This window comes from Perca flavescens, chromosome 18 (genome assembly GCF_004354835.1).
Source record: "Perca flavescens isolate YP-PL-M2 chromosome 18, PFLA_1.0, whole genome shotgun sequence".
In the NCBI taxonomy this organism is placed as follows: Eukaryota; Metazoa; Chordata; class Actinopteri; order Perciformes; family Percidae; genus Perca; species Perca flavescens.
The window spans coordinates 29,810,648-30,099,005 of record NC_041348.1 but is presented as its reverse complement, the minus strand read 5'-3'; the positions used below and the strand labels follow the sequence as shown (position 1 = coordinate 30,099,005).

General features: G+C 40.7%; 5 protein-coding genes across 14 annotated transcripts in view; 4 read left to right on the top strand and 1 right to left on the bottom strand.

Annotated features, from left to right (window-relative positions):
• The first annotated feature begins 7,747 nt into the window (after nucleotides 1-7,747).
• Nucleotides 7,748-53,592, top strand: filip1b (filamin A interacting protein 1b). Of its 3 annotated transcripts, XM_028604703.1 has the most exons (7): nucleotides 7,748-8,143; nucleotides 20,242-20,376; nucleotides 30,975-31,248; nucleotides 35,395-35,568; nucleotides 37,391-37,569; nucleotides 48,380-51,140; nucleotides 52,921-53,592. In XM_028604703.1, the coding sequence occupies exons 3-7, from the start codon at nucleotides 30,982-30,984 to the stop codon at nucleotides 53,119-53,121; spliced, it is 3,582 nt and encodes a 1,193-aa protein (XP_028460504.1). In that variant the 5' UTR covers nucleotides 7,748-8,143; nucleotides 20,242-20,376; nucleotides 30,975-30,981; the 3' UTR covers nucleotides 53,122-53,592. The 3 variants fall into 3 exon arrangements, with proteins under 3 accessions (XP_028460504.1, XP_028460503.1, XP_028460506.1); XM_028604702.1 differs by lacking the exon at nucleotides 20,242-20,376 and having other exon boundaries at nucleotides 30,973-31,248; XM_028604705.1 differs by lacking the exons at nucleotides 7,748-8,143; nucleotides 20,242-20,376 and adding an exon at nucleotides 25,669-25,691.
• A 3,956-nt stretch (nucleotides 53,593-57,548) lies between these two features.
• LOC114573661 (cell cycle control protein 50A) lies at nucleotides 57,549-63,477 on the top strand. Its single transcript, XM_028605946.1, has 7 exons — nucleotides 57,549-57,892; nucleotides 59,358-59,477; nucleotides 59,574-59,681; nucleotides 60,252-60,339; nucleotides 60,438-60,581; nucleotides 61,285-61,491; nucleotides 62,773-63,477. The coding sequence occupies exons 1-7, from the start codon at nucleotides 57,650-57,652 to the stop codon at nucleotides 62,964-62,966; spliced, it is 1,104 nt and encodes a 367-aa protein (XP_028461747.1). The 5' UTR covers nucleotides 57,549-57,649; the 3' UTR covers nucleotides 62,967-63,477.
• A 6,966-nt stretch (nucleotides 63,478-70,443) lies between these two features.
• On the top strand, nucleotides 70,444-75,051 carry LOC114573187 (cytochrome c oxidase subunit 7A2, mitochondrial). Its single transcript, XM_028605190.1, has 4 exons — nucleotides 70,444-70,560; nucleotides 70,913-71,002; nucleotides 74,058-74,142; nucleotides 74,791-75,051. Exons 1-4 carry the CDS (start codon nucleotides 70,543-70,545, stop codon nucleotides 74,847-74,849), a joined length of 252 nt encoding a protein of 83 aa, XP_028460991.1. The 5' UTR covers nucleotides 70,444-70,542; the 3' UTR covers nucleotides 74,850-75,051.
• Nucleotides 75,052-77,034: 1,983 nt separating this feature from the next.
• On the top strand, nucleotides 77,035-227,325 carry col12a1b (collagen, type XII, alpha 1b). 7 transcript variants are annotated; one of them, XM_028605441.1, is made up of 77 exons: nucleotides 77,035-77,274; nucleotides 78,071-78,182; nucleotides 81,998-82,114; nucleotides 84,016-84,159; nucleotides 85,563-85,622; nucleotides 86,926-87,189; nucleotides 88,243-88,407; nucleotides 90,343-90,516; nucleotides 91,188-91,478; nucleotides 91,996-92,598; nucleotides 96,642-96,923; nucleotides 97,013-97,288; nucleotides 109,125-109,394; nucleotides 111,321-111,587; nucleotides 112,557-112,749; nucleotides 113,127-113,251; nucleotides 115,837-115,986; nucleotides 116,567-116,686; nucleotides 117,051-117,215; nucleotides 118,005-118,151; nucleotides 119,752-119,894; nucleotides 125,249-125,378; nucleotides 128,197-128,342; nucleotides 130,392-130,521; nucleotides 131,418-131,554; nucleotides 135,762-135,891; nucleotides 137,313-137,452; nucleotides 139,146-139,278; nucleotides 139,387-139,404; nucleotides 141,132-141,271; nucleotides 145,388-145,517; nucleotides 146,224-146,363; nucleotides 147,725-147,854; nucleotides 148,702-148,841; nucleotides 148,951-149,080; nucleotides 149,846-149,985; nucleotides 151,966-152,095; nucleotides 153,099-153,238; nucleotides 155,743-155,872; nucleotides 157,347-157,486; nucleotides 158,134-158,263; nucleotides 161,312-161,451; nucleotides 162,406-162,535; nucleotides 164,887-165,026; nucleotides 165,588-165,717; nucleotides 170,623-170,765; nucleotides 175,135-175,264; nucleotides 175,898-176,040; nucleotides 178,055-178,184; nucleotides 180,599-180,718; nucleotides 183,006-183,152; nucleotides 183,332-183,448; nucleotides 187,734-187,886; nucleotides 188,139-188,213; nucleotides 190,399-190,538; nucleotides 191,874-191,997; nucleotides 192,130-192,273; nucleotides 193,063-193,227; nucleotides 193,985-194,023; nucleotides 194,185-194,323; nucleotides 197,441-197,583; nucleotides 199,354-199,463; nucleotides 206,395-206,553; nucleotides 208,417-208,494; nucleotides 212,190-212,276; nucleotides 213,091-213,144; nucleotides 213,499-213,594; nucleotides 215,056-215,109; nucleotides 216,145-216,198; nucleotides 216,300-216,353; nucleotides 216,706-216,777; nucleotides 216,869-216,904; nucleotides 217,723-217,789; nucleotides 217,886-218,071; nucleotides 220,160-220,228; nucleotides 222,989-223,159; nucleotides 224,955-225,142. In XM_028605441.1, exons 2-77 carry the CDS (start codon nucleotides 78,107-78,109, stop codon nucleotides 224,957-224,959), a joined length of 10,560 nt encoding a protein of 3,519 aa, XP_028461242.1. In that variant the 5' UTR covers nucleotides 77,035-77,274; nucleotides 78,071-78,106; the 3' UTR covers nucleotides 224,960-225,142. The 7 variants fall into 7 exon arrangements, with proteins under 7 accessions (XP_028461242.1, XP_028461244.1, XP_028461238.1 ...); XM_028605437.1 differs by lacking the exon at nucleotides 224,955-225,142 and adding an exon at nucleotides 226,278-227,325 and having other exon boundaries at nucleotides 77,036-77,169; XM_028605436.1 differs by lacking the exon at nucleotides 224,955-225,142 and adding an exon at nucleotides 226,278-227,325 and having other exon boundaries at nucleotides 77,036-77,274.
• A 55,315-nt stretch (nucleotides 227,326-282,640) lies between these two features.
• LOC114573543 (uncharacterized) overlaps nucleotides 282,641-288,358 on the bottom strand; it is a 7,399-nt gene continuing 1,681 nt past the window's right edge. The window contains exons 5-6 of one of the 2 annotated variants that reach the window (XM_028605795.1): nucleotides 288,306-288,358; nucleotides 282,641-282,745 (exon numbers count right to left, since the gene is read on the bottom strand). The exon at nucleotides 288,306-288,358 is cut by the window's right edge and continues 91 nt beyond it. In XM_028605795.1, the coding sequence (XP_028461596.1) occupies nucleotides 282,744-282,745; nucleotides 288,306-288,358 (55 nt within the window). In that variant the 3' untranslated portion in view covers nucleotides 282,641-282,743. The remainder of the gene's footprint in view (nucleotides 282,746-288,305) is intronic. The other variant, XM_028605797.1, reaches the window with a different exon arrangement.

Here is a 288,358-nt window from a genome sequence, read left to right as displayed (position 1 = left end):
GCTCTAGCCATAAGTGTATCATGAGAAATGCCTTGATAAAAGAATCAAAACGCAGCTGTGGTCTTCCCCGTCTTGAAATAAAATTATCTGAGGCCGAGACAAGACCGACTGAGACCTTCAGAAAGTGGTCTCAAGACTAACAATCTTGAGTCCTACAACACTGCTAAGAAGTACAATATTGGAGTATTGAAATACAAGTATAAAGCTGCATAAAATGGAAATACTAAAGTAAAATACAGTACGATAAAGTAAAAAAACAATTTAGCCTAGTTGGACGTATGTCAGAAAAAGTGACAATTACTTGGTTCTGGCCAGTGGTGGAGTGTAACTAAGTACATTTACTCAAATACTGTACTTTAAGTACAAATGTTGAGATACTTGTACTTTACTTGAGTCTTTTCTTGTCATGCCACTTTCTACTTCTACTCCGCTACATTTCAGAGAGAAATATTATACTTTTCCAGCTTTAGTTACTAGTTACTTTAGTGACTCCGCTACATTCATCTGTTCCAGCTTTAGTTACTAGTTACTTTAGTTACTCCGCTACATTCATCTGTTACAGCTTTAGTTACTAGTTACTTTAGTTACTCCGCTACATTCATCTGTTACAGCTTTAGTTACTAGTTACTTTAGTTACTCCGCTACATTCATCTGTTCCAGCTTTAGTTACTAGTTACTTTAGTTACTCCACTACATTCATCTGTTTCAACATTAGTTACTAGTTACTTTACACATTAAGATTTTTACAAACAAAACACGTGTAGTTAATAACATATGATGTTTTATTTATAATAAGTGCTCATATTATGCTCATTTTCAAGTTCATAATTGTATTTTGAAGTTGTACCAGAATAGGTTTATATGGTTTAATTTTCAGAAAACGCCATATATTTGTTGTACTGCACATTGCTGCAGCTCCTCTTTTCACCCTGTGTGTTGAGCTCTCTGTTTTAGCTACAGAGTGAGACATCTCACTTCTGTTCCATCTTTGTTGTGAGTCGCACATGCACAGTAAGGACTACTAGCCAGTCAGAAGCAGAGTATGAGGGCGTGCCCTGACAGTAGCTAGGTAAGGACTACTAGCCAGTCAGAAGCAGAGTATGAGGGCGTGCCCTGACAGTACCTAGGTAAGGACTACTAGCCAGTCAGAAGCAGAGTATGAGGGCGTGTCCTGACAGTACCTAGGTAAGGACTACTAGCCAGACAGAAGCAGAGTATGAGGGCGTACCCTGACAGTACCTAGGTAAGGACTACTAGCCAGTCAGAAGCAGAGTATGAGGGCGTGCCCTGACAGTACCTAGGTAAGGACTACTAGCCAGACAGAAGCAGAGTATGAGGGCGTGCCCTGACAGTACCTAGGTAAGGACTACTAGCCAGTCAGAAGCAGAGTATGAGGGCCCTGACAGTACCTAGGTAAGGACTACTAGCCAGTCAGAAGCAGAGTATAAGGGCATGCCATGCTAGCAGCTAGGCGAGCATTATAACGTGTGTTACAAAGTGACCCACGTTTCCACTTTCTAAAATTGTAGAAGTACTTTTACTTTTCATACTTTAAGTACTTGTAACTTGTACTTACTTGAAACATTATTTTACAGTGTGGTATTAGTATTCTTAATGAAGTAAAGGATCAGAATACTTCTTCCAAGTATGGATTCTGGCTAACATATATCATGTTAACACTAACTTCTTCGTTTTTTATTTTGAAGGTTATTTCCGGAAGTCTAATGTTCTAACTTTGGTGAGCTTGGTTACCTACTGCACAGCTCTGTGCACGAGCCTGGAGTTTGTATATGTCATCTTTTTTACTCTGACACAGACAGACACACAGATGGGGTTTTTTTTCTGCAGGAATGTTCTTTCAAAAATCATTTACCAGAGATATTTAAAGAAATAAAGCATCAGAAAGAAAAAAGAAGCTCATTATAAAGTCATATTTGAGGAATTAGGAGACAATGTTACATGAGATTTACAAAAAAAAAACACATCATGAATGAAACAAAATAACTCATAAATAAAGATAAAATAATGTGTATATTTTACCTTTAGTTATTATTATAATAAATACATTATGTGTATATTTGGCATTGGTACCATATGATAATAAGAGATATAATCATTGGGTCATACTTTGTTACAAGAGAGACAGAGAGAAAAAAAAAGAAAATGTCGAAAAGATCATTAATTTCAATGAGAAAATTTAAAATTTATTTTTTAAAAATGTAAAATTTTCAGAAGAAAAATGCTATATTTCAAGAAAAAAAAGTTGTTGCAAATAAACACTGCCAGTGATAATCAGATATATTCATTTAGTTAACTATAAGAGAGAGCAAAAAAGAAAAAATGTCAAAAAGACAAATAAAAAAAGAAAAATATTTATATTTTTTAAAGTTGTTAGACTTCAAGAAAAAAAGGTGTTGCCAAGAAAGCACTGCCATATGATACTCATATATATATATATATATATATATATATATATATATATATATATATATATATATATTCATTGAGTCGTAGTTTATCGTAAGAGAGAGAGAAAAAGAAATGCCAAGCATCAATGTGGAGTTCTACATCCTTTATGTGAAGAGAGATGATAAGAGCTACAGTAGATGGCGATGTTCCTCACCATCAGCGTCATGATGTCACTGCACAAACTCCCCCGCAGGGACTTCATAATGACTTAGGGCGGGGGTGTCAAACCCAACTTCACTAAGGGCCACACTGGGGAATGAGAATCACATCAGGGGCCAGACATGTAGAGTTTATTGACATGCTTTTATTTCGTCAAAAAAGTCAAATACGTGTGACCTTAAGCCCATATTGACCTATTGCATGGCTCATATAGTCTTCTCGCATACATCTTACAGACATAAAGCCATATAAAAGTCAGGAAAAAGTTCCTCAGCCATCATAGAGTTTAGCAAATCAAGCAAAACAATGATTACATGTTGGAAAAGATCACCCAAAATGTCAAAAAAAACAACAAACGGTGGATAAGTGACAGCGTGGACTTCTTTAATCTCCCTAAACCCTCTTTTGCTGTCAAAAATAGTGACAAAAACGTCAAAAAAGCAACAAAAACATTTTAAAAAGCGGCAAAAATGTTGAAAAAACACCAAAAATGTCTAAAAAAATTGGTCAAAAAAAGCAACAAAAATGTCAAAGTGACTGTGAATCTCATTCTATGGACTATTTCTGTTAAAATACACACACACACATACAACTGTTAATACACAGATATTTCTTAGAGTGCATATTTCAGTCTGAACCAAAGAAGTGGATGGACATTGCCCTCCGTAGAGTCATGCCAGATAAAATGTCTTTAAAAAATGCAACATTGGAATAATAATTGATATGTTTCCACTGGTTCACCACACCCTGACTTCCTCCTGCACTTACACACCCAGCAAACAGCTGCCACCATTCATGTACTATCTTTTATTCTCCGTTAATTTGAACCTCTGCAGAATGAATGAGAGAACTGCTGTGCGATAATTATCTCAGTGCTTTAACGAGGAGGAGGCCATGACTCAAGTCACTCTAACGAGCTGCTCCGGCAGCTCGACATATTTCACTGTGAATTATCAGGAACTATGGAAACTGATGGAAACTGTGCTAGGCTCTCCTCTCTGGCAGGAGCTGGGGTGTTAAAGATACACGTATTCCTTTTGTTTCCAAGAGTTAAAGAAGACTAGGGGTGCAACGGATCACAAAACTCACGGTTCGGATCGGATACAGTTTCGGATCAGCACCAAAAAGGGGGGACAATAGCATATATGTTTTGATTATATGATTTCCATTAATTACTTAAATGTCCCATGTCATGAACATTTCACTTTATGAGTTTTTTTTAACATTAATATGAGTTCCCCCAGCCTGCCTATGGTCCCCCTGTGGCTAGAAATGGTGATAGGTGTAAACCGAACCCTGGGTATCCTGCTCTGTCTTTGAGAAAATGAAACTCAGATGGACCAATCAGGAATCTTCTCCTTATGAGGTCATAAGGAGCAAGGTTTCCTCCCCTTTCTCTGCTTTGCCCGCCTAGAGAATTTGGCCCACCCATGAGAGAGAGAGAGACATCATGGCTTTCAAACGAGCAAAGTGTCAGTTGGTCAAGGCCACACCCCCACTCTCCACCTTGCCCCCCCTCCCCGCCCCACTACAGCCACTATACTGGCTCTAGTGGCTGTAATTCTGCACCAAGGCTGAATTTCGGGAAAGAGACTTCAGATACAGTAATAGGGGACCACTAAGGTCTATATAAAAGAGACTTCAGATACAGTATTTGGGGACCACTAAGGCCTATATAAAAGAGACTTCAGATACAGTATTAGGGGACCACTAAGGTCTATATAAAAGAGACTTCAGATACAGTATTAGGGGACCACTAAGGTCTATATAAAAGAGACTTCAGATACAGTATTAGGAGACCACTAAGGTCTATATAAAAGAGACTTCAGATACAGTATTATGGAACCACTAAGGTCTATATAAAAGAGACTTCAGATACAGTATTAGGGGACCACTAAGGCCTATATAAAAGAGACTTCAGATACAGTATTAGGGGACCACTAAGGTCTATATAAAAGAGCCTTCAGATACAGTATTAGGGGACCAGTAAGGCCTATATAAAAGAGACTTCAGATACAGTATTAGGGGACCAGTAAGGCCTATATAAAAGAGACTTCAGATACAGTATCAAATCAAATGAATACTTAAAATATTCAACCTTCTTTGAGACTTTGTAAAAAAGCCATTCTGAAATTTTTGCATTAGTGTGTTTTGGATAAAATGTTCTTCCAAGTGAAGCCGTGTCGCACTGCCTCTTACAAGAAATACCCGGAGGAGAACAGAAACAGGCAAACCGGTAAAGCGTATTCCGCTCCCAGGCTTCAACACACTGTGTTCTTTAAGTAATAAATGAAAAGCATTTAAAAAAAATAAAAAATATTGTCCCACCTTTTTGTGCTGATCCAAAAATGTGTACTGTCCAAACCGTGAGTTTTGTCATCTGTTGCACCCCTATTGAATTCTATACATTGTGGCTTTAATGTAGAAAACTATATGTTTTAAGTTGAAATATAATGAAGTCCGACAACTGCTGTGTGGTGTTTTGTGAGAAAAATGGACAAGTTGACCCCTTTGTCTTACACTGACCTGCTGTCAGTGTGTGTGGGAGTGTGTGTGTGTGTGTGTGTGTACATGTATAGCCATCCAACAGCTGTTTTATTTCTTGGTGAGATGATAATGGGAGAATTATCCTTCACACAACATCATGTCTCTGTGTGTGTGTGGACATATTCAACACTTTCGTAACATTGAATATTTCCAGGAAGAAGCGAAAACTCTGCAGGACATGATGACCTCCAGAAAGACATTTTTTTGGCCCTTTCATCTTTGTTTTGTGAAACACACCACACTGACTGTAACATCAGCTGGGTTGTGTCTGCAGAAGCTGGATGTCACTGTCAGGGAACAAAAATATATTTTTTTATTCACCCAAAAAATACAAAACAATATAAACCAACAACTTAATATCTAGGCTTATAAAATAGGTCAACAAAATATAACCATACTCAACATTGCAGAACCTTAATCAGAATCAGAAACGTTTTTTTGCCAAGGAATTTGCCTATAGGTGGTCAGTGCATGCATACGTAAACAAACAAACATATTGAACATTAATGTGAAATAAACAATGAATACAGAAACAGATATATGCAAAATAGCTGTTTAACACAAGAAAAAAGAGGCTGAATGAGACAAAGGGGGCCTACATATACAGGCTTGGCCGAACCAAATTACACACAAGGGGGATAATGTTACAGATAGTGCAGATTGAATCATCTAAGATCAGCTAACGGTTAACGTTAGCTGTCTCTTACCTGGAGACTCAATCAGGTAGCTAACGTTCCGTTGGGTCATTTGTCCACTTATATGTCACTTATACTGTACAGACAATCTGACCCTATACGGCTCAGTTTTGTTCAACCCTTGTGTGGTCTTCATATTTTTGTTACACAGCCAATGTTCCCAGGTCTGGTGGGCCCACCACTTTATTAGGCTTTTAAATCAATACAGCCAAAAAATACTTAATGGATGTTTACTTTAGCTCAGTTACCAATGCTATATACATCATTTATGGTTCACATTTGCCATTTACCCCTGTGAGATCACATTTATAATCATATGATCATTTTTGTTTTTTTGTGAGGAAATTCAATTATAAAAAAGGTACAACAATAGAAACATGATTTTTGGTCATTATTGATGCTTATTTCTTAAAACTCAACCAGAACAGGTGAAAGTGTTTGAAATGTATCAACTTTGTGTGGGAATAGCAGGTGCAGAAAGACAACATAGTTTCATTGCACCTACATTTAAATACGCTCTGATCCAGTGGACCCGAACACCTCATATGTAATAGTTATGTATAGGTGTTAGGTGTGTTAGGTGTACCATGTGCAGTCATTGAAAATAAGTTATTTTTTATGTTCTTCACAGAAAATGAGCCAAGGGCAGTGAGTTTGAGTTGGAAAAAATAATAAATAGCATAATTGTTCTTTTAGCAAACATTGAAAATGGGTCCCACAGACCCAAACACCACACAAGGGTTAATGTATCTTGCTCTGTCAAGCTGCAAAAGTGCTTTTGAGTAGTCAATACTGAGTTAATGCTATGTTATCTGGTCCGCTATCCGCTATTGTTTACTCCCATGGCGACTCTGCCACAAGCCACGCCCCCCCAGCTATGACAAATCATGACAGCAGTATTGGATTAAATGGACATTTGATTAATAATTTAAAACACATTCAATTTGAAAATAAAATTCCCCCAAATCCAGCCTGACACATTTAGTATCTTTGGCAACTTCGAGAGAGAGAGAGAGAGAGAGAGAGAGAGAGAGAGAGAGAGAGAGAGAGAATATTTAGAGTAAAGGTTTGTGGCTTTGAGAAATAGAAAGCACAACAACCTTGAACCAGTGAATGTAACTAAGTACATTTACTCCAGTACTGTACTCCAAAGTCCAAATGTTGAGGTACTTGATGAATTGTACTTTTTACTCCACTACATTCATCTGTTACAGCTTTAGTTACTAGTTACTTTACACATGTAGTTTATAAAATCTGATGTTTGATTCTAAAGTAAACTAGCCGACAATATAAGGGCCTATAAGTCCAGCTGAGATGATTAGACCATTAAACACACATCTGGTTGGATCCTTTATACTTTCTACAATGGGAGGATTCTTCTGCATTGAGTATTTTTACTTTTAAAAGTCTAAATTCTTTTCAATGCAGGACTTTTAATTGTTACAGAGTATTTTTTTCAGCATGGTATTAGTACTTTTATTCGAGTAAAGGATCTGAATACTTCTTCCACAACTGAAAGTAACACAACTAATGCAAACCTCATAAAACAACCCACAAAACACACACAGACAGACAGACAGACAGACAGAGAGAGAGATAGCTTTTATTGTCATTCAACTGTATATGCAGAATATAATAAGTATTACAACAAATACAAAGGCCACAGAGTGTTAGTTTTACATTAAAATGGGAGTTTGATAGCAGCATAAATACTTCATATATTTATATTATTGCACCTATTGAATGGCGGCATATAAAAACAGTTATTGCACGTTTAAAAAGAGCTGAGCCAAGCCAAGCCAAGCCAAGCCAAAGCCAAGCCCCTGGCTGTGAGAAAGGAGGAGCACCGGCTGATAGCTCAGCTGTTGTGGGTTTGATACAGCCTCAGTCAGTCAGTTCAGCTGCTCACACAGACTGAGAGCACATGTTAAATATAGAGCACACGCTCACTGCTGACCAGAGAGGAGATCTGATTTAAATTCAACTGAAAGAAAGACTCGCTCTCTCTCTCTCTCCCTCCTCAGTTCTTACTCTTAGTCTCTCGCCCGGTGAGCTCACAGACCAAACGTGGAGAGGACGAAGCTCCACACTTTGGCAAACGGTGTGTAGAAGAAAGAAACTACAGAGGGACTTTAAAGGACAGAAGACATTTCCGAGAGAATCCTATAAACAGAGATTTTGGGAGAGCCGTCTCATCTCATCAAACAGGACTGGAGCCGGGGGTTTTTGGGGCGGCCTGAACAGCTCTGACACATCTGGCGCGCTGAGACCAGGTAAAGTGATGTCATCACTGACAGGTGCTTGTTTACCTGTGACCATAGGCTAATTTTACAAGGAGGATAGGGGGGGTTCAACCCGTCCAATAATCAAATCTGGCCATTGCAACCCCCTCCCCAAAAAACAATTATAATTTCCTTTACATACTGTAAATAAAGACATTTGCACCATAAATAGATTCAGAAAAGGCACACTTTAGTGCAAAATTGAAATTTTTAACATCAAACAGATTTCCCCACAACAAAGCATGTGAGAAAGTAAACGCTTATCACACTTTTAAAATATCGTTGGTAATGAAAAGATGATTCTCTGACATGGATGATATCAGTGGTGAGGTGATTTGTCGATGAATAGAACTAAGAAAAGTAAGTCATTTTTTTTAGCTAGAAAGTCATTTACCAAATTAAATTAGGTTAAATTGTAGATTTGGGGGGTTTTAATGAGAAAAAGTATATAAATATAAAAAAATCTGTGCTTAAAGTACATATGCAAGTCCAAGCGGGAGAAACAAGGCAGTCGATATAAGAACTTTTTAAAATAATATTTTGATATTCTTATTTCAAGTCAAGTTTATTCATACAGAAATCCAAAGTTTGAGGACTTTAAAATGTGTATAATGTGTATTGACCCCCCCAATTATGATCCGGAAAACTCTCCAAAAAACCTTCGACAAGAAAAACGAGGATGCAACAGATATAAACAGATAAGACAGATGTAGCAGACGCAGACAGACTGTTTTATGACTTTTAAAGTCATAAAGTCCATAAAAGATAATATTGAGTAAACACAGTGTAATACGCTGAAGTGTTTGGGACAAGACGTGTAGGAGTGATGATTTACTGGAATTAACTGTTGACCAACTAAACCCCGTTGAGTGTCTGAGCGTTGTTCATCCTGACTCATGAATGCAGCGGCTGTGTGACCCTCTCACTGTGACTCAGTGAGTTATGACTCCCTTCATTCACAGCGCGGTGAGCGTTTGTTTCAGGAAGCCGTAAATTAGACGCCATTCATTTAATAGATCTTTTACCAGGGTACTTAAGCTCGGCTCTCTCTCCAGGGAGGTGGGGGGAGAGAGGTGATGCAGAAGGCAAAACACAGCTCCATGTAAAGTCATGGAGACTTCTGTTGACCCTCCTGTTGTCCTCTGACCCATTTTCAAAAGGTTTCTACATCAGAAATGTGGGTTTTCTTTCAACCAAATTTTAAAACAAAATAACATGGATGGTTCCCTACAGCGCTCTTCACAAGTTAATTAAATGATTGGTTCACTACTTTCATTGAATTTGGGTGTTTTATTCAATTTTATAGCATGGGAAGAAAAATTTATAATAGAACGTTGAGAAACGTAGGAAAAATATGTCCAAAAAAGCACAGAAAAAAGTGACAAAAACATCGGAAAAAAGTGACAAAAACGTCCGGAAAAGCTTAAAAAAATGTCAAAAAAGCGCAGAAAAATATTGACAGAAACTTCGACAAAAGTCACATAAGTGTCGAAAAACACAACCAAAATGTTGGAATTTTTTTTACATTTTGACCCAGAAAAACAAAAACGTTGCATGTTCGACGGGGGAGACAACACAAGGGTTAAAACGGGGGTCTTCAACGTTTTTTAAGCCAAGGACCCCTTAAAGATATAGCGCGTAGTTTCTGTCGCCCCCATGAGGAATTCTAAGTAATGACAACAACACTGTCGGCGGATCCACATGATACAAGCCTTCCGTGACCATGCACCGCGTGTTTTTGATGTTAAACATGCATGTAGCAGAGTGAATCCCGAATGTGGATGGCTACCTTAGTAACTAACTTACTATGGGCCTATTATCAATTTACTTTCAAAAAATTCTCTATTTTATATTCACTTTATAGGTGGTAATATTAGGTCGAGCCACTCCTTTGGTCCTGACCGAAATATCTCAACAACTATTGGATGGATTGCAATGACATTTTGTACAGACGATACTGAATCCTATACAGACTTTAGTGTCTTTTCATCTAGTGCCAACATGGAGTTGACATTGGAAGTTTTTAGTGAAATTTCTTAAAAACTATTTGAGGGATTGCATGACATTTGGTACACACATTCCAATAAGTCCTCCAAACCACACGACGATATAGGTTGTGTATTCGTCCCCTCTAATACAACACACAGGAGCGTGTGTTGTGATGGCAGAAAACACGACCTCGTATCTGAATCAGACAAAGTTTGTGGTTTCCGTTTTTTCCGTTAGTTCTGTAAAGTAAAAAAAAAGACTAGCAGTTCACTTATATTTTCAAACAGGACATGATCCCCGTTCTCCTGAGTGAAAGTCCTGTGTTTGTTGGATCCATCTCTTACGCGGAATTTGACGCTCTTATACTTCATCAACTTACTTCCTAATTATGAGTCAAAATGGCTGCTTGAACAAAGGACTTTTGTGGTCACTTTTTGGGAGGTGGGCGATCCGCTCACAACGAACAACACTCATAATTCCTAAGGCCACTAGACAGCGCTGCTCCTTTAAATGTAAAAATGTGTAATTATTAGGCTGAAAATTTGCAGAAATTGGTGCATCATCAGCCTCCTGGGAACTGTAGTTTAGAAACAAAGGTGAAAATTACAAAAACACTATACACTAGGATACACTATTTTTTTGCAGCTTACCACTATCAGTTATGGCGTTTACCCACTGCTAGTACCAGCTCTGCTCGGCTCGGTTCGGCTCAAAGTTAAGTTAGTGAATGCTCGGTAATACTTTATTTGAGGTATCTACATAAGAGTGACATGACAATGTCATGAACACATGACACAGTCATGACACATGAACTCTAACTCTAACCATAACTTGTCATAACAGAAACCTAATGACACTTACTAAAAGAAGCGCTATGTCATAAACATTTATGACTTGTTTATAATGTTTATGACATGTTCATGACAGTGTCAAGTCACTCTTATGTAGATACCTTCAAGTAAAGTGTGACCGAATGCTCATATTAACAGAGCGACCTTGCTGTGGTTCAGTGTTTTGCGCAATGCAATGATGTCTGCTGTTAATGTCATCCCAATGTCAGGACAGTCCGTCTACGTTCCAGACGACGGGCATTGGATTTGATCCAAAGAGTAAACAGAGGGGCTTTTTGGCTCGACCTCCTCTGTGTTATTGTACCCAGCATGCTTTGCCCTGCCCAGGTCTCCAGGGATCTTTCTCTCCATTAATAGCTTGTTTTTCCACTGTTTTTATTGCAAGTTATTTTGAAGCCTTTTTCTAATATATGTGGAAAGGGATTAGCTTCAACAGAGCACTCACCAACTTTCAGTTTTATTATATATTTGAAGTTGGAAAGTCCCCCAAAACTCAGGGTCATATAGACGCCACCCGTGTCATTGTATTTGTTTCCTGTCCCGTCTGTTAGCAGGTTATGTCAAACTTTAATTTATCAAGAGGTTTCCGTGAAATGTGTTGGGCGGATCGGCTCCGGGCCAACAGCCCACTGATTAGGTTCTGGGGATGATCCAATTTAGGTATTTTCCACAAATCCTTAAACCTACCTTGTGTAATTTTTTGAGTTGATTCTTAGCAAAAAAAAATACCTTTGTTCTTTCACAAATATGTGCTCATTCATGTGTAATTACTTCCACCCACTAATCAAAGTATTCTCGTAGAATCTGACATTCAGAATCATTCAGAATACATACTAGCGAGTCGCTCGAATGACGGTAGCCATGTAGCGCCTCCAAAGAGGGACATACCTCCACCTTTCGTGCTTTTAAACTCAGTGGCACCGTGACAAGCAACAAGACCAATTAGAACAGCTAGAACAGCTGCGTGTAAACAATGGAGATTTAGCTAATTTTGTGTTCGGTCACCGTAGCAGTTGAAATGCGCTCGGAATGGGAAGGGCTAGAAAGTAATATTCAGTTGGTTGTCATATACAATTTCACCGCTAGATGGGAGCACTTCAATAGCATTTATTGGCCAGGCGTCCATGCTTATGCAAGTTAACGTAACCCCATTTGTTCAGGTCCTATCCCCTGACCAATCGGCTAACCTAACCTTAACCACTCGAGGTCAAATGCCTAACCCCAACCAATCGAGCTGCTTCGTAGGGCGGGTCTTGGCGTGGCCATAGTGGGATTCGTAATTTTGCTAGCAGGCCAAGGGTGGAATTGCAACTTCCGTGTCTTTCACATGATGCAGCCTGTTCTTCATGAGTGTTTTAATCCTAACCACGATCTTTTTCGGAAACTTAACTTGTTGTTTTGGTGCCTAAACATAACTTTTGTCGCTGCATAACGCTCACTTTTTCTTGACTACCGTAATCTCCGCTGCAGCTCGCAGTGCTCTGTACTCAACCACTGCTCAGGCACAAGCATATCATGCTAGCTCCCCCTTCCCCCGAGCACAAGCTACAAATAGGTTTCCTCCCCTTCCCCCTTCTTCACTCGCGCTCTATCATGCACAGCTCTCCCTTGTGGGGGGAGGGGCTTAGGAGACCGTTTTGGTCCTTAGCGGATAGGGGGGAGGGACTGAGAAGTTGTTGATGTTAAAACATTTTGGCTAAGTCCTGGATCTTCCCAATCCTACCTACAGCATCTTTAAGTAACCTTTTCAATGCAGGACTTTTTCTTGTAACAGAGTATTTTTACAGTGTGGTATTAGTACTTTTATTAAAGTAAAGGATCTGGATACTTCTTCCACCGCTGTCCATTTGCATTCAAGAAACAGAAACTTGCCCCCCCCCCAAAAAAAACATTGGTATCATATTAAAATGTTGCAGAATATGACTTTAACACCTTGGCATTTGGCAGGTTTTCCCTCTGACCTTCGTCTCCATTTCATCACCTCCAACTTCATCATCAAACTCCTGCCTCAGTTCGTAACAGTGTCACTGTGTCTCCCAGCTGATAAGACGGGAGCCGTGAGATCATTCTCCTAATTCGGCTCAGTAATCTCTGTGGGAGGTTTATGGGGGGGGGGACTTGTTTGCGACTGCTGTTCCCATGACAGCATAACAGGGAGCAGAGAGGAGGACGGAGTTTGTTTGGGTACACTTTTTTGTTCCGAACACACAGGGCAAAAAACTGATGGATAACTTTGTTCTTTATTTTACTATAGGGAGAGATGATTAGACATAGATATTTGTGCAACAAATCTCCCATGTAGCATCACAGCATTTATAGCTATTGTTAATTTCCAATGCCCGTCTCTAGACACCTACATTTTGGCTACTGTACTTTGACTACTTCATTTGTCTTATTATAGAAACTAGAACATATTAACATTAACAAGCTGCAATTAGTGAAGTTTGACTGAGATAGATAGATTGACATAGATAGATGGACTTTTATTGATCCCGAATTGGAAAATTTCAATGCTACAGCAGTAAAATATCAGCCGCACAGCACACATACAGAAAATACAAGAAATAATAAATAGGATAGAATACAACAACAAATATTCAAAGAATAAAACACAAAGGAAAGAATGTAGAAACGTATATAAGTTGGGAATATATACACACACATAGTTGGGAATAAAAATGTACAACTACTTAAATAGTATTTATAAAGATGTTTGTGTGTGTAGTAGTGCAGTATTGTGATGTATATGAATCTTATCTAACACTCAGTGATGAAGTGTTAAAAAATTTGGTAAATGAATTCAATAGTTGTCAACTAACAGATCAATGGATTCATCTTTGCAGCTCTGCTTCCATTTGAACCCGTTTGGTGATTTCATGCATCAATTTTCATAATCTCTTTTCTTCATTGGTTTGTGTGAGGGGGTGAGTCTTCTCTGAGGTCACTTATGGGATGGTCCAGGATTATTCCTCTCTCCTGAGTCATTTCTCAAGTCGGGGAAATGCTAAATGGCTAGCAGGCTGACCACAAACCACTTGAGGTTGACCAGCGTTCGGGAGCTTAATGGCCTGTAAAAGAAAAAAACTGATGGGAAACAAACAGCGGTAGAAGCCTCTGTTACTCTCGTGATATCCTGCCTTCTCTCTTAGGGCTGCACAATTAATCGCAGTTTTATCGAAATCGCAATATGGACTAGTGCAATATCCACATCGCAGGGGGGGCGCAATATTTGTTAAAGGCAAAATATGTGTCAAACCATTCTAAAATAAAGTATTGTGGTGCTGCAGAGACGTCCCGGCCTACAAATCCTGTCCTACAGAAAACATATTTGTTTGGTACAGATCCTCGTACACTTCAATAATTTTTTTAATATATATATATTTTTCAATAAAAATGAGAATAATGTCACAAAAATGATCATTCCCTCCAATATCGTGAATCATATCGGAGTATCAGTCAAAATAATCGCAATTAGATAATTTCCTCATATCGTACAGCCCTACTCTCTCCCCCCCCCCTTCACACAGTTTATGGGGGAAGTGACTTCATGCTCACTCCATTTGAAAGGCATGTGAGACTTGGCTGCTGGTCAGCTGCATGTTGGGAGTGATGTCAGCAATCTGGACTGGTCACTCACCGCTGATTATAGAGAGCTCTTACACAAACCCCCGAGGGGATAAAAACCTGCCTTGTTTCAGCCCCCCCTCCACCCTCCCGCTGACTGACGCGGTGCGGGAATGTTTTGTAATAAAAGTCGCCCTGGGCAAGATTTTTATGTTGGGCGCAACAGAAAGGAGTGTCTCAGCTGTCTAAGCTAATTTTAAGGTGTAACGATGGGACATTTAGCTCTGACAAATCAAAACCCAAAGAGAAGGAAAGGAAGCAGAACTCTATTAAACGGCTAAATATGTTGACTATCTCTGCTTGAGCAGCTTTAATAGGATGATTAGGTATCTGTTTGCTGCCAAATGTCTGCATGCCAACAAGTCCTCCCAAACATACGGCGATGTAGGTTGTTCATTCCTCCCCTCTAACATGACCCACAGGAAAGTTTTCTGTCCTCCTATCTAAACCAGAGAACGTAACGGTCAGGGGTTTAAAACACGTGCGACATAGTTCCGTTTGTTCCTCGCCGTTTGCTTTTAATTTTCAGACCCTGGTCTCCTGAGTGAAAGTCCTGTGTTTGTTTAGTACGGCCAAATACACTAAATGTGGGTCGTAATTGTTGATTGTACAAATGACCTATGAAGCCTTTTTTTGGAGGGAAGACAGTCTCCTGCATGCTGATGGTCATATTTAAACTTGTTTTTTTTTTTCAACCTCCTATGTGTTTGTGTGTAAGTGATTGATAGGAGCAACAGTCTTTAACATTGGTCCAGTATTAAGCGTGAACGCTGTAACCGGCTGCTATGTAACCCTGTGGGGCAAATGTGCATTGTCAGTTTGGTTTGGTTATTGCCGCTGACAGGCTCAGATTAATATTGTAAGTATCTGACTTGTTTAACCAGAAACAGCTTTGCGATCACTAGCACTAAACCCACCAGACTCCATTTAAAAAAGCAATACTTTTAGCGTGTATAGAGCCAACATATTGTCACATGTAAATCAGTAAACCATCTGTTTATTTCAACCAAAACTAGAGTTGTGATAGTTGGAAAAGTGGAAAGACGACCCAAAACGGCTTTTCATAGTTTTATTTAGTTTCTGTCGGCTTTGAATTAACTGTATTTTACAATGCTAAAATGTATTTACATGATGTCTGGTGGGTTTAGCGAATGCAATTTTGCTGATGTTTTTATGTTTAAAAAAAGGATCTTACTTGTTAACAGAAAGGTCGACCTCCTTAGAAATCCTTTCCATGTTGTCAAACACTTTAATATTAATCTGAGTCTGACAGCGGCAAAACGAGCACTTTTGTGAAGGTAAATACAAGCTGGACAATAACCCTATTAACTTACTCTGTAGCTTGTTTCTCTGCTGCCGACAGCAGCGATCTCTCTTAATACTGGACCAATGTCAAAGATTGTTGTTCCCAACAGTCACTTAGACACAAACACATAGGAACACAGGGTCCAGATTGAAAAAAAAAACAAAGTTACCCTTTAAATACAAAACTGCAGTGTAAGAGAAAAAGAATTCCAGGAGTCAGGGTTGACTCTTGTGATGTTTTTCGTCACATTAGCTCAAATCTGTTTATGGGAAAGCAACAAGTCCTTTCAAGTTATCTTTGAATGTTTATTTTTTCTCAGTGAGACATCAAAAGAAGCAGCTAAGTCTCTTCTTCTCTCTCTTCCTGCTGCCAAATGACTTCTCCTCCTCTCTTTAGCAGATAAACCTTCCTGCAGGACTTGCAAATCCAAACCCCTGACCCGGTTTTCACGCCTGGTTTTACATTAAACTGGGCTGCATGTACGATTTCTATTTTCGTGGCAGCCTCTCCTCGGCCCTGCCGCTCACTCATCCGTGGAGCCTTAAGACCTCCATATAAGGTGGCAGGTAATGAGGGCAGGGTCGCTGCAGGCAGAGGCAGAGGTTGTCTGCACCATGATGCTGTAAATAAACTTCTATCTCATATCATTTCAATTAGGTAGCTTCTGCAGAAACCTTTCTAGCTGCTAGTGTTTCGCTAGCCTGGTCCTACCAGACTCTCTGGTACACTAGCCTGGTCCTACCAGACTCTGGTCCACTAGCCTGGTCCTACCAGACTCTGGTACACTAGCCTGGTCCTACCAGACTCTGGTACACTAGCCTGGTCCTACCAGACTCTGGTCCACTAGCCTGGTCCTACCAGACTCTGGTACATTTCATTTGTACAGAGAGTCTGCTTTATTTTAAAACTGGAAACAAACCCCGTCTCCTGGTTAAAAGCATAGTCCTGCGTTAGCTCCCTCATTGGCTGCATCCCAGGTTTTTAAATTGCATTCACTTTTCCTCCACTTGCTTCCCTTCCATTTGTCCATCCCATCGAGGACCACGCGTTTTTCAGGGGGGCGAGACGTCCTTTCCTCTGAAGTGTCTCGTGAATTCGTCAGCTGTTTGGGCGGTGTTCGTAACGGCTGTCAGCTGCACGGCTTCCAGAAAGGCTGCTTTCTGAATCCTATATCATAGCTCCTCGGAGATCCCTCCTCCATCCTCGCTCATAGCTCCTCGGAGAGATCCCTCCTCCATCCTCTATCATAGCTCCTCGGAGAGAAACCCTCCTCCATCCTTGCTCATAGCTCCTCGGAGAGATCCCTCCTCCATCCTCGCTCATAGCTCCTCGGGACAGGAAAAAGAGCAAAGATTATTTTGTGGGCATTTATTTTTCCAGGACAGCTGAGGACATGAAAGGGGAGAGAAAGGGGGAATGACATGCAGCAAAGGGCCGCAGTTCAGAGTCGAATCAGCGGCCGCTGTGTCGAGGAGTAAACCTCTAAATATGGGCGAACTCTTTACCCGGTGAGCTACCCAGGCGCCCTGGAATAAGATCTTTGAGACGGCCATCAACTGCGTTCAAGCGAGGAGCAAGGAGATATCAAATAAAAGAAGTGAAATCCAGCCCGTATATGGAACTTGGCACTCTTACACTTCCTCACATTACTTCCTGCTTTGCTCCCGTCGTAATTACTACGGCCACTAGAGGGCGCCCTCACTGTAAACTTAAAGATGAGTCGTAATTGATGCTTGAACAAATGACCTATGGGAGAGTTTTTCGGGGGATGACAGTCTTAACAAACCTGAGAGTATTGTGCAAAAATAGGTTTCACCATATCTTTCATCAAAAATGTAATATATGCCTGTTTTTTTTTGTCAGAAATGCATATTCATAGTGTGGGCGTACAACCCCAATGTTGCTTACGCTTAGATTTATAAGGACAAAGTAACCTTTCACCTCTTAAGATGAAAATGTAACAGGGGGACAAACTTGTTAAGCAGATATATTAAAGATGATCCCTCTTAAATCTCAAAATAGAAACAGTTTTACGAACATGGTCTCGTGATGTGGCGCTGAAGGCTTTTATTGACGAGCGGCCAATCATAATTGTTCTATTCTGGATGTTGCTATGACGTGCTAAAGATGGTAATGCAAGCCTGTAATGACATTCAAGCATCGACTGTAAGTGTCACTATTTTCAGCACGGGGGGTGCTTGATAGACTGATATTATTCAAGCACTGTACACTATGTTTCAGCCTGCAATGTTGAGTGCTTTCCCACCAAATCCTAAAAGCCAGAACAGCAATGTTGATGCACGAAAAACTCTGCTGATTTCTTGCACATATAGCCTGTGCATGCAACCTGCTTTTTTGTTGCCATATCATTCACCGTACAGGTTAATGTGCATGCGTACTTGTGTAGCCAGCGGTATCAAAGTGAAGGAACCCTGACTGGGTTAGAAAGGTTGTCTGGAACTGGATGGAGACATTGGAGTGCATTCAAGGCCCCCTTTATTATTATATACGAATAATTAATCAGTTCTTTTTTTTGTTCCTGTCAACTCCAGTTTGTCTGCTTCACTGTCCGACTCTCGTGAAGAGAAAAGCAGCTGGAGAAACGCTGTGAAACACAGGCGCAAACAATTACTTTGGTATGCACAGATGACAAGATAAATAAGCTGTGGCCTTGAGATAACGGGAGTATAAAACAGCACGAAGCACGTGAGGTCACGTTATCCAGTTAGCTGGGTATGACATCATCACAAAACCTTTTGACCCAACTCATTCTTTTATGATGTTGCGACGAAAAAAACTGATCAACATCTTCATAGATCAAATAAATGTTATAGAGCCGCTCTCAACTGCAAACGTTCCTCTCGTTTTAATGTTGGTATTGAATAGTTGGAACTGCTGATTGCACTAATTATTACAAATTTAACCAAGAAGTTTATGCAGATTCATGTGCCATCATTCCAGTTGGCAAAATAATCTCATCACCAAGGCCTCATTCAGTAGCTGTCTGGATCATATTACATGAGCTTCCTATAGAAACACTGCATGTAACTGTTGCATGCAGTGCTGTGTGAATCCTGAGTGAAGTTTGTTTACTATTCTGCCATGTTAACGTTAATTAACAAAGATTTATTAAAGGGGGTCAGCCCTATGTTCCCACATCCCAATGGTCCCACAGCCCTATGTTCCCACATTTCTAGGACATTTTCAAAATTAGGTCTTGTGTTCCTACATTTCCCTTCAAGGGTTAGGGTTAGGATGGGTTAGGGGTTAGGCGAACATAGGGCCTAATTTTGGAAAAAAATCTTAGAAATGTGGAAACTGTGGGAACATAGGGCCTAATTTAAAAAATAAAATCTTAGAAATGTGGGAACTGTGGGAACATAGGGCCTAATTTTTAAAACAAATCTTAGAAATGTGGGAACATAGGTCCTATTTTTTTTATCTTAGAAATGTGGGAACATAGGGCTGTGGGAACATAGGGCCTAATTTTTTTTTTTATCTTAGAAATGTGGGAACATAGGGCTGTGGGAACATAGGGCCTAATTTTTTTTTTATCTTAGAAATGTGGGAACATAGGGCCTATTTTTTTTTTTAAATCTTAGAAATGTGGGAACATAGGGCTGTGGGAACATAGGCACGCTCCCATTTAAGGACAACTGTAGCCTGTATATTACCCAAAGCCAGTGTTGTAAGCAACACAGTACAGATACTTTGTTATTGTAACAACGTTCCTACTCCAATACATGACCCCTAAGCATCTTCGTTACTCGTTACTTGCAGGAAATGTTTTTGTACGTTCGAGTGAAAGATTCTTCCCTGCAATTCTGTTTCTGTTTTCCTCTTAGTTGATGTCAGACTTTAAATTTGATGTTTAAGGTGTGGAAACCCTGAATATTCTGCTTTACTATAAAGAAGCCACTATGAAGTTTTTTTTTTACTTCTAATAATTAAGTACATTTAATATCAAAACATTACTTTTGATACTTTAGTTCAGTAAATGTCAGATACTTTAAGACTTAAAGACTCAAGTCATATTCTATAAAGAGACTTTAACTTCTACCAAAGTAATTTTCTGGTAAGATACTTGTACTTTTACTCAAGTATTGCTTTCAAGTACTTTATACAAGACTGCCCAACGCAAAGAGTGACTGGGGAAGTATTCAGGATTATAACAACAACCCTAAAATCCAAAACCAGGTGATCACTTTAATTAATAATTTCCCTGTCGGGAATGCACTGAAAACTGTGAGTCAGTAAAAGGCTGTTTGACCTGCTTGTGAACCAGAACTGCTCAGCAGTCGTGCATCTTTTCTCTTCAGATAGCTGAGCAAAACGTGCTGCAGCTAACTATCCCGGAGACTGTTTGAAAGTTGGAAACCTTGTTTTTTCATCCACTGGCCTCAGTAGCTGTTCCCCCCCCCAGACTTCTCTCATCACTCACACTGTTTTACAAGGTCAGTTGGATGGAAATAAACCTCCAAACACTCTGTGGCTCTTTGCCAGCTGAGCTCACAGATCGGACAAACTTTTGGTTGGTTGCTGGTGGAGGTTTCCCATTAAAAAGTATCTCATCTTACTGTGTTTGAGTTGTTGTAGCTGTTTGGATAACTGCTGAGAATTTAGAAACAATACATCAATATAGATGATACACTTTAAAAACGGATTTTGGAGGGTAGTAAATACAACACATGCAAATTGTTTAAATTTTACTGCAAATATATTAGTCAGTAAGCAAATATACAATAATGGGTAAATTCTACCTACATTACATATTTTATAACAGTAACATTTGCAGCCTAAACAAATATAATAAAATCTACCCCAAAATGATAGATGTCTGCAGTTCAAAGTGCACATGCGTCCGTGCTGGTTCTTGGCCAAGATCTATCGTTTCACTGGCGGGACACTGGAGTCAAGCTGTTCGGTTTAGCTAAGGTAAGATTCCTTTTTAACAGGTTACTGTGTGTAATAAACTTATTTAATGGTTGGTTTAGAGTGTATATTTGGCTTGCTTCTCTAGGCTGTTAACAAGTTACTCAATGGCAGTCTGTCATTAAAATTTAGCAAGCTACCGAGTGCCAGCTAGCTAGCTAATGCCAGAGTTGAAAGGCTAACGTCAGCTTCTAATGTTACTAAAACGTAGCAATGTGGAGATTGTTGGAAGAGATGTTAATGTTACTAAAACGTAGCAATGTGGAGATTGTTGGAAGAGATGTTAGTTACGTTACTTCAAACTAGCTAACGTTACCTGTCGTGGCATTTGACAGTGTCACAATGTAACGTTATTGCTTTCACGGCTGAACCATGTAGGCTCTAAATGTAAGCTAACTGTTAGCTAACATTACAGGTAATGTCACCTAACGTTGGCTAGGTAGCCGGATAGATACAGTAAGGTTACCTAATAGTATTGATAAGCCCCGACATTACCTGCTTTTGAGAAAATATATTTTAGGCCAACCTTAGCTACATAAAGTTTGGCTTACACAGCTTTCATCTTACCAAATCCGTTTGTTATTTAATATACAATACAATTGAGATAGGGGTGGATAAAAAAGGGTGAACTCAACTGTGAGGGCAGTGCAACAACTGGTCAGTCTCTGTTACACGCATATGCTAACTACAATACACAAATACACTGTAAATGAGGTGTGTGTGTATATATATATATTATTTTTTTAATAAGTGTAAAGAATTTGTAGAAATAAGTTAATCACTAAATGCATCTATTCACAGTCCCAATGTGTCGAGAGAGAAAAAGGGATGCAGTTGTTTGACGCCTCATTGAGTACCTTGGGGAACATCAAGAAGATCTCATCCAAGATTGCTAGGTATGTTATTAAATGATCGATCAATTCAAGGTATCACATGGTTACACATAGGGTTGCCCTGATACAATTGTTTAATTTCCGATAACACACACACACACACACACACACACACACATAAATATAGTACATAGAAACTGTGGATACTTGGCACAGCCACCATTATGGGACAGACATGCCACCCCTTCTAATGTCAGTTTAGTTTGTAATGAGGCAGGAGGTCTATCCACAATTAAAATCATAATGTAAATTGGTTATATTAATAATGCAGGTTTAAAATCATAATGTAAATTGGTTATATTAATAATGCAGGTTTTTAAACCAACATACTTTATGCAAAATTTCTCACATTACTGCTAATCAGTTACTAAAATAGGGTTTTAAAAACATTTGAGGTGAGAAATGGGCAATAAAGTGCTGATTATTAAAAACAAACTACTTGGGTTGATTTGGCTTAACCAAGAAAACATGATCAATAAAGGTATTGGGATAGTATCTTGTTATTGTCCTTAACTTAAAAGTGCATATTTTTGTTTCTTTTTTAAACATGGAGGATGAAAATGAGGACAACATGGACTAAACCATGAAGGTGCTTGTGATCCATAATCCTGCAGCCAAGGAGCATACAGCAGATGTGTTGATTGCGATGGAGGGAAACAAAGTGCTGAACGTGTGTGGAAACCGAACCAAGGCATGTGTGCTGTTGATGGGATTGATCTACGCTCTCAAACTTGAGTATTCCAAGAAGCTTGAGTATACTTAAAGTATTTCAGAAACTCTTTTGGTGCTTGACAGAGCAAAGGTGCTCAAGAAGGTCCAGAGCCTCAAAAGTAAGCTAATGATGAACTGTTTGTCACCGTATTCAGGCACAGACTGTTTCCTGGGAACTTACTGTTGGTGCTGAAGAATGCTCACTGTACAATGCAATCAGACAATTTCATCTCCCAAAGAGCAGTGTCACATTGAAATTCACTACATTCAAATAATGCATATCATCTCATGGATCAATGTTATTCAAAAGATACATATTGGTTGAGCAAGGACTGAACTCAGTGTGTTTCTGACTGGTACTAGGTTGTCTACTCATTTAACCAAAGGGACACGGTGTTGAGATGTGGAAAATGCTGTTTTTTGTTCAGGCACAGACTGACTGGTTATCTTCAACAATCCCATAAGGATTACAAATATCTGCATATGTTCCTCAAACATAAAAAAAATGTAAGATGTTCATGTTTGGTATAACAAACAAACTGGAATCCACATATGAAAGGTTTAAGAAACTTGTTTCAGTTGAATATGCAGAGTGGAGAGGGTTCTTTTGTACCTCCTCCTGTCCTTATTTTTTTGAACATTTCATTGATTAAAAGAAATTGACATGATCAAATATCTCCTGTGTCTGACAATAATTTTTTTTAAAGTAAAGTTTACCTTCCCTGAATAAGTAATGATTAATTACTCATATTGTTCAATTATTAATAACAATTATTAAGTATTAAGTGCTTACAATCAAGAGGTAATGTTACTTACTTTTTATAAGTAATCAGTTGTGTAATGTATTGAGAAATATTAGGTAGACTTTACCTAATTTCTTTTAGTGTATCATAGCTGTTAAATGTAGATATGCTTCACTCAAAACGTGGTGAAATCTACCCAAACAGACTGAGTGCAAATTGTTACCTCACATTTATTGAGTACCGTATTTTTTGGACTATAAGTCGCTCCGGAGTATAAGTCGCATCAGTCAAAAAATGCGTCATGAAGAGAAAAAAAACATATATAAGTCACACCGGACTATAAGTCGCATTTATTTAGATTATAAATACAAGAGTTATTCAACTACACAATAGCACACAGAACAATACGCTGAATACGCTAGGTGTCCGGTATGTTAACGTAACACATTAACAGTTATTGAACTATACAATAGCACACAGAACAACTAGCTAGCAGGGCGTGGAGCATGGAGGTATTAAAAGGCGTGGAGACGTAACTGCACCGTGAGCGAGCCCCTCCAGACTCCTTCCTCCACCTCTGGCCGTCTTGCTTTCAGCCCACGATTAGCCGATTAGCTTTCTTTGTTTTCTTCATTGCAGTAAGAGTCACCTTTTCGCCAGTCTCCCTCACAAGTTTCTCCCTCATTTCAAACTCTCTTTCTGCTGCTCGATTACCGTTTTCGGCTGCATATTTTACTACCTGCAGTTTGTTATCTCTTTTCTTTCTCAGTTGTCTTTAGGAGGAGCGTTCTGGTTGTCATAAGCCTAGAGCGCCCTCTCGCGGCTGTAGACGGCAATGTTTTCAGTATAAAATAACATATAAAAACATGTTAAATTATATATATTTTGATATATAAGTCGCACCTGACTATAAGTCGCAGGACAAATGTCTCCAGTTTAGCAGCTCTGAAACACCAAAGCAGTGTGAATGTGAGGTGTAAACGTAACAAAAGATATACATTTTTTAACCAAAATGTTGCAACGTAAAGGTAGGCTGATGAGGGAGTCAGGCAACTCAGTATAAAAGAGCGACAAAAGGGGACTTTAAGCAGCGGCCGTTGAAGGAATCGCTATGACGTTGCATAAAAATTCTACAGGTACAGTCACTCTCCGTATTAGACAGTTTGGCTGCAATGTCAAGAACCCGTTGTAATGTTTCACGACCACAGTAGCCATCCCTTTAACCGTTGCTGCTTAAAGTAGTTAAAGTCCAAGTATGGAGGAGGTCTTGTTTCAGTGTCAGACTTTCTGCATTTGTTCCTGGCCCTCAATGTGAAGTTTCCAGTGTTTAGTCTTCCTAGTGGTTCTGGATTGTATTTTGTTGCCTGCCTAATTTTTGGATGCAGCCCATGTACCAGAGAAGTCAAGCAATTTTGTGCCGATACTATTGGTGTGATGAGATTTAATTTCAGGAGCTGCACGAAAAGAAATAAATGCAGAGTTTTCCTGAACAGATTATCCTGCAGATCTGTTCTCCGAGGAGAAAGGAGTTTCGGTCCAGTGAAGTGTGAAGTCACGGGCATTTAGGGAATTGAAATCTGTGATTAAATCACTTTTACCGCTAGACAGATCTAACAAATCATGATCCACATTTGACTGAAATATCAAACAGTGGATTAATGACGGGAGTATATTTGTTTTGGCTCTGCTGTAAAGTTACCAACGTCCTCCTCCTGGCTCTCAGGACTCTCTATCTGAAGCCCTTCTGCAGCACAGATGACTGACTGCATTACTTTCCCCCTTATAATGAGTTATAGTGACAGGTCAGACCTCTTTAAACCTCCTCAAGCTGATCGTTCCCTTATATAGTAATATTTCAATCTACATGCCTAAATCATGTTGCACATGAAAAGCATGAAGTTTGAAGAACTATAAAGTTGAGCTGGTGACTTTGGATCGCTGCCATCACTCCGAAAGCAGACCAAAGGGAGCTCTGCACAGTTGCATTAAAGCCATATTGTATCAAATGTAATATTAACCAATTTAGCCTGCTGACTTTACATTAGCGGCGAACCTGAGTCTATTGACTCCGATGGGAGAAGAGAATATGAACATTATTCTTTCGCTCCATAGTCACCAAAGTAAATATTGGACCCGTTTTTCACAAGGTACATCCCCAGAATGTTCTCACACTTTTTGTTCTCACACATTTTTCAGACTGACAAATCCGGAGAAATGTACTCTGTTTGAGCCAGATCTGGCTGACGTCAACTGACATTCTCCAACGCTGACAGATACTGGCTATCTGACAAGCTAGCGCTGTTTCGAAACCTTTTATTTTACCATAATTAGCAGTTTGGGACTTGGTAATACGTTTCACCAGTAGTTATGGCTGGGATTTTTCTGAAAACCCAAATTTATCTGACTTGGCCTCAAGTAATGCAGAAGTGCCTAAAAAAATGTAAACAAATGGACACATCAACTCAAGTCAGCTATAATCTTCTGTTCAAGGTAATTAAACCCAAATTTAAAGGATAACGTTCTATATTGCCACAGTATTTCTATATATAATTTACTCTGCAGTCATCGTTGTAACGTGAAGTGCTAAACATCTTATGCCTATCTACCAACAAACATGGCAGCCGCAGGGTGAGTCAGCACCTGGAAGCTAAAATGTGTTTGATAGACTGTTAAGCTCCGAAAAGAAATAGCCCTACTTTTAGCTGGCTAATTGTCCCCAATGCTAACATGCTCTTGTAGTACAATTAGCCAACTATGACATGGCAGATGTCATCTTTGTTTTTATCATGAGTCTTGTGTAATGATGCAGCTATAATGTAAAAAAAAATAAAAAGATTAAACAATTGAGGCCAGACATGCTAGCATGATCTATATTTACCCGAGGACACGTCTCTAATATATCATTACAATACGAGCTAAATACAAAGAAACACGACCCAGTGGCTGTTTACTGCTCTGCTGTTTTTGTCTCAGAGATTGACCGTACGTGACCTCTATTTAATTACCAACTGTTTAGGCGACGTAAGCTAGCGTGATTAACATGCGCGGCTGTTTATTTACAACAACTGGTGTTGTGGAGGAGTGTGAGAGCTGCAGCTGTGAGGGACCTTGGAGTTTCTGGAATCCGCTGATGGATCATTAAGTGATATGGAGTATCCCCTTGTTGGACTCCAAACAACACAAGTGGGGAGACCCTAAAAATACCCCTTTTAAAATTTCACCAAACAAACAGCTGCGTCCGTTACACAGGGTCCAGCCCACAAATAGAGGCGAAGGACAGACGATACGTTTCAGTGTAGTAAATAATAATAATAATAATAATAAGACATTTTATTTAAAGGCGCCTTTCTCGAAACTCAAGGACACCATACAGGGGTACATAAGACATTTAAAAGCAGCAAAAAAATAAACAATAAAACAACAATAAAAACAACAGAAAGAGGCAGAGCAATTGACATCAAGTGGAATAAACAGTTCACCAGCAGGGATCTTTTCTCAACCTGATGAGATGAACGGACCACTCACTGGGCTAATGTTGGTCGTATTACCGCTAACGTAAACAGGTGAAACTGGGCAAGCTGTTCCGGAGACGTTAAAAGTGTTGTTTACATGCTCTGTTAGCAAAGCTAACACAACCGAGTCATGCTAATATTAGCATAACACATACTGGCTGTGTCTCATTCCGCATACTTCCGTCAGTACACTGCTAATGTGCACTGACAACTTAAGCTATAGTGCCCACTTTCGATGGTTAGCATTGTCCCAAAAGGAACACTTATGTTAAGACACTTACTGGAAATGACGAGCGGCATGAGCGTGACGAACGCAAAACATGGCAGCTGATTGGACGAACGCGTCACGAGGGTCTGGCTGCTCCCGAATTTCAAAAGAGACCATAATGGCGGCTCGTTTGGAATACAATCTCGTATTTTACGAAAAATAGTTCACCGAAACGTGTTTATGAAAACATTTTAAGCGAGAAATAGACCATACAGTTGCTGAATCTGTCTGTTTTTTTGATCGACAAAGGTCAGTTTAAAAGATTTTGTCAGATTTTGAGAGGAGGCGAGCCGGCCGCTCCTCATTTGCATACAGTAGCCTGGATTCAACTTGCCGACGTCCCTGGTCCCTCCCCTGTAGTGTTGCCAACTTAGCGACTTTGTCGCTAGATTTAGTGACTTTTCAGACCCCCTTAGCAACTTTATTTCAAAAAAGCGACTAGCGCCAAGTCTGGCAACTTTCTGTAGAAATATAAGTTGTAATTGCTGCTTGAACAAATGACCCATGGAGGCGTTTTTCAGGGGAGAACGGTCTCTGACTCCCAATCAGTGTTCCAGTTCTTCCCAAAGGTGTTGCATGGGGGTTGATGTCAAGTTCTTTAACGCCAAACTTGGAAAACATTTCTTTATGGAGCTGGATTTGTTCCACGAAGTACTATTTTCAAAAAATATCATTGTATGCTGTAGCATTGAGCAGCCCCAGACCAAAAGCACAAGATGTCCACATGCCTTTGGCCGTAGAGCACAAGTCGGCAGAGGTTTGAAATAACAAACATTTTAAGGGAGCTGGTGGAATTTGTGTATTTGTGAGCGGACTGTTTTGGTGACGGACAAACCCTCAAAGGGGAATCTATCGTCAGTGCTTGACTGTTCTTCACTGATGAGGTCACTCTGTGAAATGACTCCTTGAATCAGAGTTCCTCGCTTGTGACGGTAAACTGTTCACGTGGATCAGTTTGTTTATCTGGGACTCTATACGACACCGCGCTGGCATGTCGACTCTCAGTTAAAATGAGAAACTTTTTGACAAACACTTGGCAATCCGGATGAAACCTGTACACAAACCGTCTCTATTTACAGACCTCATGTTTGCTCACTTTTTCAGTTGCAGGATGGTTTTAGGCTTTTAACAATCACTTAAATCTCAATTATGTTATTTCCAACAAAACGTTAATGCGATTTCAGCCTGTCCAATAAGTTACACAACTATGATATTTCTAAAACCTTGAATTATAAATGGCAATAAATTTCAGTTGAATTTTCTGGATAGAAGCTGAATAATTTTGTATATCCTTTGGTTTGTTCCTCAACATACTGGAATAAAAATGGATGTCAACATCCTGCAAAATCCCAATGAAACTAAAAAACAACTTTGGTGTTTTAACTCATTAGCCATTTGAACATTTTATTACTCTTGCAATTTATTGTATTTTCATATTAAACTCCCTTCCTCCACCTTCCTGAAAGCAGTCTCTTAATAGGCAACTTTATGTTTCACGCACCACCTTTAATGACCAACAGCCGATTTAGGAAAGATTGTACGTAAAGCATTCTACAGTGTTGCATGTCTTTGGGAAGCAGAAAATCACATACTGAAATGTCGGTTGATATAAATATCTCATATATCTCTCTCAATATCTCATTTGACATGAGTATGGCAGCTTAACAAAAATCCTCTTCCAGCAACCGGATTCAAAAAGCCATTGGATCCAACTTGATAAAAACTGAAAAGGAAGGAATGAAAGTATTGGGAAAGACGAACTCAAAAGCAAAACACATAATATCAAAACTCTTAACTCTTAACGTTAGCCGGCGACAAAGAGGGAGAGCAGCTACAATTGGTCTGGGACATCATGACAGAATTGATGCACTGTAATCAAGAACCATTTCTTAATTTGTATTTAAAACCACAAAGTGTATTTGCATGTGTGTGCTTGATAATATTGAGATAATATTAAGACAGACAGAGCTTGTTATTGACTCCACATGTCCTCAAAAGGTTCCTCCTCCTAAGCTTAAACCTTCCAGCTGCTGCTTCAGGCTTGTCTTGGCTTTAGATGTGGCCCACCAGCTCTCCCAGTGACTCTTCCAGTTATTCTCCCAGTTCACCGGGTCTGGCCGTCAGAATGAAGACTGTGGTTTTGACGCGTGGGAGATCTTGGCATCTCCCCTGAAACAACTATTAATAACAGGCCGCGTTAACGTGGTTGCTACCACTTCACTGCCAGGATTCTCTCTAGCTGAGTCACGGTCTGCTTTCATCCAGACCTGCAGCCTCTGGGAACTTTGGCCTCTTTCAGATCCAATAACTTGTTCCTTTGTAAGGAACCCCATCTCCCAATATCAGCCCAGCTGTCAGTGTCATCGTTATTTGTTTGGCTTCTACAACTTAAATTAAGTGTGAAGTAGTGACCGTCCAGTGGTGGAAGAGGTACTCAGATAGTTGTGAGCTATTGTCCCATTAAAGTCCTGTAAAAAAAATCATGCTGGTGCTTTTGCATGTTTTACCCACTATGTGTTGCCCTGTTTTACATAACTGCCACACATTTCCCTAATCATACTATTATTTTTTTTTAGATTCATCTTTCAGGCCGCTCTTGGTAAAATATCCTTTCAGTATGCAATGGAAACCACCTTGCAGAATTTGAAACTTTGATAGGTAAGATAGGTAATCCATCATGGTTTCTTGTCAAAGTCGTGCTATCATCACATGCGAGTGTGCTTTTGTGGTTAAAAAAAATTCAAGTGAGTCAGTCAAAATGTTCAGACTAGGCTGCCAAAAATTACTGCATTAATGGACTGCTGGAACATCAAACAATGACGTGAAACAATAAGAAAGTATAGACACTGGCTTAGGATAATGATGAATTGTAGTTAATGAACACACCACCAGTGAGTTTCCTGAAAGGAAATTAATCCAGTGGCTGCTTGGAGGATAGGAAAATAGTCTAAACATATTGTAGTAAAGTCTGCTCAACAAGTCCTCCAAACCATATGACAATATAAGTAATGTATTCCTACCTAGTCTATATCAATGTTTCACTTCTGGGATTGTTCAGGTGAGAACTCCCGCCAGAAATCCCGCTGGATGTCCCTCATTTCGGCCAGATGTCCGTCCCCTTCCTCTTTCTTTGTGTTGGCGTTCTAACCTCCGGTGTATTTCTGAGGACTATGGTTAACTGCTCCTCAGATCTCTGCAGGGTAAATCCAGACAGCTAGCTAGACTATCTGTCCAATCTGAGTTTTCTGTTGCAGGACTAAAACAACCTTTGAACGTACACATGTTCCACCAAAACAAGTTCCTTCCCGAGGCTATTTTGCAGATGCAAAGTTGCTCTGCCCAAGACGATTGTGATTGGTTTAAAGAAATGACAATAAACCAGAGCACGTTTTTCTCCCATCCTGGAATCCTGTGTGGACTAGCCAGACCCTCCTCCGCAGCGAGACTAATTCCTCCCCTCTAATATGACCCACAGGAGTGTTTTCCGTACTCATATCTAAATCAGAGAACGTCAGTCGCATTTGAACGCAACGGTCACGGTTTTAATCAAGTCGTTAACTTTGTAAAACGGTCACAGTTTGCTTAGGTTTAGGCACCAAAACTACTTAGTTAAGTTTTGAAAAAACATCATGGTTTGGGTTAAAATCAGACCTTACATCACTTCCAGTTACACACATGAAGCTAACTGTAAAGTTAAGGAAAACATCACGGTTCTCATGGGACATGAACCCTGGTCTCTTAGGTGAAAGTCCTGTTTGTTTGCCTCCTTATGCACAACTTGGCATTTTTATACTCTGTCACATCACTTTTCTGCTCTGCCTCCCATCATTACTATGGCCACTAGAGGGCGGCGCTACTACAAACTAACTTATGTTATAGTGTTGCTTGAACAAACGACGTATGGGGGCATTTTTTTTTTCGGGGGAAGACAGTAGTGTGCTTTTCTAGGATCACTGTTTTATGTATTGGCATCTATTTTGTTTCCACTCAGAGGTAGAAAATGCGATCCAGGAACTGCACCATGGAGGGTCCAGATGACGGACAAATCCAGCCCACTAAAGGCTTCATCAAGCAGGAAGTGGAGAACAAGCCAGAGCTCACAAAGAGGAAGATGAAGGTCCAGCGAGAGGAGAAGGACGGGAGGACGGCGGGGTCAGCTAAGAAACTTCAGAAACCTGCAGAGAGCAGGAAGGCAGCAGCAGCAGCACGGGATCTGTCAAAGAGGGACCTGCTGCACCTGCTGGGAATCATGGAGGGAGAAGTTCAGGTACGAATCAGTCTGGGACTTCTGTCAACCTCTGATTACTTTGATGACAAGTCTAAGCCCCACTGTCAGATCATCATCCTTTAAGTCTTTAACCTCACCAAACCCTCAATTTAACCCAACCTGAACTACTACAGTTGCAAAATGGGAGGAACTGCTGGTTCTGAAATCATTTTTGTCTCTTTGTAAAATAGCATTTGTAAGCGTTTAATGTTTCTCAACAAGGGTTCAAAATTAACTTTTTCATCTACCAGCCAAATGGATAGTCAACGTTCAAATTTTACCAGCTACTCAATGGATTACCATTGTTTTTTTTTTTTTGCTGATGAGTGAAGCAAAACCAGCAGCTACTTGCATAATTGACCAGCATTTGGCTTGTAGATGGTGCTAATTTTGAACCTTGTTCTCAACATACTTGGATAAGTTAAAGCTGCACTTATCAATATTTTACATTAACCATTTGGGGTGGGAATCTAGCCTGGTTGACACCAGACCCTTCTCAGTTGTAACTCAACCGGCGAGCATGTTGCATCGTGTAAAACACGCCTCAATGGTTGTGATTGGTGCCTCGATCCAAAAAAATTGGAAATGGGCTCGAATGGACTCTTGGACAGACGGACATGCAGAGCAAATCTCAAATTTGCTGGAAGTTCGTCAGGGTTTTCCCAGGCTAGTGGGAATCTCTAGGCATTTCACGATTTGATTCAATTTGATTTGATTCCGACTCTGAGTGATACGATGCAATCGATGATACAAACCATTGTCGTTATCTCTCCAAAACTGAAGAAATAGCCTAGCTTAGAAGGTAAACAAGATGCACGTTTGTGTCTGTTACATTTTACCATCTAACTGGTTCAGCCGTAAGCATAATCATTGTAGATCCTATACAAAGTCATCTCGGCTGTAAAAGGTCTTCAAAGCTTTTGGGAGTGGTTAATTTTGGCTTGAATTATGTAAGTTTAAAGTATGTGTGGTCTGTATCCACAACGTTTCACTTCCCGGATTTCTCTGTTGCCGTCGGAAATTCTGTCAGATGTCCTTTTTGGCCGGATATCCGTCCTCTTCCTCCTTCTTTGTGTTGGCGTTCTAACCTCCGGTGGATTTGTGAGGACTATGGTTAACTGCTCCTCAGATCTCTGCAGGGTAAATCCAGACAGCTAGCTAGACTGTCTGTCCAATCGGAGTTTTCTGTTGCACGACTAAAACCACTTTTGAACGTACACATGTTCCACCAAAACAAGTTCCTTCCTGAGACAATTGTGATTGGTTTAAAGAAATGCCAATAAACCAGAGCACGTTTTTCTCCCATCCTGCTGTGTGGACTAGCCAGACCCTCCTCTACAGCGCTGTGGAGAAAGGTCTGGCAAAGCGAGACTAAAGTATGTGTAGCTGTTGGGACTATTAACTCCCCAGTGAAGAATTGAAAATAGGCTGCATGCTGGGAAGAGATGTTTCTAAAACCCAGACATTTCAGAAGCTGGTGAAGTAAATGTGAAGTCATTGGACTTAAACAGCTTCTTGGCTCTTTAATGACTTGCTAATTTACAGTTTCATCGCTTGGAGAGCCGGGGAATCGGGGACTTTTGTTATTAATTGAGATGACTAAGGATGCTCATTAGACAACTTGTTTACCATGCCAACTGAAGACTAAAAATGACTGAAAATAGTCCATTTAGTCAGTTATTTTCTTTGCAAAAGCATCCAGTAAATCATTATTTTCCCTAAGGCAGCGAGAGGAAGCACCTGCAGCTTACTGTCATAAACCATAAATACAGCAGAGCATAAGTGCTGAGACATATTGCTGTCTCTCAGTGTGTGATGGGTTGGATTTTGAAAATAGCCTCTGCCGGTGTGGATACAGCCCACCGGCGGCTGCTGGGTTCCAGTCTGATAATGATTTTCTAATGGAGGCACATTTATAACATCCTCTCCAGAGAGGCAGGAAACTGCTGCCTCACCCTCCGTTTCCATTCTGTGTTTGGGCGTGCTAAATATTTTCCATTAGCGATGGGACAGAGAAATACACAAGACGGAGCAACATTTCACACAGTGCCGTCAGAGGAGTAAAATTCTAATCACATGCTCAACGGCCATTTTAATTCCAGGGATAAGCGCCAGACAGAACAACAGTGTCTCTGCAAAATAGCCTCGGGAAGGAACTTGTTTTGGTGGAACATGTGTACGTTTAAAGGTGTTTTTAGTCGTGCAACAGAAAACTCAGATTGGACAGATAGTCTAGCTAGCTGTCTGGATTTACCTTGCAGAGATCTGAGGAGCAGTTAAAGGCACACTATGCAAGATTTGTACCTTAATATAACAGCTTCGAAGTAATTTCGATGGTAAACAAACTCAAAGTAGGGCGAATCATCCCGATAGCAAAGCAGGGGGGGGACGCCACAATGCAGGTTTGAGAAGTGGCGCCCCTTTTATATCTTGTCACGTACTGTACATTAACAACATATAAGAAACAGCCTCTATGGAAGACACTAGCATGCATTTCAGACGTGAATCATAGCAGAGTCGACGAAGAAAACGAAGAAAGCGCAGCCGGAAGAGTCAAGGAAAAGAAAACGAGAAACTGACCATGTGAGGAACCGGACAAGAGTCCCACTCGGTCAGGCTTTCACTCGTTGATGAGCGCTAAAAAGCAGCAAAGGTAACGTTAAATACAAGTACTGACAAAAATGGAAATTGCATAGTATGCCTTTAACCATAGTCCTCATAAATCCACCGGAGTTTAGAACGCCAGCACAAAGAAAGAGGAAGGTGACGAACAACTGGTCGAAATGAGGGACATCCGGCGGAAACCTCACCTTATTGATAACGATATTGTAGCCTGTAAATTTCCTCCTAAATGTATAATATGGATTATGCATTACAGTACAATGTCTAAAAATCTAGAAATCTGTCATTTTATTCAACGGTCCGTGTCATCTTTGTGCATGCATCAGCATTGTAGATAGGTAGATAGACAGACAGACAGACAGACAACCTTTATTGTCATCGTACATGCTAACATATAACAGAATTTGGGGAGCTCTTCTCTTAGTGGCTGTCTGCCAGAAGCTGTCCATTTTTAAGCCTTATTTTTACGACACACTTTTGAGATCTTGGTGGAGTTTAACTCTCTATTTCAACCGGATCAAGGATTTGAATCTTCGGACGTCTGGATCTTAAGTTACCAGATAAACAAGATGCAGGTTTAAGGATGTAGTTTAGGGGTTAATTTATCTGACCACAGCACAGAAAGAACAATGAAGACAAAAGCAATCCTAGAGCCCCCCAAAAATAATGTCTTTATGAGTAAAATGATCCTTTTGTTGCCTCAGCCTCGGAGGTGAAAGCAGATCATCCTTTGTGCACAGAGAGAACAGGGATGATCCGGTGTGTTTATATGGAGATAAGGGTTTGAGACTGTGTCATGTCCTTGTTGTATGTGAAGAGGCAGAGCAGAGTGAAGGAAACGGCTCCCTCTCCTGGCGCAAACCTGCCTTTCTCTTTGTGCATGTGTGACGTCAGCGTGAAAGGAGTCGATGAGGTAATATCTTGGACGCACGTGGGCGCAGCATCACATTCAGATGATGTTAGCAATGATTGTAACTCAGCTCGTGTCTGAGCATCAGTGTGCTGTTAAAACGCCCGCACATAAAGGCTGGAACACAAACTGTACATCTTTTTACCTCGCCTGTTTAGCTCTGGGCGTTTATAGTGCTTCAACATGAAGGTATACTGCTAATGTGCATCCTGTAAACCTTTTAAATGCTTATATTTGAGAATTGAAGCCACCTTTAGCTGATGCTGTTCTTTAATTGTAATAACCCTTAGATAGAGATAAATTAGAAGATAAAAGTGTTTCCCTCAGATGTGTGAATCATCTTTTAAAAAACTTGATAGAAAAGTAGTTTAGTGAAGCTTTTTTCCAACTTCAAATCTTTCCCAATTTCAAATGATCAAATGAAACTTTGTCAACATCAGTTTTACCTAAAAAGATCATCTTGTCTGTTTGTTCATCTCACTATAAAATGGGATTGTCAAGCAGACAAACTGACCAACACATGTATATAATAACAGATCCATACTTGGATTTTTTTTCCCCCACCCCTAGCATTAAAGATAAAAAGCTTTAAAGACTGTGTTGTGTCTCTCCAGGCCAGAGAGGACATCATCGGCCTGCTGAAGTCGGACAGAACCCGACCAGAGACTCTGGAGGCTCAGTACGGCTCGGCCTACCCCACCAAACCCCTGCAGGCGCTGCAGAGAGACGGACTGCTCACCCACTACAACAACCGCACTGACGACGTGTACGAGAAACCCATGGCCGAGGTGAGACAAGAACATACTTACAACAATGGACAGCAGGAGAGTTATGCACTTCGTATCCACATGGGTCATCAATAGTAATACATTCATAAGTAGGGTTTGGGCCTCTATAAAAAACAAAACTTGTGCATATTAAAAGGTGCTGTAGGTAGGATTGTGAAGATACACAACTTCTCAGTTCCTCCCCCCTTTCCGCTAAAGCCCAAAACGGTCTCCTAAGCCCCTCCCCCCACAAGGGAGAATAAATGTGTGTGCATGAGCAGTGACTGACATGCAGTTAGACACCCCCCACTGGCCGTGATTGGTGCATCTGAACAAGGAGTGGTGTATTTTTGAAAATCGCACTACAGGCTGTAAGTGGTGCCAGCTTTTTAAATGACCTGCTTCATATAGTTCTACTGGAACATAGGGTCAGTTTCAGCAAATATGACAGAAAGTTAGTTTTATAAGTCTTACCTACTGCACCTTTAATGTTTGGGATCTTTGATCGGATTCAAAACCAAATTTTTCAAAACAATTACAAACAACTCCAATGAAATAAACGATTCCATTGGAATCGTAATTCTTGAAACGATACCTAGTAGAAACCGTTTCTCGATGCCCAATCCTACTGATTAGTTTGTTACGTTTGAGGAAATAGCGAGACCAGATATTTCACTTCAGTCAGGAAAGTCACGTTGAGGTTTTAACCGAAGAGCGACACAGTAGTGGATAGAAACTTACATTCGTTTGCATTTCCTTTTGCCAATTCTTTGTAAATTCAGATAAGATTTGCACCACAATTGGAAGGAAACTTGACTAATTTTGGTGTTCTCTCTCTCTATATATATTTGAATTGGACATTACTTCACTTCCTGAAGGTAAAGCACATTCCTTAAAGGTGCCCTGCCACACAAAACCGTTGCATTTGCATTTTTTTAAATCTGTCAGGTCCATATGTGTTTGTGTCATGTGGTTAATGTGAAAATGAACTGCTACCTCCTCTGTCAGCTCTAGTCACTAAACAGAAATAAGAGGAGAAATCAGACCAATCACAAAAGCTGGTCAGTCTGACATCATGTTGCCTGAGCTCATTACTATTCATTAGCTCGCCCAGTTGCGCTGGGTAAAGGATTCTGACAGCCAGGCTCTCATTGGCTAGCTGTTAGCCAATCAGAGTCAAGTAGCTTAGCTCGTTGAAAATTTATGAGAACTGGTAAAAATCGACTCTTCCTGTAGGCTTTCTATACCACGCTAGAATGGCTTGAAACAAGGTAACCAAGGCATTTTTTCCACAAAAAATGTTACAGAGTCCATGGTAGAACTTCCGACATTACCACAAAGTCATGAAATATGTGTGGCAGGGCACCTTTAAGTAAAATCTTTTATTTTCAAATAGGAGTCAAACCCCGTTCTCTCGGTTAAAACTCCAGAAAGTCAGAAACTGATCATATACATTAACAGTTTTAAAATAAAAAATAAAGTGTGTCTTTATTTTGCTGACAGTACTGTATTTCAGTACAGATTTGAAGTACTTGCACTTTACTTTAAATCACGTTCTTTTGTGTGTTGAATAGCAGTGGTTCCTTTTTGAAAATGTAATTTTCCATGCTCGTTGAGGTCTGCAGGGTGTCTTCAAAAGGCCGAACAATTGCAAATGCAGTTGGCGTGAATAAAGCTGGTAATTGTGTGGAAAGAGTCTCTCTGCTCATTGTTATCCCGCACACACACAACATCACCATAACCGTAGCTAATGGTTGGGGATATTGTGCCGGCCGGCCGAGCAGATGTGGTGTCAGGCTCTGAGTTGTTGTTAATAATGAGTGTTGACGTGTTTCTCCGTCAGTTGGACCGTCTGGAGGACAAACAGAAGGAGACGTACAAACGCATGTTGGAGCAGCTGCTGCTGGCAGAGAAATGTCACCGGCGCACCGTCATGGAGCTGGACAACGAGAAACGCAAACACTCAGACTTCATGAACAAGAGCGACGACTTCACCAACCTGCTGGAGCAGGAGAGGGAGAGGTGAGGGCCCAGTGTGTGTGTGTGTGTGTGTGTGTGTGTGTGTGTTAGAGGTGCGTTTATATGGTTGGATCATATTCAGGATTTAGGCTGGATAGCCTATCATCTGAAACTTTTAGATGGTAGCTTAAAAAAAAACAACATACTTACCTGTACATACTACCTGATTCTACCCGACAAAAGAAGCCAAAGTTCTCAAATGTAAAAGAACAAGGCCACCATTATTCGTTTGCCTTCTTATTTTTCGGAAATGAAGCGGTGTTCTGTTCCACAGCACACATAAAAAGTACTCTCTGCTCCCTGTTCTGGGAAGTAAAGGGAACTTCCCACAAAGGCTAAATCCCAAGTGTCTTTTTTTGATATCTCCTCGCTCCTCGCTTGAACCGAAAGTCGCTCTGGCCCTCATCGTGAAGGCCGTCTCAAAGCTCTTATTCCTGTCCCGAGGAGCTATGAGCGAGGAGGGATCTCGGAGGAGCTATGAGCGAGGATACAGAGAGCAGCCTTACTGGAAGCCTTGCAGCTGAAAGCCATTCCACCCGTACAGCTGGCAAATTCATGTGACGCTTCAGAGAAAAGGACATCTCATCTCTCTAAAAACACGTTTCCTCGTTTCCTCTCTCCTTGCATGATTTTCTCGCATCTTTCCTTCCTTGATGGGACGCACTAAGACCCCTTATGTCTTAAATGTTGTACGTTTTTATAGCCATGCAGGTTTCCTTTTGAAGGTATAATATGTAGATTTTTTTGCATTGAAATGATGATAAAATGATTTTGAAATGAAAACAACTCAAACCTATGTTCTATATGTTGTGCATTGATGAATGATTTTCATCGGACGTCTGGATCTTAAGTTACCAAAGAAACAAGCTGCAGGTTTATGGATGTTTTCTGACCACAGCACAGAGAGAGCGACACGTGATAAAGATGCCAGCATGATGCTTCGAGAACAGATATGGAATCCAGATGTCAATCTGAGTGACTTTTAGTACCTTGGATGCATCTGCCTGTCTGTCTGAGGCAAGTTCGGACAAAGCTGCTGTGATCACACGTTTCTGCGCTGAAAAACACACAGCAGTACGATCCTTCAGAGTCAGATTCTTGGACCATGTTGTTGGAAAAAATGCATGTCCAAAATTGACTGCACATTCTGCAGATGCATGTTTGCATTTGTCCGTTCACTAGATAAGATTTTGGATGATGGTTTTGATAAGAAAAGTGATGAGTCGTGTCTTATCAGAGCATCAAATACACAAAGCACAGCCTGGACTGACTGACTGCCACCCTTAAAGCTGCTTGAAGCATCTTTCACATCATTCTGGTGTTGGTTTTTATTTCAGTTTTGAGGTTTGTTTGTAGAAAAATTAGAAATTCCTTGTGAAACTTTGAGCAGAGGAGTGTGCATTGTTCTCTTAAAGTCTACAGAAACCTTCTGTTGCCTATTGCATTTTTTGCAATAGCATACTACTTAATGTGCGTGTTGTCCAGTGCATTAACGGATTATGAGACAATGGGCCCTCCTGTAAGAGGCCCCTCACCCTGTCTAACAAGACGCCAAAACTCAAAGAGTCTCAAAAAGTATTTTGCGTCCCCCTAGTCGTTTTGCATCTATCTTTCGTCATTTTCTGGGTATTTTACATCTTTGTGATTGTTTTGCATCTATTTTGAGTTATTTCATTTTACTATGTGATTGCTTAGCATCTCTTCATGGTCATTTTTGTGTCTCTTTATAGTTTTTTGGGGTCGTTTGTAGTCGGTGTGTGTGTGTGTGTGTGTTTTTGGTCATTTTGTGTATATTTTCACTCATTTAGAGCCATCGTTTTGCATCTCTGTAGTAACTTTGGGTCTCTTTGTGGCCACATCGATATTGATTTATTGATTTTGCTATACTACAGGCAAAAAGGACTGTAGCTCTCATCTGGAAGAAAATGGAGGCACCTACAATTGGTGCTTGGCTCAAGAATATGGCACAATGTATGTCCATGGAGAGAATGACATATACAGTATATTGAGAGGCAGACCGGGGGTGTATGAGAATATCTGGAGGCCATTTGACCGATATTGTAAAAGAAGAAGACATAGCTGAGCTGCTACTGTGATACTGTCATATACTTTGTTTATTTGATTGTTGTAGTACGGCAGAGGTTGAGAGAGAAATTTTGTTGTGGGTTGGGACGGGGGGATTGAAAATGTTGAAAATTGTAATTACAGGGGCGCCCTGGTATCTCACCTGGTAGAGCGTGCCCCCCATGTACCAAGGCTCAGTCCGTACCGCAGCGGCCCAGGGTTTGAATCTGACCTGTGGCCCTTTGCTGCATGTCTTCCCCCTGTCTCTCCCCACTTTCCTGTCTGCAACTGTCCTATCCATTAAAGGCCAAAATGCCCAAAAAACAATCTTAAAGCTATAGTGCGTAGTTTCTGTCGCCCCCATGAGGAATTCTAAGTAATGAAAACTAAACTGTCGGCACCTCCAACTGTTACAAGTCTTCCGTGATCGCCAACCACCCCCACCCACCCCTCCTACCCCCAGGTTCTTGGAAGCCAAGGAGGACACGGAGGATTAAAAAAAAAAACATGATGGACTCTTCAGAAGAGGTCATTATCTTCACTTGAGTTTCTGCGCGGAGAAGTCGCCGGACGCTACAATCTTCTGAACGTAGTCCTACTGAGAGATCCAGAGAGAGTTGTGTGGAGCTGAGAGTCTTAATTAGCTTTGTAGCAACTCATTTGGCAACGGCTTGAATGTCACGGACGTTCATTAATATCAAAAAGTTACGCACTAAAGCTATTATATATATTATATATATATATATATATATATATATATATATATATATATATATATAGTAATTGCAATGAAAAATTTATAAAAAAAAAAACATTGCTAAAAAAGAAAAGAAAAGAAATTTCAATTTTAAGATGTGTTGATTACACTTTATGGTCAATTTACTTTTAATTTCTAACTGTCCACATGCAGCTCCTCCTGGCTTCAATGCTCTTTTCTCCGCTCGGTCTGATAACACATTCCTGTTGGCTGCAGTCAGCGTGCAGATTCACTGCAGGTGATATCAAGAATGAAAGGATCCCGGGTGATGTCATTCCCACCAAAGATCATGCTGGCCGACTAGACGCTCTGTATGCATAACAAACTGTTACGGGCTAATAGAACTGCACAAGAATGGTTTGTCACCTGCTACAAGAAGTACAATCAGTATTTAACTCCGCCAATGCTGCACTCAGCTTTTAAATGAGGAAAAGTCAAAGTTATATGCGTAAATATTTGTCTTTGCTCTTTTAAAAACTAACCAGTAAAAGCATTGTTACTTTTTCAGGAATATGGACATTTGTTTTTCTTCTTTTGCTTACGAGACGGTGACTTCTTTGTGCCAATCGGAGGCCCCTGATCCCAGTCTCGTCGTGTGGTTTGAGAAGTTACAATTTTACCCAGTAAACCATGTCTGCCTTCAGAAAAATGTAGGTTGTATTCTCTGTAATTTCCCAGCGGTGGACAACTCTGATTTATGTTAAAATGCAGACCGAAAATAAATACCATTTTTTATCCCAAGTCAACAATAAATGTGCTGTTCTGAATGTTAATAAGGATGGTAATTACTATAGGCTATAATTAGCTGCAGATCAGCATCTCGGGGTCGGATGTGTCGGCTGTGGGCTCAGTTTTATGAGTGTTTGGCTCTCTTTTCCCTCTCTGACAGGCTGCTGTCAGCACTGACTGATGCTATGAATAGGCCGGAACAGAGAGAGGCTTTCTGCAGAGCCATCATCTCCCGACGAGGTTATGATGACAGATACTCTGCGTACTGAGAGTAAGAAAGGAGCGAACTAAGTTTAAAAGTTAAGGCTCTTTAAAATATCTAAATCACAGAGGAATGTGAACTGAGACATTATGGTAACTGGCTTTTTCCCTTTCCTTTATTGTGTTTTATATCTTTTTTGTGCATGTTATATATTTACAAAGTGAAAAAGCCCAAAGTCCCCCCCCAAAGGGACTTACCATCTCCAACAGAAAACACTGTTCACCAACTGCTCCAAACAGCTCTATTGTAGTCCAGCCTTTACTTCAGAGACCAACGTGGTCACTTTGGAACACACGTTATAATGCTCACCTAGCTGCTAGCATGGCACGCCCTCATACTCTGCTTCTGACTGGCTAGTAGTCCTTACCTAGGTACTGAGCATGTGCGACTCCCAACAAAGATGGAACAGAAGTGAGATCTCTCACTCTGTAGCTAAAACAGAGAGCTCAATACACAGGGTGAAAAGAGGAGCTGCAGCAATGTGCAGTACAACAAAAATATGATGTTTTTGGAAAATTAAGCCATGTAAACCTATTCTGATATAACGTCTAAATACAATTATGAACCTGAAAATGAGCATAATATGAGCACTTTAAATTGAATTCAGGTGTTGGGTAATCTCGATACTGTACTCCTCCGAAAACAAAGGACGTTCACTCAGGAGACCGGGGTTTGTGTCCCGTTTAAAATAACTGGTCAGTGGCTCTCAAGCGTTTGAAACCGATGCCAAAATGATCCTTTAGCGTCTGTATGGAACGCACCGGGCAGAGCAGCAGCTCTACCGCGGCGCTGTAAGATGACATAATATTAAGAGCGACAACGGCAGAGAGTAGTATGAAAGACCGAAAATCTTCATGAGGAGGCAGGTTGAGGCTGTGGATGGGTCAAACAACACAGGACTTTCACCCAGGAGACCGGGGTTCGTGTCCCATTCTTGTCCCGCGTGTCAGGAAACCGTTGACTGGTCATGTGACGCCGGCTAGATACGAGCTCCATGATGCCGAGCGGCAGTTGCTAGTTGTTTAGGCCGCTACAGAGCTTTGTGAATGCTTACGAATTACAGTGCTCAACTTTTCGTAGCTTTTTGAATGAATGGTTCATGAGAACAGGCTGCAATAAACAAAATAAAAAAGAAAGTTCAAATTAACTGCAGAAGTTCAATTATTTGGTGCAGTTTCTCCTTTAACTTCTACAACAAATGGCATCGACATGTTGTCATTTGATTTATCCATGAATTTTCAAAACCACAAGCCTTGTCACTGGAAATTAATGGGAGATATCTTTGAGGCTTTTATCCAGTAAGAGTTTAAATTACAGGCCGCCGACAAAAGTGCAAGCATCTAAGCCACAACACACAGGCACTTAATGTCAAAATTCTCTTGCACCCTGGTGGTATTTCTGTAGAACATGAGCAGCGAGAGAAAGCCTCTGCATCTGTAAGCTCTTTGCACCGCTCATATTTGGCTCATTTAGGAGCCTCTCCAATGCAAACCGCACGCCTCCTCTGCTGTCTGAAGCGATGATCTCACACATACAATTCAGCCACTATGGAGAATTTATGTCCACGTCCTTTTCCCTTTTGCACGATACGGGGGGATTATAATGAGAAAGGCTGCGCACGTCTGGCATTGTCTGCTCCAAAACAAAAACTCTCGCCTTGCATTGTGGCCTTGTTTCTATGGAAACACTGCTGGCTGCAAGATGGACAGCTGACAAAAAGGTCAAAACTAGAGCAACGTTTTTTAAAAAGGACAAAAATGTTTGAACTTAAATGTGGCTTCCTGTGTTATGTCATACCTGCTGCCCAGCTGTCCATCCTCCCCAGAGAACAGAGAACAAAACAGGGGAGAAAGAAGAAGAGGACGAGCAGGGGCGGAGCCAGACGTTCGGGGCTCAGATGCGGGGTCCGGGGGCGTTATTGTGGAACCCACACAACTTCTTTGCAAGACCCGCCCTTCAGTAGCATTCACATGCTACTATTGGCCAGGCGTCCATGCTTACGCAAGGTAACGGAACCCGATTTGTTCAGGTCCTATCCCCTGACCAGTCGATTATCCTAACCTTAACCAGTCCAGGCCAATGCCAATGCCAATACCAATCGGGATGCTTCGTAGGGTGGGACTTGCCTAGAAGTTGCGTGGGATCCATAATAACGTGGTCTGGACCACCCATCTGCTCCATTGACGGCAGCTTTTTGCACTATTTTTTAAGCCATTTGAGATACTAGAATGAAAAATATGTTCACTTCAAATCACTTTGGATAAACATTATAGTTGCCAAGGAAAAAAATCATGCACCCCGCATCTTAATTGAAGTTCACGATAGATTTTGGCCCGCCTAGTTGTGCACCACACCAAAAACTGTTTTTCAAACTGCAATTACGCGACACTTAAAGCAGAATTTGGCAGATTTGCCGACTTCGAGACTCAGAAATTCCCCCAGAAGCTGAGAGTTTTCATATTCATTTTCATTGTGTGGTAGTCTACTTTTAAAAATATAATCAATTGTTTTGCTTGATTTGCTAAACTCTATGATAGCTGAGGAACTTTTTAAGGGCTTTATGTGGACCAAACTGTAAGCAAGAAGGCTATATGGGACATGCATTAACACAGTCAAAGATATTTGCGTTTTTGATTAAATAAAAGCATGTCAATAAATTATACAGGTCTGGCCCTTGATGTGATTGTCATTTTCCATGTGTGGCCATAAGTGAAATTGAGTTTGACAGCCCTTCCTGTTCTGTCTAAGTGTATGTCATTCTGAAACCAGAACACAACAGATGTTGAGGATGAATCATTTCCACTGCTGTCACCTAAAGAGAAGCAAAAATTGATGTTACTATTTTAAAGTTACTTAACATAGGTAGGGTTAATGCCTGGCTTAAACAGCGTTTCTAATCTTGAAATTTATTTTTGCTACATTACGCTGAAGAAGGAATTGAATTTTTTTGCTCCTTTTGATTGGTCGGTTCAGTCCGAGAGACTGAGGGGAAATGACACAAAGTTGAAGTTATTTTAAAATCCTAAAAGATTTCAAGGCTTTTGAGAAAACATTTAGGGCCACACCCCCCCTCCCGGGGAAGAGCTTTCTTAACCCCTCCTCCTCTTCAGTGTCCAAACAAGGGCAGGGCCTCTGTGGCCATATATGGAGAGGTGGATGACATCACCAGCCAGTGAAGTGCTGCTGTTTAGCAAAACATCCAACTTTTTTCATTGTCCACCAATGACATGTTTGGAATGTGATGGCTTTAATTCCCCACGGAGCGGCCCCCCCTCCTTCCTTCACCCTCTCTGGCCCCGTTATAGACTCAGCAGCAGCAGCAGCAGCAGCAGTCTGGCTTCTGCTCAGCTTAAAAACCTTCCTCAGATATGGACCAACCTGCTTTGCATCATCCCAACTTGTTGGTAAGTTGAACAAAGTTTCACGGGGGCAGCGGGGTGGGGGGGGGGGGGTATGACACAGTAGGAGCAGACTGTGAAGGTCTGGCGACTGTTGGGAAACATGTTTTTTGATTTAAACTTGAATAACACTTGTTGTGCTGAAACCTGTTGATGTATGCGAGTCTCCGATTTGACTGTGGGTGACCCATATTAAAGGGAAACTGCAGCAGACTCTCTCTCTCTCTCTCTCTCTCTCTCTCTCTCTCTCTCTCTCTCTCTCTCTCTCTCTCTCTCAGACACACACACACACAGACTCCCGCAGAGATTAGTTAAACATCTACAAACAGGTCGCTGAATTCTCTTGAACTTTGTTGGCAGCTCTGCAGTGCCTCTTACTACTGCTTTATCCCGGAGGTCCGGTCTGGATGCAAGTTTCATAGATAGAAATCATCACGTCTATAAGGATTCTCAGACATCCAGATACAGTAGTAAGATATCTAAACGTATGCATGTCAACTGGATTTTTTTTTTCTCCCTTATCTGTCTTCAGATCTTTAAAGCTGGCACAATTGCATACTGTAGAAGCGTTTTAAGCTGCATTGAAGTGCAGAAAAACACAGGTATAAACACTTGCCATACAACTCATTCTCATTACCAGTTTTGTATGATATCCTAGGAAATTACAGCGACCACCGGCCCGGTCACATGACAAGTTTAGTGGCCGTTGCAGTTGGGTTTACCTGACAAAAGGTGACCATCATGTCGCAGTTAAGTTTAGACACCAAAACCACTAGTTAAGATTAGAAAAAAGATCAGGTTTGGTTTAAAGGTGCGGTAGGTAAGCCTTATAAAACTAACTTTCTGTCATATCTGCTGAAACTGACCCTATGTTCCAGTAGAACTACATGAAGCAGGTCATTTAAAAAAGAAATCCAGCTCCTCTGGCTCCACCTACAGCCTGTAGTGAGATTTGCAAAAATCCACCTCTCCCTATTCAGATGCACCAATCACGGTCAGGGGGGGTGTCTAACTGCGTGTCAATCACTGCTCAGGCACACACACACACACACACTCATTCTCCCTTGTGGGAGAAGGGGCTTAGGAGATAGTTTGGGATTTAGCAGAAAGGGGGGAGGGACGGAGAATTTGTCAATGTTAAAAAATTTTGGCTAAATCCTGGATCTTCACAATCCTACCTACGGCACCTTTAAAACACTGGTCCCCTTAAGTAGTAGTCCTGGGACACAAACACCCATTTCCAGGGGAAATATCTTGTGTTTTTCCCTTAACTTCTTCCAGGACACAAACTCCACTCCCCAGCTTGAAAGCCCTGTGTTTATGACCCAAACATCCACTCCAACATCCTCCCTATGCGAATATTTGTGCTCCTATAAACCGGCAGTCAATGTGCTGCATATGGTAATAAATACGTGGAATACATACTGTATGAATTGCATTACTTTTCGTAGCTATATGTATATGTGTTCATGAGAACAGCCTGTGCCATAAGATGATGTTGGATGACACTTTGCACAAACTACTTTGTTTCAAGTGGCTCTACATACTGCTATATATTGCAGTTTTGGAGCAAGCCTGCACGTTACAGAGTTATTTTACCACTTATGATTAGTGACGTTGGTGCACCAAAAATTGGACCAAGGAACGCACCAGTGTTAGTGTAAAGATTCAGTTGTGGATGGACCCAGGAGCAGACTAACAGCCATTTTCTACCAGGCGCGTTTTGTTCCGTACTCCGCCACGCGCCATACCACGCCGGGAGCTTCTCAGAAATGGAGTATCTTGCCTGCTCGACTCACAGATTATGTTGTCTCTGCGAGTACTTTACAGGACAATCACGTGTTTAAAAAAAAAAAAATCTGTGATGTGGTTTTATGTTTTTCCACCTCCAAGATTAATCTCTCATCTTCCGTGGTGTTGTAGCTGAGACATAAACAATATTTGGGGGGGAGGAGGGGTTTGGTAAACTGACTGGATGCTCTTGCGGCAACGGCCCGCGCCTCACGTGAAAATAGGAGGAGGTTGACTGTGATCACTTGGGTAAGTCACAGCAGGAATGACTAAAGCTCCCTAATCAAGACACCTGCATATAACGTAGTGGAGTTCCTGACCTGTGGTTCCAATTCCTCCCTTTAGTGAACCTGAACAGGCCTTAATCGGCCTCTTTTTTTTTCTTTTGTTCCCTCGCTTGTTCCCTGCGGCTGCCTTTTGTTCTGCTTGCCTGCCTTCCCATCCAGGATCAGGTGCTCAATGCTCTCAGTCTGAAGGCATTTACATACCAGAGGGGGATTTTTCAAACAGTATAGTTTTTGTCACACAGGCCGCGAATATTAAACACGATAAAGCGAGGTGATCTTTTTTCGAAGGAGTGTCAGTTTTTCTGAGCTTCACACTGCTAAAAACAACAACACAAAGGTACATAGTCCGAACCAGGAACCGTCCAAGATGACAAACTTTATTCCTTTCAACCAGCACATACCAGATCCACTCCTTCTGTTCTTACCTTTCACAATAAAAGACCTAGACTGCAAAACTGTTTACCTGAATATTGCCAGACAAGCATTCCATATTTTTGTGTCAATTAATTGTGTAAAGGCCTTGAGTCTGGTCTGTGCACCATCTTCACCCCATCCGATACTTGATGAGGATTAATTTTCTGCCTCCAATTATTCACGTTTGTAAGAGTACTTCTAAACATTTTGATGTCAAATTAAGTCAGTCATCTGTTTGATATTATCACTTGAAAAGCAAACAAGTTTGCACCAAAGTGCTTCACAAAAAAAAAAAAAGGTGGATAGCTGGGGTGGAAATATGAGAAGATTGAAATAGAAACCAGTTGAAACACAAATTAAAACCATGAAATACAGGTTAAGACAGGAAATACAGGAGAAAAAAACAGGTTAAACACAATTATTGTAAAAGCCAGAGAATAAAAGTGCGTCTAAAGGCGCGTCTTAAAAACATCCACAGACTCAGCCTGTCTAATGGCTACCGGCAGGCTGTTGTTAGGGTGAGCAGTGTGCCCTTTAAGTAGTCTTTAGTCCTTCTTTTGTTTTGGCTGGCTGTTAGTGGACGGGGCTTAATCAACAAACCGCAGGGGCTCAGAGTTAAAAAGAAGATTGAGTCTCAACAAGCTGATGAGAGACTCTTATCGCAGAATCAGCGAGGTTGTGCATAGCTCTTGACACTGAAGAGATGTTTGATTTTTGAGCACCTTTGACTGTGGCCTTGAAGCCCAAACGCTGTTGATTGCCAGCTTTGATTTCTTTTCGACCAACCACTAATAAAAACTTAAAACGAGACACCATCAACAAACGAAGAAGGAGCTGGTCGCTTGTGTGGAGTTGCTTCCCTTTACTAGCACACTTTATGTTAGGGGAATGAATTGTTACCCTAGATATCTTAAGAGACGTTTTGAGTCATTCCCGTAGCACTGTTCCAGAGCTGGGGAGCCAGCCTTTTTTTCCACGATCTGAGGGATCTGGTGGTGCTCTATGAAGTGAGACGTTGATATATGGGAGGGATCATGAAGGGGTTTATAGACAATGAAGAGGGTTTTGAAGTTTATCTTTTTCATCTTTTCCCCTCTCTGTTGTCTCTTAGACTCAAAAGGCTGCTAGAGCAGGAGAAGGCCTACCAGGCTCGTAAGGACAAGGACCACAGCAGGAGGCTGGAGAAAGTCAGAGCGGAGCTGGTCAAGCTCAAGTCCTTTGCCCTGATGTTGGTAGACGAGCGGCAGCTGCATATCGAGCAGATCGACCAACAGAGCCAGAAGTTCCAGGACCTCACTCAGAAGCTGCAGGAGAAAGAGCAGCGTTTGGCGGCGATCGCCGACAACACCAAGGAGGACGGCCAGAAGGTCCTCAAGCTGGAGGCCGAGCTGGAGCACAGGGTGGCTAAGTTTGCACAGGAACACGAGGAGATGACGGCCAAACTGGCCGACGAGGAGTCCCAAAGCCGACAGCTTAGGCTAAAGCTGGCCGGACTGGCGCACAAGATCGAAGAGCTGGAGGAGAGCAACAAGGCGCTGCAAAAATCCGAGGAAGACCTGCAGGAGCTGAGGGAGAAGATCAGCAAAGGGGAGTGCGGGGATTCATCTATCATGACCGAACTGGAGAATTTGCGGAAGAGAGTGCTAGAGATGGAGGGCAAGGACGAGGAGATAATCAAAGCAGAGACTCTGTGCAGGGAGCTGAGGAAAAAGCTTCAGGGTGAGGAGAACCACGGCAAGGAGCTGAGGCTGGAGGTGGACAAACTGCAGAAGAGAATGGTTGGACTGGAGAAACTGGAGGGGGCTTTCAGTAGGAGCAAAACAGAGTGCTCTCAGCTTCATTCAAACCTTGAAAAAGAGAAACGCGTTGTGAAGGATCTGGGTGGTGAGCTGGAGACGGTGAAGACTCGGTTGAAAGAACTAGAGTGCTCTGAGTTAAAGTTCGAAAAGGCAGAAATGGCCCTCAAAGACGATCTTATGAAGTTGAAGTCCTTTACAGTTATTCTGGTAGATGATAGGAAGAACATGACGGAGCGACTTAGACAGGAAGAACAGAAAAGTGATGATTTAAGTAAGATGTTCAAAGCAGAGCAGGGCAAGGTAACAGAAGTCACGGAGAAGTTGATTGAGGAGAGCAAAAAACTTCTCAAATTCAAATCAGAAATGGAGATCAAAATGACAACCCTCATCAAAGAGAAAGACGAGTTGAAAACTAAACTTGCAAGTGAAGAGGGAAAGTGTAGGGAACTAAATACCAAGCTAGGTGGTATGGAAATAAGAATGGACGGACTTGAGGAGACAGAGAGGGAAACACAGAGAAAGTGGTCCAACATGGACAACCGAAATCCAGAAGAAGACAACAAAGTAAAAGAGCTCACGCTAGAAATTGAAAGACTTAAAAGCAGGCTCAAACAACTTGAGGTAGTAGAAGGAGATTTAATGAAAACAGAAGATGAGTATGATTTATTGGAGAAGAAATTCAGAAAAGAGCAAGACAAAGCGAATACCCTTTCTAAGCAGCTGGAAGAAATGAAAAGTCAGATCGCCAGAAACAAAGCCATAGAGAAAGGCGAGGTCACGAGTCCAGAGGCTGAGCTCAGAATTCGCTGCAAGATGGAGGAGGCTAAAACCAGAGAGCTGCAGGCGGACGTCCAGGCCCTGAAGGAGAAAATCCATGAACTCATGAACAAGGAGGACCAGCTCTCCCAGTTGCAGGTGGATTATTCTGTCCTCCAGCAGAGGTTTATGGAGGAGGAAGAGAAGAAGATGAGCATGAGCCATGACTTTGCCAACCTTACTAAGGAGCTGCAAGCCACAAAGCGCTACAGTTGCGCTTTGAGGCCCAGTTTGAACGGTAAGAGGATGGTTAATGTCCCGGTTACCTCCACCGCAGTGCAGACAGATGTGATGGCGAGTGAGGTTGCTGAGGACGACACGGCGGCCGGCTTCATCCGGAAATCAGTCCTCGAGGAAAACCACTTAATGAGCAACTTAAGACAACAGGGTCTTAAAAAACCGACAGTTCTTGAGCGATACCCTCCAGCTTCAGCGGAACTCGGGGCCAGAAAATCATGGATACCCTGGATGAAAAAGAAGGAGGCCATCACACTCACTCAGACCACTTCTGACAAGACAGATTGTGCATCCTTGCTTCATCCACCGGAGATGACCAAACCAGGCCAGCCTCTGCACATCCGCGTGACCCCAGATCACGAGAACAGCACCGCTACCTTGGAGATCACCAGCCCCAGAGCCGAGGATTTCTTCTCCAGCACCACCATCATCCCGACCCTCGGCCTTCAGAAGCCTCGCATCACGATCGTCCCTAAGCCCACAACCGTGGCCTCAAAGAGCAAAAACGATCTGTTGGGAAGTCTCGATCGCGCCAAATCCCCGGTCACGATAACCACCATCTCCAGGGCCAAGAGTCCGGACAAAACCAACGGCTGCAGCTCGGACAAACATCAGTCGCCGGTGTCCATTATCACGGTCAGCACCACTCCTGTGGCTGAAGTGTGCGCTTCATCGGAGCCTCACAACATTACCCCAAGCCGCACGGTGATCAAGATGACCCCAGAGAAGCCCCCTGGGCCAGTGCCTTTCAGGAAATACAACGGCAACAGCAACATCATCACAACAGAGGACAACAAGATCCACATCCACTTGGGTTCACAGTTTAAGAGACCTTCCGAGGGCTGCAGTGGTCAAGTTCTGACGCTCAGGAGCTCAGAAAGCAGCAAGGAAATGTCAACGGGAACGGTGCTTCGCTCTCCACGCCAACCGTCGATGGCAAAGATGACTCAGAGCAAAATGACAAGCAGCATAACAATCACACCCATTACCTCGGCATCCTCCAGGCCGACACAGTCAGTGGTGAGAGCTTTGGAGAGCATCATGTCCTCCATCTTTCTTTCTGTCTTTCTAAATACGTTGTGACTTCTGAATGATGTCTAATCTTTTACGTTGCAGTTGCTTCTGAAATGTTTCAATATGAAATCAGGTGGTGGGTGCTCCCTAGATAGCACTCTCTCCAGGTATAAAACAGTGAGTTTATGAACATATGATCTCACTGGTTATGAACTAACACTGGAATGATTTAACATGCGTTAAATCCCACATCACAGAGCGAGAGAGAGGCCTTTCTAAAAAGGTCTTTCTAAGGGACAAATTCCCCAACTGCCAAATCCACTCCTTTTAACCAAACACGAGCAGGAAGTGACCTATTTTGACGGTTCACTTTTTTCACCTTAAGAACTTACATTGACAGATAAGCAGCTTTAAAACCATCATATTGTTACCCAACCTGATGTGAATTAATTCATTTCCACACACTCGTGTAAACAGACCCAGTAAGCATAACTTGGACATTTTAGTCACTTAGACAGAAACCCAGTGGATGGTGGGCAATCTTTTAGCAGCTTATAAAGTGAGAAAAGGATAATTTTCATCACAGCTAGTCTCACATTACCAGCTCTATGTCCACAGCACTGTGAAGGAAAGTCTGGCTGCATCACCAATACATTCTCGGACAGGAGAAAAAGAAATGCTCTGCGTTGTTTGCATTTCTTTTTAAGATTATTTTTTTGGGGCTGTTCCCTTTATTGACAGTGGATAGACCAGAAAGGGGGAGAGAGATGGGGGATGACACGCAGCAAAGGGCAGCAAAGGGCAGCAAAGGACAGCAAAGGACTCAACCTACATGGGGCGAACACTTACTGGGTGAGCTACAGGCCGCCCCGGTTGTTTGCCTTTCTTTAAACCAATCACAATCGTCTTGGGTGGTGCTTAACTCCGGCTCCTGCAGCTTCTTTGATTTTATGTGGTTAGTATTAACTTAAATGAAAGTGTAAATCATGTTTTTTTGTTGCTTTGTACGCGTCTGGCATCGTTTTTCCCACCATATTAGCTGCTATGAAGATTGCCTACCATCCTATTCCCCAAACTAATTTAATGAGCCGCTCAGTGACAGAAATGTCTGAGATGGATTGTAATACCGTATGTAGTAGTGATCCAGGAAAAAAACATGCTCAATGGGAAGCTCACCTTTCCTTCTTGTGCAATCCCTGCGATAGCATTTCTACGACACAGTTACTTATACATAAGAACTATTAACCAGTCCCTGCAAGATTTCGCGATGTCGCGATCGCAACAATTCACGCAAATTCAACCAATCACCGTGAATTTGGTGCGACTCGCAATTTTGACCATCCCCCGCAACTTTTCCGTGAATTTGACCAATAACCGGAGTTAGGACGATAGGATAGGAAATGAACTAACAATGTAAAGATCAACAAGCCACTAACACATATGTTTAAATTTGATTCAGAGTTTTAGTTTTAAATCCACCAGCCCTTTTCATATTGTATCAACATCAGCATCCTGAGCCTTTTTGGTAAGGTCACTAGGAAAACTCAGTTTCCTTTATTTATTTTTTTTAATTTTTTTACATCTTTCTCGGTCTCTCGCAACTTCATTGCAACAAAAATATAAAAGACATCGCAACTTTTATCGCAATTTTTTACAAAAGCTTCCACAAAATCGGGCATTTTGGGCCGCAACAATCTAAAAAACAAAGCCGCAAAATCCTGGAGGGACTGATTAACAACTATGATCCAAATCATTTCCTAATGTTGCTCTGTTGTTTCTTTTCCAGCCCAGTTCGGATGTGCAGCCAGCTCGGAGTGCGGCCACGCGGATCCCACTGTCAAAAGGTATGAAACCGAGCAGCAAGGCGCTCCTGGGCGTATCGACGGTGACGAGGTTAGAGTCGCGGGCAGAGAGCCAGTCGATGAAAATCGAGCTGAGGAAGTCAATGGTGTGCAGCTCTGCCTCTGCGGCAGGAGGCAAAAGCTGAAGCACAAGAGCGCTGCCATGGCAACAACCCAATGCGAATGCTTCATGATTGAGTTTGTCGCCGAATATGCCGCCAAATATGAGTCACAGGCCACATCAGTATAAATACACAAATGGGACTGTGTGTGTGTGTGTGTGTGATATTCCAAAAACTTTTATTTCATTCAGACCTTCAGTTTGCAACTATACATGTTTCAGGAAATATTTTATGTAATTTCAAAGGCAGGTTTTATGTTATTTTTAATTGCCACTGAAGCACCTCTTTGCATGTCTCTTTTGCAATTGGAGTGCATGTTGATTAACTTCATCTTGGTGATAATTTTTTCATTTTTTCATCGCATGTGTTTAGTTCACCATCGCTTTTGGGAGGTTTTTCCACTCACTGAAGCTTTGTGAATTGTCTGGGACAAGAATGAATTGTCGATTTGTGACAGGCACCAAAATAAAAAAAAATATTTATCTCTGAACCAAGTATGGCATTGCTTTGTAGCATTTATTTGCGTGTGTGTGTGTGTGTGTGTGTGTGTGTGTGTGTGAGAGTGACTTAAACAGCGTGGGAGAATCAACCAGGAAACCTCCATAATATTAACACACGCTGCTAAACAAGGCACAACTCAACAGCCATTAAAACTAATTTCCAGAGCTTATGTTTCATGTAACGGTTCCATGTAGGGCTGGGTTTCACCACTGATTTTCCAAATCGATACGATTCTGATTCAAAAAGGTCCCGGTTTGATTTCCAATTCAGTTTTGATTTGGGACATTTCAGTTGCAAAAGCGATCTTGCCTAGATATGAAAGAGATCCCTCTAACCTGGTGCATTATTAAAAGTATAAATGTATACATTAGGAATTGACCCTAAAGCAGTTACATGAATGTACTCTTTTCAAACATGAACACACTACAGCAGGGGTGTCAAACTTTACTGTTGGCCACAATGGAAAAAATAAATCACATCAAGGGCCAGATGTATAGTTTATTGACAATCTTTTATTTAAGAGAAAAGTTAAACATCTTTAACCGTATTATAGCATGTGTTATTAAGTCTTCCCACTTACAGTCTTGTCAAAACAAAAGTTTTTTTAAAAGTTCTTTAGCCAACATAGAAAAAAACGTTGGTAAAAGCGGCAAAAACAGTGAAAAAAGTGCCAAAAAAGGTCACGAAAGCGTAAAAAAAAAAACGCTGGAAAAAGTGACGGAAAAAGCGACAAAAACTAGGTGGGCCAAAATTTATTGTGAACCTAATTGATATGCGGGGCCGGATGTGGTCCACGGACCTCGAGTTTGACACGTGCACTACAGCAACTCACAAGTGCAGCTCTACAGACTTTTAACCCTTGTGTTGTCTTCCTGCCGATGCAACTTTTTGTTTATCTGGGTCGAAATTAAAAATTCTAAGTTTTTTTTCAAAGTTTTTGTCGTCTTTTTCAACACTTTTGTTGCTTTTCCACCAATGTTTTTGTCACCGTTCATCACTGATATCATGAAGTGTTTGGCGTTTGGCCTCCACTGACTTACATTAACTTGCGATTGCGTGTCCAGCGTGTGACGTTTCCACGTTTCTTCTTTTCCTAAACCCGAACGTAGCGTCGCGATAACACGCCACGTGGCTTTAGAAAGTGCCATGTGGCGTGTATGTTTACGCTGTGACGTTGCAGACTGCCGTCCGCTGTATAGAGGGTAGACATACACGCGGATAGCTCATAATGCGTACAGATAACATCCCACTTGGCTTTAGGGAAATTGGCGTGTATGTTTACGCAAAGACATTTCCTATGTTTTTGAAGCTTTTTCTAACATTTTTGTCACTTTTTTTCAACGTTCTTTCAATAATTTTTTTCCCTCCAAATGCTGTCAAATTAAGTGAAACGTTTGACGAGCGTTGTAGGAAGCCATCCACGTTATTTATTTATTTTTTATTTGGTTGAAGGAAACCCAAATGTCTGATATAGAAACTTTTTGAAAATGGGTCAGAACAGGAGGGTTAAAATGGTCATGCCAGTTTTTCTCTCGCCAAAATATAACCTAACTTTGGAGCATTTTTTTTTAATCCCCTTCCTGAAAAGCTATCATGAGATACTGTAGTAGTTGGTACAGTATCAATGGATTCCTTAGGTCTTCTAGTTTTATCATATACTAACAAATAAAATGCAATTTGCATCAAAACTGTGTAAGCTACTGCTTCTTAGAGTCATAACTCAATAAAATCTGAACACACATAGGGCTACATGATATACATCTTTTCAGAGACAGAGATTTACGCTTTGAGACGGTGTCATTATCGCCACTGCTGTTTGGGCAGCAGTCTGAAAATAAATGTGACTGTTGAACCAAAATGAGACTAAAATGTGGCCTTTAAGGAAACACACGTGTTGTAATTTTCTACCACAGGTCCGCTGATGGATCTGTGATGTCATGAGAAGAAATCTTAAAGGCGTCTCTCTTATAATATCTTCACGCCAAACCAAAGGCACGCTCGGATTGCCACAGAGATCATGTCATACAAACGATGAGCTGAGGGCTTCAGGGTTGGAGAAGTGTCTGAGTCAGCACAATGGGCCTGTTCTCCCTTTTGTAAAGGTGCCCTGCCACACAAAACCGTTTTTACTTGCATTTTTCGAAATCTTTTAGGTCCATATGTGTTTGTGTTATGTGGTGAATGTGAAAATGAACTGCTACCTCCTCTGTCAGCTCTAGCCACTGAACAGAAATAAGCAGAGAAATCAGACCAATCACAAAAGCTGGTCAGTCTGACGTCATGTTGCCTGAGCTCATTACTATTCATGAGCTCGCCCAGTTGGGCTGGGTAAAGGATGCTGACAGCCAGGCTCTCATTGGCTAGCTGTTAGCCAATCAGATACAACTAGCTTAGCTTGTTGAATATTAATGAGAACTGGCAGAAATCGAGCGGAGTCTTCCTGTAGGCTTTCTACACCACGCTAGAATGGCTTGAAACAAGGTAACCAAGGTTACAGAGTCCATGATAGAACTTCAGACATTACTACAAAGTCATCAAATAAGTGTGGCAGGGCACCTTTAAGATTCCCTTTTGGGCCTTATGGTCTTTATTTGATAGGATAGCATGAAGACGGGAAAGGGGAGGGGCGCCCTGGTAGCTCACTTGGTTGAGCGTGCACCCCATGAACTAAGGGTCAGTCACTTGCAGTCCACTGCAGCTGCCCGGGTTCGATTCCAACCCGCGGCCCTTTGCTGCATGTCGTCACCACTGTCTCTACCCACTTTCCTGTCTTCATCCGCCTATCAAATAAAGCCCAAAAAGCCCCCCAACAAATGGATTGAAAAAAAGACAGGAAAGGGGAGACAGAGAGGGGGACGACATGCAGCAACGGGACACGGGTCGGGCTCGAACCCAGGCCACTGCGATAAGGCCTGAGCCTATACGCTCAACCAGGTGAGATACCAGGGAACCCACTTTCTATTCTCTTTTACCAAACATTCATTGGTAAATTATAGGTAATAGTTATATCTTATGTGTTTCATAGAAGGGCAGAAATATTTTTAAAAAATCTGAACACACAGTTTATCGTACAGTGGAAATGTTGGTTTTACGCTGGATTTAAAAATTGCTTCGGAAAGTTGCTGAATTACCTTAAGTGTATGGAAAGTAGCCAAGGTAAATCAATGGCATGTAGTTTTAAAGTGTATTTGACGGTATAATAAACATAAGAATGTATTATTTGTGTTGATCAAAAAGGCACTTGGGAGTTTTCTTTAGAAAAGCCCACAATAAAGACACTTCCCCCCATTTGTAAGCGTTTTTTATTTTTTGGCTGTTGGGGCATTTTTGTCAGACATGCATGATAATGCACGTTGCATTTAACTACCAGTGGATTTGTCTGATAAAAAATAAACACTGAGGCATTCAAGATGATTTTTAGCAGTTTTTTATGACTGATTGTTTTGATACGGTGTAGCTTATATAAACTGGGTTGTGCTGCTTCAGTAAATGAGACACTTACCCCAGCAGCACGAGAGGTCGCACACGGCTCTTTTTTTTTTGGATCGACTCAAACATTTCCGAAATTCAATTCTGAAGTGAGTAAAAGCTGGGCGACATTTAGAAAATGTCGCTTTATGGATATGAAAGTTCTCCTGTAGAATGAGACAATCCTATGTATTGTTTTGGTTTTGTTATAATAGTTAATAATAACATATTTTGCTTCCAGTTTAATTACGTGATTCTTTTGAATATTGAAATAGTTTTCAATTTTCTTCCAGAACTTCTTCAATTTTACAAAATTCACATTTATTGTCATATAAATATTGAAACAAATTTGTTAGTTGGATAAAAATTGTGCAATATTTTAAAATGTAATTCTTTCAGTTGCTCAACTATTTAGTTATGTAACTACATAGTTAAGCTCCATAACTACATAGTGACAAAAAAAAAAAATCCTACATAGTGACGTGACGTGACGTCACCGCGTGGTGCGTTCATATCCTTGTTTGTAAACTTCCTGGTGGAGCTAACGGCGCTAGCAACAACTTGGTGATTTCGGGCAGCGATCATGATGGCGTCTAGTTATAACGCCAAAGACGAAGATGGACATATAACCGTGTCCGGGCCCGGCGGCGGGACTCTGCGCAGCAAGAAGCCCGAGAACACTGCGTTTAAACAGCAGAGACTACCCGCTTGGCAGCCCATCCTCACCGCGGGCACCGTGCTCCCTGCCTTCTTCATCATCGGACTCCTCTTCATTCCCATCGGCATCGGCCTGTTCGTAACGTCCAACAACATCAAGGAGTTTGAGGTAACGTTATATGGCACGCCTGGATTAGCTGTGAAACACACAAGGACGCAGCGACACAATAATATATTCACATTCCCCGTTGAGTTGGCTTGTACAACTCCGACCACTCACGCCAAATTCCATTTAAAAACTGTGCAATTTTTGCTGACCTTGCATATCGGCAGATTTCCACGTCTTCTGTAATTTAACTTCAACATCTTCTGAAACGTCATGTTCCTCCGGTAAATTCGGCACACGTGTGACCAAAAATCAGCTTTCATTTCAATAATAAAATCAACATCTAGCTAGCTAGTCTAACCTATACAACGTTGTGTTGTCAGCTGACTTTTTTTTTTTGCAAAACTTTACAATCATGTTATACATTTTCTGAACAATTCGGCATCATATACAGAGATAAACATTTCCATCCAGGGAACATCTCAACCTTATTGATAAAATAAAAAATATATAAAATTAAAATGGGCACTTAATATATAATGAAAACAAAATACATAAACAATATAATGGCAATATGAAAAGGGAAAGAAGGCTATATAATCACATTTCCTTGAAAAAATCTTGCACTAGATCAGTTATATAAATAGTTTTCTTATTATTAATAATTTGGATAGACTTAAAAAAGTCCATGTCCTTGGCTTCATCTGCTTCATTTTTTCTTTTCGTTCTAGTGTTAACCCTTGCGTTACATTCGACTATGCATCGTCTTATTTTTGGAATTCGTGGTCAATAAACCTCATTTATATGAAATTATACCTAATTCTTGAGTTAAAAAGCAGAAATAGATTTTTTTTTTTAGACTAATATTAAAGTAAGGATAATCGCAGAATGGCATTATGTCCACGTTCAGTCAGGATACTGTTTCTAATTGCGATTATTTTTGATTGATAGCGATATGATTCACGATATTGGAGGGAATGATCATTTTTGTATTGTTATTCTCATTCTTGTTGAAAGATATTAAAATTAAATTGACTATAGTGTGATTTTTTTTTTTTGCAAGGAACCAAACAAAAGATTGTTTTCTTTAGACTGCAGGATACGATTTGTTGGCCGGGACGTCTCTGCAGAACCACGATATTTAATTCAGAATGGTTTAACACAAATATTGGATACAGTGCATTGCAAAAGTGTGTTGATAATGATGTGTAAACAATAAATAAATAAGTATTTTATTTTTTACTTTCATAGGTTACAGGTGCATAGGATTGGCGACAGCGACACAGGATATTTGAACCTGTTTGTTTCAACCTGTAATTGTTTGTCTTCTGTCACTTACAGACACGTTTGCAAACTCTAACTTGAAGCACTAAAATTGATTTTTATTATTTTTATTATTATAATTTTTAGGGGGGCTGAGATGAAATTTGGGTTCCAAAAAAGGGTCTAAAATTGCCACTAGTGCAGCCCTAGTAGCTACTGTTTAGAAAAGTGCCGTGTAGATCCACTTCTTTCTCGGTGTCTACAGGTGGATTACACAGGCGTCGACATGTCCAGTCCCTGTTTCAACTGCTCCCAGAACTTCAGCTGGAACAGCACGAGGCCTTGCACCTGCACCATACCTTTCTACCTGGACCAGCCATATGAGGTGAGCAAAAAACATACTTCCCAATACTTTCTGTAATAAATGTTCCCACAGCCAGTTTGAACAGTGTGTCTTTTATACGTTTATCTTACTCAACAGAGCAACGTCTACGTGTATTACGGCCTCTCCAACTTCTACCAAAACCACAGACGCTACGTCAAGTCGAGAGACGACAGCCAGCTGAATGGAGACGTTAACTCCCTCATGGTAGGGACTCCCTTCCACATGACATCTCTGATAACACACAGGGTTCAAAATATAGCACCATCTCCCAGCCAAATGCTGGTAGAATGCGTTCATGGCTTCAGCTGTCCAATGAAAATTGACCTTTTTTTCACAGCAGACATGTTGACTTGTCATAGTAGGAAAAGCACAGCTGAAATTGATAACCTTAACGATGGCTCAGTTCCATCAAGTGTCCCAGTAAGATATTTCAGTGAGTCAGCATTCAGCCATCATTAACCTGTGCTTTTCCTACTATGACATGTCAACATGTCTGCCGTGAAAGAGGTCTATAAAGGCCTTAAATGCAAAAAAAATAATATTGCCTATATCAGATACACCGATTCGATTGGTGCAGCTCGGCTACAAGGGCATCGTTAATGAGCATCATTACTGAATGCCAGAGGGACTCGCTGAGCAAATTTCAAATTGTGCTCTCGCGAGAACTCTGGATTTCCAGGGTATAAATCACGCTTTAGGCTGATCAATTTCTGTTTACACACATACCTGCAGGTGGTGCCATTTATCTTTTAATCTCCTCCTAATCATTCACAGAGTCCCAGTAAGGAGTGTGAGCCGTACGCTTTTCATGAAAACAAGCCTATTGCTCCGTGTGGGGCCATCGCCAACAGCATGTTCAACGGTGAGCCAGTTTCCTGTCCTGTTGACCCCAAAACCAAAAGCTCGGAGTGTGATTGTGAAGAATTCTTTCTAATCAACTGTCTTCTCCTTTGACGGCAGACACATTGGAGCTGTTTTACAACGACCCCAACGGCACGAGGATCCCGATTCCTCTGAACACTACGGGCATCGCCTGGTGGACCGACAAGCATGTGAAGTTCGGAAACCCCGGAGGCAACCCCAACCTCACAGCCGCTTTTCAAGGTATCGGCAGGAGCCCGTCAGGGTCATCTCTCACCAATATGTTGGAGGGGGAGAAGTGATTTTCTGCAATCAGCTTCAGGATGTCTGTAAAACTAATAAGTCTGCTATTGTCATATAGATAGATAGATAGATAGATAGATACTTTATTGATCCCCAAGGGAAAATTCAAGGTCCCAGTAGCTTAAATACCTCACACATAACATACACGTACATTGTAAACAGGATGATAAAATAACAAATCCACATGAATAATATGGACCATTAAAGAAAAGATACTAAATAAAAAAACAGTGACAGGGCAGGGACTGACCCTGTGAGTCAGTCTGCATGGTAAGGTGCTCTATGAGAGTGTGTGTCATAGTGGTAGTGCAAATAAGTCCAATAGTGCAAGGATAAAGTCCAGAGACCAGCATCAAATGTGGACAATATAAGAGAATAATGTAGGCATAGTAATATAAAAACTATATAGCGCACATGTAAGTATAGCAGCGTAGCACAGCTATTTTTATTCCGGAGCCCATGTTATCCAATCAGTCTATGCGACAGAAAGTCACGTGGTCGTGACAGTCGTTAGCCTATTTTTACAAAAGCGTCTGCTACGGAGCCATAACGTGAGATACAAGGTAATGGTGCCTTTTATACATTGTGTTTCTTTAGATATAAAAATTGGACAAATAGTCTTTTTTTCCTCCTTCTGATTCAGGTACCACGAAGCCGGTGAACTGGCGCAGGCCTGTCTACGAGCTGGACGCTGATCCGGGGAACAACGGCTTCATCAACGAGGACTTCATCGTGTGGATGAGAACGGCCGCCTTGCCGACCTTCCGCAAACTCTACCGCATCATCAACAAGAAGAGCAGCATGGTTCCAACTCTGCCCCGAGGAAACTACACTCTGGAGGTCGTCTACAGTATCCTTTATGTCACTGGTTGGCAAACTTCCATAAATAGCGTTCCCCTTTTGAATTGTGTTTCTAAGCCACGTACCCCCTGACCAGCGCAGATCATTTTTAGTAGAAAAGAAAGTCTATATAAAGAGGAACAACACAACGATGTCAGAGGTAGATATACTAAATAACAGCCCTGTAACTGAATAACATTTAAATGATGATTAAAAAACTTGGAAAAAAACAACAAAAACTTGGAAAAAAGAGGGTAGAAAGAATTAAGGCAACACTAGGTCGACAAGAATGACAAAAAATTTAGAAAAGTGGGGAAAAAAACTATAAATATGCGACAAATTTGGGGCGAAAAAGACAGCACAAAAAAGGAAGGAGAGAAGTACGACAAGAGTAGGACGAAAAAAGTGACAAAAACGTCCAAAAGCAAAAAAGACGGTGGAAGGAAGGAAGGAAGGAAGGAAGGAAGGAAGGAAGGAAGGAAGGAAGGAAGGAAGGAAGGAAGGAAGGAAGGAAGGAAGGAAGGAAGGAAGGAAGGAAGGAAGGAAGGAAGGAAGGAAGGACAGCCTTGTAACTGAATAACATTTAAAAGGCAACAAGAACTTGGAAAAAAAGAGGGTAGAAATAAGGAAGTAAGGCAACAGTAAGTCAACAAGAGTGACAAAAAATGAAAAAAAAGCGGGTGGAAAAACTTGGATAAAAGTGGAAAAAAACCTTTCAATATGTGACAAACTTGGGGGGGGAGACAGTAGAAAAAAGGAAGACGAGGAGGTCAAAAAAAGTGACAAAAACATCCAAAAGCAACAAAAAAAAGACAGTGGAAGGAAGGCAAGAATAGGTCCAATGAAGGCGACAAAAACATCACATTTTTGGTAGAAAAAAGTGTAGTCTGACTTAGCTTTGTAGCAACTCATTTGGCGATGACAAAAGTGACAAAAAATTCAAATAAGCAACAAACTTCGAAAAAAGTGACAAAAACTTTAATTTGATGTACAGTAGAAAAACGTCAGGAAGAAAGGCATGAATAGGTCAAAATAAACGACAAAACCTTCATAAAAAGGTGACAAACTTCAAAAACTTTGAAAAAAGCAACTACAGCTACAACTACAGCTTTGTAACTGAAAAACATTTAGCAAAAAATGTCACGTTACCTCCTGCAGTCCTCCAAAGTACCACTAGGGAGACACTGACCCCCATTTGAGAAACCCTGTTGTACTCCACCCAGCCATTGTTCCTTTGTAGGGGGGTCGGCTTTGCGCCCCACTGTTCCCACCTTTAACCAGTTGAACCCAGATTATCCCGTCCGCAGCTTCGAGGGCAGGAAGCGCGTGATCCTGAGCACCATCTCCTGGATGGGGGGCAAGAACCCGTTCCTGGGCATCGCGTACATCACGGTGGGCTCCGTCTGCTTCTTCCTGGGCGTCGTCCTGCTCATCGTTCACCACAAATGCGGCAACCGAAACAACAGCGCCGACATTTCCAACTGAGGCGGCGGCCTCCAGCTCACCTCCTCCTCCTGCTGCAGTGAGCACATCCGTCAGGGTCAACTTTATCGTCCACAGGCACCACTGGTAGATACATAAAAAAAATAAATAAATGTAATACAACAAATTAACGTCTTCAGTGGCCAAAATATGGGTATTTTAGGGTTTCAAATCGCTTGACGGCAGCTGATTATTTGCCAAAGTGAATGGAAACGTAGCCAAATATTTGATGCCACAGTCGACATCTGAACAGTTTTTAAAAGATCTTCCCTCCTGGTAACATGAGCATGATAAGCACGAGTCTCACCTCTCACTAACGTCTCACCCTATTAACTGCCTTTTTAAAATAAAAAAATCCTAATTCGAGGACTGGGGAAAGTAAGTTTTAATGTGGTAGGTTTTGAGAATTAGACCAACTGTGGAATATGACTGCAGGAAGAGTTTCAAGAGTTTCAATACATAGTCTATAGTTGCATACAAATGATATATTAATACAACACTTTCACGCTGCATGTACAGTGACAGACTGGCCATCTGGAATTTGGGCAAATGCCGGGGCCACTTTTTGATCCCAGTCGGTCACTGTGTATTAGAGCCCGACCGATATATCAGCAGGCCGATATTATTGGCAGGCCGATATTATTGGCTGATATTAGGCATTTTCCAAACTTAACTTCCAAAAAACTAAATAAAAACTGACAAAAACCCCCTCCAACCATGTTCTGAGTGTTGGCGTTGCGTAGTTTGTCCACCAGAGGGCGCTCTACCACCTCCCTGTTGGCAACACTGATTATTATTTTTTTTTTATTTATTTATTAGTTTTTGTTCAAAGGACCTAAAGTTTAATATCTTAAGTTTGTATTTTTATACATTTTATGTATCAGAACTTTAATATATTTTGATGTTCCTCTGTTCTGCTGTGACAATACATACTCATTTTTAAACTGCATTATCAAAATATTTTAGTGAGGACTCATAAATAATCCAAATAACTAATATTAGGGAAATCTGTTTATGTTTTGTTGCACGTTTCTGGATTTAAAAAAAAATATATATATATATCGGCCAATATATTGGAATATTTGTATCAATATCGGCCTTAAAAATCCTTTATCGGTCGGGCTCTACTGTGTATGTCCATTGAAAGTGAATTGGTCACTGCACTGTAAAAGATGAGGGTAAAAATGAGCTGGTTCCAGCTTCTGACATGGAACTATGTGCAGGTTATCTTTAGTCTTTTACCATAGTAAATGAGACGTGGCTGTCGGGGTTTATGGTTTTCTGACATGTGATGAACCAAACCATGAAGCAAGACCGTAACTATCCTTTGAATCGATAAGGAAAATATTGATTAGCTGCAGCTTCAGTTGGGTCTACGAAAAGGAAGCGCTCCACTACAAAGACAGGACAGAAGGGATGATTACAGCAAACGAGTAGAGCATGGGAATAGTCCCATCATTAGAGGCAGGTTTTAATATTTCGTTAAGAGTTAATCTAATTGGATTTGATATTTAGGAGTAGGACACAGAAAGAATAATCTTCGGTAACATTTTACTTTAAGGTATCTACATAAGAGTGACATGACACGGTCATGAACACATGACACGGTCATGAACACATGTACTCCAATCCTAACTCTAACCCTGACCATAACCATAACTTGTCATGACAAAAACCGAATGACGCTGTCTGACAGAAGCGTTTTGTCATAACCGTTTATGACAAGTTCATGACAGTGTCATGTCACTCTTATGTAGACACCTTCAAGTATAACCTAATCTTCTCACATTCGACAGCTTCAGACCACGGAAAAAATGAAGAAATGTATTTAATACTATATCCTGGCATTACAGAGAATGCATTTAATAAGCATTTAGTCCATCACTCTCACAGAACATGTGATTGAGCAGTAATGAGTATATAAAGAAGTCTGGCTACGGCCCTAATGAGATGAATCCTGTGTAGTTGTAGAGTGATTTAATGCTCAGTTGGTATCAGCTACATCAAATTAAAGCCAAACCAGGATCCTTAAATCCTGATTAAAACCTTTTTATAGGATCTCTCTCTCTTGGCTCCAAGCTGGTTACGGTGAGCTGGAGTGTCGTTCTTGAGTCCCGAGTTGCATGCTGGGTAGCTGAGATGTAAATGTGATTTTATTGAGCTTCTCGAGCGGCTCGTCTTTGTGCCTCGTTTTTATTTGTCTGTGACGTCAGCGCAGTATAAAACGCGTTCGAGCAAGTTCCACGTCGGAGGGGAACACAAAATGTTTGGGAGCTCTACATCTGACATGTTTGGGTTATTTGTTTTGTATTTATTTTTAAGAAATGTTTCCATTGTAAAGCTAATATTTGCACGGCAGACCTCAGGGGTTTTTGAGTCTAAAGTGGGATTAAAGTTTGAGTGTGTGTATGTCGAATCCAGAAAATGTACATTGACACGGTGTCGTGGCTTCTTTCACTGTTGTTTACATGCAATAATAATATGAGCACAGCAGCATGATAGAATACTAAAATTAATGCAATACATGTGATTAAATGTCAATGGGTTTTTCCGCTGTTAACAGTGAAGCTAATGCACACAAGTTTTACACCCGAATCCTGCCATCTTCAGCTCTTTTGCAGCTGAGGTTGTACGTTATTAAAATAGATGCTGCATGTTGAAATGTACCAAGTGAAAAATGTATTTTTTTTTTCTTTTAATACATTTCGTCAAGATACGTCGTTACCTGCAGTCATGAGAAGCACTGACATTTCTTTTGATACTCCATCTGTGTTGTGCTGTTGCTTTCAAAGAATAAAGTTGTCAATTTAAATTGAAACGGGTTTCTCTGGCTGATTGTTTCCAGCTTTTGAGTTCTCAGCCTGATGTTCACGATGTTATTATATTTTCCCTTAAATGAGACAATAAGAATTTATTGATTCCCAGGGCAAACTCACAAAATGCACGAAAAAACCAGGCTGAGGGGGAAGAACCTATATTACAAACACAAAAAATAATAGAAGAAAGGGAATCCCAAAGATGTGTACAATACCCTTTGATACATGACAGAAAAATAATTCAATCAGGAGAGACTTTGTTGCAGATATGCAAAGGTGTATTTGTACATATGCATAATATAAAATGTAAAGAGTCTTTGGAGATTAGACTCCATCGTTATAAAATATTTTTTTATAAAGGGGTAGAGAAGCCAAGACATATTATTATTCTTCCAAAAAGTCCTGCAAATTGTGACTATCAAAAGTAGGGCTGCACATTGAAATGTACCATCTAGTGTCTTGGCTGACCCTACCAGAAAGAAGGCGTTTTCATTGGTTACAATTTATTTTTAAATTTATTTATATGGACTATCCTTCTTATTTAAAACAAAATCTAATCTTTTTTAGCTCATTTTATAACTTGCAACACAATAACCAAATTTATTTTCTCATTCCTCAAATCAATAAAGAAATAGGAAGATATGCATTTCAACATAGCACCTTATGAGTGGAATAAACTTCCAATTTCAATTCGCTCTTTGACTTCCTTTCCAATGTTTAAAAATGCCCTTGCTCAACATCTTCAGAATACATGCAATTGTTTTTAATTTTTGAGATCTATGTGCTGGTTTGAGTGCAAAGGTCAGGACAGATGCTGGAGCATTATTGGTGGCCACTACTTCACTACTGCTCTAGAGTGGTTACCACTGATAGAGTTGATACCCTTAAACGGGACTAAATGAAACCTATTTTAAGCATGGTGCATTTATCCCTTACATTTACATTTATGTGTGCATACGTGTTTACTGGTGTCTAGATGTGTGTTTTGGTACATACATATTTCATGTGTTTACTTTGTTGAGGGATGAGTGAGCAACCTTTGGAGAGTCTTGTATGAGTGAATGTCTTGTTTGTATGAGTTATGTATTATATATTTCTGCACTTACCATTATTGTAAATTAAGTTGTTTTTTATTGTTGTTTTTTTGTTTTGTTTTTATGTTTGACTGCCGCTGTAAGGTAAATGTCAATTTCTGTACCTGGACTCGAGGACCCCCTCAAAAACGAGATGGTTAATCTCAAGGGGTTATTCCTCTTCAATAAATAAATGTCAATAATAATAATAATATTTAATCAAATTTTAATCACGATTTTGGCTTCCCACGATCAAATTCACGTGATCGAGCGATATTTCAAATGATTCATTCAGTATATAGAATGCTCTGTATCAAAGTTTTTTGTTGTTCAAAGCTCTGTAAACCACTGTCAGAGTTGTTCCCTGCACCGCGTGGCTTAGTTTCTAGATGTTGACAGACAGTCACAGAGGAGAGGACAGAGTAACGTGAGGAAAATTCCACAACAGATACCAGTTTACCAGGAAACGCAACATTTTGTCCCGTCCGTTTAGTTTTTCAGACAACAGCAGTGGCCATAGTTCTAGTTTGAGTCTTTTAGATCATAGCTTTAGCAGCAGACTGTTGGACGTCCCGCTGCTGGAATCATCTACAGTGAAATACAGTCACACTGTGGCAGAGGAAAAGGGGTGGCGAAAAGTCTTGGCAGGGTGGCACTGGAAGACGGTACACGGAAACCCCCATATGTAAATGGCTTGTGTGGCAAATAGAGGAAAAACTGTAAAACTGTATAATGAAGGAATAAAAGTGACCGAAAACCAAATTCTGGTCCGACCCAAATGGCCAGACTTAATCTGACTCCAGTTCTATGGTCACTATAACCCACACCTTTTGTGTTCGTTGTCTGGTAGATCAATAAAACTCAGGATTCAAAATAAGACTCCAGATTCGTCCAGTTAAAGTTAATAACAAGCTTTAGTGAATGATATTGCAAAATACAATAAACTTGTGCACAAGGATCAGATTACGTCAAGACAAAATAGCCTATCACTAAAAACCTAGAAAACAGACAGAGATCCTCCAGCATCTGATGCCGGCTAACCCAGAACTTTCACTTTTTATCCATTCTCTCTGCTCCATCCGTGGTGCTGTTCTCAGCAGGATGTAGTCCCGATCTTCTGGCTCCAGCCGGCTAACGATATGTAACACACCGTATGAAAACATGACCCTGAGTTCTCTCATTCTCAGCTCAACAGAGCTTTGTGTCACAATTCACGCGCTTGCAAAACACTGACCATTGTTGCCTCGTTCCCCCCCTGATCAGAGAAGAGCTTTTTTCTCAGGCAATAATCTCAGACTCCCTTTATGTTAAATCACTGTAAAACCAGATGGCCTCTCATAACCCTGGGAAACAAGGCAGCAAGGTCAGCATCATGATCTCTACAAACCTGTTACTCTTACTCTCACAAATATATTCTAACAATAACATAATTCTATCATTTGTTTGACCTTTTGGTTGATCATAATTACTGATATAGTAAGACAAATAGAATAGAATCAGTAATTATGATCAAACAAAAGGTCAAACAAAAGAAACCTCACACATCCACATAATTAGATAATCTATTTATATACTGTATGTACATATTTACATATCTAACCCTATAACATATACAACAGAATAGAAATAGCTAAAAATTGACATGACATGTTTGTGAATTGTCCTTCACATGAGGAGCAAGATCCCGCGGATCCACGCGACTACAAAGGCGAAGTGTGGCTCCCCGTGTGAAAAGCCCTTTATTCCCACTATGGGGAAATTCTCACTGTTGCAGCAGCGAGGGATAGCTTCATATTTCAGGTAAGGTTCTTGCCCCCCCAACCCCCACACACACACACACAAAAACTCCTGTGGCGATGTCAGAAAACTGAAACTAGTCCTCACAACTATATAACAACTACTACTAATACACACAAACACTAGCTACACAAATAATCTTTTAAAATAAATGCATAAAGATGACGCCATGTTTGTTGGTGTGACAGCCCTGGGCCTGTCCTACATGTGTACTGTGGTTGGTCTTGTTAACTTGCAGGTGTAGCGGAGGCGATAATGAGATGACTGGGATCACCTGGACGGTCCCCCCCAGACTATTTAACCCCGCCTGCACCGAGACCAGGAGGCCGCATTCTCCCGACTGCGCACCAACCCGTTTTCTCTCCGTTTGAGTTTTCCCTTTGTTAACTACTGACAACGTGCACCTCCCATTCTCCACTACATCCATACACCTTCATTCATCACTGATACTGACCATCACACCTTATGGTTCTCTTGTTTGCATCATTATTTAATAAATGTCACTTTATTATTGTCACGTTGCTGTGCATCTCCCTCTTTTGTTGTGGCCTGTGAGCCGGTCGTAACAAGTTGGGGGCTTGTTTGCCTTGAGTTTAACACCAGGACCTTGTTTGTGGTTTTAATTAATCCTAGTTAATTTCTGTTGCTGTTGACGCAATTTGGTTTAGTTGAGCTAGTCTATTGTTGTTTAAAGGAATACTCCACCGTTTGTTGAAATAGTTCTTATCATGGTCTCCCCTGGCTGTAGATAGGTGGGCCAATGCATTTTTTTGTCTCAGTGCCAGTAATTAGGTAGTGTTTTTTTGTCTTTTGTTTGCTCACTGTTACTCACAACATGCTAACCGGCAACATAGGATTCCATTCACTACGCTAAGCTAACTAGCGGCGTCGCTGCTGATGTTGCACCGGACTAAAACGATGCATGCACAAAAAATACGTTGGCCCGCCTATCTACAACTAGGGGAGACCGTGATAAGAACTATTTCAACAAACAGTGTTACCAACATAGGTGATAGACAGATAGTTCATCCAATCAGCTAACCAGTATTTCCGCCCCTTCCCAAAAGTTCTCCAACGGAAAGTTCCCAGATGGATATGCCGAGCAAATGCGAAGCAATCCATCTGGCGGAGTCAGGTTAACATGTTGGTCATCCAAAGAAAATAATTAAATTAACAACACAGGAGCATTTCTTTCAGGGACATTTTGCAGGTTTACTACGAGTCTCGTGTAGCTTTAGACTTTTGAGACCAAACAGGTTTATTTAGTGTCACAGAGCCTTTGAAACACAGCTGCTATTCAAAGTTTTATGAAGAAGAAATGCTTTAGAACAGTGGTTCTCAAACTTTTTTCAATGATGTACCTCCCTTTGAAATATTTGTTAGCCAAGTACCCCCTGACAAGTGCAAAGCATTTTTGGTAGAAAAGAAGTCTATATAAAGAGGTACATTACAGCTCTGCACCATTAGTGTCTGATTTACCTAACAAGCTTGTAACTGAACACACTTAAATGTTACTTCAAATGTTTAGAATCCATGACTAAATTAATTTATGAATTATGCATGACTATATATTTGAGTAGTAGTATTTTGATTAACATTTAAAAAAGGAATCTTACGTACCCCCTACAGTACTCCAAAGTACCCCTTTGAGAAACACTGCTTTAGAATATACAGAATATACAGTGGTTATTGTCAAATCAGCTACAAACTTGAATTATTATCAGACCAGATTTGGGCCACTTTTGCCTGCAGTCTGAACGTAGCCTTTGAGACGGTAGGTGGCAGCAGAGTGAGCAGCATAAGTGACGAAGAAGAAGAAGAAGCTGAAGCGGAAGTAGAATCTTCTCGTGCCCTTGTGTATGTAAGAAAAGCCACTGCAGACGGACTGTCAAGATGAACAGACACGTATTTGTAAGTGTATTTTCTACTTAATGCCTGCGTTTCCATTGTAGACATATCATACAACTAAATGGGCACATATACGATCTAAAAATAAGTGACGAAAAGCAAAGTGTGGCTACATTTAGCTACAGACTGTTGGCTAGGGGTCAAAGACTGGAAACGTTAAGATGCCGCCGGCCGGAAGAGTTAGCATTAGCTTAGCTTCCGTGGTAGTTAGGAGCGTTCTCTCGCCTTTAAGTCGGTTGCATTTCCATGTAAACGTGATGTAACCTTAAACTTGTCCGGACGCGGGTTCAGTCCGGTGTATTGAGCCCGTGTCCTCGCTGGTCTCTTGACTTTGCTGGTTTGTTGCTGTTTCCAGGCGCTCCAGCAGGTGGCGCGGCGGACCATCTCCAGCTCCGTCCGCCGGCAGGTCGACAACAAAGTCCCGCAGAAACAGAAGATGTTTCAGGTACGACCGTACACTGCTTACTTACACATTTGCTACAATATAAGACTCTCTTTTATCATGTAACTTCCCCCTTTTGTATGACATATGACTAGATGCACACTTGCAGTGAATACACCCACGCTAAAGTTGACTAAAAAGAGGAATAAAAAAATCATCTTTTGGAAATCTATCTTAATTCCTTAATTTAAAAAAATGAGGAAAAATCCAACATTTAAGGACACCAATTTTCTTTGTGAATGAATAATGTATCGTAAATAAATAAATGAAGGTTCTTACTTAAAATACAGGGGACATAGGTCACTACACCCTTATGTTAAATTCCCATAGAGGCAGGCAGATTTTTATTTTTTAAAGGCCAGTTATTTCATGGATCCAGGATACTATTCATCCTGATAAAGTTCCCTTGGCCTTTGGAATTAAAATAGCCCCACATCATCACATACCCTTCACCATACCTAAAAAATCATAGATCCAACAGATCCTGTAGGTAACCGGCTCCATCTAGACTAGATGGAGCCGGTTACCTGCAGGATCTGTGCTAAGCTAAGCTAATGCTGGGGGCATCACACAGCGTTGCAGCACACACGGAGATGAGAAGGGTATGTATCGACTTGTCTAACTCTGGGGTTACAGTAAATAAGCTAAAGTCTCAATAACTCGGCGTGTTCCTTTTTTAAATGATTTATTAAAAATCTAATAACTATATATAACTAACTTCTTCCACCAGTACATTGCTGTTATATGACAATCAGATGAGAGAAGGTCATTTTACAAAAACTATGACTGCGATACAAGGTTTACCAGTTTTAAGTAAACGCAACATTTAGTCCCGTCTGTGTTTTTTCGACAACAGCAGTGACCAAGTGTTAGTTTGTGTCTTTTAGCTCATATCCTTAGTGGCCGACAGCTGTACATCCCTCTGTTGGAATCCTCTCCAGTGAAATGCAGTCATACTTTTACACCGTTTAGCTGTCCGATTTTAACCGTGTTGAATCCAGCTACTAGCTAACGGTAGGCTACCGTTACCTGCTGCAAGTGTAACGTTAGTGTGGGGTCAGCCCTATGGTCCAACATTTCTAAGAATTTTTTTTTTTTCACTGAAAATTAGGCCCTATGTTCCCACATTTCTAAGATTTTTCTTAAAATTAGGCCCTATCTTAGGGTTACATTCTATCTGTAGTCCATTGCTACTGGATAATAGGTTTGGGAGGTAATAGGTTTTCTCCCAAATTGGGAGAAAGGGGGCAAAAAAAATCTGATACAAATGTATGAAAAAGGAAATGTGGGAACATAGGGCCTAATTTTGGAAAAATATCTTAGAACTGTGGGAACGTAGGGCCCAACTATGATCTAAACAGGGTGAAAACAGACTGCTCAAAAGTTATTATTTTTGATGTAGTGTGGGATTTACCAAATAATTGAAGCCTTTTTTTTTTTTTTTTTTTCAGGATCAAACTTAAGTGGTACACTACTGCCACAGAGCGATTAAGCCTTCGTCTCATGGCTGTGAGAGTTAAGAGAAATGTTGCGTCCTATAGCCCCTAACAAGTCCAAATAAAGGACTTCAAAGTTGTCTTGAAAGGTCTTGAATCCCACAGGGAATAAATAAGAACACGCACGAAGACTAAAAGCAGACATGTTTAATTACTTTTTCCTTTGACGAGGTCAAGTAGCAAATACTTCCTCTTTCTTTGGCAGCAACGTACGGTCGGCGGAGATCAAACCTTGAAAATATGTTGCAAAAAAAATCAAACACTGCAAGAATATCCCCCTACAACAGTTTTCCTGTTCGTTTTGACTATTTATGGCTGTTTTTGTTTTTTTTGCCACTTCATGCTACAGTTCTCCAGACAGGAAGGGGTTTGAAGGTTCCTCTATATGATAAAGTATAAGCACTGTAGACACATACATGATTGTAAATGACGCATGTTTTCATTCCTTTAGCATTGGTTCTTGTCATGAAGCCCTGAAATCCTTTTTAGCTCCAAAGATAAGTAGCCAGTATGTGAAAGCAATCTCACTGGGTGGAGTACTAATTATGCATTGTATACTGTGTATGTGCCTAAATGCAGTATCTTTTGAGCTTGTCAGTACTTAGGATCGTAGGAATTCATGTTGAGAGAGGCTTGGAAGTAGATCATAGTTTCTGACGCTGCTCAGTGTCATCACTGCTTGCGTAAAATAAAGAACTTTTATAGATGATTTAACCGGCTACTGAAGTGGATAGTAGACTAAACAATCTAGTTTCATGGCTGGTTTGTTCTCCGGCACTTGTAGTGACTGCTGGAACATGCTTTTTAAACCTGCATTAACAGCTGCTGCAGTGATTTGAATCCAGCCTGCATGAACTGTAAAGACTAAACACTGCACATGCTTTTCATTTTTTCCATTTCATTTTTACCAAAAGGTCAGTCTATTCGTTTTAAGAGTATTAAATATATGTTGAATCAATTTGACACTCCGACCTGTACTCATCTGCAGTAAATTATCACAAATAAGTGCACATTTCTATTTATTTGGACTTGATGATTTTAAATGCAGTGTTACACTTACACACACAAACCGCAATGTTTACAGATGCTGTGTCATTAAATATTCCTTCTCCTGTTGACTACAGTTGGAACAAATTGCATTACTTGAAAATTTATGCTAACTGATATTTAGTGATGCAGCGCCAGGATAATAAAATAAGTAATTTCACCTCTGTGATTGATTCTAACCTCAACTTTTTATCCAAAAACAGGGAAACTTTTACATTTGACACAAAACTGACAGTGAAAAGTCTTTTGAAGTTCGTTCACATTTGATGTCTGCTATGCTTTTTGTTGCTCATTTTCCTCAAACTTCTGACATTTTGACATGTTTTATCATTTAAAAAAAAGAGGCAACGTGGCTCAAACATCCTTTACTCTGTGGACATTCAGCCAAAGGGGTTTTCTTTCTGTTTGGGTGTGATGTTGAGGGGAGAAAAGAGAAGAAGTTAAAACATTTATACATTAATTTTGAACGGTGCTTATTAAATACTAAAGTTTTGCAACCTGTGTCTCATTTGCAGGAGGATAATGGGATGCCGGTTCATTTAAAAGGAGGCACTAGCGACGCTCTGCTGTACAGAACAACGATGGCTCTCACTATCCTGGGTGAGAGAAAGGTTTACTTAGAATTTCTCTAAAAGTTAGAGCTGGAAACGTTGACACCCAGGTAAAAGTGAGAATGAAGGTGACCTAGCACCCAGGTGATGATAGTTTTCAGGGCTGCAGTCTGCTCTGCAGTGGCTCTTTTCTGCTAGAGGGACTTAATGACCTGTAATTTAACACATATTCATCGTCTGGTTGTGCTTTTGTACAAACTGTTCGAGTTGCTGGCACTAAGTTTCAGCACTGCTCAAGAGGTGACACTGAATCTACGTGGCAAACGCTGCAATTAACAGAGCAGGAAGTGTGTTTAGATAAGCACCGCATGAATTGAGTTTCAATATGCAGGTGAGGATTTTATGCAGATTACAAGACTTTGCTGCTGCAATGCATTTTTTTCATGTGTAGTTTGTGTGTGCAGTTTGGTAAACTGAGGAAGGAGGCACCTCAATAATGTAAAGTCACAGTAAAAAGGACAACGGTGTCTTTTACCTTCAGTAATGTGACGTATTATCTTTATCCTACTTATGAGCTGTTATTTAATTAAAATGTGTGCCATGAAACCAAAAGTTATTTAATCTGCAAGTCAAACTACCTTTTTTAATCTACCTGTTGAACATCCGGTGCTTCTAACGTGGCCTGTTTTCCTTCCAGGAGCTGGATATGTTGTGTATGAACTTGTGAAGGCAGCGTTCCCTCAGAAGAAGGACTAATCACTCGACTGCTTACAGCTGTTTACTTCAATTTAAAAAATCGGCCAGCCGCTCTATATTGTGTAAAAAAGATGCTAATCCTCCGTCTGTGGCGGGCTGTGTGTCTCCTGTCATGATGGGATACGTTTCACGTTCATGGGATCAATATTTATTTCTTGTACTCTCTCTGGTGACCTGAGGATCAATAAAAAAAAATGCCTCTCATGAAAAAAAGTGTTTTTTTTTTTTTTTTATTATATTTAATCTTTGCACACAAAAAAAACTAGCAACTGCACATTTCCAAAAAAGCCACACTAACTTTTCCTGGGTAAGTAAGTAAAGCACCTTTTCATAGATAAAAATCGCAAAGTGCTTCACATTAAAATGTAATGCAACAAATTTAAAATACAAGAAAGATTTAAATGCAAATAGAAAACCTAACAAACAACCATCAAACCCCTTTGGCTAACTAAAAGCCTGCTTGAATAGCAGAGGCTTCAATTGCTTTTTAAAAGATTTGACAGAATAGAACGTAGAAAGGGAGACAAGCCCTTCCACAGCCTAGGAGCCACTGCTTGGAATGATCGATCCGCTTGGCGGGGAACCTCTAACAGCCTCTGACCTGATGACCTCGGACTAGGCTGGGAGGATGAAGCGGAGTCAAGTCAGAGATGTAGGGAGGAACTTTGACTGGGCACTGTGGGAGCGTTCAGATTCCATCACTAGAGGGCAGTGTTTACAAGGAAATCAACAGTCTGGATCTCGCAGGAAGAAATCTTCATAATTAGGGTTCAGAGATTAATGCTTTTGACAACTTAAGTTGTCCACGTGACCTTTGCTGCTCCTGTACAGAAACTAGAGATAAGGCTTATGTAATTTAAATGCTTCATTTGGTAAATACCTCATGTTAAAGTGCAGTTTGTGCCTTGGGTGGATTCTTCCCTGGAGTCTGTTTAAATGGAAGTCAGAGTGCAGAAGGAGACAGCCCTGGGCCTGTTCTATCAGTCCACACCCACCACAGATCATTAACGCTTTAGAGACACCGGATGAGCAGCAGCACTCAGGAATCTGCTGTGTAATCTGACGGGCTTGTGATTGGACGAGATGGTCTGATACCTGCAACCAATAGCCAACCATCTGATGATTTTGATGACACTAAGCGCATGTTATGTGAAATGTAATAGACCTTTTTTACAGCAGACGTGTCATAGTAGGAAAAGCACAGGTGTATTAAAAACCATTACTGATGGCTGCATTCCACTTAGGAGAGGTCCTGGTATTGTGCATGCTGACTCACTGAAATATCTTACTGGGACACTTCATGGAACTGAGCCATCGTTAAGGTTATCAATCTCAGCTGTGCTTTTCCTACTATGACAAGTCAACATGTCTGCTGTGAAAAAGGTCCATTTGATAAGAGCAGAGCCGGACGGACACATGAAGGGCGTCCCTTGTCCGCCAGGGGGCGCCTTGGTCATAAAACTATTTCAAGGTTCTGGTTTGTCAATCTGACAGTTGGTTATAGTTTGATGACTTACTAAATGTCATTTCAATGCACTTAAAAAAAAATTTATTCAACAACTAAATTCTTAGATTCTATGTCACGTTTGAATCCATACATCACATTTTGGGGGAGCTTTTACACATTTGGACTACCTTGGATACTTTTGGGAAAATCTTAGGACTTTGGGGGTACTATATCTAACATCCTTTACATTTTTTGTTGTGTTGTGACTGTTAAAATATTTGGGCAAGATGTCTATTCTTCGAGTCATTTTAAATTGTCATAAATCGTAGTGTGTGCAGCTGTTGCTTTTTTTTTTTATCAAATCCAGCTCAGGACACCAGAAACTTCTGTTCCGGAATGATTCATTAAACGGGGAAAGACTGATTTGGGGTTTAGTCTACCAGACTGTGTAATATTTTCCCATTGATTCACGAAATGAAAAAGGGGGTAAAAGTCTCAGTCAGTTCCCCTCCTCTGATCCCCCCTCTTCCCCGAAAAGCAGATCTGCGCCGCTGTCTCCTTGTGGCCGAGACGCACAGAAGCCCTCCATCACCGGAAAGGAATGCAGAAAACTATGTAAAAGTTTCCGTGTGTGTGTGTGTGTGTGTGTGTCTCCAAGCAATTTTTAGAGGTTGCACATCATTTTTGGCCCGTCTGGATGTCGTAAGAGCTCGCGGCGGGGCAGGCAGAGCTGGGAGCAGCCCTCCTGTTAAGTAGCAGATAGTGTAGAGAGTCTTCCCACTTGGAAAGAGGCTCGCCAACGCGTCTGGGAACCAAAAACCCGCTGAGCTCTCTGACTTCAACACCGGGCCACCTCGCTCTCCCCTTTCCCAGGTTGGGGGTCTACAACAGTGACTTTAACCTTTTTTGTTTTTTTATTTTATTTTATTTTTTTATTTCTTGAACCAACCCAAAGAAATTCGAGAGTTTCCTCTATAGGTCAGTCCTGCATGATTTTTCTCTCTCTCTCAGGTGAATTATTTAAGATTCAAGTGATTTTATGACACGTAGATTAAATACTTTCTTGCTGTTTAAAAAAAAAAAGCTGTGTTATTTCCAGACTTTATTTCCTCCCAATATTCCAGTTACCATCCAGTTTACAATCGGGATATTTCAAGAAACGCGTGGACTATTTCTCGACATTGCGGTGCGTAATTGCGCACGGCGCTATAGGATTTTGACGCTCGGTTATTCTGAACTGTGGAAGGACTCTCTCCGTTAGAGTGGGACTGTCTCATCGGCAGAGATATACGCTACTGAATTGGACGCTTTGCAGTTTAATTGCACCAGAATGTAAGTTGTTTTAAAAGAAAAAACGGAATCTAACAGAGAGAGAAAGAGAGATGAGACAGGTTTGCCTTTTTGCGCCTTTATTCTCATAGCGTTTCCTTAATATTAAATTGGCGTTTTACGCTGTTAATTTGTCGATTTTTGGACTTTATTCATTCATACATACAAAGTCAGTCATGTAATATTTGTTTAGCTGTCTGGAGAGCAGTTATCGTGGAAATATGACTTTGTTAATCTACTGAAAGCGGCGTTTTCTATTGGATTTTAAGCAACTAATTGATACCAGATGTAGATTTAAATGATGATATATTTACATGAGGCAAGCGATGGAGGTTTGCAGTTCACATTGGGATGGCTTCAAGGTCTTGTGAAGCCCTGAGGCTGCTGCGGGGCTGCATGGGCTGACGTTAAAAGGGTCTAACCGCCTCCTTCGTTCCTCTCTTAGCTCCATTCATGTGCTGCTGAGCCAGAGGAGCTGAAGATGAAGAGCCGGCTGTCTCTGGTGGCGGCTGCCCTCCTGGCACTGCTGCTGACCTCCTCTCAGGCCCAGGATCAAGGTAAAGCCGCTCCTCCTCCTCCTCCTCCTCCTCTCTGTGATCCAACACATCTGACTCCAACTCCTCTCACCTCTGCCTTTTCTCCGCCTGCAATGTCATTTAGTCTGAATAAAAAGAAATTACACAGAGAAAGAAAATGTGTGTGTTTGTGAATTGATTAGTTTGAAGTGACTGTCCTCAGTTTAACCTTTGATTGATGCTTTCCCCCACACTCCAATAATTCTATCTTCCATCTGGAAGTCACAAGATTTCCTCTTGAAGTGAAAAACTGTCTCCATTTAAAATATCTGCTTTGAATTTAAGGAGAAGAGCTTTTTTGTCCAAACCAGTAGGACCTTTAAAGTGTTTTTTAGTATAACTTGCTTTGAGCAGTTATGTAGCTAAGACTTAAAAGTACAAAACAATATGTGGAAAAATCAGTTTTGTTGTTAGAAAGGCTTAATGGTTTTTGGATTAATAAAATAAAAGTGTGCTTTCTTATGCTATCAATTTACATCTATCAGTTTTGAAAGACAGTAATCTATCTCAAAAACTATCCTCAATTAAAAGAAATGTGTTTTAGCGTATGCTGCATCCCATGTGAGGCTGTAAATCTTGGTTAACTGGGGCATCTTTCCATCTTCGGACAGATGCAGTTTGATGTGTTTGACACTAGGAGGGCCCCTTGCTTTACGTCTACTATCTGTTACTGTAGCCTATATTTCTCCGGTTTCAAAAAAGAAAAGAAAAACCCAGACGGCACGTGGCCAAGTTTCCTCCCTACGTCCTTTCTCCTGATGGAACGGCAAGACAAAATATGAGTTTCACATTATTTTCCAGAAGTTTTTGAGGTCAGGAGAGGAGAAAATATGCTCCTCCGTGCCTTCTGGATTTTCTCTCAAAATAAAAAAGAAAGAAAGAGAAGAGTGCAGTAAAAACTCATCAAATCACCAGGAGGCAAATCTTTCTTTTCTCTCCTTCCAGGAGAGTTTCTGACCTCCTGTGGAACACCCCACCCCCCCACCCCTTTATTAACCCAGCGGGGGCCCTCACTGCCTCCAGAAGTCACGGCATCTTTAATGGGGTCGTATATATTCTACCGTGTGAAATAGTTTGACATGTTGGAGCCAGAGTCCAATGCTTGAACACCTTGAAGAAAAAAAAAGACTCCAAACAGGAAGGCCTCTGCCCTAAACTGACACAATTTTAGGTTGAAAAATTGCAAAATAAAAGCAGTTTAGAGCAGATCCTTTGATGTTTCAAATAAAAGCTCCACATGGGAGCGTGGATGGTGTGTGTGTTTGTACAAGTGTGTGTGTGTGTGTGTCCATCTGGTTTAAGAGCTGAAGTTCTTTTGGGTAGTTTTTGTCCACTTGGGAAACAGAAGCAGCAGCCCCGCGCCGTGGCCCTTGAATTGACTCACCAGGTTGGTGCTACCTCCGTTTTTGACGTCCTGTCACCCTCCCGGTCAAGCCTCGACCAGACCCTGAGTCTTGGCTTCACGACAATATTTTACAATGATATTCTTCACTCCCACACTAACAGATGAACCGGTTGGCGGTCTAGGAAAAGAAATGCTTAGATAGCCTACAATAATCTTTAAACTCTAGCTAGATGATATGTTGTATTCATTATTTACTCTATGTTTTGTTTCTTTGAGTAATTCATACTTTGCATTGTGTGTTTCTACAGTCTTACTTCAGAATCTGCAGCTGCGGAGTTTCAAAAAATGAGCACAAACTCTGGAGCTTAGATTACCGTTAGAGTAACGTTCCTCCAGCACGAAAAGATTAACAATTAGACTCACTGTTGAGGTTGAAGAGGTTAGATATGGTTTCAGTTTAGGCGAGTTTGCGTTTAGGAAATTAGTGTTTTGAGAAAGGTTTCTAAAATTTGAAAATATCCAGTTACAGGGGAACATTGGATTTATCCATTAAGTATTTATACTACAATCCCAAGTCTTGTTTTGACTATTAATTCCATTAAATCTATTAATGACGCATTCCCCCCATAAATCATGACAGATTCATCCTTCCTTGCTAAAACTCCCCCGGATTGAGCCCATTTGCCTCGTAAAACATCAAGCTTATTCATTCAGTACATCCTTGAGCTAATTTCGTCATTAAGATACTCTAATGTGTTTAATTGTAGGTCTTAGCCAATAGCCTCAGGCTACGTAAAATTGGTGCGTTATAGCAAGCTAGTTTTTTAGGTAGGTACCCTTTTTGTATCTCGTTTTAACCCCAACCTGAAGAATATCAATCTAAAATATTTAAAAATTAATCTGTGGACCCTCGTGTACATGGAAACTTTTTGTCCCTTGCCCCCAAGTTGTTGTAAACAACTTTTCATGTACACGTGATGCATGATCTCCTCCATGTCCGTGATCACAAGTTCAATTTTAATCTGTGTGCACTTTTATCTTGTTTGTTGGTCAACGTAACAAAAACCAGCGGTTCTTAAATTATAGTCCAGATCCTAAGAGGATTCTGCGATTTTCAACTGGAGCAAAAGATTCTTTGATGAAATCTTTTTTTTAAATTTGGGTCTGGAGCTGAAGTAGTTTAAGAACCTCTGGTGCAGTTTTTTTCCAGAAATGTGAACAGAAGAAAAGACGTACACATGTCTTTCACTGACATTGTGTATTCTTTTATGAGGTTTGCAATGGTGACGATAAAAGGTCTTTCAGATCGGAGAACCAGATCTTTACCCATTGTATAATCAATACTGGAGAGTTTCATCAGATTTGTGTGTGCTTTTGTTGTTTGTCAATTCAACATCTCGAGTTGGATTGAGGTCATGGACAGTCTGCTGGTTGTCAGCCAGTCCATGTTGTAGTTTGTTGGAATTTTTTTACTAAGTGTTTTTAAAAGTTCTTCCGCTACATCACCAGCCAAAATGTCTGTCTTTTTCTAGATACAAACCATCCAAAAGGTGTGGGTTATCAGTCAAAATGACCTGTATGGAAGCAAAGAAAGGCCATTACAACCAACAATTACATTTCAAATTTCAATCAATTTAAATTGATGTGTTTGGAAATTGCCAGGAAGAATGCTCAAGTTTTGGGCTTTCAAAAACCTGGTTTTGTTTGCATGATTTGCAAAATTTAAAAAGAAAATTAAATCATCCAATATTTAAAAAGGCAAAACAAAAATTCAAGTGTCCAATATTTAATTCAAAAAATGAAGTTGCTTTCTTTGTTGTGACCGGGAAAACGTAACCTGATTTGACAAAGATCTAATTGATTCCATTTAGGCCTTGATTGTTTCTCCTTCGTAACCTGATGACGTTTTTCCATCACATCTTTTGTCTAAATGTCCAACAACAATCCAATTTGGACAACTTAACTTTTTGGCTTAACTTGACTTTTTAGATCTAATTCAATAACCAGTTGAATCTGAGCATCTTGAAACAATTTTATGTTTGGATATTGGAGTTTTTGAAAGCACCATACATGATATTCACATTGGCCTTTCTTTGCTTCCTTAGACTGATCACAGCCAAAATTCACCAAAGTGTTCATCGTCCTGCCCTGTTTGTTTTTCCTTCTTGAATGTTCTAAACTGCAGGAAGGTAGTGTTGTTTTGTTGTGTGTGTGTTATTGCTTGAGTTGTTGACTGTGGCTGCTGGCGCAAACGGAGGTCATTTTATCTCCAAAATGGCTTCCCTCACATCTTTAGTTTAGATTTGTGTTGCGTTGTTTGCGCCAACAGTGAACCTGACAAACTACCCCCTGGAAGTGTTGACTGTTGGGAAAATACTTTTATACTTCACATTACAATCCTTCCACCTCCTAAAGCTGCAGGATTAACTGTGTTTACCTTTTCTCTTCACAGTCGATCCCCCGTCAGATTTGAGGTTTAAGATTTTAAATGAGAACACAGTGCAAATGATCTGGAGCAGACCACAGTCGAGGATACAGGGCTACAGAATACATGTGACCTCAGACACAGGTGGGTGCTCATTAAACCTGCGAGTTATGTCCTGCCGAGCCCGTAACATTACAGGTGTCATAAACTCTCATCAGTCTGCCTGGCAAGACTCGACACTCCCTGCAATTATCTGAAGATTTTCTGCAGACACGTGTTTGGCTCCAGGATATCTAAAACATAAATAGGGAGGGAAATGAAAAATATCACTGCCATGGAAAGATGTCATCATTAGTTTAGATCAGGAGTGTAGATGTAACGTCCATCAGGGCTCATTAAACAGCTGAGATGGTTTTAAGAAAATAAAAAAACCCAGCCAGCAGTCATATCAGCTACTTCTTCACTTAGCTAACGTTAGCTAACTCAGTATGTGTATGGGGGTGTTTTCCTAGGGTTTGCCCCTTTAGTTCCAATGAAGAAACAAGCTGAATGCTACAATATACAGTACAATACAATTTAAGACAATAGTGTGATTTTGTGGCACATGCAAGTTTAGGAAAAGCCTTCTCTTGTTTCAACATGACAGTGCTCCCTTTCTCAAAGCCAGGAGCTGATAGACCTTTTTCACGGCATGTTGACATGTCATAGTAGGAAAAGCACAGGTGTATTCAAAACCATTAATAATGGCTGCATTCCACTTAGGAGAGACCCTGGTATAGTGCGCTGACTCACTGGAATAGCTTACTGGGACACTTGATGGAACTGAGCCATCGTTAAGGTTATCAATTCCAGCTGTGCTTTTCCTACTATGACAAGTCAACATGTCTGCTGGGGGAAAAGGTCCATTGTACAAGCGTTTTCGCAAGTTCAAACATAGGCTATTATAACTAAGTAAGTGTTTATTAAATGAGGATTTCCCGCATCACTAGTAACGTTAACGTTACATAGACTAGCTAGTTCTTACATAGAGATTCGTTGCTAACTGTTGCTAATTTAACTAGCTAGCTAACTGACAGGACTAATGTTAGATTGTATATTCATAACTGCCAGGTGAAACAGCTACATGCTATTGGCTAACTAAACCAACTAGCTAACTGACATAACTCACATTAGCTTGTATATTTACATTCAATAACTGCCATAACTGTTACATTAGAACTAAACTAGCTAACTGACAGAATTAACGTTAGCTTACAAATTCATAAGTGCCAGGTGTAACAGCTGGCTAATGTTACTATTAGCTAACTAAAATAATTTAGCTAGCTAACTGACAGAACTAACAGTAGCTTGTATATTTACATTCAATAACTGCCAGGTGTAACAGCTGCATACTGTTAGCTAACTAAACTAGCTAGCTAGCTAACTGACAGAACCACAATATATACTTCAAATTACAAAATGTTATGCCAATAACATTACACTAAATGACTAAATAACGTTGGTTGGTTTCTCACTTTATGGGTTTGTTAAAAGGCACATAGTCTTTGCCTGTAAACCACAAACGTAATTCAGTGTCTTTCATTAAAAGTAATTTACTTTAAAACATGAAATTAAGTATTTCTACTGGATACTGAGTAAACGTGAGAGCTTAAGGTGTTATTTAATGTACTTTGTGTAAATTTAATGGGTATTTTCCTGTAAACCTGCACAATAGACATTGGAAATATCTACTAGCAACATATCAACGCATGAATAATGAATAAAAACCTGTAGACTATTTGAAGCTAAGGATTTTTTTGATAAATAAGTATGCTCACCTTAATGAAATAATTGGGCATTTAAGGGTTAAAATAATGTTTTGATTCATAGTAATGGGGGAAATTTCATTAATTTAAATCATACGGTCGTGTGTTTACACGGCTCTTCCAGTCCTTAGGTCAACAGTCAGAATCAGTTTTTTCTGAAGACCTGTTTTAACTTTTGGAGAAATGAAGTAATGCAATAGTTTCCTAATGGCTTCCCTCTGACTTTGTGCATTCTTGTAGAAGAACCAACAAAAGAATTTACTCTGCCTGCATCTGCGACTAAGACCTCCATCTCAGACCTGAGTCCAGATGTGGATTATACCGTAACAATATCTGCGTACGCTGGATCAGAGGAAAGTCTGCCTATCTCCGGCCAGATCACACGTGAGTCACTGTGTCCCTGAGTTTGGGTTTGTGTGTGTAAAGTAGCACCAGACTTCAAACCAAATACTAGTAAAGTTTGTAGCTGCAGCTGGTCAGTTTTCTTCACCAAATGCGCTGGTAAAACAACTAAAGACTCCATACACCAAGTGGGCAACTTAACAGAAACAGTTGGTGTTTTATAGACAAGAGTGTGCTTCTGTTATCCTGCATAATTTGTTTTTCATGATTTCAGTTTTACAGTACAGTTTGTTCTTCACGTAAATGTAGTTTAGTCGAGAAAACACCATAATTTAGTAGCTGTTCTTGAACTTTTGATCTTTCTCTTTTTGAGCACTTCAACTTCTAATCTCTGCTTAAACTAACACACCCAAACCGCATATGTCATCAACATTCTCGTATACTGGACATAAACAGGAGGCAGCTTGTATACTCTGCCCGTTGCAATGGTAGTCTATATCCTTGATGTTCCACTTCCGGGATTGCTCCGGTGCCGCAGGAAATTCTGCCGGATGCATGTGTTTTCGCTGATGTCCGTTTCCTTCTTCTTTCTCTGTGTTGGCGTTCTAACCTCCGGTGGATTTCTGAGGACTATGGTTAACTGCTCCTCAGATCTCTGCAGGGTAAATCCAGACAGCTAGCTAGACTATCTGTCCAATCTGAGTTTTCTGTTGCACGACTATTTTGGAAAAGATATTCGTTTTTCAACCAAAACGTAGCAATGTAAATGTAGCCTCAGACGAAGCTTAATTTGAAAAGATCACAAGCTAAAAAGTTTGGTAACCACTGAGTACTTGGCGAAAGAGGGACAAAGAGGCAATGCATTTATCTATGATATGATAAGATGAGAAAGGAGCAGCTGCAGCAGGTTAAAAGACACAACAGTCCAGTAAAAGTTACATTACATATGGATCAGTAAACGAGCAGTGAGCCAGATTTCCAGCGGCGAGTGAGGTCTTCACTAACATCAAGGCAGCAGTTTGGTGGGGACGCCTGCTTGGCACCACAGTAAACACTGATGATCTGACAAACCCTCCAAGCTCGGGAGATTCCCTGGAAATCTGTCGGAAACGATGACATCAACTGGTTAGTTTAGCCATTTGGGAGCTTGTTTTGCACGTTCCTTGTATCTACGAGGAGGAAATGTTGCACAAGAAACCCTCAAGATGAGATAATATATATCTCATGTATGGAAAGTAAAAAAAAAGAGTTCTGGTCTAGTTTGAGTGGTCTGCAATTTTGTTGAAGAAAAACAGCGACGGTTATTGACAGAAAATGGTTCATAACCTCACATAAAAATAAAGATTTGGGTTTTTCAAGGATGGATAGAGGATTAAATATTGATTATTGATTATCTGAATCATCTCTAACGTCTGTAATTACATGATTGTGTTATTGTCTTTCAGTTGAGTCCGCTGGCGGCACAGGAGGAGCTTCCAGGAAACCAGACCCTTCAGATTCAGTCAGTAAGTCCTCTTGTTCATTTAAGCCTTCAATTTGACGAGGGGTTTCACTCGCTGCTAAGATAACGAGCCCCAAACATTCCAAGTCTCCGCTCGACTTTTTCCACTTTTTGTTCTCGAAAACTTTCTTCCTCACTGCTGGGCGCCATCCATCAGCGTGATCTCAGCAGCGAAGGGAGGCTCCTACCGCACAACACCCCATTGTATAGCTATAATCAAAATTAGGCTGCCATAAATATCTGAGGTATTCGGTCATCGGTTTGGTCCCCTGCCGGCCAATTATGCCAATGCGTAGGAAACTGCACATGCTCGGTGCGGGGGTCGTAGGTGGGGCGGGAAGCTGCTGTTGGAGCTGGGGGAGCGAGCTGAGAGGAGCCCAGCCCTGAAGTGCTGAGAGAAGTGGAAACCATTACAGATGCTCATTTACAAGAGCACTGCTGCCGTGCTGTTGCTGCTGCCCTGGCCCGGTTCTGCAGAAGATGACGAGCTTTTGCTGATTTTTCCTTCTTTTCATGAGAGGAAAGTCACAAGGAAACTCCTAGAAAGTAGGGGAAAGCAGAGTCCTGTACTTCCACCTACAACAGCACAGTTTGATTCATCCAGTGTGACAGAACATACCCAAAAAAAAGTCCTATATCATACTCGAGAGATCTTTGAGGGAGCGACCCTCATTTACAACGACATCGAGTCAAATTACAAAGACAAGAACAGAGCAGCAACACAGAAAAGAAGCAACGCCATCATAAAAAAAATAGAAAGACAATAAAACGTTCTGAATTGGAAACATGATTTGATAAGTAACTTCTAATGAAGGATAATAATGATGCAAAAGAAAGAACAATTATGTTTAGCAATTACAAGTAGAAGTTTGCAGGTTTAAAACCAGATGTTCAAAAGGCACAATTGGGTTGATTTTAAGGAAGTGTTGTAATTTGTTCCAGGAGTCGGGTGCACTAAAGTTATAACCAGTTTTTCCAAGTTCTGACCGAGCTCTGGGAACATGAAGTAAAAGCCAGTCAGCAGAGCGAGTCCAATAATGAATAATGAATAAGCTTTAAAAACCATGTTGAGAAATACCAAGCTTTTATGAAAAAACACCCATTGTCACATCCAATGGGATATCAAGTTGTATCAACTTTGAGTAAGTACATTACTTTTCCAGGTTCTCATCCAACTTGCCACAACCCTAATTCTGCAAACCCTTGAATATTTTTGGTGAGGAAGGTACACGTCCTTATGATGTTTTATGTTAATTCTACCTTTTCTTTATTGCCCTCTCACTGCTCACTTTTTTTCTCTCCCCCAGAATGCTCTTTCAGTGCCATTGCCGACGTGGTGTTCTTGGTGGATGGCTCCTGGAGCGTGGGCAGGCCGAACTTCAAATACATCCGCAACTTTATTTCAGCGGCGGCCGGCGCCTTTCAGATCGGAGAGGACAAAACCCGGGTGGCCGTGATTCAGTACAGTACCGACCCCCGAACCGAGTTCAACCTCAAACGCCACTTCACCCGACCGGCTCTGCTCCGCGCCATCGGCTCGCTCCCGTACAAAGGAGGAGACACCATGACAGGTACATGGATAATGTTCTCGAATGTTACATTTTCACACTATTTTCTGTTTTCACCTCAGTATAAATTAGTTTTCTGTGGGTTTTTAATTATTATTATAAATTGTTAGTATTATTATTATTACAATTTTTCCTTTTTTTACAATTTTAAATTTTATTCAGTTAAAAGTTCTGTTCAGGTTTTAGGTACTTTATATTCTTGTGTGTGCAACATACAGTAAATCATTACTTTTTCTAAATATTGTATTTTTTATTTGTTTTGCTGTTTGGCCTACATGGTTTCAAGTTGACAAATGAAAGAAATTATCTTAAATAATAATCGCAAAGTGTTTTTAAAAACAACTCTAATCTAGGGATGTCCCGATCATCTTTTTTTGGCCCCCAGATCCCAATCCAATTTTTTAACTATTGTATATCTGCCGATACAGAGTCCTGATCCGATAATTGTATTCACATAGATAATAGAGCTGCACACCGTTTTAACGATCGCATTGCAGATATTGCAAGTGGATGTTGGACTGTACATACTTCCACACCGCTGACATTTTAGCCATGTTAATGAGCAATGCCAAGTTCCGTACGAGTTTGCGTTCTGCCGTAAATTGTAGACAGCTGACGTAAATGATCGGAGTAAGCTGATAGGGGTGACTGCCGATCCCCGATCAGTTAAAAAATGCCCATATCGGCTCCAATTGGGACATCCCTACTCTAATTGTATTTACATGAAGAAGGGGCCTGTAGCCAAAAAAAACTCAGTACCAACTTAAAACGTCTCCGTAATTTCCCCCCATGTGTGGTATTCACTTTTTTGACCCAATTTTTGACCCAATTGGCATTTTCAATCAATACAGAAATAAGAATTTTACATGTAAATACTTTAGATTTTTCTTTAGCATTAGCAAAAATGAAGCCCATCGTGGGTTAGGTCAGTTTGTGGTAATGTTTTCCTTATTGTATAGGGACTATAATAAAGAAGTGTTAAACCTGCACTATGAAAGCAGACACTTTCTGTCTGCTTCATTTAATCCTATTTCCCTGCATGTCTCGTTGCTCCAGGCGATGCCCTCGACTACCTCCTGAAAAACACTTTCACCGAGGCGGCCGGTGCCAGGAATGGTTTCCCCAAGGTGCTGGTGATCATCACAGATGGCAAATCTGAGAGTCCGGTGGAGAGTTACGCCAAGCAGCTCAGGAGCAGCGGGGTGGAGATCTTTGTCCTCGGTACGTAGCCAGAACAAGTTTATTACATACCACATCTTACATTTTCCATTTGCATTTAATGCCTTTAACTGCCGTTCGTCACAAAAGCAGCTTGTGATGATGTAATAATAGAAGAAAAAAAAAAACAATTACAAGCGAGTGATAGCAAGTTTTATGTATGTTTACGCTCGGGCTTCACTGTCAGACTTTCCACAAACTTCGGATGGAGGAACAGAAGTGGGCTGTTGCTATGGTGTTAAAGAGGGCTGGTGATTAAATAATAACAACACATAATTTTTTACGGTCTGTGAAAACAGGTCACTGATGGATAACTGCTGAGTGAAACATAAAATATACTCTCAGTGTGTGCAGCTGGTAACATGCAGGAGTGACACTGTAAATGTTCACTTCTGCTAAAAAAAATGTAACAAACAGACCTCATAATCAGCCTGGTCATCAAGTTTCTGGAGTTAGGCTACTTGTTATTCATTTCAAAAGGTTGAGGGTGGTTGAGTTTTCTTATTTTGACTACAGTCACAGACATTTGCGTTGTGATATTTTCACAGGACATTTGAGTTGTGCTATATTAAAGCTATAGTGCGTAGTTTCTGTCGCCCCCATGAGGAATTCTAAGTAATGACAACACAACCGCTTGGCGCGTCCACATGATACAAGCCTTCCGTGATCACCCCCTCCTCCACACAGTTAGCCAAGGTGGACACAGAGGATTAAAAAAACATGATGGACTCTTCAGAAGAGGTAATTATCTTCACTCGAGTTTCTGCGCGAGAAAGTCACCGGACGCCACAATCTTCTGAACATAGTCCTACTGAGAAATCCAGAGAGAGTTGTGTGGAGCTGATAGTCTTAATCAGCTTTGTAGCAACTCATTTGGCAACAGCTTGAATGTAATGGACGTTCATTAATATCAAAAAGTTACGCACCAAAGCTTTAAAGGAACACTGTGCTAGGTGGTAGAAAAATATTTGATGTCAATATGTCAGAGAAAGTGATACATTTCTTTCTTTGCACAAACAACATTCTGATATATTTATAAAATATTGACTTTACCAGTGATAAACAATAAAGTCCTTGTTTTCCCTGGTAACCACGCAGTCCACAAACAGAAATAGGCATTCAATATCCGACATTAAGACATAACCGTGTGCGTAAAGTATTTCAAATTTGTTTTTTTATAAATGGTAAAATAAAACATAACATGAAAAAGAAATACTGAAATCCAATAAGTTTTAAAAGCACAGTGTAAAGTACTGCAGTCAGACGTACCCACAGTGTCCACAGTAAAGTACACTACTGTGTAGAGTGGAGATTAGTTTTTGTCAGTCAGATATGTCATAAAGGAAAGAAAGGTAAGCAGGACAGGAAGGAAGGAAGGAAGGAAGGGAGAAGCACCTTGTTACTTTCCCCTTGTGTCGATCAGAATGTTCACATTGATATTTGACTAAGTCGGACTTTGAATCAACTACTTTCTGTAAAGGCTCACAGCTTTACTGTAGTGTCCAAGTGTTGCAAAAAATATATAGGATTGTAAAACTCATATTTACTGCCATGCTGTCAGACTTTCCAGCGAGAGCGGAATAAAAAAAATTAAGGCTTTCGATTGGTTGTGAATCCAGCTGCAGAACGTTTAATATGCTTCATATATATTTTATACAGTACATCTTTATAGATTGGTCATTACGTACAGTATTTACAGAACTGGAGCAAACACACCATTTACCTTTGACACCGTAACCCTTGACGATGCCAGTGATTTTACAAACCCTGCTATGAATTTACTGGAGTTGCCTCTTAGTTCAGAAATGAGTGACTGTACCCACATTAAGCAGGCAGAGACAATCACAATGGTTTCAATCGAATAATTTACCCGTTGTCATAAATTACCATATACTGTGCATTTACCACAACTTAGATGTTTTTGTTTGTCCATTTTAGGTATCCAACAGGCAGATGAAGAGGAGATGAAGCGGATGGCCTCCACGCCTTACAGAAGTCACATCTATAATGTCGCCAACTTTGACTTGATCAAAAATGTGCAGAAGCAGCTCATCACTCAGGTGTGCGCTGGCGTCGAGGATCAACTCAGCTCCCTCGTCAGCGGAGAAGAAGGTAAGATGTGATAAAAAAAGAACTACCTTTATTTCTGGGTAACAAAATGAAGAGTATCACATCTTCTGCCTTCTATTGTCCCTTTTGCACATTGTCTTAAAGCAGTAGCAACATTTTGGGAAATGCAATTATTCGCTCTGTTAAATAAGAAGATCGATACCACTCTCATATCTGTCCTAATTTGAAGCTTCAGCTAGCAGCTGCTTAGCTTAGCATAATGACAGGAAACAGGAGGGAACAGCTAACCCTGCTCTGTCCAAAGGTAACACATCCCCCTGCGAGCTACTCTGACACGCTCTTATTAACATGTTTTACGTATTTAGATTAATGCCAAAATCTTTGGACAGAGCCAGGCTAACTGTTATTCCCTGTTTACAGTCTTTATGCTAAGCTACGCTAACCATCTGCTGGCTGTAGCTTCATATTTAACAGATTTTACAGTGGTATCAATTGTCTCATATAACTCCCAGTAAGAAAACAAAATTATGTTTCCAAAATATCTAAATATTCCTTTTGTATTGATATTTAATGTTATTCTATCATTCATTATTTTATCTGATAATCACCTTTTTGAATATATTTTCTCAAAACCAAAATAAGGAGACAAATGAGTGTACATTTAATGCACAATAAGATTCAGATAACTCTGATTCTGACTCCGAATTTTGCAGCCGTTGAGCCTGCCTCTAACCTCCAAGTCCTGGAGGTGGCCTCAAAGTCCGTGCAGTTGACCTGGGGCGCCTCTATCGGAGAGGTTTCTGGATACAAGGTGCAGATGATCCCCATGATGGCCGGCGCCAAGCGGCAGGAGCTGTATGTGGGCTCGACCCAGACCTCGGTGATGGTCAGAGACCTTTCTCCAGACACAGAGTACCAGATCAGTCTGTTTGCCCTGAAGGGCCTGACGCCCAGCGAACCCGTCACAGTCATGCAGAAGACGCAGCCAGTTAAAGTTTCACTGGGTGAGTTTCCCATAAAATGTTCCCTTTTTTATTCTCACGTTTGAGCCAAAAGGCGATTAGCTTAGTTTCCATAGCTTACTCTAAATCCACGAGTCGTTGTTTATACATCTCTTTTTGATTACGGATTAAAAACAAGATGCAGTGTGATACTTGGGTTTGAGAGTGTTATTTTTTAACTTCGGACAGAGTCAAACTAGCTGTTTTCTCTGCGAACAGTCTTTTTGCTAATTCTTCCCAGCCTTAGCTCCACACTTAAACAATGTCACATCATTATCATCAGCACCACAAACCTCCACTGGTCAAACCTGATGCCGTTTCTGTCATATGAGAATTAACAAAATGACCAGCTTCAACTTGTAAATACCATTTACATCAAGTCTTAATAAGGAAAGAAACGCAGGATCAAAATTCTCAGAATACAGTATAAGTAAACGCCCTACGATATATTTCAATGTTCTATCGTTGAAGTTAGTCAGTTACAACTTTGTATCGTGCTTTGTGTGTTTTTCCAATCTAGAGTGTTCTCTTCGCGTGGACGTTCAAGCGGATGTCGTCCTCCTGGTCGACGGCTCCTACAGCATCGGCCTGGCTAACTTTGCTAAAGTCAGAGCTTTCCTGGAGGTGCTGGTGAACACCTTCGACATCGGGCGAGATAAGGTCCGGATCAGCTTGGTCCAGTACAGCAGGGACCCCCACACCGAGTTCTACCTGAACACTCACCACGACCTGAGCGGCGTGGTCAAGGCTGTGAGGACTTTCCCGTACCGCGGCGGCTCCACCAACACCGGCAGGGCCATGAGCTACGTGAGAGAGAAGATCTTCCAGGCCTCCAGAGGGGCGCGACCCAACGTTCCCCGCGTCACCATCCTCATCACTGACGGGAAGTCATCCGACGCTTTCCACGATCCAGCCACCAAGCTGCGGAATGCTGATGTGGAGATCTTCGCGGTGGGTGTAAAGGACGCTGTACGATCTGAGCTGGAGGCCATCGCCAATACACCTGCAGAGACCCATGTGTACACTGTAGAGGACTTTGATGCCTTCCAGAGAATTTCCAAAGAACTCACGCAGTCCATCTGCCTAAGGATCGAGCAAGAGCTTCGCAACATCCACCAGAGACGTAAGTAATGTTGCTGTAACCCTCTATGCTGATGACAGTGTGCTTAATTCAAGTTCCTTTGAGCAATCTACTGTTGTTTTAGGGTATAATTTAGATGTTTTTTTCCTGTTATTGATTTCTCATTTGTTGTGTCATGTTCAGGTTTAATTCTTGTCATATTGTCAGAAAATAAACCAAATCATGATGAAAGCAAAAGCAGCCATTATTTTAAACAAATAAGGCTGAAATATGTAGGCAAAAAAGGTATTTTTTTAATTTTTAATTCTGTATGTTCCCGTGCACAAGTGGAATATTTGGCGGTTTTCTACTCGTTTTAACTTAAGTTAAATTTTATCTTTCACTGTAAAGGTGGAAATTATGAATTACTCGGTTTGAATAGTTTGATTCTGTTTTTGTGACTCTGCAGTCAGACAGTATATAATCAATTGTAGGAAGATCTGTTTCACCTGTGTTTATCCATTGTCCAGTAGTGGGAAATACTATGCTAAATCATGTGCTTATACTTACATTTGTCAGCTTTGTTTGTTTGTTGTTGTTTTTTTGTCAGTAAGATTATGGAAAAAACTACTGGCTTGATTTTCATGAAACTCAGTGGAAGAGTGTAGCATAGGCCAAGGAAGAACCCATTGAATTTTGGAGCAGAATCAAATCCTGGGGCGGATACACAAATAATTCTTCACTTTTGTTAACATTCACGAGATAGGACATGGCCTTGACAGAGGTCTGCGCTCTCTGAGTGCCCTTCTAGTCTAATGAGTGGCCCAAACTAGCTTAGCATGACCAAAAATGTATCAACCATGGAGTACCAAGCTGTCAGTTTATTTGTTTAGGGTTGTTGTTGAAGCGTTCACCAAATGAGCTTTGCTAAAGACTTGGCCACGAGAAGAACTCTTCTTAATCATAGAAATCTCAAAGTTGTTTATATTTTCTTCCATTTCTCACACCGGTAGCTCGTTGATATCAATTATTTTGTGAGCTAACATTCATTTATGAATTTAATTTCAAAAGGTGTTGGTAGTGTGTGTGTGTGTGTGTGTGTGTGTGTTTCTGTGTCTCTGTGTGTGTGTGTGTGTGTGTGTACTATGGGTGATGAATGCTTTTCATCAGTCTATGCAAGTTAATTTGAAGTAATTTCTTTTTAAGTACATGTTTAATTAGACCTACCAGTCAACTATTATGATTTAGAACATTTGTAGTGATCAAATCAACATTTTAACAATTAATCACTGTATCAGTCAGTCACCACTGTGGAGGAGAATACAGAGAAGTACCAACAGCCGTCCACATGCACACAATTACTTTCATGTCGCTTTTCCAAGTGTGGCTTTTTTCAACTGAACCCTCTCTTCGCCTCAATGTGTTAAACACATGTCCACCTTTTCATCTTTCAAGGCCAGAGAGAGTTCCTGCATGTGGAAATATTAAAACTGGGTCAAATAGTGGTTGCAGAGATTTCTTTTCATTTGTTCAAACCCAGTTGAATCACCAGATGACTGCCTGGTGTGTTGTCAGTCACGTATCCGTAAACAGAACTTGACTTTAAAATGCATTCTTTCTTTTTGCTGAAATCATTAGCCATCCCAGAACATCTCTTAATCATGTTTAAACAAGAAAGAAAAGTTACTTGTGAATACTTTTTTCACCCACTTAGCCTATTAATCACGCTCTTATTTTGCCAAAAGGAGCTTTCAGGTCTGCCAACTCAGAATATGACTCACACCAGCTTTGATTGCCGATTATATAATTCTTATATAATAATGACTTTATGTCAACAGAAGTGTGCTGGAAGCTGAGTGAGCAGCGCAGTCACAGCTTCCATCCAACATATTTGCTCAAAGAGCTCGCACAGTGGGGAGTTTGACAGCCGCCCTCCTTGTGTTGTTTTAATGATGGAGCTGTCAGATGGGTTGTACAGTGTACATCTTTATTAAATGGCATGTAGGTCAGCCAACTTACTGTCTGGATTCCTTCATTTGTTTTCTTTGCTTGATGTAGGGATGTCACGATACCAAAAATCTAGTAGTCGGTACCGATACCACCAAAAGTACATGACACTTGATACCAAAGTCGATACCACGGTGTGTAAAAAAAAGAAAGTAAAAGTAATCGATACCAATACCAGTGAAATTTCATGTTTCTTGATATCCAATTCAAAACCACGTTAAAAAACAAAACGATAAGTCCCATGTCCTCCTTTATAACGTGTATTTAAGAATAACAAGGATAACACTTTGGGGTTTAAGTGGAGGGGGCAAGGAGAGCGTGATTTACATGTAATCTGGACCCACAGCCGGCTGCTCCGAAGCCTGACATCACCACACAGTAGGGGTGTGCAAAAAAATCGATTCACATTCAAATTGCAAATCAAGCTCTACCGATTCAAAATCCAAAAATCTTAGAATTTTATTTTTTAAATTGTATATCTACTGCAATCACATGGGAAAAGTAACTACATTTACATACCGTGAATCGCTTTTTGAATTGAGAATCATTTTTTTGAATTGAAAATTGATTTTGAATCGAATCTTGAGCCTGAAAATTGATATTGAATCGAATCGTGACATTTTCTGAATCGTGCACCCCTACCACACAGCCAGTGTACGGTACCGTCTTCCATGAGTTGACCCTGAACTCCCAGACAGCAAGCATGTTTAGTTAGTATGTCTCTCTCTGCCGTTGTTGTGGTCCACCAAAACAAGCGCTAGAGTTAGCTAATGTCAGTAGCTACCGTGGCTAACGTTAGGCTGTGACAGACAACGGCAGAGAGAAACAGACTTACTTTCTGTTTGGGAGTGCAAGCCTTTGCTGTAGCTGTAATGTTACGGTAAAGCCAAACTGTACGTACACACCGCCGCCGACTTGGGCGTCTAAAGATACCGGAAGTCATTAATTTTCAATGGAAGCTGGCTTCTCTCAGCTGCAAGGAGCGTCAAAACTGTCGGCGTCGCGTTTTGGGCGTTTTGAGCGTTTTGAGCGTCAATCAGAAAGTTGAACTTTGGTCAACTTTATGGTAATGAGCTATGACGCAGTTCAGCGGCAAGCAGCGGCAAACGGCAGCAACCAATCGGAATATAGACGTCCTTCTCGCTGGCTGATTCTGGAGAAACATACGATGTAAACTTTTGTTCCTACCAAGACATTAGTTCCATGAAAATGGAGGGAAATCTCATAATCGCCGTTGCTGGGTTCCCCTATCATTTATGATGTGACGTTGTTTTGCGTGATAGGGACCAGTTAACGTGCCGTCACATGGTCTCTAAACAGTCCGCTCACAGTGAAGTCCTGCACGGGTCAACAGCTGGCGGCTGCTCGCTCTGCCTGCATTCTGCTGCGGTTCAGCGGCTAACTGCTAACAGACACCGCTGTGACCAACAAACAATACAAATGATGTCCTTATATATGTAATTTATAAAAGGTTTCTAGTGTCAGTGTATTGGCCGTGCAGTGGCTGCTTGTGCTTTTTCTTCAATCGTGTGTTGCACATGATCGAAGAACGCTCCCACGTCAGAGCGGCCAAAGCGTCAAACAGCTTCCTCGGACTTTTTGACAAGCGTCCTCGACAGGGCGTCCAGAGCTTCTTTGCAGCTCGAGTCGGCGGCGGTGTGTACGTACAGAAAGGCTGACTGTGGTCAGGTCAAGCCTTCAGTGAGCAACGTGTACCGTTTTCTGTGCGGGTCGGCTTTCTTCTTCTTCTCCAGCATTTAGCGGCAGACTAGAACACTTGTAGATATATACTGCCACCGTCAGGTCCAGAAGAATTGCATCCCTTGGTAACTATGGTACTGTAGAAAAACGAGTACGTCACGTTTTTTTGAATTTTGGCACTGACTTGGTACGAACTACCGGTTCTCGTGACATCCCTAGGCTAAAGAAGTCTTGGTTTATTTTTATTTTTTTTACCAAAGTGCAAACCCACTTTTAACCAAGAGAAAAGCTCAGCTCAGTTAGCATCATCCTTGGTGATTTAGATAAAAAATAATTCTCTCCAAGTTTCCACATGGCAGTGTGTCCGTTAACTTTGTTTCCTTCCATTTTCTCACCAGAACTGATCCAACCGAGGGCCCTTTACTTCTCAGAGGTCGGCTCCAGAAGTTTCAGGGCCAGCTGGGACATCGACCCCACCGCCAGGGTCGAGTCCTACTTGGTTCAGTTCAAGCCGGCAGGTGATGACGGCGGGCATTATGTGTCCATGTCTTTGCCCGGGGACACACTCACCACCCTCCTCCCCTACCTGACTCCAAACACTCGCTATGAAGTCAAAGTTTTTGCTCAGTATGAGAACTGGGACAGCTTGCCCGAGACTGGCTCTGAGACCACTTTAGAAGGTATGTTGACTCAAGACATTTACCTTTTTATTTTTGAAGCTGGTAAATCGGAGCCGTGACGCTAACTAACTTATTCACATTTGTTGCAGAACTAGGCTCTGTGCAGAACCTAAGAGTATCTGAAGAGACCACAGCCAGCTTCAGAGTATCGTGGCAGCCAGCTCCCGGAGACATCACTCGCTACAAATTGACCTACGAACCCGCAGGGGACGAGAGCTCCAGGCTGGAGACGACCACGGTCCTCGCCGAGACGACCATCGTGCTGCAGGAGCTTCAGCCGAAAACCACCTACCGCGTCACCGTCACTCCTGAATACCCCTCCGGCTCCGGAGTGCCGCTGCAGACGGATGGCACCACCAAAGAAGGTAACAAGTTATTACTGTTACAAATGAGAAAAGAGCAATATTTGGAAATGTCTCTCAGAACATACAATTTGATGCATTTATCATAAAAAAATCGCACCACTTCTTAATCTCGTAACTCAGTCCAACCAGTACACACATATGTCATTCAAATATTACTGGACTTAGTGCAAGCTCCATCAAACATAAATGGCAAACAAATATTTTTAGAATTTCCTTAATAAGTGAGTTTCGGGGCACCTGGGTAGCTCACCTTGTAAAGCAGGCGCCCATATATAGAGGTTTACTCCTCCATGCAGCCCTAAAATGCCCCAAAAAAGAATCCCCAAGAAAAAGATCAGGGCTCATAATCATCGAATTTAAACTTTTTCTACCGTATCAAATGTAATCCAGGTGACTGTTGTTTGTACCTCCATGGTAACAAGGCAAACAGCCACTGCTAGTAGCTACTGTATAACAGCACAACTTTACATGGTGCAGATTAATCAAAATATAAACAATGTTAGGGGGGAAAAGCAGGTCTCAGGAGCAGTGCTAGTGCAATAACAGCAATATTTTCATAGTCATGGCAACATTACACCACCTCTTTGCATCAACCATAGCATGATGCATGATGGTAAATGTAGTGCTGGCACTCAAAATATATTCACGCTAAATATAAACAAGCAAAAGAAATGGAATATGTGAGTAAAACCCAATTGAAATTGGGTCATACTTATTAGTTATATTACTGGAACTACAAAGCCATTTTAAATTGCGTATTATTATTTTTGTCATAAAAAGTGTCTGTCAAAGACACTTGAATTGCGTAACATATCTTTTAATTTTGGGCCAGAAGTTGAGCACTGAAGTCCAGAAATCTGAGTAGCTGGAAAAGTAACGGCTGAGTCACTGGTTCTGATCCGAAACAGGTGCCTGCTGATGTCTTACGATCATTATCTCTGTGCTATGGGACAATAAAAACTATTTAAAAAAAACTAACTTTCTCAACTAATTCATTTAAAGACCACAGGGGAAATAAGTTCAGACTTTACTCTGACATCCTCAGTGACTCTACTTGTCCACGGTTTTTAATTTTTTATTTTAATAGTCCTCATCTGTCATTTGGCGTTTGCTTTCATTCCAAAAATTTCCTGGGAGTGCCGGGAGTCCACACATTTTTGACCCCAGTGGAAAGTCAACCCTGCAGTGTTAGTACATCCTGCCACCCATCCAGCTCCTCGTCAGCTCTGTTCCACCTTACAGGGAAAGGAATGAAAAACAGACAGAAGCACAGAAAGCTGGGAAATAGAAGTGGGCCAAGATGAATTCAGTGGTGATAAACAATGGAGAAGGAAAGTGACGGAGATTCCCCCCCTCCCCCCAGCTGGCTCTGAGATGGATTTATCTTTTTCCTCCCCCTGTATGGCTTACAATATTGTTCCCATTATGATGTTTCCTGTGCCATGACTGTATCTCAAAACTATGACTTGATGCAGTTCCTTGAGGTTTTGCATGAATTGCCCTGTTTTGCTTGCAGTCCTTTCCACCAAGTCCTGTGTTGGGACAAAAGCACATACCGTATTGGTCAGAATATAAGACAACCCTGATTATAATATATAATATACCCCCCTTTTTTTTTTAAAGACTCATTGTTGGAAAAAATACTTTAAAAAAGCCAAATATTGTTATCATAAAGACAATAATTCTATTTGAAATTGTTGTTTTTAACATCTTTTAGATCAAATATTATTAAATATTTCCAAGGCCTTCGGCTGAATGACAGCTCTGGTAATGGGCATCCCATCATTACGTTTTGTCTGTCACGTAATCACACACTCTCCTGTCAGTCTCTCGGAAGCGGACTCTTTGAGGACCACGGTAAGATTTTCTCTGGCTGTTTGCATTCTTAGACGGTGTAACATCTCCATGACAACGCCTCGTTGTACTTCCATTCTAACTTGAGACTTCCAGGCTTTTTGTAGCTGGGTGTATCATTTGTTTCGTCTGTGTATGAACGTGGATAACGTTCGTGATAGTGAGATGCTCGCTACAGTTACACCTGTAGTGATGAATCGGCGAAAACACGTTTTATTTCTCTTGAGTCACGGCTTTGTTCTAACGCCGCTGGGCGCTCCCTCTCTTCAGTCTCTCTCTATCTCTCTCCAACATATAACGTTACCGTGCTTTCAGGCGCTCGTTGAGGCTCCGTCTAAAACTCTGCTTTTCCGACCAGCTGTTTGTGACATTAAAATAAAATGGATTACGATAATTTCCTTTCTATAGTTTATAGCTGACTTCTCTATTGGCTGTTGAAACAGGAGACTTTTTTCTAGGAAAAAAACCCTGTTTTATATTCGGACCAATACGGTAATTCTTGGTTACATACTGTAAGCCGCTGGGAATAACTTTACTCTTCTTTTTTTTTATTGTCGGACTATGTAGGAAAACAGAAGTGCATTTTACTTAAAATCCTTGACATTTTCATCACTCAGTAGGAAAAAACACTCAGTCAGGCAGATGCAACCATAAACCGTTTCACAGTAACATGTTAACACCAGGGCACATGAGTCACCTCCTTATTTTAACAATTATTCTTTCAAAGGGGAATTGTGTGAACATGCCCTACTTACTCAAAATTCCGCTCAACAGCTCAGCTGGAGCAACTGGGAGTTTGGTGTCTTTGTCGAGGACATTTCAGACTGATTCCTCTTCTTTCTCCTCCTCTTCTTATCCAGTCAAGGACATGATGCAGTCATTAGAGCATAAGGCAATTTATTGATATAGCACAATTCATATGCCAGGATAATTCAAAGTGCTTTACCGAATAAAAACAAACAAAAACAGATACAGTGTAACAACAATACAATATACAGGCACACATTAACAACAGTAAAAGAGTGAAACGATAAGATCACATGGAAAAGATGATCAAAGACAAAGGGATAAATAGCTGCTTTCTGTAACCTTTGTTGGCGTTTATATATAGGAATGAATTTGAGTAATTTATGTGACTTACAATAATAATGATGAGATGATGCGGAGCGGAGGAGGGTCTTTAAACCAATCACAATTGTCATGGGCGGCGCTAAACTCCGCACGGAGCCGCTGTAAAATAGTTGTGCGAGAAAATACTCAGATTGGACAGATAGTCTAGCTAGCTGTCTGGATTTACCCTGCAGAGATCTGAGGAGCAGTTAACCATAGTCCTCACAAATCCACCGGAGGTTAGAACGCCAACACACAGAAGGAGGAAGGGGACGGACATCTGGCCGAAAATACACGCATCCGGCAGAATTTCCTGCTGCACCGGAAAACAATCCCGAAACTGGAACGTCGTGGATACAGACTACTGATCCACAGACTACTGATCCACAGACCAAACGTGGATGAGCAGGCTCCTCATGCCTGGATTAAACTTCCAGAATACCTGAGGTTGGCCAGCACCTTTCAGGCTTTTTAGTCAGGTCTTAAAACGTTCCTGTTCTCCAGGGCTTTATAAACCTGTACATTGCTTGACGATTGAAAAACACACCGCTAAATGATCTAAATGCAGCTTTGTACGCTAAGAAACAAAGTAGGGGCTAAAAGAGGCTAAAAAGCTCTGTAGCGCTCCCAGGTTGGTTTTATCATCTTCCTGCAACAAATTAACTTCCTACAGACTCATTTCATCCAGTTTTAATATCAAAAATATGGTTTAATTAAGGTTTAAAGAAATTAAAATTTCCTTTAGTTGAGGAGCAGAATTATTAATTCTTTCTAAATTAAGATGCAGCTCCCCGTAAAGTGCAAGTATGTGTCCTGAAAAACTCTGTTACACTTCATTTGATGGTCGACTGTATTTTTTAACTTTTAGTAATTCTACAAAAGATACAGTGAATAAACACACATATCAAGATATCTAAATATCTTTCTTCACTGCTAACTTTCTGGCACCCAGCTGTGGCCCGCTGATCCTCCCAGATTAAGGGATTACTTTATTTTTATTAGGACTTTGTGCCTCAACAACCACAGCTAATGCTTGAGGTTTTTCACTGTAATTGCTGTGACGAAACCCTGGAAGGCAACCAAATCATCAACAGGCTCTTAAAACAAACATTTGATACAAGTCCGTGTTTAAACATGGCTCTCTTTTTGCTCCAGAAGCGATCCCGCTTTCAATACCCAGAGAGGCTTCAAGGGTCAGGCTTATTGTTCCTGGAGAGTAATAATAAACAGTCAGAACAAGAGAAGTGGTGGTGAGATGGAGAAGACAAGGACGACATCCAGTTTGACAATGTTACAGTGTTGTAGTGAAAAGGACAATTCATTCTTTACCACCTGGGTCTTTACTACTTTTTATCCTTAGATACGTTTTTGGTTTATATTTACTCGGCTGCTGGACTGTCCCCTCTCAGTCGGTTAGTCAACTAATCGGCCATTTTGGTCTTTAGTCCATTAGTCTTTTTTTTTTATCCTTTTTCAATGCTTAATGACTTAGTTCCGAGAAACTTCTGAGCACATCTCTGGTAAACACGAGATTAAAAGTGGTGCTTTTGCCTGAATCTTTGTGGAGAAACTCAGTTTTACAGATCTGTCGAAAATCAACTAATCGTTTAGTCGACAAAATTGTTGAAAATGAGTGTTAGGCGACTAAGAATTTCTTTACTCTTATTGCTCGTAGCTTGCAGAATGTGGCAGGAAATGTGGGGAGAGAGAGCAGGATGATGTGCAACAAAGGTCCCCAGCTGCATTTGAACAGTGGATGGTGAAGATGAACATTTACATCAATGTCCTGTTTAGGAATGAAAATAATCTTGCACAAGATATCCTATGATTGTGTATCCCTCTCTATCCCTGTGTATTTTGTTGCGGATCCAGGTATTAATTTGCTTTTATCAAAATAACAGATTTATAGATCTGTGTAATTAGTGGATGCATTAGCTGTCTGGTGTTTTCTGGTGTGATTAATGTTGCACAATGAGTCTGAATGGCTGAATATATTCCACGGACACGTATGTGGTTCTGTTTAAACTATATGAAGTGTCAGCATACAGGGCTGTGTGCACATGGACCACGGCAAAAATGTTTTGGGCAGAGTTCGTGAAGACCCTTGTAGACAAGATGACATAATTCATGTCCACTGACTCTTGTGGCAACTGATTCTTAAAAGCGTAAAACTGAGGACCTTTTGTTGCGTGTCATACTCCTCTCTCTTTCCCATCTGTATCTCAACTGCCGCTGTTCATTAAAGGCAAAATGGCAAAAATATAGTTGTTTATAAAAGAAAACGGATGTCTGATGACTAATCGATTAGTTGATTTTCGACAGATCTGTAAAACTGACATTCTCCGCAAAGAGTCAAGCAAAAGCACCACTTTAAATCTTGTGTTTCTTGGAAATAAGTCATTCAGCATGAAAAAGCGTAAAAAATGACTAATGGACTGAAGAAATCTTAGGCGACTAGGACCAAAACGAACGATATTAGGCGACTAATTGACTAAGAGCGTGCAGCCCTAGTGCCGAGGCCATCACGTTGGACCTGAACTTGATGGATGTGGTTAGTTATCAGTGTTTGCTCACCTGTGCATCTCACACAGTGGAGTTGAAGCTAGTAATAGTTAACAGTGGACACACGGGCTGAGAGGGAAAGATGAGAAACGGCAAGACCCGACAGGAATGTAACCCAGCTGAGAGCAGGGCTGGAAGGTTAGGAGGAGCAGGGAAGACTGACTCATTCCTGTCTCTGTCTCTCTCTGTTTATGTCTCCGTCTCCATGTGTCTCACCTTCTGTCTTTGTCTTTCCTATCTGCCTATCCCATTTCTTTTTAATTCTGTTTTCTTTAATTCTCTGTCTCTCTTTGCCTTTCCCTCTCTCCGTCTGTCTTTCCTTGCCTCTTCATGTTGTTTTCTCTGTCTTTCTTTCTCTGGGTTGCTATCTCTCTTTCTTTCCTTTCACCTTGTGAGGGCTTGCCTGGAATTTAATAGTCTTGTCCGCAGCCTCCAGATACCTACTTGGTCGCAGCGCCATGCAATCAATACAACCTCCACTGTTTCTCTTCTTTCTGTCTTTCCAAAGCTTCAGGATGTGTGGGGCCGTACTGGCACAGCGTGGTGCGTTTGTTCTGCCTTGTTGCATTCACGGTCTAGTTCTGAAGTGTGTTGGTAAGGTCCCCAGACATCCGTGGTGTTGGCCCACATCAGAGGCAGCTGGCACGAGGTTCCTCATTACCTTTGTTTTCTCTGTCATGCAAAGCTAAACCTGCTCAGATGTGCAGTGGAAAACTGCACCGATACTGTACCCACATTAAACCCAATGAGCTCACTCTTTCTTATTGTAAAAACTCTTATTGTACAGTAAGAGCTCGTATTAAGCTTCGTCGGGACCTGGTTTTTGCGCACAAGAGATTTGTGTTTACGACCGAATGGGAGCTGAAATGGAAAACTCTCCCACATGCCAACAATCAGCAGGTTTTGATGCTTTCTGTGCTATATGAAAGCCAATCCAGGTCGTTGCCCAAACTACTGTATAAATACTCCAGAGAGACTTTGTTTTCATTCTTTCCTAATTTGTTCAAACAATGGCACGTTGATCCCCGGCTAAACTCCAATGACATTATAAATGCGGTCCATCTTATTCAGTTTTTTTGGCGTAAACCTGCCCACAAGGCTTACCAAGTCCTTCACTCATTTGGAAAACCCCCAAAACATTGACATTAACCAGGACTTCTTGATTGTTGGACCAGTTTGGCGTGATGTTGCTGTGAGATGGAAAAGCTTCCATAACTGTCGAGCAAAAAAGGGAACATTTCAGGAATCGTTTATTGTCAGTGATGACAGTGCATCTTTTAAACTTATACAGTTTGATGTTGAATATCTTCCACCAGGGCCTGAAGCCAAAAAACTCAAATACAAATGTGAATGAAAGGAAAAGTTATAAAAATTGTAACGACAAGGGGGTTTACGAAATAATTATTACCGCCTCAAAAGAGGGTAATATTTTCAGTTTGGTTTCCTTATTTGTTGGTTTGTCAGCAAGGTTTACAGAAAAACTACTGGCCTGATTTTTATGAAACTTTGTGTAAGGGTGTAGCATGGGCCAGGGGAGAACACATTAAAATTTGGAGTGGATCCGAATCTCGGGGAAGGTACACAAACTATTTCTCACTTTGGTTTACGTAGCGAGATAAGGTATTGCCTTGGCGGAGGTCTGCGCTCTTCTAGTTGTTTTCTGTCATAATGTCCATGAGCTTTATGTCGTCCTTTATACTTTTCATGACTCATTAAACCGAAACCTGTAAAATACAACGCTCAACCTTTCAATCATACATGTTTTGTCATCCGAAGCTTTGAAGTTTGCGTTAACTTCTTTTCCCTTGATTGCAGTAGTTGATCAGGCTACGACCCCCAGCTTGTTCTAACGCGTCAAAGTGACAGGCAATTATTTATGTTTTTACACTTTTCACCTGTATTAGCTTTCCAAGCCTGCTCCAGGGAGTGCAGGTGAGGAGTTAAGGCCAGGTTTGGACATATAACAAGCTCTTACTTTACAGCTTGGCCTGAAAGCTGCAGATTTAGGGCGACAACCAGGCTTCCTGTGGTGATTCTGGCAGCACAGCACCCTTCAGTTCCCAGTTTAACGTCATGATGAAAGAGCAAACACAAGTTTCTTCAATTGCTACATGAAGGTGATAAAGACACATGAGTGCTGAAGGGTGCTGTGCATACTGGCTGTGAACTAATATTTCCCTTTGGTGCTATGGCTTAATCAAGATTTGGGAACCACCGATGTGGTTATGTGCTGAAAGACTTCAGACATGTTTCCTTCGCATCTTCCATCATTATCTATTTTTTTAATCCACGCTAAATCTTCTGTTAAATTGAGTGAGCAGATGTAATGCCATAAAGGGGACGCATTTATTCAAAGCAGTGTGTTTGTTTTACAGCTGCCCTTGTGGGAACTTAACTCCATAAAGGATAAAGGTTGCAGTTGCGGTTATCATTCAATTTCAGCTTATCGATCTAAATTGAATTAAATCTAAAAGCTGCAATATGCAATCTTTGCTCATAAATGCTGTATTTTGTGGTACTTTGGTACTACTACTCACTTTGGTAGAAAGCTAAAATAAAGAAAACAAATAGACTTCGAGCTGTCCTCAACTAAAGAAGTTCTTAGTGGACTAATACTCAGTTTCTCCACAACGAATCAAGCTTAAGCACCACTTTAAATCTTGTATTTACCAGAGATGTGCTCATACCAGTTTCTTGGAAATAAGTTATTTAGCATCAAAAAATGCATCAAAAAATGACTAATCGACTAAATAAATCTTAGTTGATTAAGACCAAAACGATTGATTAGTCATGTAATGATTAGGAGGGGGGAGCCCTACTTTTTCTATATTATGAACACTGCACAGTAATTTATAATATTATGGGACAGGATTTTTAAAAATGGAAAGTTATCATGACACTGTGGCATTGCGCATTACAAGTTTTTTGGCCGATGATCTTGCATTTTTATTTGCGGAGGCCTCTGCATCGATCAGTGTCGCAGTCCCATTGAAATAAATGATGGGGTCGAAGCTGGAGCACCCATCTCCTGTAGTGTTACTGCCTTGCTCATTGAGAGCTGGACAGCACTTCTCGTCTGATGTGAATTAGCACCAACAACACTTGCAGAGATATTTTTCTCCCTCTCCATCTGGGCCACCCATACGAAAACTGCAGTCGCTCTCTGCACTTGAAGGTGCTTTAAACGGCTGATGGTAGATGGAACATGTCGGGTAGCCAAGTTTATACAAAGTAATAATCGGCCAAGAGACTTTCCACTGTGACTGTGAGACATCAGCAGCAGCAATTCCTAGACTGAGTGTCCTCCCTTGAAGCATTGTGTAGAAGAAATATTTAAAAAAGCTTATGACCTGAACTTCAATCATATAGGGGTTCAGGTGCTGAAGAAGTCGGTGCATTTGAGTACAACTGTTTCTCAGTGAAAAAATGCTAATGTTTAGTGCTCTTGTATATTTTTCTGTTATTCTAAAAAAAATGTATACCTCTTATTAATTTTTTTATATTATTTATTTATCTGAACTATCACTGTCATTGTGCTGCTGCAAAGCCCCCAAGTTGAGCAGTTGGGTGGCATGATGGAAAAAACTAAATATTTCAGCAATAAACACACTTTTATAAATAGACACACAGATGATGTAACTAATTTTTTGCTATTTAATATATGCAATATTCTTGTCTCAAAATCTCTCTCATTTTGAGTAAACTGCCCTGTGTAGTTTTATACTGTGTAGTTTGGATTTCCATACATAGATGGATGGTTGATAGATAGATGGATGGATGGATGGATAGATTAGGGAGACATGCATATCATAGGAAATATCTTCAGAAGTGCATTATATTTCCTGCGGTTTTGTTCACATTTGCCTCATCACTGACTGGAAAAATAGGTCTGGGTGCATTTGAGGCAGCATCTGCAGAGCGCCAGATATTCCATACTCCATCTGACGGCTGTCTGTGGCTGTTAGTTTTCGAAAGCCTCCAGACTCAGCTTCCAGCTTTGAGAGACAGCACTCCTTGAAGCTGATGAAAATTGGCAGCCGCCGTGGAGAGCTCCCTGCTAATGGTGGCTGCAGTGGCGTCTGTGTGGCGAAGACTGAGCGACGGCGACCGAGCAGCTCATGCGAAATAACAAGACCGAAATAAACTAATGCATGTACATTAATGAAGCAAAGCACAATACATCCAGGATTCAAAGTCTGATGTGTTTTTCTTAGCCAGAAATACTTCAAATGAAATGGAGACCTTCAAATTAAAAGCCTGATTTGAGTCGATCTGCAACAAGCATTTTGCATATTACCATAAGCGCTAAAAGCTGAAAAGAGCTGCTGAAAATGGATCCGTTATAATCCAGTATTTCTGTCATGATATGCTTTTCAAACTGTTTTAAAACCTAATTCGCTACCAGAGATTTCTATAACAGTCTGGCCACATCAAAATGACATTTCCGGTATCAGTTGGCAGGAACAAAAATGGCTCAACAACTTCCAGACACACACACACACACACACACACACACACACACACACACACACACACACACACACACATTTTGACTTTCTGGCTGCTCATCCGTGTGCACGGAAACATTTTGTTTTTTAAATGTATCCTGAATTTTGTTGTTTTTAAATCCAAACCAGAAACTATTTTTCCGACTATAAACATTTGGAGAGTAGTGTTTTTCTTTCCCCCTCCTCTCTCTCTTAAGATGTGTATCATTTGGCACAAACTATTATGTGATTTATTCCATCCTCACTTTCTTGATTATGTAGCTGGATCTGCTATTTGTGGTAATTATCACGTTGTGGATACTTCTCAGTCTTTCCAGCGCCTCTCCTGTTCATGCTGTCACCTTCTCTAAACTAAAGACGGATTATAATTTGATATTGACTCTCCCTCCTCCTTCTCCTTTTCCATCATTCATAAATATTTCCAGCGCTGGTCTCCTTCTGTATAGGAAAGTGACCATATGTCTGCTTGCAGCAACATGAGCCGCTGCGGTTGCGGGAATTCGATTTGCTCAAACAAATATATACGAGGTTTTTGCTTCTGTGTGCTGCGTGTCTAAGAAAGTTGAGCTGAGGTCATAAAAACCTCTGAAAACACTTTGATGCTGTGTTTGTATGTATGTTCTTGATTTCTGTGCAAGTACAAGCTTCAGAGTGAGCGCATTTTCGTAAGACGATGTCACTGAATATTTTCGATCCATCACTTGGTTGAATTAAGGGTTTAGATAGAAGTTTGAGTAAAGGTTAAATTAGTGGACGAAGCCTCTTCTCCTCAGTCGCAGTGGGATTGAAACATTATTCCCTTTTTGTTTTACCTGCTTTTACCGCTGCACAGAGAGGAAGCATTGTTTTTTTTATAAGTGGTCACCACGTCTTCAGGTGACCAAGTCGGAGGGGAGACAAGGGTTGAAAAAGCCTTCCGTCATTTCAAGTAAAACCTGGCTGTCAAAACCACAAGAATAAGACCCGAGTTATAAACTGAAATTTTCCTTTGAGTTGGTGGGCCGTTAACAAAGGCAAAGTTCCCTAAACCCACAAGAAAGCAAGAGAGCCGTTAGGTCACCAAACAGCTCACTAGTTAAAAGGTTAAACGTGTGAATTCAAACGTGTCTGCAAAATACTGAATATCAAAGTTGGCAGCTAACGCTTTACCAATAGAGGGAAGCACCAATTTGATGAAATAAAGATGTCCAATAAACTACAATAAAGATATTTCTTTGTCTTGTTGGCATGAGTTCATCCGGTTCCCGACATGTTTTATGTCTTTGCTCTCCCATGTCTCCTGTCTCCCAATGTTCTTCACTCACTAATGAAGCAGAAATGTCTTAAAATATCGCATGTGTTTCTCCAGTCGTCTCTGCCCTTTATAGCTGTGGTGGTTTGTTCAATTCTTCTGTCCACCCGATGGCCTTTTAATCATTTCCATTGCAGAAAATAATCTGATCTGCCAGCAAGTGGTTCCTTTTGTTTCAAAAGAGAAGATGGATTTAAAAAGAAAACTGACAAATACGGGAGAGAGCCAACCAGCCAGTCTGACTTTAGACAATATAAAAAAAAAAAAACATCTGTTGTGTGTCTGGGAGGACATTGGATGGCACTATTGTGCTCAAAATTTAGGGTGCATATATATAAAAGATATAAAGCTTTTGGTCCAAAATCTAACAGAAGAAAAGTTGAACATTAAATGTAATCTCTACATAAAGAAAGATTATTACTTATCTTATGAATCACAGTTTGCTTTTGTGTTTCACAATACACTTCTGAAACCCCATAATAATCCCCAGCTTTGCTTGTTGTTTTTGCAGAGGTGGGACCTCCTACAAACCTGGTCACCAGCGACGTGACTGACTCCAGCTTCGCAGCGTCCTGGACGGCGGCGCCGGGCAACGTAAAGATGTACCGGGTTCGATGGAACTCACTGTTCTCGGAGGAGACTGGAGATAAAACGGTGCCGGGACATGTGACCAACACCGTGCTGGACGGTCTGACTCCGGAGACGCTCTACCAAGTTTCCGTTGTCGCCGCCTACGATCATAAAGACAGCAGGCCACTCACTGGACAGGAAACCACCGACGGTAAGACTACAGACACTCTGTGATCACTGACTGTGCTCTGGAGACACATTCTCGCTCCCAACTCGTCACATATGGTCGCTTAGGGTGCACTCACACTTGGCCCAGTTGCCTTGAACCGTGCTGGTGTACGATTGTCCCCGCTTCCCCCCGCTGGCCTGCACTCACACTGCAATAAAACAATCAGGGCCAGAGCACGTTTACGTCATTACATCGCGGGAGTTGACGACTACAATTCCCTTTCATATGTAAAGTAAGAACCACACCCTGGCACTTTTAGCGATCCCACTGATGCGTACCGTGCCCGAGTCCAACCCCACCTTTTTCAAGCGGGCCGGGGCACGGATTAGCGTACTGTGTGAGAAATCACACAAGTTAAACAAACCGGACTTTGGGTTCAAGCATGCTTGGGTAGGGTTCAACTGGGCCAAGTGTGAGTGCGCCCTTAATGTCCCATTTTGAACGCCCCGGGTACCCCTTTGGTGTCATTTTTCAACGTGCAGGATAAGGTTTGATTTAGTGGTTTAGTAGTCAGCGGTTAGGTCATTAACCCAATTCTTCAACCCCCAAGAGGGAAGTATAGGACGTTTTTGCGTGTGTGCAACAAGAATATGAGCTGAAATTAGATTCAACACTTCCTTTTGTAACGAGAACAAAACTGATTTCAGAGCGTGCATAATCGTACAGTTGGCATTCTCCATAAGTTTTCTGCTTTCTAGTCTATAGAAATAAGCCAAATTTGAATTAAGATATTCATTTTAGATCATTTTCAAACTGTAATTGTGAGTGAAACACCAACATGGTGACAGTTCTGTTGTGTGAGATGAAAATTGGTTCAACGTGTGTGTCCTATGAGTGACGCACTGTGAGCTGCATACTTTGCATCAGAGACCAAGCAAGCTCTTAAAAATGTCAACACATCCCTTAATATATACGCACGCAGGCAAAATCCAACAGTCCAAATCCACACAAACAGGCCACCCGAAACAAAGAAACATGTAGAGAAACTAACACATGTTCAGTATATATATTGTTCCTCATGCATTCTCCCAGCAGCACTATTTCATCTCTGGCTTCACAGATTTGTTCAAATCCATCAACACATCGAAAAGTTGGATGCCATGTTTTTTTCCGCCAATAAAAATCAAGTAGTCTGAAAAACTTTCCTTGGGATCATTAAATATACATATTATTCCCTTGCACATTCTTTTCTAATCACTTGCAGAATCATCGGAATAAGTTAATTTCATTTTATAGGGCTTTTGGTTGTTTCAGGGGGGAAAAGGAAAATGTGGTTAGCATTTCCTCCCTAATTGATCACTTCTGGGCGAAAGCCTAATTCATAACCAATTAGTTTTGGCATGAAGCTGATGGTATTACTCAACATTTATGCCTGCAGTTATGAATACATAAAGATCACTGAAGGAATATAAAAGGGAAACCACACTTGGCCAGAAAATACAGAGGGAAAGATTACTTTTAGAGTTTAAAAGAAAAATAACTAAATGTTTATAGCAGTAAGTAGACCCCAAAAGAAAACGTGTATAAAATAGTCGAGCACACAGAACATAAAAATTGACAAAGTGAGTCTGTTAAAGCTATAGAATGTAGTTTCTGTTGCCCCCATGAGGAATTCTAAGTAATGACAACAGAACTGTGTGCCACATGATACAAGCCTTCCGTGTTTGTGCACCCCCCCTCGGAGAAGTCATGAAATTCTATGGGCAGCCATAGAAATTTTAAATCAGTTACACTTAAGTATAAATATGTTTGAAAAAGCATTGAAATATTTTCCAAATCCTGTTTCTGCCCTGCCAAAATATACTGGCAGTATCTGACGATAACAATATTATTATTATATTAATATAGATTTTAGGCTGAATCTTGAATATGTGAATCCGGTTTATAAAAATAAATTTTTGTTTTCAGTCTCCGCTGCTGGTAAAAAGTTGACTGTGTCGGACGAGACCGAACGAACCATGAAAGTCACATGGATGCCGGCTCCGGGCAAGGTGACCCACTACCGGCTGAAGCACATTCCCATTGGTGGAGGGAAAGAAGTGGCCCTCAAGATCCCCGGGACGACCACTTCCACCGTCATGAAGCGGCTGCAGCCCACAACCACTTACAACATCATCGTTCACCCCATCTACAAGCGCGGGGAAGGAAAAGCAAGGCAAGGAGTAGGAACGACACGTACGTTGGTCCATAATTCAACCCTCTGACAGACAGTACACTGCAGAAACATGTCCATCTAAACCAAGACGTTTAAGCCTGAGTTCATTAAAACATCATTGGTAGAATGAATTTAAAATCAATGTGAAGCTTAGGTGATTTCAGCTTTTTTATGGAGTCATAATGTCTCCTGTGATTGGCCAGCCAAACTGAATGTTCATTTTTTATTTAAAAATGAAACGTTTAAGTGTTTTCTTTGGCTTTTGTGCTCTGCCACTATTTGTCCTACTCACAGAGAGTCAGACAACTAATTAATGTATTTGTTTGGGTCTCTGCGTCCAGTAATTTAGCTGGGCAACGCTAATCTCGCTGCTCAACGAATCATCTATGACTTTATCTGACTGTCGGTTAAGTTAAGTGTTTAAATTCCCCGAAAATCAAGGACTTCTACCTCCTGGCTTCCTGGACGTTCTCCTATTAAATGTCAGTATTGGGGAAACAAACGGAGAAAACTAGCTTGTTTGACAATTTTGTCACTTGTTTCTAGAGAAATGTTAACACAAGTCATGCTTCCTTGGAAACAAACAGGATTCTGTCATCCAAGTTGCAGATTTCTTTCCCATTGTTCCTCCAAAAATAACAGTTGATGATTGACTTCAAGTTTAAAACGATTTGTTAAGATGAATATTTTTCACACTACAGGTGCTTCTGCGCTGTCAAGAAGCAGCATCTTTCCACCAGAAAACTAAAATCACAGTTAATAAACACGTGCTCAATCACACGCTATCATTACTAACACACAGCATGACACTGGGCTTTTTAACCAATGACACCGGGTTCAAGGTATTGTATTATGGACTAATGACAAACTGGCTTGAATGTGGACGTGTGGCTGATCTTCAAAAACCTTTGCCAATAGTAGGAGTTGGTGTTGACTTTTTATTCTGCACAAGTTTGTCCTGAAGTTCTGGCCGGGTTCTTCTATTTCAGTGTCGCCCTTCAAGGCTCCCAGGAACCTCCAGACCTCAGAGCCCACCAAGACCAGTTTCAGGGTCACCTGGGATCCAGCACCCGGACAAGTTAAGGGCTACAAAGTGACCTTTCACCCTCATGGCAATGATATTGACCTGGGGGAACTCCTGGTTGGTCCCTACGACAACACAGTTGTTCTAGAGGAACTTAGGTAAGCTTTCCTAACTATTAGATATTTAAATATTCTGAGGAATGTTATGCCTAGATTAGAGAGTTCACCATAAAGGGAAACAATAGATATTAAAGCTGCAAGCAGCGATGGATGCGCCACATTTAATTAAAAATGGCTGACTTCCTGTTGGTTCTGGGATATACCTCCAAGAGGCTTTTTTGCACGTCTTGAGATGTTACATATGCCTACCAATTATTATTCATCTGCGTCAAATTTAAAGTTGGGGGCTTTAAGTTTCGGTAAAAGTTAAGGACAGTCATTTGAAAGACGAGGGGCTACTTTTTCACATTGTGGAGATCTCATTTTGGGATTGGGAAAGACTGATGTTAGTTTATGCCATTTCCTTTCTCCCTCAGGGCACAAACAAAGTATTCTGTTGCCGTGTTTGGCATGTTTGAGGGAGGGGAGAGTTTGCCTCTGGCAGGAGAGGAGAATACGACCCTCATGGACGCTCCGGAGCCGCCTCCTGTCGTTCCCTCTGGTAAAAACTCCACCACGCTACAACTCAAACACCATTAGCAGCCCTAAAGAGCAGGCCTGCAGACCAGACGCTCTCCGATCCAAGTCATTTCAGAACAGGAGTGGTCCGACTTCGAAGTGCTGCCCAAATTAGTGCCAGAACGTTGAACTTTTGAACAATTGAATTGGTTGTCGAAGGGAATTAATATCTTTGTCTCTTTGGAATCGCGGGCTGAAACTCGTCGCAGATGATTGCGATTAGCACAAATTATTTTGAGCTGCTTGGCTCGCGTTTCCTCACCTACCTCATATCTCATTTGGTGATCTGGAGCATAATGATCCCGTTAAACAGACATGTGCAGAAGTGTTGACACTAACGTTTGTAAGTTGCCCAATTGGACATGTTCCTTGACCGACTCACGTGCACGATGTGCGGACCTTTAACGGTGTCTCCATAATCATATAACTTCGTTAGCTACAGGATGAGTTACTATTGAACTCAGTGGCCCAAATGTTTTAATGCAAAAGTAGATGTTTCCCATTTTTATGTTGTCCGAAGTGCGGAAGAAGGCTCTGTTTGCAATTACAGACTTTTTTTTATGATCCCCAGCGTTAGCTGCCGCCAGCATGTATGCAGTTAGGAAAATGTTATGCTTCTCATGAGAGCCAGAGGAGGTGCTGACCCTGGGCAGAAATTCCGTCTGTAATGGCGAGCAGACACAGTGACCGGCAGCCCACCGAGCGGGGAACAGGCCAGGATGTTCCACCGAGGTTCCACTCAAGGATCCTCGTATATTAAACTGATGTTCTCACTTGGCACGCTGCTTAGTGGAGGTCTTAATCCAGACTTTCTGACAGGTCCATATGGTCTGGCAGAGCCGCTTCGATGCGTCCTTCACACGCTGCAAAAACATTTTTTACAGATCATTAAATGCTTTGTCCCTTTTTCAAATGTTCTTTAAAAAATGTGTGAAAAACCTGACAGTGGAGTGAGAAAGTTTTACTCGTGTCCAGCAACATTTTGTCAAATCACTCGACATTTTCTGGAATTTTGAAGTTATTTTTAACAATTTAACCACCATTGGAAATGTTAAAATTCAACATTGTGTTAGCTTGTTTAGCATCACTTTTTATATTTAAATGGTTTAAAGGATGGCTTGTTTTACGTCATTGGATGTATAGAGGTTTCCGTAAAGGCGACTTCCATTTGATTTAACAGTTTTCTGCAAAATGAAATCATCAACAAACAAGACAATAATACAAACCACAAAGGGGAACTATAGTAGTGGCTACTGAATTTGTATTGTGAGGGTTGAGACACAAGGGATGCCTTTAGACAAGATCATAAAATCTGCTCCCAACACAAGATCCACTTACAGTAGTAGCTTTTTCAAGCATTCAACCGAGTCCTGTGGATTTTTATGAGCTCAGGCGCTTTCATCCATGTACTCTCAAAGGAAATTTCGTTTCCTTTATCAACTCAAGAATAAAACTGAGCTCGCTCAAAATGTCACGGACACCTCCTCTTGCACAAGTCTAAGATTTATTAAGTTGAGACGGTTAGATGATAGATAATCCACAAAATGTATTCATATACGTCTGCTCGTACGCTAAATTTGGAACGTTTTCACCGCTCAAACAGTCATTTTACCTCGCAGAACACGGGAGTTGCTGCTCTACTGCTGCTTCCATCGGTTAGTTTGGTGAATCTATAGTTTGGTGAATCTAAACTAACACTTTAAAACACCAAACTTTCACTTTAAGGCAGCCACTGTTCTCAACGCAAAAACAACCAAAGTCAGCATTTATGCAGCAACGCCAGTTGATTTGTGTCCCACAGTAAGACTGGATAAGGATATTTTACTTACTCAGAGACACTGGATCCAGCAGTCGACTGCAGCGCACTGGATGCCTCTTAAAGCTGTCTCTGTTTATGACATCTGTTTTTATTAATGAATGTCAGAGGATATTGTTTACCGGTGGTATAACTCAAACAGACTGCGGCCAAGCATCCGACTCAGTTCCTCTTAGCATCTGTTTCTGCGGCCTGCTGAAAAAGAACAGAAAAAATGTAATCGATTGTCTTCTAACCTGTCTACAATTGCACACACAGGGGCCCAGGTTTTAAGCGCCTGGCATCCGCCAGGCGTGTCATTGTAAAAACATAAAAAGAGGGAAGAGCGGCCATTTTTCACCCCTACAGGTGCCTGGAGCAGGAATGTGCAGTAACTTTGTGGAACAGGAGGCCTCGTATATCACTGGAAGATAATGGAAGAGAGAGAGCGAAAAAAAGTCCCAGAAGAAACAGCAGTTAATCCAGAAATGACAGCTGTTGCACAATGTGTTGCCTATGTGAATTATTTGTGTTATGTAATGCTGTGTAAAACATCCTGCTGTATAAACATCTTGTGATTGTGTGAGACTTTTTGCGATGCACTTTTCTCTCTCTTCTCTGATGTATCCCACAAACCTTCTTCTTAACTTCTTTTTCCCACTTTCACCACACACATTCATTTCTAACGGTTTGTATAAAAGTGAGCGAGTGCCCGTGGTGCGTGTCCGCGGGGTGTACCAGGTGTCTCGCTCACTTGCCGTCTCTCTCCGCAGACACTCAGTGTAAGACCTCAGCAAAGGCCGACCTTGTGCTGCTGGTCGACGGCTCTTGGAGCATCGGCCGCATCAACTTCAAAACCATCCGCAACTTCATCGCTCGCATGGTCAGCGTGTTCGACATCAGCCCCGACAGAGTCCAGATTGGTAATATTTTTACTGCTATCACCACAACTGCTCTCTCTGCTGTAATTACTACCTATACTACTACTTTCAATACTGTCCGATAGCTACTACTACCTTTATTGTACTTTAACTAACAATTCAGCTCAATTGATAAAACAACTGCTACTATTTTTAATACTACCATTATCTACTTTGTCTCTGGCTCTATATGACTAATACTTAGAAAGGTGGAAACCTTACCAAATGTTTATACTGCAATGTAAAAATGCATTACAAATTAGAGTCCAGCAGTTAACATTTTAACCAAGCCAAAGTCTTAAACATACTTAAAGTATTCAGTATCAAACGTTGATCTTATTCCAAAGGCTGTTAGAATATTGCTGCATTTGTATCTTAGTATATGAGGTAAAGTAGAGCAGCTTCAGCATAAAGTTAAAATACTGCTGTTGTTGAGTTGTTTAAAATTTGGTGATTTATCATATTTTATGAGTTTGTCACTGGTGCTCTTGATCTATACACTTATACTAATTGCAGTTGTTTTTGGTAAACCTGTTAAGTTGGCAGTTTGTAAGTTTTCTTGTGTCCTTGGTGTTTTCTGCAGGTCTGGCTCAGTACAGTGGAGACCCAAAGACCGAGTGGCACCTGAACGCCCACCCGACCAAGGAGTCCCTGCTGGAAGCCATCGCCAACCTGCCATACAAAGGAGGCAACACCATGACAGGTAATTTAACAACAATTTGTCCAATCCACAGTAGGTTAACACTGATGAAGGCCCCAATTTGGAATCAATTTACTTTCCTTATTTGGGTCCATTAGCTGTAGAAAACTGATATTTCTCTAAAAATGTAACGATAAAGTAGATTTTCTTTGTGAGAGTTTAAAGTAATACTCAACCAGAAACTTTCCAAATATTCACAGAAACTTCAAAAAACACCTGTATACCAAAAAAATGGTTCTTTGTAACTATTGGACTATTGGGTTGGCAATAATGTAATGAATGGACATTATGTTTAATGTTAAAAGCCGAGATTCACAGTGACTGACAATAGAATTGTTTTGTTAAATTGTTTGTTTCTGTCACACAGGGATGGCTCTGAAATACATCCTCGACAACAACTTCAAAGAAAATGTGGGGTTGCGTCCCGACTCCCGCAAAATTGGTATCCTGATCACTGACGGAAAGTCGCAGGACGAAATCGTCTTCAGCTCGGAGAAGCTGAGAGACAGCGACATTGAGCTCTACGCAATCGGTACATGATTTTTGTCAGTTTGAATAACATGAAACTAACAGAAATGAGGTGATATTGACATAGCTTGAATTTCTTCACTGCTTATTTCTTGTTTGTCACATGAACTAACAGTTGGTTTTCCATGATCGAGCCCCATAGGCTACATTTTCCAAAACAAGCAACCGTGAACTGTAATTAGTTCATTCAAATCTAATCAGTCAAGTTCCAAGTCTCTGGAAGTTAATTTTCAAAGCAAACTGAAATGAACTGACACCAGCGTTGTAGTCAAGACCAACTAAACCGAGACAAAGTCCTTACGTGGACCAGAGTGTATCGAGACAGAAACAAGACCAAGACTTTGAGGGGTTGAGACAGAGACAAGACCAAGATCACGGCAGGGCGAGACCGAGTCAAGAACAAGACCAGACCAAACAACTTAAACATACAGTATATACACAACTTGCTAATGTGTATAGCTAATATTAGCTAAATCACTTTGGATGAGGGGTGAAGAGATTTCTGAAGAGTTTTGGTACAGAGGCAGATTGATAACGTTAGCTAGCTAGCTTTGTTAGCATCACTTACACCTAGCTTACCTTTCTTTATGCTTCCTTACTTAGCGCAGATACAAATTTCAGGTGGTCCCAGCTGTGTCGGTTAGTGTTACATTGCAGAAAATCCGAGACGAGACCGAGACCTTCTAAAAGTGGTCTGAGACCGCTCTTGAGACCAAGACCGGTCTTGAGTACTACAACACTGACTGACACCATTGGCTGTTTGAAAATAAGCAAATGAACATTTTTCTCTCAGGTGTGAAGAACGCAGACGAGAACGAATTGAGGTCCATCGCCTCCGACCCCGACGAAATTCACATGTACAACGTCGGCGACTTCAAGTTCCTGGTGGACATCGTTGATGAACTCACCATCAACCTGTGTAACAGCGTCAAGGGCCCAGGTAGGAAAAGAGTCATGTCATCATCAGAACTCGTATGAAACCCAGTTCAGACCTAAGATTCGCGACAAGACGAAACCGTTTCAGAACGTCGCGGGGAAAAGTGTTCTGAACAGGCCCGTCTCAGCTCGACTCAAACGAGTTGATGGTGTCGCTGCGACTCAGCTGGTCGAGTCTCCAGAGGCTGGTTTTAGAACGTAAGAGACGTCAACTGTTTCTACAGCCAATAGAGAAGTCAGCTGGTCGAGTCAGCTACGAACTATATAAATAAAATAATCCATAAGCCATTTTATTTTATGTTACGAACAGCTGGCCGAAATAGCAGAGTTTTAGACGGCCCAACTTTTCGTGTACTGCCCGAAAGCACGGTAACGTTATATGGTGGAGGGAGGTAGAGAGAGCCTGAAGAGAGAGAGCGCCCAGTGGCATTAGAACAAAGCTGGGAATCAGAGAAATAAAAACGTGTTTTCGCTGATTCATCACTAGAAATGTAACTGGAGCAAGCATCTCAATATCACGAATGTTATCCACATTCATATTTAGACAAAATTAATGATATATCCAGCTACAAAAAGCCTAAAAGTCGGAAGTTAGGACGAAAGTACAAAGGCGTTGCTATGGAGATGATACACCGTCTTGTCTCGTCTCATTGGTGTGAACTGGCAGGTTTCGGAACGCTGCAGACCGGCTCTTTTCAAAAAGTTGCAAGTTTCAACTCGTCTCGTCTAGAATCTTTGGTCTGAACTGGGCTTTAGAATGAAAGGTTTTCAAACAGGCCCGTTTAAAACGGGAACTGCACCAGTTACTCAGTGGAGCTCAGAGCCACTGCTGCTTGCAGCTGTAATTCCAGCTTCTTCTTTGAATTCGGCCGAGTCAGATTTACACTTCTCAGTAGTTACTTGAAGTGGAGGTCAGGTGAAACCTTTGTAGCTTCAGATAATTATACTACAAAGCCACAGCGTTTAAGACTGACAACCATACATTTTTAAAAGTTTTACTGTCGGCTTTCATTTGGATTTGCAAGTGCTTGAGGGCGTGAAAGTTGTTCTGCTTAAGAAGGTCGACATAAACCTTAAGTCCAAGTAAAGACATAAATATCAGCATAATTACACTTCCTTGGTACCGCTGCTTTCACCCTGTTTGAATGATGAAACTAATGACTGCTGGCAAGGAGAAAGTACAAATTATTAGCAGTCATTGCCATCCCCAGTTGAGAACAAAGTGTTCTTTTATTTGCAAAGGAATTCTACTCTTCGAAAATAGAAAAACAGAAGATCCGATCCAAAAAATGCAGATCGATAAATTTGACTCAATTCTGCCTGACAACCTCGATTATTTCACGCAATCGAAAGATGTCGCAACACAGATCCAAGCATCTGATGGAAACTTTCACGTTGGAACTGTTTTTATTCCGTAAATCAGTTTTAGGAGGAAACGGGAAAATGATTTACAGCGCAGCTGGAGAAATACATTTTTTAAAGTGAGGAGAGCTGAAATATACAGCGGGCCACCGGCTTCAGTGTCAGAGCAACGAGGGCAGGCGGGGTTCACGGTGGGAAATACTTTTACTTGTCGGATCATATTTGTGTTCATTCCTTTTCAGGAGGGGAACTGGAGGCGCCCACAGACCTGGTGACCTCAGAGGTGACCCACCGCTCGTTCCGTGCCACCTGGACGGCACCCGGCAGCCCCGTCGACAATTATCGCGTCACTTACGTGATGGTGGCTGGAGGACCCACTCAGGAGGTGTGTTAAAGCTTCTCACTTCTCCTGGTACTCCCTCCATCGCTCTCTGTTAACCCGATTTTCCACTAGCGCTGTGCTGCGTTCCTGGCTACGCCGCAGTTTAGTTCCATCCCCAGCCACGCGCCATACCACACCGGGAGCGTCTCAGAAGCGGAGCGTCTTGCCTGCCAGACTCGCAGATTTTTTTTTGTCTCTACAAGTAATTTACAGAACAATCCCGTGTTTATTAAGCCGCTATCTACCGTCCACTCCTGTAATTAAACTCCATGCCTTCTCTTTTCTGGCGTTGTCCTGATAAAAGGGATGTGTGTTGTCTATTATGTTTTTCCACCTCCAAGATGAATCTCTCATCCGTCCGTGGTGTTGTGGAGAAGACATATACGACATGTGTTGGTAAACTGACTGGATGCTCTAGCTGTTTCACTTCGTGCACTGCGCGTGCCGAGCGATGCGCTGCTTTACGCACTCTTTTGGAACGCGCCGCGGCTGGTGGATTATTAAAGGTGCTCTAAGCAATGTTGGGTGACGGCACTTCTTGTTGACGTTCAAAATATTGTCAAACAAAGCGGGGGCTAGCTCGCCCCTCCCTCCTCCTCATCCCGTCCCCTCCCCCTCCCTTCCGCGCACTAACCCCCCCAACCCCCACCTCCCAAATCCTTCTTGTCGGTTATTGGCTGTTTATGTATCGTGGTGCAGGTTGGTGCCATTTGTTTCTGTTACCGTTTGTGGAGCCTGAGCTGTCTACAGAGACCGTGTTTTTTTTTACAGTGTGTTCAGGGGACAGGCAGCTAGCAGATAGTGAGGAGATGTTTTTTTACAGTGTGTTCAGGGGACAGGCAGCTAGCAGATAGTGAGGAGATGTTTTTTACAGTGTGTTCAGGGGACAGGCAGCTAGCAGATAGTGAGGAGATGTTTTTTACAGTGTGTTCAGGGGACAGGCAGCTAGTGGATAGTGAGGAGCATTGACTTGAATGGCCGCAATTGATCTCGGGGGTTGCGGCGTGCCCGGAACGCAGTGCAGATGCAGTGCAGACGCCCCCCGTTTACTTTACATAGTAATAAAACCGCACTCATGATATTTCTTTGGTACATATCAAGGTGTTCACAGTAAGAGGAAAATCAATGGTGATTGTATTTGGGTGAACTTTGATCGAGAGAAACACAAGAAAAAAGAGTTATAATAATCAAATGGGGGGGAGGAGGGTTCTGTATGTGGTTCAAAATGTGAGTTCCCCCCGTCATATCCTAAAGCTGGTTCAGAACATAGACTGTATCTAAAGATGGACGACACGTCTCCACTTCCTCCCACTGTACAAAAGTATCCTGGATACGGGAGCTGACATCTTGTAATTTTGGAGCCAGAGTCTGCGCCGTAGTGAAGTGGAGCCGCGGTATCAAAGTCCCGCCCACACACCAACCCAACCAATCGCGAGTCAATCTCAGCTGTCAATCATGACGGTTCAGCCCTATTTTATTGCATCAAATATCTAATAAATACCAAACTTATTAGAAAACTGAAGACTTGAACAAACATAAGGTTCAGGTTGTCTCATTGGCACTACAGCTCGCACTAACCAATCTGGCAAACTTGCATAATTTAATGTAATGGACAATTCCACTTCCAAGCTGTAGGGGGACCGAAGTGGGAAAAGTTCTCTAGTGTTGCTTTAAGAAAAATTAATTGACGTGTACTTTTTTTAGTTTGGTCCATGTACCTGCCGTTAAAGGGGCGGGGTTTCTAACCAGTGCAGCCAACAGAGGGCGATCCAGATGTTTTGGCTTCACTTATAAATCCCGTCAACCGCAGGGTCAGCTATAAATAGCCGGTTCTATCATTGTTGTCTGGGATCAGTTGGGCCATTTTGTTCCAGATATAAAGACTCAGATAATTGGTCTATTTCACAGAGCTTAATTAGAGGAAGCCGCTCAGTGCGCTTCCTGGTTCAGAAACTTTATGTCTCCCATCTGTTGGTGCTGGACACGACCCTTAATATCAAACAGCATCTCGTTTGCTTTTTAATTCCCTTTGGCTCCCATTAGACCTGGCTTAAACCGGAACAGATAACTCTTTTGTTTGTGTGCCGCACCGGTCAGGTTAGATTTACTACTTTTCTGCCAAGTTGTAAGTAAGTTTAGATAATGACCGGTTGTCAGTTGCACATAAAGCAGACTAATTGATGCTTTAACCCTCCCCTGTTGTTTTATATTCTGGTATGTGTTGTTCTATGTGACAAACCTCACCAGACAGGTTCAAAAGCAACTTCTGGAAATGTTTTTGAAATACCCAGATCTGGCTTTTGTTCAAAGCCCTGTTTACTTGGCCCTCAGGGACTGAAATCTGGACCCCAGTTGCTTTGGTGAACCTGCATTTAGTTTACACTTAACCTCCTGTCAGTCGCGTCTTTAAAAACAGAGCACTGGGTCTTTTCCATCCTTTGTGCTTTTATTGGCCCGTGTCAGATGGAGCCTGTGTGATTATAATCGGGCTCGTCTGAAATCAAGCTCGAGTTTCCTCTGGATTCACTTAGTTTAACGTTACGGACCTCACACTGGGCTGAGACGCCTCACCTCTCTCTTCTCTCATCTGTTAATGTATGAACATACCAACATGAGATGTATGATATTTACTGCACACGCTGGGTATTTAGTGCAGCAGGTCTTATGTGCAGGGATTTACGGCCAGTGCAACAACAGAGGGAATTCCTAAATCACAAAGCAGCCAGAACCAAAAGGGTCAGGGTTGAGGCCATGGCTCGCTGCCAAAAGAGGAAAATTAGAAATGTGTACACTAAATAGAATCTGAGCATAAACCTAGAATCTCCTTAACAGTTGATTTGCAAGTTTAAGCCCAATAAAAATCACTAGTTTACGCCTCAGAGGTGGGGCAACGTCATAGTTTTGCAGGTCTTCAAGTCTTGACTATGAAGTCCCAAGTCACCTCCAAGTCCTAAACTTTGTTATAAGTCCTAAACTTTGTGTTTTTGAAGTCCTAAACACATCTACCATTCTGGTTCTTTAAATCTGGAATGTGGATTGATTTGATTTGATTGATTTACTCAGTAAAGTTATCCAGATAAGCTCAAGTCTAATCTTGCATCTTAGAGCAGGCTCCAGAACTTATGGTACAAAAAAAAATATTTTCTTATTGACTAAGTTTTGTCTGTAATTGAGTCCTTAAAGAAATACTTCACCCCCAAAATCATCATTTGTATATTTTTAAGTTAATTTCCTGCCTTGAATTTGTGAAGAGAACTTGTTTTTTTGGTTGCATGCCTCCACCAAGAATCCAAAAACAGAGAAAAGTCCAAGGACAAACAAAAACATCCTTTTACAAACTCTCACACAACTCGTGCAGTAGAATCCATGTCTCATTTATCCGGGCGTATGCTCAGTGCTTCCCAAACACATGCGTTTTACTAAAACCTATTTACAACACTTCCGCATAAACAGTTTCAAGCTTTTTTCTCAGACAAGTCAGGTTTTAGTGAAAACGCATGTGTTTAGGAAGTACTGAGCATATGACTGGATAAACGAGACTTGGATTATATTCTGCACGAGCTGTGTGAGAGTTTGTAAACGGATGTTTTGATATTCTTTTGCCATTCTTAAACTTCAATGCCTCAAGATTTCTTTCTGTTCCCAGTGGAGGCACGAGTCAAAAACAAAGTTTTATTCAAGTCCTTAAGTTAACAGTTTGGGAGGTATTGATATACAAACGGTCATTTTGGGAGTATACCTTTCATAAACATTTTTTTCTGAAAGTGAAAAACAAGAAGAATATTTCCACCTGTTCCCAACAGAAATCAACTTCTTTGTGAGTCTTTTTGTCTATCTCGATTCGGCAAAGATTAAAGCGAGCCGCTTTTCACGTAACTTGATTTGCATTGGAAACAGGTTCAACTTAATCAATCACAGACCTAAGTAACTTGACAAGGGCAACGTTTTTTCCCCCAGCAGCTCGAGAGGCTGCAGCCTCTTTGTGTTTGTTTGTCATTTCTCCTCTGGATTTGATTTTCCAGCAGAACATCACGGGAATGTGACCCTGTTTAGCAGCCAGGGTGGACGTCCCACTTGAGGACTTTCCCACCAGCACACATGAACGCAGCACCATAGTTTCGCGTTAACAGACTGTAATCATCTAATGGGGAAAATACGAGACCTGGACTCCCACCAATCACTGATTGACAGATCGGGATGAAGAGAGACCAAAGCTGCAATCTTCATCCAAATCTTTAACCTTTTCACATATCAAACTGACTTAATCAGATGACAAATTGCTTCACTGCAAGTCAAATTTAATTCCCAGTTTTCTGAAACAAAAAGGGCTCAATCCTCTTTGATGAGAGGATGTGTTTATATATGCCTGATTGGTGATTAGAAAATTTTATTCCCGACCTGCTGCACCTCGATAATCAGCTAAGAAGTCCTTTCAGACCGAAGTAACTCTGCTCTGTGAGGATAGATTAGATTAGTTGAATAAATGTATTCTAAAATGAGATTTTCTGCTTTTTGAAAAGAACAAAAACTTGGCAGCCTTATCTTCAGCTACTAACCTCCCAAAACACACAGTACTCATGTAAAATATATTGTAAGTTTTGGAAGTTGTTGAACTCCTAAAAGATATACAACATTTGAAGTTTTGGGATTGTCAGAATAAGAGTCAGAATACTTTATTGATCCCCTCAGGGAAATTGTTTGGTTGCAGTTGCTCACAGTCAGATTCAAGGTAAAATAAGAGTAAGAAAAGAGTGAGTCAATAAAGGGCATGAAGTGACATGTAGGGCTGTGCAATATGGAGAAAATCAAATATCACGATATTTTTGACCAAATACCTCGATATCGATACCGCAACGATATTATAGTGTTGAGTATTACACAAAATATTAACACAATGAGATTTCTGATAAATAATCATCAGTAATGTGGATATAATGACTAAGTGGGTAAAGGCAAATAATAGAACAGTTACAACAGTCTGGTAAGTTCAGAAAATTATCATCACTTTACTGTAATGCAGCCTTTAAAACCAGGAAAAGACAACACTTATGCCATATTATGATATTATGATACCCAAAATCTAAGACGATATCGATATAATATCGATTTATTGCCCAGCTCTAGTGACATACTTTCCATCTTCTCCTCCCTGTAGTTCTCTCTTTCTCTCTTAAACTATACCTTTCCAAAAAAAATATTGTCAGAGTGGAAAACTACTGGCCACGGTGTGATAATCTATTAGTGTTCAATATGTTTGTTTTATTAATGTATGCACCAATCACCAAGGCCAATTCCTTGTACGTGTTACTTACTTGGCATTAAACTCTTTTCTGATTTGGATTCTTTTATCCTTTCAGGTTCTGGTCGATGGGTCGGTGAACACTGTAGTGCTGGAAGGCCTGTCCCCTCTGACCGAGTACATCGTCAACGTTTTCTCCGTGGTCGGCGAGGAGAGCAGCGAGCCTCTGAAGGGCACCGAAACCACCTGTAAGTGTTTCCTTATCCTCCTTCCCCCCTTAACACCTAGTGCCTTATCTTGCACCTGGCGCAACGCAACGCAAAGCAACGCAAAGCAACGCAACGCAACGCAACGCAACGCAAAGCAACGCAAAGCAACGCAAAGCAATGCAAAGCAACGCCCGCTGCAAGTGTCTTTGCTAGTTTAAGACCGATGCAGTTGTCAGTTTCCCGTCCAGCGCCCGCGTCGTTTAAATAGCAAATGCACCTGCGCCCATCTGTGGCCCATGTGCGTGCTGGTCTTATAGGGAGGTGTGTTCAGGTGCATTCTGGGCGTACTGGTCTTACAGGAAGGTGTGTTCAGGTGCATTCTGGGCGTATTGCTATCCTGAGGTAGCGGGAAGCGATTTAGCCGGTGACCAACAAAAACATTAGTAGAATGTGCCTAGGCTCGTGCACAGCACACACGCACTTTGCTTGTTGCACACACACAGGGACACACAGCAGCACACAAACACAAATCCTCCATCATAACAGCAATGCTCCGAGGTCCAAACACGCCTGGCTTTTAAAGGGAATGGGAGATGATCTCTGATTGGTTTATTACATGTTACGCCCAAAACACACCTCTGATTAATGAAGACACTAAGTGCGACCCTTTAGAACCTTTTTTCCGCCGTCAAACCAGCAATAGTGGATTTGGACACGCCCTAAACGCACCTGCGCCAGACGCCTCACGCCGTGCGCTTATATCGTTAAAATAGGGCCCTAAATGTCTAAGGTCACTTCCTCTTTGCTTATTTGTCTCACGAGATACATGCTTGATTTCCGTGTCCGATGGCCTTTTCGCCACACACTGGTGGCCTGGTGGCCCTTTGGGGCGACAGGCGTGACTGAAGAGAAGCAATAAAAGGTGGATAGCGTCATCGCTCTTTTGTGGGAAAGCGTTTTTTTGATTCTTCTGTATGGTTTGTTACATAAACAACTTGATTTCTCTGCTCGTTATTCTGTTTCACACACATCAATGCAACACGTTTACTCGCTTTTATTTTCTTCCCGCAAATGTGCTCTCTGTTTACACAACGTATATATTTAGCATCTGATCAGAGGCGGAAAACTGCTTAACACAAACACAACGTCCCATGATGCAATGGTGTGAGCTGATGCTAAAACTGTGGTGGGAGTAGTGCGAATCACTGTGAGCCATAAAGACAACCAGTTTAAAAGATATCCATCAGGGCTGCGGTTTTTGTGTTTAAATCTTAAATAAACTAATATAATTTAACAGCGTGTTAAGTGCATGGCTCTAAGTGCTTTTATTTGCTCATTTGTCCTTTAATGTTCGCTTTATTTGTGCTGAAATGTGCGACTGATTTTTACCATGAGCCGCTTCACGCTGCCATAAAACAATAAGTGATCGTTCTGGTGTCTTCCACTTGGACGGCACCAGCCGCCGTTAGCTCACTCTGGCTTCATTTTTGAAACTAATGCTCGGTTAGGTCATAATGTCCCGCTGAAAGCAGTCTGGAGTCTGTCACTGTGACTCAAACATAAAGTCTGTAAAGGGTGCAAGCTGCGGTTTGGGTGGGGGTGTCCTCAAACAGTCAGGAGATACTGTTTGTGCTTAAAAGTGCGAAAAGTAAAATGGCGCTAGCTGCGTGAGCGGCAGCCTGTTGCAGCAGCTCTGAACCTTTTCGGTGAAGTTTAGTATATTTCTCATATTTATATTTCTTTTTTCGCGTTTTTTTCTTCTTCCAAACTATTCTTCAACGTTACATGTGCATATATGGATGTACCACTGTGGAGATTAGCTGTATTTCTTTTCTTTTCTTTTTGGACTTTTCAACTTTTTTCAGGAATTTCCCCAGTGTGAGATTAATAAAGTCTATCCTAATGTGCAAAACTACATTCTTAAAAAGCCCCCAAAATTACAAATTTTCTATGTTAAAACAAATATTTATGCGTGGTGAAGACGGAACAGTCTTTTTCAAAGTAAAAGTTTATTGAATATTTCAGTAGCCAATCAAGAAACCAGATTATTGGGAGGAATATGATTTTTCTTTTACACCAACCCTTATTTATTAAATTATTTTCTGTTCAAGCTCTATACTGAGGAAGCACATTATTTTTGTGTGCCTGAATTTTGAACATTATCCGTGCATCTGAGGAAACCAATTTATTTATTTTAGTTTTCGGGTTTTAGTCTTTACACTTTTGGATTAAATTATTTTGGATAGAAGGACGCGCCACTACAGCAGTTACGTTTCCTTTCAGTAATACTACCCCTGTACCCCTGTTTTTGTCTTGTGTTCTCACATTTCTTCAGCAGAAATCTCCTTCAGTTGACCTTCTTTTTTTTTAATCCCTGAACCACGTTAAGGAAACCAAGTTACAGGTTTACATGACATGGAAGAAATAAAAAACAAACCAAAAATGCCCTGCAAAAAATCCTTTAAAAACCAGAATTATTGACCGGACATGTGACACCAAATACTCTGCACATCAAAAACTTTATGATCTCTTTGGGACATTCTGGGATTTTTTTTAAATATGACCCTGATGTTGCTCGCCTGTATGTATCATTATCCTTTTTCTGTGCCAAAACCTCATCCAAATATTAAATCAGTCCAAAGAAATTCCAATTGTTGCTCTAAGTCTTCTTCAGATACTTCAAATTACATCAACGCATTTCATTTGCATTGTTCAAACAGCAAACATAGACAGAGTGTTATTTAAGGTCCCATTGATTGAGCGTTGAATGAACTCACGTTTTACAATATTGGACCTTTAAACTGAATGTCATCTGTGTCTCATTGAGCCATTCCTCGCTCTGACTGTGTCTTCTCAGTGCCGCTGCCAGCATGCAAGAACATGGAGGTTTTCGATGAGACCTCGAGTACCATGAAGGTGAGCTGGGACGAGGCGGACGGGGCCACGGGCTACATGCTGCTCTACAAATCCATCAACGCCACTGAGCCTCAGCTGGAGAACGAGGTAAAGTAACGCCACCTTCACATGCAACTTGAGAGGTTGTGTTTTCAACATGGGACAACTACACCCTAATGAATTCAATTCAATTTGATTTATCGTGTCAAATCATAACAGTTATCTCAGGACACTTTAAAGATAGCTTAGGTCTAGACCACGCTTTAGAATTTACAGAGACCCAACAATTCCCCCCGCCAACAGCAAGCATTTAGTGCGACAGCGGCGAGGGAAAACTACCTTTTACAACAGGAAGTTTTTCCTGCTGCTGTTGCACAATCTGTGTCACAGTCTGTCGCAACGTGGTCATACCGCAGCCTGTGAGTGATGGGAAACGGAGTCTTCATTGGAGATATCAGGAGTAAATGGTGGAAGGAAAACAGAGTGTAGAAACGGACAAACTAAATGAGAGAAACATTAAAGTCCCCACAATGTGAGCAAGCACACTACAACACACACACTTACCCACACACAAAGCCACACACACACACACACACACACACACACACACACACACACACACACACACACACACACACACACACACACACACACACACACACACATCTTAATTTGTGTGCTCAGCGTTTCCACAATGATTTTATAAGATCGGGCTTCTGCTCGCGCTGCCTTACTGCTTCCAGATGGCGATGAGCGCAGAACGAGAAGTGGACTTTCGCAGCGCGGCTCAGGCCAGGCCTGCAAAAAGCCGAGTCCTCCGACACGCTGGGTAATGGGAAAGGATTAGCTCATGAGGACTGAAGTCATCGGGATGATTTAAACAGAACAGATGCTAAACGGGTGGAACACGTGGTGTTAACCTACATGTGCAATTATACAGCAGAGGGACATGTAAGCGATGATTTAATGTACAGGGGTATAAAAAAAATTATATGCAGCTGAAGTGTGAATCAGGCCCTCAAAATGAAGTGCATTATTTATCTAGATGAATCATTTGACACGAAATAGTATATTTTGAACTTAGCATGTTAGCAGTTAAGGCAGGGTTGTCAAACTCACTTTAGTACATGGGCCACATACAGCCCAGTTTGATTTCAAGTGGGCCTTTGTTTGGAAGCCTTCTCTTATTTAGCCAGGACGGTTCGCCGAGATGTGTTTTTGGAGGCATTTTGAGCGAGAGATGGGCTACGGTTTGGAGCATTGGTATATTTTTCTTTTTAAGGCCATACTGTGTGAACTGCCTTCTTACTTATGTTCTCTCCTGACTCCTAAAGTCACCACCAGGAAATGTAATCTTCGATCATATGGGCAAATCATGTATGGCATTCCCCGAATGCAAACTGTCTTCGGTGAAAGTGTCTTTAAAGTTTTTGCACCCTCATCCTGGTATAAATTGCATAATCAGCTTAAATTAGACTACCTTCCAACAATGACACAGTTTAAAATTAGGATAAAGGACTATTTGAGTATTAAATGCACATGTGCTGTTACTGAGTGCTGCTGCTGATTATGTTGAGATGATGTTAAATTGCCAACTGTCTTTTTCACTGTATATCTTAATATGGAACTATTATACTGCTGTCTTGGCCAGGATTCCCTTGAAAAAGAGATTCTGAATCTCAATGGGATTGTTTCCTGGTAAAATAAAGGTTAATAAAAAAATAAAATCTGTCTCCATTTTGGATCAACGGTTTGGAGAAATAAGTTTAAAACCACTGCATAATGACCGATTAATAACTACTCCAAATGTGTCCCTTTCTCTTGTGTAGAGGGGTGCAAGTACATAATGAACACTCTATTTACAAAAAAAAGATGAACGGCCTGAGATATCTTAAAATAAGTGCAATTTCAACAATATGTCTCAATATGTTTTTAACTGGTCAGGATAGAAAAGAAAATGAGTCTGATAGTGGCGCCCAATATTATATTCCTTGAGCAATGAAAGGTGCTGTGAACACCAAGCACACTGGCTTCCCATAGGCTACCTCTGTGAAGAAATGGGAAGTAGTTAATTTTTTTTGGAAAACCCGACACTTTTCTCCTTTTTTAAATGAATAGGATGCAACACTTTCAAGTCCCGTTTTTTTCCCCCGATAGTTACGTGTTGGCGGGGCTGTAACTAACGTCCAGCTGGTGGAGCTGATCCCCAGCACAGCGTACACCATCTCCCTTTATGCGCTGCATGGAGAGGCTGCCAGCAACCCTCTGGAGGGGAGAGGAGTCACCTGTAAGTGATGCTCAACTGATTCTATACTGTACTTTACATGTGTTTTAGCTTTACAGACATTTCTTGGAGGCAGAAATCTTCTGGTTGAATTAAACCTCAATTGGCAAAGCAATAGAACCACAGCTTTACTGTGAAGTAAAGTTAGACCGAAGCTCAGTTTGAAATAGGAGTGACAATGTTTTCATGGTGGAAATAATATCAAAATGCCCGTAAAAAACACTGCGTGCCCCCAGTTTGGAGAAGCAGGCAGGAGTACCGACACGGAAGCTAAGCAATGTACTGCTGTGGACGGGGGGCAGCAGCTAAACGCATTTTAGCAACCTAAAGACATGTATATCAGCTTATGTGAACGCCATATTTAGAATATTTTCAGCGCTTGCTGTCAGACAGCCCTTTCCGGCGGGGAACTGAAGCATTTAACCTCGCAGAACACGGGGGTTGCTGCTCCACCACTGCCTCCATTAGAGAACGGGATAAAGATTTATTTTTGAACTTATTTTAAATAACTTTGTCACAGTAGTTGGGGTATTTTTCACTCGACTACTATTTACTCATTTACTTTACTTGAAATGAGTTTTATTTGCATGTCAGCAGATTTTTTTTTATAAGAGCTGGATCACATCTCCCACAAGCTGGAGTTTATATTTTGGATTGAAGAACTTATAGATAGAAAGCAGATGAACTGAAAAGCAGAATATCCAAAGCAGCAGCACTTAAAAAAAAAAAAAAAAAAAAAAAAGGAGCTGCTGTCTGTTTTTCAGCTCTTCTGTAAGTTCTCATCAGTCAGCATCTTTTTATGTCTTCACAAACATTTTAACCGTGAAGATGGGATTGTAAATTTTTGTTATCCTTCAGTCAGGATGGTTTTTAAATGTCCGTTCCCCGTCCTCCCTCAGTGCCCGTGCCTCCTGCTGGAGTCCTGAGAATCACCGATGTCACTCACAGCACCATGAGGCTCAACTGGGACGCTGCTCCCGGAGCCGTCCGCAAGTACATGATCACCTACAAACCAGAGGAGGGAGACCTGAAGGAGGTACAGCCCTGGTTTTAGCTCACAGTACACCATAAGCTTAGATTAGGTAGACTTCACTGATCCCAAATTGGGAAAGTTCTGTGCTACAGCAGCATATTATCAGCCACACAGCACACATACAGAGTATACAAGAAATAATAAATAGGATAGAATACAAGAACAACTATTCAAAAATGAAGATAAAAAAATAAAAAGGAAAGAATGTGCAAACGTATATGGCAAATAAAAATGTACAAATAGTATTTATAAAGATATAAGTGTAACCTATGTTTATGCAGTATTGTGATGTGTATGAGTATTATCTAACACTCAGTGATGAAGTGTTAAAAAGTTTTATTGCTTGTGGTAGGAATGATTTCTTGTAGCGGTTGGTGCGTCACCGATGACTTCATATGCAAAATATGTGTCAAACCATTCGGAAGAAAGTATTGTGGTGCTGCAGAAACATCCCAGTCTACAAATCCTATCCACCTGACTACATCCCTCGCAAAAATCCCACTATAATCACTTTAATTAGAATATTTTTCAATGAGAATTATGATCCAAAAATGAGCATTCCCTCCAATATTGTAAATCACATTGCAATCGCAATATCAGTAAAAAAATAATCACAATCAGATATTTTGCAGCCCTGTTTTTTAAAACTATTTTATGACATTTTATAAACCAAGCAATTAAAAAACAAATTACACATTCGTTGATAATTAAATTCATTTAATTTAATTTGATTTATTATACAGGAAAGAATTAAAAGTAACGACAGTGGCAGTTGGTCAAGGCAACACCCCCACCCTCCTTCTCCCCCCCCCCCCCTCTCCTCCTTAATAGCATTTAACGCTACAGACACAGAAATGGCACATCCTAAGGAAAGCTCATTGGGGGACTGGCTCTAGTGGCTGTAATTCTGCACCAAGGCAGAATTTTGGGAAAGAGACTTCAGATACAGTATTAGAGGACCACTAAGGTCTATATAAAAGAGACTTCAGATACAGTATTAGGGGACCACTAAGGTCTATATAAAAGAGACTTCAGATACAGTATTATGGGACCACTAAGGCCTATATAAACGAGACTTCAGATACAGTATTAGGGGACTACTAAGGTCTATATAAAAGAGACTTCAGATACAGTATTAGGGGACCACTAAGGTCTATATTAAAGAGACTTCAGATACAGTATTAGGGGACCACTAAGGTCTATATAAAAGAGACTTCAGATACAGTATTATGGGACCACTAAGGTCTATATAAAAGAGACTTCAGATACAGTATTATGGGACCACTAAGGCCTATATAAACGAGACTTCAGATACAGTATTAGGGGACTACTAAGGTCTATATAAAAGAGACTTCAGATACAGTATTAGGGGACCACTAAGGTCTATATTAAAGAGACTTCAGATACAGTATTAGGGGACCACTAAGGTCTATATAAAAGAGACTTCAGATACAGTATTATGGGACCACTAAGGCCTATATAAACGAGACTTCAGATACAGTATTATGGGACCACTAAGGTCTATATAAAAGAGACTTCAGATACAGTATTAGAGGACCACTAAGGTCTATATAAAAGAGACTTCAGATACAGTATTAGGGGACCACTAAGGTCTATATAAAAGAGACTTCAGATACAGTATTAGGGGACCACTAAGGTCTATATAAAAGAGACTTCAGATACAGTATTGGGGGACCACTGAGGCTTATATAAATAATTGTCAGTTGGAGTAAAATTGGTGACTGTAACCATTACAAATGAACATTGGGTTTGATTTTACCTAAATGGGCCTAACAGCTTTTAATACATCAGTCTAACCAACTTAAACAATTAACAGGCTCCATTTTGGCATCGTATATAACCTTCCATTTACTTTAAAAGACATACAATTTTTGATTGTTTTGGAATCCTGAGCAGCATTGCCCTTTGTCCATGGTGTGCAATTCAAACACCGTCTAAGGTCTAAGTCACTTTCTTTTGTATAGCGGGGATGTACAGCTGTGACCTTTTCTATTGGCAGGTATTAGTCGTTGTTCTCTTACCGCAAAGTGGCTGCAACACTTGGAAATGTCCACATTGTTTGTAAGTTAGGCTTTAAACAAGAAAACCCTGCAGTGATTTTCGTAAGCGTGAAGCTTTAGTCGTCGGTGATATCTTCGTTCTGGGAAAGTGACCAAGTCGTGACCAAGTCAAGAGTTGCAGCCGGCCTCTCAGCGGAGCAGCAGCTCCCCTTTGTTGGCTCATTCTGAGAAAAGCAGTCTGCTGGCAGAGTTAGCGCCGGCTCAGGCCGCCAGCCCAGCCTGATTGGATCATCCCAGCACCACTCCGTTCTCATAATTTCTCGCTTGGACGTCAGCGGAGGACAAACAGTCTGGGATGAATCGACAGCCAAAGGTGCCGTCGGTGGACACCTGCAAAACGTTTCCAGAAAGTTCTGATGGATGACCTGCAGCAGCTCAACTCCTCTTAAGGATTACTGCTGAAGACTTCTTGTCGCTATAGAAGAAGCCCACACATTGGATTACTGCCTGCCGAGTTATTTTTCTCTGCTGTTGCTTACTTTGCTAAGCTCTCCCCTGAAATGGAAAACTCTGGAAACGACTGAGACATGACTCCCTGATACTCTCAGACCTTCCAAATATTTTATTTATATCTGCTTATCTTGGTGAATATATAAATTCACATAAAACCGTAAAAATAGCCCAAAAGACTAGATCTACTGATGTGGTTTGTAGCGTATGAAAACACGTTATTAGCAACACATAGGCTTATGATACAACTTTAAGGGATTCATATCCAGCTTATACTAGGGGTGGGAATCTTCACTGGTCTCACGATTCAATACGATTACGATATCACGATGCATCACGATGCGTCACCTCATCAATATTTTTATATACTGCTACGCATGGTTTTCATCAACAAATTCAAGAATGAACTCTTAAAAAAGACACTTCCTGAATGTAGCAGAGTCTGAACACAATAGACAAAAGGCAAAAACAAAAAAGCAGTGACTGGAAAATCAACAAGTAACATCTGTAGGCAATAATCGATTATGGTCTGTCACTTCATCGATGCAGAATCGCCTAGGTCCGCATTGCGATGCAATGATTCATTTCAACATCCCTAGCTTATACCATGGCCACTTGATCTTTTTCTTTGCTTTTCTGTTTTAAACATCATAAAATATAGCTTCTGCACCCCAGAATTCCTACCACTTGCTTTGCCACGCAACATGTAGCTTATAAAGAAGGAGTACAACATTTATTCTTGGCGAAATGATTTCACCTGAAGGTCCATTTAGTAGCTTTTCTGGAGTTTTTGATCATATCACATCAGCAGACTTCTGGTCCAGAAAGGAGTACTTGGTTAGGAGTTTTTAAAATCCTGACAAATTTCGAAATCAGGTTGCATCATATACATAAGACAGATTTCAAAAATATCAAACATGTTTGAAATTGAATTTGCATGGTTCTTACTTTTTTATTGGTTACACAAACAACCCAAGTTCCAAGCTGTTTAGCTCATCCACACTGTTGCTGTCTTTAACTACAGCAACAGCAAACAAACACAGGCATCATAGGTGTTCGGTTATACTGTGTTGTTACTAGAAATTAGAAAAATAATTTTCAGTTGCCATCATATCACATTAGTCAAAAACGATAACCATCAAAATAGAAATACGTTTTACTGTAATTGATTCTTGTAGGTCTTAAATTTTGATTGATTGAGTTAAATCTGATGGCATTGTCCCGATATGTGGCGCCATGAGAACATGATACATTTAGCAATGTGGCGGTCATCATTTTTTGACTTGTGTGGATTTCGGTATTCTCCAGAAACTGGCTGCCTTTGTGTGTTTGGATGCAGATTAAAAACATTGGTTACACTTTACTTGAAGGTATCTACATAAAAGTGACATGACACTGTCATGAATGTGTCATAAACATTATAAACAACTCATAAACGTCTATGACATAACACTTCTTTTAGTAAGTGTCATTTGGTTTTTGTCATGACAAGTTATGGTTAGGGTTGGAGTTAGGGTTAGGGTTCATGTGTTCATGACAGTGTCATGTCACTCTTATGTAGATACCTTCAAGTAAAGTGTTGTTCTATGACGAGAATGACAAAATTGGAGGATTGTGCAGCCTTCGTCAATGTATGCAAGTGATTTTGAGTTTCTGACGATTGAATTTGTCACCGGTAGGCTGAAGTCAACGGGGACATTACCACCCTGGACCTGTCCAGCCTCATCTCCCAGACTGAGTACGATGTGGCCATCACACCGATCTACGATGCGGGACCAGGAGCCCCCATGCTCGGAAGCGCCATCACAGGTCTGAATCTGCTTTTCATTCTTGTCTTTTTGTTCGTCCAGCAAAGAAAAATCTATGGCCAGGGATTAGAAGGAAAATACTGTCAAACTATCCTTTAACTACGTCAAACATGACTATGCTGACAAACCCTCTCCAGTGCCTGGACAGTACATGCGTTGGAGAGACGTGTATTGTGTCTGTGATGGTGATGAGTTCTGTATTAACTTTGACTTCACTTCCCCTGCTGGACCGAAAACAGCTTCCAGAGACGCTGGACTCGCACTGTGTGTGATCATTTACTGCATTGGCTCTGTTTATCGCTAGTCCTTTGTGAACTGTGGAAAAACACAGTTGTGAGGACTTGACATAATAGATTTTGTAGCTCCTAAGACTAAGCTAACCTGGTTCCAGATCCTTTAAATGACTGCCAACATTCATTACGTGATTCAAAAATATCCGGTGTTGCTTATTGACAGATTTTTTTTTCCCCTGGTTGGAGAAACAATCAACCAATCAGAGCTTTGTAGGCAGGATTACGAATAGGGATGTTGTCTTCCTACATAGCTAGCTACATTCATGAGACAAAGCAATGGATACATAAACAGGAACGTTTTTGTCAAAAGTCAAAATATAGACATATTTCTTTGATTAAATTAACTCCTCCAAAGCTTTTGTGTTTATAGAAAATAAAAATCAACATCGGCAGGACGGCTATGCATGTATTTGAGCAATTGTTTAGACATTACAGAGCCGGGGGAGGGGAGTAATATTCCAAAAAAACTCAGAAATTTACCAGAAAAACTCACAACAACAACACTCTTAAATCTTGGATATTCTATTCGATAATCAGAGTTTTTTTCACAGAATATTTTCCTCCTCCCCCAGCTGCGGAATTTTTTAAATGTTTTTTTTTTTTTAAACTACATCCCTAATGCACTGTAGTAGATATGTGACTTCCAGCTGATTGATTATAGGAACCCCCCCACCCCCATCCCAACAAGACATTGTCTAACAAGAACACAATGTCAGACTGAATGAACAAAGTGATATAAAAATGGAGATTCATTCTGGATACTCTACAGTATACTCCAACCTTCACCTTAAACCAAGTATTTAAGAAGTGAGGGCCAAATAGCAATATGTCCTCACTGTCAAGGTAAAAATCTGGTCCTTGCAAAAATAGCGCTACAAGACCACACACACACACACGCACGCACACACACACACACACACACACACACACACACACACACACACACACACACACACACACACACACACACACACACACACACACACACACACACACACACACACACGTTGTCCTACACAGTGCAGTCAGCTACAGTAAATAGCCTTCATATGATGTTGTCTCATCTCTCAGACCTCCTCGTAATCACCAACATATCCTTCCTCCCTCTTGTTTCTGTCTGTATGGACAGATGTTGTTCCTGCCCCCAAGAACCTGCAGTTCTCTGAGGTGACCCAGACCTCGTTCAGAGCCACGTGGGAGCACGGGGCCCCGGACGTGTCCCTCTACCGCATCGGCTGGAACAAGAAGGGCGAAGGCAACCCCCAGTTTGTAAGTTAGCCAGTATGGCTATGGGTATTTTTACTGTGTTAGCTACAGTCTGAATTCAAATGCAGCCTTTCGGAATAACAGAGTCAAGACAAAGACCAGACCAGCAAGACTTTTGTTCAAGACCAAAAAAATAAACAATATTTTTCATATTTTATATTTAGTTTTTGTAATTCTGGGGAAGAAACTGAGGTGGACAAAGACATGTTTTCGAAAGGTTTTTAGAAGAGTTTAATCTTACAGAGCTAAGACAAGACATCTGGCATCTGGACTTGAATCCAGATTGTATCTGGATTTGTTTTGTCCTCTTTACTTTTCTCTTTGTCATCTAAAATGCATCTTGAGCAGCTGGATAAACTCTCCAGTCAAGTTCTGTGTCTTGAATTATGCAAATGAGCTTTGCTTGGGCAGCACCGTCTGTCTGCAGTGACACTAAACATCTGGTTTGAGTTGCCTCAACCAATGATGAAGGTTTTTGCCTGCAGCCTCAGTATTTTATTCCTCTGAGTTCAGGTACTGCTCCGACTTTCTGTTCTTGTCCAAAACTATACCGCCTACCTTCTCCTAATAGTCCAGCCTCTCTAACACGTAGAATGGGTCGGTGAAGTTACGATTATGAAACTGGGTATGGTTTTGTTTAAATGAAACAGTTGTTCTGTAAAACTGTCATCCACAAATTTTCTTATTACTGACGTAAAAAAGAATACAAGACAAGAATGATCCGTTGTGGTTTCACAGGTCCCTTAAACTGATATGCCTCACAAAACCCAGTTATTGTGTTCGCCAAGACTTAAGTAAAAAATCCAGTTCAGCTGAGGCAACAATAATGCTCTCTTTGTTTTCTTCTTGTGATATTTTGGCCCTCCAAGTTTGTTTTTGCTCCCCCACCCAGCATACACTTCAACACAAACATGTGTGAATGAAATCCATACCAAGTTGTTCATTGCAGTCTTAGTTCAGCTCCAAATTTAAAATGATTGACCTTTCTTTATTGGTTTATTGGTTGCTGCGAAATGCTTCTCGTCTTGGGTGTAAATGAAACGCACTGCAGCATGAGATTTAGTTTAAACTCTATTTTCCGTGTTTATCAGTCAAGGATTTCAATCAAGGGTTGCACATCTTTTTAAAAACAAAATGACTATTATTTCTGTGAGAGGAAGCAGGAAGTTGTCATTCACATACACTGAATCAATAGAAAATACATGTAAATCAATGTCCCTAAAAAACAAGCTGCCAAGTTTTAGTTTCTAAGGCTCCAACTTCTCCAACAAAAAGTACAAGCTTGTAGTTTGCTGTTTGATAGTTTACCATCCATAGTGTTTGAGTGACTTCTGTAAATTGAACAGTCCCTTCAGAAAAACGTGATTATGTGATCGCATAATTCAATGCACATATATCTTAGCAGAAAGTTGAAAAATGTTGCGTTTACTTCACACAAGAGCAGCCATTTTCAACATCCTCGAAAAGCAGGGTGTTGGGGGAATCACTTTTTTTTCACTTTTTCATCAAACCGCAGTTTTTGCGAGTTCCCGCAATTTTTAATTGCTGAGGATTTCTTGCTTTCTTTCTTTCTTTGGGCAAACTACAAAGGGTCTCCAACTGCATGAAAAAATATAGTTTATGATGTCCTACTACCATAACATAAGATACTGTTAACACACCTCTTTTATTCTTCTCGTTCTGTCTCCGTCTCCAGGCCATCATGAATAGCGATGAAACCTCCCACGTCCTGCAGAACCTGGACCCCGACACAGAGTACTCCGTCACCGTCACGGCCATCTACCCCGATGAGTCGGAGAGCGAGGACCTGATTGGAAGCGAGCGTACATGTAAGCACCCATGTTGCTCTATCAGCTCCCAAAAAAACATTTTACACTCACAGAATTCACTTGACATTCAAATAATAATGTTGTTGTTTTCTCAACATCTCTTCCTAGTGTTAAAGGCTCCGGATGGTATGTCATATGAGAAGGACAGGTTCCTTTTCATTGTATTGTTCATGATTTTGTGTGGAATTTTAATGTGGACCATAAGAGACAGTGTTGACATAAACACACTTTTTCTTTCTTAACTGCATGAATGTGCATTTCAGTGTTTCATTGAGCGTTCACACCACAAGCAACACAAGTAGACAGATGTTTGTTGATTTTCTGCAAATAAAGAAACTTTGGTCACGGCTGCCTTTTTACCTTTTAATCATTTTGTTGCATCAGAAAGCAACTTAACTTTAGGCTTAGATGAATAATACCAGACCATGAAGAAGACAACAAACACTTATATCTGTTGGTTAAAAAGCAAAATCTTATTCCGACACGTTGAGTTTTGTTTTAACATTGAACATTTAAAACACACTAGCGGTTATCAAGACAATTGCATGAGGCTGGACAAACGTATCGCTACGTACATTTTTGTTTTGGGCACAAGGATTTTCTTCCAGATAAATAAATCTTATCTTAACACTGGACATGAAGATTCTCTGTTTTCGTCACGTGGCATAAACAAACATCATGTATAGCTGGATATTACATTTTCAAATGTTTCATGTCATTTGTCATTTGCTTCCAAGTAAAAATGCAGTAGATTGTGGTGTGAACGTAGATTTAGGGTTTTTAATGAAAAAAGGGGTTTAATGTAAACCTGTAACATGTCGTCCTGCACAAACCTCCATCCATGTGAATGATTGTTTTAATTCCACCATCAATCATTTTGTTTTTTTTCCCCCCATCCTTAACCATTTTGTCATCGTAACTTTTCTGTTGTCACAGTTTGATTCATCTCACATCGTAACGTCATGTCATCAAATCATCATTCATCAGTGCTCACCTCAGTCGTCACATTAATGCTGTTGCATGTTGTTGCTTTATTGCACAGTGTTTCTGCTGTAGGGTTGAAGCTCAGTGAACTTTTAAATGAACATTTGTTAGAATTCCAAAATTTGGATAGGCTATAGGGCCTATCGAAATGTATTTGGTTCAATACCAACATTTGTTATATCAAACCACGTATGTCAGGGCTTCTCAAAGTCTGGACCAAGGTCCGTATCCGGGCCAAATGGTAAGTCAATTTCTGACCCAGGCCATACCTCGTGTTATAAATAAAATCCGTTACAAGTGTAACATTTTCTACTTATTTATTATATTAGTGACGTTGAACGTATACAATAGTGATGTATCGGACCAAAGTTGATCCGTACGGGTATTGGTACAAAAGTTGACAAGGAAAACTCGGTGCTCAACTTGAATGTGTGTTGCTTTAAAGTTATTTTGTTATCGCTAATTGTTCCAGACCTTTGTTTTTGAATAAAAATTAGATGCGGACCTTTGAGTAATAAGTTTGCCAACTATTGACATATGTATATCCCAAAGCTGAAGGGACATTCTGCAATTTGCAGGCACACTCGGCACTAACTGTAATTAGAAAAAAAACAGCTCAATAGTTACTGATGTTAACAGATTGAACTATTGAGATACCAGATTTAAATTCAAAGTAATTGACCTCCAGCTCTGCTCTGAACAGCTTCATACTGCTGCTCCTGTTTTGCTGCTCCCATCCTCAAATTGACCCTTCCAGCTTTTGTGACCTGTGAGATTGTGGAAGCATCACCATCATCATCCTCACCATTGCTAATCCAACACAACTGATCTTTCTGTTTATCTAATTGGATTTCCCTGTATGCCCCCAGTGCCTGCTGAGCCTCCTCGAAACCTGAGGGTTTTTAACGCCACCACCTCCACACTGACGGTGAAGTGGGACCCCGCCCCCGGCAATGTCCAGAACTACAAGATCACTTACAAGTCCGCCACTGGAGGCGAGCCTCTCTCAGTAAGTTCACTGCTAATTTTATGGTATTTAAAACAACATTTTTAGATACAAATACAGTGCTATCATCAGCATACATAACACAGTAGATATGTCCTGTTTGCACAAGTTAAAATGTGTCGAGAAAAACAAGTCGAGAAAAACTAACAAAAAAATAATTTAGCTATTGGTTTATAGATTGTATGAAAGTTATTGGGAAAATTTCAATATTGTGCATTCCTAATTTTAGATATACCAGAGTCTCCTGGAAAATAAAATCGTAAAGGCAGTATATTTGATTTAAACTCAATAAAACATTCTTTTCTAGCAGCTTTAACATAAAATACTTTCCGCCTACACACACACACACACACACACACACACACACACACACACACACACACACACACACACACACACACACACACACACACACACACCATTTTATCCAAAGACAAAAGCTGGAGCTGCTCCAATGACATTGAACAATAGAGTGACTGCAGAGATTTCTAAAATGTTTATCTAAGTTTTTACATCCAGATTGGCTTCAGTTCAAGAACAATTTTGTATAATTTTAGGTTTACCAGGAAAGAAATCCCTCTGTTCCATTAGCACATGGCTGTGGACGGACACTGGGTATTATCTGTTTGTGCAGGATTAGAGGAACAATATGACTAAATTCCTTTTTAGGGTGGATTTTCCTGATGGTTTTCAAAGTGAGGTTTTGTTCAACTCTTCTTGGGGTGCGGTGGTGCTTTTTGACTACCGGGAACATTTCCAACGGGCTTTAGCTGCTTTATGACAAACCGATGGATATCTCAATGTGATGGGGAGCTTTAAATCTGTCGGAAGAGTTTGCAATACAAGCCCCAGCGCACATATAGAAACAAATCAATTATGAACTGTTTGAAATGATGGGAAGTCTTCCTACCCTCTAGAGATATACTTTCAGGATCTCCAAAATGGAAAAAAAAGCCGTAAAACTCTACCGGTGCAGGAGGTAAAATGATATAAAGGTAAACACTGTGTCGTCCGCATGCATTTTTATAAGCCATGTTTGAGATATTTAGAGCTAACACTGACAAAAGACAAAAATACATTTTTCTTGTATGTATCTGTAAGGCACCAGTGATGGAAAACTCCCTTTATTTAAGTACCAAAAAAGTCCTGCACTGGAATTTATTCACAAGTATCAGCAGTAATCTTAAAGTAAACTTAAGGCACCTATTTTTAAGACCGAGTAGTTTTTACGCTGTGTGAAACCTCCACTTTCAGGGATTCATGGACTTTTATGTTGGCTAGATATTCAAATGTTTAAAAGTGAAAGAAAACTGGAGTGTGTTTGCTTAATAGGTAAAAACAAGAAATTTCTTCAACAAATGCAGAAGAAAACACAACTTTCACAAAACAAGATCTAAAACATGTTCCAGACAAGATTTTACCTAACAAACAACCAAATTAATAGCCTGGTCCTACCAGCCTCTGGTCCATTAGCCTGGTCCTACCAGACTCTGGTCCATTAGCCTGGTCCTACCAGACTCTGGTCCACTAGCCTGGTCCTACCAGACTCTGGTACACTAGCCTGGTCCTACCAGACTCTAGTCCACTAGCCTGGTCCTACCAGTCTCTGGTACATTTCATTTGTCCAGAGAGTCTGGCCACTCTCCATTGACAAGTGTTAACTTCCTCGAAGGCGGGTACTCTGTTGAAGTTTAAAACTATTGGATCGGCCCAGAGCCACTCTGGATCTCAGTTACAGTACATGAAAAGCAAAATCCCTTGATTAATGGACTGTGATTTGACATCATCCTCACACATCTCTGTGACTTGATGATGATGATCATTATCATCTTCATTATCAAGTCACAGTAGAGATGTTGAACAACAAAACATTCAATAAATCAGGGAACAGATGTTGCCAAAGACATTGCATTTACAGTACGAGTTGGATGTAAAGTCGCTCGTCTCTCGCCTCCTGAGATCCACCAAGTTGTCCTGAAGGAGCTCACCATTCTGAGCTCCGTTGTCCAAAATTTGTCGTTTGGTTGATGACAGCATCTCGCAGTTAGAGGAGTCCCGCAATCGGCCCGCCAAGCTCGCATTCCTGCACGGTGACTCAACAGTGATTAGCGCCTGGAAATTACTTTAAAGGAAACTATGGGCTGTATGAAAAGAATTTCAGTGAGTTACAGATTTGTATTGTGTCTCTGAGATGTTATGACAGTGTTCCCCCAAACAAAGTGTCAGGGTGGAATCATGATGTCAGCGGTACGAATGCGTCTAATGGATCTCTGATCCCCTTCACGGCGTAGGTCAGATGTGCACAACAGGAGACTCAGAGCATCTGGTGTCAGGTTGTCGTCTGCAGCCTTGCTGTTTTTCCACATTTGTCATATGAAACCAGACAGGATGTTTGTTTGTTCAGGATGAACTCCGGGTTTCCTCACTGCTTTGAAAAATGTAGAAAAATAGTAAATTCCCATCTTGGGAATTGTGCAAATAAAATGAAAAACTACTGTTATCTTAGGTCCAGATCTGTCCTAATAATATAAGCTCTATTACTGAAAATAGTGAATATTTACAGTCAAGAAGAATGATAGCTGTAGACTGAGGTGGTCTTCCTGTAACTCACAGTGAAATAAATCATACTGGACACCCACAGAGATAAAAAAAAAACTAGAAGGGCTCTCGGACAGCGCAGACCTCCACCGAGGAAATGCCCTATCTTGAAATGGTAACAGAGGTGAAAAACGATTTGTGTATCCACCCACATACTGTAGTTTATTCTGACTCAATCCCACACACACACCGTCCTGCTGCCACAAACACTCACTACAGCACCAAATGTGGATTAATCCGCCGCTGAAAATAGTCCCCAACAAATGCACTATTTCCTCCTGTTTGTTTGATGAAATTAATAATAATCAACCTCAGAAAAATCACTTAAACTCTGATGAAAGTAAAATAAATACATATTTTACTTTCAAATCAGAAGTTACAACGCCCTTTTCAGAATGGATTTAACCGGTGACTTATGGTCCAACAACACATTTAATAGTTGTTGTTTTCCTGGTGCAAGAAAATTAAAGATCACTTCAGGTTACAGTAAAACAATGTCTTGTTGTAGTCAGTCAATTAAACAATGAAGTAAAAGTTTTTTCTTCTTTAATTTGTGGGGAATCTTTTTTTTTTACATAAATACAATAAAATACAACAAAAGCATAAATAAATTCTTTCATTTGTTGTTAAAATTCTTCTGGATGAATACAGTGTCATGAAATGAGCAGCTCAGTTACCTCACGATTAAAAGATCTTCTCGTACACAAAACTTTCCACAGGAGCCAAATACCTAAAATACTGATGCAAATGTTACGCTATAGCCTCTGCCATTTCTCTCTTGGCTACCAGGCAAACTGTTTACACCCTCTATGAATGTGTTTACAGTGTGGGATCAATTTCATGATATACTGCCGAGCTGTTTGCTCAGGATTTCCCAAAGGCCTGCTTGGATTCCCTACCAGAGAAATACTTTACGTACTCATGTGTAAATAATGTAGATACTTTGCTGACCTCGTGTCCTCAGAAACAGCGGCTCGGCATCCAAAACATGACACACTGCGAGTTCGTATGCATTTTAGAGTTTCAGTTTAGCTTTTGGAAGATGGAGCGATGACGGCAGGGATAAGTGATTACACATTTAGGGACATTAAGATGCTTCTCTCAGCTATTTTGTAGATTAGAGTCTTTTCTGCTCGTTTCACTTTTGATACAGGATTTCATATATTTTTGTTCTTGTATTTAATGACCAGAAGTGGATGAAGTATTTAGATCTTTTAAACATTGGCAATGGCAGAAAAACTTTAAAGTGCTCATATTTTGCAATTTGAACTGTGAAAATAGCCCCTTACCAAACTCTTACAATGTTAGTTTATAACAAGAGACACACTTCCCTGGGAACGTAGGACCGTGGGAACCCATGGATGAGCCCGACGCATGACTCACTGCCAGAGACGTGTCTATTGGCTGCGTCGGTCTTGTTCGTGCGTCAGCCACTTTGATAAACTGCTGTGTCGCTGTGAAGAGAAAACGTTTCTGTCTCCGCCAGTAAGTCTCACTCGCTGACACGTTTCCTGTGAACAGACGCAGGTTGGAGGGAAGAAGACCACTGTCATCCTGCCGAAGCTGGAGCCCGACACGCTGTACTCCGTCACCGTGGCCGCCGTGTACCCCACGGGCCTCAGCAAAGACATCAGTGGCGAAGGACAAACCAGTAAGAGTCGGACCTCACAAAGAAAATAGTTGTCACTGTGCTGCAGACTACTTCTGTATCTCACAGTGGCGAAGGAAGTAGTCATACCAGTGGAAAAGTAAAGCATATGTTTAAGTTAATGTATCAACATCAGACATCAAATTTGCAGAAATCAAACCAGCTGCTGAAAAAAAAAAACTTGCACTGCGAAATACAAACGTTTTGGATTGGCTGTGGATAGACATATGGAGATAAATGGGTTCACATCTTTAAATTGACATTTAAATTATTATCATTTGGTCTGAAAAGATCTTTAGATGTCACTTAAAACCATATGTCTTCAAATTAAGAGGTTTTCAGATATACTTAAGGATTTCAAGTGTGCCTTTACAGGCTGTGGGAATTTCAGTTTTTAACGTAAATGAACTCTTAAAACACCAGTTGGATTATCTGAAAAATCACAGAGCAAAGAAACAGTAGTAACAAAAGTAGCAAGGAAGAACGTAAAGAAGCATATTTTAATGGCGATATTTTATGAACTTATTTCATGTTGAATATAAAGACTACCTGCAAAATAACCCCAATACTGCAGCTTTGAGAAAGATATAGTGCTGTAAAAAGTAGAGAATGTGCTAAAAGATAAATTACTGGTACTTCAGTGGAGTTCAGTAAGTGGAGTAAATAAAGAGACTCGCTGCTAATGAACTGTGTGTTTCTGCTGCCTCAGAGCCTCTGGGTGGAGTGAGGAACCTGCAGGTGTTGAACCCCACCATGACCACCCTGAACGTGCGATGGGAGCCCGCCGAGGGCCGAGTGAAGGAGTACAAAATAATTTATGTCCCGGCCGCCGGAGGAGCTGAGAGCATGGTAGGACTGGTAGGACCCCCCCATCCAATTTGTGTCGGCTGGCACTGTGCAGCGTTGAACTCGAAGCTAAAGCACTCGCCCATGTGTCTGAACACGTCCGGCACTTTTAAATCCTTAATGCTCCTCTAGACTCAAAAATGTGCTTCATCATGAAAGTTATGTTATGTTTTTTCTCTTTCTTATCATGTGCCAAAACCACCACACCTTTGCTTTATTAATGCATGTTAATATCAGCTAATTTATTGAGCAGTTTTCATTTGGCTAATGTGTTTATCCTGCTTTGTCAAAACTGCCGCTGCAACCAGTCTGTTTCTGTTGGATTATAATTTAAGTGGACAGTTTGGGGGTTAACTGACAGCTGCTGGTGCTAAGCATCCTAAACAACCTTCTATAGTCATTTCCAGTGTTGTAATGTATTGTACTTAATTAGAATTTTCACATATATCTCTACTTTACTTCTTTATTTATATTCTCAGGAAATGTTTACTTTTACTCTACTATTTCCCCTTAGCATCTTAGTTACTCGTCACTACAAAATAAAATCTGAAGAAATTTGGGTTACACTTTACTTGAAGGTATCTACATAAGAGTGACATGACACTGTCATGAACACATGACACAGTCATGACACATGAAACCTAACCCTAACTTGTCATGACAAAAACCGAATGACACTTAAGCGTTATGTCATAAACCTTTATGACTTGTTTATAATGTTTATGACACGTTCATGACAGTGTCATGTCACTCTTATGTAGATACCGTCAAGTAAAGTGTAACCCAAATTTGTTACACTTGAAAAAAAGCAGGTTTGTCGAATCATTGCTCCTAGATTGCAAGTTAAAGCACGCTCCATTCCAGTTGGTAGCGTAATGACCGTTTGTTGCCAAGCGGCGAAAAAACAACATACTATGTTAGGCCAAAACTAATGAAGAAGAGGAGGAAGCATAATTATGATAGTGTCATGGAATCACCTGGTGCATGCTCTGCCGCCATGGTAACAGACGATGAACACCCACGATGACAGTGGTGGACAGGGTGGTGATGAAGATAACGTTACTTATAGTTCATAATCAAATGTTGTTGTTTTTTTTACTTTTACTTGTAATACTTAAATACATTTAATATTAGAAAAATGTACTTTTGATACTTCAGTTCAGTAAATATCAGATACTTTTACTCAAGTAATATTCTAAAAGGAGATTTTAACTTCTACCAAAGTCATTTTGTGGTAAGATACTTTCACTAAAGTATTGCTTTCAAGTACTTTATAAAAAGACAGCCTATTTCTAGTTGCATGCTTGTTTCTTTGTCTGGGTTTCGAAAAGCAGCTGATTTGTGTAATTTGTTGTTGAACTCAGGAAACAGTGTCTGCAAGCACAACCAGCACCACTCTGCGCAGCCTGCAGCCCGACACCCTCTACACCGTCTCTCTGGTTCCGGTTTACGCTGGCCGAGAGGGAAAGACCATGTCTGAGAATGGAAAGACAAGTAAGACTCAACACTGACCTGCACAGAAGTGGAAGCCATTTCAATTTCCCCATACAGATAAACATACATTTTACTGAAATGTTTAAATAAAGATGAAATTCCTCATTCAGTCTTCAGTCTGAGTAAAAGATGAAGTTAAAATGTACTCAGTGATCAATTTTTTTCTGTGTAACAACAACATATCAGCCGGTGTTAAATAGGCCCTTGGCCCTGTTTTGCTCTGCGCTGGTAAATTGTATCTACGGGATGCATGGGTTTTCTACCGGGATGTTATTGTAAACAAACGTTGTGATTAGGTCTATAGATGGCACATGAACAACTGTTAAACCTCCTGTCAAATTTGACCCATTTTCATAAAGTTTCTATGTCAGAAATTTGGGTTTCTGTCAACCACATTGTCAAAACAAATAACGTGGATGGTTTCCTACAACACTCTTCACAAGTAAAATATATGATCAATTGACTACTTAATTGAATTTGGGTGTTTAATTCAATTTTATAGCATTTGAAAAAATAATAAAAACTTAAATAAAAAGTGGAGGAAGAATCAAGAAAGACATCTGAAAAAGTGACAAAAATGTCGGGCAAAGTGATAAAAAACATAGAGAAGTGACAAAAAAAAAAAAAAGCCGGGAAAGCTTCAAAAACATTGGGGAAAAAAAGTTAACATTTTTATTATTGACCCAGAAAAACAAAAAAGTTACATGGTCGACGGGAAGACAACACGAGGGTTAAACATAATTCAGTCAGGATTAAAACACAACAGATTGATATCCTCTCAAAATATTGAAATAACAGATGCTGGTCTTAAAACCTTATCAGCAGCCTGACCTGTGCTCTTGTTTAGGGCCCCTGGGAGGAGTGAAGAACCTGAGGGTGACGGACCCCACCATGACCTCTCTGACTGTGAACTGGGACCCAGCTGAGGGAGCCGTTCGCCTCTACAAGGTCTTCTTTGTGCCGGTGGCTGGTGGCCGAGAGGAGATGGTGAGACTCTTTCACACCCGCCTGACAAAAACAGATCATGCAGCCAGCTCGGGGATTAACTAAGCATCTAAATTACTTTTTTATTATTATTATGAATCTCTATAAACAGGAGCAATTTCCTACCGGCACCACCTCCATCATTCTCAGGAACTTGATGCCCGACACGGCGTACACAGTGTCAGTGTTACCCGTCTACCCAGCCAGGGAGGGGAAACGCCAGTCAGAGGACGGAAAGACGTGTAAGTTACCGTGGGACTGTTCAGTGGTTCAAAAGGGATTTAAAACAAAAGGTCATTGCAGGTTTTAGAAGTTCCAACGTTGAGGTACAAACTGTCAGGTAGGGGTGTGCAAAAAAATCGATTCACATTCGAATCGCGATTCAAGCTCTACCGATTCAAAATCGATTCATAGAATTCCAAAAATTGATTCATATTTAAAATTTTAATTTTATTTTTTTATAATTGTATGTCTACTCCAATAACATGGGAAAGTAACTAGATTTACATAGTGTGAATACATTTTTTAATCGAGAATCGTTTTTGAATCGAAAATCGATTTTGAAATCATGGCATTTTCTGAATCGTGCACCCCTACTGTCAGGTGATTGCGCTTTCATCCTGCTTTTATGTATTCTTTTTCTGATTTTACTCTATGTTATGTTTTACTGGGTTACACTTTACTTGAAGGTATCTACATAAGAGTGACATGACACTGTCATGAACGTGTCATAAACATTCGTTATAAATGTTTATGACATAATGCTTCATTTAGTAAGTGTCATTCCGTTTTTGTCACGACAAGTTATGGTTATGGTTAGGTTTCATGTGTCATGAGTTCATGACAGTGTCTTGTCACTCTTATGTAGATACCTTCAAGTAAAGTGTTACCTTTATTGTTGTGACTTCATATAAAGTACTTTGGATACCTGCTGGTTGCTGCAAAGGGCTAAATGAATACATGTTGATTGATTTAAAGTTTAATAACAATGATTTTCCCGCTCGCAGTGCCTTTGGCTGGAGTGGGCAACATGAAGGTGACCAACCCAACCATCACCACTCTCACTGTGACCTGGAATCCTGCCGATGGAAACGTTCAGGGCTACAAAGTGATCTACAAACCTGTGGATGGAGGACTGGAGATTGTGGTAAGATCCTCTTTGTTCCCTTTAATAGAAAATATTTTGTATAAGAAACAAGAACCACACTTTGAAATGTAACAGGTTTCGCTGCAGAAGTTAATTAGAAAAACCTTTTAGACTTTATTGAATTCTTCAAAAGAAACCAAACTATCAAAGCGCTCAACAGGGATTTAGTGATGTCATGCCTTTTTGACAGGGTAATCCCATCATGCCGCACAATAGCGCCTAAATCCTTTGGCAAGAGGGCATCCGTCATCGTTGAAAATGTGGGGTTTATGTTTTCTGGAGCAGCTTGTAGAGAATAAGTACGTGTAAATCCAGTTAATGAAACGCTCGTTCAGGCTGTAAAGAGCCGTGAAATCACAGCTGACTGACGATTTGGCTGCTCGGATGTTCAGAAATGCTTCATTTGTCTCTGCCGATGACATAACTGTTACCCCCTATTAGTACGTCAAAGTCAATTCTACAGGGGAAGTTTGAACGCCTTTGCCAGAGGAGTTTGAACAATGAACAACAATCAATGCACATCCTGGAATAACTGGATTTGTTTTAGTTAGTTTGATTCATGATTACATTTGTAAAATCTCCCAGTTTTAATACAGGAAATGGAAAAAAATCAACCATAAAAACAAAGGTTTTCACAATTTTTACAAAACAGTTCCTTATATATGTAATTTTGTTATAAAAGTTCTATAACCTTTTATTTTTAAATCCTCTTACAGGTTTTACTGTCATGTTTGTAAGCAATTATTCACAAAAGATAAGTTCAATATATCTTTCTAAATAAGTGTGTGTGTTAAATTATTTGGAAATATAAACAGTTTTTAATGTGGTTAACGGGTTTTAGTGTGAAATCCTATGATGCTCTAAATACTGTTTTAAGAAGCTGTTCTGTCCTAAAACGACGTGAAGTTATTGTAATTTTAGAGCAAAATAAGAAGTTTTTGAATATTTTCACAAAATATTTGGAACTTCAGCACTAAAAAAGCAGTTCAACAGCAATTTAATCACAAGTGTGAAGTGTGAAGTCTTCTTGACACTCTGCTGATCCTCGAGAGGAAGGTTTGTCTTTCCACCCGCTGCGGGTCAAAGGTCAGTCACTGGCGGAAATTTAGCCTCTTGGTAAAGGGCAGTTCGGCAGGGTCTTTAGTTCAGTGTGTGTTTGACTCTGATACAGTGCTGTCGTAACGTTGGTCTGTTTGCAAGATTAAAGGCTGCAAATCAATCAGTGTTCTTCTCTGCAACACATTCTCACTCCCATCGTGTAAAATACGGACGCTTGGTCAGGTGCCTTTGGCGTTGTCATTGACGCTAAAAGTCTCCTTTAGCGTCATATCAAAACGCGCTTTATCTAAACGCGCTTGGTCAGGACTATTGGCATCACTTTTGACACAATTAGGTTACATTTAAGGTCGTGGGTGGGCTTACGTTTCCGTGACACGCGGGACAACAATGGGACAGTTGGGTTTAGGAAAAGAAGAACAGGACAGTTGGGTTTAGGAAAAGAAGAACAGGATGGTTGGGTTTAGGAAAAGAAGAACAGGACAGTTGGGTTTAGATAAAGAAGAACGGGACAGTTGGGTTTAGGTAAAGAAGAACGGGACAGTTGGGTTTAGGAAACGTGACATGCGGGACACGATCCCCGGTGTCCTGTGTTGTTTGACCAATCCATCCCCCCTACCAACCTCCCTATGCGGATTTTCGGGCTTTCATACTACTCGCTACCGTAGCCGCTCTTAATGCTCCGTCATCTTCAAGCTCCGCGTAGCTGCTGCTCTCCCCGGTGCGTTCTACACACACGCCGAAGGGCCCTTTTTCCGATGTATCTGACGCTGACAGCCACTGCCCAAACGTCCGTATTCTACGAGTTGGGAGTGAGAACAGGTTGTTCTCTTGGAAGTTCTCTGTCCTGAGAGAGATTTAGCTGCATGCTGCTGGAAGATGCGCGGGGAACTCTATTTTGATTCACTCACTGTGCCTTTGCAGGAGCAAGTGTCGGAGAGCACCACCACAACGGTCCTAGACAAGCTTCTGCCGGACACCCGCTACACCGTCACTGTGGTCCCCGTCTACGCAGAGGGAGACGGACCCAGCCTGACCGACGAAGGGAAGACAAGTGAGTATCTGTGGTCACGTGCTATTGGTTGTTTGGTATTTAAGATTTTATTCAGGTTTGAGGGTTTCAATGAACCTCAATGAAAAGCACCTGAGTCTCCAAGAGATCATTAAACACATCATTTACTCTCTAAATCTTACTGAGGAACAGTTGAAGGCTACTAAAAAGTCAAAGGACAATCGCAAAGAAAAAGAGACAGAAAAAGAGGGAAACAAAGAGACATACTAAAGGTAGCTATTCTTTGAACCTTAGCATAAGTGGAGCTAAAAATGGACAGGTTGTCCTGAGGGTGGCTATTTCAGCTAAATGTATTCTAACTGCAAATTCAACTTTAATTTTGATATTAATAACTTTAAATGTTTCAGATTTTCTGACACCATACATTTTGTGTAGTAAACATAGCCTTTCCTAGTTGATGAAAATGTTAGTTAGATATATTTTGCCTTGTGCGACCAACATTGCTACCAACAGACATCATTGCTATTGTGCTATTGTGTTGATAGCTTCCCAGTTGTTCAGTTCAGAGTTCAGTTCAGTTCAGAGTTCTTTATTGTCCCTCAAGGGGAAATTTGATTTGCAGTTGGAGGTTCAACAAAAAGGCACAAAACATAATTAAAGGCACAAAACATCAAACATCGTAGCAGCACACAGCCAACAGATTGATTGAGAACAATTTCATCACTTGGAAAGTGGGCAGTGTCAAGTGGGCAACATCAAATAAAATCCCTTGAGATTGTCAGGAACAGTGATTTCTACTGGTTTCACAAAGAGGCCCAAGTGACACTAATGAAAACGGTGCATTCAAGAGATGTGCAACACAGTATTCAACAGCATCAGTCTCACTAACCTAAAGAAAAATAAGCCAGAGAAGAACCATTTTCTTTGCCGTCCAACATCTGGACAAACTGCCCCCTGGACTCCAGTAACCACTGACTAGACAGCAGCTGTGCGACGCTCCGATCCAAGCGCTGAATCCGTCTTCCTGTTTGGTGTCTCTGCTCAGAGCCACTGGGTTTTGCGAGAAACCTGAAGGTTACCGATCCCACCACCAGCACCCTGAACGTCCGCTGGGACGCCGCGGAGGGAAACGTACGCGAGTACATCGTGATCTGGGTGCCCACTGCCGGAGGAGAGCAGGATGTGGTAAGTCTGCATCTGGTTACGACTCCGTAAATAGTATGTCACCAGGTTCAACACTTTTCATAAGTTGGTATTTAATGGTAGAGATGATCAGCACCATTCTTTCCTTCCCAATACCTGAACTTTCATATCGGCCGATACCAAGCATGATCCAATACCAGTGCGTTATGTGATTGCTATCATTGTTCGTATGACCTGGCTTAGGTTACAGTAGCCTCTTTACACAAACACTCCTGAATAGGAGAAAAACACGTTTTAGTTTGTTTGCCTTTCTCTTAACCAATCACAATCGTCTTGGATGGCACTAAGTTCCGGCCGCAGCTACGGTGGCTCTGCTAAATAGTCTCGGGAAGGAACTTGTTTTGGTGGAACATTTGCATCCCGCAAAAGAAAACACCACATACAATATTAAATAGAAGTTAACTGTTGACACAATCGAGTAACGTGAGCTATTTAAATTAGCTGATACATGGTTAAACCTCATTAGCTCTTACCAGTGTATCTCTGTGTGTACTTCGTCCACAGCAATCCCACCAATCCCACCAATCAATCCCAAAACGTCCCAGTTAGAGAGGAAATTACCTAAACATATTCTTTGTAAATCTTTACAATCATTTACCGAAAGAACCAAGCAGGCGTGCCTTGTTGCACGATCCAAATTTTCATTAAAACCTGAAATTTTTTAGCGTGTAGCTTGCTAGCTCGAAGTTTGTTGTTTCTCGAAGCGAACCAGTTTTGCAATGTGAGGGAAGGTTGTTCCACCGACTATCCAGTAAATGAACTCGTCATTTACTCGTCGATCCAGACTATTGTTCGTATGACCTGGCCTAGGTTACAGAGAATGAATACCAAAGAACTTTCTTTTATTATCTACTTTGACAGTCAGTCATAACAGAAATAGAAGATAAATAAACTACTTTAGAGTAGATTTTTTTTCAGTGCCAAATTACCCGGTATCGCATCGGGGCATAGGCTCACATACTGATATCGATACCAGCATTTTAGGCAGTATCGGAGGCATTTCCGATACTGGTATTGGTATCGAAACAACTGTACTTAATGGCAGCATAGTGGGCAGAACTCAGCCAGTTTTCTGTAACTGTAAGGCTTTGCCTGTTCCAGATGTTGGGTTTTTACCAAAAGCTGAAAACTTCATCCATGCCCCATTAGTATCTTGGTTTTATGACTGCCTGGAATGTGAAATGAGATATGTTTATTTTGCCACTTTGAGGCATTTTAGCTCTCATAAAGAAAAAATTGTTCAGTGGCAGTCAGAATAAACCTTTATTTAAAATCCTCTCTCTCTGTCCCTCTGTAACTGACAGTTATTTATTTTGTATTATTGTAACTGAATCTGTCTTTAATTGTGGATTCTTTGGGCCGTTAGTCCACTGTGAATAATGTGTTGTTTTTAGAAGCCTCTGTGTTGCATGCTTAATTAAAGGACCCAACTTTACCAGAGATTCTGCATTTATACAGCGGCACCACTGACTATTAATGCTTCTAACCTTAAAGCTACTTAAGGTGAAAAAAATGAGTTAAATAAACCAAATTTAAAATCAGTCTAAGAGCTGATAGTCACTGTAACATTAGGTTTGACCATACAATGTATAAAACCTTTATTTTCTGGAGTGTAGGACCAGACTGCTACTGAATTTTACTGTTCTGGAGAAGTTGTCTGGCTGTTTATGTCCGCTCTGCTCCCATGTTCTCTGATTGAATGGGGACATGTTATTCTTCTTCTGTACTGTGTAAGCAAATAGCTTAGTCTCACTTTTGGCCTCAAATTCAAATTCCCTCAACACTAGTGGAGAAAAGCCAGTGGCGTGACATGATAACACTTGTTTCCAAAGCAGTTTCATGCAAGAACTTTCTTTCTTTTTTTCTGTCCTGGAAAAAGAGCAATATAACGTTATCAAAAGATGAAAACCACAGAATAATGTTGTTTTACATTGACTCACATCTAATGGGAAACATTTGAGAGTATTGTGGGATGGTTAAACTCATCTCCACGGCAGTTTCAACCGTATTCTATGAAGCAGTGACAATGTCTCAAGGGGGTCCATTTCATTACCCTCAAGATTATGTCACTTGGTTCCAGTAATGAAATGAGATGATTTGGTTTGGAAACAACTGGAGTTATCTCAGCTCACTGGCAGATTGCAGGACATACTATTGGATTAAATGGATAAATATTAAATTTGCATGCTCTCCTTCTTTTTGCCAGTTTGGTGCTTTGCTCGAAGGCCCAGACTGTCCCAGGACAGTGGAAGCATTCTGCTTAAATCCGCCTTTATCTCCGAGCTTCTACTGTTCCTGTTACTGAGCTGCACAAAGACGGTTAAAGCTGCATCCAAGAAAACTAGGCTCACAACACATTAAACTGTGACATTGTTCAGTCTGAGAGTCTTTCTGCGTCTGCCAAAACCTCTCTTTTCTTTTTCTAAGAGTTGTCCCAATTCTTAGAGTTCACCGAGTTCAAAGTTGTTTCCTCTCTCCGCGACCAGGACCAGGTGTCTGGGACCACCACCTCCACCGTCCTGAAGAAACTGGAGCCCAACACCGAGTACACTGTGACCGTTGTGCCAGTCTACCACGAGATGGAGGGCAAGTCACAGTCCGCAAACGGGAAGACAAGTGAGTTCAGATGAGTCTGTTGATCGATTTGTAGCTGCAGGAAGTGGCCTGGATCCTGAGAGAAGAACAACGCTAAGCCAGAACTCATGAATGTGTTTTTCTTTTGGATGTGGAAAAATAATAAAATAGAGTAAAATACAACTTTATAACCCACATAGGCCAAAAACCTTAAACTCTCTAAAGCTTAAACTCACCATGAACTAATAAAGACAACAAAGACGTGACTTATAGTTTGACAGGGCGCCTTAAAAATATTAAAAGTAAGTACAACAAGAAGAAATAAGACCAAACCATAAAAATAGAGCAGTTCTTGCAGGTCAGTTTTAGAGACCTCTTCAAAACAACTTCAACAGCTATAAATACATTTTTCTATTGGACAAATGTTAGTGATGTGGCACCGGAATCGTGACACTGTTAGCCAGAAATTTAACCTAAAAACGATACAGTCAAATCATCCTTAATCATCAAAGTAAAATAAAATGATTTAATAAAAAGTCCTGTCTTCATTAATTGGGATGCCGTAGATTTGTTTGCCCAAGTGAAAGATGTTTTGGGTATGTTTGGTTCACCAGCAGAACCAGAGTGACGACTTAAGACTTTAAAGAAATGAGAACATTTCACAAACAACAAGACACTTAACTCTCGTTTTAAAGAAAGTATCTGCGACCAGTCAGGTTCGTAAACATCAGCAGGATGTGATTGTTTATTCGCGTCTGATTAATGACACATTAAATATCCTTTCAACTATTAAATATCTTCAACATTTCAACAGTAAATTTATTGTATTTAGCAAGGACTCTTTGAAAATACAGTGTAAAACTTCCTTTGCCATGTTTTCTGAAAAAGATCCGGTAACACTTTACTTGAAGGTATCTACATAAGAGTGACATGACACTGTCATGAACGTGTCATAAACATTATAATCAAATCAATTATTAAAATAGTTGGCGATTAAAGGTGCACTATGAGTTCCTGCATGGTTTCAGCACAATTTCATTTTTGTCTCAAATGGTAGGCATCTCTCCTTGATCCGCTAGCTGCCTGCCCCCTGAACACACTGTGAAAAAGCCCGGTCTCGGGAGACAATCCAGGGGTCGTAAATGTTAAACAAACACTAGGGGCACAGGATAGGCACCAAAATACAACAAACCACATTCCAGCCAATCACCGACAAGATGGTTGGGGATTAGTTACAGTTAGTCAGTTAGGCATGACAGTTACGGAAACATGGGGGGAGGGGCGAGCTTGCTCTGTTTTGTTTGAAATTTACTTGGAACGTCAACAGAAGTGACCATGCAGGAAGTCATAGTGCACCTTTAATTTAATAGCTGACAACTAAACGACTCTTCTTTGCAGCTCTGGAAAGATGGAATAAACTGGGGCCGTGCTTTGAGGAGACAATCATCACAATGTTAGTAAATGACCTAGAAGATTAATCTATGAATCACTTTTGTCTGTAATTGCTTCTCCATAGATCCTTTGGGTGGAGTGAAGAACTTGCAGGTCATCGACCCGACCACCAGCAGCCTGACGGTCCGCTGGGATCCAGCGGTGGGAAACGTCCGCAGCTACAAAGTCTTCTACGCTGCCCAACCAGGAGGAGAAGAAAAAATGGTACACACTGTTTTCGTTATACGATGAGTGCTTACAAGTTTCCGACCGAGTCATAACTTTGTATCCAGGCCTCGAAAGCAGGGTACACCGATAAGTGTTGCCTCGATGGCCCGGGGCAAGCAAAACGCCACATCAGGCAAGTAAATATAACACCCCCAGAAGGCATCATCGTATCATAAATGCCGTTATCGTTCTCTTGCCGACGTCGGAGAATGCTTTTTGATGATTGGATTTGAATGTGCCGTTGACCAATCAGGAATTGAGTTGGTGCTTAATGCTTTTGAAAAAAATTTCGGGGGGAAAATTTACACTCTTGATGCTTTCAACATTTGACTTTTTTTCAAAATGTTTTGACGTTTTTGTAGAATTTTTGTTTTATATGCATTTTTTTACGTATTTTTTTTGTTTTACGTTGTTTTTTTTTTCAAGTTTTTCAAAAGAAGGAATTGTATTGGGGCCAGTAAAAATTGACTTAGGGCATGTAAATTTTATTTTTTGTTGTCCGATCGCACAAGTGAAAAAAAACCTTAACATTGAACCCTGGAAAGGTTTCAGCAGGGCTCCACTTCTGTTCGCTACACTGTGGACTCAGACATTCTCACCATTATCGTATTAAGTTGTTACCGTTTTAACATTTCACCAAACAGGAGGAGGTGTCAGGAGGCACCACCACCACCATCCTGAGGAACCTGGACACCGACACCGTCTACAATGTGGCTGTTGTTCCCGTGTACCCGGACGTGGAGGGCATTCGGCAGGCTGAGAAGGGAAAGACAAGTGAGTGACTCGCGTTTACATTCGAAGACATTCAGCTCTCGTCCACGTGGACGCACAATGAGCGCAACAGTGGACAGAGCTCACATTCCTGAAAGCACGAGAGTGAAATAATCAAATCTCAAACTATGCCTCCGTTGGATTGTTTGTGTCAGATGGGAGTTTAGCAGATAGGACTAAGGCAGGAATGTATCTGCATCTTTACTGCATCTGGTGCACCCTGCAGGACTGAGCAAACACTGAGAGTTAGTTTGTTCCAGACTTATGACATCTCACTTCACAGGCAGACATTTACTTACCACTCATTCTATAAAATACAACTTTAAAGGATCTAGGGCTGAAACTAATGATTATTATCGTTTAACACCAATATGTGGATCTTTTCCTCGATTATAGGATTAGTTGTTTGGTCTATAAAAAAATGTCAGAAAATCGGTGTTTCCCAAAAAGTCCAAGATGACGTCCTCAAATGTCTCGTTTTGTCCACAACTCAAAGATATTCAGTTTACTGTCACAGAGGAGAGAAGAAACTAGAACATATTCACATTTAACAAAGCTTACATCAGAGAAATTGAAGAAGAAATTACTCAAACTAATCAGTCGATTATCTAAATAGTTGGCGATTAATTCAATAGTTGACAACTATTCGATTAATTGATTAATCTCTGCTGCTCTGAAAGGATCATACCGGTTCTGGGCCATTAAAGAATGTAAAAAAAAAAAAAAAAAAAAATGTCTTTACCTCATTAAAGTGATGCGTTTCCTGTTGAAACGCAACATTGATGGTCATTCTAAACTGTTAACCAGTGGGATCTCAGTTAGGTAAAGAAAAGCAGAGTGCTGGCATTAGTTTGAAATGTCGATATGGTCCTATTGGTGGGATTTCATGTGATGAGGACACTTTGTACATGCTGATTCTCTCATTAGATTGATCTTTGCCTGTCGTGTCAGATGATGCCTGAGAGGAAAGATAGAAAATCTTTCCTTGTGTTGTCAGTGGGAGAGACTAGGAATCAAAATATACAAGTGAGGAAATGTGGATGCAGTTAAGGGAAATTAAATGTACCCATTGTTCACTGTCCTGGAAGTCCAAGTTTTTAAAACTGTGCATCCCTTTCCAAAGGATGCTAAACAGTTTGAACTGGTCCGGGAAATCTCTCCCAGTTGGTGCATTTGAGGACTATGCGACATCCAAAGAGCTGATGTTTTCTTGCAAGACTACACAACTATGAAACTCCCATTATTCTTTTCATGCAATTGATGTTTGCATAATTTATTTGGTTTTTATTGTGACTCACAGAGGAGATGAGATCCACAGAGAACAGAAAAAAATAGAAAATTAATCAGAAACAAAACAACTTGTGCTATTAATCTTAGGTACATAGTTGGGGTATGGCCCATCTCTGCATAACAACTGCATTGACAGTTCAGAAGAAAGCTGACAATACAAATGTGGACAGAAAGATAGGGCATGACATACAACGAAGATTCCCCGGCCAATGCTGGAACCAGACATTTGTTAGCGATGTGTTAAGCTTCTTGCCGCCACATAACCGGTGGCAAATGAATCACAGCCTCTGGATGACTGTTTGAATGAATAAATGAATGAATGAATGAATGAATGCCTTTATTGTCATTGAAGGATCACAAAGGACAACATGTTCCTGTCTCTCCTAAAAAAAAAAAAAAAACTGTTCCCATTCATCTCACTCCTTAAATATGTGGCATTTGCTGTATGATGTAGCTCCACTGCTTGCTTCTCAGAGACGCTCTTCATATCAGGCGAGGTTGGACAGCTCCACAAGATGATGCTTACAATTAACCCTCAATCACTCTACATCCAACCTCGCTTGTCCTCTCTGCTCGGTGTAGTTGTAGCTGCAGTTCAGTACGACTGTTGGTATCAGCCAAGTCACTCATGGCGCTGACGGTTTATTTTTGAGACATGTAGCATAAAGTCGTTTTGATGAAATATCACGATTTTAAGCTTAGATTTGGTTACTTTTCCTGACAGAAGCGTTCGTCACACGTTCACGGAAATTTGGAAGTCCGACAATAATTTCAGTTTTTACAGTTTCTGGGCTCCGATAAATGATGTAATTTTGGTGATTTAAAAAGAAAAAAAATAATAATATGCCTCTTGGGTTGTGGGGTTCGGAGGAACCTGTAGACAACCAGAATGCCCTGAACTAAACCACTGTGACTCCTTTGCTCCGTAGCTCCGTATTTGGAGGTTTAGTCTTTAACCAGGAGATTGTGATCATGTTTTTAACCTTTTATAGAAATCTTAATTGATGTATTCCTAACAGCATAGCTGGAATATATAAATCTTTTTAGCAGCTGACTCATGGTTATTACAGCATTCTTGATTCAACTACCTTAAGGACAGTTTTGAAAACCATCTCTGCAGGAAACATCATTACCACACTACAGTAAAATACCTTTGAGAAAATGTACTTTTTTTATGCCAGAGTAGTGAAATGGAACCACAGGCTGCCTGAGAGACTGAAAATCTGAAAACCTGCCAGTAATGTAAAGTCAATTCTGTATTTAGTGGGCTAAAACATGCAAGAGAAGCACCGGTATGGTCCTTTAAGATGGAGAATGGGAATACAGACCTTGTTTATTTGGACATTTGTGGCTCACAAAACAACATAATGAGTGCCAGAAAGTCTCTTGACTCTGATACATCTGGACACTCCTGATGTGGTAAACCCACCCATCTGGGGCACCTTGCAGGATAAAACAAACGCTCAGGATTGTTCGTAGCCGTTAACCTTTTTTTTTCCCTTTGGAGAAATTCTTTTAAATTGAAATACTGTCTAATAGGGATGTTTTAAATTGCCTCATAGAATACCAGAACGTTTAGACAGTGTGAGGACAGGAAAAGACACTCCTCTGTGATAGAAAACCTACCCAGTATTGAGACATCTGGACCGTACTGATGAGGCGAGCCCCACCCGTCCGGTGCACCCTGCAGGATAATACACACAGCGAGGATTATGTGCAGCAGTTGTTTCAGCCTGTGATGTGTCTCGTCTGGTTTTTCAGAACCTCTGGGTGGAGTGAAGAACCTGCAGGTGACCGACCCCACCACCAACTCTCTCCGGGTTCGCTGGGAGCCTGCCGAGGGCGACGTCAGGCAGTACCAAATCATCTACGTCCCCGTCAGCGGCGGAGCCGAGAGCATGGTAGGTTTTCTTTTTTAAAGATGATTTTTTCAGGCATTTTAGGCATTTATATTTATAGGACAGCTGAAGACATGAAAAAGGGGAGAGAGAGAGGGGGAATGACATGCAGCAAAGGGTTGCATAGTCGGGTTCGAACCAGCAGCCGCTGCGTGGAGAAGTGAACCACTATATATGGGCGCGCGCTCTACCAGGTGAGCTACCCAGGTGCCTGCATGGTTGGTTTTCTATCAGGGCTGCACAATTAAGCGCAGTTATATCGATATTGCAATATGGACTAGTGCAATATCCGAATCGCAGGCGGGCGCAATATTTGTTAAAGGCAAAATATGCGTCAAACCATTCTGAATGAAGTGTTGTGTCCTACAGACTACCAATCCTGTCCTACAGACTAAAGAAAACATCTTTGTTTGGTACAGATCCTCGCAAAAATCACACTATAACAATTTTAATTTCTTTTAAGCTTAATAGTTTTCAATGAAAATGATAATAATGATACAAAAAGGATCATTCCCTCCAATATCGTGAATCATATCGCAATCGCAATATCAGTCAAAATAATCCCTATCGGATATTTTCCTCATATCATGCAGCGCTATTTTCTATTGAGATGATTAAAAAAATGGAACTTAATTTCCATTTTGTTTGTCAACTGCTTTTTTTGTTAAAGAAAAAAATCTAGTTTTTCCATTTTTATTTAAGTTTTTTATGTGTCAGCTAAATTGAATTAAACTAGCTGACTAAACAATCTCGCTACAAGGTTCATTTAGTAGCTGTTCTTGAGCTTTCGATTGAATCCCAAGATCTTCCTCAGCAGATGAAACGTCCACATTTCTGTGAAAACTGAGCAAACTCCACTTGCTGATAAAGATCGTATGATGCGATCAAAAGTCCGTTGTGTATCCACAGTTGAGATTCCTCTACGGATGTTTTATTTTGTCATTTTGTATTTTCCAGACTCAGGTATCTGGAATGACGACCAATGCGGTGCTGAGAGACCTGCGGCCGGACACCGAGTACAAAGTGACGCTGGTGCCTGTTTACCCTGACACGGAGGGGAAACGTGCATCGGAAAACGGAAAGACAAGTGAGTTTGTCCACAGTAGAACAGCTCCCCAATGCCTTCACTAAAATGTGTTTAATCCAACCTAGAGCACACTAGGGGTTGCATGACTTCAGATTTTTAAAAGTTGACTCTGATGATGACGTCATTGACATTTATTTCAGTCATTAGCCTAATAAACACTCCACACACTAACACAATATAATACAATGACCTGACAACAGACAAAGACAATACAGAGGCTAAATACACAAGGTAACGAGGTAAAACAAGGGACAGGTGACACGAGGGCTCAGGAACAGGTGAAACACATCAGGACGGGGCAGACAATCACAAAGGTGGGAAAACAAGGCAGGAAGTAAAACAAGTTAAGAGAAGGGAAAACAACAGACTACAAAATAAAACAGGAAACTGAAACATACACACCCATAACAGTGCTTCAAAACGCTATACTCACACTACTGGGTTTTCCAGCGCTAACGTTACGCAAACCAGTCCCGGTAATTATGTGCAACGCTGCGTCGCGCGTCTCCGTGACAATCAGTCAACCAAAAGTTCGCCGTAAACAAACACTCAGTTCAAAGTCTATTATCCGTCCTCGTTGGAAACCAATGCATTGGGTTTATGCTTAGTTATGTGTGGAACAAGGAACCCTAAGAGTGAGCCAATTGTGGGATCTGGTTTGATAGAAACCAAGATCCCAATGTAATTGGGAGGAGATATAGAGAGGAAGTTTACCACTAATGGCTTTAAAAACAAACAAGTGCCAGTGGTAACTGTGCCTCAAGGAAAGAAAGGACCAGCCAACATTACTATAGAGAACGCAGTGGTGTGTATTATAACTATCACCGGTGATAAATCTAAGGGCGGAATGATAAACAGAGTCTAATTGTTTCAATGTAGATGTAGCTGCATTCCTATAGATTACATCACCATAGTCTAATACTGATAAAAGTACTGCCTTTACAACTCTCTTCTTACTAAGTAAAGGAATGCTAGACCGGTTTCTGTATAGAAAGCCCACCTTTAGCGTAGCAGAAATCCAAACAGCTACAGACAGCTCTCCTCGTCCTTAGCTCCAATATCTCCTTATGTCCCAAACGTTTTGTGGCTTTCAAATGAAGTTCCAAATGAGCTGGGGTTTTTAACTCATTTTGCCAGTGATGGTGCTACAGGTCTATGTTGTGACAAAACCACATGATCGATGACTAGTCGACTTCAAGCTCAAAACGTCATTGTGGAGGAGTGAAGTCTGTGCAACCCCTAGAAGCACTCAGACGGCAGATAATCCACTGATCCAGGATTGAACCAGGATTCTGTCAATTAATCTGTGACAACTCTTGAACTGTTACTTTTTAACACTTTACTGAATATAGCACTAAAAAACTTGAGTATAGAAATGTCTCAGGTTTGTTATTACGTTATATAGAAAGCGATTGTACGCACCGACAAGATGCTTTAGCATCATAACAGTAGCAGGAAGTTGAGGTAATCAAAGAAAATGGTTTTGAAAGTCAGCAGATGTCACTGTCCTGTGATTGACACTTGACAACAGACTCGTTAAACCTCTGCCAGGCGGTAAAGCTCACCCATCTGTTGCTCCAGCGAGGTCAAAGAGAGAGACATATTTTCTTGGGCGTTTTCACACCTGAAAGTCCGAACCAAGGTCCGGACCAGGGTTCATGTTTTTGTTACATTGTAGACAATTGATCCGGTAAGTTTTGGTTTCACACTGCAGTTATGCAAGCATACTAAAGATTTCTACGTGACAAAACTACGTCCTGCCGTCACCTCATAGGTAAGCTGCCTCTCCAGATACTTATAACTGTACAAATACAAAATACAACAAAATACAGATACTTATACCAGACTGAGACATACTTAGACTAACATAGACAAATACTACAAACAGACAGACGGTCCCAGCACAAACTATAGCATTTAAAGAATAATCAACAATCATATGTTATGATGTTAACATGATGTTATGTCTCTCACTCTCTCATGTACACACTAAGCACCGAGCTGTTCCTTAAAGGAGCTTCCCCGGTCTTGTAACACGAGGAGAGCCTGCCAGAGTTTCTTGTGTTTGGTCCGAAAGTACGAACCAACCAAAAAATGCTTTCACACTATAAACAAACCGGACCATGTTTTCAGTTTGGTCTGGACCGAGACCACCTCTTTTTTATCAGACCAACATTTGGTCTTTTGATTCGGACCGTATTCACACCTGTAATTTTGGTTTGGATCAAACTGAAAAGTCAGAAAGTCCGGACCGAATGAGGTAGGTGTGAAAACGCCCTTAGCTGCGTGGCCTGACCTTCTCTATGGCTGTAACTCAAACAGGTAATGTAATCGTTGTGTTGCGTTGACAGAGGCTCTGGGCGGTGTGAAGAATCTGCAGGTCACTGATCCCACCACCAGCTCCCTGAAGGTGCGCTGGGAGCCGGCGGAGGGCAACGTCCGCCAGTATCGCATCGTCTATGTTCCTGCAGCCGGAGGCGCCGAGGACATGGTGAGACATCAGGCTTTTTGCACGGAAAGAAGAGCGTCTGTAACTTTTTTTTAATGATTAAACGTTTTCTTCTGACGACTGACATGCAGGAGAATTATTCCTACTGCGTGCTGATCGTGCTGAATTTGAATCCAAATCCCAGGGATCACAGCTTCACTTCTTCTCTGTCTGCAGACTTTGTCATTGAATGACTGATGCACTTTGCACAGCTTTTCTTTACTTGTGTCTGTTTGTTATGAATGAAAACGTCATCAGAATATAAGAAACAGAGTCTTTATTTACACCCCCGATAAATCTATGATCATGGCAGTTGTCTGCTGAGCCAAAGCACGTTAATGAACAATCAGAGTGAAATACAAGATGTCAACATGCCGTAGTAACAAGAATGCTAATTTACATGCAGAGTCCCTAGGCAGGTAACAAAAACAGAACATGACATGTAACGGCATATAGATAAACGTATACAGTACACAAGTAGAAGAGGACAAAATATATTATGCAACAGCTCATTCTGGGATGTGAAACATTGTGTAATAATCCTGTTTGTGTGTTTGTGAACAGGAGCAGGTTTCAGGCGGCACCACCAACACCATACTGAGGAACCTGTTGTCGAACACTGCCTACACTGTGACTGTGGTCCCAGTTTACCCAGAGGGAGAAGGTCTGCGCCAGTCTGACAACGGGAAGACACGTAAGTCCTCCACTCTCCTTCCGCTGTCTGATTAGACCTCAGTGGACGTCTGACAACAGATGGAACTGCTTTCACGCCGCAGATGAAGACACCAGTTTAGATTTTGGTGACAGTTATGACAGAAGCGTAACTAGGAATGGAAGACGCTCTCCAAACATATTCTTGGGCCTCAGATTTCTGCATCAGGACATGATGTGCACCCATTGGACGCTCACAGAAGACATTACAGAAGCATCATAAAACTCCTGGGGGTTAAACTGGGCTTACTGCGCACATTTAGATGGACATTAAGAAACTCACTATCGTAGCAGCATTAAGGCTAACACCTTCTTCTCCTGATTATAAAACGACCCTCTCCTTTCCATCATCTGCTTTTAACAATAATGCAACTTTTTGAAAATATAAAACATTTAATCAGACTAGTCCTGTGGGGAAATACTTTCTTTCTAACTACTCATCTTTGAAAAGTTTTCTCTCGTAAAAGTGAAACATGAAATACTTTGATCAAAGCGGAACATAAATCCCACATTTTTTTGGCTTGTCCAAATGTGTTTTGAAGTGCAGCTAATTCCTCATCCTGTCTATTAGTTGCACAATCACAGCCTCTTCTCAGGCTTTAAAAAGTGTTTATTTGATATATTCTGTGACACCGCTTCTTGGCAGTTGACAAAAGTTTGATCCGCGGCCCATTTCTGCAGTCAAGACATTTTCACTCATCAGGTCACAAATTACAAACTCTTGTCATTTACTTAAAGAAAAAAGAGGGGGGAAATCATTTGCTGTTGTAAATGTTTTATTTTTCTGAATATAATATGATTCCAACTTTTTCAAATGTAATATCCAGAAACTCATTTGAGGCAGTTAAAAATGGGAGAAGCTGAGCTACAAAACCAGCTTTAGCAAACCTAAACATCTATATTTTTGACACCAGTGTTCAAGACATTTTCACTAATCAGGACACACATTTTAGACTCTGTTTCACTCTAAAAGATGCACTATAAACAGCAACTTTTAAATTCCCTTTTACGAACCTTTCTGTGACAGCAACATGAAGGCTAAAAACAACCCATAATGCAACACTTTCTTAATGCAACAGTCTCCCCCTGTAATGGATGGACCGGTACACACTCACTGTTTTCTTCAAAGACAACATTTGTAACTTAAATATGTAAACTTCCAGTCCTTGAATATAATATGATTGACTTTTTTGTTGTATATTTGGGACCGTTTCTCGCTGTCAAACACAGTTAAATGTTTTTAAAGAAGTGGATGTTTAAACCCACGTTTAGCATCTGTAAAATTTGTATTTTTGACACCAGTGTTCGCTCATATTGGTTTTTAAAATGACAGTCATGAGAGTGGACTTCTGCTGAGCTTCCCTTTTAACCATCTCCTCCTGCGGTGAAGTACAGGTCAAAGGTCACAGTTTTATGGAGCAGCTGCCAGTGGTCAGCAGTACAGGACTGACGAGAAACATAGCAGTCATTCCTTTATGGAAATAAATGTTTAAACTTTATGTCTCTGTGCTTCCCTTAAGTGAACCTGAATCTGATTATCCTGGACTGAAGCCATGCATTATTTTCAGAAAGTTCTTTTTTTATCTTTTTGCAAGGTTTGACAGCACAAAAATCTTTATAGTCAAAACCGTATCTTCCAGGTGACCCTCAGTGGAAAAAGTACTGTAATCTGCAGAATGAGCCAAAACACCTAAATAACCAAAAGCCTTAAAACCTCAGGATGACGCAATGGAACAAAAACAGAAGCTCAAGACTTTCAAAGTGATTGATGGCAGATAATAAAGCAGAGATAATGTGGAACTTTTTAAACTAAAGTTGGCAACTGAAGAGTCTGGATGGAGAAATATTCTGTGTTTTGGAGTGTTGAGTCGTCTGGGTGGTTTGATGTCCCATTGTGTGTGTTGGTTTAGTTTCTGCCCAGGGCGGCGTGCCATGCTCAGTCAGCAGAAATGCATCCTGGGGTTAAGTAATTGGGAAGCTGCGAGTTAGGCAAGACTGTGATTCCACAGATCGCTCCAGCGGGAAAAAACAGAAGCCTGAATATTTTCATTATTATCTCAGGATAATTTGGAGGCTTCAACAACGAATCATCCAGATGTAATGTCTTTGTTTGTAAGTCAGTTTTGAGGAAATTTGTGGACAGTTTATGTTCAATGAGAATTTTTGGGGCTTTATTACAAAATGTTTCAGGGCTCAGTGGTGCTGTGTTCCTTCACTTTAATTCTCAGAGATGTAAAAAAAACTCAGCCCCCTTATTCCTTTCAATGAGATCACAGTGGCCTCATCTGGCCTCCCACTGTGGTAGCCAATGGGTTAGCCATGTTAAGAAACATGATAATTGTGCAGTTTTTTTGGTTCTGTTAAACCTTCAAACTCATGGATTTATTCTATTTCCCTTTAGGAAATAGTTACCGTTGCCCTCTGTGGTTGGGTTAGGGCTTGAGTTAGGTTATCATTAGCCGTTGTAGAGATAACTGGTTGGGCTTGGCGATGCGTTTGGGCTCAGGTTAAAGTTAAGTAAAATATTTCATCAAAATGAAAACCACCACTGGGCCCGGTATCGGTACTCAATACATGTTAAGGTATCAACCGAAATAGTCTCGCTTTGCCAGACCCTTCTCCAAAGCGTGCTGGAGGAAGGTCTGGCTACTCCACATAGCATTCTGGGATGGCAGGAAAATGTGCTCTGGTTTATTGCCATTTCTTTAAACCAATCACAATCGTCTTGGGTGGCGCTAAGCACCCGGAAAAGCCGCAGTGCCTCTGCAAAATAGTCTCGGGAATGAACTTGTTTTGGTGGAACGTGTGTACGTTCAAAAGTTGTTTTAGTCGTGCAACAGAAAACTCAGATTGGACAGATAGACTAGCTAGCTGTCTGGATTTACCCTGCAGAGATCTGAGGAGCAGTTAACCATAGTCCTCACAAATCCACTGGAGTTTAAAATGCCAACACAAAGGAAGCCCAAGGCAACGGATGAAATGAGTGAAATCCAGCAGGTTTTCCGTCGGCAACGCAGCAATCCCGGAAGTGGAACGTCGAGGATATAGACTACAACCGAAATAACCCTGTACCAAGTTGTATCGAAACTCCAGTCAAACGATACGTGCATTTAATTGTTTTTGTACTCAGATCGAGAAGAAAATTACTATTTGTATGGTTTTGCTCGCAGCCAGTCACCGCAAGCGTTCTTTGATTTAACGTAACATGTGATTGGCCCACTACCGCAGCACCTGCAACCCATACAGTAAAAAAAAATAAAAATGTGCATGGGGAGATGTGGTGGTGGAATTTTACACAACTGAATGCTTGCATTCACATAACGCGTATGAAAAAATGAAAAGGTATCAAATGAAGTACTCTATTGACGTTGGTATCACTTTAAGAGTACGCAACAACTCTTCTCCAGTACACCACGCTTTATCCACCAAAAGTTTTTCGGCCATCTTGCCTTTACAGGACGGTGTCTGAGGATGTTTCTGGCTTCCTTGTATACAATTCAAACGTTTTGGTGAATAAAGCACACAATTTCTCTTTGTCTGCCACCAACACACCACAGTAAAACCCTTGCGTATTTTGAAAGCAGTGTGTTTTCCGGGTTTGAGAAACTATCGCTGCTCATGCTAAATGCACATTTGTCATTTATTTATTTGAAAAGGTTGTTATTGTTTCGATGAAACCTTAATTTATACAGAATGACAATGAGGAATAATGAGTAGAACTTGTTAAGAGTCACATGTTTGGGCCTCAGCGAGAGATAAACCAGTAACGTATGTCTGCTGGCAGGCTAGGCGACCTCTCCATCACAGCCGTGACATACCGGGTCTCTTTGTGAGTCCGTCTGTCAATGAATATGAACTTGTGTGTGACAGTAATGATCTTTTATTACCAGTAACTCCGTCCAGTTTTCATGGTCTCCGTCCCAGGATGAATCTGTCACAATTTGTCTAGACAAAAAACGAAAATGTGGAGAGAAATTGTGCTTACTCATATAAAACGATTAATAACGCTAAATTAGAACAAGATTACCTAATCTCTCTGAAGGATAGAAGTTAATTTTGTCCTTGGATGATAGAAGTAAAACAGTCTGACAGACTGTGTACTCTGTATTTCAAAGGTATTAAATGCAGATTTTCTTCACTGTGGTTATACATTAGGAATTTTAAATCTACCAAGTGCATCTAGTTTTATTTTATTGGGTAAGGCTCCAAATACCAGGGGGATATGCACATCTGGTTTGGTTTAAAAGGGAACTTAAGGGCTTTTGCATAAACCCCAAACTGTGCTACTTCTCTCTACACCTTCAGACACTATAAAAATGACTCTCCTGCAGGGGACTTCTGCTGCACTCAGCATTTGAGTTCAACCCCAAGTTTGACTGTGATGCATTGTCTCCCACTGCAAATACACTTTATTCTTCCATTAAATGTTTTTTTTTTCTTGATAAAAGCCAGAAGTTTTGTAAGTTATTCCAACAAAAAGTCAGCTTGTTTTAATCCTAAACTTTAACCGTGCACAACAGACAGTAACAGATTTATTTTTTTAATAAACTGAAAAGTTCACAGGGGTTCTGACCTTTTGTAAAGAGTTTGAATGATTTGGTTTCAAATTGGTCCTCTAGCTTTTTAAAATTGCAACTGGAAAACTAATCATTGGCGTGACATTTCGCTCCGTTTTTGTTTAGCACTACTTACCAACAGGGGTATTTTCAGGAATGTAATCACTTGTGTTTGTAAATCTATCAGCATTAGTCGTCATTTTCTGGGTCCATAAATGGGACGCACTTGGAACAAACCCTTCATTTTGATGTTTGGTTGCTAAGTAAAGAAAGTCAACACTCCCCCACCCTCTTTCTCAATTCACTTTCTATTAACCTTTGTGACCCCACAGTCCCACGCACGCCACCCAGGAACATCCAGGTGTACAACCCCAGCCCCAACAGCCTGAACGTGCGCTGGGAGCCCGCTTCAGGCCAGGTTCAGCAGTACAGGGTGGCGTATTCTCCCCTGAGTGGAGCCAGACCCTCTGAGTCGGTGAGTAACTCTGCAGGCTGTTAAAACACAAACTGTCATTAGCGGCAGAACTTGCCTCAAGGGCAGAAAGATGTGGTTTCCCCTGAGATCGCTGCTCTCAAAGGATTACAGCTACACATTGTAAAGACCAACAAACTTTGGCATGTTATTTTACTTTAAAATATCTGCTAGTGAGATCAGATAATCTCTTTTTCATTGCAAATCAACCTGCAAAAGCTGCAGGTCAACTCTTGTTTGATGTGACGTGTCTCCAGGAAATTCTTGAGATAAGTGGAATGATGTTGGAAAAAAGGGGGAATTATCTCATCCCACAAGCAGTTCTTGTCTTGCTTGTTTTAAGATAAAGAAGATATCATGACAGATAGGGCTGCGACTAATGATTATTTTCATTATCAGCTAATCTGTCGATTCTTTAAAGAAAAAAAATCTACTATTCAATTGTTTATTTAGTCTTTAAAATGCCAAAGAAAAGTTATGAATGTCCCAGAGCCCAAGGTGACATCTTCAGATGGCTTGTTTTGTCCAAACAACAATCCAAAACCCAAATATATTCAATTTCCAGTGATATAAATGGAGAAAATCTGCCACATGAGATTGATTTTGCAGAGGTTTGGACTCAAGTCAGAATTGAATTATGGGTCCAGTCACTTTAGATTTGACTAAATCAAAAAAGACTTATAACTCATGACTTCACCTGGACTTTAGCCTTTTGACTTAATGTCTTCCCCAAATTAAAGTGTGCAGCAAATCAATCTGATAGCAGTCAATCACTTCAAATCAATCTGATGGCAACCAATCACTTCAAATCAATCTGATGGCAACCAATCACTTCAAATCAATCTGATGGCAACCAATCACTTCAATCACGTGCCGGTACAGAAGGTGAAGGTGCGTTTGTCTCTGCAGACCAGCATACAGACAACTGATATAACTTCAGATTATCGCATTCAGATGTCATAACTTTATACTTGATTTGGTGAAAGGTACATGACACAAAGTTTACGACCTGGACCTGGACTTGATTTAGATTTTCACTGACTTTGACTTGTTAGCCTTGACATAGCTTTTGATCAGGGACTTGTGGGCCCTGATTTGGGGCTCTACTTAAAACTTGTAGGTCTTGACTTGGGATGTTTTAGTCTTGACTAGGTTCTTGGACTTTTTTTGTCTTGACTTTGTTCTTGACTTGGTACTTGAATTGGGACTTGTTGGAGCTGACTTGCGACTTGTATGACTTTTATGTCTTGATTTGGGATGTTTTAGTCTTGACTAGGTTCTTGGATGTTTTGGTCTTGACTTTGTTCTTGACTTGGGACATTTTGGTCTTGACTTTGTTCTTGACTTGGGACATTTTGGTCTTGACTTTGTCCTTGACTTGGTACTTGAATTGGGACTTGTTGGACCTGACTTGGGACTTGTATGAATTGTATGTCTTGAGTTGGGATGTTTTGGTCTTGACTTGGTTCTTGAACATTTTGTCCTTGACTTTGTTCTTGACTTGGGACATTTTGGCTTTGACATTGTTCTTGACTCAGGACTAGTTGGACCTGACTTAAGACTATACTTGAAACTTGTAGGACTTTATCCCACCTCTGGATTTTCTTTTCAAACTGTACAGCTATCCATCTCTTCTACCCATCTGATTAAACCAGTGAAATCAACGTAAGGTCAAACCTTTCACCGGGTCGGCATATTTCATGGAAACAAAAAATTGTCAGTTTTGGCCGTTCCTTTTATTAAGTTTCACTAAGTGTTCGCGTTTCTGTTGCACAGATGTTTGAGCAGCAGTTATTAGAGTGATGCCTTTAAAAATGGAAATCATGACTTGTCAGCTTTTTGTATTTCTCCATCAGCATTGATTTCATGCACCAGTGCAAATATCTGGATCGCGTGAAGACAAAAGGGGGCTTTATTTCCCCAGAAAGAGTCTGAACTCAATGACTGAAGTTTGGAAATATTGCACAGCGTACACATCTGTGACTGACATCAGTGCAAGCTCCTATGGTGGACATTTTTGGGGCCATAAGGCTGTGATGTAATTTGGCCGTTTTGAAGATTAGGATCTGCTTAGAAGATGCTGTGAAGCCAATATTACTGTACATTTTATACTCCCCCGTACTCACCACTTTGAGTAGTTTATTATCCCTTGTAAACACCACTTCCTCTATGTATTTTCACTTTTGTTGTATTATATTTACATTAACTTGGATTTTGTTTTTGTCTGAGAGGAAGTTGGTTTGGCAAAGACACAGAGACACAGAGAAGACTCAAAGATGAGCTCAGGAATACAAAGTTCAGTATAATAGAGCTCAAACTGGCCTCATTTTACATCACAGATGTAGAAGCTGCTGTGAGCATATTAATCAACAGTGGAATTACTTTACTTCTAAGAGACTGCTCCTTTGAAAGAGACAATTCTAGGTTGGTATCATTGGTTGAGTTGAACTTAAGTGGGCTCAGCCAAAAAAAGAGATGTCAGAGTAGAAAGTTCAGCACTTTATGGATAAAACTATGTGGAAACTGTAAGATTACACCAACATGTGATGGTTGACCATGTGATTCCAAAACCATGTGTATTAATGCGCAGCTATAACCAGTCTACCGGTTTCACTCTTTCCACCAGATTTTGGAATCTGTCTGCAGTGGTTTGCTCCCATTCAGACACAATAAGCATTAGTGAGGTCCAACACTGATGTCGGTGATCATGTCTGGCTCACAGTTGGTATTCCAGTTCTTCCCAAAGGTTTTGGATGTGGTTGAGTTGAAGTTCTCCCACACCAAACTGGGAAAACCATTTCTTTTTGGAGCTGGATTTGTGTACGGCGGCATTGTGAAGTTGAAACAGAAAAGAGACAAACTTTTATGAATCCCATTTGCTCTCTTCGCAAGACCCGCCCTGTGTAGCATTCAAGCGCTAGGATTGGGCAGGTGTTAATGCTCGTGCAAGGTGCCAGAACCACATTTGTTCAGGTCCTATCCCCTGACCAATGGGCTATTCTGACCTTAACCACTGGAGGTCATGCCTGACCTCAACTAATCGGGCTGCTATGCATGGTGGGATTTTTAATAACATGTCATCTAGGCTAATTAGCTAACCTTATCAGGATTAGATAACATGTTTAAGATACCAGCAAAGCAATATAGGCTTCATAATACTGTCATCATATTTTAATATTATGCTGACTTCAAATGAGATTGTATTTTCCGGGAAGTCAAGTTCACAATATGCACGACGCTCGAGGGGTTTACATAACTTGTAAGTACACTACACTTGCTATGTGACTGACAATATTAATAGAGAACTAACTTGTTCTGTTTAAAAAAAAACTGTATGTAATCTATAGTTAACTATCATGAATAAGGAAAGCTTAGAAGACAGAAAGTCATCAGTGAAAATACTTATCTTTTTGATAGGCTGAACTTATTGTTTTCAAAATGTTTGTACTTACAAAGACATGAATACCATCTCAGTGGATCATTCAAGTCGACTCTTTGACACAGTCAACACAACGCCTCTTAAAAACCCATTAATTACCCAGAAGAACTGAGATTGTTTAGCTCCATTCATTCACTGAGATTTACCTCAATCAGTGAGCTACATCTCAACCCTCGAGAGCAGCTCTGCCTTCAGGAAATGACTATATGATTGCACCTCCAGTCTTAACGTCATTCATCATGTTTAAAAAGGACAACGGCCAATCCATTCGCATTACTGTGGAGTTAACTGGAGGGATTTGAGCCCAGGCCAGCAGGCATATACAGTATATGCTTCCAGTTGTGGGATCTCATTTCAACACCATCATCACTGAGAAACCCATTTCATGGTCGGGTGTGCCAGAAGCTTTGGGTCAAAAACCCCTCTGACATATTTGCTTTAACCAAAACAAAAGCTCTGGATGAGGGTGGACTCAAGTTCAACCAGCAGATATATTTCCCATGATGTAACCGCTCCGATTTTCATGGCCCACAAACAAGGACGAATGCCGTGATAATCCCAGTGACAAGAGGCATTCTGCAGTTATCCCTGTTGTTAGAAAACACGTCGAGCTACGTGTCTGAACCTGCTCTAAGTCGCTGACAGACCCCGCGCTCTCCAGCCGCTTCCTAGCAGAAACTGTTTATCCGTCAGTCCACTTACTGAATGAATGATTTGTTTGGCATCTAACCTCCCAGGCCTTTTGTTAGTGTTTCAGGAAAACTCTGGCAGCAGAATGGGATGAGCGGTGAGGTCATTATGTACATTACCACTGCCAGATCTTCATGTAATGCATGAAGAGGCTGATTGGAATAGGCAAAGCCTTCCCTCTGAGGCTGTCACGATGATGACGTCTGTGCATTCTTTTGACCCTTGGGTTTCTTCTCCACAAAGGTCCTGGTTTCAGGAAATATCAACAATGCCTTCCTGGACAACCTGATCCCAGATACTCCTTATTCGGTCAGTGTCACGGCTATGTACGCCGACGGAGAGGGATCAGCAGTCAAAGACAACGGCAGAACACGTAAGTACAATCTCACTCGCTGACACTGTGTACAATCAAGTGACTGACTCATGCTGGCCGTCGTGAACGTCCACATTGACTCATATGCGTGGATGCGTAAGAGTTTTTCTAAACAAATCTTATCATAAGAGGCGGCTTATGATTCCGTGTTATGTCAAAATTATGATTTACGTTTGGTGCTTGTCATAAAACAAACAGCTACTACAAAGACCAAACAGGACCAAAGAAGCCTAATTAACCCCCAACATGCATATTGTATACAATGTGTATTGAAATTGCATATGAATTACTCCAGTGTTTCTTTTAGGATTTTTTTTTAAGCAGTGGGGGCAGGTCTGTCCGAACAAGACAGACGAAAACTTTGTTTTTGTCACATGCCTCCACTGCCAACGAAGAATCCAAAAATGGAGAAAAGTCTTGATGAATTGAAGTAATAGATGAGCACATTTAACAAAAGCAAAACGACATCAAATCTTCCGTTTACAAACTCTTAACACGACTCATGCAGTTTAATCCAAGTCTCATTTATCCAGTTGTATCTTGCCAACTGATGTTATGATATGGTTTTGCTGTCATCTCTGTATACAGTAAGTATGTCGTTGCACGAGGTAACTCAATGTGTTGGTCCTGCAGTGCCTCGTGCCGGTCCCAGGAACATGCGTGTGTTTGATGCCACCACCAGCACCCTCACCATTGGCTGGGACCACGCAGAGGGTCCCGTGAGGCAGTACAGGATCGGCTACGCTCCCATGACCGGCGACCCCATCACCGAGTTCGTAAGTATTGACTTAGGTGATTCCGATCTAACCAAAGCTTTAAAACACCAAAGTCACACGGTAACACAAACTAATTCACCTTTGGAGGCAGCGGTAGAGCAGCTATGGATAAGTAACTTATACAACCCCACTTCAAAACAAATCTGAACTCCCTGTTTAATCTCTGTTCTGTAAACAGAAGCTCACTACATTTCCAGTATGTCACAATCTGTGAGCAATTTCTTACTTAGTTTTTTTCAACTTTAAACTAGTTTAACATCTCTTTCCGGTGCATTTATTAGTGAAGTAATATATTTTTGTCTCTTGATGGTTTTGGAGAAAAGACACGACCATGTATGCTTTCCTACAAGCTGCCTTTAGCAGATTTTAGTTATGCCCAGCCTGCAGTTGACTGTCCAGAAAAGCAACAAATCCAACGCACACATTAAAGACAGTAAAGACCCAAACATTTATAGCTCAATGTGAAAAAACTTAAGAAGCAGATATGGACAGACTGTTTGTTAAGACAAAGAAAATACAAAATCTCAAGCTTATTCCATTAACTCGGGCCTCTACGTTCCAGCAGTGATGAGAGATTAATTTCAGGTTATGACGTTTTTTTTTTTACTTTGGATAAACTCTTGATACACTCTTACCGTTCACCTTTCGCCGTGATGTTTCATGCAAACTATGCGATGAAGTCACATCTCAGGATTCCCTTGGCCCGCTCAGGTTATAAATCACCGATTAGTGAGACTAATTACAGGCTCTGTTAAACAAACTCGACTGCAATTTGGGCCGTAATAACGTTATTAATAGTCCTAACTAACGAGTTGGACTGGCGGGGGAGGGCGGAGACGGCCCAGATGTGCTCCCCCTCCACTCGTTGGTGAAACACCTGTTCCGTATGAGTCAGCTAACTGCAGCGGAGGGACGGAGATGAGAGGATTCCTCCAGACAGAGGACTGTCGGGGGAACTTCTAACCATTTATAAATGCACGCAATTATTATAATTTAGCATCTGTGGCTAAAAGAGAAGATTTGTGTTTGTACACAGCTTCCAAAAGCCAACTCAACTGCAATTTTCTGCTTCAGGACGGAAAACGATTCCTTCCTGTTTATTAGAGATTAATCTGCTAAAGGAATGGAAAACAGTTTTTAAGGCCCAGAAGGTAAAGTAATAATAATTATCTTTATTTATAGAGCACTTTTCTAACTCCAAGTTACAAAGTGTTTCACAAAACAAACAAAACTGTCATAAAAACATCAGGTTGTTTAAACAACAAATAAAAACTAAAAAAATAGATAACACATTACAGTCGAATGCCTTCCCTTTATAATTACTATACATAACTATAAAGGGATGTTTAGAGGCATTTATGCAATACAGGCAGATTTGCATGCATATCTTACTGAATGGGTTATGAACTCATAGCTTTGTTTAACCAGTGTGCAAATTACGAGGGGACCCAGATAAGAAGTACAGAGTTCTTGTACACTACAAAGTCTTAAGAACAGATGTGTGAGTCAATCTCTTGTACTGAGGTTATTTATGACATTTCGGGCCTTAAAATTGCATAAAAAAAACTCAGCTACTTGTTTTTTGCTGGTTAAAATCTAAAAGCCCTCAATTTGCCATTTGACCAAGAGGCACCAAAAAAAGTGCTTAAATGAACTGGTCTATGTAGAAAATCTAATTAACAAAAACAAATTGCAAAAGAGATGTGATGTCAGTGGAAAGTTAATAAGAAAACAAACCCAACACGAGAGCCTCTCCATGAGGTCTAAGGCAACTTAAGTGCTGTGGGACGTACCCTATTTGCACTTAGCCCGGGTGCTCCCAATCAGTCTAAATGAACAGCTCAGCCTACCAATTACCTGAAAACATGGCACACCAAAAACACACCATCCCAACATCTTTCTAGAAACAACCTCCCTGTCACTCAGGGTTCCCTGGATGTAAAAACACTCGTTATTGCTTTCCTGTTTTCTTCTGCGTTTGAAACCTCTGACTCTTTGATGTTTGGATCTTCAGACTGTGGTTCCGGGGAACAGAAACAACGCCATGCTGCAGAATCTGTTCCCCGACACCCCGTACAACATCACTGTGGAGGCCATCTATGCCGAGGGTCCCGGGGGGTCCCTCAATGGAAACGGACGTACAGGTGAGGCGGCCGCATCTTAGTAACACAGACTCAGGATTTTCAGAAGAAGCTCTGCCCCCAATGTACGCAAATGGTCATGTGATGCGTTGTCAGACGAGTTAATATGGACGGAGATTAGTTCTGCTACCTTCGGGACAGAGATGGTTCTTGTCTCAAAACGCCGCTTAAACATGAAAACCTGGTAGTGTAGATGTAGCCTGAGACCCAACACACAATCACTGGGGTTAAGTGCTTAAAAGAGAAGAAAATAGACTGTGTAGACATCTTGTTAGAGATTAAAAATAGAAGTTTTTGTTCTGTTTGCAAGAGAAGAACGACTCTTGCAGACAAGCCTTCACTAGTTTTGCAGTGGCTGATTTAAACAGCAGGTTTTTCAACACGTCTGCAGTCTTTGGTCTTTAACAAGCTCCTGGAGAAGGTGATAATGTGTTGAAAGTTACAGATTTCAGCCTTACAGCAACACAACGAAAGCTCCATACTGTGTACTAATGTTGGCGAGCATACAAGGTTTAACTAGCTTCCAGTCAAACAGAAAAAAATCACCTAGTTGGACCTTAACTGTATACAGAGAAGAAACATCTTGATCTACTCCAAAAGACAGAATCCACTTCTCCACCATCAATCTGTAGCACTACCAATAGATCACAAACAGACAACTTCCAGTGGAGCTTTGGAGCTATGAGGAAGTGATTGTGCAACACAGAAGTAGAGTTTTTAGCTTTAGCAATGAACAGAGCATGTGAGCAAGTGGGAGGATTTCGGATAGAACGCAAAGTTTTTAAATCTTGGAGCATCGCCTTATCCTCCCATTCCGGTACCACTCCCACCACTAGTTCGAAGCATGCCCAAGCCCGTCTCTGCGTCACCGCAGCACAGAACATGCAGATGGACGCCGCCCGCCCTCCCTCTCCATGCCGCCAGTGCCCGTCATCCGGTGTACCTTTTTGCTGGCAGATCTCTGGGCGTGAAAGGGCGGGCGCCGTTCATCTGAGAAATACAACACGGCTTTTTTTTCTTTTGTGAAGAGAGAGGTAATCAATTTGAGTGGAGCGTGGGTGAAATCCATGTTGAGCACGGAGTGATATTGAGCGAAGCAGCAGGGAGCGGCTGTGAGCGGAAATTCTCACCTCTTCACTTCGCTCGCATGCTCTGGTGCGGAACAAACATGTCAGAGCACAACTTTCAAACATTCGAGAAAAGAATTTCATCCTAAAAGTGTCTCAGAGAAACTTCAGTCTGCTTTTCAACATGTTTCTCTAAAAACTGAAAGTATTTAGAAGTCAGTCCTTTCAGTCTGTATCTTGCTGCCGGGGTTGAACCTGCGAACGTTGTGTCACGGCTCGCTCTCTCTGATCCGCCTTGCTGCTGATGCAACCGTTAAGTTAAACTCACCGACAGCTCGCAGCCCTACAGGCCAGCGGTGCTGCAGAGAGGAGTCAGCGCAGTGAAAATAAATACCGTAGACATACATTAGTCAACAGTGCCAACACGTGTTAGTGTGAGGGGTTCCGACCACTGGGATCTCACACGAGCCAAACTGGGGGAGCAGTAGCATTAGTTACACAAACAATACAGACTCGAAGAAAGCGTGCCAGGCACTTTCAGGTGTCGGTCCAAGTCAGAACTCAGCGGCCGGCCAGCCGGCTTGCTTAAAGCCTGAGCAAAGACCCAAAATTTAAACACGTGTATCAAATATAATGAATTCTATTAACAGAGGGACATGAATTAGCAGCGATTCAATACTTAGGAGGTAGGAATGTTCATCCGGGAAGGGCTTTAGTGTTCAGTTTTTATGTTTGTTTTCAAAATGCATAGGCTGCCACAGACTTAATCTTTGATATTTCGGTGATATTGACAAGCTTCAGACAATTACTTTTTATATAATATAACTAGGGTATATAATATATATATATATATATATATATATATATATATATATATATATATATATATATATATATATATAAAAAAAAATAGGGTATTGGTGCAATACTTTTATATATATATGCTATGTTATTTTTGATATGGTATTATGCAATTGGGCATTGTGCAATACAGACGTTATTGACCACAGCATGAGTTAATGGGAAATGTGCAATCAATATCAAAATGAAGTGCTATATAGGGGGAGGATGTGTTGTGGGTTCTCTTCTGTTCTGTGATTGTGAGGAAAGGTGTGTGGGGGGGGGGCGAGGGAGGGGTATTGTGTGAGGTTTATTATATGTTCATTGAAGCAGTGGATGAGATAATGTATGATTATGTTTCTATGTAGGTTAACTGTATGTTTATTGCGTGTTTATGTGTGATGTGTCGCCATTTCGTTTCTCTCAAATGCCCAAGACAAATTTCTTCCATAGGAGACAATAAAGGCTTATCTTATCTTATCTTATCTTATCTTATCCTCTCTGTCACAGTCGGCCTGTTGAGTCCCAGGAACCTCCGTGTCTCAGATGAGTGGTACACCAGATTCAGAGTGGCCTGGGATCCGGTGGCTGCTCCGGTCCAGGGATACAAGCTCATCTACACTCCTGCAGGTGAGACTATACGTCACATCAACACATCCACACAGTCTATGAACACGTCTCGCTGCTCTCGGCTGGTAAAAGGTTAGGATGAAGGTGAATTTGAGGATTTGAGGCAGTGGTTCCAACCTTTTTGGCTGTTTACCTTTTCAAACAAAGCATACAGTGTTATGTTATATGTTGGCTGTGTAAATAAAGCATAAATGAATGCTTTTGAAGCCCTGTCATCACTGCGTGGCAAGTATTATTTTACATGACTACAGACATAGTCATTGTTTTTGACAATTTGGTTGAAATAAACCCAAATTTGTGATATTTGTGATTTTGGAAATGGGTCAAATTTGACCCAAGGACAACCGGAGGGATGAAGCCCTCCCTCACCATTGTGAACTGTATGAACGTGTTGGATGGCTTTCTCTGTCAACACGAAGACTTCAACACTGGCATACCTTCATATCCAAGGCTATTTTAGGTCTCCTACCTTCTGACCTACCTACCTACAATCTTTGTTCCCAGGATCCTTTGTTTGCAAGTACAGAGGTCAAACGTTTCCTGTAGTTTTTCACCAGGTTTGCACACACTGCAGGAGGGATTTTGGCCCACTCCTCCACACAGATCTTCTCTAGATCAGTCAGGTTTCTGGGCTGTCGCTGAGAAACACGGAGTTTGAGCTCCCTCCAAAGATTCTCTATTGGGTTTAGGTCTGGAGACTGGCTAGGCCACGCCAGAACCTTGATATGCTTCTTACAGAGCCACTCCTTGGTTATCCTGGCTGTGTGCTTCAGGTCATTGTCATGTTGGAAGACCCAGCCTCGACCCATCTTCAATGCTCTAACTGAGGGAAGGAGGTTGTTCCCCAAAATCTCGCAATACATGGCCCCGGTCATCCTCTCCTTAATACAGTGCAGTCGCCCTGTCCCATGTGCAGAAAAACACCCCCAAAGCATGATGCTACCACCCCCATGCTTCACGGTAGGGATGGTGTTCTTGGGATGGTACTCATCATTCTTCTTCCTCCAAACACGGTTAGTGGAATTATGACCAAAAAGTTCTATTTTGGTCTCATCTGACCACATGACTTTCTCCCATGACTCCTCTGGATCATCCAAATGGTCATTGGCAAACTTAAGACGGGCCTTGACATGTGCTGGTTTAAGCAGGGGAACCTTCCGTGCCATGCATGATTTCAAACCATGACGTCTTAGTGTATTACCAACAGTAACCTTGGAAACGGTGGTCGCAGCTCTTTTCAGGTCATTGACCAGCTCCTCCCGTGTAGTTCTGGGCCGATTTCTCACTTTTCTTAGGACCATTGAGACCCCCCGAGGTGAGATCTTGCATGGAGCCCCAGTCCGAGGGAGATTGACAGTCATGTTTAGCTTCTTCCATTTTCTAATGATTGCTCCAACAGTGGACCTTTTTTCACCAAGCTGCTTGGCAATTTCCCCGTAGCCCTTTCCAGCCTTGTGGAGGTGTACAATTTTGTCTCTAGTGTCTTTGGACAGCTCTTTGGTCTTGGCCATGTTAGTAGTTGGATTCTTACTGATTGTATGGGGTGGACAGGTGTCTTTATGCAGCTAACAACCTCAAACAGGTGCATCTAATTTAGGATAATTAATGGAGTGGAGGTGGACATTTTAAAGGCAGACTAACAGGTCTTTGAGGGTCAGAATTCTAGCTGATGGATAGGTGTTCAAATACTTATTTGCAGCTGTATCATACAAATAAATAGTTAAAAAAACATATATTGAGATTTCTGGATTTTTTTTTTCTAGATTATGTCTCTCACAGTGGACATGCACCTACGATGACAATTTCAGACCCCTCCATGATTTCCAAGTGGGAGAACTTGCAAAATAGCAGGGTGTTCAAATACTTACTTTCCTCACTGTAAATAATACATAACTGTCTTCTGGAACTTTGAGCTGAATCGCAGCTTCATCAGAGGTTTGCATTTTCTCAGTTGCAGATGGATCTGTTGACAAGCAAGCTCCGTAGCTCTTAGGATTTCCTCCATACTTTTCTCCTCTGTCTTGGCTCAAAGTCTGAGGTTAAAGACTGCATGTTACTCAGGAAAATGCTAATAATTGCGATTGTTTCACTCAGTTTGGGAAAAAATTGTTCTTGAACGGGTCGTTGTTGAACTTGGCTTCCGTCCCAAACTGCAAAATAATTCCAAGCTAGTTGAGACATTTCTGAAAACAATCTTCTGACTGTGAGATGAGTGGCTGTAATCATTCATGATTCAGTCCTGCACAATCTCATCCCTCTTTATTATTGAATTTGTTGTTCTTTCCAGGGACTGACCAGACCATAGATTTCTTTGTGGGTGACGTGACGTCATACACTCTGCACAACCTGCTACCTGGAACCACCTACGATCTTGAAGTGGTGGCTCAGTACACCAGCGGCATGAGTGCCCCGCTCCCTGGACAGGGAACAACACGTACGTACAGTAACAAAGTCCTTCTACTGATACGTGTTTTTCCTGTAACTTTAACAGAATACAGTCATGTTTTATTTGTTTCCTAATTACATAACAGTGTTCCATGTATTTTGTTACTCCACAAGCCTGTCTCTTGGATACGTTTGATTGGTTGAATTGTGAATTTCTGTCCTCCGCAGTCTACCTGAACGTGACCAACATTGAAACTTTCAACGTCGACCACGACAAGTTCTGCATCAAATGGACGGCTCACAGAGCGGCCACGTCGTACCGCATCAAACTCAACCCTGCCGACAGTAAGTCTCCTCCAGTTACACTACCTACCATACACCCTATTGTTTTAGGACCATTTTTAAATGCCTTTTTTACAGACACAACCAAAGAATTTGGCTCAGCCTTGTGACCAGCAATAATAAAAAGCCAGAGGATTCGTTTTGAAGTTAAATTGTTTATTGCCAAACTTGCTACTTGCTTCTTACCATTTAGATTAGTTTTCTGTTGCTTTTTTCTTTCTTTTCTGTTGAGCGTGGAGGTCTAGTAGTCCAGTTTTCGCTGCTGTATTTCTTAGTTTATACACTGTTTTGATAGTTTAGGGGAGAGAACGTTTTTTTTAATAGATTTTTTTTTCACAGTTCCAGCCATTCATTTCCATATGATATTATCAATTAACAGACTCTTTACAGCGGCAAATCCTCACTTTTGAGAACTTGTAACCAACACATTTTTTGTTGTTGTTGCATTTTTAAGACTTTTAAGGAGGATTAAAAGATTATCAAAATTGTGGCTGGTTAATTTTTATTTAACAGTGCTTTTATTCCACTTTCAATAAGTTACAGGAGAGAAAGACCTGAACAGCCACAACACATTTTGTTCTCATTAACGAATCTCACAAAACATTTTCATAATAAACGAGATAAAAGAACGCGTTGCTCCGACCCTACTGATACTACTACCTGCTACAGCTGCTTTAGGTTCACGTGTGCACCTGATGGCGATGGTGTGGTCCACTTTAACACTCAGATCCTGATCGGAGGTGACTTGTTTGAGGTGATGCATGCAGTATTGTGTGCAATAAGACTCCCAGCAGATGTTTTGAAGGCATATCTCCAGATGAGGTCTCCTCTGTGGCCATGGTTGCTACAGATCCTTCACAGCATTTAGCCGACTATGTCGGCTGTTGGGATCTCGTCTAGACCTTTTTTTTTTTTTTCCTCTCGGAGACTGTTTATCTTTCGGCCTCCTCCTTGTAATTATTACTTGAAGCAGAATGCAAGTTCTGGCGGAGATTGAAAGCGTCCGACCACCAAGCTTTAATTGTGTTTCTGTCTGCAAAGATTACATCCTTTTCAATTACTGAAGGGTCTTTGAATCCCATCTGGTACGTATTCGCACATGTACACGGGTTAGCGGTTAAAGAGAAAGGAAAACCCAAGGAGGGAGCGTCCATATTTAAATATCTATATGGTAGTCATTAGCCATTCGGGCCGCTATGACGGGTTGCCAGAACAAATTTGGGTCTGCTAGCGTGAGACAGATGATAGCTGTAACCACTACCAGAGGATCAGAAATCCTCCGCCTGAGAATCCGTCCCAGTGAGAGGCAGCAGACGGTGCTTTTAGGCCATTAAATCACTCAACTGTTTCTTCTCAAGTGGAAATGCAAACAGTGGTTCGGTCGCGAGAAGCGGAAAAACTGTCTTTGGACCAAGTGTCAAGGTCTTCTCCGCTCATATTTTCTTCAAATTTCAAAAGTATGGAAGCCTATTTCCACCAGTAAGAGAAGAGAATAGGATAAAAATGAAGTATTGTGATTGAACAAAAAAAAAAATATATAATGAGTTGATATCTCAAAATAATGACTTAATATTTGAAAATCATAATTTAGTCTGAAAATAATGACTTAGTATTTGAAAATGAGTTAGTATCTGACATTAATGACTTAGTATCTCAAAATATTGACTTAAAATATCTAAATAAGTTATTGTTTCTTAAAATAAGGTTTGGATTATTTTGAGATACTACGCTATCCAAAGACACTAAGTTATCATTTCCAGTTTCTCATAATGACTTACAGGATCTTTTTTTTCATCACGTTGGCGGAAATGGGCTTCCATACAAAAAGCCATGAAAAGTAGTCCGAAGAAGAACAAGATGTGGCTGCCAGTTTTAAAGAATTCAAATATCCAGCTGAAATATTTCAGCGATTTTATTTTGTCTACATCACTCTCGAACAAATCTGCGCGTGTCTGATGTCCTGATAAACGAGGGCCACCGTTTTGGAGTAGATCTGAGCGAGAGGCATGTGTGTTTTCCCAGAACAATTTATATTAGGTGACTTCGATCAAAACTTGTTGATATTACCGAGCTCATTCTGAAAGTACTGCATCAGCTGAGCTGCTGGATACTGCCATTTGACAGAGAACGATGAAATCCTTCTGACTTAAGAGTTGTAACGCTGAAAAGCAGCAAACCTCATCCACGGCAGCTGCCTCTGCAATAAACATGCTTTGTTTGTTTGTGCTTTCTAGAACGTGCAGTGTAAATAGGAAACCTTATTACCAATGAATCACTGCCCAGACGTGCAGACATGTAAACATTTCAGTGGAAGGGTCAGTTTCTGGGTGTTGTTCATCCCAGATGAAGCGGCATTAACTTTTTTTTATTTTTATTTTCCTCTGTTAGCAACATAATAGAAAAATACAACACTGACAGAACTACAAACATGAACACATGCCCAAAGGCTCAAATATAGTCTCTCTTCTCTCATGGTGGCTTGTAACAGACACAACTGTAGTCACAAGTAGTTTTATTTAAACTTTATTCATCAAGCAGTTTTTAAAACAAGAGATAGGAAAATGTTTTGCAGCAAATCCGATAAGATAAATTGAAAATAATGAACAAGAAAAGCAATTCAGAGCTTCAAACTTAACTGATAACTCTTAACTGTCAGAGGTTTTATAAGTAACTAAAGATGCCAGATTTGTTTAACAAACCACATTTTTATATAAAAAAAAACGGAAATATGCTGTCAAATAAAAATCTTTTTTTGCATTTGCGAAGCTGAAATACAGCCTGAAATTGCCAACATTATAATCCAGCAGGCCTGTTAGTCTTAAAAGCCAGAAGTGTAAACACCTGGCTGGGTAAGTAATCTTTGAGTCATTGTAATTATCATTAATGCTATCATACCCCTGGAGATACATATAATGAATAATTATCGGAGTAGTTTTCAGCACTTAGATTAATCTTTCATGATGATTCAGAGCTGAAAAATGGTTTAAAACCCACTGGGTGTGCTTTACATGGCTGGACCTGTGAACTTTCAGCCATCCACTACAAACTCTGGAGCTTTTCTGCCTCACAGTGTCCTGCCATCTTTTACTTATTGGCTACGGTTACCGTACATGCTCGTTTCCCTTTGAGTGTTTTCAATATGATCGATGAGTTCCATGAAAATGTTTTAATGAACAAAAAATTATCCGCTAAGGTGTCCCATGTTTTAGTACACATTTTACCACTTTGATTTAGTACAAGACTATACTGTTGCTGCAGTAATTTAAAAGAGGCGGTGAAACGTCTGTTTATCCCATGTATAAAACCTGGATACAGCGTTTGACAGAGTTGGTCAGTGGTGCGTGAAGCCAGAAAAATTCAACTGCCATGTATAAAAACGACCCGGATGATTGGCGGTGCTTCCGCACTGTGCCACCCATAGAGCAGACGCACTAGAGACTTCCACTGACTGAGCCGGCTACTTCCAGGGGGAGCGTGCCTATGTTCCCACAGCCCTGAGTTCCCACAGCCCTATGTTCCCACATTTCTAAGATATTTTTCTAAATTAGCCCACATTTCCTTTCCTCAATTTGTATCAGATTTGATCCCCCTAACCCTAACCCCTAACCCTAACAAAATGTTGTGGGAGGATAGGGCTTAAATTGAAGAGAAATGTTGGAACACAAGACCTAATTTTGAAAATGTCCTAGAAATGTGGGAACATAGGGCCTAATTTTAAGAAAATTCTTAGAAATGTGGGAACGTAGGGCTGTGGGAACATAGGGCTGACCCCCTTCCAGGTTAAGTGCTCTGCTAATTTGAATGGGGAATAAATGATTGAATAGTGCGGCTCTTCTAGACTTTCCCAATGTTATCGAACCTAATGGATCAGATTCTGATAGTGAAATGAGTCATTTTACGGGGATTGTGACGCTAAAAAAAAAAAATCATCCACTGATTCACAGACGTCTCTTCAAATGGCCTTAAATCCAGGCGCCCTTCTGGGGGCCTGTTTTATCCTGCCAAAATTAGTAACATTGCTTGTTCAAAGATGGTTTCTGACTCTGGAAAGACTTACCACTCTCAAAGGTTGAGATGACAGCCGAACGAAGGACGAGAGTGTGAAGGATCTTTCCAATGAACTGTCTTTGACTTCATTTAAGGGGGTTGTGAAAACAAATCTCCATTTGTTAGGTGTGATATGTAAAATATCAGTGCAATTTAATTCAGAATAATCCAGTTAATCTGATTTTGATATATAGAAGATCTGACCGATTGGTGGAATACAAATCTTCCATTTCTCCTGCAGCCTCCAGCAGAGGACAACATGAGATCACCATCCCCGCCGGTCTTCCTCAGTACTGCTTTGACGGACTCTCTCCTGATGCTCTGTACCACGCCACGGTCTTCGTTCAGACTCCAAACCTGGAGGGTCCGGGAGTCAGCACAAAAGAGAGAACATGTAAGTGTTGCATTTGAAACATGAAAAACACGATTGTAGCGCCAAGCTCCCTCTATCTAACACGTCCGGTAAAAACTTGAACTGTAAAGTGTCTGAGATTCAAACACTCTGCGTTATCCAAACACTCGATTTACGTCATCTCACTTCAGCCAAAACAATGACTTCATCACACCACATGTTTACTGTTGTTCTGTATTTATTACAAATATGTCGATGGCAGTTTGCAACGTTTTATTTTTGTCTTTCTCACAGTGGTGAAGCCAACTCCAGTTCCAACGCTCCCACCAGCCCCAACGGCTCCACCCACCATCCCCCCAGGATGGGCAGGTAAGTGTCTAAAGGCACCCAGAATCCTTTGCTGTCAAATAAAAAGCCTTCGGACACGAGTCAACCAGTGGAGATTCACCGGTGGGTAAACGCGGATCTCCAGGTACTGCCGCCATTCATCTGCATGTACGGGAGTACACAGAGCTGGTTGAAAATCTGCAGACTTTCCCTTAAAGTGCTCATATATTGTGCTCATTTTCAGGTTCATAATTTTATTTTCGAGGTTATACCAGAATAGGTTTACATGGTTTAATTTTCAAAAATCATCATATTTGTGTTGTACTGCACATTGCTGCAGCTCCTCTTTTCACCCTGTGTGTTGAGCTCTCTGTTTTAGCTACAGAGTGAGACATCTCACTTCTGTTCCATCTTTGTTGGGAGTCGGACATGCTTAGTAGCTAGGTAAGGACTACTAGCCAGTCAGAAGCACAGTATGAGGGTGTGCCCTGACAGTACCTAGGTAAGGACTACTGGCCAGTCAGAAGCAAAGTATGAGGTCGTGCCCTGACAGTACCTAGGTAAGGACTACTGGCCAGTCAGAAGCAGAGTATGAGGGCGTGCCCTGACAGTACCTAGGTAAGGACTACTAGCCAGTCAGAAGCAGAGTATGAGGGCGTGCCATGCTAGCAGCTAGGTGAGCATTATAACGTGTGTTCCAAAGTGACCACGTTTGTCTCTGAAGTAAAGGCTGGACTACAGTAGAGCTGTTTGGAGCAGTTGGTGAACAGTGTTTTCTGTTGGAGATGGTAAGTCCCTTTGGGGGGGGGGACTTTGTAAACCTATAAAATTCACAAAAAATATATATAACACAATAAGGGAAAGGGAAAAAGCCAAAAAGCATAATATGAGCACTTTAAGTTAACAGTTAAGTTAAGGGAAAGTCTGCCGATTTTCAACCAGCTCTGTACACGCTAGCTAGCTTTGGTTGACGAGGTGCTACCAAACGCTAAAGTGCAGACATTTTTAGGCAACCAAAACTGTTCCAGTTTTAACATTTTGGCTGCACGGACGATAATTTCCATTGTTGATTATTCTGTTGATTATTTTCTGGATCAGTGGATCAGTTGTTTGGTCTCTAAAATGTCAGAAAATGGTGAAAAATGTGGATCAGTGTTTCTCCAAAGCCCAAGATGACATCCTCAAATGTCTTGTTTTGTCCACAACTCAAAGATATTCATTTTCCTGTCACAGAGGAGAGAAGAAACTAGTACATATTCACATTTAACAAGCTGCAATCAGAGTATGTTAACTTTTTTCATAACAAATGACTCAAACCGATTTATCGATTATCAAAATAGTTGACGATTAATTGAACAGTTTACAACTAATCAATTAATCTTTGCAGCTCTAAGGAAAATAACCGTTAGTTGCTGTTCTAATTCACTGTTGATGATATATCAAATTTAAATGGAATCTTTACATATCAGATTTAGTAAAAGGTTTGCTGCTGTTAGTAAAAGACATTAAAACATCTTCCCAGGACTCCGTAATGCTGTGCCACATTCAGAAACAGCAGGTCCAACGTATCCGCTCTCCCCAAAACCTCTTTGTGTGAAACCTGGATCCTCCCAGGACTGAATTGGCCGAGTCTTTTCATTCAAGCTCAGCTCTGATTGGAAACTCCTCAATGCAACGTGTTCTGGCCCGGGCGACGCTTTGAACGCCGACTCCTTCTGGATCGGACTGGTTCCAGCGGTGAATTAATAGCCGCCACATGTTCTGTAGGGCACGTGAAGGGGAACACGCCTGTTAAAAGGAAGATAGACCTGTCATCTGTTTGTGTCTTGTACTGTGTGAAAGTTGTTTTACATATCTAAGATTACAAAGTGAGCTGCATCACATAAGGCAAAAATTATTCAAAGCTTTTTGTCCAATTCGTTTTGGTCTGAGAGGAACCCATTAACGAGAGCTCACTTTCAACCCTTCTGGTAACCAAATGTTGCTTGATGTTTTTTTGTTGTTTTTAATCGGTGAAGCCCATAATTACTCTCACGTCATTTTTCTCAATCATTTTGTTTTGCTGAACGCTTTCAGCTGACTTTTTTTTTTTTCACGCGCTCCAGCTCACAAACAGTAATGATGGCGTGTGACGATGCCATATTCTCTGCTGGCGTTTGCGATGCTGCCCTGCGGTCTGGCCGGCCGACTTCTAAAGCTCCACGTTGACTTGTTTTTCTTGCCGCAGTTTGCAGAGGTGCCAAGGCAGATGTGGTGTTCCTCATCGACGGCTCCTGGAGTATCGGCGAGGAGAGCTTCACCAAAGTTGTGCAATTTGTCTCCGGCATGGTCGCTGCCTTCGATGTCATCGGACCCTCAGGAATGCAGGTTGGTATTCATCCAATAGCAAGACAGGGTTGCTCTCTGACATCAGTACAATGTACAAAAGTTTTGGTTTTATGTGCACAATCAAAACATACAGTAATAAAGCTCAATGGATGTGTCCAGGGGAGGAAGGGGACGCCATCGGGGCTCATAAACGTATGTAAAAAAAAAAAAAAAAAGAGTCATAGAGTTTAATCATAAACTTCAGACTACTAGAATAACAGCAAAACAAGCAACGACAAAAGAGAGTTGAATAAGGGGGAAACTTATTTAAGTTATTCAAAGGTTAATTAAAGGTTTTTCAACTGAGTCCTGCAGCTATGTGATAGAGTAGATGACTTTATATTTTGAAACCGTTCCAGAGAGAGTGACTTGTATATTTAATGGTATATTGATACCAAAATGTGCAGGTTAAATGTAAGTCCTTACATACAGCAAAATATGAATCAATCTCCAGAGGGGAAACTCAAAACATAAAAAAGTATAGAGAAATAGAGAAGTAAAACATTTTTTAAATACAAAATAAAAGTAAGAATAAGAAATAAAATAACAAATAAGTACAAAAGGTCTGAGAGTTGATTCAAACTATGTTTTGAAAAACTTCAGACAGGGAGAAATGATAAAAATATAAACCGAGACAGATGTCTGATTGACATCCAAACGTTTTCATTTACGTTTGACAGATATTTTCAGTGTGAAAACTTGATACACGTTTACACTGCTTGAAACCTTTGGTTTTAAAACCTGTATTCATACTACATTGTGTTTATATATTAAGTCTGTAAGTAGTTTTTTTCCTTCTCGTGCGTTGTCGACAGTCTTTCTGACAGATAAATCCCTCAGCATCTTTAAAAAAAAAAAAAAAAAAAAACGTTCAAAAATACTTCCAGCTGTTTCGAGCTGTTTTTTTCTCTCCAAAATCCCTAAAGACGTCCATCTGGATAAAGAAATATTTTGTTTGCTACAAAATAAGAAATATTTTTAACCCGTTTCCCAAGTTCTGTTCACTAATCCAGAAAAGATCCTAGCTGGAAGGTGTTTGATTTATATGCCATGAAACAATTTAAAAAGCTTTCTTATCAGGTATATTTATCGCTATTAATACAATTCTCCAGTATATTATATTTTCAGCAGTGACACTTGCGGAAAATCTTCTTAACTTAACTTAACATGATTGTCTTTTTCTTGCATTACACAACCATGTTCTTGTAATTGAACTGATAGAGTAGTCATTTGTGTGTTTTACTTTAAAAATCAAGGCTCTAATGTTAGGTGTATAGGTCTCCCTATACGTTAGCTGATTTCTTGCTAACGTCAGTGACGTGACTTTCCAAACAGGTGTCGTTCGTGCAGTACAGCGACGGAGCCAAGACCGAGTTCAGGCTCAACGCTTATCAGGACAAAGGGGTCGCCATGTCTGCACTCAAACTCATCCCTTACCGAGGAGGAAACACCAAGACAGGTTGGATCACATACACGCAGTCCAGACAGACAGACAGTCAGTCACAAAGACAGACAGACAGATGGACAGACAGTCGGACAGTCAGTCAGTCAGTCAGTTGTTTTTCTGACACAGTTTTCTTCTGTTGAGCAGGAGCGGCGCTGAAACACACCTACGAGAAGGCCTTTTCCTTCGAAAATGGAATGAGGAGAAACGTTCCCAAAGTGGTGGTAACGATCACTGACGGACGCTCTCAGGACGAGGTGAAGAAGAACGCTGCCAAGCTGCAGCACGCAGGTAACGCTTCAGGGTTACTATAGGAAACCCAAACTAAAAAACTCTTTCTAGTAATCTGAAACTATAAAAACTAAAACCTTCAAGAAAAACTAAACTGAAACTATATTGTGAGCTTAAAAAACTACTAAAGATAAAATACAAATGAACGCAAATCATTTCAGTTTTTTTAGTCATAATATTTCACTGCTGAAAAACAGGAGACACCACGAATTGATTAAACAGATTGAACCACAGAAATGGAAAAAACTAAATAAATAAAAAGCTAAAACTAAATCTTTCTGAAAAACTAAAACTAGACTAAAATGAATTCAAAGTCCAAACTCGAAGAAAATGTAAAAAAAACCCTCTTGGAATATTCAGTTATTACCTTGATAATGATCCACAGTTTATCACAAGAATATACAACAGTATCTCAGTCAACATGGGACATAAATCTAATTTCTACTAGCTTCTTTATGACTGCCTAATCTATATTCCCATGACCACTGAAGTTCTGTCAGTGCAATGTGAACTTTTAGCATCCACGGCCCCGTTTCAACTATTTGTTGGACAGTACATTCTGTTAACACACTGAAGAGAAACAGCTTGTACCAATCTGAATGCCATATTACTGAAAATACTCTGGTTCAGATGTGTGTGGATTTTTTTCCGCTCTGGGATAATTTCACAGAATTAGGTGCAACTGGAGGCAGTTAAAACCGAAGCAGTAAACTAATATATTACCTCTTAACGTGCCAACCAATCTGGTATTAATGACATTCTGAGTGTATTTCTACGTGCCGTCTTCAGGTTACAGTGTTTTCGCCATCGGTGTTGCCGATGTGGACTTCGTAGAGCTGCAGGGGATCGGCAGCAAACCCAGCGACAGACACGTCTTTGTTGTGGACGACTTTGACGCTTTCGACACCATCAAAGAAAACCTGATCAACTTCATCTGTGAGACCGCCACATCATGTGAGTCAGCACCGTTATCTACTGCAACAAAAATAAACGTCCTGCTCTGAGATATATAGATATATGTTTATATATATATATATAAAAGAGCCAGTTATGGAAACATTATTTAAGTCCTTTTACTCATGTAGAAGTATCAACACTTCATTGCAAGAGAATTTATACGTTCCATATATAAAAGCATCTGCTTTTGTTATTTTCTACACTCCGGATTTTCGCCTTTTTTTCGTTTTCCTCTTCTACCGGATTGATCACTGCTGCATTAATGTGTTTGTTGCATTTTCCTGCTGTAGATGTTTAAGGCTGTGCTCATTTTAACACCTTTATATACTGCTGGGTAGTTTAATCTACAGCGATGCATCATATTCTATCAGGTCATCATATGTTTGTAGCGTCGCTGTCCTGTGAGAACCTTGTGTCTCTAAAAGGTTTTACAACTTTTCATGGTGTCAGAAAAACAGCCCTGTATTTTTAGTTTCATATTGTAACTTCCTTTTTCAATGTTCTTTTATCAAAACACCCAAATTCAATAAAAGTAGTGAACTGATCATTTATTTTACCTGTGAAGAGCACGGTATTGAACGATCCACGTCACTTTTTTTTGTGACAATTTGGTTAAAAGAAACCCAAAATTTCTGGTATAAAAGGTTTTTGAAAAAGGGTGACCCGAGGACATCAGGAGGGTTAGGGTGCTTTTCAGTGTTCACAGCTGCTGAATTTGTGGTCTTTTTTTTTTCTTCTCTTTCTTGTTCCACAGCATGTCCCCTGATTTTCCTGAATGGATTTACTTCACCTGGTAAGTGCAAACACTGACGTAGGAAGCTATTTTGGGAAAACAAATCATCACTTACCAAACAGAAATCACTCTTGTCCTTTAAAATGTGTCTGGACTTCCTCAGCCAGATGTGCATGCGATGTCTCATTTAAAGACAACGCTCCTGATCTGCTGTGTTTCAGGCTTCCGGATGCTCGAGGCGTTCAACCTGACAGAGAAGACCTACGGTTACGTTAAAGGTGTCTCCATGGAGCCGGGCTCCTTCAACAGCTACACAGCATACCGACTCCACAAAAACGCCTTCCTGACTCAGCCCACAAGGTGAGTCTCACATGACATAACTTCAGTTTTGTCTGAAGTTTGGTTGACCAATCTCATTTCTCTGTGGATGACCTGCTTTGGATTGTAGATTTGAGACTAAAGTATGTCCAAGGCAACTTAAAGCTGCTCTGGGGCCTGAGATTACCTCTCAGCGAATCCAAGAACCGCTGGTAGCAGTTGCTTTTATTACACACATCTGAATGGGTTTATATTTTACTTATTAATACCATCATTTTCTTGTCATTTGGCCATTCTGCATCTTGTCTACTTTGTTGTTCTTGATTTTAAACATTCTGCGAGTGTCTTTGCTAGTTTACGTGTATTGCGTCAGAGCCACAGTCTCTTCCTACCTTCATGTTAAGGCCAATTTATGCTTCTGCGTTAAATCAACGCCGTGTGTACGTACGTAGGGACATGGAGATACGGACCCTACACCGTAGCCTGATATGCACCTCTCAAGATATGTAACTACACGTTGCGGCGACGCAGACCACAACAACTGTGATTGGCCGCTTGACCGAGGCTTGGCAGTGTTGCATTTCCCCCCCAACTCATTATCTGGTTCTCCTTCTCCATAAACATGAAATCAAGGAGAGGGTTAACTTCTCCTGCTCCAGATTTCCTCCCGTGGTCAGAAAGAACAGAGGTTTCTCTCACTAGGACTCTAGAGTCACTACATACTCTGAACATAATCACCTTCACTCTCTTACTTGTTCACCCACACACACACACACCAACGCACAATTACAAACTTCAGTCCACATATGTAAGCAACGACGAAAGCTCTGTGTGGAGCCTCCGCACGACCATAAATCACGCTTAAGCTTCTTTTCCGCTAACTTTCTGTTCTCACAGAAATCTCTTTTATCCATGTTTTTATTATGATTCGAAGGGGTTCTGCCCAAATCTAAGATGAATTGGTATCTACAGCTGTACTGGATAATAAAAATAAGCAAAAATAATACAATTGCTTTGTTAGCATTCACCAACTCTGACTCTGAGTTTTGTTAGTAAACCCACTTCTCATCTGAGCTGCAGATGCTTAATGCTGAAAAAGCGGGGCATCCCTATGTCTCTTAAAATAAAGTAACGTTTTACGAGTTTGGTAAAGGCTATCTTCACACACAGCAAATATGAGGGCATAGGTTTCAAGAAGTATAACATCAGTAGGCTGTAAACTGGAGGTGATTTCAACATATTGACTTAGGGAAACATACATTGAACATTTTACCCTAGGGAAAACATTGCTGAGAATATAAAAACCCTTTGAAGGGTCTCCTAAATGTGTCCTATTAAAATCATATTAAACTGGGGAACTTAGGAAGCTCCCGTAAAAAGTTTTAACTGATTTAAAATGTATGAGATGTTCAAATCTATGTTGCCCAGTACAGAGGAAGATACCGATTTATCTTAGGACAGAAAACCTAAATCATTTTCACGCAGCGTTTAAGAAAGAAACACATAGGGCCCTATTTTAACGATCGAAGCACATGGTGTGAAGCGCCTGGTGCAGGTGTGTTTAGGGCGTGTCCAAATCCACTTTTGCTAGTTTGACGGCGGAAAAAAGGGTCTGTGCGCCGGGCGCCTGGTCCTAAAGGGTTGTACTTAGTGTCTTCATTAATCAGAGGTGTGTTTTGGGCGTAACATGCAATAAACCAATCAGAGATCATCTCCCATTCCCTTTAAAAGCCAGGCACGTTTACCTTGGCGCATTGCTGTTATGATGGCAGATTTGCACCGTAATATTTTTATTTGTAATCTTTTTATTTGTAATCTTTTGCATGTGTGTGTGCTGCTGTGCTTCCCTGTGTGTGTAACAAGCATAGGGTGCGCACGCTGTGTATAAGCCTAGGCGCATTTTACTAATTTGGTGTTAAAATAACAATGAAATGCTGCGTTATTGACTTTAGACCAGTTTTTTGTTGGTCAATGGTGCGATCACTTCCCGCTGCTTCAAGATAGCAATACTCCCAGAATGTACCTGAACACACCTCCCTGTAAGACCAGCACGCCCAGAATGCACCTGAACACACCTCCCTGTAAGACCAGCACACCCATGGGCGCACAGATGGGCGCAGGAGCATTTGCTATTTAAACGACGCGGGCGCTGGACAGGAAAATGACAACTGCGTCGGTCTTAAACTAGCAAAGACACCTGCGTGGGGATACTGTATGTAGGATGGTAGTGGAACAGTGGCTAGCTTGGAAATGGGTAACTTGGACAACTCAGCTGTGCTAGCAATCTAACAAGTATTACAAAGTACGACTAGTGTGCATTGTTTCAGTCCCTCCCCATGTGTAATAACTCAACCAATAAAGTTGGAAGATGCCATTTTAATGATTGACTGATTTTTTTTTTTTATTGTTGTTAGTTGCTTTTATTGTCTACCATTTTCTTGTTGAAGCATGACTCGAAGATGTATGAGAATCACACGCTGCCCAGATGTGTTCGGACAGTTTGAGTTCATTCTCTTTACAAACTAGGTCAGTGGATTTACGACGCTCTGTGAGGTCATGCAGCGCAGCACCTGTCTGTCTGTCTGTCTGTCTCTCTCTCTCTCTGAAGCCTCCATCAGGCCACTGAGTGCAAACCCAACCACAAACACGACTGTGAATGCTGGCCGCCCGCCACTCAACACAGTATTCAGAACATTGCATGCAACACCAAAGAGGTGGAAAACAGATTGAGAGATGACTGTTTACCAAGTTTGACTTTTCCAAAATGTGTAGTGAAATCAGAGGGACAAATGAGAAACATCCTGCTCTGATATATATTTAAGTCCTTTTACTCATGTAGAAGTAGCAACACTTCATTGCAAGAGAATTTATTCGTTCCATATATAAAAGCATCTGCTTTTGTTATTTTCTACACTCCGGATTGAGTACTGGGGGTACCCTGTAATATCATAAAGGCCTTTGCTGGCTTGTGTGTGCCTCATTTGTGCAATTAAAATCATTTTCCGGAGCATTCAGCTGTTGTGCGGACTTCACTCAGTTTTTTTGAACATTCATTTTTTTTCGTCCTTCACCAGCAACTACATGGATGTGCACAACATCCTCTTTTTTGAACTTTGGTACCCTGTAACATGTCGTCTCTCTGTGTCTTCTCCTGAACAGTGATGTCCACCCTGACGGTCTTCCCCACGCCTACACCATCATCCTGATGCTCCGCCTCCTGCCCGACTCGCCCACCGAGGCCTTCGACATCTGGCAGGTGTCTAACAAAGATCACAAGCCAGAGACCGGCGTCACCATCGACCGTAAATATCATCCTCTATTCTTATCTAGCGATGTGTGTGTGTGTATATGTGTAATAGGTACTGGCATGGGAATGTGTGGATGCTGAGCAGCTGTACCTCATTGTGTGTTCACGAAAAGAGTTGAGTGGGGTGTAATGAGCCGGCTGTAGCCCTCCGGCTGCTTCGGTCGACTCCTTTTCTGCCCCCCCACAAGAATCTTGTGTCTTCGGTCAGGCTCAGCTGGCTCTCGTAAAGACTCGGTTTCAGTCTGTCAGCAGGAATTTCTGCTGGGCTTCAATGGAACTCCTCCAGAGACGATTGTTCTGGTTCTTGAGTAACACAACTTGGACGACACCCGAGGTTCAGATACTAGTCCAGAGGGAGAAACAATCTGGATTATTAAAGGAATAGTTTGACATTTTGGGAATTATGTGTATTTGCTTGCTGGCAGAGACTTAGATGACAGTGCCAAAGGTAACTGTTTCCTGCTGTTTTCTGACTTTGTGCTAAGCTAAGCTAACCATCTCCTGCCTTCTGTTTCATATATAATGACTGACAGGAGAGTGGCATCAAACTTCTTCATCGTACTTTATGCCTGAAAGCAAATTTCCCAGACTGTCAAACTTTTACTTTAAAGCTGTGAACTAGTGCTGAGCGGAATCAACAACTTGATATTCAGTGCATTTAACGGTGTCCCACTGTAATGTAATACTCTTAACTCACGTAAAACAGCTTTTAAAAAAGGGACACTTCACCATTTACTCCTCATAAGGAGAGTTGTTTGGCCTGTGGGAGTAGCTGTATAATGTCTTCTGTGAATCTGGAGGAGCTTTGAGAAAATAACCCTGATTATAACACTGAGCTGTCTTGTCTGCCAAAAACACGCGCATGCTAGAAATAGAACCAACGCCTATTTTTCACGATACACGCAAGCGTGACGTGTATATCTCATTTTGACACAAATACATATTAAGAAATGACATTTTGTTGTTTGAAAGTCTCTAGGTTTTGACATAAATGCAGATATAAATGTAATACAATTTTTTTCTCCAAATATTGCACCTGTCAACCCAGAAGGAAATATTCTGGAGCCTATTTTGCCGTCAATACTGCTGACGTTGTCTTTGCTGTAATCAGATCAGTATATATTTATGTTTAAGATGAACTATACTACTGTTTTAGTGCAGTAATCAATGGGAAACATCCATGTGTCCAGACAAGGCTAGCAGCAGCAGCTTAGCGTGAATGGTAACCGCTCTACCCGGTGAGTGACCAGGAAGCCCCAGAGACTACACATTTTCTAAGTTTGTTTGCAGAGCTTGAAAGATGTGACCATTTACCAGGCAGCGAGGGTCTAACGAAAGGTGCTATCGAATTGCATTATTGAAAGTGTAGGATCCAGTGTTTTTGGAGCTTGATTCATACAAGTGACTAAAAGTTAGAATATCTCCACTTCTTCCGTTTCGACCATTCTTTTTACAATCCGTCTCTTGCAAGTCCCTCGACTTAATTTAAGTAACAAAATAAGATCACATCATTGTAGTGCTGAGCTGGATCCTGCAGGAGTACGTGCAGATTTATCTAGTATGTAAATATGTTTCTGATTGGTCTGAGGCTTAAAAAGCAGAAATCCACCAGACTCCCAAACAAAAGCCATCTGTATTTTCAGGAGCCTGTTTGCAGAATAATCTGCACAATGTTTCTGTTAATAAGTAAAAAACAAACTTTACACTCTTAGCTGAAGGTGTTGACCTCAGTGTGTAACATGTCTGTCCCCGTCTCTCTGCTCAGCCTCCAGCCAGACGCTGTCCTTCTACAACAAAGACACGCGCGGTGAGATCCAGAGGGTCACCTTCAACAACGATCAAGTGAAGAGGATGTTCCACGGAAGCTTCCACAAGGTAAAACCCAGCAGAGCGTTGAGGCCACACACCGGAGCTGCATGTGGTTAATCTGTGCTGGATTAACGGTGAAAGATTATGGGACACTCAAGGCTGAACTGACAAACCTGCTGTATCAGATAGAAACCCTTCATCGTGCAGAAAAGATTCCTGGAAAGCAATTTGTGTGGGTATTTTGGGTTTCAATCATATGTAAGTGTTACTGAACGACACAGAAAGTCAGACGTGTCTTTGGTGGTTGAACTATATATCGTTCTTTAGTTCGAGGCATGACCGCGGCGTGACACATCAATTGAATACCTCTGCTTTTGTTCTTGCAGGACGTCCCGGGGTCATACAGATCCTGCGGATGCCTGAGATTCCAAACGTGTTGTATATTACAGGCAGAGCACCCCACATGCAACTACAGACGTGTTCCTTAAGAGTTATGCAGGCTCAGACATACAGATGGTCCCCTGCAGGTTGTAAACTGCAGGGTCCACGCGAAGGTTGAGCGCCACAAAATGAGACTGCCGTCTGCATCTTCTGGAAGTTACAAAAACGTATCAGCAGACAGTCGGCCTCTTGTTGAATTGGTCCGGGTTTTTGTTTTTATATCCAGCCAAAGGTGGAGCGACGGACAATAATGCTTGTCATTTCCACTTGAATTGAAGTGTTCATCACACAAACTTTAAAAGGTAAGAGTTTAAAGATTGGTTTGGTGGGGAGGACTTGTTGATTCGGACATAAATTTCTTTGAAGACGGGGGAGTCACCATATTTTTAATGGTTTAAGTTGTCAAAAAGATGAACATTTTTTATGAGGTCTGTCGAGACGAAACGTGTTCTACAGTCGGTGTAGTGACGATCGGAGCTGTGGCGCTGACAGCGATTTACACTCTTGGTGTACTGCTGCGGGGAAGCAGCGTGCAACAAAATCACACAAGAAGTTTCACAAGGATCCATAAGCTCTTCTGAGAGGGGGAGAGCGCTAAATAATGCACTGCAGTCCCTGCTGGGAAGCTCGCCTGGAAAATCTTGGGTCACTGCTATTGCTATTAAACAATGACATCAGAACGGCTGAGGAGCGCCAGCAGGAAGGCGGTGCTTCTCCGCCATCCGTCTCTCTGCAGGCCTCTGGTAGCCCACCACAAGGGAGTTCTTGCTGCTCTGAGGTTTGGTTTGACCTCCCAGCATGTCTCTGCACGCTGCAACTGCTGGGGCAGTAAGTGTGAGCAGGAAGTCTGTCTCTCATTGGACAGTTTTTCATGTCTGTGATTTAGATATCACCTGCTCGACTGTGGCGACAGCTGCTCCTCTGGGCAGGTTTAGCCATGATTTGTTTTTGACGCAGAAGGTATTTTTCTTCGTCGTCTTCTAATGCAATCTGCCCTCAGGCAGGAAAAATGAAAGCTAGAGTGGAATGAAAAAAAAAAGTACTTTTGAGTTTTAACACAAGATTAAAAATCTCAGCTCCAAATTAAAAGAGGCTTTTTCAGAAGGGACGTTTCAGTCGTGATGACATTCTCGGGACCTTCAGAGAGAAAGTGATGCAGAATTGATCCCTGAGGGTGAAATACGTCCTTTACCTGCCCTCATTCCCTCCACAAAGAGGTCAGAGTGGGCCATACATCTGGTAACTGTCTGCAGATCAGTGTCAAGCTTTAAGGACAGTGCTGCGGGGAGGACACGTGTACGTCATGAAGGCTGCAACCTTTGATAGCTTTCCCTCTGAAACCCCCAGGCCATAATAAAACTGGACTGAAGAATCGTTTTGTCAACTTAAAGATTTAAAAGCCTGTCAGGCAGTGGAGCTGGAGAACCTTCGCAGCTGACTGGGACATTTTGAACTCGCTGTCCACGCGTTGCAGAATCAAACATGATTTAGAAAGTCTGCTTAAGCCGGATGTTTGGGGTCTGTTTCTGAGCCAGATTCATTGAGACATGTCAAGGTCCACCACATCACCGCGTCTGACTCGGCTAATCCTCCTTCCCCTCGCGACATTTTACCAACCAGCTAACTCGGCACAGTATGGATCAGTGAAATCCTCCTGCAGGTGTGTTTGAGATCTGTTGTGGATACCTGAAGGGTTTCTGAGCATCTCTTTGGTCCAATGGGACAAAACAAGGATTAAAGTAAAGATCCTCCTTGTGAACTCTGTGTAAACTGTGAATGATCTGCGCCAACTGCAGAGAAACGGATTAACAGTCCTGCCAGTGACTTTCGATAGAGACTCAGAGATCAACAAAAAAACAAAGTTAGAATGTGAATATGCTTTGAGTGATGGGGACATCTGCGAGATGTTTGATCCAGAGGGCGAATCGGAGCTCAAAGTTTCAAAACAAAGTAATGAGATCATTTAGATTATAAGATTTTTAAAGTCTTAAAATTGTATCAGAAACAGGTAAAAAAAAATGAGAGGAGAGACTTGGATTTGGGTCAGGCTTAAAAGAGCTTGATCAGGACATCGCTAGTGCCAAGTCGGTGAGAGAGAGAGCGAGATGGGAAAATAATGCTCTTTCACTTCCCCGGTCCAGAGATTTGAAACAGTGACTCGGGCAGAGGAAAACTGAAGCCAGAGAGCTTCAGGACGACTGCAGCTAAATTTGTCCTACTGACCCGAGGTTCCATCTGCAGTCTGTACTACCTCAGCAGCGTCGATGGCCACTTTCATCTTTACTTGTATAAACATCCTCCTATTGCAGCCGGTAACTCAAACAGGGCTTCCAGACATCAACATTAGTGCTTAAACATTCCTTTTTGAAGGATGGTAGAAGCAACAAGTGGTAGTCACAGTAACAAGAGAAAATAATGGACTGACTTTTTTTGCAATTAACTATTTTTTAACATACAAAACATACAACTTGCAACATGAATGTTAACATTTTTTTCAAACGCCGCCACCCTAGCCATCTTATGAGCCCACTTTTAAATTGACGGCACCCCTTCATTCTTCCATCCTCTTAAAAGAATCTGTCTGGCTATCGTTAAACTAGTCTGGAGCCAGCTTCTTATGTGCTTATCCATCCCTCGTAGGATTGACCCATCTCCAAGAACAAATAATCTTGGGCTGAATGGAACCTGGGTCCCTGCAATCCGACATAGGTTATCATGTACCCCAGTCCAATATTCCTGGATCTTATCACAGGACCGTAGGACATTAAGTAATTGGTTGTCCTCTGTCTTACATTTCCAACAATGTTGTATGTCTTTCAGACCAATTCTAAACAATCTGGAGGGAGTCCAATAGGACGGACTGACTTTGTTCTACGTCCATGTTTTTGATGAAAAATGGACCTGATGAAGTGTTTTACAGGCTCTTTAGATACTTTTGGAAATCACCTTTAAAGGATAAGTCTGGTGTTATTCTATATTTTCCTTACTGTCAACACATCCCATAACAAAGACCCACACCAACAACGTCTTAGTCCGTCTCTCAACGTTTTCTGACTTCCTGTCTGTGGCTCTCAGCTCCAAGCTCATTAGATCCCACTCCAGTTTTTATCAAACAGGAAGAAATAGTGCATTGTTGGGGACTATTTCAAGTGGCGGATTAATCCACATTTGGTGCTCTCGTGTTTGCGGCTGCAGGACAATTTGTGTGACGGTGGTCACAAAGTTGCATAAAATAGAAGTTGAAATTTAATGTCATGTTTATTTAAGATCAAATCAAAACCCAAAGTGAGGCTCAAAAGACATCCAAAGACGGAAGAAGAGCTTGAAAACTGAATGAAGTTCTGTATTGAGCACCGCCTTTATTTTGGCGGGTCAAATGCCAGTAATAGCGGATAATATTAAGAGGCCAATACATCAGTTGGTGTTTTACAGGAACAGTGTATCAGAGTTTCCTGTAAATCTCAGAGGATTTTCCAGCCTGACAGGGATATAAATGTGAGTGAAAGCCGTGGACCTGATCACATTTAAATATTGGCAGATTCAGTATGACCATATCATTGCAGTTATTGGATACTCGTATCCTTTAAACTCCCGCAGACAAGTAGAGCTGCAAAGTTTAATCAATTAAGTGATTAGTTGTCAACTATTAAATCAATTGGCAACTATTTTGATAATCGATTAACCGTTTTGAGTCCTCTTTTTAAGAAAAACAAGCAAATCCCAGCTTGTTAAATGTGAATATGTTCTAGTTTCTTCTCTCCTCTGTGACAGGAAAACTGAATATCTTTGAGTTGTGGACAAAACAAGACGTTTGAGGAAGTCATGTAGGGCTTTGAGAAACACTGATCCACATTTTTGACAATTTTCTGACATTTTAGAGACCAAACCACTAATCCATTAATCCAGAAAATAATCGACAGATTAATCAACATTGAAAATAATCGATAGTCGCAGCCCTACAGACAAGTGTACTGTAAGGTGTTAAAGACACAGAAACTTCCTCAGTATCTGCTGACTTTTTGAAAGCTGCTGAGCATCAGATAAAATGCCTGAAAAAAGTGTAAGCGGAAACACGGCTGTGCTTCTTTCCTGGACGTCTCGGTGGGTCTGCTCCCTGCGGTCTGTTAAACATGACTCTGCATTTCCGCGGACGCCGACTGACCACGAGCAGCGAGCCGCAGCTGCCTGCGGGTTGGCCCCCTCAGCTGCCAGCGGGTTGGCCCCCTCGGCTTTGTAGAGCAACGTTTTTCCCTCCTTACAGCTGGACTCGTTCTGACCGGCTTCGAGGAATAGTTGTAAAGGTTTACCGCAAAATGACATCATGAGATTTGGCGAGGGAGATCTGAGTTAGGAGAAATGCATTGTGGTATTGTGTGTGTGTGAAGCCACTGCTGCCTCACTTATTTTACAGTTAAGAGTTGAAGTTCTGCGATATCCCTCTATGTGCCTTCCAATGAGATGAGAAGGAAGGAATTTTTGGGAGATTTTGCTTCCAAAAATGTCTTGCATTTCCAGTTTTTTTTTAATGTGGCAAAGGGAGGACTCTTTGAGATGTGGCTGAGCAGAAAAGATCAGCAAAGATATAGCTGCTGTTATGAAAGAATGCTTCAGCCCGGCCCCCGATACTGACCTTATTAAGTAGACGAGGTGTCAGCCAGACACGATGAATCCACAGTAAATAGTTTTCTTTTCCTGCTCCACATAATCTGCTGTCTGAATCTGTGGTGAAGTCACAAAAACGTGAAATTACGGCTTCTACCCTACCACGTCATCAGTTCAGGAAACTTTAATATAAATACAGTGGTAGAACTTGGATACATTTTCTTTCTCTACTCCACTAGTCATTGAAGCCATACAACGATATCGGCCGTTTGTCCCTCCCCTCTGATACGACCCACAGGAGCGTCTTCAGTCCTCGTATCTAAACAACAGAACGTTCACAGTTGCAGTTTAAAAAACACGCTGTTAACGTTGTAAAATGATCACAGTTTGGTAACATGGTAACCACTTAGTTAAGTGTAGAAAGAAGTTTGTGGTTTGGGTTAAAATCATCAGTTACGTTACTTAACTTGATGTAGAACGTGATGTAGTGCCGTTTTTAGGACATTATGTGATTCCAACACCTCAACTCAGAGTATCTGAAAATGCCAAGTTCTGATTCCACATAATCGCTTTTCTTCATTTCCAGAATTTAAAATCTGTAATCGGCATCTTTTCTAATGTGAGGTAACATGAGGTCAGGGATCGCTGCAGTGCTACTAAACTAAAAAGCTGTGTCAGCAGCCTGAAACTCTGAACTCCATAATGAAATTGACAAAGAAACGGTATTTAATGTGGATCAGTTATGTCGGGGCACCAATACCGATCAATTGCGTTGCATCGGTGCGTCATTCACCAAAAACTGATTTTCAAGTTCGAAAGTTTACTTCCACTTTTTGTGGGGAAGTTGTTTTGAATAATTGCACAAGAATAACGATACATCTTATTACCTCCGCCAAGGCGGTTATGTTTTCGGTTCAGTTTGACGGTCTGTCAGCAGGGTTACAGAAAAACTCCTGGCCTGATTATCATGAAACTTGGTGTGGAAGGGTGTAGCATTGACCACGGAAGAGCCTATTAGGTTTTGGATCGGATCCGAATTACGGGGCGGATACACAAAGTATTTTTCACTTTTGTTAACAATACGAGATAGGCCATGGTCTTGTGCCCTCCTAGTTTACGATAAACCTTTAGCAACTGGGGGTAGAAAAAACACTTTGGAAGAGCTCTGTAGGGGAAGTTTGCTTTTATTTCATAAGGAACAAGAAGAAATAAAGACAGGATGCAAGAGCATGCAATTAAAATAATTAAAGGTAATTAGATGCGGACACAGAGGACAACGAGTGCAGCGTGGACTCTGATCCACCACCAGTAATCTTACTGTTGTTTTGGACGAGTTGAATGTGATGGTGTTCATGAGTTATACAGATTTAAAAAGTGTGACAAAGAATTTTATTTATCAGAACTATCATCAGATTTCCTGAGTTCTGCTTTTGGAGTTGGGACAGAAAAGTGTTGTAATGTTACATGAGTACTGGTATGTTGATGAAGTAACCTTTAAAATCCTTTCCTGTTTTCCTGGAAATAAAAACGGTGGTGATAAAAGCGGCAGTATTCAGGGATTTTGGCATCTTTAAATTGGAGCGCACAACTAAATTACTTATGTATGAGGTGAATAAATTTCATTTTGTTGTAAATTCCCAGATTGCAAATAGCAACAGGAGTTCAAAGCATTGGATCCAAACTTTGGTTTCCTTCTCTCTGCAGCAGAGTTATTCTTCTGAATGAATAGAAAGCAGCGCTGGTTTTCCCTCTCTTACATTCCAGCAGCGTTTCAATAAACAGTACAGCGGAGACGACAGAGCACGTCCTCCCTAAGCTCAGACTCTTAACCTAATAATTTGCAGGCCATCAGGATAAAACCCAGACATAAGACTTGGTTGTAGAACAAAGAATGTGCCAATAAAATCTACTCTCCTCTTTTTTCTTCTTTCTTCCTTTCCCTTTCTCTCTGAAGCTCCATATCCTGGTTTCGTCCACCGGCGTCAAACTCAACATCGACTGCCAAGAAGTGGTTGAAAAGGAGATCAAGGAGGCTGGAAACACATCCAGCGATGGCTACCAGGTTCTGGGCAAGATGTCCAAGTCCATCGGCTCCAAAGGAGAATCAGCAACTGTAAGTGAACTCTGATCCTGCTGCGCTCGCACAAAACGAGAGAGGAGGAAGGAAATATTCAAGTGTGAATTTATAATGGATTTTACGTATAGTTGTAAATTTGTCTGTCTAGTATTTGAATGATGTGCTAATGCACCGAGGAGGATTATGTTTGGCAGTCTGTAAATACGACAAAAACCCAAACAACAACAACAACAGTTGCAACGATGAAAAGAAATCAGATTTCAACAGAGCAAAAACCCCAAGAGCTGACCCGTTGTTGTAAAGGCATGTGGCTCACCGTGCAGCTGGGAGAGCACACGCAGTTTGTAGCAAAACTTTTGGTAACACTTTACTCGAAGGTATCGACATAATCGTGACATGACACTGTCATAACTATGACATGACACTGTCGTGAATGTGTCATAAAGGTTATAAACAAGTCATAAATGTTTATGACTTCTGTCATTAAGTGCCATTCGGTTTTTGTCATGACAAGATGACATTGTTTGGGTAGTCTTGATTAGGACAACTTGACATTAATCAAAGTCACATCACCAGAAGTTGTCTTGGTCATGACAACTTGACATTAACCAGGATGACATTACCAGAGAATTTCTTTGTCATGACAACTTGACTTTAAATTTCTTTGGAGTGTCCTTATTAAGACAACTTGACAGTAAACAGGATGACACTATGTCAAGTTGACATGACAAAGACTTCCCAAACTAATTTTATGTCAACTTGTCATGACCAAGACAACTTCTGTGTAATCTTCATTCTGTTGTCATAATCAAGACAACCCAAACAATGTCTACTTGTCATGACAAAAACCAAATGACACGTTTATGACTTGTTTATAACCTTTATAACACGTTCATGACAGTGTCATGTCATAGTTATGACTGTGTCATGTCACGATTATGTCGAAACCTTCAAGTAAAGTGTTACTAGGGGTGGGGGAAAAAAATTGATACAGCGTAGTATCGCAATATATTTCCGTGGCAACACTGTATCGATACACAGACGCCAAGTATTGATCTTTTATGATATATGTGTTGGTCAGTCAGTCTGCTTGACAATCTCATTTTGCAGCAAGAAAATTTGAAGTGAGATGAACAAACAGAGAAATGTATCTTTTTAGATAAAACAGATGTTGACAAAGTTTTCTTTTGGGGACATCATTTGAAATTGGGTGGGAAAAAAGGTAATAAATGCAATATATCGCAGAATATTGCAATATGTTTAAAATCGCAATAATATCGTGACATAAGTATCGTGATGATATCGTATCGTGAGGCCTCTGGTGATTCCGACACCACATGAATGCAGCATAATATACATATAACTTGTGATAAAAGCATTTGAAGGATTCCCTAAAGTTGTTAACTTGACTCGGCCGCATGCACAGAAGTGTGTGCTCACATTAGCTAACATTAGCCGCTGGTTGGACCCAAATTCACCCTTCTCTTTGTGAGATGAGTGCGATTCACAGTCAATTTGAAGCAACACTTAAACACGTGATTTTGTTGTAGCATCCTTGAACTCCTTCCCAGCTCTCTGTAACATCAGTTAATGCTTAAAACTGAACACAGGTCGGTGTTTCACAATATCAGCAGTTCTCTAACCGAATCAGGGACTGAACTTAATCAAAATGGACCTTTTAAAATGAACATAATCCCCGAGGGGTGTTAAGCCGTCAACATGGCTGCAACACGAGCCGTTTCCTGTCTTTTTGGGGCTGATGGGACTCGGCTGTGCTGCATTTCTCTGCTGTCTTTCTATTTGTCTTCTGGGAGCTGTGAAGGGCGTTTAGAGACACATGTACCACAACACCATGTCCATGTTTTCTTTTTTGTTCCCTCTCTCTCTCTCTCTCCGCAGTTCCAGCTCCAGATGTTCGATATTGTCTGCAGCTTGGGCTGGACCAGCCGGGACAGATGTTGTGACCTCCCGTCTATGGTAAGGGAAACACGGACACAGGTTCTTTTTAACCTAACATGCTTAACATACAATAACCTGCAGCTTACAGTTGAATGGCGGTACATTTTTGTCTGTAGCTTTTGACTTTAATATCCAGATAATCACTGTGCTGGTGGGAGCATCTCCTCTGCTCTTTAAATCCATTTGGATTACAAAATATAGAAATGGCTGCTGGGATTTTTGGCCTCTACACTAAAGATTTTCCTCTCTAAATTATTGGCTAAATGAAGCAAAGAATTTTTGTATTTTCAAGGCCTGATTATAGACATATGCTTTCAATGCAAGTTTGTTTTCAGTTTTCTAACCTGGGAGAAAATTCCTACGCTTGTGGCCGTAGTTAGGTCATCCTGATACGATGAGGCAGATTTCATTTTAAACACCCCCCAAAGAACTCTCTAAAAACTCACATCTGCTTCTGTGTAACTGCATTTTTTCCTGTTTGTTTTGACATCTGTGGAGCATCCTGGATGTGTTAACTGATCATCTTATAAAAAAACTCTCAGGCCACCTGGTTTTTCTCAAACTAATTCTACAGACAAGAAAGCATTCACACTTTGGGACAATGCAAACATGTTTCAATGGCACATTTGAGTTGCAGCTAAGAGCGGAAGTAATCCCAGCCTCCTGAGAGTTAAAAAGGTACATGAGTGCGTTTGTTCTGACAGGTCCAAACAGCTCTGACCAGACGGACCGTGTCCTTGATTTGTCAGACTTAGCAGCAGATCAAAAGCACAAAGCAGGGTAATCAGACTCACTTGGCTCGAATCAGAAGAACATAAACAGCATATTATGTGATATGCAGAAGTCTCAGCCAGCTGATACATCTGATGAAAATACAAGAGGGCGTGAAATATAATACGAAACACAATGTGACTTTCAGGATGCAGAAGATGCTAAGACTGATGCATTTGACAGAACATACTGATTCATATAGATGATATTAGCTAATTCTTAAATGTTTCACAACCCGAGTGGTGTTTTCTTGGTTTTGGCCTTCATTTCTGTTAGATAAAGAAACATTAGGATTAAACTTCACTGCCAAAAGACAAGCACATCAGATACGGTCAGTCCAACCCTAATATCTTTCCAATTTACATGAAAATAGAGACTTAAACCGTCTGATGTAGATGTCCATTGACCGGCTGTACTTTATGTTGTTAAGAGCCACGCAGTTTTACAACGGCCATTGTTGTTTCTGTTCTAACTAGTGTTTTAACATAGGATCTGGAGCACACAGTTATAGTTGGAGCAGCAGCTAGTGTCTTAAGTCCATAGGTTTGTTTCTGATCCTGTCTCATTGCTCTATCTCCCGAGGCTCCAGTTTAGTATCAATTTGGCTGATGTGTGCAGAGTCCTTAATTTTTTAATAATATTTTTATTAAGTTTCAATAGGGATGTAATTATCACACCGCCATTAATTGACCACTTTGGCCCCTTGAGAGGCAACGAGCTGTAAACATCTGACCAACGTGTTAGCAAACAGCTGGTGGAAGAAATACTCAGATCATTTGCTTAAGTAAAAGTACCAATAACACACTGTACATAACGTCTGTATGTACAGTGTAGTATTTTAGAAACTTGTAGGTTTTCTGTGTAAAATTGTAATCTGAAAGTAACTAAAGCTGTCACAAATGTAGTGGAGTAGAAGTATAAAGTAGCGTAACATGAAATACTCCAATGAAGTACAATTTCGTCATAATTGTGTGAAGTATTGTACTTGAATAAATGTACTTTACTCAGCTGTATGTGCAGCGGTGTAGGAAAGTGATTGGATGTATAGCAGGGGGATGAGAAAGGAAATAGAAAAGCTGAAGAGACTATAGATTATAATCTGTAGGCAGTAAAGAACATTGTAGAGAAGTTCCCTTCATCTTTTCTTCCCTCTTCCATGAACTTCTGGTGTTACTCAAGACCCCAGCGAGGCTGAAAAGAGAGGGAAATTTGTTTGCATGCAGTTAAATAGCGTTTTTAAAATGCAGCACAGTGCTGGCTGCTGTTTAGTGGCTGACCTCTCTCACGACTGTCCCAGCAGAAATCTCCGGAGACGACGTCACAAGTAAAAGCTTTGTCTGAGCGTAGCATGTCTGCAAATTGGACGTTCAAAAAGATTTTTGAAAAGGATTCAACTCTGGTGAATTATCTCAAATTGCTGCGGAGCGAAGACAGCTGCTTGATTGGGCTGCTCTGCTGACAGTTATTAAATGATCCAAACTGCGTGGAAATATAGAGTGGAACTAAATATATCCAAAAAACTCATCGGGTGCGTGTCTAATTTATGAGTACTTTTTAGACCTTAAGCTGATGCTTAATTACTTCCACTTGTTAGGAGAAAATGTAACAAAGATTAAGACATGATCATCAATAATCTTCATGTTGACATGTACGACAGGAGGCAAAGAAATGAGATCCAGAGTGTCAGTGGAGAATCCTAAAAAAAAAAACGTACTAGAGTATTTGTTCAAAATCAACAAAACCCAAACTTAGCTTTCATTAAACGAGTGGCTCTCAGTGTAATTCAGGACCCGTTTGTGATTGATGACCAAAGATTTCATCAACTTTCTTCTGGGACCACTACTTAAAACAACTACAAACTTCTAGTTTCTAGGGGTGCACAGGTTTCTTACAGGCTGCAGATTGTTTGTCTACAAAACTTTTTCTGGGGTCACAAAATCGGGCCAACAGTGAAGTTTCACACTCAGGAAATGATTTTATCGGTGTTAAAGCATCAGCTTTAAGTGACATTTGTAGTTCTTTATTTGCATGGAGGCCTACTGTTAACTGACCAGGCAGTTTAACTTCCTTACAGTATTCTTATGTCTCTTCCTGCCTGGCTGTCCTTGAAAGTCCTCTCCGGGAGTTTGACTTTCACTTAAGCTTAATTCCTTGGTCGCGCTGAATTCTCCTCAACCAGAAAATGGGCCTCCTTCAACGGACAAATCACCCAGGGTGCTGTCACTGTGCCCACAGATTTGTTCTGGTAGCGGGAAACGTCCAATCACAATTAGAGTATACCGATACTGGTGTCGGCTCCGATGCTGCCTAAAACGCTGGTATCGGTATCGGGAAGTACTGAAGTTTATACACCGATCCGATACCACGTAATAAAGCCCTAAAGAAAATCTACATTAAAGTAGTTTATTTATGTTCTTTTTCCGTTATAACTGACAAACTGGATAATAAAAGAAAGTTCTGTGGCATTCATTGTTTGAGTTTGTTCATGTTTTACAAAGAGCAAAAAGCAAAAAATGGTATCGGACCATGTCTAATCACAATCTTGGCTCTGCTCCGTGTCTTGTGTTGAACCTACAGCAGTGTCCGTAGGTTGAACACAAAACGGTTTACCTCCGGAGGGACAAGTGTTGAAATAGTTTTCAGGGACAAACTTGAATTCTGTGTCACACCAGTCTATACTGTTTTAAGGGGAACGCTGTAGATCTGCTAGACACCTTTTCAAGATGCTCACTCACAGTTTAGGTCTCTTAAAGTTTTTGAACCCTGACTGCAGGAATCATCTGCTGCTAATGTTGCGACACGGACACTGTTAGCTGTTAAACCCCCCCAAGAGAAATCAGAAGAAACTTGGAATGGATTTCCTTTGGCTCGTACGACTCACTCAGCGACTGTCTTCATATCTCTGTTGTTTCTGATTGTTTTTCTGTTTCCCTCTCCACCAGAGAGATGAGCTGAAGTGTCCGTCTCTTCCTAACTCCTGCACCTGCACCTCAGCGGGCTCCGGGCCGCCGGGACCTTTGGGACCAATGGTAAGAGTCGGTCTGGACAAAAAAACATTCAAGAAAATTCTGTAACATAGCGTAATTTATTTATCGGTTAAGCAGGCTTTTTGTATTATTATTTGACGATGCAACTCGACTGCCGACAGTTCGGTCAGAGATTCGGGTGTGTTTACTCGTAGTGGGATTTTCATGCTTTTTATTCAGTAATGGAACAGGTTTCCACTTCGGTATTCCTACTTATAAAAGCTTTCCCCAGTCCGGTTATTTATGGGTATTTATATACTACATGTTGTACAAGGGAGAATATTGCCCCCTGAGCCACATTAACACTGGGAAGCTTCTTCTCAAAGCCTTATAAATTCTTTTAAGAGAGGGGAGAAGGCCGACCTGTCTGACAGTCGATGGATAAACCTCTGATCTCCTCCTCCCCACTGATGTAACAATATGGATAAATCATATTTTGGCCTTTTGAAAGGGATTTGTTGACTATAAGAAACATTTCACCAGTCTTAGTCCTTTTGTTCTTGAAAGTACATGAATTATGAATTAACATGTTAAAGGCCTGAAAAGCTATTCTCTCAAGCAGCTCCTTACTGTAAGTCATAGGGTCCTGCACTATTTTCTTCTTTTATATCACAAGTTGGAAGATTTTTTGGTTACTTTCAATCAAATCAGATCCAACTAACACCACACCTGATTAACGTTAAACTCTTAATGAATAAATAATACCTAAAGTTATTGTTGTGATTCGACTACTTATCAGGAACTCTTTAAAGTGATATTGGAATACTTTAGCCCCCTGATATTTGCGTTAACGTGACAAATGTTTTGTCCTCCTCAGGGTGCCCCCGGCAACAAAGGTCCCCGAGGTGAAAGAGGAGAGGCCGGTGCCGCTGTGAGTACCTTTTATTAATTATTGAATTAACACTAAAGAAAAGAAATCCCCGACAGTTTGTTCTGAGCTGGATCACTCTTCAGCTATCAGCCCTTGATAAAAAAAAATAAAAAGATTGTTTAAAGTACAAAAGCTTTGAAGACAGCGAACACATCTGATTCCACTTATTGAATGAGTGTTTTTGCCTTTTCCTGCCTGATATGATGTTCGATCTGCAGCAGCATTCCTCTTCTCCTGTTGGTCTTTTCCACGGATTGAAAAGTATTTTGTCCTGACCTGGGGCGAGAGATATCGGCAGATATCAACAACAAATTCCTCCCGTGTTCAAATCTGACTTCTTGTTTTATTTTACAGGGACCGATCGGCCCACGTGGAGATAACGGACCACCTGGGCCCATGGGTCTGCCCGGCCCTCAAGGACCCAGCGGGCTTTCGATTCCAGGAGAAGCTGTACGTCTCTAAACACACACAGACACACACACACACACTCCCTGCGATGCCCTTTTCAGCAGCTAAACATAAATCCCAGCATTACTCGGCGCACCGCAGCAGGGATTATTTGGTGATTTATTATGAAGGGAATTTACAAGCTGGGAGTATATCTGTGGCAGAGATTCACATTCCTTCATGTCTGAGGGAAAGAAGTGATACCACAAAGACCTGAGGCCTTAGTATCAGTGCATGTTCATAAATCACAGTTTGGATTTCCATGTATGAGATGAGGACGCACTGAGATTAAACCATCTGTCTCCAGGAAGGTCACACAAGATAGCACTTTACTGAAGTATCTGACTTTCTACTCCTGCCTATATTCCTTTTACAGCTATAGTTACTTTGCAGATTGAGATGTAAACATGTAAAACATACTGATAGGGCTGATTTGAGAGGGCGGGCTGGGGTTAGAGATTACACAAAATGTATGGGAATAAAAATAAGACTTTGCAGCCAAACAAAAACACATTCATAACCGGTCTGTCCTTTCAAATGACATGACTTAATGAATTTACACCTGGTGTAAATAAGCGTTCTTGTTATCTCAGTTCTCTCTGCATTGTGATTGGATCTAATTATGCAGATTAGGTGGGTGGAGTTGTCAGTAAGATAACGTAATAGACAGAGGCTACTTTTCAGCATCCTCACAACATCACTGCTTACGATTGTGAAGGAAATCCGAGCCAGTGGAGAAGCTCCGTTGCACTCAGTGGTAGCTCGTCATGTTCTACGAGAATCTCCTGCAGCGATGTTGCTGTATGGACTCTACTTATTTTATCTTTAAAACTTATCTTTAATTTATTTATTTGGATCTCTTTTATCTTAAGGCTTTTAAATGGCAGGAAGCATTTAGACCCAATGTCCACCGGGCAGTAGGCAATTTGTTATTAGTTAACAGTTTGTTTCGTTCACCCGCGACCAGTGAACCGCCCCATGAACAACTATTTTGGTTCTTTATTTTTTAATACCTCCCATCTTTATAGCTTAGAGGAAATTACAGATCCAAGACAAAACTGACAGAAGAGAGAGAGAGACTCAAAAGTTGCAATTACAAATCTGTCTGCTACTTCAGCACCACGGACAGCGCCATGGATTAATCAATACACAGTCAGGCTGCTGTTGTTTCCGAGCCATGGTCGGAGCCATAGATTCTAACGGTCACAAACCTGTGTCAGATAAAGATCAACATACTCCATGTAGTCTGAAAGATCACTTCCCTCCGCCTCTTCCTGCTACCTTAAGCAAGCTACGAGTGCTAGCCGATGTTAGCAAGTCTTCCCTCGCAGAAGTGATTTTTTTCAAATTGGATGAATTGTTTCTGTTGGATGCAGTAACACGCTGGCAGAACACATGGCTTCTAAATCTTGTGTTAGAGTTCTGTTCTTCATGAGGTTCATTCATGTTGTTTTCTGCCTTCAGGGCCGCCCTGGACCGAAGGGAGACCGCGGTGACTCGGGCTTACCTGGACCGAAAGTAAGTGCAGCTCTGGCTGAAAACAAATCTTGTTTTTTTTGGATTTTAAACATTGACGGGGATAATTCACAGATTGACTACTAGTCTGGCACCCGTTCCGACTCAGACAGTTCTCCAGCTCGGGAGGAAGGAGCCAAGAACAAGTCACCCTGATTAACAGCGCTGGTTTAGTGTTGTCCTTTTGGAGATTTTCCTTCAGTGGATTTTCAAATAACCCTCCCTTAAATGCAGAGTGAAGCTTTTCTTCTTTACGTGGACGTAGGAGAGATACGTGTTCTTGCTTTTAGCCGACAGAGTAGTAATTACACAGAGATTTCTCAGAAGCAGAGTCGAACATGATTTGGAAATGTTTTGTTCACGGTTTCCCCAATTGTAGTGGACGTGCTCAACTAGATTTGGTTTATCAAAGTCGCTGGCTAAGCAACATCGGACAGAACAGCAGAGACGTCCGACAGGTCAGACCTCCGTGTTCAACTACATCTTTTAACGGTAACAGTTACGGCTGAAAATGACAACAGAAAGAAACGTTTGCAGGTTTCATATATCTCCACAATTCAAATCAACGGCCGGTTGTCTACCTGGAAGGGATTTTTGTCTTGGCGTGACGTCACGGTGATTAAGTCTATAGCTTTGCGCAGAGCTGCGCACTGTGGAGTCATGACTGACGGATCATCTCTTCTTTCAAACAACCTCAGTGAGTGTAACTCCACATGGATGTTGTTGACAGAGCAGGCTGCAGGTGAGCATGTTGGAGCAGATGCTATAGCAACATGCATTTAATGACTTGCAGACCACGCATGTTCTAGTTTATATTGGCAAATAAAAACAGATCTGGAATAAATTACGTTGCCTGTAAATCTGATGCCGAGGCATCAAAGACCAAAGAGGATTGGTAATAAAAGTAGCAAGCGGGGTTTCTGAGCAAATGACATTCAGTGTTCGACACGCAGAAATCCGGTGCTAAAACAAACCAGTTTGAATGTTCGGTCGGAGGAGTGAAAACGCATGCTTTGATTCGTGTTCTTGTGTTTGCAGGGCTTACCGGGTCAACGCGGTGCTGTCGGCCCCATCGGACCAGCTGGAGTCAGGGTGAGTATGACGGGCTGCTTTTAATAGCAACCATGCTCTCTGAATCCTTCGCACATCAACAGTATCGGCTCAGGTTCTCAGTCTGGATCTTGTATTTCCAGGGCCCTCAAGGAAAGGAAGGAACAGCGGGACCCAGAGGCCCCGCCGGGCCCATGGTAAGAGTTTTAATGGTTTGACGCATGTATGCACTGTTGGCCGCGCAGCGAGGCGCGTCTACCCAGCTGAAGCAATTAAGCATTTAAGTGCCTTGCTCAAAGACAAACTAGCGTTGGTTTTTAGAGAGCAGAAAACATGACTCACACACATTTAACAAGCTCATGGTGTTGATTGAACTCCAATTGTTCTGATAACAAAGAAGATTTTTATCGAAACCGATCAACAAAGGGCTTTGTGCTCTGAGCAGAGAAGAGGCTTTTTTTTTTTATTGGTTAATGTGATAACGATTATGTTCAAGCTTTTGTTTTTCGTCTTCTCAACCTCGTGGTGCTTTTCTGTCTTTCCTCGCAGGGACCTCCAGGATCTCCTGGAGCACCAGGTAACGCAGGAAAACCAGGAAACCCCGGAGACCCTGGCGTTAATGTAAGTGTCCTCGCCATCATGGCGGCTTCGTACGACCAGCCGGAGTTGAAATGGTTCTGACAACTGAGCGGTTTCATTTGTCTGGTTTTAGGGTGCTGTCGGTCCAAAGGGAGACAAGGGAGAGAGAGTGAGTACATCTGAACTTACTACATAACTTTTCTGAGAGGATCACTGCACTCCAGAAATCATACATGTATCTAATTTTATCAGAAAGCTTTCAGTCGCGGACAAATGTTTGACAAAAGGGAACCTCAGATCTTCTGAGCTGGGCTTTTTTTTTTTAATGCAAGTCCTCATGGGAAATGTAGTTCACAATCAAAGTTCCATCACACAAGAGAAGCTCCACAGATACAACATATGAATCATTCTACTGCACGGTTCGGCTCCACTCACTGTTTTGGTACCAGTACTTTTCTCTCTTTGTTATACGACTGCCGATAGTTCCTTCCTCAGTGCAGGTGGGATTCTCAGCTGATCGCCATAGCGACGCCGCGTTAAACTGCCGTAACATCATCTTCAACATGACACTCACTGGATCCTTTAATCAGCAACCAAACAGAGGAACGTCTGCACTCTCAATTGTACGGTGTAGTTGTGCAGGCTGCCATTTGTTACGTTCTGGGTCGAGTTAATAAAGAGTTGCGGTTGCCATTGACGGTAACTTGGCTATTTTAAAAAAGGTGACTTTGTGCAGGATGACTCATGTCACACTAATTGCGATTCTCTTTGACCAATCAGTGGTCTGGAGTGTTTTAACTCTCACTTGGAACCAAAAAAAGAGCGAGTTGAGCCATGCAGTGGAAATGCAGCAATACTTTAAAACAAAAATTGGAGATCAGTCAATACAGAAAGCAATCAGCAACGTGTTTTTAAGGAAACCACTAACTTTTCTAGCAAACCTCTTGTAAAATGTCTTCAACTGAACTCCTTCTTGTTTGTCTGCAGGGCGACTTTGCTCCTCAGAACATGATGCGATCCATTGCCAGACAAGTTTGCGAGCAGCTGGTCGGCGGTAAGTTTGGTAGCGTTTGTGGCTCCAAACAGTCTCGATGATTCTGAGGGTCCTGCCACTTACTGTTCTCTTCCTGGCTCTCCTCTGTTGTTGCAGCACAAATGACTCGCATCAACACGTTACTGAACCAGATCCCCAACGGCCAGTACCGCAGCAACAACCAGGGCCCACCGGGGCCTCCAGGGGCCGACGGCAGGCAGGGACCCCGCGGAGAGCCCGGCGCAGCAGGAAGGAACGGTTTCCCTGGAAGTCCAGGATCACCCGGCCAGCCAGGAGAGAGAGGTACGACCGAGAGAGTGTACTTTAACACAGTTTCATCATGAGGACTGGAATGATCCATTTACACTGCAGCAGGATTATTTAAAAAGCACAAAACCATCACACGATGCTAACGAGGCTTCATCACTAAATCTTCAATAAGCAACAAGTTTATATTTAATGTCTTCTGAACAAAAGCATGAAACTAAACCGCAGAATTCCAGATAACACTCAATCTGTGCAGAAAATGGAGACGATAAAGCTGCATCACATGAAGTTCAACACACTGGAGGACGAGGCTTGTTAGAAGTGGAAGCTTTTATGCAATAAGTTGGTGTAGAGAATCTGAGGGTTGTTTTCCTCCTCCAATACTTGAGATCACTTATTCCACTAGAGAACCATCAGTGTGTTCACAGCACGACAAAACCATCACGTGATTCCTGCCAGCCTGAAAAATATCTAACTCTTAAAGTGTTTTTATCGGTTAGAACGCCGAAACTTTGAATGAGAGATGAAACAATGAGGTTAAAGTTAAGGGTGTGTACGTCCTTGATGAGGAGTAGGGCTGTCAAAATTGCTCAAAAATGACGTTCGAATATTCCCTCTAAAACACAGAATATTTGAACTATTCAAACATCTGGTTGCGCATGCATCCAACGTGGCGCACGACATTGTGACTTAGAAATTATGTAATATCTGGCCGGCGCATCCGATTTATGGCGCTCGAGCCGAGGTCGCGCAAGGCTCTTTTTTTTCAGCGGCGCAACAAAGCGGAAACAGGAGCCTGAATGAGTTCGCCGACAATCGGATGTCAGGACTCTCCGAGTGACTGCAGGTCTCTCTGGTAAACTTACCGGGTTAAGATGAGTTCTGTTATGGTGAATGAAAGGCTCGATCCGACGAAGTAGGTCAGTGAATCACATCGAAGCGATGCTGCTGCCAGTTCTGCCGTCGTTTACCTTTTTCTTCTAATCGGTAGAAAGAGCAACGTCGGTAGCCTTTTCTAATTAGCGCCACCGCTGTTCAGGAGAAGACTGCAGCTAGTGTCGCGAGCACCAGCGCAGGTAGAAATAGTCACGGCGATCTCATGATGTCACATTTGTATGCGCCAGCTGGGCTGCGTCCGGTATGTAACGGCTTTCAGGCGCGCTAGCAAAGCAGACAGCCTCTGCTACCGCCAGCGTTTTTTTCCAAATTTATTTTTTTTATTATTTGAATATTAATTTTTACCTTCGAAATTCGTTTTTTAAAAAACTATTCGAATATATATTCAAATTTAGAATATTTGTTGACAGCCCTAATGAGGAGTCAGATGGCCCTATTTTAACGATCTGAGCGCACGGCGTGATCATAGGTGTGTTTTGGGCGTAACATGCAATCAACCAATCAGAGATCATCTCTCATTCCCTTTAAAAGCCGTTTGGACTTTGGAGCATTGCTGTTATGATGGAGGATTTGCACCGTAATATTTTGATTTGTAATCTTCTGCATGTGTGTGTGCTGCTGTGCTTCCCTGTGTGTGTGTGTGTGTGTGTGTGTGTGTGTGTGTGTGTGTGTACTGCTGTGCGTCCCTGTGTGTGTAACAAGCATAGTGTGTGTTCGCTGTGAACGAGCCTAGGAGCATTTTACTAATGCTCTATTAAAATAACAATGAAATGCTGCGTTATTAACTTTAGACCAGGTTTTTGTTGGTCAATGGTGCGATCACTTCCTGCTGCCTCAAGATAGCAATACTCCCAGAATGCACCTGAACACACCTCCCTGTAAGACCAGGATGCCCGTGGGACACAGATGGCCACAGGTGCATTTGTTAATTAAACATCTTAAACGAGCAAAGACACTTGCGTCGGGCTTTGCACTGCGCTGCACCGGGTGCAAGATAGGGCCCAGAGTATGTTTTAATATGAATCAGTTCAAACTGGTTATAAAAGTTGACCCTTGATTATGATTATGTGAAGAAAAGCTCTTATTGTTGTCCTCAGTCCTCCATGTCGGCCTGTATCAACACTAATTTAGAATGCTGTTTGGTTTTGTGTTTTTATCATTATTAATCTAGAACTTTAACAGGAATATTGTGACCAGACAGATTGTGATCCTGTGTGTTTCCTTCAGGTCCTGCAGGAGAGAAAGGTGAACGAGGAACATCAGGAGTCGGACAGAAAGGGCAGAGAGGACCTGCTGGTATGTCTGCCACTTCATTTTAATCTCACTGTCTGCTGCACAGGCTGATGTTTGATTTCACGCAAGAAAAAGGCATAAGCGTGGCTGGGTTGGTTCAGTGGGCAGAGCAGGCGCACATGTACTGAGATGTTGATACCTCGACGCAGAGGTCCGGTGTTCGAATCCGACCTGTGGCGGTTTCTTGCATGTCTTCCCCCTCTCTCTCCCCTTTCTCACCTAGCTGTCCGGTCAAAATTGAAGGCGGAAAAGCCCAAAAAATGATCTTTAAAAGAAAAGAAAAAAGGTTAATATAATAAAAATAAAGTTTCTAAATCAAAAAACGTTCTTTTTAAAACACAACTGTAAAACCTGTTCAGTGGTAACATAAAGTGCCTGCTGGTAATGCGCTAAAACATGCAAAACCATACATATGGACTTGTAAATTGGGTAGAGTGTTAGCCCCAAAACCACAAGGTAGGCAGTTCAATCCAGTCACATGTCCAAGTGTAAAAAGAAAGACTTTGAACCCCAAGTGCTCCTAAGTGAATACTTTTTTTAAAGTTATGTTTCTAATGGTGCAACCACAGAATCTGATTAACCAACAAGTACAAACCCAGATAGTCTAAAAGCATAACATCCTCCCATCGGGGATAATTTGGAGATTTTTGAAAATGATTGAAACAATCACCACAACATTTGATAGATATTTTGTTGATCGACCTATGGATTGATTGACTAATTGCTTCAGATCCTCTCATACCACAGAGCGGGTAGTAGTTAGTTACCATAAGGATTAGGGCTGCAGCTACCGATGAACGGCTGTTGTTTGGTCTCTACAATGTGGATCAGTGTTTCCCAAAGCCCAAGATGACCTCAAATGTCTTGTTTGTCCAAAATTCAACTCCAGTTTATTGTCACAGAGGAGAGAAGAAACTAGAACATATTCACATAAAAAAAAAAAATTTCCACAGAAAAATAAGTCAAACTAACCAATTATCATAATCAATTTATCTTTGCAGCTCTAACTATGATTAAAGCTATAGTGTGTAGTTTCTGTCTCCCGCATGAGAAATTCTAAGTAATGACAACACACGATACAAGCCTTCCGTGATTGCGCAGCCCCCCCCTCGCCTCCTCACTGAAGCTGCAGCTCGTCCTGCTAAAATCAGCTCAAACAACAACCACAGAAATCATGATGTCATCGTGCCCGGAGCCTCGGCGCAGCTCCACTAATCCCACATCCATCCAGCAGCCCCACGATCCAGTCTGAAGCACACAAGGTCAAGTTGTGGAAACAGCGGGAGTGGAGAGGGAAACGTCCTGGTATAGGAGGAAGTGGACAGCAGTGACTCATTCATTCACAACACATGCTGAGGAGGAGGAGGAGGAGGAGGAGGAGGAGGAGGAGGAGGAGGAGGAGGAGGAGCGACAGGGAACCGTTCCAAGCCGGCTTTGTCCATGTCTAGACATAACGCAGAGAGGGAAAAAGGATCAGCACATTCAGTTTTTTTTTTCCTCTCATAGTTTAGTTTTTTCCCCCTATGTTCCAAATGTTGTGCCCGAGACTGTCAGCAGCAGTTACAACAGCTTTTCATTTGTTTTATTTCCAGCTGAAACGTGAGCACGATGAACACAGAGCCATTAATTATCTGGTTTGGAGATCACAAAACCCTCCCCGGGGTTTTTACTTTGGGCAGCTTCACAAGAATATAACAGTCATCTCTGAAATAATGAGCGCCATAAACGCCTTTCTATTGTTCAAAGGATCATAAAAACCCAAACCCATGGAGGAGAATCACTCGTTGTTTCGGAGAATCATCATTTTTCAAACGCTCTAGTAAAGCTTCACAAACTTGATAAACAGGCGCTGCAGGCCAAGTTTGGATGGGAGGGATTTAAGTTATTTGACGGATGTAGGTGAACGTTCCAGTGTCTTTGCATCATCTCTTCTTCGGGTCCTCTTTTATTTTCATTAGTGCTTAATCATTTGGTCTGTAAAATAATAAAAAAAATGGCCTAAAGCCAACGTAATGACATCCAATGTCTTTAATATCACATACGTGACAGAAACACAGCAAATCCTCCTGGCTGAGAAGAAGAAAATGGTTTCCATTTATGCTCCAAAAATGCTTTGAACAATTAATCAATTATTGTAGTTGCCGATACATTTTCTGTGGATCATTGTTGACTAATCGATTAATTTGTTTCAGCTTAGTAAAATAAATAATGCTTTGAATCTCCTTTTTCATTTAGCTGAGTCGGTAATCATTCTGGCAAATGTTTCTTAAAGTTAGTTTCTTTTATTTAAAATTGTTGAAGGCTATACCTAAATCAATTTGATAAATTCTGCTATATATATATATATATATATATATATATATATATATATATATATATATATCCCAACAAAAACTAAATGTAAAAGCGATCAGAAACATAATTAGGGCAGTCTTTCACCTTGTGTTCTTCATACAGAATATAATGTTCTTGTTGCTGATTTTTCTCTGAGTCAGTGTACTACTCCACACAGACTTTTCTTTTCACTTAAATTTGTAAAACCAATAATAAACTCTTCTTCAGCCAATCAGCAGCTGCAGTAGCAGCGTACAACAACTAACCAACACTGGCCGCACAAGCGATAAACATCGGCCACCGCCAGCTGTCAATTTGCAGAAAGTTCAATGGTGGTCAACGAGGCAAATATCAGCTGATGATTGGGTGTCTCCTGCCTTATTTCCTCCAGTACATAATGCTTTACTGTCTGTGTGTCCCCCCCCTCAGGTCCACCAGGAGAGAGCAGGACAGGACCCACCGGCCCTTCAGGCTCTGCCGGACCTCGTGGTCCCCCCGGACGTCCAGGCTACGCCGGAGTCCGCGGGCCTCCAGGACCTCCTGGATACTGTGACTCTTCTCAGTGTGTCGGGATTCCTTACAACGGCCAGGGATACGGAGGTACGTAGCTACAGCTAGCCTGCTTTCATTCAATAACATCTCGCTAATTATTCCAATCAGCTGGTGTTGGGTTTTTCAATTTGGGACGAAACCGTAAAGGAACACTCCAACATTTTTGTCTCCGCTCCAAATCAAATGAGAACATGAGTCCAGCACAGAGACGGCAGGACATGTTTAGCCTAGCTTAGCACAAAGACTGGAAGCAGGGGGGAAACTGCTAGCCTAGCTCCATCGAAAGAGAAAAAGTACACCTTCCAACAACTTGAAAGCTGTCCGATAGCTTTGGTAGCAGATAAAATGGAGCCGTGGAGTCTTGATAAGATTGTCCCGGATTTAAATGAATATCTTACCTAGTTAAAGCTATTTAATAGCTGCTTGTGTTGACACTATTCATTAAAGTATTGAGAATTTCAACAAAGAAAACCTGTTTATTCTAGTTCTTCACCTGTTTAAATCTTCCTTTGGGTGGAGCTAGTCTAGCACTTTCCATCTGCTCCCAGTCTTTGTGCTAAGCTAGGCTAATCACGAAATGAATCCATCTCAGCACCGGACACAAACCGATGAGAATGTTACAGTGATGCTCATAAGTTTATGAACCCATGCTGAAGTTGACCAAAAAGAGGAATTAAAGAATCTTAATGCCTTTATTAAAAGAATTAGGAAAAATCCAACCTTTAAGGACACAAATTTTCTTTGTGAATGAATAATGTATCATAAATAAATAAATGTTCTTCCTTAAAATACGGGGGGCATAAGTCAGTAAACCCCTATGTAAAATTGGCATGGTTTTATTTCAGTTAGCCTAATAGCTGGTTTGATTTGCATTGAGAGATGATCTTATGGAAAGTACCCCATGCCAATCTCTAGGTATGGTGAAGGGTATGTGATGATGGGGGGGGGTATTTTAATTCCAAAGCCAAGGGAACTTTATCAGGATGCATAGTATCCTGGATCCATGAAATAACTATGGGAATCCAACATAGGGGTGGACTGACTCACCGCCTACCTAGAGCCTGGGTCTGTCCCAGGTCTAGACCTACTCTATCTGTAAAGTGTCTTGAGATAACTCTTGTTATGATACTATAAATAAAATTGAATTGAACTTACTTAAGCCCCCCGTATTTTAAGGAAGAACATTTATTTATTTCTGATACATAATTCATTCACAAAGAAAATTGGTGTCCTTAAAGGTTGGATTTTTCCTCATTTTTTAATTAAGGCATTAAGCTCAATTTCCAAAAGATGATTTTTTTTTTATTCCTCTTTTTAGTCAACTTTAGCATGGGTTCATAAACTTATGAGCACCACTGTATCTGTCCTTTGATATGACTCTGGTTAAAGGCCCTCATACGCTGTCTAATAAAATCTTGGTTAACTTTTAACATTTTGAAAGCAGGACTTCTACTTTTTTATTTCTACACTGTGATATTACTAATCTTACTGTGTTAAAAAAAAAAAAAAACACCACTCAGCCAGTATACTCTGTCTCATTTTCAGGTTAGTTTGTAGGTTGTAGCAGCAGTGGTTTCACAGCGTATCGGGGCTTTAAGACACCAAACAAGGATCTCTCAAAATGTTGGAATGCTTCTGGAGGATTAACGCATGTGTGAAAAGTCACTAATCACTAGAGCCACTCAGAAGTTGTTTATTCGCGGTCTTCTCTGCTTTGAGCTCACTGACACCTTCCATCTCCGGCCTGTTTCAGGTTCACCGTAGTACACTTTGTATGCCGCCTGTGCTGCTTTCACTGAACCAAACTAAAGTCCTGTAACTGAAACACTCTTTTGTTTAAAAGGATAACCGCTGAAGGAAGCCATTAACAAACTATGCTGAAAAAAAAACACCACAACAACAAAGAGGGAAACTAACAACGACTCACAGCCAGTAGAACAAAGCAGCAGCAGCAGCAGCAGCAGCAGCAGCGGTGATGGCACCGACCTGTTTAGTGGCCTGTTTGCATCTTGAAGCCAAAGACCAAAAACACAGAAAGTGTTGTGTTCATTGGAGGAGCATGCACCCAACAACAACAACAAACAACCCAAACAAATACTAACAAAAAGGTGGATTTGTAACAGAGAAACCTGTGCAGCATCACCAGCAACAGCAGCAGCAACTCTGTTAACAGCATATCTCTCGATGGGACGTGTAAATAAACTAATTTGTGCCTTGTAAATGTTTAAATCAAGCCCACTACATTTAGTTTTTAACATCTGTAGTTTATAAGCTTGTGCCCTTGCAAATCAACAACCTGCTGCTTGCTGAATGCCAACAAAAACGCCTTTTTTTTTTTTTTTTTTTTTGATTATTATTATTTTTTTTTTTTTTTTACTGCCCACGTGTTTGTAGCCATTTTAAACGGCTCAGGGCCACACTCAATCACTTCTGCACCTGTGAGCCTGGATGTTTAGATTAGCCACTTCTCTTTTCTTCTTTTGTTTTATTTTATATTTTTCACCCAAACCAGCTATACTGTATCTGTATGTTATATAAAATACTAACAATGCAATACCAAATGTTTCTCCAGGCTGGTGGTAGAAGAACTTGACTTCTGTGTAGAAAATGTTTTGTTTTATTTTGTAAATGAATGAGTTGTTGAAGAGGGGGGGGTAATGACAGCAGTGATAATGGTTGAGTGACTAACTCCTTCTAACAGAAAGGGAAAACATAACCGCACTGAGAGGGTTAGCAGGGGCGTGTTCAACCTGATCCCACACCCACTCAAATCTGACAGTTGATTGGCCAAATTCACAAGAACTAGTTAACCAATCATCAACTCCTGATTAGCTTACTAGATTTCTTTTAGCATCAAGAATTCTAAACCGTGTGATTTGAAGTGTATAAGCTGTATGTAATCATAATGACCTGCAGCCTGATGCACTAAGAACTGCTGCAATGGATTAGTAAGTTTCACACAAAATCAACATCTTTAAACAGAGAGCGACACGTGGTCCTAAGAAAGACTAACTAGTGATGTCCCCGACTGGACAGTGGACACGCCCCTGCTGTTTACTAACCAGCAGTGCTTTAGCCAGCAGTCACACACACAAAACATTTTTGTGCATGTTGAGACAAACTGAGAAACGTATGCTCAATTGGCCCAAACGCTATCTCCGAGCAGGCCAATATCCACCTGAACCCGACACCCAAGTAGTCCCAGACCCCGAGGAGGAAGAGCTGTCGAATAACCAGCGTCGAAAGAGATCACTATCAAGAAAGGCATCCAGCAGGCTAACATCATAAGACAAGCCATCTTCTCTTTTTCTATATTTTTTATTTTTTTGTCTTGTTCAACCGGTTTGTTGTTTGGATTTATGCACATTATACACACACAAAAAACGGGGTTTGACACCTCGACTTTATTGGAAAAAAATACCTTTGAATGCCTTAAAACGTATGTGAATATTCATTTTTGTGGCAGGTGAAGGCTGTGGACAGAGGGGAGGGAGTTTGGGCACGAGTGTTGAAAAAAGGAAGAAAAAAAAAAGTTAAGAATCCATGAAAAGAAAACAACCTGTGAGCTTTCTTTTTCCACTGGTGTCTTTTGCTTGTAACATATTTGCATCCAGTTTGTTTGAACTAGCAGTGTTGAACAGTGCACTCATTGTAACAAAGCTAAAGAAAAAAGACAGAAAATGTTTGTTCACAGATCATCCAGTTATGTTCAATATAACAGATCATCCAGTTATGTTCAATATAACAGATCATCCAGTTATGTTCAATATAACAGATCATCCAGTTATGTTCAATATAACAGATCATCCAGTTATGTTCAATATAATCCTTCTCATTCAGCGTCGTCTTCTAACCCAGGTTCAGTTTCATTATGGCAGTTAAACACCGCTTTCATTTTGTATCTCTAGCTTAATATTTATCAGTTTTCTTTATTCAGTCACAGCTCATTTTAACAAAAGGTGGAATTGCATGTCTGTGGTGTATATTTAGTACATGTGTTTTTGTTACATTTCATTTTGTTTTAACCAGAATATAGTTGTTGTAATTCTTGTCATTTTCTCAGTATCAAATGCAGTCAAAACCTGCGTGCAACACTATGGAAGTGGTATTGCTACTTCATGTTTAAACTGCAGATTGTGAATTCCACAGCCTTATTTTCTTATTTATTTCTGAAAACAGAAGAGGCATTTTTCAATAAAACTACTGAAAATTTACGTCTGTGTGCTTTTTGTATTTCCTCAGGAGTCTGCACAGAATCTGTGAGGGACAGGGGGAAGAAAAAAATAATATACTAGAACAGGCAGGACTTAAAAAGTCATAGTATGTCATACAAATATACAAAGTCATAGTATAGTATGATGAAAAAATTTCACGAAAAAAGTCATAGTTATGTTATGAAAATATCACAAAAAAAGATCATAGTATAGTATGCCGTAAAAATATAAAAAATAAATATCACAAAAAAATGTATAATATGTCAAACAAATATAAACTCAGAGTATTTATAATTTTGCAACATACAGTATATACTATAGTATAGCATGTCAAAATGATCACAAAAAAATTCATAGTATGTCGTAAAAACACAAAGAAAGTTATATTATGTCATAAAATATAAAAAGTCATAGTATAGTATGTCGAAAAAACATAAAAATCCATAGTATAGTAAGTCGGAAAAAAACAGTATAGTATGTCAAAGAAATATCACACGTCGTATGAAAAAAAAAAAATCACAAAAAAGTCATAGAATAGTGTGTTGAAAAAATATAAAAAAGTAATTAAAACGTCATAGTATAGTATGTTGAAAAAATATCCCCAAAAAAAAGTAGTATGTCACACAAATATAAAAAAATCATAGTATAGTACAGAGGCTTGCAAAAGTATTCATACCCCTTTACTGTGATAGTCCTAAATCAAATCCAGCGCAACCAACTGCCTTCGGAAGTCACCTTATTAGTAAATCGAGTCCACCTGTGTAATCTAATCTCAGTATAAATACAGCTGTTGTGCGAAGGCCTCAGAGGTTTGTTAGAGGGAACATAAGTGAACAAACAGCACCATGAAGGCCAAGGAACATACCAGACAGGTCTGGGATAAAGTCGTGGAGAAGTTTAAAGCAGAGTTAGGTTCTAAAAAAATATCCCAAGCTTTGAACATCTCACAGAGCGCTGTTCAATCCATCATCCGAAAATGGAAAGAGTATGGCAACACTGCAAACCTACCGAGACATGGCCGTCCACCTAAACTGACAGGCCGGGCAAGGAGACCATTGATTAGAGAAGCAGCCAAGATGCCCAGGGTAACTCTGGAGGAGCTGCAGAGATCCACAGCTCAGGTGGGACAGTCTGTCCACAGGAAAACTATTAGGCGTGCACTCGACAAATCTGGCCTTTATGAAAGAGTGGCAAGAAGAAAGCCATTGTTGAAACAAAGCCATATAACTCCCGTTTGCAGTTTGCCACAAGCCATGTGGGGGACACACCAAACGTGGAGGAAGGTGGTCAGAGTCAGATGACACCAAAATTGAAGTTTTTGGCCTTAATGCAAAACGCTATGTGTGGCGGAAAACTAACACTGCACATCACCCTGAACACACCATCCCCACCGTGAAACATGGCGGTGGCAGCATCATGCTGTGGGGAAGCTTTTTTCTTCAGCGGGGACAGGGGAGCTGGTCAGAGTTGATGGGAAGATGGATGGAGCCAAATACAGGGCAATCTTAGAAGAAAACCAGTCAGCAAAAGACTTGAGACTGGAGCGGAGGTTCACCTTCCAGCAGGACAACAACCCTAAACATACAGCCAGAGCCACAATGGAATGGTTTAGATCAAAGCATATTCATGTGTTAGAATGGCCCAGTCAAAGTCCAGACCTAAATCCAATCGAGAATCTCTGGCAAGACTTAAAAATTGCTGTCCCATGCAAACTCCTGTCCAATCAGACTGAGCTTGAGCTGTTCTGCAAAGAAGAATGAGCAAAAATGTCAGTCTGTAGATGTGCAAAGCTGGTAGAGACATACCCCAAAAGACTAGCGGCTGTAATTGCAGTGAAAGGTGGTTCTACAAAGTATTGACTCAGGGGGCGTTGAATACTTTTACACGCCACACTTTTCAGTTTCTTATTTGTAAAAGAATTTGAAAACCATGTATCATTTTCCTTCCACTTCACAATTATGTGCCACTTTGTGTTGGTCTATCACATAAAATCACACTGAAATACATTTACGGTTGTGGTTGTCATGTGACAAAATGTGGAAAAGTTTAAGGGGTATGAATACTTTTGCAAGCCTCTGTAAGTCGGAAAAAAAGTCACAGTATAGTATGTCGTCCAAATATGAAAAAAGTTATGAGTTTAGTATGTCATGAAAATATGAAAAAAGTCATAGTATAGTATTTCATAAAAATATAAAAAGTCATAGTATAGTATGTTATAAAAATACAAAAAAGTCATAGTATAGTATGTAATAAAAATATAAAAAGTTATAGTATGTCAAATAAAAGTCATAAAAATGTCATAGTATAGTATGTTGAAAAAAATATCAATATTATATGATGCACCAGAGCAAACATAATGTGAAAACCTACTGTACAGGCCAAAAGTTTGGACACACTTTCTCATTCAATGTGTTTCCTTTTTATTTTCTTGACTTTTTACATTGTAGATTCTCACTGAAGGCATCAAAACTATGAATGAACACATATGGAATTATGTACTTAACAAAAAAGTGTGAAATAACTGAAAACATGTCTTATATTTTAGATTCTTCAAAGTAGCCACCCTTTGCTTTTTTATTAATAAGGGAAAAACTTCCACTAATGAACCCTGACAAAGCACACCTGTGAAGGTAAAACCATTTCAGGTGACTACCTCATGAAGCTCATTGAGAGAACACCAAGGGTTTGCAGAGTTATCAAAAAAAAAGCAAAGGCTGGCTACTTTGAAGAATCTAAAATATAAGACATGTTTTCAGTTATTTCACACTTTTTTGTTAAGTACATAATTCCATATGTGTTCATTCATAGTTTTGATGCCTTCAGTGAGAATCTACAATGTAAATAGTCATGAAAATAAAAAGGAAACGCATTGAATGAGAAGGTGTGTCCAAACTTTTGGCCTGTACTGTACTTGGAATATTTTTGAATATTAAAATAACTAGCTCAGGGCACCTATTGGGGCAGACTACAGTGGTCTACAGTAGGGCTGCACTATATTATATATATATATATATATATATATATATATATATATATATATATATATATATATATTTTTTTTAATTTTTTTAATTAAAGTTATCGCGATTTCAACTGGCGCAACAAACACATCGTCCAAAGGGTGCGACATACGGTGAAAGCCACTACGATTTTTCGTATTGGTTAGCGGTGCCTTTTATGATCAATTTAATTTTGTTCAATAACAGAAAGTTGAAAAGGATTTCCTTTTGTTTGTTTTAAATTCAACAAGCAAATCAAATGATAAAAAAAAGTAAGCTTTACCAGACCGAGACAGGCCAAGTACAGGTTCAGAACCCAGAGCAGAGCATGTCACTGGGCTTTTTCTCTGAGGGAAGGGCCTCCATCCTGGAGTGGAAACATGGAAAGGCAGAAATAGTGCAGTCGGGAAATTTTTTACGACCCTGAACTCGGGAGCTGCTGAGGATTGGCTAACGCCACTGGCACCGACTCGCTCGCTGCTATTTTCTCTTCAGATAGTTTCCCCCTGAATCACCGCCACAAACATAAAGTGGCTTAATAGCTGAGAACACGAGTGAGGCGCACTAATCATCTATAAGCTGTAAACATCGGATCACCAGCATGGAAACACCTCATCATCAACGTGCGGCTGAACAGATGAGTTCATCGCTTCTGGGGTGTGACTCATCTGTAGCTACCAGACACAAGGCAACGATCCCATGAAGACAGTTTAGATTATCAGAGAGGGGAAATTATATTTATGGCCTCAACATCACATCACATCACATCATGTGTTTATTGAACATGAATAGTGTTGATTTACTGCTTCTACACTTTAAAATAATCCTCCTTTAACGGATTATCTCTTTACTTACTTTAGATTAACTGAACATGTACAAACATGGTGGAATTGTTTCCGAGTGACACTTTATAAAATGTCAGAAAAAGGCTAAAAATGTTAATTAAATGTCTTGTTTTGTCCACAACTCGGTACAGTTTACTATAAGTAATTTTTCAAGCAAAAATGCCAGAAATTTGCACGTTTAAAAGGTGCCGTAGATAGGACTGTGAAGATCCAGAAAAAAAAAATTGAACATGGACAACATCTCAGTCCCTCCCCCCTTTCAGCTAAAGCCCAAAACGGTCTCCTAAGCCCCTCCCCCCACAAGGGAGAATGAATGCATGTGCATGAGCAGTGATTGACATGCAGTTATTCACCTGGCTCTGATTGGTGCATCTTTTTTAATTGTCTGCTTAATGTAGTTCTACTCGAACAGAGGGGCAGTTTCAGCAGATATGATAAGCTTCTTGAACACGTGTAAGTGTAGGTAAGTAAGTAAATAATGTATTTGTAGTTTTTTGGACTATTGGCCAGATATAAAACAAGGAACTGAAAGACATGACTTTGGGAAGCTGTTGAGGCTGTTTTATACCACTTGTTGATGTGTAATAGAGAAAATAATCTGCAGATTAAATTCTAGCCCTTCTGTAATAATAATAATAATAATAATAATAATAATAATAATAATAATAATGTGTAAAGGCCCGACTGTTTTCTGGAGGAGGGTAATCGACAAGGTGGTTTGTTAATTCAAGACTTTACTTGAGCTTTTTACTCATTTGTTGAGTTAAAACATAGAGCACGCTGGTGAAGCATCAGGAGAAAAAAGGAAACAGAGTTTGTGGTGATTTTAATCAGAAACCTCCTGCGGTCTAATTGGAACGGGAAGAGGATGGCGGAACAGCCTTGTCCCCGAGCCTCGAGTATATCAGCAGCTTTGAAGTTCCTCCCTCGGCCTTGCAAAAGAAAACAGACTGAGATACGATCTTTCATGGTGGCAAAATTCAAAACATATCTGAGCATGATGAAATGTTTTGGGACATTTTCTTTCCCTCTAACTGCTGACGACTGAAGGTCATTAGGAATAAACTGTAAACTGCACGCACATTTCTTCCGACTCACTCTGCTGAGTGGAAATTTGATTAAAGACACTACGAGGACCACTTTGCAGGACACTGAGGTCACTTACATTCACCACATGATCCTCATATACGATCAATAAAAGTCAAAGGTTACTATCATGATTCTACATAATCAACACCACATTTCCCCTTGTTGTCGTTTCTGGTTCCAAAGAGGATCTTTGCTTCTTTGCTTAAAGGATTTCCTCTTCACATTACTGAAGAGGATGAACATTAGGGCTGCAACTAACGGTGACTTTTATTATCGATTAATCTCTAATTATTTTCTCGATTTAATTGATGAGTTGTTTGATCTATAAAAGGCCAGAAAATGGTGAAAAAAAAAAAAAAGAAGTGGATCAGTGTTTCCCAAAAAGCCCAATATGATGTCCTCAAATGACTTGTTTTGTCCCCAACTCAAAGATATCCAGTTTACTGTCACAGAGGAGAGAAGACACTAGAAAATAATCACGTTTATCAAGCCGCAATCAGAAGTTTTTCATAAAAAAAGAGTAGTTGGCTATTTATTTAATGGTTTACAACTAATTGATTAATCTTTGTAGCTCTAATAAACGTGTTAGAAAGGATTTTTTTTCCCCATCTGCACAACTACAAGTTTGAGCAGGAGCTTCACAAACTCTTTAACAGTAATAATGTCTAATAATGTCTCTAAAACTAAATGTTTTAATAATTTATTATTCGTCTCTAGCAGTAGTCGGACCAGAGTCCAGAATCTCTCACAGTCCCGGGGAAGAGGATCGTGAAAAGTAATGTACAATTCAGTCAGATTTTCAGGCAAGCCTCTCCCAGTTAATAAAAAGAAATTGAACCTATCTTTGTGCTTTGTGGGTGGCACTAAGAACATTTACATCACCTCTCCTGAAAAACGGCCACAAGTGTGGAAAGGTTTTATGCAGCTGTACAGATTGTCACGAGTAGATTTGAGCTTTAACTAACGAGAACCAATCAATATTACTAATATTCTGAGAGCGTACGATCACAAAAGACAAAGAAAAGCTAAAAAAAAATCGTCACATTTGAGAAGCTTTAAGTTAGCGACCAGCCAGTCTTTAACTGTGTCTGTCTGCTGCTCCAGTGGGTTTATCAGAGCTCGTTCCAGCTGTGAAAACAGCTGCCTGCTGCTGCTGGAACAACACATTCTCATCAACGGGTTCGTATGATATCCTACCAAATTACCACGAACGCTGACAGTTAAATTTAGCCGAGAAACGGTGACTGTGAGCCGGGTACAGAGCACCGTGACGTTTCAGTGGCCATTGCAGTTGAGTTTAGCCGACAAAAAGGTAAGCGCCACGCAGCGACGACAGTTTTTACAATGTTTAGACACCAAAACAACTAGTTAAGATTAGAAAGAAGATTGTGGTTAGGGTTAACACACCGGTCCCCTGAAGTAGTACTCCAGGGACACGAACACTCGTTTCCTGGGTGAAAGTCTTGTCTTTTCTCCTTAACTTCTTCCAGGACATAAACTCCACTCCCCGGCTTGAAAGCCCTGTGTTTTATGTCCCAAACATCCATCCCAACTTCCTCCCCGCATGGATCTTCTTGCTCTAATACAGCGGCAGTCAATGTGGTGCATGCAGTAATAAATATGTGAAATACACACAAATTACAGTGCATTACTTTTGTAGCTATGTGTCTGAATGGTTTATGAGAACAGCCTGGCTGGAAACAGGCTGAGCTAAACCTACAAGCTGAAAGACGCCATAAAGCGCCGGCGTGCTGCAGAGTTAATGACAATTTTGTTGAGCGTTTGCTGCTCAGCGTCTGCAGGACAGAAGGGTTTGGAGCTGCAGGATCGCCGCTTGCGTGCCTCCTTCACACATTTGGTGAAAATAATGAAATTCTTTGGAGTGGCGCCGCCTCATTTGTCAGCGAGGCACTCTTTGATCGATGGGGCACAACACTGAGTTTCTTTGTGTTCAGCTGCACAGAAGGAGCCCAAATTATCTGGAACACATGAAGTAACATTTTTATACAATCCAGATTCGCTTAATGACACCTTACTGCGAGTTAACCGTTGAGAGCAGGCCAGTGTTTATATGTCGCTGTTAAGTGCAGTAAAAACTCATCCTCCAGCTCAGCTTTGAGGCTCTTAGCAGAACTATAAACTCGTTCAGTGGCCAGAGATGACCTCATGGAAAGTCTGGCAACAGCGTGGGTTTGCTCAGTTCGAGGTGTCCCACTAGCCGCCACTGTTCAGACTAGGGCTGCACAATAGGAGGAAAATAAGCAAACACGCGATAACGTTGTTGAATATCACGATAACAATATTACTTGCGATAAAAATAAAGTCCTACATTTCTGCTGCTTTCAGTATTCTGCTAAAAACTGTGTACAACACGTTGCTTGTTGAACTTTAAAACACATGAAAGAAAATCATTTCCAACATTCTTTTATTGAATAAAATGAACATTGATTAGAATATAAAAGGCAGCACTTAAAAAGAATGACAGTTACATTTTAAAGTGCAGTTTTCTATTGATTTTTTCTTTCATCTAACGCAAAAAATCTCGCAGTGTCTTTTGCGATGTGTTTATCGCGGCAGTTGATATTGCGATGGCGATAAAAAAACAAAAAACGAGGTTACACTTTACCTGAAGGTATCTACATAATAGTGACATGACACTGTCATGAACATGTCATGTCAAACGTTAACGACAGAACGCTTCTTTTAGTAAGTGTCATTCGGAAAAAGAAAACAATACAAACGAATATCGGAATCCCATAATTGAAAATCTAATACCTACCCAACGAACAAATATCCGAATAGTCCAATCCAGCCCTACAATTAGCAAGACTGCTTTACAACAGGATTATCACATAAATGTGATTAAAGGACTTAATTTACAGGATCAGTGATAAACAGACATGCACATTTCGTTATTTTATCTAGAAATGTGGGGTGACACTATTTTAAATAAGCTTTTGATTTCGGTTATCAAAATGAAATGATTCCCACAGTATGTTTTTTCTCTCTAGCCCCACCTACTTGTGCACGTCCAGAGGAAAAAAAAAAAACGCTGCGTTGTGTAACGTTAAACAGTAACCATCGGCAAAAAATCTACTTTTATCCCTCCTGTTGTCGTGTCAAATTTGATGCAATTACAAAAAGTTTCTATATCAGAACATTTGGGTTTCTGTCAACCAAATTGTCAAAGAAAATAACATGAATGGTTCCGTACAAACATTACTCTTCACAAGTAAAACAAATTGGGTTAGGGTGTTTCATTCAACGTTATAGCATTTGAAAAAAAACGTTAAAAAAAAGTGACAAGAATGTTGGAAAAAGCTTCAAAAAAACATGGAAAAAATTGCCAGGAAAAATTGTAAAATGTTACTACAAAAGTGACGAAAAGAAAATCAGCAAAAAGCGTCGGACAAAGTGACAAAACTTGGAAAGAAAGTGGCGACAAGTGGCGAAAAAGAACAACAAAATGTTTTGATCTAAAATTGTGACCCGGAAAAACAAAACCTTGCATGGTCGACGGGAAGACAACACAAGGGTTAACATGCTCAATGTCAGCGCTGGTTTTACTGAGGCCACTCATGTCTGCATGTTATTGTTACGTTTCACTTACACTTCATTACCTCGTGGCTTTCCTCTAACTGACCCTGTGTTTTACAGTGAGTCACAAATTAGTCACAAAGGTTTCTTCTTGGAAAAAGGACACGTTGTGAGATGCAGGTCAGCGCGGTGTCATTATCTGAACCCGACTAAACATACACAACGTGGCCGCGATGCTCATTACTCATCAGAAAAATGGAGAGAAAACGTACGTCTTTTTCATCCAAACACTGACAGACAAACACATGACTTCATACAGTGAGGAGACGCTTGGAGGAGTCTGTGGCGTTGCTGCAACCCACAGCTCTCAGACGTGCTGAAGCTGACTCAGCATTTATTGGGAGATGTCATGAATATCATGAAAACTCATCAAAAAGAAGAAAGAAACCGTTCCATAAAGTGAACTAGCGCTGCCGTCACCGTTTCCCTGGAAGTGTCACATTCACACCACTCGTCAAACACAACATCGGCTCCAAATTTAAAGATGTGCTACTTTTCCCGTTTATGTGATGATTGTAACATAAACATCTGAGTTTTAGATTGTCAGTCGGACAAAAAAGGCAATTTAAAGACGTCAAAGAAGTTTTAATGGCCATTTTTCACTCATTTCTGACATTTTTAAAGACTAAACAATAATACCAAAACAATAACAAAAAACTTTTTGAAAGGAAGTTCGCAATGCCATTTTAAAGTTGAATTATTTATCATTTAAAAACAACAGGTATACTGAACAAAATTATAAACGCAACACTTTTGTTTTTATCCCCATTTTTCATGAGCTGAACTCAAAGATCGAAGACTTTTTCTACATACACAAAAGGCTTATTTCTCTCACATATTCTAAATCTGTGTTAGTGAGCACTTCTCCTTTGCTGCACAGGTGTGGCATATCAAGATGCTGATTAGACAGCAGGATTATTACACAGGCATGCCTTAGGCTGGACAAAATAAAAGGCCACTCTGAAATGTGCAGTTTTACTGTATTGAAGGGGGTCCAAAAACCAGTCAGTATCTGGTGTTAGGGTCTCTCTCTCTCTCTCTCTCTGAAAAGTGCTTAACTTTTGGATAAAATGCTTGAAATTGTAACTGTATTTCTTTCACAACAAATACCTATCTGACTGAATAGTTTATTAAATGGAGAAATAAAATGTTGGAGAGCCTAAAATGAAACCTGCTCGCTTGTGCATGTGTGACCGCCCCCCATGAAACCACTACTGCACGTGTGCCGGGAGCTTGTCGTTTCAATGAACGATGGCTGGAAGATGAAAAATACAAATTATGGATTAATGGAAATAATCAATATATTGCTAGACACTCCTATAAGGATACTGTACATCACGATATTGGACTAACTATGAATACAAAATGCCCGTGAACAGGTTAAGTGCAGGTTTTCTCTTTATTCAAACTGTTAGAATAACAGCACTATTAACTTCTGTTCAAGTTTCCCTCATTCATGTTGAACGCCTCTTTAAAGACTCATGAACTAGTGACGCTGGAAGCAGGCAAATCTATTCAGAGCATCTTATTTATTAAAAGAACAATATTGGGCGCCCAGTTAGCTCAGTTGGTAGACCGCACGCCCATATGATATATATATATATATATATATATATATATACATACATACATACATATATATATATATATATATATATATATATATATATATATATATATATATATATATATATATATATACATATACATATACATACATAGAGTACAGGCCAAAAGTTTGGACACACCTTCTCATTCAATGCGTTTCCTTTTTATTTTCATGACTATTTACATTGTAGATTCTCACTGAAGGCATCAAAACTATGAATGAACACATATGGAATTATGTACTTAACAAAAAAGTGTGAAATAACTGAAAACATGTCTTATATTTTAGATTCTTCAAAGTAGCCACCCTTTGCTTTTTTTGATAACTCTGCAAACCCTTGGTGTTCTCTCAATGAGCTTCATGAGGTAGTCACCTGAAATGGTTTTACCTTCACAGGTGTGCTTTGTCAGGGTTAATTAGTGGAAGTTTTTCTCTTATTAATAAAAAAGCAAAATGTGGCTACTTTGAAGAATTTAGAATATAAGACATGTTTTCAGTTATTTCACACTTTTTTGTTAAGTACATAATTCCATATGTGTTCATTCATAGTTTTGATGCCTTCAGTGAGAATCTACAATGTAAATAGTCATGAAAATAAAGAAACACATTGAATGAGAAGGTGTGTCCAAACTTTTGGCCTGTACTGTACTTGGAATATTTTTGAAAAATTTCCCGACTGCACTATTTCTGCCTTTCCATGTTTCCACTCCAGGATGGAGGCCCTTCCCTCAGAGAAAAAGCCCAGTGACATGCTCTGCTCTGGGTTCTGAACCTGTACTTGGCCTGTCTCGGTCTGGTAAAGCTTACTTTTTTTATCATTTGATTTGCTTGTTGAATTTAAAACAAACAAAAGGAAATCCTTTTCAACTTTCTGTTATTGAACAAAATTAAATTGATCATAAAAGGCACCGCTAACCAATACGAAAAATCGTAGTGGCTTTCACCGTATGTTGCAGCCTTTGGACGATGTGTTTGTTGCGCCAGTTGAAATCGCGATAACTTTAATTAAAAAATTAAATAATATATAATATATATATATATATATAAAAATATATAATATATATATATATATATATATATATATATATATATAATATAGTGCAGCCCTACTGTAGACCACTGTAGTCTGCCCCAATAGGTGCCCTGAGCTAGTTATTTTAATATTCAAAGATATTCCAAGTACAGTACAGGCCAAAAGTTTGGACACACCTTCTCATTCAATGTGTTTCCTTTTTATTTTCATGACTATTTACATTGTAGATTCTCACTGAAGGCATCAAAACTATGAATGAACACATATGGAATTATGTACTTAACAAAAAAGTGTGAAATAACTGAAAACATGTCTTATATTTTAGATTCTTCAAAGTAGCCACCCTTTGCTTTTTTATTAATAAGAGAAAAACTTCCACTAATTAACCCTGACAAAGCACACCTGTGAAGCTAAAACCATTTCAGGTGACTACCTCATGAAGCTCATTGAGAGAACACCAAGGGTTTGCAGAGTTATCAACAAAAGCAAAGGGTGGCTACTTTGAGGAATCTAAAATATAAGACATGTTTTCAGTTATTTCACACTTTTTTGTTAAGTACATAATTCCATATGTGTTCATTCATAGTTTTGATGCCTTCAGTGAGAATCTACAATGTAAATAGTCATGAAAATAAAAAGGAAACGCATTGAATGAGAAGGTGTGTCCAAACTTTTGGCCTGTACTATATATATATATATATATATATAGAGAGAGAGAGAGAGAGAGAGAGAGAGATAGAGAGAGAGAGACACACAATTGATTAAGTAAAATAGAATACAACTAAAAATAACATACATACTGGACAGGATTGTACTTTCATGTTAAACAGAATTAAAATGTATATTGAATATTGTACACAGTTTGTTCTGTAAGATTTAAGGTAGCTTAAAAGATTCAGGAAGTTCTGATAATAATTTAGGTGGTATTTCAAACAATTTACACAATGATACCTATAATAACTTCAAATATTTGTATTATTTGAGTACTGTGACAGTATAAAAAATGTGATGTTATCATTGTGCTTCATCATTTGGAACACACACACACACACACACACACACACACACATCTGTAATAAAGTGTGAACAGCAGGACGTGACGGGGAAACAATCTAACAGCTTGAAGAACAATCTGCATCAGACTTTATGTCATCCACTTATTAAAAATTAAAGCTTTCATGACCAAAAATGGTTTAATGTTAGATCAAAGTTGTTGCTTCAATAAAATAAAGTTGCATTAATGTCAAAAAAGTTGATCTAATGACTATTTCAGGGTGTATTCTTTCCAATAAATCCACATTATTTTTTTCAACATTATGATGAGTTGGAGCTCTGCAGGGAAGATTAAATAGTTTTTGCCATATGCATGTATCCTGTATTATTTATTTGGGGAGTTGAGGCTGCTGAAAGTTAATTTATCAGTGTAATAAAACTGCCTTAAGCCCGATCCAAGGAAAATGTCTCCAGGCGTTTCTGCACTTTAAAAGACTGATAATCGTTGATGAAGTTAACACTAAATGAGCCGAATCAGCAGCTGCAGCTAGTCCAAAGAAAAGTCAGACGATCTCCAGAGGAAATTTGGAAGAGGAAATTCAGCTCAACACTGAGATTTATTTTCAAGCAAAACCACGATCTCCTCCCCATCTGATAACAAGGCATCATTTACTATCGCAACAGTCTGCTTCAAACACACTTTCTGTGTTCTCACTCTGGCCATCTGACACGATAAATGATGACAAAGCAGAAACGGAGGTTATCATTTGGCTGATAAAATGCTGAGGAGATTCATTTGTGTGTGTTTGAAACAACAGTGACGGTTGTCATAATGAACAAATCATATAAATAAATTTAAAGGCACTTTGCATCATTTCAGAGACCCAATAAAAATGCCTCAAGTTCAAATGTTTTATTTGATTTCATGGTTACAGCCTGGCAGTTCATGCAAGATTATGTTTTTCTGAGAAAAATTTGACAAGGGAGGAAAGTCAGTGTCGTAGACTTTAACAGTCCGAAAATGGCGCTCCACATTTCCCTTCTTCGGAATAGCAATGGTAGATTTGCAGATGAGGCAAACGCACTTTGAATAGGACATTAAGAAAAAAAAAGTCCCCCTCCCATTCCGTATGGAAGTGGTAGGTTTTTGGCTTCTTACTTGATCCATCTCATCTTGGCTTACATTTTTCCATCTCATTTTTATACCCTTTCTTAAGTTTAGTAGAAATAAGTTAGGCTAACTGGGCAACTCGTTAGCTTGCTGGAATGTTGCAGTAATTGCCGCTGTTGTATGCACATGCGTGCTGACCCGTGTGTCACAAAAGATCAGACGTTTTTAATGCCATGCGATATACCCACACTACCTTTGCGATCGACGTAATGGGTACCCCTGGACTAGATGGTCAGAGTGACAAAGACGTTCACGTAATAAAGTAAACAAGCCAAGTTAGCCATCCGAGCTAAGACGTGCTAACTCACTACTGTATCCAAGAAACCAACAGTGTTTGATTAAAAACTGCAGTGACCAGCTGTTATTTAGCTGTAATACTGAAACAGATCTCACAGAGATGCATGTTGGTAAATCTGGAAATCATGACCACATTGTGAAGGATTCTTCCACCAGGCACGTCTGTGCTGCATTCGGGCTGCGCCACAGTTTTGTTCCGTCCTCCGTCATGCGCCACACCACACCGGGACCATCTCGGAAGAGGAGCGTCTTGCCTGCCCGATTCGATTGTATCTTCTCTACAAGTACTCGAAAGAACAATCGCGTGTTTATTAGCTAGTATCTACCTTCCACTTCAAGCACTCCTGCCATTAAACTCCATGCTTTCTCTTTTCTGGTGTTGTCCCTATAAAAAAAGATCTGTGATGTCTTTTATATTTTTCCACCTCCAAGAGGATTGAGACATACATTATACGATATTGGGAGGTGTCTTTTGGTAAATTGGCTGGATAATAGACCTGGCCCGATTGCTTCTGGGACGCGCCGGGTGAATGGAAGCATTGACTTGAATGGCTGCGATTGCTTGTGGGGGTCACGGCACCTCCGGAATGCAGCGCAGGTGCACTCGGTGGAAAATAGGAGTCAGATTTTTGATATTTTAACAATTCTGAAGACGTTTCTTTTTCAAATCTGATTAACTAAACTCCCATGAAATGGAAAGTGAATATTGCAATTAAATTAGATGTTCACCTCCTAAGTTTCCCTCAGGCTCTTTATGAGTCAAAGTCCCTGAACGTAATGGATGTAATGTATTCAATTTTAGTTTTAAAATTAATTTTGTTGTTGTCACTGGAATAGTGAAGGGAATGGAAGCAAAAGCAGGTGTGACACAGCCCAAACTAATATGTGTCTGTCTTCGTGCCCGTGGAAATGTGGCATCGGAGCGAGCAGCGGGGATCTGATCTGCATGGTGAGTTTGTCTTCAGTCTGAGAAGAGGAAGATGGTCTTCATTAATCTCTGGCTTCATCATACACAGACAGTATTCATTTTCAACAGGCAGGCCAATGAAACATTTTTCAATTAAATTAATTGATAGAGATCTTCAATTGATTTACTTGAAAGACATTTCATTGGCTTGGCTGTTTAAAATTAACTGCGCTCGTCCTGATTCAAACTTAAAAAGAGCCACATTTATTTTTTAATTCTCCCAGTCAAGTCAAACTTGGAGAGGTCTTCTGCTGTCAGTATTGCGCATGTGTCTTTGGTATCGTTTTCACTGGTATTAAATACGGGAGACAAGCTAAAAATAGATAGGCGTCAATCGATTTCAATGCTAAATGTAAAATCGATTGAAATGAGCTTATAATTTCCATCATCGAAATCAAAAGCAGGATCAGCGTAAAAAAAGATAAAGAGGAAAGCAAATATGAAACTACCGGGGCGGTGACCTGAGTTCTTGCTGGCTACAACAACAATTAATCGGACATACTAAACATGACACGGTCAAGAATCTAGCCAAGCCAGATGTTGGCTGTGCCTAATTCCGAACTACGCCTTTACCCAAACCAAGAACACAAGTCAGGGACACAGACGGGGACTGGGCGACTTAGGAGACTTTAGATTTGAGTACGTGGTGTCATTTACAATTACAATCACCGCCTGCACCCTTTGGAAAAATGCCGAAGAAAACCATTGTGATTCGTCATTCGATATCTCAAAAGTACAACAGAGAAAGTCCAGAGCGGGCTTCCGTTGACCAAGAGAACTAAACTGGGACATCAAAACATCTTCAGTCTAAAATTGCCTCCATTCAGACTATAATGAAATACTGAAGAAACAAAAGAACATAAGTAATTGATCTTATCCTGTTATGGACAAAATGTCCAGATTTTGATTTTGTACGACAAACAGGATTATCCAATCCCCAGGAGTCAACTGAAGGAATCAAAGATCCTCTAATGACTGCCACATGCCATGCGCTCCTCTCTTTGAAGAAAATGTCTGTGGCCTGAACAATCCAGACACGTTACAGAGACTCTGTAAAATTGAAAAAACTGACCTCTCAGTCAACCTGACTGAGAGGCGTAGTGGTGCTTATATAGTATGCGGGTGTACAGTATATTCATTTCTGGGCAGTGGGATTTATCAAATACATACATAACAATAGCCAGATATACATATTACTATCCATCTTTCAAAGCAAGGCTGCAGGCAATCACGGTTATAGTCTTTCATGTAATCTGCGCACAAAAGACTTTAGTTCCCAGACTTCAGCTTTCAAGGCAGAGCCTCCTCACAGGCAACAGAATTATCCCCGTAAAACAGAGAAACATATGTAAAGCAAACACAGCAAGGCATTTTATTTAACTTCTGACTTAGAGGACACTGTCGACAGTCACGAGCTACAGGGAGAAGACACCATGGCCCATGAGTATTTGGTGCTTTATAAAGCGTGATTTATGGTTCTGCGAAGGCTCCACGCAGAGCGTCAATCTCTTTAAGAGAATAGCAGGGCTGGCATGTGTGCGTGGGGAGTACGTGGTGGAGCGAGTGAGAGAGTGACGGGGGATTAGCTTCGGAGGGAGAGTGGGAGAAACAAAGTGTCTCCCCTGTGCTTTGTGACCACAGTGGGAAATGTAGCAGGAAAAGTTAACCCTCTCCTTGATTTCATGATGTTTATGAAGAACCCGGAAAAAAGTCGGGGGAGAAGCGCAACGCTACCAAGCCACGGCCGAGCGATGTGCGTCGCAGCAACATATGTAGTTACGTTTTCCGAGAGGTGGACGTCAGGCTACGGCGTAGGGTCCGTATCTCCACGTACGTAGCCACAACGTAGATTTAACGCAGAAGCATAAATCATACTTAAGACTTTTATAGAGCTGCAGGTACCCCACAATTATATCTGATGTTTCTTTTCAAAACTGTGTAAACAGCAAAAAGAGTGGACCAAGTGAGCAATGCACATATTTATGATCTAAGTTCAAAGACATTAGTACGAGGATTTTGTACACATCTGACTACTGGTATAATTGCTGAGTGAGCCGTCTTTCTAACAAAGCAACGATCATATATTGAATACAAACTTTTCCTGTAGCAGAAAGCTCCTCCGGGTTTCGGGGTATTCAAGGTAAGCAGCTGGCTTCTCTTCCTGCAGTTATGTTTATGAGATTTTGTTCACAGCTCATATAGGGTTAACACACAGCCCTATCAAATGCTGATATTAAACAAATAGGGAGCATTTAACGGTAGCGTATTTTGTCCATTATCATTTACAGCCCGTCGCCATAATCTGAGCGGAGGCTGACAGACGCCTCACATTCCTGCCTGATCACAACACCCAGACTGCAAATGGACGTGACAAAGTGCAGGTAAATACTGTGGGTTTTATTTCCCAATAAAGTGGGGTTAAAGCGATTACATAAAGTTTTTTTTCGGTCAAAAGTTTTACGTCTACTTTGCATAAAGAGAAAACTGCCAGATTGACTGCGCCTGCTGTAATGAAGTCACCTTTGGAAAGTGGAGTTTACATGAATGGGTGTTATTGCATCATGACAGATTCACTGAGAGAGAGAAAACAAACTACAACTCACTCACTAAACATAAAGGTCAATACAAATATGATTTTACAACCAAAACTTTATTCACATTTGACATTAAAGCCAGAAGGAATGATTCATGTTGGTTTTAACATCTGTCGTTTGCGATATTGGTTAAATATCTCTAAAACTATTAAACGTACAAAATGTAACTTTCTGCCGCTAGGGGTCTCTCAACCAAAACAATGGACGGTAAAACTGGACTTTTGATGACGTTGGGAAGTTGCGTGGAATTATGGGAGTTTTTAGTGTTAAACACCTTTTCTGCCGGTTAGAATGCATCAGTTCACGGACAAGTTTACCCATTCAAGTTTATTCACGTTACGTTTAGTAACGTTTATTCATGTTATTGTAATAAAATAGCTGCAGTTTCCCCAACATAATTACGTTTTTCTTGATTAGATTTTTATTTGTAGCTGACCAGTTAGCTAGTGAGCCAGCAAGCTAACAGTAGCCAGCAGCTAAAACACAAAATATTTCACATATCAATGTCACCTTTTGGATGGTTTCAACACCGGGGCGGACGGGGTTTGTTGTAATGCTAGCTAGCTACTACTACTACTAAACGAGGCTAAGAGACGGGTGTGAGTGGGGATTGTCGGGGAAATCACCAGGACGTTCGATGCCTGTTGTGCAGCAGCAGAACATCTCCCAGCTGCCCGGAATTATCTCCCCTTCACTTTTCAGTAATCTTAACTTTTCGTTTTGGTGCTTAACCCACCTTTTGTCGGGTTAATTTAGCTAACCGTAAAGACAGCTAAACGCGAAGGGGGGAAATTCGGCACATAGCTACACCGGTAGCGCAACAGAGATGTAGCTATAGCTACCGCTATGGATGTGGATGTAATTAAACTGCCGTTAGCGTCGTAAGCACCAGGCACTGGAGATAAGTTCTGGCCGGGGGTTGCTGTAATGAAAGTAGCTGGCTGATAGCTGACTGGGGGCTAACGGTAACTAGCTAGCTATATGTCCCGGGGCTGTTGTCAGCTGTCATCCCGACTGAGTCTCTCTGCGCCGGGGGAGTGAGGCAGACAGACCGGGGTGTGCTACTTTGGCTAAATTAGCATTAGATTAATCGTCTATCTATACAGCTAACGTTAACGTTACTAGTGATGTTATTCGTGGGTTATCTCAGTCCTGTTAGCTGTGGTCGAAACAGTCATATAAAAATAACTTTATTAGCGTGTTGAATGATGTTGTAACCTCATAATGTTACCCACAAAGCTTTAGCATCAACGTTAGCACATTGTAGTAACGTCAAGCCGGTATCGATATTGAACTTTCAAAATAGATAAGGTCTCTGTTGTATTACTGTGATAAAAACTGGGGTGTTATTAATCACAAAATGATGCTGTATGGCAAAAAAAAAGCAGTATTACGGTTACAAGTATTTTTTTTCTGTGACATTGTATGATTTACAATTACTCCTGAACGTATCATCTTGGTGCCAGTGTTCTGACGGAAGTTAGAGTAACTGGAGGGTGAAAGGTTATATGACGCCACTGACGGGCGACTAAAGGAAACGTGCCGTGTCTGAAAATAAAATAACAGATTTCTCTGGGTTTGACATTTGGTGGAAACATTTGGGATAGTGTAAGAACACAACTCATAAAAATATATAACATAGGTATGGTCATTTTTAGACATTTTAAAGCAGAAATGTTACATATTGTACCTTTAAAGGCATAGACATGAATTTTGGTACAGACATTTATGTTTTCCAAGAGGATGAATCCTGCTGACTTTGGTAATCCACTTTTTATCTTGCACGGCAAGGAGACCAAAAAAAATTTACTTAAAAAAATAAAACATAAAAAAGACTAACATTTTAACGCTGGCAAAGCCAACTTTAGAATTCGGGCTGCAACTAACAAATTAATTGAAATCATTAAATGATCACTTAATCTGACAATTGTTTTCTCAACTAATCAAATATTTGTTTCATCATTCAAAAGGCCAGATACTGAAAGATGCCTATCGTAATTTCCCAGAGCCCATGGTCCAAAACCTAAAGTTATTCAGTTTACAATAATATCAAACTGAAAAAAGCAGCAAACATTTGAGAAACTTGAACGAAAGAATGTTTTGAAATCCACATAGTTATTGAGATATTTCAGCCAATGTCATCCCCAGAGCCACATCGCTAAAATCCTACAGAAAGTCAAACCAATTTAAAACTGGAGCCCAACCACTGATTGATTTTTTTGATTTTTTTTGGCAACATATGGCTCTGAGCGACAAAAATGAAGACAAAATAGAAAACATACAAAAAGACAAAACAAACGACAGGAATAATGTAAAATCTTTCAAAAAATATGTATGAATGGACTAGAGTTGGGCAGTATATCGATATTATATCGATATCGAGACTAGATATCGTCTTAGATTTTGGATATCGTAATATGGCATAATTGTTGTCTGTTCCTGGTTTTAAAGGCTGCATTACAGTAAAGTGATGTCATTTTCTGAACTTACCAGACTGTTGTAACTGTTCTATTATTTGCCTTTACCCACTTAGTCATTATATCCACATTACTGATGATTATTTATCTAAAATCTCATTGTGTAAGTATTTTGTGAAAGCACCAATAGTCAACACTACAATATCGTTGCAGTATCGATAGGGGTATTTATCGTGATATTTGATTTTCTCCATATCGCCAAGGCCTATAATGGACTCACTTCATAATCTACCATACCTATCCTGAACCATGCTATTCTGATGGTTCATATTGAATAAAAAAAGATGTCAACCATTAGTTTACGTGGTAAAATGTAAGAGAGTGAGTGAAAACAGCAGAGGTGAGAAGTCGAGCCGCTGGTATTCTTAAGAGTTATCCTGCTGCTGACTCTGCAAATGGAGTGAAAAATAGCCAAGACACAATGTTGACCATGACTAACAGAGAGCCATTTCCCTTCTGATTAATGAGCGGTAGAAAATACCCTCCTGAAGACAAAGATCATTAGTGAATCACCCCTCCAAAATGAGAAGAAAAAATAAAAAAAACACACTGAGGACGTTTGTTTCACAGCTCTCCCTCGCTGGCAGCTGGTTCCTGGAAAACTCTATATCACAAGGTGTGACAAAATAAAAGGAAAAAATAATAAGGAAGATGTCACCTTGCACTGTGGGAAATTATAACATTTTTTAATTTTTCTGTCATTTTAGAGACTTATTAATTGAGTGGGAGAGGAACTGGACATTTATGAATCAAGATTAAAGAAGGAAGACAGCGCAAAAGTTCAAGTGGAAGATGAAAGGCATAGCGAGGAAGAAAGTGACTTTCACCAAAGCTTTAGCTAAATGTTTAATGAGTGCAACATCCCAGCATTCGGCAAATCTTTACATTTCTACTGTAGATTTTGGTAAACCAGTCATTTTAACACGGTGTATTTTGAAAATTCAAAACATATGGATTTCAGAGACATCCCTGGTCTTGTCCCAGGCTTTTTGAGTTAATTGAATATCTGTTATCGGTCCTCAGATCCCTCAACTTTACTGCATAAATGCCTGCAGCTCTGTTTTCACTTACGCCGGGGCCTGATCACCACCTCTCTCTCTTCTTGTGGGTCATTACGTCCTTTCAGAGGAGCTATTTAGGTGATTAATGAGCCTCGTCTCTACAATTCGCAGACTCTTAGTGATGACTCACGCTCACTGCTGACACTTACAACTCCTTCCAGTGAGCTGGTAGATATTATCTCAAATGATCAAGATGTGCTGGCTCGAATCAGCTGGGATTTTGTCCTAACAGAATCTAAAGTCTCAACGCTGGAATACTCAAAAGGTTTTATTGCGTTATACTCTAGGCTCTAGGACCCATTCTAGGTGTCTTGCATACATTTCGTTGCCATGCATAGTGTGAGAGAAAACAACAGTGTGGCTCTGTATCGGCCCCGTTTCCTCTCCTGAATTCGCTGCCAAAGGCAAACAGCCGAGCGCCCAGGAGGAGCCGGCTGCTGAGTCCCTGCAGACGGAGCTGACGGAGTCCAGAGCAGCAGTCTGACGGGGGGCAACACCTCTTAACCCCCCCACTGAGACTCCAGCTGCATCATGGACCTGGTGCCAAGCATGGAAAAAGAATGCAGAGGCCCCAAAATGTTGGAGAAATAGAGTAGCACTGCATTCAATTGTTTTGTATTTGAACACACATACACACAATGGATTTCTTTTACAACAACAAAGCAAAGACAGGATGAGGCCACAGTTAGTGGGGTTTCAGAGGCCCCTAGAGGATGGAGGCCCCCAAGCACCGGCCCCAGAGGACAATCCATTCATTAAAGAAAATGGCCTATTGCAGGAGATTTAAGCCTATTATTTTAATTTGTTAAATGTATAATTAAAAAAATTATTTCTTCCATTTGGATCACTGTCCTCGTTTTGGAAAAAATACAAACAAAAGTGAGTCACAGTCAAATTGACAACTGCAGAGTAAAAAACCTTTATGCCTTACTAAAGTGCCCAGAAAAGGTTGAGAAACTACAGTCTACAATATAATGTTAAAAGCAGCTACAACAAGCAAATAGGGCCGGGCAATATATCAACATTATATTGACACCGATATATGAGGCTAGATATAGTCTTACATTTTGGAGATTGTAATATCGTGATATGACACAAGTGTTGTCTGTGCCTGGTTTTAAAGGCTGCATTACAGTAAAGTGATGTAAGTTTCTCAACTTACCAGACTTACTAGCCGTTTTATTATTTGCCTTTACCCACTTAGTCATTGTATCCACATTACTGATAATTATTTATCAAAACTCATTGGGTTAATATTTTGTGAAAGCAACAATAGTCAACACTACAATATCGCCGTAATATCAACATTGATGTATTTGGTCAAAAATCTCGTGATATTGGATTTTCTTCATATCGCCCAGCTCTATAAGAACATAAAGACTGAAATACCAAGCACCTGCTGCATCATGCAGACAATTTAAAGGTCCAGTGTGTAGGAATTTCTCCCATCTAGCGTTGAGATCATATATCGCAATCAACTCTCTTGCACCACGCAGTTCAAAATAGGTATTACAGCTACGGTAGCCTTCATGCTTCAAAAAGCTGGTCTCTTGCTCTTTTCAATATCATTTTCCTTTTTCTGGGCAAAGAAGAAGAAGACTCCTGTTCCTGAGATTTGGATTTTGAATACGTGTGGTCCTCCATGTTTCCTTCTTCCAACTTCCTGGGGCCGGGAAGCTACGAATTGATGGTGGTGGTAAATATTCATGAAAAAGTTTGAGAACGGGCAACACAGATTTTGATAATGAACAACTAAACACATTACACACTGGACCTTTAAAGCAAAACATAATGTATTCTGCAATCAGGGATTTCAAAGAGCATGCAAAATTATAGACATGTCTTTACTAGACAACTACTCAAGTCAAGCATGAAACAGTTTTTTTCCGCCCTGGCTGCTTCACAATCACACAGTTCAACAACTTTATATTTGAGTTGCACAACATAATCTGCATCACTTTCAGCTAAATACAAGAGACAAACAGATGTGCACACACCACGTAAAGAAGACACGCACTGTTGGAAAAGTGAGTCACATCAGGTTCAACAGCAGTTATCGGGGTTATTATCAGCATAAAATAATTCGAGCAATCAACGCTGCGTACGTAAGTCAGACAAAAACAATCCACAGAGACTAAATCCAAACAGCAGGTGCATCAGTCAGGAAGATTGAAACATTAATGTCAAGAGACAAGGCTGGGAAATTATGTTGACTTCTGCCAAAGCAAATATTTGTCATTTTTTGGCATCATATTTGAAGAAACAAAACTATTGGCAGAGCATTTTATCATCAACGTCAGCTCTAAAAAAACAGATTTTTCATTGAATCAAAACCGCCTTAAGGTCTTTGAAAACATTAACTCTCGGATATTTAATGTGTATTTGTAATTCAGTTTATCGTGCTTAAGGAAGACATGCTTGAAAGTGAGTCTGTGAGTCTTGTGAGTTGAAATGAAAGACTCCCGCTCACCATCTGATCAAAGAGCGGTTGGATGCAGATATCAAATCTCCTGGGGAAATTTCTCCTCTTTTTTTTTTTTAACCTTTCTGATCTGATGACCTTCAGTGCTGTTCAGCTCTAATTTCAGTGGGGAAAAAACAGCTGTAAAAGCAGCATAGGATAGTAATTTGGAGCGATGCAGGGGTCGCATTACATGCCAGATGTAGCACATCCCTAGCAAACCCCTTGCATTGATAAGTGTGATGATGGGCCGTGTTCAGACACCACTTATGGTCTCTCTTTCCACTGAAAAACAAAGCTGCAGCTGGAACAATATAAGCAGAACAAAGGGGAGCATTGCATCAACAGTAACCGAGACAACAGATTCACCCAGTTTGTGGTGTTGGTGAGTGAAATTCACCCAATTCTGAAATCAGAAAAAAGTTTTTCAGGGGTTTCTGGGTGTTGCCAATGATTTCCCAAATTGATTTGTTTCCGATTCACAAAGTCTCGATTCAGTTATTCTTCATATTCAATATCAATTAGGTTTGAAAGTTTCAGTTACAGTACACAACAGATTCTCATTCCCATCTCGTAAAATACAGACTATTGGTCAGGTGACGCTTGTCGTTGTTATTGACGCTAAAAGTCTCCTTTAGCGTCATATAGCGCACGTCATATAGCGCGCGTCATATAGCGCGCGTTAACTAAACGCGCTTGGTCGGGACTATTGGCGTCCCTTTTGACACAGTTAGGTTAAGGAAAAGGTTGTGGGTGGGCTTACGTTTCTGTGACTCGCGGGGACGGTTGGGTTTAGGAAAAGGTTGTGGGTGGGCTTACGCTTCCGTGACTCGTGGGAATAACGGGACGGTTAAGGACACAATCTCCTGGGTCAAAGTCCTGTGTTATTTGACCTATCCACCAACATCGACCAACCTCCCTACGCGGAATTTCCCCCTTACATACTACTCGCTAAACCCCGTGCAGATGCTGCTCTCCCCGGTACGTTCTACAAACACGCTGAAGGGCACTTTGTTTCGTCGCTTCAGGCGCTGACAGCCACTGTCCAAACGTCCGTATTTTACAAGTTCGGAGTGAGAACGGGTTGCAATTCAACAATTTTGCTTGGATATAAAAAGAGATTCTCAGAGAACTTACAATGGAAACTGAACAAGCAAGAAGCAACCCTAAAATATTTTCAGAATTTTATAATTTGATTAGGAACTGACCCCCCAAAAGGTTTGTTTAAAGTAGTCTTTACTAAACTACAGCAGTCATCAATACAGTATATTTACAATAAGTATAGCTTTTTGGGAAACACTGATCCACATTTTTCACCATTTTCTGACATTTTAGAGACCAAAAAAATAATCCATTCATCCAGAAAATAATCAACAGAATACTCAACAATGAAAATAACCGTTAGTTGCAGCCCTAGATTCACGTAATTATTTATTTGCAATATCAACTATCCAGTCACCCTTCGGCATTCTCACTGGGTTTGTTGAAGACTTGGGAGCGCATATTTGGCGGAGGGGTTTAGGGGTCCTCCCTCAAGAAAATGTGATGTTTTTCAATAAAAACAAAATGCAATTTGACATGATTTTGGACCATTATTACTACCATATCTATGTCTAAAACATTAGAAAAGCTAGAGCAGATAATAAATAAATAACACTCAAAAAACTTAAAAGAAAAATATAAATGCTAAAGAAGTCCAAAGGGGACCAACTACAATCAATACATCCAAGTATTTCTGAGTATCGGAGTGTCATTTAGTTCATTTTGATGCTCACATTGATTTTATTCTGCTTAGGTGCTGCCAAAAACGGCTTAGGTGCTGCACCTAAGTCTTAGAATATTGGTAGGGACCCTGCATTTATTTAGAATCACAGATTATGACTATATTGATAGCATTGATAAACTATCAATGTATCACTGTTACACTCTTTCCATTTCATATCTGGGGTTTTACAGTTAACTTTAGAGGATTAAATTGCTTCCACATCCTCACAGACATTCACTGTTTTACACCTCCTGTACCTGTTGGGACTTTCTGGACACACATGGCTTGACTGATCAGTTCAGCATGTTCACACCGTTGGAATAAATTCTGCTCTGCTTTTATTTACGCAGCAGATAAACATGTTCACTCGGCACCATGTGGCGAGCGTTGGCTCAGAGTGCTGCCTCACATGACCTGTGTTGATTTGGACTCTTTCAAACACCGTGTGAACACCTGTGTAATACCAAACACTCGCATATACAAGACACATTATAACATGTCAGGTTTAGACAAATGAACAAACCACACACACACGTTTGTATTTCACTCTTTATAAATATGTTCAATCAACCTGTCTTATCATTTAATTCCTACATTTCCCAGAAGGCCCGTGGCATCTCGCTGAGTCATATATTGCCTTCAAGTAGTTTAGTGTTTACTGGAAGAGCCCATTTCCATTACCTACTCATGTGGTATACACAACTTTTTAAGAGAAAAGCTCATCAATTATAAATTAGGATTCTTTTTTTTTTTTTTTTTTTTTTTTTTTTTTTTAAAGGTGTTTTAGTAATTACTTTTGTCGTTAAGGTTTTTTTTGCTCCTGCCATGCCACTGAAATGCAGAATTAAATACCAAACAAGACATACATTTTGTTTGTCTCATGATTGACACCACGTGCATACCATGCATACCGTGAATTGGATTTACCAAAGAAACACAATCCCACAAATTGTGTTTATAGGCAGCAATATGTTGCATTCAGGCCACGTCAGAAGAATGGGAAGAAACAAGGGCTACAACTAACGATTACTTTCATTATCCAGGTTTTCTGCAGGTTTCACAGAGTTAAATTTAAGACTTTTTAAGACTATTATGAATGAAATTTAAAACCTATAATCACGAGAAACCGTGAAACACTCTAAAGCGCTTCGGGAGCATTTCAAGAGCATTACTGCTGGAACACACCGCACGTGGAAGTGTCGCGTAGCATTGATACGTGCCTGATCGGGCCGCTGGCCATTCACACCAGACACCTATTTCTACGAGCTGGGCGGCACGACAGACGCTCGATCGATTGATAGATAGATGCTATGCGATCCGACGCGGCGCTACACGCCCGGTGTGGCCCCACAGATTGGATAACATGGGTGCGAAATAAAAATGGCTGTGCTACACTGCTATAGGCAAGCGTATGATCTGTTCCAGCTGTTAGAGGTAGCGTTACATGGACGTAGGGAAATTAAGACCGGTTTAAAATAATTTAAGTCCTAGAACACAATACGTCAGTGAATGTAGGACTTTTTAAAAGGCCTAAAAGTCTGATTTTGAAATTTTTGACTTTTTATGACCCCGCATAAACCCTGATTACCAATTACTCTGACAATAAATTTCAAGAAATAGTGAAAAATGTCCATCCCAGTTTCTTAAAGTCCAAGGTGATATTTTTAAAATGTCTTGTTTTGTCCAAAACCCAAATAAATTCAGTTGAATATGATATGAAACAGAAAAAAAGCAGGAAATTTCTATATTTGAGAGGCTGAAAACATTTGCAAAACATATTTACAAAACATATGTATTTTCTGCCATTTTTGAGTGAAGAATTACTTTAACGATCAATCAATTAAAACATTTTTTTCTGTTGATCGACTACCAGAAAACGACCGTATTGGTTGATCGTGCAAACAGCTTATAACCCACAATCTTAAATTTGCCAAAAACAAGAAAAAGGAGAAGTAAACTGACCTCACTTTGAATCCTGACTTTGGTCCATTATGTGATAAACATCCTTAAGAAACGATTACTGTTAAAGTAGACGACGGGTTAGCCTTTTTTTAATAAACCTTGGTCTCGTGGGTGACATTTGTGAGGTTGCACGCTGTTTTACAGGCTGCATTTGTGACTTTTATTGGACAAAACGGGCGGCAAAAGGAAAAGAACTTCACTCAACCCAACAAGGCCTTCAGCCAAGTGCATGTATGTACTGTACATATGTGGGCCTCCAACTCGTGTCCAACTCTGATTCAAGAAGACATTTACTTGAAGCAGCGGGTGCGATCCAGTCGGGTGGAGTTTACAACATAGTACAGTCAGTGTTAGGTGAAGTGACAATTGCAGAAAAGTGGGTTAAATTGACCTTGAAATGCTTTGCTGTGGTTGGCTAAATCCTTTTTTTCTCAAGCTTATATGTAATCAACTTCACCACAGAAACTTCACTCAAGTTTAAAATGAACCATAAAGCTCTTTATGTCAAGATTACAGGAGAAAATTCAGCCAAGAATTGGCAGAAAAAAAAGTTACTGTTATGCCCTGTTCATAACAGGAAAGAAAAGGAGGAAAACAAAACTGTGTGAACATACCGTTGCATACCATTGGCGCTGCTTGAAATGCGCTCTCTTTAGAAGGCTATAGATGATCTTTGGTTAAAGTAGCAATACATAGCTTAACGTTATATAAGCTACAGGATCCCCACTAACACAGAACGTTTAGGGAACGTTGGGGAACGTTAGTTTGTGGTTCCCTAAAGGTTAGTTTGAACCAAACCAAAAACTGAACTGCCAAAGTGGGGTCAACGGTAGGGGGAACGTTAGGGGAACGTTCTCTAAAGGTTACAAAGGTAGGGGAACATAACCAAAAACTAAACTAGAACTAACGTTCCCTAAACGTCACAAAAACTTTCCATGGGAACCAAAAACTAACCGTCACGGAACGTTCCGCAAACCAGAACGTTTTGGGAACCAAAAATTGTTAACTGGGATAACACCAAAACACTGCATTTAAGAGATACAATCTCTAAAATGATATGCAATTAATGTATTTAAGCAATATAACCCCCATAATATCAAAACACAATGCATTTAATCCAAGCAATAAAATACCCATAAATAATAATAATACCCATATAATAATAATAATAATAATAATAATAATAATGATAATAACAACAACAACAACAACAACAACAACAACAACAAAATAAAGCAGTTTTACCTCCGTAAAATCTACTAGGCCTACTTGCATAAATAGCAAGTGAAATTAAACATTACGTAGCCACGGCGGGCCATTTAAACATCAGTAAAGCCACAGGGCGACCACAGACAGACAAATATAATAAAACAAAATGGAAACTTTATCTGACTCACGGTATTTGTAGAGGTGTTTCTCCCTTCTTAATGGTAGTGAAATGGTCCCAATGTCCGAACTGTGCATTTGTTTGCTGCGACGATAAACGCTGAATTGTTTTCTTCGGCCTCCATGCTGCTGCTGCTGCTAAACAAGCTAACGTTACCTAACTTTAAACCACGATAAAGGTTATAAGCAACACTTTAACTAGCTATTTTATTTGAAAATCTTTGCAAACTTGGTAGTTTTACTTCTCAGTTGTTTTCCAGAGTACACAGTTTCTATGTGGCTTCGCAGCGGCCGTATCTAATTGTTTTAAACTATTCTTTAATCAAAGGTAGTGATGTGCGGATCGATACTAAAGTATCGATATTTACGATCCCAACGTCTCCTGCTCTAGTATCGATTCTCTTATAAAAAGATCGATATTTAAACTCAGTAATTTGGAGTGAGTGTTTATGTTATCATAAGTAACTTGTTGTCACCAGAAAAGTCTAATTATATCCGGTCAGGGCAAGGAACTACTTCTCCTTCCGCCAGTCAGTTGTGTGTGCACTGCGGCTCTGTGACGGAGCCGGCCGCTGCAGCAGCACTTCTTTAATTTCACGCTACGAAGAAGACTGCAGTCTGCACAGGAGTGTATGGAAAGACAGTGAAATACAGTGGTAACACTACAAACCTCGCTAAACATCTGAGTCAAAAGAGTGAATACGATGATATAATATAGTGTCAGTCTGAGGAGGAGGTCCAGGAGGAGAAGACGCAAGGTGCTAGGGCGAGACAGACTTCAATCAGTGAGTCATTTGGCAGCAGCGGCAGAAGTTCTCCAGGTACAGGGAGATAGCGTGATAGGCGTTATCACTGACTGTGGGAAAGTTATTCACGCTTTAGTTTTTTAATGTTCAAGAGTTCCCCGGAATCCCAGCATTCTCACAACAAGCTAACAGAAAGCAGTTTGTTCTGAGATTTTCTTTATAATTAAATGAGAGTAGTTTATTGTCTTGTCATTATGCAGCTATAATTTGGAATTGGTAAGCCTAAAGCCTACTTTTTAGTTTTTAGTAATTAAAAACTGAAGAAGAGACTTTTTGTCACATGTGTTTGTTTGGGTTTTTGAATGCTAAATGAATACGTTTATTTAACATGGTTCTTCCATAATAATAGTCTAATAAAAATATTTAGAAATGCTGCATGAATAACTGTTGTCTTAATTCAATAATGCCTGTAGTTTTTTTTGATAGAGACCTTACTAAATGTCAAATAATAATGTATTTGCTTTTTTATTAAATGAAGCACCCTTCTTTGATTGATGGTATTTTTTAGGGAAATAGTATAATCAAAATCAGTGTTGTTCAGTGTTGTTTGCGCTTTAAAGTATTGTTTTGTTTGGTTTTATATAAGTGCTTTATAAATAAAGTTTAATATTATGAATATCTTAATTAATCGAAGAGGGTGGAATGTACAAAATATTGACAGGGAGTGTGCAAAGAATAAATAAAATATAAGAAGCATTAATGTAACGTGTCAGACAGAAAGATGTCATGAAATTATGACTGAGGCTAATCTAAATCCACAACGTTCTACTTCCAGGATTGCTCCGTTGGAGCGTAAAAAATACAGATGTGATTTCTTGTCTTTTATGTAAATTTAAAATTTGGAGATTGTGGCTTCAACAAGGTCTTGTTCTCTAACAGATTTGTTGTTGAGATGTACATTATTCCTCAAAAAAAATCCCAAAACACCTGTGATTTTTTGAATGTGCAGAAAGTTTTGAACGTTACAGGAGAATAATCATTTCCTTTACATAAATAAAGACATTTGCACCATAACTTGCGGCATAAAACATCACCAGAAAGCAGGAAATAAAGTGTTTGACGCTCAATATTTCATGGGGAAGGACCCAGAGAACCCCTTGGTTATAATGTGTGTGTGTGTGTGTGTGTGTGTGTGTGTGTGTGTGTGTGTGTGTGTGTGTGTGTGTCCACAGTCCAGTTGTCAGTGATGATTTATGATCTCTGTGCATACAGCAGACAAAGCAATGAGCTCATTATGCTTAGATTAGAACCTCCTCGGCTCCTGTGCAAAGATGTTGTTATGCGGAGGACTAGTTAAAGGTGGAAGAATGGCCAAGGTAGCCGGCTGCATGCCAACCAGCCAACAGCTGCTTCAGATTGAGCCGGTAAGTGAGGCTGATCAGAGGCGATGGCCGTGCCACAGAGCGGCAGCAGATCAACTTCACACTTCCAGAGTGGACATGATGTCAGTGGAAACATTTAGTTGTTTAATGAATGGGCCTTTCCGAGAGGGGGATCCCTCCTCCCCTACAGCCGGTGAAATGAAGTCCCATTTGATAGGTCGCTGAGCAGCGGTCGAAGATAAGAAGATAAGATAAGGTAAAAGCACTAATACCACACTGTTAAAATACTCGGTTACAAGTAAAAGTCCTGAATTGAAAATGTTACTCAAGTAAAAGTATGTAAGTATCATCAGGAAAATGTTCTTAAAGTATCAAAGTAAAATTCAGAAAAAACCTCTCGTTTTAGGAAGTGTAAAGGATCCAACTAGTTGTGTGTTTAATGGTCTAATCATTTCAGCTGGACTTGTAGGCCCTTATATTGTTGGGCAGTTTCATTTATAATAAAACATTAGATTTCATGAACTATATGTGCTTTGTGTGCAAACATCTTAATTACAATATTTCTCTCTGAAATGTAGTGAAGTAAAAGTAGAAAGTGGCATGAAAAGAAAAGACTAACCTCAAATTTGTACTTAAGTACAATACTTGAGTAAATGTACTTAGTTACATTCCACCACTGTGGCTGAGGATTCAATAATGTACAGCTGGGATGAAAATGTCCAGAATCTTTTTAAGAGCTTGTTGTCCAAGAAACCTGCAGTTCCATTACTTAGAACAAAATGGTTTTCTTTCTAAAACTTAAAAACGAGTTTGCACATGGCTACATCACTTGAAGTAGGTTCAATGGAGGAACAGTCAAAACAATCAGACGTTTTTTTTTTGTTGTTGTCCCCCATCGTGGAAGTCAAAAGGAAATGAGGGACCCAAGGACCTTTGTCTGGAGACGTTTTGGACCACCTTAAATTTTGAGGCCACCACGCATTTTGTGATTAGATTTGAAAGACTTGAATTTTTTTTTATTATGTATTTTATCCCTAATTTAACTTGCACTTTTTTAGGTTTATATTCTCATGTTGTTTTTACTTGTGTGATCTTCTTTTTCTTTTCATAGACACTGAGCGAGCCGGAGACAAGGACAAGGACTTGAACTTGAGGTCAGATTTCCATGGTGTGTTTGAGTGAAAAAAAGGACTTAACTCACATGAAGCTCTGTGTTTAGATGGAGGTAAAACATCATGAAAAAGCAGGGTTCGCCGAGGTTAACAGCTTTGATATACAGGCACCCCCCTTTTTTTTGGTATTGTATAAGGCTGATGTCACTTTTATACTTTGGTTTATTAGATTCAGAAGTTGGGGAACAATTTGTCATATAAACTGCACTTCTGCAGAAAAGTTACCGAATAAAAAGTCCTGAAAAAACAGGATGACCTAGATTTAAAAAGCGAGAACGTCTTTCAACAATTTGCTCCTTTTTATATGTGTAATTATATGTAAATTACGTTATATTTGTATTTGTTTCAACGTAATAAACGACTTGTTTATTTTCCTCCACTTTCTACTTGTGATTTAATGAAATCCCACGACATTTAAAAGTCTAAATATACCAATGAGGGAAAATCTATTTACTTTTTATTGAACGCATGTTCTTAAGTAGATGTTTGTATCTTTGCAAGACGGGCACCTACTTGAACAAGGTATTTATTGCAAAGCGAGTGTTGAAGTGTCTCGACCACATGAATGATAAACGCACATCGTTATCCCAAAACCATGAGCATTAACCTGCAACTCTAACAGCCTCCGCTCTCCTGGTGTCAGGCTTTATTCCAGATGATTAACCTGACTGCAGAGATCAACCCTTTATCATGAACGGGTTCGTCGGATATCGTACGAAAAGGTATGCACGGCAATTCGTATGATATCCCACGGAATGAGGCTGTGAGCCAGGTACAGAGCACCGCGGGGTGACGGCTGTTTAAAGCTTTAGTGCGTAACTTTTTGATATTAATGAACGTCCGTTACATTCAAGCCGTTGCCAAATGAGTTGCTACAAAACTAATTAAGACTCTCAGCTCCAGACAACTCTCTCTGGATCTCTCAGTACGACTATGTTCAGAAGATTGTGGCGTCCGGGGACTTCTTCTGAAGAGTCCATTGTGTTTTTTTTAATCCTCCGTGTCCTCCTTGGCTACTAGCAACTGCGTGAAGGAGGGTCGGGGGTGGTGTGCGATCACTGAAGGCTTGCATCATGTGGATGTAACAATATTGGTGTTGTCATCACTTAGAATTCCTCATGGGGGAGACAGAAACTACACACTATAGCTTTAAGCGGCCGTTGCAGTTAAGTTTAGCCGAGAAAAGTTGACACCAAAATGACTAGTTGAAGCTTTAGTGCGTAACTTTTTTATATTAATAAACGTCTGTTACATTCAAGCCATTGCCAAATGAGTTGCTACAAAGCTAATCAAGACTATCAGATATCCTACGAAATTAGGCGACCGTTGGCTGGCTGGTCACATGACGACTGGTCACAATGACAGTTACATTTAGCGGTCTTTACAGTTAAATTGTGCTTTACAATGTCAATATGTAAATGAGAATCGCTCACCCTGACCTCCCTGACCTGGCGCGGATTCTTCTTCGTTTTCCCTACAAACTTATTTTATACGATATTTTTGTACAGTATGAAGGCTTCATGACAACAGCCTGTCCACGGCATCATTCGCGCTCTTTTACATAGGCAGTCATTGCGGTGCATACAGTAATAATTCAGGGCTCTCAAGTTTTGAACAGAGTTCAGAGTGAGATTTTGGCGGCAGGGGTTTGGGTGGGGACGGAGTCTGATCTGATAAATGACATAAATGTAGGCCTGTGTTCGATTGAAGAAATTCTTAGTCGACTAACACTCATTCAGTTGTATCGACTAATGGATTAGTTGATTTAATCGACAGATCTGTAAATCTGAGTTTCTCTGCAAAGAGTCATGCAAAATGATGCATATATTGAATAAGATAACGCCTCCTTTGCATATTTAAACAACATTTCAGAAAACGTGTAATACAACTAAAAATTGCCTTAATGAAAGTAATCAAAGTAGGTTTCACGGTGATACCTCTTAGGGCGTTTTCACACATACCTCGTTTGGTCCGGACTTTCGGACTTTTTAGTTTGATCCGAACCAAAATTACAGGTGTGAAACCTCCCCCGGACCGCGGTCCGGATCAAAAGACCAAATTTTGGTCCGATAAAAAGAGTTGGTCTCGGTCCGGACCAAACTGAACCATGGTCCGGTTCGTTTATAGTGTGAAAGCATTTTTTGGATGGTTTGGACTTTTGGACCAAATACAAGAAGCTCTGGCAGGCTCTCCTTGTGTTCCAAGACCGGGGAAGCTCCTTTAAGGTGCTTAGTGAGAGAGAGTGACGGTGAATGCGTTCAGAGAAGACAGCTGTCGGCCATCAGAGCAGAGAATACATCAGCAGTTTATTTGTTAAGTGGTAAATGTACAGCGTAGGTTTCAGTTTGTCTCTGAATAAATGCTCCAGAAAGAAAGTTCCCGTGTCTTGCTTCTCAACATCACAACAAAACAAAAAGGGCCGCGGCAGTAGGGGGAGAGCAGCAGGCAGTAGGGGGAGAGCAGCAGGCAGTAGGGGGAGAGCAGCAGGCAGTTGGAAAAACTCCGACACAGAGAGAGCATATGAGAGGACGAGGAAGCCCTTCAACAAACCAATCAGTTAGAAGTATCTGGAGACGTAGCTCACGTATGTGATGACGGCAGGACGTAGGTTTGTCACGTATAGATCTTTAGTGCGCTTGCAAAACTGCCGTGTGAAACCACAACTTACCGGATCAAATGTAGACAATGTAACAAAAACATGAAGCTTGGTCCGGACCTTGGTTTGGACTTTCATATGTGAAAACGCCCTTAGGTAAAATGTCAACCCTTAATTCTTGTGTTTACTAGAGATGTGCTCGTACGTTTCTTGGAAATAAGTCATTCAGCATGAAAAAAGCATCAAACATGACTAATGGACTAAAGAGATCTAAGTTGACTAAGACCAAAACCACCGATTAGTCGACTAATCCACTAAGAGGGAGCAGCCCTACATAAATTCGTACAAATAATTTTTATTTTTATTAATTCAGTATGTCTTTGTGTGTGTGTGTGTGTGTGTGTGCAATAATTAATAATATCAATTGTCTGGATACAATATAATGAAACAGCCTAGGCCAAAGGTTTTCACAATGGAGCCCGGGAGGTTGTGCAGTAAAAATAAAAGAAAAGAAAAAACTAAAAATATTCCAAATTATTATGGGTACTGTTATAAAAGTATTGTTGGTAGGCCTAAAATGGGTATCTTTATAAAAATATAAAACTGTCAGAGTAGGCCTGCAGCCGATTCAACATGTAGCTATAATAATAATAATAATAATAATAAAAGCTACCCAGTGTTTCCTCTATGTTGATTTCTGCCGCCACAGTATCAGAAATAGGGCAGACACACAACAGGGTTTCCTGTTCCTATGTACATGTAGTATATAAAGTCATAATTCCACGACTCTACAGAGCCGTGTGCTCTACTGAACTCAAGCCAACTGTCATCCGCTCTCCCCCTCAACTGGAACAGTGACAGGACGTCAATCACCGCCAAGTCATGGCAACCAGGTAAACAACAGGGCGAGTACACCCTATGTCAATGAGTACACCGAGTACACTTGTCACTCAATCTCAGGCAAAGTCACAAACAGCGACGAAAGCCGCAACTTGAAATCCGCACTCACTCAGCTTGTGCGTGGCAGGCACTAGCGGCGCCAGGATTTTGATTGTAGGTGGGCCTCCAGAAAACTGGACGGGCCAATTAAAATAAGCCAAATGTATTCATGTTCCCCTTTCATTCAGACAGCCAGACACTAATAACGTTAAGACACTACTTGCCTTGCTGGTGTGACGGTGTGGCTACGGGAGGACTTGATGGGGACAAGGCCGGATTTACCACCGGGCCGATTGGGCCGGTGCCCGGGGGCCTCCGACCTCTAGGGGGCCTCCAAGACCCCACTAACTGTGTGGCCTCATCCTTTTTTTTTTCTATTTAAAATTAAATTACAAATAAAATTAATTAATTAGTGTGTGTTTGTGTGTATGTGTGTTAACAATAATTTAGTTGCACACAAAAAAGTATTATGAGGAGCCTATATCTTTTGCTTTTTCCGTCAGTTCACTGCAGAGAATCGGTGAAGTATAGCTTTGTTGTTTTTAATAATTTTAGAACCGATCGTCGAGAGCCCCACTCGGTGCCGTGTCTGCGCGTGTGTGTGTGTGTGTGTGTGTGTGTGTGCGTGCGTGCGTGCATGCATGTGTGTGTGTGCTGTAGTAAAGAGAGAGATTGGGAGAGGGAAGTTTGTGTGAGGTGGACCTGCTCACCACAGACCCAAATCTTCTCAGATGTTGCTACTGTCATATGCTGCACTGTTTCTTCATGTGGCACATTATGTTTGGCACATTGTATGGGTCACTTCTTATATCATAACAAGGTAATACAATGTGTAATCAAGTGATGACTGATTAACAGTAATGTAAATGCAAGTATAGGCTCTTAACCTTGCAGTTTTGCACATATTTAAGACTCAATTTCTCCATTTCTTTGCACAAAACTCTCCAAAAAGTGCCATTTACCGGTTTATTTAAAAAAAAAAATTCCCGGGCATAACAAATCCCAATTTAACCCCTGCTTAGGCCTATTCACAAGATGTTATGTTTTTTTTATTTGAATGTTATATGTATGTTACAGTTTGTTGGTCTTACCAGTGAAGAAGAATTAGTTTTCTGTGTAAGACAGAACGGGGTCATTCATATCAGACAATCGGACAGCGAGCAGGCATCTTTGCAAAGCCAAAATCACCTAACTGTAGGTCTGCATATTTAATACGGGTTTTGTCACCACCAAATATAATAATTTCTGCAGATAATGTAATACAAAAATGATAAATAAATAAAGTAGGCTATACTTCTTTCTCTAAAATGTAAAGTGTGCAAATATACAAACATATAAACCATAAGATAATGCTGATACTGATACAGATTTTAAGGTGGAAAAGAAGGCAGTTGTGATTTTGATGACATGCTTTTCGAAGAACAGGTTGCTGTCCAAACTAACTCCTGATGGTGTGGATGTGTGAGGAGGGAGACAGATTGCATTTACAGATGGTGAAGCAAAAGTTGTGCGATGTTTTGAAGAGGAATTTGGGACCGATGATTTGTCACAGTTAAGTTTGAGAAAGTTGGTTTGCATCCAAGATTTAAGTTCACTGAGGCCAATGGTCAAAGTGGAGTGAGTTAGTGGTGATGGATTTGGTGGAGATGTAGAGCTGAACAACATCGATAATGGCGTTACATACACAGTAAAAGAGGTGCTCAACAATCAGCTGTTTTTCCAAAGTCAGCTCTTTAGGCTGTATTTTCATAGATTTTAATCTGCTTTATTGCAATAAATTCTGTTGATTTTGTTCTGTAATAGTTTCAATTTTGTCCTTTGTTTTATAGATATTTATAGTCACAATTAACATCACAAGAAATGGAGTTGGAGAAAGTGGTTTTGTTTTAAACTAAAGAAAAACCCACAGCTTACTTTTACTGTTTCTAAAAATATAGATGCTGTGTGAGTTTGGGCCATAAGTTCTGAGAGGGTGGAGGGGGGGCCTCCAAGATTTTGTGCCCAGGGGCCTCTGCATCCTAAATCCGTGCCTGGATGGGGAGAGGGCGGCCGAGCAGGATGGTAACTCGTCACTTGTAACCGCGTTACTTAAAATGTCCTCCTCCTGCTCCTTGGGGTGTTTCTTGCTGAATTTAGATGAAAACAAGCTGCTTTGCTTCGCTTTGCGTTTCATATTAGCTAGCTGATAGCTACACTCTGTGTCTGTCTCATTGAGCTTGCTTGAAAAGCTTGCGCACAAACGTCATTCATTTTATTGGATCACTTGCTGGTGACGACGCAGCCTGTGGGGTAGAAGCCGTTGATTGGTTGAGAAGCTTTCACTCAAAGCTTTTCTCAGGCTGCTTATTGGATGAACTGCTAGATGGGTCAAAATGGGCGGGCCCGAACTTAAAATGACCAATGGTAGCGCCGCGGATGGTGGCAGGGTGTTCTGAACTCTATGGGGAACTCACGTGATTCCTCTACCTGTTCCACTGTTAAAAATAGCGGCGCAACTTGGTGGGCGTTATCCTGGTAATTTCTCTGCGTGAGAAATACAAGGTGTGGCGTGTGAGCGTGTGAACGGGTTGAAATGCGTGTGTCTCACGCCCAATGCGTGAGACTTGAGAGCCCTGGTAATAAATAATATATATAAGTAAATTAAATATAATGTAATTTTGCACTAGAATAAAAGTATTTATTGCACAAGATCCAGTAGGTTTACATACAACATATTGCACATGAGAGGTCAATGTGTTATTCTGTCTTTTGGGAAAATGGGCAGTCTTTTCCTCTGAAATGTAGTGGAGCATAAAATGGAAACACTTGAGTAGATGTCCTTATTACTTTCCAGCACTGCTGACATTCATACGGAATTTGACTGTTTATGTTACAATGTATTAAAACTTAATGACACAATAAGATTAGATTTACACAGAGGCACAGACACACTAGGGGGTCTCCAGACTCCCCTTTGAGCTCCTCTGCACCCTGTCGTCGTGATTTAAACTCTGAACTGCTGAGTGAACCTCTCAAAGACACCGAGTCAGCTTTTTAAAGAGCAGGACATAAACCAGGACTCGGAGTGGCTCTCTGCTCCTGAACACTTTCAATAAAAGTTAACTTTTCCATGGAGACCAAACCTCCAAAACAACCTCAGAAACACTCTACCTGGTCAGAAACATGGGCCCTGACTCATGGAAGATTATCCAGTGTTTGACCACACTCTCGCCACAAATGCTTTTACTGGACTGGGTTTTAAAAAAAAAAGAGTTTTAGGTTAATGCTCACAGGTCAGTGCGGACATGTGGTCACTGTTAAAGGCCAGGAAAAGACCCTTCAGAACAAGAAAGCATCTTCAAATATGACTGATTTAAAGGATTAAAGGATTTTCCCCATTTTTTTGTGTGTTATATAGCTTTTTGTGTATGTAATCAGCCTGTTCTCATGAACCATTCGTTCAAAAAGCTAGGAAAAGTTAAGCACTGTAATTCGTAAGCATTCCATGTTTTTTTGTTGTTGCTGTATTCACTACATTGATGGCCGCTGTATAAGAATGTGGCTGGCCGCGTAGGGAGGAAGTCAGGATGGAGGTCTGGGTGGATGGGTGGGTGTTAACATACGGGACTTTCAAGCCAGAGAGCGGAGTTTGCTTCCCGTCACCCCCATGAGGAATTCTAAATAATGACAACAACACTGTTGGCACATGACACAAGCCCTCCACGCAGTTGCTAGTAGCCAAGGAGGACACGGAGGATTAAAGAACATGATGGACTCTTCAGAAGAGGTTGTTATCTTCGAGTTTCTGCGCGGGAAAGTCCCCGGACACCCCAACCTTCTGAACATAGTCATACTGAGAGATCCAGAGAGAGTTGTGTGGAGCTGATAGTCTTGATCAGCTTTATAGCAACTCATTTGGTGATGGCTTGAATGTAACGGACGTTCATTAATATCAAAAAGTTAAGCACTAAAGCTTTAAAATGACAAATGTGTTGCTACCAACATGGGTTTTCTTTTATTGGTCAGAAACAAGGAAGTGATTTAAACTTTTTTGAGCATCTGCAGTATATCTTACATCATCGTATTTTTTTTTTAATCTTTCAGGGTATTTAACCCAAGTTCGGTCAGCTTTTCCAGGCTGCATAGTTAAGGTTCAGGAATCCCTTTAACCTTTTTGAAATCCTGACTCACAAATGCAAAAAAAGATAAAGAGAAAAAAAATAAAAAAAGTCGATCTGCTGGGAAATTCTGTGTTATGCAAGTCAAAATGACCCCATGATTAACCTATGTTATACAACAACACGATGACCACATTTGGACCAGTTCACTCCAAAATTAAATCCTCACCTGACGCCAGTTCCTCCGAAGAAAAGAAAAAAATGTCTGAGTCATTTCAAGATGTTCGCTCACTACACCGTTTTGATGACAGAACCGGTTTGCGGGGAATTCACTGGAAGATTTTTTTTCAAAATGGGATAAAAGAGACAAATTGTTATCATAACTTCTGCTCACAAAGCATCGTCGATGGATGAGTAAACCTCAGTCTGGGATTTCCAAGATCGCTAATTTAGTCCAGATGTGACGCACACAGACTCTGATCAACGGCATTTCGCTCATGTTCGATGAGTTTCCACAGCCTAAATGGGGATATCTTGTATGTATGCGTTTGAAATTAGATGAGAGATGAGAGAAGACACAAATTGAGTGTGAATGCAAATTCAATTTCGAAAAAGAGAAAAGGAAATTGCAACTACATGTTTGTTGTTTCATCCTCCTCCACAACATGTGTGTGATGGAGGATGAAAGGAAGGTCAAAGAAAAAGCTTTGGTGATTGTTCCTCATGTGTCTGTAAGTCTGTCTGTCATCACTAAGAAACAGCAACCAGATGGCACATACAGTAACAAAGTGATCAACCTCTGAATACTACACTGTGGATACAGGACCTGGCGAAATGGATTATTCAAAGTGGAAAAAGTTAAGGGGGAACTATACTGTTTTTTTGTTTGTTTTTTTAGCTTAATTTACCTTAAGGGAACAGCTTCAGAGTCATTGGAATGGTCATATGACTTTTTTTCGGGTTGAATGGTGGTCGTCTCGCTCCCCCCTAGCGCCTGTGAGCGTAAAAACCACCCTCGCAACTCAGGGTCAGGAAGTATCACATGATATCAGGTCTGGCGACGTAAGTAATTGCTTCACGGCACTGCACACGTACGCCCATTCAGGAACCGGCTAACAAGGTAGCGATGGAGTTGTTCACACTATTGTCATGGCTGAAACGGCTAAAAAGAAGCAGAAATCTAGGAAAGAATTGTCGGAGGAACAGAGAAAGAGGAAACGGAAGACTGACCGAGAGAGGAGTCAGACACGAGTAAACATAGGAGCTGCCAAATATCTGTTCTGAAGCTGTAGGGGGAGCTCTAGAGGGAAACCTGCCAGCAAAAAGAGAGAAAACAGTAAAGAAATGGCATAAAAACTGCATAGCGCCCCTTTAAAGAACAGTTGGAGCTCTCAGTTGGAGATTCTGAATATTGGTGCCAGGTTTAGTCTAGTTCAGTTTGGTTTATTTGCACGAAAGAGGATATAAAGTACTTACAGAAAAATAGAAAAAAGACTGAGACCCCTTTTAGGCTTTTGGCCTCCCTTGCGTATTCTCTTGTTATTACTTTTTGCTGAAGCAAAGGATCTGAGGACTTCATCTGCCACTGCAAACTGCAGGCACAGAAACATAAAGTACGAATGAACAAAGTGTAATAAAAAACATATTCCCATCTGTGTGCCCTCATAGTTTAAACATATTCCCTCGTCAATAAACTGACTTTATGGCTGTAAAAGTTATCTTTACGTTGTGTTTATGTTGCTGGTTTAAAATGTGTAATAAAGTTATATTAAGTGATATCCTCTATGTCACTGGTTCTCAAGCTTTTTTCAATAATGTTCCCCCTACAGTTTTTTTTACCCCCTAACCAGCGGGAATCATTTTTGGTATATATAAAAAAAGTCTCAATAAAGTGGAACTGTTGTGGTGGAGTGGAGATAGAGGACCCAAATGCAGGGAAAGGCAAGCAGGCAGGAGATGGTGTGAACTTCAGGATTTAATACAAACAAAAAACGGCAGTACAGAGACTGGATGTACTCATAAGGGCACACAAGGAGAAATAAAAAGCAACGGAAACAGGCGAAAAACATACACAGGCCGACGGGCAAAAACACGGACAGGAGCAAACACAAACAGATACAAAATGATCTGACAGGAGACAAAGGGAACACAGAGGCTAAATACATGAAGTAATGAACAAATGAGGAACAGGTGAGACAACAGGTGAAACACATCAGGGCGGGGCAGGACAATCAACAAAGGCGGGAAAACACAGGAAGTAAACTGGACAAGACAGAAAACCAGACTATCAAAATAAAACAGGAAACAGAACATAATAACCAACAAACAGGAATACACAGTACAAACAGGGATACAGCTAAAACAGGACAAGCAGAAACACACAATGAACAGGGGAATAGAAAAACAGAAATATACATAACCGGGAACACACAAAACAGGATAAATACAGAATTCTATGAACAGGCAACAGAAATGGAACAAAAGACAAAGCAAAATACTGAAACCATAACAGGAACAATACAGCGATGTCAGCGATAGATTTACTAAACAACAGCCTTGGACCTGGAACACGTTTAAATGCTGATGAAAAAGGCAAAAAAAACATAGAAAAAGATGGTAGAAAGAAGGAAGTAAGGCAAGAATAGGTCGAAAATAGTAATAAAAACTTCGGGAAAAAAAAAGTAGTAAGAAGGCAACACTAGGGCGACAAAAGTGACAACAAATTCAAATAAGCAACTACTTTGAAAAATATTAATATATGTTGAATTAATAATAAACTGTATACCTTCCACCTTATACCTTCCTTCCACCATGTGGAAGACACTAAAGGCACCAGACTTTCCTAACTAAACATTACTTTCCTAACTATACTAAGACAAAATAACATAGATGTAATGTATTGAATTCTTATTTATTTGTACACTCAACTCTTCCAGCATGCAACACACATGCGACAGAGGGAAAAAAACTAACAAAACTGGATCGGCCTGTGGATCTGTTAATTCTTCCGATCCTTGATCCAGCTATTTTGTCAATATTGGGACCGATATCTGATCTTAATATCGGATTGGCGCACCCCTACCCCTGCAGTCCTCCAAAATACCCCTAGGGGTACATGTACCCCCATTTGAGAAACACTGCTCTATGTTATGAACTAAAAGTCTTTACAATGCAACATTGCCGATTTTAGACCCTTTTTAGGGGGGCTCAAGCCCCTAATTTTCATCTCAGCCGACCTAAAAATAATAATAATAAAAACATTTTTTAGTGTTTCAAGTGAGAGTTTGCAAATGTGTCTGTTAGTGACAGAGGACAAACAATTACAGTTTCAAAGGGCTTGAAACAGGTTTAACATCCTGTGTGTCTGTCGCCGATTCTATGCATCTGTAACCCAGTCCAGGAAAGGGTTAACAGAAACGTAGTTTTGGCCAATTGGAGGGTTTGTAGACTTCCACCTTTGGCTGAGTCTCTATCAGATCTGTCAGAGGGAGAGCAGGAGACGGTTGGGAAGTTGTAACGTTGGTAGTCCCCAGAGAAAGAGAAGAAGTTGGTCATTTCATGGTGCAACTAAAATTGGTGAATGAGCCCCCCAAATGGTCTGATCCTAGAATTGCCCCTGCAACGCAAAACCTTGTTACTCTGCTGTACATATACAGTATATAAGATAAAAGGCCCATTTGTTAGATAATTGATTCAGTGGGTGTTTATATACAGAGGAATATATGTGCTTAAAATGATTCTGTCAAGCTGCCAAGACAGCCGTCATAAAAACCTGTTTTCACTAAACTTTACACAGTTCAAATAAGTACATTTACTCATGTAGGCTATATCACTCTTTGCCTCAAATTTATAGGTACAATTTCTACTTGTACTGTACTTATAAGTATTTTGCTCCACTAATAAAATGCATCTACTAACAAGTATTTTGTCTTCATCAAAGCCTGATATCTCTTCTTCCTCTGAGCCAAATTGTAAAAACACATCAATGAGCCACACTGTTGCACTGGGTGACATGTTCCTTCATCACCATGAAAACACACACACACACACACACACACACACACACACACACACACACACACACACACACACTGTAGATTGTTCAGACCCAATCCCACAAACACTGTCTACCATCATACATCTGCCTGCACCAGTAATAAAGTGAATAAAACACAAAAATCTACCGCTGAAGAATCTGACGAGGGAATTGCACGTTCTATCTTTCACAGCGTGCGGTGGTTTTACACGTAGAGGAGAATCTTTGCAAATTATACATTGTTTTATGGGGCTTAAACTCAAAGCTGGAAAACAAGTTGTAAAAGAAAATGCTTTTATTTTATAGATATCCCAATGCACAACATCAAAACATACCGATGGGGCTGATTCATTCTTTAGAATTACTGAAGATTTGCTCAACATTTCCTTTTTTTTATTGGTTACCTAACTTCATTGCCTAACCTTTTCTTTCCAAGAAGTTACGACTAACATGTTGCAGCAGTTTTCTCTGCACTGGAAGAGAGATGGGCCAGAAAATAACTCGCCAAAGGAAAGATAGAATGTGTTTTTTTGTTGCTTATGTGAATATGATATTGAGACACACAGATGGGTGACAAATTAAAGGAAAGGTCCAGAACAGCTTCAGTGGTTCTTGTCATCGAGCCTCCAAGTCTTTGAACTCTGATGGAGGGATGGACACCATTCTTCCAAAAGATATTCACTCTATGGGTGTTTTCATGATGGTGGCAGAGAGCTAAGTATCTAAGGTCTTTAGTTAATTTTTGGTGTGTTATCCTACGAATAGTCTGACATTGCCAGACCTTCCCCCACAGTGCTGCGGAGGAAGGTCTGGCTAGTCCACACAGCATTCCTGGATGGAAGAAAAACGTGCTCTGGTTTATTGGTATTTCTTTAAAACAATCACAATCGTCTTTGGCGGAGCCATGGTGCCTCTGCTAAATAGCCTCGGGAAGAAACTTGTTTGGTAGAACATGGCAGATGGGGTCCCGGACTAATTTGAGGGTACAAAATGAAAGAGAAGGGTACACAGTTGTCTTTCAAGAGCATACCTTTCCTGCGACGAGCATCTGTACCGTTTAACAATGGTACTTTGTATGTGTATGTATGTTAATGTTGTCGAATGTTGAGTCTCTATTTGATCATGTGACGAGACAATACAATCAGGGTCCAAATTTAGCCCCATCTACCAGGCAAATGCTGGTAAAATATGCAAGTGGCTGGCTGGTAGATTTCACTCACCAGCCAAAACGTAAACATGAAACCAGGATTCCTACGTAGGAATATGTAACAGTGACTGACCTCCAGGAAGAAATATGTTGAATCAGTGGGAAACACCAGCATGGGGTTTTATTTCCCCCAATCTGAAAAGAATTCCTACTTTCAAAAGAAACTCTAATGAGGTTGTAAAAACCAACATCTGGTATCAAATTGGCCCGTTTCTCTATAAATTCTGAGGAGAGCAGTCATACCAAACCCGGATCCCACTGAGAGCAAAGCTCAGCCTGACAGTGTGCAAATCATAACATTAGTTTAACCTCAGCCAGTCTCCAGGGAAAACATTTAAAAAAGAAATTCTTAAAATAGATATCCTTACATTGTGTTTGCTGACGGGACGTGATGGTTGCAATCTTCTCCCCTTTTAAACTCGTGCCAAATAGCTCCGTTTCTGTTCCATGTCACGGTAGTCTGCCCTTTGCATTCTACAACAGAGAATAACAAACATCGTACACAGCTGTGACGTCTTGGTCCTTCAAGGGTGACCAAACACGAGATTTTCTTCCGCCAAAACAAGTCACAGACATTATCCCATTAGAAGCATGGCAGCCAACACTGAATTTTTGGGGAAGATAAAATAACAGAGCAGCTCGACTGAAGTTTTGTTCAGTTGGGATCAGAGCTTGTGATGCAGAATATGGAGAGGTTTTCTCTTCCGAAAGAACTACATGAAAGGTAAAACATACAGCTAACCTTAAACGGATAGTTTGGATCTTTTGAAAATGAAGGTAGGGTAGGAATTTGGCGTAAACAGCATTACTAATCTTGAAACCTAGTTTTAGTAGAGTCCACAGAATGAACGCCGATATCTCTCCTCCATTTTTGCGACATTTATTTGCCGGTTATTTTAAAACCGGCATATTTTAAAACAATAAAAGATTCAGGACTTTTGGGAAAACATTTGTGGCTGGAGCCCCATAAGCCACCCTCTTGCTCCGCCAGACTCCTTTGACAAAAACAGTATTTTTACCTCGTAGAACACAGGGGTTGCTGATCTACCGCTGCCTCTATCAGTTTATAACATTTTGCACAAATGCATTTCCTGGTTCCAACTTAATGCATTCATTAAACACAAGGTTGACTTACTGGCTTTAAAGCTCTTTCGACCAAAGTTTGAAAGTTTAGCCGGCAAGGCTCCATTTTTAAAGTTACCTTTTTTACACACATGCACAATCCATTGACTCAAAATGAGATTGAGTACGTGACTTCTTTCTTTTATGGAACACAAGAATATGATGTGATCACAGACCCTGTTTCACTTCACGCTATGAGCTGAGCAATCTTCAGATCTAAAACCAAAAAGTGTGATTTTGGAACTTATTATTACTTACACATTGCAATATTAGTGTTCAAACGTGCAGTCTACAGCTGAATGAAATGTGTGTCCTTGGTCATTCCTGCAGGATTTGATAATGAGATAAAAGCGGGACATTAATAGTCGTTACACATTGTGTGTTATTTCTAATCAGTGAATCTGAGCCATGTGAAAATAATCACTTTAGTTGTATAATACATCTGCGATGCTAACATACTCCCGTTTCTAGTGGACGAAGCCATCCATTAGAAACATTAGAAACAGATTCAGCCGAATCTGAGCCATGTGAAAATAATCACTGATTTATGTTTCTTAAACTGCAAATAAAATATCTGCTTCACCTCTGACTCGCGGTGAGATCTGAGGGAGGAGGGAGGAGGGAACCGGGTCAGCACAGAGCTTGTTGGGCCTTTAAAAAGAATTAGACACCTTAACATCAAATGTGCAACGTAACAGTTACTACAATGTATTTTTCTTTTTGCAACCCTCATGTAAAGCCGAGACACACTAGGTTTAAATATATTTAACGTGCTGTATTATTAGGCAGGTTAATTAGTTGAGAACATATATAAGATAGCAAACAAACCTGGAATGAGTAAAACAAAGGTGTCCGATGTGTTTCGAGTTCAGCTGTTGACATTAAATGAAAGTGCTGCTGCGAGCGATGGAAGCAAGACCTCTTCCTTTTATTGGATGCAAACAATTCATTCAGTTCGTCTGATTTAGGCTGTTTAATCTCACGTGGAAACAATCTGGACTGAACGTGATAGCTATTGACAGATCGGAACAAAGGCACAAAAGTAAAAGGGGGCTTTGAAATTCTGCTGTAGAAGATATAATCAGACTTACAGGTCGGTCTTTGGCGTCAGTAAAGAAACAAAAGGCCTGAGAAAGTCATGAGTTGACGCACACACTGCTGATGGATAAGATAAAAGCCAACGATGACAGATAGGGCATTTTCACACCTGTAGTTTGGTAGACTCTATGCGAATCGGGGGAGAAGCTGCAACATTTAGTAGGATCGGTTTGCGTTCACACTGCACTTTGTCAAATGCACCAAACACAGCAAGTGCCAGGCAACATTGCTAACTCCCTTGCTTACTATTCGCTTTCAAGAACACAGCGATCATCTGCAGCTGGTTTATTGGAAGTTCCCAGCAACAGCTGAAAGAAAATCAGGGATGCAGCCTTTGTCACTTACGACCCAGAGATATGGAATGCACTACCTGAAGATATCAGGGGGAATCACTTAATTCTTTCTAAAGAAAGCTATAAACTCATGTCTTCACTTGAGCCTTTACTGTAGCTACGTTTTTCCTAAACAGGCCTGGAACTCTTTTTGCACTTTGTTTTCACAAAGTGCCCTTGGTTCGGTTTGTGTTCACACAGCACTTTATCAAACGCACCACACACTGTGAACAAGTCACGCGGTGCGAAGCTGGTCTACTGGACAGAAAATCTGTGTGAAACTCACCAACACCCGATTTATAACGTCTTGGGGGTTTTCTGGTTTTAATTTAGTGTTTTTCATATTTTAGAAGACGGCGAACAATGCTAGCAGCTGACAGACAGCGAGTGAAGGAGAGAGAGATGATGATGTGTTGTCACACAGATGACCAGCAACCATCTCTTAAATCTCATACAGGTCCATAAATTGTGTGCAAGGTTGAAACTGCAGGCTTGTAAATGCTCCGTTTTTGGTTCACTTCCTGTATTTGGGGTCGGGTTGTGTTCTCACCAAGAGCAGTGGTGGAATGTAACTAAGTACATTTACGTAAGTATTGTACTTAAGTACAAATCTGAGGTACTTGTACCTTACTTGAGTCTTTTCTTGTCATGCCACTTTCTACTTCTACTCCTCTACATTCATCTGTTACAGCTTTAGTTACTAGTTACTTTAGTTACTCCACTACATTCATCTGTTACAGCTTTAGTTACTAGTTACTTTAGTTACTCCACTACATTCATCTGTTACAGCTTTAGTTACTAGTTACTTTAGTTACTCCACTACATTCATCTGTTACAGCTTTAGTTACTAGTTACTTTAGTTACTCTGCTACATTCATCTGTTACAGCTTTTGTTACTAGTTACTTTACACATTACGATTTTTGTAAACAAAACACATGTACGTTTTATTATAAATTAAAACTACCCAACAATTAGTCTTGCATTGCCAGAACCTTCCTCCACAGCGCTGCGGAGGAAGGTCTGGCTAGTCCACACTGCATTCTGGGATGGGAGAAAAACGTGCTCTGGTTTATTGGCATTTCTTTAAACCAATCACAATTGCCTTGGGCGGCGCATGAGGGCGTGCCATGCTAGCAGCTAGGTGAGCATTATAACGTGTGTTCCAAAGTGACCACGTTGGTCTCTGAAGTAAAGGCTGGACTACAGTAGAGCTGTTTGGAGCAGTTTGTGAACAGAGTTTTCTGTTGGAGATGGTAAGTCCCTTTGGGGGGGGACTTTGGGCTTTTTCACTTTGTAAACCTATAACATGCACAAAAAAAAGGATATATAACACAATAAAGGAAAGGTAAAGGTAAAAAGCCAAAAAGCATAATATGAGCACTTTAAGTAACATTTTCAATGCAGGACTTTTACTTAAGTAAAAGAAAAGTATTTTTACTGTGTCAGAAATCAGCGTTTTGTAAAACCTAAAGCTACAGCTGGTTGTTTTATGCAAAAGTAGGAAGCGTAGTTAGACAGCTGAAGAAAACAGGTCTCGAAAAGACAGGATAATATGTTTCTGCGTGAGCTACAGAACTGCCACGTTGTGTTTGTCCGTGTTCAGAAACCTCTTTGATTCACCACAAAGTCTTCACTGTGTTCCTGTCCAGAGAAAAATGACTCCGGTTTGTCAGGGACCCTGTTGTTTGAGGATTTAAATGCGCACATGGCTTTGGTCAGATGTGTCCAAAGAAGAGAGACTCGCAGTGGGATCTGGCTGGTACGACCGGCCCGCCGTACCGCCCCCAGGATGATGGCTGAAGAACGGTACATGAGGGAACCATTAAACTTTATGTGTTGTGTTTATATCATTTTCAAAAGGGTACAAATAAAAGAATCCCTTTACAGCAGCTGGAAATTTGCTTTAATCTGAGGCATGCACCTTGCATCGTTTACATGCGTTCATACATGTTTATCCATGATGTCATTATCCACAAAGGGCAGAAGTTCTCGTAACATACGCTGTTATTGAATGAATTTATTCGGCTGTGATGGGGATCAGCTGGAGTCAACGGGAACTCACTATCAGATGATGTTCTTGTATCCGTTTCTGAGTGGATGAGTCTCCATCCGTGTCTACATATTAGGATATGCGGGTCATAAGAGAGGCAAACAGCCACATAACCACCTTAAGAAACAACAACACTGCACCAAATGCACTGTATCCTGTAACATTTAGAATTGATTTTAAGGTCTTCCTCCTTATCAGTGGTGGAAGAAGTATTCAGATCCTTTACTTAAGTAAAGTTACTAATACCACATTGTAAAAATACTCTGTTACAAGTACAAGTAAGTCCTGGCTTGAAAAAGTAAAAGTATTGAATGCTGAAAAATCCTCCTTTTAGAAACTGGAAACGATCCACAGTTGTGTGTTTAATGGTGTAATCATTTCAGCTGTACTTGTAGGCCGTTATATTGTTGGCTAGATGGGTAAATGTACATAGTTACATTCCAACACTGCTACTTATTACAAAGGCCTAAGTGGGCAATGACCAATGATGATGAATGTTTGGATGGGGAATTAATGAACAACACACAGCACAGCAACACATTCCCTTTTTTCCTTTTGAGTCTGACCTTCTCAGCGCCACCTCTCCCTTTTCTTTTTTGGCTTTCCATCTTTAGACCCACACACTGTCTGTTAACGGTACCAATAGACTTCCAAACGTGACGAAGAAAAAAGAGGTGTTCAATGGCTTTACGTCATAGGTCGACCAGGTGTCCCTATTTCAGTGAGTCGGCATGCACAATACCAGGACCTCTCCTAAGTGGAATGCAGCCATCAGTAATGGTTTTGAATACACTTGTGCTTTTCCTACTATGACATGTCAACATGTCTGCCGTGAAAAAGGTCTATGTATAACTATTATCAGACCGGCCCTTGAAACACTACCGGCCCAACGGGAAAAGTCCTGACTCCCCCGATTACCACTCCGCCACTGCTTAGTTACTTTCCAGCACCGTACAGGACTAGGAGTATGTCTGGATCCAGGACTTGAGTTAGATCAGGTTTGAATATGTCTTTGGACTTTTTGTTGCAGACTTAACCCCCTCTAGTTGTTCAGAGTGTAACATCTGTGTGACACATGAACAGCTGGCTCTGTAACGTGACGGCTGTTTGTCAGAGAGAACATGTCTCTTCAAACAAACACAACTTCTGACTCATTTAGAACAGAACAGCAGAGTCTGTTTAACTGTCACTCCGGCCGGCCGTGCACCAAAGCACAGCTCTCGACTCAGGGACACAGACGCATCCAAAAAGCACAATTTAAACATCTACAACAAATAAAATCAAACAGGTTTTTTTTTGTCCTGCAAAAGCTCATCAATAATCCAACAAGAATCAGGTCTACAAGCCAAAAGCTCCTCCCAATAGAGATGGTAATATCTTCAGTTATTTTTAGATATACAGACATAAGTGCTCTTTATCATACAAAGAACAGTCAATATTATTCATTGAATAGATAAAAGAAAACAGTGTACAGTTTATCATGTGACACTAAAAGTCTGTACTGATATCAGAAATATGAAATCTTTAAATAAACTCTCCGTATATATAAAGGCAGTTTTTTTTACTCAATTCACCCCTGACCATCTTAGAAAAAAGGCAAGATTTACATCTTGAAAGCGAAACAGCATCATATTAGTTAAAGTTATGGAACATTTTCAGAGATCTGCTGACAAAACAGCCACATTTTAAGAGCCCATTGTCCTCTGTGGAGTTCTTTCAAAAATCTAAATTGTTCAACTGTTTATGAAACATGTCTTATTTATCTTTTTCCAAAACAGATTTATAGTGTTTTGGAATATAACGTGTCAGTGAACACCTGCTGCCATCTGAGTGCAAACAGACGACCATCACATGGATAGCTGCGATGGTCTACGCTGCGTGAAGGCTCTTAAACTTTATCTTTTATCTATTCATCTTCATGACTATTTGTTATTGACCAGAAGTGCCTCCCCTGAACCTGCAGGTGCTCTCTGATGTGAACGCTGCAGAGCTGATAACATTTCCTCTCGTTCCCCCCCCGCTGAACCTGTTCTTCACACACCTGTGTGTATGTGTGTCTGTGTGTGTGTCTGTATGCGTGAGTCTGTGTCTGTGTGTGTCTGTGTGTGTGTCCCCTGCTGAACCTGTTCTTCACACAACTATGTGTGTGTGTTTGTGAGTGTGTGTGTGTGTGTGTGTGTGTGTGTGTGTGTGTGTGTGTGTGTTTGTGTGTCCTCTGCTGTTCTTCACACATCTGTGAGCGCACAACAGGAAAAAAAGAAGACGGCATGGCGGGGAGCGGCATCACAGGGGTCATTATTCCTCACTTTACCCTCATTTAGTGTGTGTGCCTATAATAGTATAAGTGATGAAAGCTGAAGTCCAAACAGCTCTTTCATGTTGATGCCCTCTTGGGAGTGGCTGCCTGGTGCACAGCTGCTGACGCCCAGAGAGCAAAAACAACATGGAGGAGGGAGGGCCGGCCTTACAGCCTCCATCTATCCATCAGGTAATATATCACGTCGCTTCAACTCTTGTCATCTTTCTAAAAGAGTACTTGTGCAGAGGTGCGAACACCTCACTGTTCGTTCAATTTTTTTTTCACCATGTGTAGTCATGCTCTGGTCCACATTACAGACCTCTTTGATAAATATCTATAATACATGTTTACTGTGTGTCAGTTGGTTTGTGGTGATGTGATTGATCTGATCTGTATATGCATCACTAAATCACAAAGTAAACTCAAATGAGAAGGGCCTTAAATGGATAGTTTAGTTGTATGTTAGACGGTGAAAGTACGAGGAAGAAACTCCGGTTTTAAATTCCTGAAACATGAATTGGAAGCAATGTAACTTATTGCCTGATATTAACATCGAATGGTCATTTTATTTTTTATTTGATTTAGTTTTTCCCTACAATTCATATTCGTAATGCTATTTTTGTCTTTAGAATGGTTCAGAACGATTTAGTATAGATGATCTTTGGTCATATCTAACTACAGGGCTCCAGACTGCGACCAAATGGTCGCATTTTGCGAAAAAAAAGTACCGTTGGGTACTGGGAACCGAATTTCAGGTATCGGTACCGATATTGGTTCAGATGCGAAAGGTATCCAATCCTAAGGGTAGTAGCCTAAACAATGCATGTTTAATTTTAAGTTGAATTCATTGTAATTGTAGACTAGAGCTGGTATATTTTTTTTTATATTTTGTTTACTGTCATGACAGCGATGGTGCCTTCTATGTTAATTGTAATTGTAATTTCTGCATCTATTATCAAAGTATTTATCAGTAATACAGTGGAAATTAGTAGAGATGTGAATATTCAGTTAGCATGTTGATTTACGGTGTGTGCCCCTAAATTTTCTGGTTGCGCCCCTAAAATGGTTGATTCCTCTTCACTATGAAGGATCTTTGTTTCGTCTGCAATGACGGACCAGCCTTCCAGTGGTTGACAAAACATAAACAAGCTTTTGATTGGTCAGAATGGCTTGCCAGAGCATCATGGGGAATTTGCAATGGCGGTTAGCATGACAGCTAGCGGCGATAAACGACTGAAGATTCATAAATTATTGACATAAAGTGTATCAATCTTGGATGTAACAGTTTTGATTTATTGCACAAAGACCCCGAAAAACTCTGGATTTCCAGGCTATATACGAAACCTTCTGTAAGGGCTACAAGGACACCAAAGACATCAGCTGAACATGAGTGTTTTTGCTGCAGAAGACTGTATGTTTCTACTCATTAAGGTTTTAAAATGATTAAATCATGAATCAGAGATGCCATTCTTCTTCTATACGACAAAGTTGATCTAAGAGGGTTAATTGCAAAAACCAGTAACATGCAGAGTAATGTTCAAACAGTATTATCTAATATATAGAATAACTATTGGGGGGAGCTATGAATATACTAAGATATACACAGTATGAACATGTGCAGCAGTAACAGTCGTCAGCGCAGGTGTAAGTATAAAATATATAGTGCAGGTTTAAGTACAATAATGCTAATATAAGACATGATATACAGAATAAACAGCTGGAGGAATGATGTGAATACTGTGTATAGACCATTGATCAGATATATGGACAGAAGTATAAATGCACTGTAATAAATTGCTGTAAAAATACTGGATATTTTGCACAGTAGTGTACCGTTTTCCATTAATACAGTTGAATACTGTAAATTCTGATGTCTTTGAGGAACAAAATATTAATGGCAAGCTCCTGTAAAATCTTACAGTAAAAAGCAGTATTTATTTATTTTTTACAGCAAGCTACCTATAATCTTATGGTATGAAATCGTATTTCTTTTTCAGTTAACTTTAAATCAGACTTGATCTTCGGTCCGTTTAATAGTTCATCTGAGCAAAATAAAAAATAAAAATGAAATTAAAAATAAGCCTACACATCAGTGTTTTTATTTGAGATCGAGGACACAATAACAAGAAGATGAAGAAATAGTTTTCATCCGGACTCTTAAACTGACAGCACCAAACTGGATGGAGCACTTGAAGCATCACCTGCTGCTTTCCTCACCGTTCTCTCGTCAACTGCGCAGGGCACCCTCATCCATCCTTCTTAAGAAGGTAAATGTAAACTTGCAAGTCAGCATAATGTTAATGTGATTTTGTGTTGGATTAACATTTGATTGACTGTTTTTTTGCTGAAAAGATTGAGTCAAAAGTACGTGCTGCCCGCTAGCATACGTTACTGTCATTTAGCAACTATGTGGACAAAAGTTTAGCTTTCTATTGAAGCACATTAAGCTACTTAAATTAGCATAAATTGGCTTGGTTCATTTGATTTGTTGTCAGATCTAATTAAGGTGGGCTACAAGGTTCTATTTTACCATTTGTTGTTTTACTTTTTCAAGTAAAACGGTTTATGGGAGTTCATAGGGAGAAGCTTGTTATGCAGGTTGATGCAAAAAAGTAAAAAGTAGCTTCAAATATGCACTAATGTACAGTAGCTAAAAGTTAGTTGACTAGTTGTTGATGTAATGATTTTTTTTCTTGAGAGAGTATTTTAAAGATTATTTTCCTGTGAAGGCCTGTAGTGGTGCCTCATTGGGATTAATCCTGAGAGGGGAAGAAAGGCCAGCCAGGGGAAGGTGGTCCACCAAAAGGCAACAACAGTGAATCCCCATTTGGCCTCTAAAAAATGTGATGACTTTGAGTGGGGCTTTATTTAGCCAGTATAGTTCAGTCCATCTGTCTCAGATGTCCAGGTTCATTTTTGGACCCACCATTATTGAGAGCCAGTTTGATATGTTTAATTGTTATTGTTAATGGAGTGTGTAATTTAGTTAGCTTTTACTTAGTTTCTTAGCTGCTATGCATTTGATGCAGTTACTTTAACCCAACTGTTGTCTTTGGGTGAAGGAAGGAAGGCGGAAGTAAAAACAAGTAGCAGTAAGGTTAAATGAAGTTGAATTAGCTTTGTAATTTGTATGCTTTGCAAACAGTCAAACCAGACCTGGTCAATTTTGTGTAGCCATCACTTGTCATAGTTCAAGAAAAAATTCTGACAACCAGGTAGTAATGGTGTTTTTATGGATTTTGTAGATAGTGAAAATGTTCAGCTTACATACTGTAAATGCCTAATGTTGTAAGGCCATCTCTTGTATGAGCCATTTCTGTGACAGATATTTTCATTTGTTATTATTATTATTATTATTATTATTATTATTATTATTATTATTTCAGGGGTTTTTAAATGTAAAACTTTTAAATCATTGGTTTATATCACTGTGAAGATCACATTCTACAGTTTTACAGTAATAAGATGTTAATGGAGAATACTGTAGGAACTGTAAAATAACAGTATAATTGCAACCAAAGAGCTGACAGTATAATACTGTTATGTTTATTTTCCATACAGCACAGTACTAGTACTAATAGTAATATTTTTACAGTACTAAACTGTTGTTGTAGATCACAGTTGGTACACTGTAGAATAACAGTTTCAAGCTGGCAACTGTAGCTGTCAGTAGTTTACTGTAATTTAACAGGAAATTTTGTTACAGTATGTGTATGAGTATGTGAGAGCATTATTTAGGGAAGTTAAATAAGAAATAAATAAATATACCAAGTGATCTGTTTTAGAGGCTTTATAATATGAGATCAGATCAAGACTTCAGTATCATTGTCCAGCTCAGACTTAACAGAAACAGCACAGAAAACACATTCAGTCATCCATCAACATATCATTTTGGTATCTACTCATGTAATATATGATGAGATGATGTTTAACAGCAGAGGACTGTGGTGAGATGATGTTGTTGATCAGTGGAGTCAGACAGAGGTAGAAGGCTCTGCAGCGTTTTCATAGGTCACTGTCACTTCATCTTCATGCTCCTGTGAAAATGGAGCAAATAAATGTTGAAACACAGATCACAGAAACAGCTGGGTTTTAGTGCCTTGCTCAATGGAAACAGAGTAATGGTTATTTGAGCAGATGAGATCATTACTCATCACTTTCCTAACACACTCCAAACCTGTGTGTCCACACATTCAAACCTGTATAATAATAATAATGTGACAGTTCTCATTCAGCTCCATTGTATTGTATTAGAAACATACATAAAGAGGTGTTGACTCAACTCTACGTATGTTCACTTTGTTTGTGCTGGTGCTGTATTGAATTCCATTATATGGGGGCTTCGAAGGGCGATCTCTACACTGGGTCCTGGGACTCTTGGATCTTTGTACTGCAGATGCGAAGAGCCATCGAGAACATCTTGGAAGCCGCTGAAAAGGCTTCCCGTTCGCTCTGGATTAAGAGGGGTAAGGAGTGGCCAAGTAAGCTACTTGGACACAATCGGTGGGTCGCCTGGGTGAGGGTGTCTGATAATAATACCTTAAACAGCTGATCCACCGGGTCCATCCCTGACGATGTGTCTAGGTTGCACCGCAAGGTGTATCATGCAACTAAACAAGTATGGCGACGCCATTGACTCCCAGGAGAAGGCTGAATGACAACCGCAAATAGTGCAGCAACAACTGGAGAAACAGAGGACATCTCGGGGAGACAGCAACCAGGGAAGGGAGGGTTAGCAACCGAAACTGCGGCTTTAGAGATGGAGCAACCACAATCTTGCTACGAAGTACCCTTCAGAGAAATACCCCAGGGGGTGGCCAAGAAGGTGGGGACAAAAGATTAGGAGTGTTGTCTGCAGATAAGGTTAAGGTTTGCAAAAACCCAAGAGGTTTAAAGATCCACCAGACCAAGATGGGCTGCTTAAGCAGTGAAGCAATTGGTGCACCACACAGTGCCAGTACCCGATACAGCACCGGGGGAGACAGAGGAGGAGCCAGGCCTGGAGACACCCCACAGTGCCCAGAACCTCCATGCATCACAAGCTCTACCCCAAAGACCATCAGAAAATCATCGGGTTTTGGGGCCTGCTGCCAACAAAGAGTCAGAGTGGCATCCGTTCTTGGTCCAGTCAATGTATAACATACTCCCGAGTCCTTCTGATCTATTCACCTGAGGCCTGGTGGACTCACCCGCTTGCCAACTCTTCCAGAAGAGGGGGTTGTTGGAGCACATTCTCAGCTACTGTACAGCTACCTTGAGAGATGGGCGATACCATTGGCACCACGACCAGGTACTGTGGGCAAGAGCAGACACCATCCACACTGGCATCACCTCCAGAAAGCGGCAACAGCCTACAAAGTGCCCCATCTCTTTTGTTCATGCCGGGAGAAGCCTCAGCCCCGACCGAAGGCCCAGGGTGGTCTGCTCTCAACAGGAAGAGATCGGCAGGTCCTGGTCGATCTAGGAAAGCTGCTGAAGGTACCGGACACCATCACAGCTACCACACTTAGGCCATATATGGTCTTGATTTCCGATGCAACCAAGCAAAAATTCATGCTAGAAAGTAGTCCCCTGGGAAGACAGGAACTGCGACAAATATGCATCTCTGGTAGCAGAGTGTCAGAGGCAGGGGTGGAAGGCCCACTGTGAACCTGTTGAAGTGGGCTGCAAGGGCTTAACAGGGTGATCTCTGCACAAGGTCCTGGGACTCTTAGGGATCTGTGAACTGCAAAGACGAAGAGCAATCAAGAACATCTTGGACGCCACTCAAAAGACTTCCTGTTGGCTGTAAGTTAAGAGGGGTGATGAGTGGTGAAGTAAGCTGCCTAGACACAAGTCAGGGACTGATCACCCCTGGCTAGGTCACCTGGGTGTGGGTATCTGATAAGACCCGAAACACCTGACAACCCCAGGTCCATCACTGACGATGTGTTCAGGTTGCACCGCAAGGTGTATTATGCAACATATTGTTATATGTTTACCTCATTTGCATCCCTTCCATGTGTAACTTAAATTTTATTTCTGTTTATTTATTTATTTCATAGCCGTTTTACATCTGTGATTTTTATATTGCTAGTTTGCTTTTCTCAATTAATCATTTGCTGTCATCAGAGGCGGGTAGTAACGAGTTACATTTACTCCGTTACATATACTTGAGTAAGTTTTTGAAAAACGTATACTTCTAGGAGTAGTTTTAAATCACTATACTTTTTACTTTTACTTGAGTAGATGTGTGAAGAAGAAACTGTACTCTTACTCCGCTACATTAGGCTACAATGAGCTCGTTACTTTTCTTTTTACCTCTTTGGTATTCTACGCGTCATTGTTTTTATCAATCCCGCGTACGCCTCATTTTAATGTTTTATTTTGAAAATTCCACTAAAGGCTCTACGACGTGACTGTGTTTCACCAATCAATCGTAGTTGTGCGGTCTCGTCACCATACTCAAGCGGCGGGACGGTTACGCGGTTACGTCGTAGCAAAACAAACATGTCAGAATCAAGTGTTGGCAATGCAGACACAGAAGAAGGGGAACACCCCTGGCCTCATATTGAAAGCATGTTTACCCTAGTAAAAGTGCGAAACAGCAGCTACATTATGCGGTGTCTTCTGTGTCTACCAAAACAAACGGACATTTCAGCATTCAAAAACTCAACATCTAACTTGAGGAAACATGTAGCGGTAAGTTTCCTACATTTTATTTTTTTTGTTGCTGTGAATAGGAGAATGTTTGTCTTTTAGGTTATATATGTTTTAAACGTTTCCTATATATATATATATAAATTTGATGTAATAAGTCTCAATCTCTTAATCTCCCTGTAGCCTCACAGATTTTTTTTTAATCCACAGAGGGTTCACCCCAACAAACTGTCTAAGTACACAGACTTACTAGAGAACCACAGAAAGCGCAAGTCCTCCTCTTCAAGCAATACTCAAAATGCAAAAATCACAGCCTTCGCTGCCCCAGGGCGGGTAACACAAGCAACACTTGACAAGCTGATGCTACATTTTGTATGTGAGGCCAACCAACCATTTTCTGTGGTTGAGACGCCATCCTTCAAAACTTTGATAGAAACCTTGCAACCTCATACAGTAATGACAAGGAAAACGTTATGCTCAAGAATACAAGAAGCTGCAAAACACAAGATGAGCATAATCATCAAAAAGCTGAGTGTTGTGAACTATGTTGCTACCACAACAGACTGCTGGTCTGCCAGACAACGTAGCTACTTAGGTGTCACCTGTCACTGGATAGACAACACCTCACTGGAGAGGCACTCCGCTGCATTGGCTTGTAGACCTGTCAATGGCTCGCACACGTTTGACGTCCTTGCTGCTGCATTAGAGGAAATACATTCTGAGTACCACATCAGGGAAAAAGTGACCAGGACGACAACAGACAGTGGCTCAAACTTCCTGAAGGCCTTTCGATTATATGTTGAGGAGAAAGAGGAGGAAGCCACCAATTTACAAGAGGAGAGTGACTCCACCCTTGATGATGCAACAGAAGATCAGAGTGAGTCAGAGGTGGAGTATCAAGATATGTCTGCTATTCTGGATGACAACACAGGCCTTGAGTACCAACTTCCAAGGCACCAAAAGTGTGCATGCCATCTCCTCAACCTTATATCAACAGTTGATGCCACTGCTGCAGGAGGAGCTGCAAACGAAACCTACAAGAAGCTGTCTCGGTCTGCTTTTGCAAAGTGTCATGCTCTTTGGAATAAAACCAGCAGGTCAACCATGGCTCATGAAACAGTGGAACGTGAATGCAAGCTGCAGTTTCTCCGACCCAATCAGACACGCTGGCTCCCTGTTCCTTGCTGTAGAAAGGATTGTGCGCATTCACCGAGAGCAAGGAGAACAAGCATTTGCAATGTCTGCACAGCATTAAAGATAAAGATGTAAGTTGACAAAATTTATATTTTGTTTTTAAAGAATAATAAAAATAAATAAGACTTCCTGATTAATGGGTGAATCCACTTGTCTCAAGTAACTACGTTTTCTTTGCATGGTGGTGTGACAATTGTGGATGACTTGAATGAAATAATTTATTTTATTTATTTATTTATTTGTGTATTTAACATGTACAATGCATAATTAAGACATTGTACAAGAAATAGCTATAACTCATTTTTTTATTGTTTATCTTTTATAGGTTCAATCCTGCTGAAACAGGGTTTTTGGTTGAGTACGCTACTGTGATGAAGCCTGTTGCCATGGCCCTTAATATCCTCCAAGGGGAATCATCTGTGCATATGGGCCTCCTGCTGCCAACGCTTTACCAGTTGCGGGACAAGCTGAAGAGGTTGGAGTCATCTTGCAAAGTGTGTACACCTCTTGTTCACGCCCTGCAGCAAGGGATCCAGAAACGTTTTGGAGACATCATGAAAGAGCCTGAGCTGATAGCAGCAGCACTACTCCTACCAAGATTCAGAACATCCTGGACCACAGAGGAAAACATCTTAAATGCTGGTAAATACACTTGTTTATCAATTCAAATGTGAACCAGTAGACATTGACCTAATATAAATCTGTATAATGTTACTGTCATTTAGGATTATAGTGTGTCAGTGACAAACCAAAGGTTGGCAATATAGTTAGAAGCTCAGGTAGCTTTTAATGTCAAACATCAGCAGCTTGACAGCCTATAAAGTAGAAGGGTAAGAATAATGTGCAGACCTAATTATTTTGAAAAACGATTTATCTTGCCACAGGCCTTGACTACATCCGAAATCACCTCGACACCGACTTGGATGATGTCACCAGCGCAAACAGCAGCCTCTCTGATGAAGACGACTTCTTTGCATCCATGGAGTTGGGAAAATCACAAGTAGGAGAGCTGGAGAGGTACCTTTCATGTCTGTCCCCTGCAGGTATGGATCTACTCCACACCTTTCCTCACATCAAGAAGCTGTCACTCAAAGTCAACACAGGTCTTCCTGCATCTGCAGCCTGTGAGAGACTTTTCAGTCATGCAGGACTCCTGTTCACTGCCAAACGATCACAGCTTCACAGCAAGAACCTTGAGAGCTAACTACTGTTGAAGCTAAATAGTGAGATCACTGAGTGATTCTTTGGTGAAATTGTTTGTTTCTGCATGTTTTGACACACACACAGTTGATTTGTACTTGAATTTACCTACCTTTTAATTTAAGCTTTTTGTAATTAATTAATTTTAATTTATTTTATTGATTGGATTAACTATAATTTGTCTAAAGATGATTATTTTGTATTTTTGTCTGTCTGATTGTGTTAAAAAAAAAAAATCAGACATTACTAAACAGTTACTCAGTACTTGAGTAGTTTTTTCACCAAGTACTTTTTTACTATTACTCAAGTAATTATTTGGATGACTACTTTTTACTTTTACTTGAGTCCTATTATTCTGAAGTAACAGTACTTATACTTGAGTACAAGTTTTGGCTACTCTACCCACCTCTGGCTGTCATAACCACGTCAATACAACACATGGTTTATTTCTATGTATCTTCTTCTGTCTTTTGTATATACACAGTTAAAAGTAAATAACAAATATCACAAACTCTGTAAAGATATAATTGTACAAACATTCAATTATTCGCTGTTTGAACTCACAATGTTGTCTTCTATGATGTTTTGTTCCCTTAAAAGCCAAAATAAGAATGTTT

Coding starts and splice junctions, on each gene's coding strand:
- LOC114573661 (XM_028605946.1), top strand. CDS start 57,650: ATGATGGCGTCTAGTTATAACGCCAAAGACGAAGATGGACATATAACC. Junction 59,478..59,573: donor ACCTGGACCAGCCATATGAG/GTGAGCAAAAAA, acceptor CTTACTCAACAG/AGCAACGTCTACGTGTATTA. Junction 61,492..62,772: donor CACTCTGGAGGTCGTCTACA/GTATCCTTTATG, acceptor AGTTGAACCCAG/ATTATCCCGTCCGCAGCTTC.
- col12a1b (XM_028605437.1), top strand. CDS start 78,107: ATGAAGAGCCGGCTGTCTCTGGTGGCGGCTGCCCTCCTGGCACTGCTG. Junction 170,766..175,134: donor GAGCCAGACCCTCTGAGTCG/GTGAGTAACTCT, acceptor TTCTCCACAAAG/GTCCTGGTTTCAGGAAATAT. Junction 194,024..194,184: donor GAATGGATTTACTTCACCTG/GTAAGTGCAAAC, acceptor GCTGTGTTTCAG/GCTTCCGGATGCTCGAGGCG.
- filip1b (XM_028604702.1), top strand. CDS start 30,982: ATGCGATCCAGGAACTGCACCATGGAGGGTCCAGATGACGGACAAATC. Junction 31,249..35,394: donor TCATGGAGGGAGAAGTTCAG/GTACGAATCAGT, acceptor GTGTCTCTCCAG/GCCAGAGAGGACATCATCGG. Junction 51,141..52,920: donor CCAGGCCGACACAGTCAGTG/GTGAGAGCTTTG, acceptor TTTCTTTTCCAG/CCCAGTTCGGATGTGCAGCC.
- LOC114573187 (XM_028605190.1), top strand. Junction 71,003..74,057: donor AGAAACAGAAGATGTTTCAG/GTACGACCGTAC, acceptor TCTCATTTGCAG/GAGGATAATGGGATGCCGGT. Junction 74,143..74,790: donor GATGGCTCTCACTATCCTGG/GTGAGAGAAAGG, acceptor TTTTCCTTCCAG/GAGCTGGATATGTTGTGTAT.